General features: G+C 40.6%; 1 protein-coding gene and 1 pseudogene across 1 annotated transcript; one reads left to right on the top strand and one right to left on the bottom strand.

Moving 5' to 3' along the window:
* Positions 1-84037: 84037 nt before the first annotated feature.
* Positions 84038-274888, bottom strand: FBXL17 (F-box and leucine rich repeat protein 17). The gene is made up of 10 exons (XM_056848845.1): positions 274029-274888; positions 272847-272853; positions 271301-271423; positions 269643-269900; positions 268626-268757; positions 233350-233457; positions 221897-222027; positions 154486-154562; positions 98833-98975; positions 84038-84270 (listed from the first exon to the last, which is right to left on the bottom strand). The coding sequence occupies exons 1-10, from the start codon at positions 274886-274888 to the stop codon at positions 84133-84135; spliced, it is 1977 nt and encodes a 658-aa protein (XP_056704823.1). The 3' UTR covers positions 84038-84132.
* LOC130476345 (eukaryotic translation initiation factor 3 subunit F-like) lies at positions 106533-108768 on the top strand (annotated as a pseudogene).
* Positions 274889-288358: the final 13470 nt, after the last annotated feature.

Genomic DNA, 288358 nt, shown 5'->3' with positions numbered 1-288358 from the left:
AATGATAATTATCATCTAGCCATGAGCTCAACTTCTGTGGTCTTTCATCACACGAGCATGTAAAAACACACATACATGGAACCATATAGCAATTACATGGGGAATGAAACATTTTGGTTCACCTAGTATCACTTCTGGACACAAAACAAGTAACAATTAATGAAGATTGTCAAAATGGCATCCTCCTGCTCTGGTCTGGATCTCATTTCTTTAATGATACACAGGAGGAAAAAAGAATAGATGCAGGAAACGGCACATGCATACAGAGAGGAATCAGTTGCCTTAAGGAACAACTTCATGGCTTAGTTCTCATTCATGTGATAAATCTGTGTCTGTGATGTACCACTTCAGAGTCCAGGGGCAAAGCCTCACATGAAAACATCCAGGCCAAAAAAAATTTCTTGCATATAGAAAAATATAACCCTATGTGGACAAAATGCCATATTTGCACAGCTTTTCTTGCATGGAAGCAGTAGCATAGGGAAAGAGACCATTCTGCCTAATTCTTCCTGCTCATTATACCCTCCTCCAAGTACATGGCTTTTTATCCACAAAGGTCCTTCCAACCTCTGACAGTACCTTTGTGAAGCTTACAGGTATACTGTAGGAAAGGGAAGGTGGGGAAAATCCACTTTGTAGGATCCATCTAATAGGTTTAGCAGCTCAACTTGGAAGTACAGCAGGAGATCATATGAAGGTATCTTATCAGATCCATCTGCCACGTCATCACCTTTCCTGACTGATAAAAGCTCACCAGGATCACATGCATGGAAAGGATATTCCCGAACTCCTGCTACATGACAATATTTTAACTGGAGATGTCAGAGACTGGACCTTCTGTATGCAAAATATGCATCCTGCTACCGAACGAGAGCTCCTCAGCAAAAGCTACACCCATGTTACCATATGATAAAGCTGACTGTACTTTCAGTTTGCAAGATCTGAACTTTTAAATATAGAATTCTTATTCAGCTTGGCTTTGATGTTCTTGGACCAACACATGGTGTGTCACACTATCTCATGTTTATGTACCTTTCTGAGTCTTCTAAGGGTCATAATGAAATACATTTTCACAAGTACACTTCAGATATTTTAAATGCTGTCAACATTTCTGAGCTTGTCTCCTTGTAATGTGTGAAATGATCCTGCGATGGAGGGAGGTAATTATGACTAATACCTTATGCATTAAGAGACAATGTAACCATGAGACATATAATCATGTCCTGGAGGAAAAAATAAGGTTACTAGGCAGAAAGGCTTATGAGGTAGGTTAGACTGAGGGCATATGGCTGGGCACCTTCTCCTCCCTGCTGTATAATGCCCCCTTCGTAGCATATCCCATGATAAGTCAAAGCATTAGCAGTAGATAAAGGATAAACTCTGAATCAGCATTATACTGAGTCAGTCCATTGGTCCATCATGGCCAGTATTGTCTACTCAGACTGGCATCAGCTCTCCAGGGTTTCAGTTTGTGTCTTTCACATCACCTCCTACCTGATCCTGTTAACTGGGGATGCTAGGACTGAATATGAGACCGTCTGCATGCCAAGCAGATGTACTACCACTGAGCCATGGCCCCTCCCTTATTGAGCTTCCCTGGGAACAGGTTCTAAGAGAGAGACCATCACTACTGAGAAGGTCCAGTTGTTGTTCCTTATAGCTTAACCCTGGTAGTAAAGGAGGAGATGCTCCTTAGGTAATCTAAGCTCAGGGTGTTAAAAGTTAAAACCAGCCCTCAAATCCTGCTCAGAAAAGTGTATGTCTGCATAGCTGTTTTAGCAGCAATGTGGTATATTCCCAATGTATTATTTAATAGTTACATTAATATTCTTGTGTAATTCAAAGGAGCACCTGTGGGAAATTTCCAGGATGTCTTTTGTCTATGCATGCAGCAAATCAAAACTTCACCAGTTTTAGCAAGGTTGCTATATCAGGTGTCTTGCAGCCATATTGTAGTAGCAAAGGATAACTTCCTAATTAACTAGGTGGCCCTGTTTTGAGTTTCCAAAGAATCTTTAAAGGCAGCCTCGAGAACATTATGTTATAGTAGTCTATCCTAGACCCTGACCTGGATGGCCCAGGCTAGCCTGATCTCGTCAGATCTCAGAAGCTAAGCAGGGTCAGCCCTGGTTAGTATTTGGATGGGAGACCACCAAGGGATACCAGGGTTGCTGTGCAGAGGAAGGCACTGGCAAACCACCTCTGTTAGTCTCTTGCCATGAAAACCCCAAAAAGGGGTCGCCATAAGACGGCACTTTACACACACACACACACACACACACACACACAGAGTCTATCCTAGAGGTATTATGATGGCTAGGTCATCACGTTCTTCAAACGGTTGTAGCCAATTCACTATTTAAACTGGTAATTCTATTCAACACATTGATTTGCAAAAACCATTCTTCCCATATTAGATTGTTTAATGAAAGGTGTATGTTTATAGTCCAACCATTTACAGCTCTTCTCACTAAGGCAACATGTTCTTGTCATTGAGAAGAAATCAGAAATAAGCAGAATTTCAGTCAGTGTATGTCCTAGTTGCATAGTAGACTGTAGGTCTCAATAAGACCGAATTCGATGTCCATGGAACTATCTCAAGGTCAATTTGATGATACTCTGGGCTAGCATTTTAAACATCCTAAATGTCATGTCCATTCAGTTCTTACATGATTAAAATGCTTAGTTTAATTTGCATATTGATGCCTATTTTTAAAAAAAGAAAATCAATTTACATTTCTGAAAACAATGTTACTAATATAAACATTTAATACTGGCTTTTCATCCAGAGAATGTTAACATCCAGAGAGTGGTAACAGCTGCTGGATATTTACACATTTAAACATTGCAAACACTCCAAAAATTGCAATCCACGCTAGTTTGCCCCATTTTTCCAAAATCTACACACTGCTGTGTACTATTGCCTCATTTGTGAAGATAACCTTGAGTTAGTAAAACTGCAGTAGGTCAGGAGATTAAGAAGGAAAATTAATTTCAGGCTCTAAACAAACCAAATATGCTTTATTTTGCACCAAGTCTTTTATCAGTCCTTGCTTTATCTAAAATCAATCCATCCCTCCAAAGTTTACTTTTTCCTGAGGAAAAAAATCTGGAGTTTGCAATGGTAAATATATGAGAGAAACTCACTATAATTGATCCTTTTTATGATAAGGCTGCATTATTCATAAAACAACTTTCTGTATTTCTTATTTTATTGGGGAACTGAACATCTGGTTAATTGTACACATAATTTATTCATACGGGTGAAATAGCTAGTGCTGATTTCATAGACATTGCATGAGTGACTTTCAAGTACGACTTTACAAAATAGCTTGTATTAGTAGTATTTATTACACTGGTATGCTGGTACTTTACATAGAAAGATCCCTGCCAAGAAGCTACCAGTCTAAGTTCAGGTGGCAGGAAAAAGGAAATGTTGCAAGAAATGAAAGAAGCGATGAAGTTATACCTACTTAAGCTTCATTTCAGCATGTAAAGACAACTTTGCAGTGCAATCTTAAACAGAGTTACAGCACTCTAAGCCCATTGAAGCTAATGCCTTAGAAGGCATAATTCTGCTTGAATGGTATCTCCTCTCCTAGGAAGATGACAGACAAAAGAAAATGAATATGAATTTAAAAAGAAGAAGAATTGGTTTTTATATGCCAACTTTCTCTACCACTTAAGGAAGAATCAAACCAGTTTATAATCCCTTCCCCTCCCCACAACAGGCACCCTGTGAGGTAGGTGGGGCTGAGAGAGTGTGACTAGCCCAAGGTCACCCAGCTGGCTTCATGTGTAGGAGTGGGGAAACAAATCCAGTTCACCAGATTAGCCTCCGCTGCTCATGTGGAGGAGTGGGGAATCAAACCCGAATGTCCAGATCAGAGGCCACCGCTCTAAACTACCGTTCTTAACCACTACACCATGCTGGCTCTCCACAAAGTTTAAGATCTCCTCCAGAATCATTTACCTCCATAACATGAATGGGGATATCAAATAGAAGTGATGAGCCAAAACTTGGGTTTACTGGGCAACAAAGTCCAGAGCTGAAGAAAGGGATAAATTAAAAGTGGAGCCTAGAAGGTCCATAGAAAAGAAAAAGGTGACCGAAGAGATAAGGGAAGACAACACTTCTATTGTCACCAATAGGTCGCAGGTTATAGAGGGATATGCAGAGAGTAAGTTTCTTGGAAAAGAGAAAGTGATGGTCACACAGTGGGAATTCTACATCAGAAAAGTGAACAGAAAATGGTTCTTAGGAAAAGGCAGCACAAAAAGAATACCCATGGTAATGAGCGGGAGAGGCAGCCCTGGAGCACAAAAGTTATCACTTGTCAATATGAATGCTGCATTGCTAGGAATGGTGAGAATTTGTCAGAGAGAAAGAAGGCAAGCCAAGCATTGAGGTCAGAAATGAAAGTTGGGCTTGGGCTAACACAGCAATATGGAAATGCAAAGGAAAGCAGAGGTGTTCAGACTGAAGCTCTAATTTGGAGAGGCAGTGGGATGAGAGAGTTTGCAAGGGCAAGCAGAAGCCTGACCCTGCCACGGCAGCCCTCAAAGAAGTGTGTGTAAGAGCAGAAGACTTCCAAAGAAGGGTTTCACAAAGTAAGCACTAGAGGGAATGAGAGAGATGGACTTTGTGGAAGGGAAGGGCTTTCTGGGAAAAGGCATGCCAGATGAAAATTTAGCAATAAATCATAAAAAGAGGAAGGAGTGGGAATAACATTGAGGGAGAAAGATCGTCAACAAACAAACTGAATGACTGATATTCTGTTCCTGCAATACTGTACTGATCTGATACCTGGAAGTATGGGAATTTCTGAAGAATCTCAGGTCTAGTTTTTAAAAAGGAAGTGTTCAGATGTCTTGCATGAACAATGAGAACATGACACTGATTCCTACCCACTCTTGTGTGCTCTTTTTATTTTGTTCGCCATATGCCATATATTACCCTGATTGTTGTTACTGTTAAGGAAAAAATATTAAATTTGATACTGAAGACTTGCTGAGCTTGGAGCATTCTCTTATATACTTTAACTTTCTGCAAAGTATGTATTATTAAATGACTTAACAAAACAAAAGAAATAGGAAACAGGGAGGGAAATGAATGATAGACTAAATTCAGGACAATTCCATAGGATTTGACATTACCTTCCAATCATGTAAAGTTGAATATATGTTAGAACCTGGTTAACATCTGCCTTTGGGAATGAGAGAGGATGGGATACCTAATACTGTGGTTGAAGTTTCAGGTGTAATTAAGAAAAAAATGGCTGCATGTGACATGCATCTTTTGTAAGCAACTTCAGTCAGGCAGACATCCCAGAAACAATAGAGTGTCTTTGTTCATATATTATACATGCACCTGTGTGTTTGCAGGGGTTAATGGGAGGGCAAAGGGATCTATAGTGCAAAGAGACCAAAAGAAGCAAAAGCCATACTGACAGATAGAAAGCTTTAGTATCAGCCCATGGAGCCGCTGGAACTGATACGCTGAGCTTGGGTTTCTTAACATGCTTCCTTTCCCCTTCATGAAGCCTATTCCATAAGCCTAGTTATAGGTTTAGAGTAGGGATACCAGCCTCCAGGTGGAACCTGGGGAACCCCCGGAATCACAGCTCATCTCTAGACTACAGAGATCAATTCCCCTGGAGAAAACAGATGCTCTGGAGGGGGGGATCTATGGCATTGTACCCCACTGAGGTCCCTGTCCTTCCCAGGCTCCATCCCAAATTTGCTGGAGCTTCCCAGCCTGGATCTGGCAACCTTACCCCCCCCCCCATCTCCTGCTGGTGGCCAGGAGGGACCTGGCAACACTAGAGTCATTTAAAGCCCAGTCTTGTGTCACCTATAAAACTAACAGATGTAGATACACAGCTGGATAAATTACTACCTCCTTTCTACAGTGCTTGATTCATTTACAGGGATTGAGGTGTTCTGCAATGGTTGGGATATTTCCCCCCCCCCCATTGGTATTTTCACATGAGACATACTTTACAAAGCGCTAACTCTCTCAGCCTTCTGTCTCAGTCAGAAATTTTCTATTAAAAATAAAAAATGATACTAACAAGATGAAACCAAACATCCACAGTATTTAATCTCTAGCGCTCTTCAACCAATTTGAGAGTTGGCACCAAGAAAAGTAACTTCTGTTGTTGTGTATTTTTTCAGGCTGATCTCTGAGAATCTAAAGAGGAACAAGAGATGCATTTAGAATAAGAAATGTTCTTTAAAATATGCTACTCCAAAGAACTGCAGGATTTATAAGGTAAAATAATGCTAAGAATGCATGCACAGGCACTCAAATCACAGAAAAGTTGCAATGTAAGGAATAACATTTTATTTTATTTGTGCCACAGAGTTCAGTTAAATGATCGAAAAATAGATTAACAATCTCACAGGAAATGATAAAATAATGGCACATCTATTTCTTATCCAAGCCTGTTGTTCCCTCCCTGCTCACTTTTGTACCTCATTAACAAGAGAGTTAAGGAACCTGCAAAATATTGTCAATACAAAACAACTCCAATAGGTTTTAATCCCAAATCGACAGGTTTTTCCAATAGTTGTCTTGTGAGATTTTGTTTAAGTAATTGTATATATTCATATACCGCCTTTCCAAATTAATTCCCAAGGCAGTTCACAAAACAAGTTGTTATAATCACAACTGTATTAAACAAAAAATTATTAATACAAAGAACCACCATACAATCAATGAAGAAAATACCAATAAAATAATACGGAGGATGGTTTACAGTTTCTATAAAGCAGTTGCAGAGGAAAACAAGCAATCTGTTAAGGAAGGTATGGAAAACTAACGTTGAGTTGACAGAGCACCTAAAAGACAATACATTTAATAACTTGCATTGCTCTGTTATTTTATGTTGGCCAATGGCTGTAACAATAAATGTAATACATTGAATATTCCAAAGCTGGTCTCCTGAGAAGGCCTGCTAGTGACTACCTATTGATTTCTAAAGACAAGGATACCTCAAGCAGAGCCTGCAAGGTTAATTTTGGTATACCACAGGTTAGTATAGGAAGATCTTCAAGCACCATGATCCTAATCTCTTTAGAGTTAGTCCAGTTCATACAGAGAGTTAAATTATGCTTTCACAATTCATATAGCAGTGACTAAATTCAGCTTTATTTTTACACACTGAACTATTAATATCTTTTATTTGATGTTTGTATCACTAGCAACCAGTTTGGGGAGTACGCATGTGCATTAATCAGCTATAGACAATGTAGAGATACATCAAAATACCATACGTATGCCTGTTACCCTGTGTGTTACCTGAGCTCATTACAATGGCAATGACAGGCAGCAGCATATTCATATTGAAATCCTAAACAGAACCAAAAAGCTTTTTAATCCCAGTAACTTCAATGGGTGTAACTCTGCTTATGACTGAATGGCTAGTGGACATCATAACACTCTGAATGGCAAGCTTTACTTATTGTATCATTTGTTTGTGGCATTTCTTGTTGAGTTCTGCCACCTTATACTTATCTTTAATCAGAGGTTTAGGATTGTGTGATTATGGCTGGTGAAAGTCAAATAAAACATTCGACACACAAAATAGACAAAGTCCTTTGTCTTAGTAAAAAACAATCTTTACTTGCTAAAATCAGGGAAAGGGTACACGGGAGGTTAAAACAATAAATCCTCTCCACATAGCTAAGTTTCCTATACTTGCCAGAATGCTTTCTGGCAGTTACTAAGCTTATACATTTGGTATTTCTAAAAGACTGAAATACCCCATCTTCTCTAGATGAGATCCAAAAGGTAACTGATGTACTGCTTCCTCTTCTACACAAAGGATATTGAGAAAGCAGTAAAATGCAGATTAGTTGTGTACGTGACAACAACCATGTATTCAATGAAGTTTCACACTGACCAATAGCTAACTAACACATTGCAGATTACATCACCTGATACAACTGGTCAGCATCCTATACAATCAATATTAACCCTTGTCTGTCTGACATGCAACAAAGGTCGCTACCTAATCCCCAACATTTCTATGCCATTTTTCTCCTCATACAGATTTAAATCAGTTTACAGAAATTTCCAGAACAACTAATTTAAACAATATAATTGAAATAAGACAAGCAAAAGAGCAAGTCCTCATTCATCAGTAGGGTTGCCAACCTCCAGGTACTAGCCAGAGATCTCCTGCTATTACAACTGATCTCCAGCCAATAGAGATCAGTTCACCTGGAGAAAATGGCTGCTTTGGCAACTGGACTCTACGGCGTTGAAGTCCCTCCCCTCCCCAAACCTCACCCTCCTCAGGCTCTGCCCCAAAAACTTCCCACTGGTGGTGAATATGGGCCTGGCAACCCTATTCACCAGGCTGGCAATTGTATGCCCCAAACTGTCAGACAAGGGTCCAGAACCCTTTGGCTCATTCCCAAGGACTTACACCTCTGACTGCTACCAGGTTTAAGTACTAGCAAGTGGGGGGGGGAATAGCTCAGATACTCAGCTGCTAATAGGAAGCTAGCAGGGTCTTCACAGCTCCCTCCCCTGCCATTATCATTCAGATAAATAAGCCCCAACTTTCATTCCCATACTCATGGCCTACTCCTAAGTTTATTTGACTGTGGAGATTAGTTGACGTTCACAAAACAGGTGTTCAAAAATAAAACTTACTTTGCTTGTAATGTTCACTTTTTCTTGAACTGAATAGCCTACTTATTTGTTTTGCTGATTCGTTTACTCAATCTTGACAGATCTCGGAAGCTAAGGCGGGTCGGTACTTGGAAAGGAGAGCTCCAAGGAACTCTCTGCAGAGGAAAGCAATGGCAAACCACCTCTGCTTAATCACTTGCCTTGAAAGCCCCTTGCCGGGGTCACCATGAGTCAACTGTGGACCACACTTTTCACACACACCTAGTCTAATCTACCTCACAGGGTTCTTATTCAGATACCATTGTGCTTTGAGATCTTCAGAGAATGTTGGGTTACAACAGCAATTCCTCATCAAACTTCTGCAATTTAAGAGGCTCAGGAATGAATAAGGTGGGAAAATAGGAATGGACATTTCACATACTCTGACAGGAAGCCAGACTTGCTGTGGAACTGAGAATTTAAAAGTGACCGAAGTGTAACTCACCCATATGCCAAAATCATATCATAAAATCACAGCTTCCTAATACAGGAAGTTTTGAACCTGCAAAAGATTTGATGCTGAGACAATGGTGAGAAATGGTACAAAGCTGTTAGAAAGCATCGAGGACCTCAGGCAGCTTGTTAGCAGCTTAAATCCTAAAGTTAATCATTGTGGCTGAAGTAGGCTGACCATATGTACCGTTTTGAAAGGGGCAGTCCCGTTTTTATCATATTTCCCTGTCTTTTTAATTAAAATGTCAACTTTGTCCCGTTTTGCACCTCCTTACACTTCCAACGTTTGTTTCCTTCAGTTCTGACATTTCTTATGATGCATGCAAGCATGGCTAGGTAAATTCTCATAGAAAAAGTGCTCCGATTGGGTTACATTATTACATAACCTCTGTCCCGTTTTTACCATCCCAATGTCCCGTTTTTGTCTCAAGGAAATATGGTCAGCCTAGGCTGAAGGCATCCAACCAATTTATACCATGGGTAGGGAGGGTCAAGGAACTACCAGCCTTGTTTGGTATATTACAAATTATCCATCAGGACCTGAACAGCAATTTCACCACATAACCTGTGCAACAAGTCAGTACAAGACAAAGCACTGCAGAACAAAAGGAAAGGGTTCTCTCCAGCTGTCCTGATAAACAAATTTCTCAAGATGCTTTCCTCCACCACCCCCACACCCAAAGCTTACTTAAGGTTTCTACAATACTCTCCCCACAGTTACATATTTCTCATTCATTTAAAAATGCCCACCCTTCCAGACTGTACCTGACTTGCATCTGTATTAGAGTTTAAAAAGAGGAAATTACTTTCAGTAAATGTCAGTACAGAATGTCTGGATGATTGTGCTGTGTAACATTTTGTCTCCGCTAAGCAATTTTAAAAAATGTTTGAAGGTAATATAATATAATATAATCCTACTTTCAAAGCAAGTTCAGGCACAAGTCAAAAAACAACTAGTCTGCCATTGTCTGTGCTGATTTTTTCAACTAGCTAACGTTTTATACTATGGTAGAAGCATAGCTAGTTACCATTGAAATTGGACTTGAGCTTGTTTCTTAAGAGGTTCAAACACACAGATTCTGCATCTACCAGGAAACCATCTCCTAACCATTCACTGTCAGTGAGGAAACATTTACAAACATTAAAGAACATGAACATTCTTTTGCTAAAGACCCTGGCTCTTCCAACATGTTCCTTTATGCATATCATGATACACTAAATCAGTGTACTCAGACAGCAAACACATAACACTTACAGGAGAAGAGAAATAGAGATGTTTACTCTGCATCAGGCCAAGGCCAGTACTAAGTGGTAGTGGCTACTTAAGATTTTGGACACATATTTTTCTCTTTAAAAGCCTTACCATGGGAACAGAGCCAAGACATGCTCAAATTTAAAATTATCATATAGTTAGGAGAGAAGTGAATTGGCCCAGAGATCTTTTAAATAGAGGTCTCAAAATTAATACAGCTAATTTACATATATCAGCATATTTATAAAGTTAGATTTCCCTCCAAATATTCAATATTCCCTCAATTGAATCTTCTAGGTAAATGAACAAATTACCATGTGGTCATGTATTCTCCAGATTTTGCCCATGAGTATCTGAGCCAGTGTATATGGTTAGTATGAAAGGAATGTGTTTGCTGGCGAGGTGAATAAAATTTCCTGAGCTCTTATCACCTTGTATAAACTGAATTTAAATTATGTATGTGAAAAACCAGTGTGAGGTAGTGGTTAGAACATTGGTCTAGGATCTGGGAGATCCCGTTTCAAATCCCCATTCTGCCATGGAAGCTGGTTGGGTGACCTTTATTCTTGATTTAGCCTCATAGAACTCACCCAGGCAGAGGTTATACCTGAATGTTTAGAAAGGCTTTTAAAGGTAAAGGTAGTCCCCTGTGCAAGCACCGGGTCATTCCTGACCCATGGGGTGACGTCACATCCCGACGTTTCCTAGGCAGACTTTGTTTACGGGGTGGTTTGCCAGTGCCTTCCCCAGTCGTCTTCCCTTTACCCCCAGCAAGCTGGGTACTCATTTTACCGACCTCGGAAGGATGGAAGGCTGAGTCGACCTTGAGCCAGCTACCTGAACCTGACTTCCGTCGGGATCAAACTCAGGTCGTGAGCACAGCTTTGGACTGCAGTACTGCAGCTTACCACTCTGCGCCACGGGGCTCTTAGTTAGAAAGGCTTTTAGATAAGTTTTAATGCTGCCGTTTAATGTGATGCTGTTCCATTAGTATTGTTGTAATTTTTTGTGTATTATTATTGTTTTAAGCGGCCTTTTGGATCTTATCTAGACTGAAAAGCAGAGTACAAATTGGGCAACAAATGTTAATTTATCTACTTGTTCAGTTATCACATCTGGACTGCTCCTTGAGGAGTTCTTCACAGTCTGGGATTTTGCTATTCTGGGTAATTCATTTGGGTTTCCACTTTTTTTTGGTCTTTCTTTGTAATGTCCCAAGTGAGGGACATGTTTCTAGCATTGAGATTTATGAGATCATTTGGGTGAGAATTTAATGGCTGGGAATAAACAGAGGCTTGTTTCAATGTTATCTATATTTTTCCCCTAAATAGTTTTAAAATGTTGTCACCTGCCATGAGCCTTTAAAGATAAAGCAGGTTAAAAGAAGAATGGAAATAAATCAAAGCAGTAGCTAAGGCAGTGGAAGGCTTGTAAAGCCTATCTGGGGAATAATATATGGGTAATTTAAAAACCTCTATGGGCAATTTTGTTCAAATAGTAATGTCATAGGCAACTCAAAGAAGAGGTCATAAACACTTCTTGTAATTGCAGCCCTCATCAGAGTGAGGTAATTAGGCATGCCAACCAATTGTGCAAGTAACAGAAACACACCACGGGTCAGTTTTCTTGCACAAGGGCTGGCACGCTTTTCTATTTGCTGGCTTTAAAAAAAGTGTAACTTCAAAGGGCATTAGCATTAGCTATTGTACAGTAAAAGCTGTACAAAGTCATATCCAGTTTTGCTTATTAAACAGGCAACTGACCTGTACAATAAGTACAATATGCTTATTAATTAACTTGATTGTATTTGGACATATTTGAAGTTTAAGAAATTCCATCATTGTCCAGGTTAAAGTCTACTCCTATGAAAACGAGGAGTGTTAAACAAAAATTCCAGGTCCATGTGCAGATGTGTTAGAGCATCCACCATTGTCCCGGACTGAAAGATGAAAGCTTAAATAAATGTGTGGAATATGCAAATTAGTATAGATAGAGATGTGATGTCAGAAGATATCTACCACCACAGCATATGCACACATACTGGCAGCAGATTATATGATTCTGAAGGCGCCACACTGGCATCCGGGCCCCCCGTGCAGGTAACCAGGCACCTAACACCGGCCCGAACGCCGGTGGGAAGGCCCAGACACTGGTCGTGGGGTGCTGCCATGGCAGCGCCAGCCCGGGACACCAACAGAGACTTCTGCTGGCAACCCAACACTATCAAAAGCCACACCGGTGTCCCGGCAGGCATTCCTGGGGCATAACGGTGTCCCGGGAGGATTTCTTGGGGTGTTCCGGCACCAGGCTGGGGGCGGGGCCACCTTTAGGTGGCCTCCAAAGCCCTTTCAGCTCGGTTATGCCCCTTTTTATTTTTTTTTATTTTATTTTTATGAGGGTTGCTTGGATTTTTTGAGCCGGGAGGAGGTAGCACAGCCGGGTTGCCTCCTAACCCGGCGCAGTCATTCCTCTCAGGAATGCACTGTCTGTCATTAAGATTGCTGCAGGAAACTGAACACAAAATCTGAACTGCAAGAACAATTCCAGGGCAGATCCACACCAGGGTGATTTTTTGTGGTAGTCTAGTTGCCGATGCAATTCGGTGTTAAATCACCATCGTAATGAAGATCCAGACATCCCAGGGTAATCTGTTTTCTCCCTGTTTTTAGCATAACATAAGAATATAAGAAAGGCCATACTGGATCAGACCAAGGTCCATCAAGTCCAGCAGTCTGTTCACACAGTGGGCAACCAGGTGCCTCTAGGAAGCCCACAAACAAGATGACTGTGTTCCAAAGCACCTAATAGGCATGTTCATCTGATCCTGGAGAGAATAAGTATGCATCATGGCTAGTATCCATTTTTGCTAGTAGCCATGAGTACCCCTCTCTCCATGAACATGTCCACTCCCTTCTTAAAGTCTTCCAAGTTGGCAGCCAAAAAGAAATACTTCTTTTTATCTGTTTTGAATCCCCTTCACGTGATATGCATTAACCACTACCACAACCCATGTTCTCTTGTGACCCTCAAGATTCTCCGGGTGCCCTGTTACATATATATTTTATTTTGAAAATCATGAGTAATGTAGAGCAGCATAGAAATAATGCAATACCTTAAAAACTCTTTAAATATCTCCACATATTTCCAGATGCCTCCAATGATCCCCTCCCCTTCCTAACGGCATGCTGGGCTGTGGGTGATTCTGTTCAGTTTTAACAAACATCAACTAGTAACGCTGGATAGGAATAATACAATACCTTCAATAACCTTTTTTTTAAAAATCTCCAATTTGAAGAGCCTCTGATGATCCCTCCTCTCTGTCTAGAAGGCAGGGGATTCCCTTCTGTTATGCTAATTGTTGCCAGGGGCTGGCCCCTTGCGTCATCACCAAATGAAGAGAGTAACGGACTAGCTCTTCACCTAAGTCCTGAAATGGCCTCTGTTTCCCAGTCAGACACAAAAAGTACTGCTTGTGCTGATAGCATCCTGCCCAGGAAATACCAATTTTTTTTTTTTTTTACAGATTTAAAATAAAGCGGGTATTTTGTGGGGGGAAATGGGCTTTTAACAGTGTGTGAGCAAATATAGGATGATGTCATGCGGAAACATGAGAAAAAATGCATGAGTCAGATGGCTGAAACATGGGAAGTCCTTGATGTGGAAGCAGCCTAGATGTCATTCCTCCCAAACTGTTGCATGTTTTCTTTACAACCACGTTGCTTTTTAAAAAATTCTGCTTTAATGAGACATTTTCCAGCTTCCATCATCATTGTAGCACAGACATTTATGGATGTGAGTTCACACCACCTTTTCAGAAGTATAGACAGTGTTCCGCTTGGTTGATGTGGTCCCTGATGTGGAACGCTGACTTACTGCATTATCTACCATGTCCCTGCCCATTACCTTCATTGTCACCTTCTCCATTCTCTGCTCCCACCATTTATTTAATACATCCATCTCTGTTTCTACATTTTACCTTCATAACAATTCTGTGAGGCAGCAACTTCAGCCTCCTGGCTGAGGGTGAGTGCTGGCCCAAGCTCATCCTGCAAGCTTCGTGGCTCAGTGGGAATGTGAACCTGGGTGTCCCAGGCCAGCATTTTAATGATTGTACCACTCTGCCTCTACACCTTGACAACAGCAAAGTGACTAGAAATCCTTGTCAATTTCTCGGCTTTTAACATTTAAATTATTACTGCGTGCTTTGTGGCTGATGAATGTGTACGTCCTCGTGAGGGAAAAAAATCAATTTTTCGTATACTTGCATTTGTAGGCACCTAATTTTTTATCAGCCTTGCATGCCAACAAGAATCTTGTTAGCAGTAACCTAATGGAGTTACTGTGAGCTGGATGGCGAGTATGCTAAAACACTGGCCATTGTACTTATTTGTGGGCATTAATCTACAGCCCTGGATAGCCCAGGATAGCCTGATCTTGTCAGATCTCAGAAGCTAAGTAGGGTTGGCCCTTGTCAGTATTTGGATGGGAAGACCACCAAGGAATTCCAGGGCTGTGACGCAGAGGAAGGGGCAATGGCGAACCACCTCTAAATGTCTCTTGCCTTGAAATCCCCACAGGGTCACCATAAATCTACTGTGACTCGATAGGGGAGAATTACCAACAAAATGATTGGGATGTGTATATTCCCCAGTCAAAGTGTATAGTCTCCAAAAATGCTGAAGGATTTCAAAAACTGGGAAATGTTTAAAGCCTCCTGATAGATAATACAGATATTGACTGGGTAGTGGATCAAATTCCCTGTCAATGTTGCCAAACTGTGTAAAGTTTAAGATTTCAAATACAGTTTGGCTAAGCAATATATAACTTTCTCTTGTTATGCTGTTTATTGGTGTATGTTCTCCACAGTACTGGTAAACATGCACAATGGGCTGTCTTTATTCAAATTCTATACGTGCACATTTTTTAGAATTGGTAAAAATCATATTTTCCACAGTTATGAAGTGTACATAATATCTGGTTCAAGGAAATTATTCGTCATCGCCTTTTTCCCTGGTTAAAAACATGCCATGAATACATCAAAGCCTAATTGAAACTCAGAACATCTGAATGCAAAAGCTTAACTCTATACAAAATTAAAATGTATGAAAAGCATTAAGAAGAAAGCCTGCTTGGAAGTTAGAGTCTGAATCCCCCTTTCCTAATCCAGAACATGTAAAACAGGCCGGGTTTACTCACTAGAGGAGGAAAGATTATGTGAGCATGCCCAGCTGAACACTGGTGATGAAAACACAGTCCAGGGTGGAGCCCTCACACAAATGAAGCCCAGAAAACAAAAATGTTATTCCCCCCTCCTCCTTTTTAACTTTTAAAAGTCAAACAAGAGGATGTCACAAAATTGTTTTTGGAAAGGTCTAATGGGGTTGCCCAGACTAATGTGTCTAATGGGGCTGCCCAACCATAGGATTTCTGTGTTTTTAAAAGCTGCCCAAGATGTAGAAATGTAGCATGTAAAGCTTTTCTTAGCATGATGAAGTTAAACTGCTACATTCCTGCCTATCAAGCCTATATATCTGGCATATACGAGACCCCTGCCAGGAAAATAGTTAGTGACTAAGGGCAAAACGTTGTGGTTAATGTTACCTTTCTGGCATAGTGAAATGCAAGGAAAGAAAGAAAGAAAGAAACAAACAAACAAACAAACGTAAAGGTTTCTACAATAGCTGGAGAAAATATGACATAGGAAGGAAGAAGGTTGACCTCTAAAATGGCTTCAGGTGAATTTAATGTAGGCATTACTTTGTACCTTTTAGCTTGGAGTTCCTTGGAAGTTTGCTGCTGCTTTGCTATGAAACATCACCAGCTGCATAATAACTGATAAACATAAGAAAGGTTAAAGAAGGAAATAAAAGAAGATCTTTAAAATCTATGATTGGAATTGGGGGCTACATTCAACTGAAAAAAATCTCTAGGCAGTAGGCAAAGCAGTAATGTTGAAAGAGGGGTTGCAGGAGGAGTGTTTTTAAATTGGCTGTTTGAAACCCCAGGGGTGCAAAGCGTTCAGAAGTGATTATCTCGCATTCTGTGAGAAGTTTGCCTTTCAGACATATTGGAGGGCAAAGGGCATTTAGAACAGCTCTGATCCGTTGTACCATGCTTGAAACATTCAGTGTTGGGGTTAAAGGTTGGGATCTAGCCAGATTAAAAAAGAAAAGAAAGCAACAATAGAGGATAAAGGAAAGCTTCTCTGAATACATGAGAATCTCTTTAAAACTTCAGTTTACCAACACAGAGCCAAGCATTGGGTATATCAGAACTATCCATTTCTGCTAGGGCGAGTTTTCTCTCTCATGTAGCATTCAGTATCAAAATGATGACGATTATACCTTTAAAGGATCCGAGACTAGTTGAATTGATTACAATTCCACATCAGGAGCCTTTCCACATCAGTAGAAGCAACTCGAAGGATTGCTCTTAATATCCTAATACATATTAAAGAATACTACAGATTGCAGCTGTACTATCAATAAGAATATACATGATGGGAAGATAGCTTTACAAACCAAGGGGACAAGAGAGTTTTTATAAAACTGGAAACCGAAAAAGCTGAATACATGGGGAGGCGGGGATGAAATCTGCCACCCCAGCTCCCAGTCTCCAAGCATTAATACGGTACAATCCTAAGCATTTATAGTCAGAAATGTCTCATTGACTTCAATATGACATACCCCCTAGTAAGTGTGCTTAAGGACTGCAGCCACTGGCATGCAACCACACAGACAGGATTTGTGCACACAGATTTTACAAGCCCAAGGAAATTGGCCATGGGAACAGGAGGTGCAATCATCCTCCCCTTCTATACAGTCATCCCATAGGTTCTGACTGCATGAAAAGGGCTGTGTTACTTTTCCTGCATATGTAACATTACAACAAAGTTACCTTCCTTTTCCAGTTTTGTGAGATACCTTTTTATGTTTCCCTATGTCATTAGGGTACTGTGGCAATATGCTCTTACTTATCTGACTAAACCGAAGCTACCGTACTTTGATCACATTATGAAAAGACAAGAGTCACTGGAAAAGGCAATAATGCTAGGAAAAATTGAAGGCAGCAGGAAAAGAGGAAGACCCAACATGAGATGGATTGACTCTATAAAGGAAACATGGCCCTCAGTTTGCAAGACTTGAACAAGGCTGTTAACAATAGGTCATTTTGGAGGATATTGATTGATAGGGTCGCCATGAGTCAGAAGCAACTTGACGGCACTTAACACACCCATCTGGCACACAAGGCCCCCTGTGCCATTCATTTCCCCGCCTGTCACAGAACAGCACCTTCTTCTGTCTTCAAGGCATTGCTGGAAAAGGGAGCAAACGTATTCCACTTGTGATCTTCTAAACCTCAGCAGGCAAATAAAATGCAGCTCTCTGCACAGAGGGACAGTATAAACATACTCTTTATGCTTCACCTCTGCCCCTGTATGGCTTCCATTGCACTAACTTTTCAGTTTTGCCACATGTCACCTTTTCAAGTACATAGGGAGTATGTCTGTTGGCAGTTTCCTGGGGTTTTTCCCCCTTTCACAATTTTATGTTGCTTTTAAGAATGTATCAGTTGTGGATACAAGAGAACAGTGATCCTGATGCTCACTCAAAGGATAATTGACCCTTCAGTTAAGTTGGACTATAAATATGTATGCAGCCAGTAAAAGATGATCTAGTTCCTATCAATCACTTCCTGTTTCACTTTCCTTTCCAAGAGATATGTTTTTAGCAACCCAGCTGATTACTTTAGCTGTTCTACAGAATACATCATTTTTTTCCTGTTAGTCTTATACTGGCCTTCTGCACAGGTCTTGACTGGCTTCATTTCGGTTACGTGATCTTTGCAAACCTTGTTGTATCTGTACACATGTCTCTAGGTTTGCCTGGTCCTGTGATCTTTCATTGCAATCTGATCTGGAGATAAAACTATTGATAAGGCTTTTCGTGATGCTAACTGCGGACTTCTGCCGTTGAAAGGCACAAGCTGGCAATTCTACACACTATGACTATCCCCCACATGTCCATATAACCAGTTTATACAATAGAGGAGAGATGCATTGGGCTGGACCAAAGATCTATCTAGTCCAATATTTGTCTTCTAAAAGTAATGGGCCGGGTCACATGCTTTTGCAGACCTTACAACCTGGGCTGGAGGGTAACAGCACTCTCTTGTTGCTTGTCTCTATCATCTGGTGTTCAGAAGTATACTGCTACTTGATGTGGAGGTTCCATGTTTAAGCACCACCTTGATGGCAAGAGCAAAGTGTTGGTGCATATGCAAAAAGAATCCGCAACGCACTTTTTCTTACCCACTTTTTCTTACCCAATTACTGTTCCCCACTCCCCAGCTTTATATTAAATGTCCTGAGAAGGCACACGTGGGGCTCTCATTCCTGGAATACCCTTAATGTCCAAAATGAGCTTTATGAAAATTACTTATGCTTGAAAAGGCCCTACTTTTCATATTCATCCATTGCTCTTCCTCCCGAGCAACTGAAAGGGATATATACGTATAATCCCTGTAGTAATATTTCACTTTATCAGATTTCTCTCACACCCTGCTCTTCTTTGTTAAGGACACTCCCATGAAAATGATTAATGCAAGCAAGGCCTTTTACGGTGGTGCCTAGGTTCAAGTTTTCAGCTTTTAGAATTCTCACTCTGTGCATACTGATCGCATTACCTCTGGGATAGTTCTTATTAATCTCAGTGTCAGAGCTGTTTCAACAAATCTACTGTAATAATGAAAAGTCATCTTATCACATTCTGCTCTCAGTAAATTTACTATTCTTTGATAAGGTTGCAAACAACTGGTAAGTAATTGATCTGTAATTAGTGTGGCAACTGCACAAGATAGACTGCACTGGGATTTAGTCATTTATCTGCCTGGTGCTTTGCATTCCGCTTTGTAATAAATTATTCAGCTGCTGCTTTAAATACAAATGGTTCCATACAGCCCTGTTATTTAAGGCACTTTCCGAAGGTGGGAATACCATTTAAATTTCTGATTATCTGTCACCAGTGGAATTCTTGTAGGAGAGATCGTTTTTCACACACGACTTGCCTTGCACTTACTTAGCATGCCATTCCTTGCCTGCCTCTTTGAATGGGACTCTTTGATCTGCTCCTGGCTCGCCCCATTTATCACTTGGCTGCGCTAAGCTTCTTGATAAATGTCATTTCTAGAGCTCAGTTCATCCAGAGCTAGACCAGCTAAGAGCCCCAGCTACAATGCAGCATGGCATCACAGCATTTTCCGCAGCAATTTCATTACTAAAAAGGTGCATCGGAGGCAGCAGCCTAAGAATATGCTGCACATCACAGTCCCCAAACAGACGTGATGCTTTTACAGTTGGGAAGCCTGATCACCATAAAACAAATCATCCACATGGTTTCTTCCAGAACACCAGACAACCCCGTGAGAGATATTTTAGGAATGGCTAAGGAATTATTTGACATTTCAATGTAACAGCCAAGAAAAATTGTACCATCACTGTGGGAAAAACCAGCTAATACATGGTGAAGTTGGAGACAACAGGTGCTGACTGGATGAGTATCCACCTCTTCCTTCTGGCAATAAAAGCATTTCTTTCCCAGCATGCACCAGCTGTTCAGGGCCAACAGCTGGTTCGCAGACACTCACTATACAGGAGCAACACCAAAGAGGATTTCCATTTCCTATGTCTGTAACGGAAATGTTTAACTTTCCTTGATTAAATATTCATTCATGTTAAAATTGGCATCCTTCTGCTTTTTATCTCGTCATAATGTTTACATGTACATACTTTTCAAGAGGCTCAGAGGGGGTTTCAGTGTTATAATTGTACATGTTCTATGCCTATAGGGTTTGTAGCGGCACTAATTTATTTATATAGCGGAATCACCCAATGTATACTACGGTTGTTTTCAGTGAACCTCAGAATAATAACAGACCAAGGATTTCAGATTAAAAGTGTTTATATATTCATTCATTCAGTGTTGCAAATACATACATACAAGAAACTAAGAATAAAAGGAGGTAGGATTAGAGATGTTTCTCAAAGGAGATGATATTGTTGATTGGGTAATACGTTACCAATCTAGAAGTGGAGATGTCCAAAATCCGTGGCACATAGATACAAAATGAAATATAGCTGGGAATGGGAGAGGGACGTATTGGAGACTTGAGCCAGCCAAGTCACCGGAAAGGAGGGGGGGTGGAGCTCCGCAAAACTCAACACACACGATAAAAAGGAGAGACAGGTAGGGCAGAAGAACAACTTGCTTTGTCAGGGAGGGCAAAATATACCCTTCTCTGGGGTGAGGGTGTTGAGATTCCCCAGATGGCTCCTATCTAAAACAATAGGGATCAAAGACTTCGGCTGCAGAGATCGGGCAAAGTGACAATTTGTAAACTAAGCTGGCACCAATGATTTACATACCTCCGGGATGTCTTGACTCGATCTTCTCATGTTCAACAGTACCTCAGGAAGGTGTGAATCTTTACACTCCAGGGATGCAGCAGATGTTTTCCTCACAGGATGCGGGGGGGCAGCAGGAGAGAGCGACGCTTCAGCGTTATGGCTTCCCTTTGGCTCAGGAGACAATCAGGATCATGGCTTCCCTTTGGCTGGTTCTGCAGGGGTGACCCGGTCTCTTGTCCTGGATAGCCTGGTAATGCAACGGAGCGCTAGCCCGGAACAGCAGGCTATAATGCTTAGACAGTACAGTGAGTCTCTGGTGTGGTTGCCATGACCAGGGCGGGAGGTCAGGCAGCGCATATGGCAACATATGTACAGAAATATATGTAAGAACCACTCTTAGGTTTTGTTGGGTGCACATGATTAGAAGTGTGGGGATGGAGTGTGCACGCATACATATATGTGAGACAGTATGTAAAATCGTTAGGGGTAGCAGGTTTGAGTGGGTGTGAAAGTATCCATATGGGGGAGCATACAGGTGTTAGCAACATATGTGGAAGGTGATAGGCAAAATATTTTGTCATGTTAATCCAATCCTGCTGGAGTTAGCAAAATAATACAGCTGTTAGCTCATTGCATTAACAGAGTACATTTGATGATTTGGGAGCAAAGGCCTAAGGGAAACCTCAATTTCTGATCTGCAGAGGCTTCTTGCAGTAGCAGGATTTCTGCAGCACCCATTACTTGGCCCTTTTGCTAATAATATAGCCATCCCCTTACTTTTGCTAATCATATAGCCATCCCCTTACCATGTTTCAAGTGCAAAAAAAGTGTAAAATATTTTAAAACTTTGTTGTTTTAAAATAAAATATTTATCAGATAAGTAGGCAAGGTGTTGGGGTGGGGAGAATCAAAGTGGGAAGAATCTCTCAAACATGGCAAAGAAGAGCTAATCTGCATCCAGGTCATGGAGTTTTCATTTGTCCTCTGAAGAAGGGAGGTGCAGAGAAGCTGCATTCTTCCTACAGCAGACTCCCCCCCTCCCACAGCACATAAACCTGCACTTGTTTGCAGATACATCTGTGCACAGCCAGAGACTGGTGGGAAAACTGGGAGAGATGAAGAGAAGGAATAGACAAAAGACAGGCTGGTTTATGCACAGTTCTTTTCCCTGAGTGATGACATTCATTTGCAACAGTACATATGAGAAGTTAAACTTTAATTTGTTTAATACCACTCCCATTAATTATTTTTGGTCTGATGCAGGTGTTTCTATCACACTGTCCTTTTCTTTTTCCGGATCATTAGTATTAAATTGACCATTAACAGTTATGCTTTGGAATACGAGCAAATTTGGATATATCATTATTTCTTTTATTTATTATGTTTTATCCCATCATTCTTCCAGGGAGCTCAGAAAAATGCCCCCCCCCCATCACTATTTTATCCTTACAACAACTCTGTGAAGTATTTTAGACTTTCAGAAAGTAACTGGCCCAAAGTCACCCAGCAACCTTCATGGCATACTAAAAGGGTTGCCAGGTCACTTAGTGCCCAGCTTGGAAGCGGGGATTTTGTGCGCGTGGGGGTGCACCAACGTAGTCGCGTCACTTCCGGCTTACATCCGGAAGCGCCGCATCACAACGGGCCTTTTACCACTCAGTGTCTGACTGTGGCTGCTGTTGCAGCTGTGGAAAACCCTTTCCATTGAATGAGGACAGCCAATAACAAGCCCTGTTGTACAATGGCCCACCTAATTTTTGAAAAGCTTGAGTTGCAAGGAGAAGTACTGATGGGTTCCATGGTGCTCACAGACACCAAGCTGGGGAACCCTGTCCTAGTGTCTATGGCAGAAAATGCCTTTTCCTAATCCCTGCTACATGAGATCCTGATTACTTGAGATGCAAGGGACTGAACCAATGGCTATCTGCATGTAAACCAGATGCTGTACCAATCAGTACGGTTGCCAGGTCCTTCTTCCCCACCTGTGGGAGGTTTTTGGGGTGGAACCTGAGGAGGGTAGGGTTTGGGGATTGGAGGGACTAAAATGCCATAGAGTCCAACTGCCAAAGCAGCCATTTTCTCCACGTGAACTGATCTCTACCGGCTGGAGATCAGTTGTAAGAGCAGGAGATCTCAGTTGGTACCTGGAGGTTGGCAACCCTACCAATCAACCAAACTCCTTTCCACATTTATAAGTGTTAACACTTTATCAAGTTACTTTTATGTTTATAGTGGGCCTATCCTGTTCACCTGTCCTGCGTTTCCAACATTTCAAAAGATTTCCTTCATCATGTTATGGAAGAGTAGAAGCACTGTTTCCAGGTGTGGCTGCATTTAAAATTATATGAATCTGCTTCAACATATCAACACAATCTTTCAGGGCATTATGTAATGGAAGAGCAAGGAGAAAGGGACTTTAATTTCTTGCATCTTTTTACTCAATATAGTATAATAAAGAAAGATGCCATGTAATTTGTAAGAACCGTTGAGATTTGAGTTTACTCTTATCAGATTTTTTACAGGGATTAAAAGAAGCTGTAATGATATACATAGTAAATCTGGTACTGGGGACTTAGAACGTGGAATTAGACTAGTAAAGGGAATAAAAGTGTTAAAGTCAAAATAGTTCAAGCTGCTTTGCCCTTTTCTGTTCCCATTAGAGGTAGCTGAGTTCAATATGTTTCAGATGTGATTGCAGAGAGTATCTATCTGTCCCTGACTTCTTTGCTATTGCTTGTATCAGATTCCATATCAAAGCCAACCCATTGTAAAACCTTATAATCAGCATAAATGGGAAATGGCAAGGGTGAGTCCCAAAGGTTCTTAAGAAAGGACAGAGAAAGGCTCAACAGACAGCTCTTTACATGAGCTAGTAGGAGTGCCATTACGGTCTGCCACAGTTTGGGAGATATTGCTAATCCAAGATAATATTCAGCGCACAGAAAGTCTAGACAAATTTATGAAAGTTTTATTCAAGCCATACATATAACCACCAAGAAGCCAAAGTTTGAAGTGATGGGTGAATGGGTTCCGTTCCAACAAAATTAATGAAAAACAACTTTAAGTACTACATTGGAAAAGCTATTATGGGTCTATGCTGTTATGTTGACCTATTTGTAGTAAGATTATGGCGAGGGCTACCCTGATTCATTGTTGAGTTGGTAGATTAGAAATGCACACCCTTTACTTTTTCAGCAAATCACAAGTCAAAATTATTCTGATTTTAAAGCAAAGGGATTTGTGCCTTTGGCATGTATACTATGCATATGGAACATGGAATCCAGAAATATAGGCATTCCAGAGAAAGGATAACATGTCAGAAATATTCAGGTGAATACAGACACAAAACCCACTGAAGTGTATGTATAGAGTCAACTAGTCATGTGTATTTGTTCCAGCCCAAAGGGTATTACAAAAAATGACATTATGCCCAAAATTGTAGATCAGGTAATTATATACACACCAGGTAATTAAAGATAGACCATAAAAATGGGGCCATATTTGATTAAATTAAATGTATGCAAAATCCAGGATATTTATTTTATTAGATGGTATCTGTGGCAGGGTACAACAATTGACTGTATACATTTATATAAAATGTTATAGACTCCCATAGAAGACAGATCTCTTTTACATCTGGTTGGAATGTTCTGTGAGTTGGTAGCCAGTCACATAACCCTTGGAACCTTGAGAGCAAATGGGAGTAGGGAGTTGAAGCAAAGAAGCAAACAGGTTTCAGCCACCAGTGAGGCAGGTTAGGGAATTCTTTGACTCGGGGACAGTGTATGTCTTTGCATCTTACTTCAGGGGAAGCAGCATAGTAAAGGGTGGTGTCCAGAAGAGACTTGCACTTAGGGTTGCCAGGTCCCTCTTTGCCACTGGTGGGAGGTTTTTGGGGTGGAGCCTTAGGAGGGCAGGGTTTGGGGAGGGGAGGGACTTCAATACCATAGAGTCCAATTGCCAAAGCGGCCATTTTCTCCAGGTGAACTGATCTCTATTGGCTGGAGATCAGTTGTAACATCAGGAGATCTCCAGCTAGTACCGGGAGGTTGGCAACCCTACTTGTACTTAATGCTTAATTATCATTTGTTAGTCTTCCAAAGTTGAGGGAACCTAAAGATACAGATAGTGGCTTTGTTTTTAAGTACTCTGGTAGTTTTAATTTGGGATTCAGTAACCCAGGTCCAGTCGTTCATAATTTCTTCTCAAAGTGCAGAATGGCTGCTATTTCCTCACTATCCTAAGAATACATTGGTTTCTTATGTGCCCCATCTTGATGCTCTTTTTAAGCTTTTAACCCTTTCCAGGGGATAAATAAAAGTTACTTGTTCTTTCTTAATTTGTGCCAACTGTGTGGTTATAGGGCAGACAAGGCATTTTGTTTAAGAATAATCAATTACGAGTGGAGAATAAGAGAATTACCAGCACACCAAAACTCATTTGATCATTCAGAACAGATTAAAGTTTAAAGTTTAACAGCAGACAGGCTTTTTATAATGGATTTTAGAGGCAGGCATCACCCCCAGCCTGCCTGCCTCTAAAATCCATTACAAGTTACCCACATATTTACACCTATATTATACCATCATAGTTGCCCAGGCAACTATTTACACCATGCACCCATCATAGTTGCCCAGGCAAACATGCAATAAGCTGCCTTATACTAAGTCAGCCCATTGGTCTATGCAGGTTAGTATTGTCTACGCCAACTAGCAGCAGCACTCCAGGGTCTCAGGTAGAATTATTTCCTATTACCAAGTACCTAATACTTTTTCAGCTGGAAATGCTGGGGATTGAACCTGGGACTTTCTGCATACAAAACAGATGCTGTACACCGAGCCACAGCCCCTCAGACTCTTCTTCCTAAAAACTCTTCTTCCTAAATACTAAAATGGACTTGAGATTTTTTACTAGCTCTGTAAATCACAGAATACTTTCCCAGCTCTATGTACAAGTCCAGCAATTTACCTGGGAAGCCCAGGAAAGTCTTGCATACTCCAAGGAAAGGGCATGCTTCATGTAAATGTGACCTTTACAAAAGTAAATGCACCAGGATTGGAGGACAGTGTCTTTTTGCACAGCTGCTTTGGAAAACAATCTTTTCTTCTGAGCAATAAGATAACCGACCAGTTTAAAATCATATATGAAGAATCCAGAAGCCATGTGGGTCCAGAACATTGTGATGTACAAAATATGTGAAAGGAAAAGGGAATATGACATCGTTGCTTATGTAACCAACTGTTTGTCCCCACAGTAAAGTTCTCAAACATTTTGAGATTCACATGCCTCAAAGGTTTATGAGCCAGTTTAGAATTTTGGGGGGGAAATATTTTCTTTGAAATCTCATAGATAAAGCTCATCATTAGCAGATCAAATATGATCCTAGGGTATGGAGACTCACTTATTACAAGTTATCTTTTCCTTTAGTGAACCTACAACATAAAGGTAAAGGTAAAGGTCCCCTGTGCAAGCACCGGATCATTCCTGACCCATGGGGTGACGTCACATCCCGACGTTTGTCTTTGTTTGCAGGGTGGTTTACCAGTGCCTTCCCCAGTCATCTTCCCTTTACCCCCAGCAAGCTGGGTACTCATTTTACTGACCTCGGAAGGATGGAAGGCTGAGTCAACCTTAATCCGGCTACCTGAAACCAACTTCTGTTGGGATTGAACTCAGGTCGTGAGCAGAGTTTGGACTGCAGTACTGCAGCTTACCACTCTGCGCCACGGGGCTCTTAGGACCTACAACATACCCTTAAATAATTTACAGAAGAAAATACTCCTCCAAATGTTAATAATTTTACATTTTAGCATAGGGTCTAGTTCATAAGTAAGAGGTGATATATTATGTCAATTATTCAGCTGGCAGTCAGCCACAAACAGGTACACGTTCAGCAAATGTCAGCAGCTGGTTCACACAGGGAGGAAACAAAAACAAAAAAGGAGTCTTGTGGCAACTGAAAGACAAGTGGAACTTTCCCCTCCAAAGCTATTAAATAAGAGCTTTTGGATGGCATTATGTTGCCCCTGCAAAGTGGCATCCTAGATAGCCATTTAGGGTTACTTGTGATTAAGAGAGCCAGTGTGGTGTAATGGTTAAAGTGTCGGACTAGGGCCTGGAAAATCCAGGTCCAAATCCCCACTTGCACCATGGAAGCTTTCTGGGTGACCTTGGGCCAGACACCCACTCTCAGCTCTGACCCTGGCTAATATTTGGATGGTAGACCTCCAAGGAACACCAGGGTCGTGATGTGGAGGCAAGCAATGGCAAACCACCTCCAAAAGTCATTTGCCTTGAAAACCCTATGGGGTTTCCATAAGTCAGCTGTGACTTGACGGCAAAAAAAAAAGTGATTAAGGCAAATATCCCTCCATTTGCCTCTTATTATTTGAAGCTCAAGTCCTGTGCAGTTGGATGAACTCTGAATCAAAAGTCTATGGGATTCCAAGAACACAAGCAATAACACCAATCTTAATTTTTCACATGATCCATAGCCTCAGTTCTTTGCTCTCCCTTAATTTGTGGCAACTAAAATTGAACATGACTGCCCAAGAGAAGTCTAACCAAGATAGAACAGAATGGTGTCATTATTTTCTTACCATTACATGGATGCAGTTTTTGTGCTAATTTATCCCCAAATGGTATTTACTCCTTTTGCAACACCATTAAACAACACAGGGCCTGACAATCCCATCTGTTTTCCAAGGAAGATAATAGACAAGGATATGTGAAGACAACGAATATGAAATTTTAGATTTGATATATTAAAGGAACAAATGGTTCAAAATACTAGTAATAAATTATACCATTACTTGTGTCTAGGACCCCAATTTAAATCCAGCCCAGAATAGTATTGACTATTTGTTACTACATGATATCTGGGGAGTTAATTACAAAAACCCTTGTTTGGAAATCTTAGCAGATAGCTTATAGGCTGAAGGAGCATGGATCATGGTGATCCTATAGGGATGTTGTCTGTCAACAAAAATGAGTGGTAGGGAACATTAACTGTCACTACAAGTGGCTTGTCTTCTTTGCAGAAATAGAACATATCAATCCAGTATCTTTCGCTAGAATAGAATTTGATTTACAACCTATTAGGTACATTTCATCAATACGGCTGTTATAGCAATATGGGAGTTTAGTTTTCATGTTGTATAGACAAAGTTTTCAAACTGTACTAGTGAATTTAGAAACTTGTCGGGGTCCTCAATAAAAATATCAGTAATGCCAGGCAACCATTCCTCCACCCCCCAAAACAATTTTAAGTTCACCACAGTCAATCTTTCAGTAGCGTATACAGCCAAAGGAGTCTATGCAGTGGGTTCTAGAAAGTATTCTCCATTAATACAGAACAATGCAGAGTCCCAGCAACCCTAGGAAATGTCCCACCTAAGCCCTATGTCCCAGAATTCTTTGCAATTCACAGGAGTTTCAGATATGCAAGAGGTCCTCTACAAACACTGGTATGGAATGGGCTCCCTCAGGTTTGAAAATAACTGTATAATTTAGAATGTCTCTTCAGTAGCCCACATAATTGATGGTTAAACCAGTGCAATTTTCTGCCTGCTGTCCACCATCTCATATCCTAAAGCAACTTATAACAGTCTTAGCGGGAGAGTCTTCTCTGTTAGTTTTTAAACAAACACCTAGAAAAACCAGCATTGACTGTAAAGGGTCCATTTCGATTGGTCACTTAGGTTGTGTTTCATTGAGGATAAATTAGCTGAAGTGAGGTAAATTCCTGATTGGTCAATAGATGCTGCTATGTGTGTTAAGTGCCATCAAGTCACTTCTGACATATGGCAACCCTATGAAATAATGAAACCCAAAACATCCTGTCATTATCAGCCTTGTTCAGGTCTTGCACTTAGGGCCATGGCTTCCTTGATTGAGTCAATCTATCTCATGTTGGGTCTTCCTCCTTTCCTGCTGCCCAACTTTGTCTAGCATTATTGTCTTTTCCAGTGAGTCATATCTTCTCATAATGGGACCAAGGTATGATGGTCACATGGTCAGTTTGGTCATTTCAGCTTCTTGGGAGAGTTCAGGCTTTTTCTTTTTTTTTGATCTAGAAGCCATTTAATTGTCATTTTGGCATTCCACAATATCCATAAAACTCTCATCCAACACCACATTTCAAAGGAATTAACTTTCTTTCTACCAGCTTTCCTTGTTGTCCAACTTTCACATCCATACATAATAATGGGAATACTATGGTATGAATTTTCTTGATTTTAAGAAACATAAGAACATAAGAAATGTCATGCATGATCAGACCAAAGCCCTTCAAGTCCAGAAGACTGTTCATGCAGTGGTCAACCAGGTGCTTCTAGGAAGCCATCAACCAAAACAATTGCCGCAACATTATCCTGCCTGTGTCCCACAAGACCTAATATAATAGGCATGCCCCTCTGATCCTGGAGAGAATAGGTATGCATCATGACAAGTGGCCATTTTGACAAGTAGCCATGGATAGCCCTATCCTCCAGGAATGTGTCCATTCTCCTCTTAAAGCCTTCTGAATTGGTGACCATCACATCATGGGGCAGAGAGTTAGACAATTTAACTATGCACTGTGTGAAGAAATACTTCCTTTTGTCTGTTTTGAATCTCTCAACCTTCGGCAGATGACCCCGAGTTTTAGTATTATGAGAGAGGGAGAAAAGCTTCTTCCTGTCCACCCTCTCCACACCATGCATAATTTTATAGACCTCTATCATGTCTCCCCTTACCCACCTTTTTGCTCTAGCCCCTGATCATTTTAGTTGCTCTTTTCTGCACCTTCTTAAGCTCTGCAATATCCTTTTTTATGCGTGGTGACCAGAACTGTACACAGTATTCCAAGTGTGGTCTCGCCATAGATTTGTACAAGGGCAGTATGATAGCAGCAGTTTTATTCTCTCATTCCACACTTCAGTTCATTGCTCTTTGGGTTTTGTATGTAATGCTTTAGACAATAGCTACCTAGAGACTTATTACAGAACCTGGCCACCTTTTCAGCAGTAGAGAGTGTGTCAAAAAAAAGTGTTTGCAGTATACAAAGCACTGTATGGAGAAAAAAATGGATATCCCTGCTATAATGATATGAAAATACCAGTAAATATTATTTTCACCCTGTAGTATATAGCTTAAACCATTATCCCCTCTTCTCCCCTTTTTAGTTATGTTCTGTTTTAAAAAACAAAATGGTTAATTCAATGTCATTGTTTTATTGATGTGTTCATGTATGATACAAATACATTATAACTCAAATAATACTTATAATTTGCAAATGAGGGTCAATGTATAACATTTGCTACCTTTGGTTCTTGTAGGTTATCCGGGCTGTGTGACCGTGGTCTTGGTATTTTCTTTCCTGACGTTTCGCCAGCAGCTCTGGCAGGCATCTTCAGAGGAGTAACACTGAAGGACAGTGAGACAGTGTTACTCCTCTGAAGATGCCTGCCACAGCTGCTGGCGAAACGTCAGGAAAGAAAATACCAAGACCACGGTCACACAGCCTGGATAACCTACAAGAACCAATGAACTCTGACCGTGAAAGCCTTCGACAATATTTGCTACCTTAGTTGCTTGCTAAGGTGAAACTGCACTGAGGTTAATAACAGAACTCAAATAAAAGCTGATTATCATAGGTATAGTCTACACAAATAAGAACAGATCACAGCAGAAAGAAGTAAGCACATGGGCAGGATATTTTAGTGAAAGAGAAATAAGACTGAATTCAATGACCTTTATTTTAATTTTCTTCAGCTCCGAGTCTTATGTGGAGTCCAGGAAGTGGAATGCACTAATCTCAGCTGGCCACCAGCATCAAGAAAAGTATAAAATCTCCCCAAGCCGGAGAAATTGAATGTATTCAGTGCTCCCTCTAATCTTCCCCTCTCATAGCATTCCTTCCAAATAAATTCTAACTCTCTCTTCCAATGCTTTGTCAAAGAATAATAATTGAACAAGAACTTGTAGTTTGGAAAAGCACTTTTAAAAAGTGAATTTAGAAAAACTAATTCAGTCAGCAAAGAATTGCAAAACATTGGGGGGTTCTTTTTCATATTAAAAAATAAGAGCTGTCTCTCCCCACCCGCATATAAATATTTGCTTTATTGGAAAGCTTCTGTGCTCATTGTTATACCATTTGATTCCCCCCTGCTGAGTCATATGGGACTACTATTAGAAAACCTAGTAGCTTGGGGATTAACTGAGTTCCAGCACAAAAGGGCTGGCTTCTGTTTTGCACAACATTTATCTTGTAAATGCATAATTAGAAATGCTGTGTTGTTAACTTTTTACACAGATTTGCGCCTTTCTTCTGAGGATCTCAAGATTTTTGCCTACACTAATAAGCTACATCCTATTGTAAACTCATGAATTTAATCTTATTTACAAAGGGGCAAATTTAGTTTAGAAATATAAAGATAATTCTGAATCATAGAATCATAGAGTTGGAAGGGACCACCAGGGTCATCAAGTCCAACCCCCTGCACAATGCAGGAAATTCCAAACTACCTCCCCCCCGCCACAACTAGTGACCAGAAGATGGCCAAGATGCCCTCCCTCTCATCATCTGCTTAAGGTCACAGAATCAGAATTGCTGACAGATGGCCATCTAACCTCTTCTTAAAAACCTCCAGGGAAGGAGAGCTTACCACCTCCCGAGGAAGCCTGTTCCACTGAGGAACCGCTCTAACTGTTAGAAAATTCTTCCTAATGTCTAGACGGAAACTCTTTGGATTTAATTTCAACCCGTTGGTTCTGGTCTGACCTTCTTGGACAACAGAAACAACTCGGCACCATCCTCAATATGACAGCCCCTCAAGCACTTGAACATGGTTTTCATATCCCCTCTCAGTCTTCTCCTCTTCATGCTAAACATACCCAGCTCCTTCAACCTTTCCTCATAGGATTTGGTCTCCAGACCCCTCACCATCTTTGTTGCCCTCCTCTGGACACGTTCCAGCTTGTCTACATCTTTTTTAAATTGTGGTGCCCAAAACTGAACACAGTACTCTAGTTGAGGTCTAACCAGAGCAGAGTAAAGCAATACCATCACTTCGCGTGATCTGGACACTATACTTCTATTGATACAGCCCAAGACTGCATTTGCCTTTTTAGCTACCGCATCACACTGCTGACTCATGTTCAGTGTTTGGTCTACTAAGACCCCAAGATCCTTTTCACACACACTACTGCTCAGACAAGTCTCCCCCATCCTATAATTATGCATTTGATTTTTCCTAACTAAATGCAGAACTTTACATTTGTCTTTGTTGAAGTGCATTTTATTAGTTCTAGCCCACTTCTCCAGCCTGTCAAGATCATCCTGCATCTTGGCTCTGTCTTCTACCGTATTTGCTACCCCTCCCAATTTAGTATCATCTGCAAATTTAATAAGCATCCCCTCTATTCCTTCATCCAAATCATTTATAAAGATGTTGAACAACACAGGGCCTAGCACTATGTTGGCTATATAAAGTCTAGGAACCCTGACTCTCCTCCTAAGTGTAGCTACTATCAGTTGTGGTATGGACTAGCAGCTGAGAAAATCAGCAAACTCTGTTGAGATAGCTTACACATTTTCTTTTCTTTTATATATATATATTTATTGAATTTTTAGGGAATACAGAAATAAAGGGGGGGGAGTATTGGCAAAGACATTTTCTGATGACCTAATAAAAAGGCACCTGGATGGCTAGCCTGATCTCAGAAGAAAAGCAGGGTCAGTCCTGGCTAGTACTTGGATGGGAGACCACTAAGGAATACCATGGTCGCTATGCAGAGGAAAGCAATGGCAAACCACCTCTGTTAGGTCTCTTGCCTTGAAAACTCTACTGGGTTTCCATAAGTCAGCTGTGACTTGACGGCACCTTACACACAGTAAAATGGCAGCCAAACTGACATCCAGGAAATCTCCCCTTCCCACAAAGATATTCAGCAAGGACTTCAAGTATTTTTTTCACACTGTTGATTTGGAAAAGTCTCTGTGAGAACAGTTGAGTAAAAATTCTGCTTCATGATTCACTTTGATGACACAAAGAATTCCCATGCATGAAGTAATAGATGCCAATACAGAGTGACAGCAGCATGACGATTCCCCTTGAGTTTGGGTGATTGAACTTTTGAGTACATTTCAGGCCTGAAGCACCTGATAGGAGCTGCCACCACAAAGAAGTGTTTCTAGTAACCTCCACATGGTGGCAGTAACATTTGATTGTCTGAAGCATGAATTGCATTCAAGTTCCCCCCCCCCCCCAAAGTGATTCTGGAATATGTGCATTCCCCTAATTTAAAAACCAACAGGGAAGTTACACAGTAATAACCTTATTGGCAAACTGACAAGTCCAGCATGAGTAATTGGAGCCCTCACATTCCTCTGATGTCATCGTTATTAACCACTTATCTAACACTTTTAACTTGCCATATGAGATAGGTAACTATTTCTGCCTTAAGGGACCAAGGGTAACATGTTTAAGAGCATCCTGTGAGTCGGGTTGAAATGAGACTTCAGACAAGTTCCCTAGGTCCACATCTACCGAAATCATAATATTGCTTGTCCCTGCAGAATACTGTGACAAAACTTTGATGCCACACTTCACTTGAAAAACTTGTTGATGTGCATATTCAGTAGATGCCCAGCACCGATTGCTGATAAACAGTATAATATAGTCACAAAATTGCACACAAGAGCCCTTCTTCAAATTTCTTAATGAAATCCATGCCATGTATTTTTCTCATTTCAGAAGCTCTACTTAGAACACTGCTTTAGCCTTGCTTATCACCAAGGAGTACTTAATGATCCAGTCCATCTAGCAGGGAATGCACTAAGCAATCACAGGTATGGAATGTGGCTTTCATGAATAATAGTGGAAATATATCTTGGAGAGAATCCTTCATTCTGCCTACCCAGGCTTATATCTTGCTGAGTGCCATCAGCCTCTATGGAACATACTGTAAATTAAAGGAGCCAGGACGGCAACTTCTTAGAGAGACAAAACTGGCCAATGAGATTAGCCAACTTAAAAATCGTGACTGCAGAGACAGGGACTGGGCCAGTGGCTATCTGGAGTGAGGTATGAAGGAAGAAGATAAGCAGGATTGGGTCTGGACTTGGGGACTGGTGAAACAGAGCTGGAACAGGAAGTCTAAAGAGAAACAAGAACACAGAGAGGCAGAATGGGTTGAATCAAATTAGGGCAGAAATATGGAGAAGCTTTCCAGCTTTCTCTTTGTAGAGTTGTACTAAACTATTGATCAACAGGCAACTGGATGAGGCAAGTATAGCCAAAGCAGGACAAAATAAGAGGACATCACACAACAGAAAGCTAGAAGTGTCAGAGAAGAAGCTCTTCCACTGTCAGTTTTACTATTTTATGATGCCTTATTAATGGGCTTCAGAGCTAAGACGTTTGCTTAACCTTCTTCCCACATGCTGTTAAATCCATGCTGTTTTAATAGCTGGAAGTCTCCAATATCAGATCACTCCGTAGGACTACTTATATGCGTAGTAAGATTATACAGTTTGCTAACAAATAGAGTTGCAGTCATTTTGATGTTTATTTAATCTATAACTACTCCCATGGACAGGTTTTCTTTGCCCCAATCAGATCCTGCCTTTTCTTTCTACCAGCTGCTTGTTCTACCATCGACTGTTTGTGGTTGGAAAATCCATTTGTATTTTTACAATTCAGCTATTGACAGGCGAATGCCAGTTTCCAAAGTGGTATCTCAAACCATATTACGGACTAGATATTACAGTAAGCAAAAATATACAGCAGTGTTTTTAATTGTTTTTAATTGCCATATGCCACACTTCAGAAATGCATGAAGGATGCCCCTTATGTTTGTCCACAGCTGTAAAATTTATTTATTTAAATTAATTTCTCATACCACTTTTTCATGATATTGAAAGTAGTTTTCCTTATACAATAAATATTTTAAATAACTAAAATAAATGAGTTTCTTATGTCTGGAATTTCTGTTTGGACATCTTAGTAAATAAGTCAAAAACAGCCACTGTTTTGCGAGAATATGCTCGCTTCTTTGCTATTTACTTGAGCACTTCCACTGCTGTGTTGTTGTTGTTTTGCTCTGCTTCCATAGTAAGAGGAACAGCAGAGGGTATTCCACGTGTACATAAATCTAATAATGCTGTCATTAGCAAAGGTCATTAGCAAACATTGCTAACCTTTTTCTGCATGGGACTATAAGAATGCCTATATTCTACTTCAGAACAATTTATGCAAACATTCCAGTGGGAACCGCAGCAAACAGTGGATCGTTCAGTACTAATTTAACTCCAAACTACCATTATGCAGTGGAAGGAAGTACATCCAGCAGCAGTTCCACCGAGAAACAGGCAGTACAAGTCAGACCATCTAGCCCAGTACTGACTACATTGACATCAGTAGCTCTTAAGGATCTCATGTAGAGGTCTTTTCAAGTCATAGAATCATAGAATCATACAGCTGGAAGACCTGCTACCTGAGTTCCTTTCAAAAGACTCATGGCTCAGCAGTCCCCAGAATTTGACACAGCAACCTCAGCAATGTTTTTCAGGTGAAAACACCACACTGACCTGATTGTGTGGATACATCTAAGGCCAGACTCACTGTGTCTTAGTCTTGCCTTCAGTGTAGGGTTGCCAACCACCAGGTACTTTGTAGAAAAACAACAGCACTATAACCAATCTGTGACCCACTACTATGAAAACGCTTATCACCAGGCACAGTATACAACGCTAATAATTTTAATGAGTCTCAAAAATGAGAATAAACCAACCTGTACAAAACCTGACTAGCTAGCTAACAAAAGCTGCAACTATTGTAATATTGTGACCCTTTGGGATTGTGTATGGAATTGTGGTTGCTTTATAGTTGCAACTTTTGTTAGCTGCTTGTCAGGTGTTGTACAGGTTGGTTTATTCTCATTTTTAAGACTCATTAAATTGATTAGCATTGTTGTATACTGTGCCTGGTGATAAGCGTTTTCATAGTAGTGGGTCACATATTGGTTACAGCGCTGTTGTTTTTCTACCATTTACTACTTAACAGCACTAATATTTAATTTTGTTTGTTGTTAACTACCAGGTACTAGCTGGAGATCTCCTGCTATTATAACTGATTTCCAGCCGAGAGATCAGTTCACCTGGAGAAAATGGCCGCTTTGACAATTGGACTCTATGGCATTGAAGTCCCTCCCCTCCCCAAACCCTCCACTCCTCAGGCTCCACCCCAAAAACCTCCAGCTGGTGGTGACCTGGCAACCCTACTTCAGTGCAGTGGTTCTCAATATAGGCAGTCCTCGCAGATGAACATGATCTGATTGGGAAATACAATATTCCAGGGAAGGACAGTATCCAGCAGTTCTCCTAAACACTTCCCTCCTAAGAACAAAGATCTGGTATTGTTGCCACCCAAATGCTTATTCTTCTAAGCAAAGCCTTCTGAAGGTGCCAACTAGCTAATAAGAAAGGGCAGCAACCTCCTGTTCATGTGCATTTTCTGTGGTGGCTCCTATCTTATGGAACAGCCTGCCTTTGGAGGTCCATGCATCTATCATTCTGTAGAATATGCAAAATCAAACTATTCAGGAGAGCATTTTTATAAAAGGGGTTAAAACTGTAGTATAAAGGAACAGAGCAGGAGGTTGGTTTATAAAGGATAGGTTTGTAGTCTGCTGCATTTTGGGAGAATATGAATCACATTCCTTTTACTGCACTGCCTTTGTGACCCATTTTTTATATTATGGTATGCCATGCCTTAGACAGGGGTTTGTTTGTTCTGTCTGCATTATTTTACAGTTCTTTAATCCCAGTCCTACTGCTTATTGGAGGTTTTGGCTGTCCGATTGAACTATTTTTTATATTTTGTAATCTGCATCGAGTCTCAGCAAGAAAAGCATAGCAATAAATGAAAAATATAAAATGAGTTTATCTGAAACAATATACTGCTTATTGCCCATGGTCTCAAGGTGACATAATTTAAAACAACTGGACACAATATAATATGCACAAAAGGGAACTGGGAGATAAGAGGAAAACAAGCAGGAATAAATATTTATGTAACATTTACAAAACGATTGCATGATGACCAGATGGAATGGTCACCGCAGTTCTGGAAGGGGAGTTGGTCCCAGTAAGTCAATGGATGGAGCCTTGGAAGGGGGACCAGGTCTCCTGCTATAGTGGAAGACCTACTGCCCCCCACCTGCCAGCAGCAGTGGGAGTAGATGGGGGGGGGAGAGTGTCATGTTGTACAGCCCTACTCTCAAAAACTCCCGTGGGTTGCTGGCCCTTTACTGGAAACTCTGGGTCTTGCAGTCTCATCTCTCCCCCTGCTGCAGACAGACCGGAAATAAATGGGAAGTTGTGGTCACAGTAGCCCCCCTCCACTCTTTCCTCAGCTGGCTGGTTTTAGGAGGAAAACTAAAGGACAAACTATATATGATCTGGCAGATCCATGATCAGATTCCCCAGACACTCGAGGTGCTAGGAATGGGGAATTTAATGCTTCCTTTATGCCATTTCCCTGATTGAAAATGCCTCCCCCCAAGTCACAGGAGAGGGGGGAAAGCCAGGAACCCATACTGTGCTTCTCTTTCCCCCCACCCTTCCTGGGGCTGAACTATACATCACAGTATCCTTGTGCCCTCCCTAGGTCCACCACAAGGACTTTCACTTAGACATGCCTTGCAAGTTCATGCTCTGAGCCAATACATAAAACACAATTCTGTGTTGTGGTGTGCAAAACCCCAATTTAGATTCAGAGCACAGAACACAAGAAGAGGGTGTTTAAGCTTTGTCCTCCGTACCCTTTTCCTGAGCTGAAATGGCCTGGGGAAACATACATGTACTGATGGCTACATGTATGTTTCCCCACCAGGGCAAATAATAAAGATGTCGTATATTGCCCTGGCAAAGTGATGACAGTGAGTTGGGTTGCCGACCTCCAGGTACTAGCCGGAAATCTCCTGCTACTACAACTGATCTCCAGCCGATAGAGATCAGTGCACCTGTAGAAAATGGCAGCTTTGGCAGTTGGACTCTATGACATTGAAGTCCCTCCCCCTCCCCAAACCCTGCCCTCCTCAGGCTTCGCCCCAAAAACCTCCCGCCAATGGTGAAGAGGGACCTGGCAACCCTAGTGAGTTGGGTGCTACAGGAAATATATATGTTACAAAAAGGGCCTAGAGTTTAATTTTTTAGAAAGCATTTCTCTTGTTACTAAAAGAAGCAGAAGAAGCAAAGCAAGCATGTTTTAGAGTTTTGTCTGTTTTAAGTTCTGTTCATAGGACTGCAGAAATTTAATACTGATGCAAATAGCAAGAGTAAAAATTAATTATTATTAAGAGTAAACGAAGGACCTAAGTGGTAGAAGCCATACGACTGTGCATAATTAGATCCTGTCTGCCTTGTAACATTTGCGGCTGTAAATAGCCCCAGTGGGGGCACTGGCAGAAGGCTGAAGTGTTTACAAGACCCTTGATATTTTCACCAAGTTCATCATTTTGGTTGCCACATCTCTTGCCGTTATTGCTGGATGTGTTCATTAAAGCTAGAAAAGAATTTGTTTCTGTCTTTTTGCTATTGCAGACAGTTCCTAGGAGAGGAGCGGATGTGGATAACATGATTTTAATGTAGGTTTATTATAGACAGTTATACTGCCAAGTCAGAGGAGTTCTGAAAGGTGCATTTATAAATTGCTAATGGTATCTCTACTAAGCTGCAAAAGGCTACTTCTCAAAGCCACAGCCTAGCGCTTAGCAACCAGCATAACTCATAAGAAAGGAAACACACAAGGAAAGTAAAATCCTTAGCTTCTTGCTGGGAGCGTTTGACTTTTAAACTCTCAGGCAGGGAAGCTGATTCAGGTATTTATTTATTTACTGTGCCACACTCAGGTGGTTTCCAATGAATAAAATATTCAACAAAGAAAAAAACCAACAAAAGGACCATATAAATCAGCAGCAGAACTGTAATCAGACTAGAAAGCAACCTTAAAACTAGTTCAACTTCGTAGCTTTAGTGCGGTCCCACAATGCGTCCCACATGCAGAGATGACTTCTGTAATTTTCTAATGTTTTCTAAAGCTAGAAGAGGGATGACCCCTCCCCCATCCAGGACAGGTCTCTTCTGCCGAAGGTGGACATGACCAGGGAGAGGAAGTGCTCTTTACTCCTGTTATTTTCTAACGATCATGGCAGAGGATTGATGTCCCTCGAGGTTTTCCAACCTTCAGGTGGTGGCTGGAGATCTCCTGCTATTACAACTGATCTCCAGGCAATAGAAATCAGTTCCCCTGGAGAAAATGGCCACTTTGGCAATTGGACTCTATGACATTGAAGTCCCTCCCCTCTTCAAACCCCACCCTCCTCAGGCTCCACCCCCAGAATCTCCAGGTATTTCTCAACCTGGAGCTGGCAACTCTATGTTCCTCCCAACTCCGACATGTGTATTTGCAATTCCAAACGAGCATCAAAAGCAAACAGTCAAAGACACTGTATATACTTATTTGTAACATCCACATTCTTGCATTTCTATATATCTTGGGTAACGTTTTGTTTCATGTTAATAATAAGTCAACTTTACTGTGGGCATTGTAAATACTAGGATCTGTGGGCAACCTCAGATTGTCTGTCCCTTCTTGTACTGCTTTGGGATTCATGCAGAGTCTTCTTCTTTGTCCACCTTGAGAGCCATAGCAGCAGTTCAGTAGGGCACTGTCTCTCGCAGGCCCTGCCCCACGGGGTGCCAGTGAATCCCCTTGGAAGCTCTGCTCCCTGACTTTAAACCCCTCCCCCAATGGGGATATCTGTGATTACTCAGCAGTGAAGGCACTCTGCACACGCACAGCAGCGTTCTTCTGTTTATTCATTCACATATTCCTGGGATTACTCCACAGTCATGGGAGTAAAAAACCCTATCTCATATTTAACAATGGCTTTCATAAGTTGGTTGCTGTTGAACAGTAACAAGTAGCCAGGCCTAGTAGAAACATGCAAGTCAGATGGTATCAGGTCACTCAATGCTTTCTGCCAGGCCTAGGATGCCAACCTCTAGGTACAGCCTGGCAATTTCCTGGAATTACAACTGATCTCCAGACTGTCTCCCTGGAGAAAATCTGGGGACAGATAGCTGTCCCCCTGGAGAAAATGACTGTTTTGGAGGTTGGACTCTATGGCATTATATCCTGCAGAGGCCCCTCCCCTCCTCAGACTCCACCCACAAATCTCCCAGAATTTGCCATTCTGGAGCTGGCAAACCTAGTCAGGCCTAGCCCCAATGAGTCCTCCCTCTAAGGCCAAAACAAACCTGAAAGTGTAATGCCCAGATATAAGGGCTCGTTTAGAACACTATGTTTTCATACGCACACACATGGAAGCTTTGGGAAGTTGGCATCTGGGAGCCATGAACCAACAAATCATGCTCTCTGTGCTTGGTACGGCCTTTCACCAGTAGAGAGCTCTGAATTACCTTCATCCTTAGGAATGTGGTTTCTGGTTACCGAGCTCACAAGATCAGGCACTCACTAAGTGACGCCTTCGGCCAATGTTTATAGGTTATGCTAATTAGAATGAAGTAGACACTTGGTGTGCATCGGTGCTTTTGTGTGTCGATCTGCTTGTCAGCAGCCATGGGCTTGCCCCATGCGAATGCATAAATAATATCGACTTTCCTTTGTTTCTCTGGTGAGTAACTCTGCATCTTATTTGTGGGTTATTTCACCCCAGGGTCTCTGTTTAGCTAAATAAAGAACTGTTGCTTATTTTAACCTCCTCCTAGTTGTCTTCATTGGACTCTATAAGACAACCAGGGCACTTCATATGGCACCCAGACTCGTGGGGCGAAGCTGCAAGGTTGCCTCCCTATTTTTTTTTAACACCCCAACATGATTGGGAGGGGATTCGCTTTTAGAATCCTCTGGCCTTCGGTAGGTGGGCATGGAGAAAATTGCTCCGGACAATTTCTCTTGTGTGCACCTAGCCCTTTTGGCTGGAGGGACCCCAGCTTGCTTCCCTGGGGGGCGAAGGACTCCAGAACAAGCCCACCCAAATGCTCGCTGAAGGAGATTAAACCTCATGAAAAGGAGTGAATGGCTGTGATCATGATCCGTTGTGAGTATGATGAAAGAAAAACAAAACAGAACATGTGCATGTGTGTGTATGAATGAAGGCAGCTGATTTTTACTGTCTATGTGAAAGGTGGGGAAATGAAGCACCCCCAATAAAGGTCTTTATTGACTGATGGAACCTGGGATTCTTTTCCCTGCCAGTTGCCTGCAATCTGACCTCACCATGGTGGAGGGGCTACTATCATTACTCCGGGATTTTATGAGGCACTATGAACTGCCCCTGTGTACATAAACAGGTGCAGGTTTCCTCCTTTTAGATGCAACACCCGTGTAGATAAACACATATCAAGAACCGCCCCTCCGTCCTCTCTTTTTTTATTCTTTTCCTTTCACTTAAGTCTGCATAAAGCACGCACAAATCCCTCCAACTATGACAAGTAACAAATGCCAGCATTTAGCTCATTATCTAGTTAAAGGGGACACTCTATTCAGACCTAACGCATGAGCAATTGTTATAGAATTTTATTTCCAGGAAAAAGACTGAATCGTGAACAGAAGACATCAGAAGACAAGCTTTGTGTGTTTGGCGCAGGAAAGTTGTCATGTGAAATAAATGTGAAATAAATCTATCCCCACAAGCGGATCAAACAATGCAAGGTTGGAACAACCCCTCCATCCAGCTTTATTGCCAGAAGCGTGGCATTCAGGTACTTTTAATGTTGCAGTTTATTGCAGGTCTTCATCAAAGACCCCTTTGCAAAGATGTTTTTCCTGAGTCAGAAAACGTGGTTTCCAGTGCCTGACCCTCTTTCCAGCCTCTTCATCATTACTCTGGCTCTTATCCAACACTCACAAAGACAGACTCCTTTTTTAAAAGTAAGGCTTGGACTTTCTTACTGCTGCAAAAGGTGTTTGTTTTGACTATCTTTCTTAATACAGGTCAAGTAATTAAAACACCTAAAAACTCCTGAGAGCCTGTGCCAGATATAATGTAATTCCAGGCAAATAGGTACTGATCCAGGAACTCTGCGGAGCTGATGGCCTACAACTGAAGTAGAGCAAATGTTCCAGGAACTGCTCAAATATCTTTTACAGCTGTCAGTCGCAGAAAACGACAGCATGGAAACATGCCAGTCATGTGGAAAAGGTACCCCAGATGCCTGATGCTGAATCAACAATAAAAATTTCAGGCCCTAAACCCTCACTTTGTTTCTGCAGAGAGGGAGCACAACGTTTACTAACTTAAGACACCCCTCTGGACAATGGGGGCCCTTCCTGAGGGTTTCCAATGTGATTTCTGGAGGCAATTGATACTGACACTGACAGTTACAAAAGGACTAAGTTTTGTTGTTTAAAAAGTTTGTGCAAACACTAAGATTGTGTAGGATTTTAATACGGACTTTGCCTACACATCATCTTTCAGACTATACATCAAGAGACTAATTATATGGACATTGCCCACATCTACAAGGTCATGTTCCTGTCAGCCCTGTGTTATCAACAAGTGACTATTAAACTGAATCCATCAGCACAGGTGCACTAAAGAGCTTGTGGGGATATCAAGAGCAATGTTTTCTAATAATCATAACCAGGACATATTTGGACTTACGAACCACTTAAAGACATTTTGCCCGTGACATTCGGTTTGATATTCTAAATGGACAATGGACAATATTACAGGTGCAAGTGTTTAATAATGTATGCCAAGTACAAACTGGGGATTTGTGGGGAGTTCTTAATATGTCTGCATAGAAGGTTGTTTATTGCTTAATGATCCTTTTTGTTTTATTGTCTGTTGCTGCCTACAGTGCCTGCCCTCAGGTTCTATATATATTGACACTTTAGCTTACACTCTCATGCCTGCAGTTGCTCTCAGCAGCAATTGTTCTATTAACCTGCTGATCCAACACACACTGTCCCAAGGGAGGTTGTGTGCCTCCTGGACCCCTAGCCCCCTCACACTCCCGCATTTTAAAAGAATTTAAAGGTAACAAGAAAAAGGGGGGAAATGTAATGCCCAGATATAAGGGCTGGTTTAGAACACTATGTATTCATACGCACACACATGGAAGCTTTGGGAAGTTGGCATCCGGGAGCCATGAACCTTTCACCAGTAGAGAGCTCTGAATTACCTTCATCCCTAGGAATGTGGTTTCTGGTTACCAAGCTCACAAGATCAGGCACTCACTAAGTGACGCCTTCAGCCAATGTTTATAGGTTATGCTAATTAGAGTGAAGTAGACACTTGGTGTGCATTGGTGCTTTTGTGTGTCGATCTGCTTGTCAGCAGCCAGGCTATTGTCAAGGGCTAGTTACAGGGATTGTATTAGCCGTGTTGTGAAAGATCTGCACTGGCTATCTGTTTCCAGGTGAAATTCAAAGAAATTCTTGCTTTTAAGGCCCTTAATGGCTTAGGGACCTGAAGGACCGACTCCTTCCGTACTGTGCAACCTGCCAGTTAAGTTCTGCCTTTGAAGACCAGCCCTCTGTACCCTTTCTTTCAGAGGTGAGGTGGGTGGCAACTAGAGGAAAGACATTTTCTGTAGTGGCATTTCACCTTTGGAATGCCCTTTCCCTTCAGGCTCACCTTACTATCTTTTCAGCACCATTTTGTTTTACCCAGGCTTTTATGTACTATTTTAAACAGTATTTTGGTCTTGAAACTGTTATTTTAAGCTGTCATTTCTGTTTTTATGGTGTAGGTATGTTTTTATGCGAGGCTGCGTTTTTAATGCTGGATTTTAATGTTTTAATGTTATGTTTTAATGTTATTTTTATTTTGCAAGCAACCTTGGGCCGGTTCCTGGAGATGGCATAATTTTAAACCTAAATTTTCTAAATAAATACATTGGCATTCTATGGTCTACTTCTGGTCTTAGGTCTGTTTTGTGGATAGTTTTATGACCCTGGGCTTATTTTAATAAGTTGTTCTTTCAATTATAAGCAGCCTGGACCAAGAATCCTGAAAGAAGGCATAAAAATCTCCTATACAGATATGTGTAATTTGAATAACAGTGGATTTATTTATTTCAACAAAAACAATTTTATTTTGCTCAATTCACTTTTTAAAAAATTGTATAACCAGCTACGCCAGAATTCTTTTTTGCTTTGCCCATTCTCTGCATTTGTTCTTCTTTGTATGATCTTGGTTTTCATGGCTCTCTTCAGTCATAGTTGTTCTCTTCTCCTTCTAAACTCATCGATCATGTTTCTGTTACTGGTCCTTACACTTCTTCACTCAGCCTATGATGGTTCCTTAAGGTTCGGTTTAGGGCTTTCTGCTTTTTATTCTTTATCTTTGTCGTTTAGATTCTCATATGCAGTCTTTTGGTATTCATGATCTGGTCTATCCTGACAATATTCAGCTACTCTTTTCTGTCTCTGACCTTCTTCTTCTTTTAATATTTCATCTTGCTATTTCCTCGTGGCTTTCTGTTTATTCATTGAAGCTACATTTTTTCAAAGACAGAATTTCTTATGTTCTTCTTCTAGTTCTTTCTGGTTTTTTGTCTATTGATGATATTACTAGATTTCTTTTTCCACAAGCCACAGATCTCAATTATACTTTTAATCCACCTCCTTATTCTTTTGCATGGGGACTGACCTTTTTGTCCAGTGTAGAGAGTGGAAGCACATTGCTGACATTTAATGGTATATATAATGTTGGAAGATGAACAAGTGAATGAACCTAAGATGGTATGGTTGGTGATGTCAGGTCTGGTGATTGTACTGTAAGTGATCAAGGCCATTGAGTCAAATGAGTAGTTTCATTTAAGATTTAAGAGTGCATTTGGGGACAGAGTTGGAATCTTAGTTCATTGCAGGCCCTGGTGCTGGAGTTTGTGTCCACGTTAGAAAGGGCATAATTCTGGGTGAAAAGTTGTTTAAGGTTAGGAAGCTGTCTGTGGGCAAGAAAAGTTTTGCCTGCCAATTCCTGTGAGAGAAGAGTATCTTTGTCCCACATAGCTTGCAGGTCATTAATGATGTGCTGAACCACATAGCTTGGCTGAAGACAATGAATTGTTTGGTCTGTTTAGGATGGTGGCTGGAGGTATGTAGATATGTTAAAGATCAGTAGGGTTCTGGAATAAGGGTTTTTTTTGCTTCAATTATGTATTTGGACAGTAGGGTCTAAAAATGTATTTATGGACTTTTTTTTTTGCTTCAATTATGTATTTGGACAGTAGGGTCTAAAAATGTATTTATGGACTTCCAGTGGTGTTGCTGGGGTGAGTGCTACGTTTGCCCAGGAGCTCCTGGGTGAAATCCAAGTTTGCGTTAACTTTGGGGAGTTTTATACACCCCAACCCGACCCTTGCAAGTGGGTTGGATAGCAGGAATTCCCTGCAGCCCTTTTTGCAATTTGACCTCCTAAATACTCCGAGGGAGCTTCCATAAGTCCCCCAGAGTTTTGGATGCCGGTCCTGCCTGGGCACTGAGGGAAAGAAATCGCCATAACGCAACTTCGGCATAAGACTCTACCCTCCACCACCTTATAACCAACACAAGGACTACTTTAAGATAAGAACCTCACCTCTAGATGCCCAAGTGAGTACACAAGAATTCCTCGTTTCTTACTGGCGTTACCGAATAACCGGGGGGGTAAATGAAGATATTCCCAGTACCCTTACTCCTCCCTTAATTGAATCGGATAAGTTTGACTTACAAAATCCACCAAGACTGGAGACAGGAGCCTTATCAAGTTGATCAGCTTAAATCAAAACAAAGAGTTAGAAGGACGCTTATGAGACGGACTAAAATCTTTACCAATGAGAAGCAACCTAGAGGGAAGGGGAGGGAGAATTACTCTCTGAGTTCCCGGTGAAAAAGGACTTCCTGCCACATTTGCATAGCAAGGGATTCCTTGGACCGGAAGACCCTCTATACCATCCTCTCTATCATCTGATCCACAACAACAGGAAGTAAGTCGTAGGACCGGATACACGTTGCACTCGAGCAACATAGAAATAATTCCTGAAGGAAACAACCATCGAGAAGAGGCGGTAGAAGGTCCGCGGCGAAATCAACTTCCGGAATACTTCCTGGTTTGATCCGACCTAGAGCGTCTGGCAAAACTCGCTGGTATTCCAAATCTATCTCGCTGTTAAATGTGGATTATAAGATCTATGCTTCGGTCTTATCGAATAGGATAAAGCATTTTATTAAGGACCTTATACATGAAGACCAAGCAGGTTTTGTTCCAGGAAGGCAAATTGAAGATAATATAAGAGTTTTATTAGACTCATTGGAATATTATGACCAGAATATTCAACAAACGGCGGCCTTTGTATTTTTGGATGCAGAGAAAGCTTTTGATATGGCCTCCTGGGATTTTATGAAAAAGATATTGGAAAAATTAAATTTTGGAGACCGTTTCTTGAGAGGTATATCGGCCATATACACATCCCAACAGGCAAAAATTTTGGTGAATGAATCGATGTCTGATAATTGTTCAATCAAGAAAGGAACTAGACAGGGATGTCCCCTGTCTCCATTACTATTTTTGTTGGTGTTGGAATCACTATGTTGTAAGCTAAGGAGTATGGAGGACATTCGCGGATTAAAAATTAAAAAACATGAATTTAAATTCATTAATTTAAATTCTGTTAACTTTGGAGAACCCAATCAATCAATGAAGATATTGCTGGAAACTTTGGATGACTTTGGAAGTGTATCGGGGTTTAAAGTTAACCAAGAAAAAACAAAGACAATATTTAAGAATTCACCAGAAATGGAACAGCAGGAATTTATATCATATACAGGTTGGGACAAGGCTAATAAGGTCAAATATTTAAGAATCTGGATCTCTGCGAAGAACAAAGAATTGATAACTAATAACTATCTTAAATTATGGGATAAAATAAAAACTGACATGATCATTTGGTCAAATAAAAAGCTGTCACTTTTGGGACGTATATCAACAGTCCTAATGAATATTTTACCAAGGATGCTTTTCTTATTCCAAAATCTGCCTATAATATCACATGTTAAATATTTTGATACTTGGAGAAAAGACGTATTAAATTTCATCTGGCAAGGGAAAAAGCCGAGGATTGCTTACAAACATTTGGTGGACTCTAAAGTTAGAGGAGGTTTAGCATTACCTAATTTTCAACTTTATGCTGAAGCGGCCGCTTTAGTATGGCTAAAGGACTGGATGAACTTATCTAACTTGCGTTTGTTAGATCTTGAAGGTTTTAACAATATAAGTGGATGGCATGGCTATTTGTGGTATGGTAAAGTTAAGATACAAGCATCATTTCGTAACCATATAATGAGGTCCTCCTTATTTCATACTTGGATGAGATATAAACATATTCTTGAACCAGTAACACCGATGTGGATATCACCTCAAAAAATGTTGACATTACGCCCACTTAGATTGGACAAATTTATTACCTACCAAGAGTTAATTAACTGGGAAGGGTAAAATAGCTCACTAAAAGACTTTCAGTTACTTAAAGACGACTTAAAATGGCTTCAATATTATCAAATTAAATCAGTATTTACACAAGATATGAAGAATGGATTCTGTAAAGAGAAATCACCTTTTCACAGGATGTTATTAGATAATAACACTCAACTGATTTCTAAAATGTATAATCTTCTTTTAACAATTTATTGTGAGCAGGAAATAATTAAACCAACAATGATAAACTGGGCTCAAACTGTGGGACATGATATTGCTTTAAATAAATAGGAAAGATTATGGGTGAAAGACCTGAAAGGAATAAATGCACAGTCAATTCGAGAAAATATATATAAAATGATGTATAGATGGCATTTAACACCTAAGAAGATTGCAAGGATTTATAAAGTGACATCCCCTAAATGTTGGAAATGTAATAAAGAAGTTGGTTCTTTTTATCATATGTGGTGGACTTGTGACAAAGCTAAGGATTTTTGGGATATGATTTATAATGAATTAAGACTAATAGTACAAAAAAATATACCCAAAACACCAGAAATGATGCTATTAAGCATGATACCTGATGACTTGTTAATACAAAGGACTTTTTTGATCTATGCGACAACAGCTGCAAGATTGCTCTATGCAGCAAAATGGAAAGGGGCAGACACTCCTGGGAAAGAAGACTGGATTATGAAAATGTTTGAACTGGTGGAAATGGCAAAACTTACAGCTACTTTAAACCAAAAGGCAATGTTCAATTTATGGGGGAATGGGAGGCTTGGATGAAATATTGTGAATATGAACTAGGACTGGGGAAAATGGAAGAGTACCTTTTAATCTGATCTAGATGACATTGCTAATATAAAGAAGTGTAATTAATAATATTAACAGAATATTGTGATTGAAATTTAACTGAGATATAAGAATAATTAAGATCAGACTATATCACGATGGGATAGAATACTTTATTAAGAGGCGGACGGAGGTGATGGGGAAGTCAACAAATTTTCCTTTTTTTTATTTTATTAAGTACTTAAATAATTATAACAACATTACTTATGACTTAATTTTTTATATTACTTTTATGGTTGTTTGTTAACATGGAAAATTTATATTATAAAAACCAATAAAACTTTCAAAAAATAAAATAAAAATGTATTTATTGTGGGGATTGGTTCCTGGTCAGGTTGACAGTGAAGTGGAAGTTGCTAAACTTGAATCTAGCTGTTCTATTGCAGACTAACATGGCTACCAGCTGAAACTATCTTATCTATAGAACTCTTCTTGTGGAACTGATACTTAATTAGTTGATTCGTGTCCTGTCTTTTTAAATGTCAAAGATTTTATTTTAGATAGCTATAAATAGCCATTTTTATGTTTCTCCTTCTTCAGTTTTCAGTTTATTCTTAATTTTTTCTTTTTCCCCTTTCTGTATTAGAATATAAACTCACTGGGTAGGGCCTGTGTATTTTTATGTGTTTTGTACATAACACCTATGCCTTTAATTAATTATTAAATTGCAAAGATAGTACATCATCATCATAACTATGTTTTTAAAATATAGAATTTATCCTCCCCCTCAACCAAAATGAACTCCGAGGTTGCTAGATCCCAATCTGGAGACCTATCCTGGCTTTCAGCTGGTCCTTTATGCAGGCTGTCCTCAAGGTTCATGTTTTGTTTGAAAAATATCCACAAATCAGCATTTAGGTTAAGCTCAGGGCCAAATTTCTTGCCGGGTTGGTTTCTGGCCTAAACACCTGTCCTAGAGCCGAGAAGCTAGTATTTTTGTTAAACGATACAAATGAGTTTGTTTCTTATAGGACTGTCCTCTGGCAGCAAAGAAAATAAGGGCCAATATGGCTGCTAAGGGAGTAGATCCTTCAAGTTGATTTTAATGGTCGGTAGGTCCCATTGGCCCATTGGGACACCACCACAATTTTTAGCTATTATTTTGTTGTTTTGTATGCATTGTTTTAGCAAAGTTTTATTATGTATATTTATTATTAATCCAGTATGTTATTAATCTAATATTTTATTATGTATTTGTGGTATCCTTGATATGTTTGTAATGGCCTATGTAATGGCTAAATGCAAATAAAACCATTCATTCATTCATTCATTTAGGTTAAGAAAATGTTTGCCTGTGTGTGCATGTGATGTGCCTGAAGGTTTCACTGCTGTTGCATGTAACACTGAAACCACTAAATGATTGTGTTTTTCAAAATAAAGGCATTCTTTCCTGCCTGAGTTGTTTTGAAAACCTGGTCTCAGTTACGCCTAAATAATTTCCCATTAATTTTATTTGAAATACAAGAAGGGTGCCTAGATTTAGAGCATATTGTATGTTCAGCTCTAAAAGAGGCTCCTCCAGGTATCAGTGCCTTCATGCTGTTATTCTGTAGTTGCTGTCTGAGTGCAGTCTATATACTAATAGCAAAGTTGGCCATATCTGAGGATACTTAAATCTGGTTTCTGGAGCAGTAAATGGGCAAGGCAGATCTTTCTACAAACCCAAAAAAATGCCCCAGAAAAATGTGAAATCTAAAAAAAATACATTGGAGGGTTTTAAAAAACCCAACAATAAAAGCCTGTAGCTTTAACAAATTGATTCCCTCAGTGGCTGTTGCTACACAACTACAGCATTACAGGCTTGGAATTTCTGTGAATAAAAGGCAGGGGGAGGGGACAGAGCCCTTTCCAAGGATGTTTTGCCTTAGAGGGAAGACTCATAGGAGCCAGGCCTGGCTACGGTTGCCAGCTTCAGGTTGGAAAATTCCTGGAGATTTTGGTATGAAGTCTGGGGTGGCAGGGTTTGGGTAGGGGAGAGGCCTCAGCCAGATATAATGCCACAGAGTCCACCCTCTAAAGCAATCATTTTTCCAAGGGGACAGGCCTGGCTTCTTGCCACTGTTCAACAGCAGCCATCCTATGAAAGTCAGTGAGGTATAGCAGTTAGAGCTTCAGAAAAGGGTCTGGCAGACCCAGGAAAGAACTCCCATCTTCCTGTGGAAACTCATAGGGGATTTGGGGCCAGTCACATACTTTCAACCCTAACTTACCTCACAGGGTTGTTGTGTGAATAAAGAAGAGTAGAGGAGAATAATGTAAGCTGCTTTGGTCTCAACTGTGGAGAAAGGTGGGGTATAAATTAAGTAAATAAAAATAAATATAGCTGAAGATTGGAGAAAGGTAAAAGGTAGGTTGGTGAATGGCTGAGAAGTATAGAATGTGATAGGGAAAGGGGAGAGGATATTGGGGTTGCCAAGAGGAGAGAAAGAGGAAATAGTGTGGGAAGGGTGAGATTGGAGAAAATGAGGTGCCAAGCCACAAGTCCTTGAGGATCCCTTAGCATGCAAGGGGGCCTGTACAGTGACTGTACACAACTGGGCCCCAGTTTTCCTAGGTAGTGGCTGCCAGGGGGGAGAGGGAAAGCTTAACACAGAGGAGCAGTTGAAGGTATGTTGGGTGGGAAGAAGAAAAGGAAGCAAAAAAAGGGGTCAAGCTAAGGGGCTTTCGGGAAAGGGAAAATAGAGGGGGAGGGAGAAATTACATGCCTCCTGCAAGTCCTTGCAGGTTCCCGCTTGTCATGTTCTAATTTCTAAAAGTAAGAAAAGAAAAAACAGCTTTAGCAACTGAGAGTGGAGGGAAAGCATTTAAAAATCCACATGATGAGAAAAATCAGACTTATTTCCTCTTCTTGTGGCTTTCATTCATAAAATTGACCACATTCAATCTCCAGCTGGAGGGGGGAATAGTTCGTCTCCCACTGACCTCCACAAAATCTTGCTTGTGCTGTCTGTTATTGCATACTCTGCTTTATCTGACACACATGTGATCCAATGCTTTTGCTTTTAGAAGGATTTAAAACAATCCTTGGAGACAGATGAATTAATATTTATTGTTTATATAGCACTTCCAAGTGTGCAAAGCACTTCATAATGTTTATGTCAGTAATCTTTACAAGAATCCTCTTAGGTGTGCAGATGCTTGTGTTGTGCCTCCAGCTGACAGATCCCTCCCTCCTGCTTCCAATTAACCATTGATGGGGTTATCAGAAGTTGACAGTGAAGTAAAAACTGAGACTTCCTTCCCTGTGTAACATTTTTATTGAATTTTGATTATCGTTTCTATTTTCTCTTAGCTCCCGTGAACTTCTTCCTCTTTGGGAGCAAACTTTGGCTGAAAACAGGATTGTTCTCCGCACATGGGTATCTACAGCTGAGAAAGAATTTTATTTATTTATTCTTTGCTGCCTTTTGGGTTGTCACAAGTTTGTTTATTGTATCTTAAATTTTTGATTTTGTGCATAGTAAGATCTTTAAAAAAAATAAGGCAAAGATGAACAATGAAAGCACTAGTGTGCATGATGATATACTGGGTTCCCCAACATGGTGCCCATGGGTGCCGTGGCACCCACCAGTACTTCCCTTGGTGTCCTCTGAGTTTTTCATAGTGGGTGGGGCCACTGGAATGCAGGACTTGTTATTGGCTTACTTCATTCAAATGAAAGGGTTTCCCACTGCAATAGCACCGGCAGCCAACTAGAGGATTAGGAGGACTGGTAAGCACCCAGGCTTTCCTTAGTCATTGAGTGGTTCCATTCCTTCACCTCCTGCAGCAGCTATTCTGGGGTCGTATTCACCACCCCCTCTCAAAATTCGAAGGTGCATGCAGGCTCAGAGAGGATAGGACCCCTTTCCTGGTCCTTAGCGGCTGAGAGCTATGTTCACACAACTTATGTAGGAGTAAGCCAACACATAGATGGGGAGCAAGAGTGAGTGTGCTATCCTTGCCCCCTATTTGTGACCTAGTGTGCTGCCCCTTGTGCATCTGCCTGAGTGTGTGCACAGTATCTGTCAGTTGCAGCTGATACCCATCGGGGATGGTGTGGAGAAGGTCAGTCGATGATAGGTAAAGCCAGAATCAACGGTAAGGGTAGCCAACTAAATCTGGTTTCCTCCTCTTCCCTTGCAGCATTGCAAAGGAAGACAACTGCACACAGAAGACGTTCTAAAAACAAAAGTGGTGCCAACATAATGCAGCCTCTCTTTTTACAACTGCATTTACAGCAACAGTAGGACTATCCAGCGCAGGAGAAATCCTGCCACATTTGGTAAATTCCTTTGCTAAAATCCACTGCTCAACACACTAGTCAGATGAGTAAGGTTTAAGGGACAAAGAAGGATAAAAGCAGTGCAGGTCTCAATTTGACCAACTCTCCAAGTCCCTAAGAATTAATTTTCCATGCTGAAAAGTAACCAAAAGCAAGAAGACCTTTGGCCACCTGTAGAAGGCATTATCTCATCATTGCACAATTAATTACATACACATTAAGGGTTGCTGGTTTCAGGAAAGAGTCTTTCAGGAGCTCCCTCACCTTTCCTTTCGGGAGGTAACATTTTTCAGTTCTGGTAATAAAGAGTGTTACGGATTCTGTGGACTGCCAAAAAAAAAAAAAAAAAATCAATGGGTTATAGATCAAATCAAGCCTGAACTGACCCTAGAAGCTAAAATGACTAAACTGCGGTTATCGTATTTTGGTCACGCCATGAGACAACAAGAGTCACTGGAAAAGACAGTCATGCTAGGAAAAGTTGAGGGCAGCAGGAAAAGAGGAAGACCCAACAAGAGATGGATTGACTCAATAAAGTAAGCCACAGCCTTCAATTTGCAAGATGTGAGCAAAGCTGTCAAAGATCGGACATTTTGGAGGACTTCCATTTTTAGGGTTGCCATGAGTCGGAAGTGACTTGACGGCACTTAACACACACACAATAAAGGGACTGGGAACTTCTGCAGTGCCTTAATTTACCACTAATGGTGCAACTTAATCAGAAATACATTCTTCTATATCACAATAGAATTCGCTCTCAAACAACTATGTATTGGATTGCAGTCTGAAGGAGGTCTGGGGTTTTTTTTGGGCAAGGAAATTTATATTTGCAGGGGGAAAGCTCCAGCTGTATCCGTTAAGTATATATTCTGCTCAGCAACTGAGTAACTCACCAACTTCTTCAACTTCTCAGAACCAGGAAAAAGGCTGGACAACATTTCCCCCAAACACTAACTGTAAAGCTTCACTTTTCATCTGCACCTGTAAGACTTCAGTGTCATTTATTACCTGTGTGAATCCCCCTTTCTTGGCTTTCCTCTTTTACTAACAGAAAATGGCAGCTCCTCTCCCATTGCAAAGTATATGGTTAATTGCCCTAAGTGAAACGACACATGTAAAAAAACAGTCTCTGGATTCATTGTATTATATAGGCCTGATTCTGAATAGTGAGAATATAAAGGCTTTAAAGAGAGAGGACGACACCAGTTCGCTGGGGTTTTGGTAGCCATAAAAGTTCTCCATCTGAGAGTGGCCCTAAGGTAAGTTTGCCAAGCCTCCTGCTGATCATTTTTGCTGCCTGCTGCCACTTGGAGTGGTGGCAAGAGAAAAAAAAATCACTGCCCGCCTCTGTGCCAATACATCACTTCTGGGTACAACAATGGGTAGCTCAAAGAATCACCAGAAACAATGGTTTTACCATAGAGTTTCTGGTGATTCCTAGAGCTACCTACTGTCACTTTGGGTTGTACCTGGAAGTGAAGTAGTGATGTTGGTGACTTGGCCAATGTTAACCCCCCATGTCCCTGTCCCCCCCCCCACTCTCCTGCTGGTTGCCAGGCTTGGTCTGGAAACTCCCATTGTTGCCAGTCAGTTGCCAGCCTGAAAAGTCCCTTCCCCTACCGTCTTTCTAAAACAATTTCTAGCTTAAAGAAGCAGGAAAACAAAGTGTGAAAGTGGGTAGCTGCTATTCAACTGTTAGGTGGAGTAGTAGCAGGCTGGCTCATTGGACACAGGTAGGATATCACTCCTTTACTGTGCCACAACAACATAGTTGCCCATCTGGTATTCATTGTGAAAGGACAGGGAATTCACCCTGCAGTTCCCACCTCAAAGTGAAATGGTACAGAAGCATGGTGGCTGAAGGACCACAGCTGTACTTCTCCTTTTTAGCCAGTTCATGACCTCTCCTGTACCAACATTCCTTTTATGATGGAGAGTTTGATGCGAGTTAACCAAATGATGCTAAATCAAGTCCTTGTTTTATTTAATTTTTACATTTTTATCCCCCCTGTCCTCCAAGGAGTTTGGGTTGGCTGATATGGTTTTCCTTCACAATAAGCTGATCTGTGATGTAGGTTAGGAGGAGGAGGAAGAAGAGTTAGTTTTTATATGCCAACTTTCTCTACCACTTAAGGGAGACTCAAACTAGCTTACAATCACCTTCCCTTCCCCTCCCCACAACAGACACCCTGTGAGGTAGGTGACTGGCCCAAGGTCACCCAGCTGGCTCCATGTGGAGGAGTGGGGAAACAAATCCAGTTCACCAGATTAACCTCCGCCGCTCATGTGGAGGAGTGGGGAATCAAACCCGGTTCTCCATGTCAGAGTTCACCGCTCCAAAGCACCGCTCTTAACCACTACACCACGCTGAGAGAGTGGGACTGGCCCAAAGTAACCAGTATGTGAGGAAGTAGTTGAACCTCAGTATTTACAGTCTAAGTCCAAAAGTGAGGCCAGTACACCACAGCAACTGTCACCAAAACTGAGCTAACAATGCTCACCAGTTCTTGCGTTCACATTTAGCTTGTGTTACCCATGCCTCTCCTTTCTCCTCAGCAACAATATAAATTTTAAGTAGGGAACTGCTCTTTTTTGCTTATGTTACAGTGTAAAAAGCCCCATGTAGTGATACATTCCAGTGGGGTAGTTGTGTTAGTTTCAGCAAAAATAATAAACAATTGATTGTATCTTAAACATTTGCAGATTTATTATGGCTTAATCCTTTGTGGACTAAAGCAATTTTCACAGGAACATGAAGGATTACATTTTGTTGGATATCTATATAATTTAATTTTATTAATTAAGACATTTATAATTCATTTTTGTCCATAGAGTTCACAAGGAAGGTTATGACATATCTAAAAACCTCCAACACATCATAAATCTTAATACCATAAATAAGCAATGAACAACAACTGAAACCATTGAGTACTCCCAGAACACCTATATAATCAACCTCTCTTCCTTGAAATCCATCTTCGAAATACTTTCTCCATTAAGCCTTTGGGTTTGCACTTCAATCTTCATCCCCTAACTACTGTGAAGTCTAAAAGACTAAAGCTAAAAAACCTTCTAGGAAGAGGGAAGAAAGAAAATCACAAGCAGTAAAAATGGAAACATCTTAATTTAATTTAATTAATCCTGAATGGCCTCTGAAGTAAAGCTTATGATTAGACTTAACACGTGAAGTTAACAGAAATGGAGCCCGATGGTTCTTCCTGGAGAGGGAATTCCATAGGACAAACAAATTCTCTTTGTCAACTCTCTTCATGCATAATTTTATAAACCTCTACCATGTCCTCCCTCTTTTCTGAACTGAAAACTCACAGATGCTTCAGCCTTTCCTCATAGGGAAGATGCTCCCACCCCCAAATCATCTTGGTTGCCCTCTTCTGTATTTTTTCCAGATCTGCAATGTCCTTTTTGAGATATGGTGACCAGAACAATATGCAGTATTCCAAATGAGGCCACATCATAGATCTATACAGGGACATTATAATATTGACCATTTTATTTTCAATTCCTTTCCAAATAATCCCTAACATAGATGCTTGTGGAATTCCACTGCTTACTTTCCCCCACTGTGAGAACTGTCCATTTACTCCTACTCTTTGCTTCCTGTCATTTAACAAGTTTTTAATCCATAAGAGAACCCGTCCTCTGTTCCCATGACTGCTAAATTTACTCAGGAATCTTTGGTGAGGTACCTTGTCAAAAGCCTTTCGTAAATCCAAGCATATAATGTTTACCAGGTCAGCATTGTCTACATGCTGTTCACTTTCTCAAAGGTTGTTGAGGCAGGATTTCCCTTTGCAGAAGCCATGCTGATTTTCCATCAGCAGGCTTTGTTCTTCTCTGAGCCTAATAATTCTATCTCTGATTACAAGTTCAGCTTATTTGCCTGGGACAGACTTTAGGCTGACTGGCCTGTAATTCCTGGTTCCTCTCTGGACCCCTTTTTAAAATTGGTGTAACATTTGCTGCTCTCCAGTCTTTTGGTATAGCAGCTGAATTTATTCTTAGGTTACATATACAGGTTAGTCGATCAACTATCTGACATTTGGGACACACACAATTACACCTCTTGTCCTAATCCCATTGCACCAATCATTTATTATAATGATGAGATATAGTTGATGTAGGCATGTATAGTGTATAGTGAAGCAATCACACAACATACAATGGGCTTAACTACAATGGATCTTACAAACTGTACAGTGGTGTGTGTTAAGTGCTGTCACGTTCCCTTTGACCTATGGCGATTCTATGAATTACAACAGACCGAACTACAATAAAGATTCACCCTCACTTCCCCAGGCCAAAAATGTGGCATGAATCAATTCTAAGGCAACTTAGCCATGTACTTCAACTGAACTCATTTGTGGAACAGTCTGATAACTAGTAATTGAATAATGTGTCATGGATCAAGCATTTATGTTCAGGCTCATGAGAAGTTAAGAAAAGAAGACAAGCCAAAGGGGAAGAGAGGAGCTAAAGGAATTGGCAAAGGACTAAGCAGTTTACTAGTTTGATGTTCTACTCTGTAAAATAACTTGGCAATAAAAATCAAATGTGACAAGAAATTAATCCATACTGTGCTCTAATTACTGTTTGAAAAATGGAGAAAGTGTAAGATGTCTGAGACATTTAACTGTGAAAGATGACTATTACAGTAACTTTGTATTCACCACTCTAAAGCAAGACTGTTTAGAGCTCAGCAACATCTATCTACATTACTTTGATTGTCTAAAAATGGCATCCTTAGTGGCAATCCTGTTCACAGTAAAGCAGGTTAAAACTGACGGATTTCGACTGAATTTTGAAAACCTTGTATCTAACAATATGTCCATGGAAGACATGCAGAGTTTTCCTGCATTCCTCTCGGTCTCACTGAGGCCCGAGAAAGGGGGGGCAATGCCACATTGTCCCTCCTTGACCTGCATGGCTTTGTCCATGCAAGTGCTGCAGCCCCATGAATGAGCTTTTCAGGGACTGCAAAAGGCTGCAGGAGCAGAGATAAAAAAGAGAAAAATCAGCATTGCACACATGCATCACTGGATACAACCCCTTAACTACCTATATGAGTCACCTATGTTAACCTGTCAATCAGGTGGATTTCTGCCATCCATATACATCTCCATATACAGGTATACTTATGCTTCCTGTTCACCGCATTTTTTTAGAAATACCAGAAGCAATGCCACACATCTTTCTCCCCATAGTGCAGGGGCAGCACCTGCATCTCTTTACTTTCAGGTTACAATAAAGCATGGGGAACAAGAAGTGGGAGTAACTAACGCTTCCAATTCCAAATCTTGAATATTCTTTTTGTCCCACAAGCAGAGCCCTGGCTTCATCGTTTATTAGTGAATTAGGCAATTTGATGAGAGTGGAAAGATGGCTAGAATACCATTGGAGGAAGACCTGTGCTGAATCAAACAGGGCATGTAACACAGTCCATCGTGGTGATACGAGGTAATAACGGAAGAAGGCTTCCTTCTCTGCTACCACTGTTATCAACTGGATCTCAATTATTTAGGGGGATTCATGGACCTGGGTCCAACTCACATAATGTTTTGTTTGATGTGGAAATTAGTTGTAATTATTTTATCAGATTCTTTGCTAATAATGTTTCTCTCATTCAATCTGACTTGGTGGTCAGCTTAAATGTATACTCTGTGCTTGGGACTGATAGCATCAACTCACCAGATTTCAGCGGTTAGATGTGGATTGATTTCCCTGGCTGATGTCAACAGGATGCTTGGAGCGGTCAAGGCTACTTCCGGTAAACTAGATCCCTGCCTTTTGTAACTTGTTAGATCAAGCTAGGAAAGAATAAAAGATTCCTTCTTAGAAACCCATATTAAGCTAACAGAGGAATATTATAGATCTATGTTCAGTCTTTCTTTTCCAGGTGAGATGAATGAGCAGGAAGTGGCAGAATAATTTTACATGTATATGGATGATATATTTCTCTTTAACTCATTTCAGTCTGGCATCAAACCTTAATATGATATAGAAACAGCTTTAGTAGCTCTGGTCAATGATTTCCATCTTCAAGTGGACAAGGATAGTGCATCCATGCCGGTTTTGTTAGATCGGTTGTGTCTTGATGGAACAACTGGAATTTCTGGTGAGGTTTTTGCTTTAGAGTTTCTATCAGGGAAGCAGAGTCAGCTATTTGGGTTACTAACCTGTGGAGTTCCATAAGTATCCATTTTATCTCCTATGCTGTTTAACATTTATGTCAAGCTACTGGGAGGCATGGACTGGGAGCAAAAAAAAAACCTGGAAAAGGAGAAGGGCACCACCGCTCCCCTCCCCTGCCCCCCCCAAAGGAGGGAGAAAGAGCCTGCACAGCTGGCCTTGCACCATGTGCAGCTGGGCATCTCCTTTGCCCCGCAAGGCTCAACCAGGCACCTCTTTCCTTGTGGGGCTCAGCCAGATGTCTTCTTCCCCACACAATATGGGGCAAGGGCTACCCCTCACTTGGTGCTGGGGTGGCCCCAGAGAGGAGGCGGCCCCCAGACCATCAGCCCACTTTTTACAGTGGCCTTAATGGCCAATCTGCCTCTGGATCACCTATAGATTTGGAATTGGTAATCCTCAGTATGCAAATGACCCCCTAGCTCTATATTTCTTTATTTCATCCTGTGGAGTATGTTGTAGGTATCCAAAACCAATGTCTTGAGGCTGTAGTCAACCTGCTCAGAGTATTCATTCTAAAATTGAATCCAGTCAACATGGTGGTAGTACTGGTGGGAAGGGTGATATCCTGGTGGGAACTGATCTGTTGTTATCTGATAGATTAAAATTTTCATTGACAGAGTAAGTAAAGGAGCTTGTAGGAGCGAATCTTGCTGACAGCTCTCTTGATAAAAGCACCTTCTGTCAGTTACTCCTTGCTTGTAAGTTATCTCTCTTCCTTGGCTATTCTGACTTGACTATGTTTATCAACGTTTCTGTAAGCGCTAGACTGAACTATTTTAACATATACCTTCTTCCCACTGTGTCCTCTTACAGACTGGTTCATTACTCTGGAGTTCACTATAACATATTCTTGGTCATTGGGCCAATTTTGTGGAATGGCTTACCTGAGGAAATGTGGAGGGGGCCATCACTCTTTGTTGTCAGGAAGGCTTGTAAGAGACCTTTTACTGGAGTCCAATAATGATTACAGGAGAGAAGGCTGGATAGTGAGGGCTGTGCAGGGAGTTTTACTGGAGTTGTTTTTAGGCTGCCTTGTTGTTCACTGCTATTATTTCTCTTGGTTTTATTGTACATTGTACCAGTTGGCACCCTGACACCTGCCTTTAATCCTCAGAGAAAGTAGTTTTTAAAATATATTAGTAAATAAACAATGGAATGTCCAAAGCTGTTAAGTGAAAGGCAGATGTATTGCAAGCTTTGTGAACCAAAAAATATACAGAAGTATAACAGAAACCCTGTAGTTCAAATGCAGCCTCTAACTTTGCATTTACATGACAAGCTATTACCACAAATATGTCAACTCAACTATGAGTTGCTCAAAAACAGAGCAATAAAAAAGCACATCCTGCTCAACACACAGGGTGGCATCAAGGTTATGAATCAAGCTGACTTATTCTGCTGACCGAAGAGCATCAAAATGACCCAACACAGGACCTTGAGAAAACAACTCTGTAATTATTTGCCAAATGGCTCAAATACTAGGACAAAGACCTTTCACTCCTCTGGCTTTTGAGCATCCGGATGGTTTTAGTACCCTGAAACTCTGAAAAGTCAGTTTACAGCAATTTATGGATTAAACATTTTGAAATGGCTGTTAACTGAAGCAGACAACTCATATCTGACAAAGGGGGTTTTGACTCTCAAAAGCTGATACCCTGAAAATCTTGTTGGTCTCTAAGGTGCTACTGGATGCAAATCTAGCTGTTCAAGTGCAGACCAACGCAGCTACACTCTGGAACTGAAGCGGAAAGTAAACTTTCTTTAAGTTTCGAGTTGGTTGATTTACACGTATGCTTCCAGTTTTACAGGTGTGCGAATGGTGAATAGGTGCTCTGTATGGGATACCAAACTCTTTCCATCCACAATAGAGCTGTTTTTGGTGCTCATTCTCTTTAATTCAGAGATGTTGTTCAAGCTTGAACTCTGAAAGCAGAACATGTATGGCCAACAGCAAGACCTGAGGCCACAATCCAATACTTGTGCTAAAGCCCACTGATTTTAAGAACAGGCTTAAATGTACTTAATTCTATTTTTGATGGTAAATGTGAAGGAGTAATAGTTTTGGGATAAACATCTGGGACAAACACTAAAGTTACTGAGTAGATTTTGTGCTCTAGGGATACTGCAATCAATTTGTCATTCTTTTCTCCACTGTGCTTTTTGCCAAGTCAAAGCAGAGGCTCCTGAAGTTCTATCTAATATGTGAGAAATGAGGGAGAGCCAGATGAGTCGACGAGAACTGACTTATTTTGAGAAGCTTGGATGGTGGGCAGAATTGCACCAAGAACATATGACCATTGGTCTGTCTATTGTCTACTCTGATGGGAAGTGGTTCTGCAGGGTCTTAGGTATTGGTATTTCATATCATTTTAACTGGAGATGTCAAATATTGAACCTAAGACTTTCTGCATGCCAAGCAGATACTCTGCCACTGAGCTCCAATCCTCTCCTTTGGGAGATGCATGTTGGCTCTGTTAGCCATCACCTCACATTTCTGGGACTACCTAGTCTCAAAAATTTCCCAATATCTCTGTCTCTTTCTCTCACTCTCTGTTATACGTGGTATAGTTCATCCTTGTGCCTGTAACCTGTGTCTGTAACAGGGATATCCTTGTGTTTATTTCTGGACCTGACATTGGTTCCCATTGCCTATTGTATGTTTCCTATTCTGCTTCCCATTCCAGTGATTCTGCACTTTGCTTGTTGGCTACTCCTCTTCCTCTTCTTCCTTCCAGCCCTGCTGGACTATCTAGATGTGATCTTTTGGGCACTTTATTGAATATACTGAGGAGCTTGCCTGTTAGCCTACTCCTGCAAAGATATAACCACCACTGGGGAACCTTACATGTCACTGATCATCCCCAATTGGCACCTGATATGTATAACTGTTCCCATGCAATTATTTTTGATCGCTAAAGCATTGTTCTGGCCTCCACAGTTCATAATGGACCCAGCCTGTCCCTCTCTTGTCCTGAGTGGCGGGTTAATCCTTGCTGTGCTGCAAAGGCAACTTTTGGGAATTTCTGAAGCACTAGTGCCAAAACATTCTGGCCTATCAGGTCTTGTGCAGATTTTAGGAGAAAAGAATAACTCATGTGCCAGTTCTAGGATCACTGTGGGCTCTGGAAGAAGAATGGAGATGCATAAGACTGGAACATTTCAGAATATGAATTCTATACTGCAAAATTATCAGAGATTAAAATTCAATCATAATTTATTTATTATGGCCTAGCAAATGGTTTCCCTTGATTTCAAAACCCTAGGAAATATTTTAATGAAATATACAACAGTCATTGCAGTGGGGGAAATAGACTGTAATGAGGAAAATACAGTTAAGACATTAGAATTCAATTTCCACTCAACCATTTAACTGGTTTCCAATTTCCATTTCCTTGTAAGCAGTAATAATCCAATTTGCGGTCTTGGAGATATACATTGTGGCTAATGTAATTTTTATTTCAAAAGCATTATTTTATGAGACATCTAGCTTTAGAAAAACAAGTTAAAATGCAAACATAACCTTCTCCATTTCTAAAGTGCCCTTTGCAATGACTGCTAATTATGTTCATAACCACTTTTCAAGACCTTTTACTCTGCTACAAAAGTGATCCTTTTGCCTTGCTGCTCATGCTTACAGAGGACACCTACGTGAGTGTAAAATGTGTGGAGACTCTTCCTTTTGGTTTGGTCTTGCAAATGTAAGAAAAGGAAGTCAACGAGGAATGAGGCTGTTTAGTTACTTCATACCAGTTCAGTTGTTTAATGGCAGTTAGGCAATATGAACCTGGCTTTCATTTAGGAAGATACAACTGGGGAAAGATGAGATGGAGTTGACAGACTGCCTGTTACATTAAAAAAAAAAAAGACAAACCCACAAAAAATTATTGTGTTCACTGTGCATGTACTAAACTCTGTTTGCATATGTGGAGCTCTGCCTTCCTCTTTCCCTTTCAAAGCCTAACCAGTTCACCAAACACACATGGGCTAGGGCTATGCAATTTTATTATTTCTTGGGCACTGAAGGTGGGGATCTACTTGTAGTACAAAGGCTGGTCATTAACAGCTCTGCCTCTACTAGAGGCCAGTCCATTGGCTACTAAGTGTTCATTTAGGTCTTTATTAGGGATGCTGCAAATTTCAGGGAAAATATGTTGACCTACTAACCCGTAAATGTAACCTATCACTAAACTGAGCCATTGTACCAGAAGACTGGAGAGTAGCAAATATTACGCCAATTTTAAAAAGGGGATCTAGAGGACAACCAGGAAATTATAGGCCAGTTAGCCTACTGTCTGTATCACAAAAATTAGTAGATATTGTAATCAAAGATGGACTTATTAGGCTCAGAAAGGAACAAAGCCTTCTAAAGGAAAATTGCTATGGCTTCTGCAAAGGGAAATCCTGCCTCACCAACCTTTGGAGTTCTTTGAGAAAGTGAACAATCACATAGACAACAATGACCTGTATACTTGGCTGTTCAAAAGGTTTTTGACAAGGTACCTCACCAAAGACTCTGCAGTCATGGGATAAGAGAGAAAGGTTATTTTATGGATTAAACATTGGTTAAATGGCTGGAAGCAAAGAGGAAGAATAAATGGTCAGTTTTCATAATGGAGGGAAGTTATCAGTGGGGTCCCACAAGGACCGCTACTATTTAATTTGTTCGTAACTACAGAACAATGGAATATAATTTCATGACAATATCAATTTGATCCATTTTCAATCCAGATCTAAAAATTGTGAGGATTTTTTTTATGGAAGGCTTGGACCGATAGGGAGTTTTTTTTACATTGGACCAATTGATAGATTATGATGATGTGTTTTTGTCATTTTCTCAGATGAGGTATAGATGAGGTATTTCTTCACACAACACATAGTTAAATTGTGGAACTCACTGCCCCAGGATGTGGTGATGGCTGCCAGTTTGGAAGGCTTTAAGAGAGGATATGTTCGTGGAGGAGAGAGCTATTCATGGCTACTAGTAAAAATGGATACTAGTCATGATGCATACCTATTCTCTCCAGGATCAGAGAAGCATGCCTATTTTATCAGGTGCTTTGGTACACAGGCAGGATAGTGCTGCTGGTTGGCCACTGTGTGAATAGACTGCTGGTGATAGACCTTGGTCTGATCCAGAATGGCCTTTATTATGTTCTTATAGATAATGACTTGAAAACTTTTGTAGAATGACAATATTTACAGTTGCAGTATTTGTTGATCTCTAAGACACTTAATGCCGCAAGGACATATTTAGAGTCCTCTTTGTTCCTGGAAATTCTAATTGAATCAAGACAGAAAACAAAACCTACAATATTTCTTTATAAATATTTGATATCAATTAACAAATATGATTTGCAGTCTCGGGAATGAATGGAATAAGAAGCTAGATCACTGTATTCTGTGAAAACAATGGAATATGTCCTTAAGGTGTATACTTGTTCTTTTTTTCAGCTTTTGTCCTGGCCATACTAGTTACATTCAAGAGAATTGTTCTTTAAAAATATGCCAGATTTTTTGTCAATAGCAAAAAGAATGACATAAACTTGCATAAATATTGATTTTAAATGTTGAAAAAGAAAGAAACTGGTAACATCAGCACATACATAAAATGATAAGGCTCATTACAGCATTCAAACACAAACAGCATATTTAAGTATACTTAAATATTGTTTCACCACATTTATTCTGAAGTCCTAGGAACAACTTCATCCCCCAATTGTACATAAAGGAAGTAGCACCTCTGAAACCACTAAGGTTATTCTAGACTTGATTTGTAAAATCTTTAATAGGTACTTGATCATTAAGAGGTCTGTTTTCTCATTTGTCCATGCATGATTATATCCATGATTTTTCTTGACAACCTATGAAGGGATTGAGTCATTTCATACTGAAATGAAAATAGACAGTAATATGGGATTATGTGACCTTTTGGGGTACCATATTTTGTCATGCTGTGCCTTCATTATGGTTGAACATGTTTTTAAAAAACCCTTAGCCATTCACAGAACAACACAGTACAGATTATAGTACAAATAAGTTCCCAAAGTACAATGAGCCAATAATTCTTGCTTGTTTGCTCAGCAAATATAAATCTTATTTTAAAAAGGAAATCACCTCCACATAAACCTGAGGAGTGAAAGGTTCTGCATAGTAAACAAGGAGCTACATTTCAGGAGCCTCATGTCTTGATTGCTACTCTGCGATCAAAATCATTCCTCACACTTTGAAACAAAAGTAAATGGCAGTTTTCAATGTTAAGAACCCCTGTGGAAATAAGATGAAATGAGAAGAGGCTTCCAGCCCTGTGAGAAAAATCAATCTGATGGAAAATTGACAAACTTGTTTAACGTGTCGGCACAAGATCCAAGAGCTGACCCGTAGAGACCTCCACTTAGACACACTGTGAAGTTACTGTCAGTTCTCTTAATCTGTTCAATTACACAACAGGATCTCAAAGGGGAATTTTTACCAAACATCAGTTTAAATTAACTTTTCTCCTTTGTGTTTTAAACCTCCAGCCCTTTCTCCCACCCTGAATAATGCTTCTCCAACATTTCTGGTAATCATTTTTTAAGCCAAAACAATTGCTTGTCAATAAAAAATTATTATGGCAAGATCCGTTTCAATTTTTTTTACTGGACTGAGATGAATATATGAAGGTTTGTTTTAAAATAACTAGCACAACACACACAAAAAGGGTATTTCATTGTTTTGCCTGAAGTTAGACCTTGTGCAATGCTACCATTTCTCCAATGCAAATCAAAGATGTGTCCTTTGATTTAGCTATAAGGCAAGGACATAGTAGGATCTGACAAGGGGAAAAATCTGAGTAAGATCTAACAAGGGAAAAAATATGAGTCTAGACTGCTACTAATGGCTTCTAAACATCCCATTTTGCCTGTTGACATGATTTCCCAATAGCACGGGTCAACTGAAACCACAAAATTAAGGCTATAATTCTAACCATACTTACTATGAATGAAATCCTAATAAATTTAGTAAGATTTTCAGGTAAACTTATTTTGGGATCAGGCTGCGGGACAATCAGACATGGAAAAGCTCAACAAGAAATTTGAATAGTGAAAAATTGGAAAGACACTGATATGGTGTTAAAGGCAAAGTTTATGCTGCATGAGAACATAGAAATTGCTATACAGGTTGAGTACCCTTTAACCGGACATCCAAAAACCAGACTGAGTACACCTGCCCTCTCCAAAGTCAGGAGAGGCCTGGAGGCATGGATCTGAGTCAGATCCATGCCGCCCACGCTCTCTGGACATCGGCTATGGGAGCCTACCTACCTGCTAGAGACGTGAAGAGAGATGGCCAGACAGAGGGAGAAAGCGCTACCCCCCTCTCCTGCCACAATGTTCTGAGGAAAGAGGAGACAGGAAGGAGGATGGAAAGGGTGGGACTATAAGGCAGTAGGGAGCCGGGGTAGATAAAAAAGGGAAGTCAGCTTTCCTTCTGGGGAGGAGGAGACTACCACTAGCACGCCTATTCTAAAATATGAAAATATCTAGACTACAGAACACTTCTGGTCTCAAGCAGTCTGACCACGGGATACTCAACCTGTACTAGATAAATAATCAACCTCTGAACATGGGGTGGAGCCTGACTTTATGGCCCCTAGAGTTTTAAAATGGTCCCTAGAGTTGTGTCCTTATACACAAATTCATGGAAGATTGGCCTATCAATGGCTATTAGTCATGGTCTACATGAAACCTACATGTTCAGAGACAATTTACTTCTGAATGCCACATGCTGGGGAGCAATAATGGGGAAATCTGAGGCTTTGTGCTCATGGGGCTTCTGGAACATCTGGTTGGCCACTATGGAAAGAGGAATGCATCCATTGGTCTGATCCAGAAGAGCTTCTTCTTATGTTTTGATGAATTGCTATTTTAGATCAAAAGCTTTGTAAGCATTGCATGTTGTTTTGTATCTGTAAATCATTAGTTTATTATTCAGATTTGTTGCTACCTGCCTTGGGTCCATGCAGAACCAGCAATTCAAGGAAAAATTGGTGCCTCTCAATGGAACATAGGTGCTGGGATTGCCATTGTAACCAGCTGTAGAGGGAGACCTGGATGCTTCCCAGTGAGAAGTCTGAACCATTCATTGCAGTCATCCTGGACTCTGCAGTTGCCTTGGTGATTGCAATGCCTTGGCTCTATGGAGAAGCACCTAATTCTCTTTGAAATTTGCACTTGTCAATGGAACTGAGCTAAGGCACCATTGCCAGATGTTTCTCTTCCAGGAGTGGTCAGAATTCCACTTCCAACTGAAAGAGGGGCAGTGTTCTGAATCCTACTCCCCCCTCCTAGAAATGTCCACAACATCTATTCTTCAGGATGGAGCAGAAATCTCCTGAATGGATGAGATTACAGAATGCCACCTCTTTTTTACCTGGCCGGTGGTGTTCCAAAGAGACTCCTGGGAGACTTCTATGTCCTTTGTCTGGGACACAACAGACATTTTTCAGGTTGGGAGGTAGTATTGGAAAACAGGGCTGTGATTGAAACCTGGCTAAGAAGATCACTTGGGGAAAGTTCCAGAAGTTCTCTTAGTAAGCAACCTTGCCTTTGGCTGGCAGTTGGTCTTGCAGAGCATGCTGTCTTACCCACCTAATATGCCTTCTTCCCTTCCCAGGAAAGCTCGGGTGGCAGAGTATCTGCTGAAGTCTGTGAACTGGAGGCCCTCCTTTGATTGTTAAAAAACACTTTTTGAAAATTCTACAGCTCCATAATTACAGTGTAAAACTTACTCTCAAAAGCGTGTGTTAAAAAAAACGCTCATTTCTGCTTTCTAGGTTTATAGGGGAGGCGGCCAGAATGCCACCTCTCAACCCACAGAACAGATAGCAGTCTGACTCCTTAAAAAGACACGTGGCCATAACAGAGCCAGGCACTTACAGAGCAGCTCACTTAGCTCCGATCAATGCCAGTTATGGCCCATGCAAGTGCTTGAGTTGTATACCTGTCTTGATAGTGTCACATGTTATAAATCACTGAAAACAACTAAGATAACCTTGATATAATGCACCTTGATGAAGCAAAAATGTATAAAATTATTTGAGCAGCGAAAAGTCAGAATGGCTCTGGATCTCATCATCTCCTTTGGTTTTGCTGGACTGAATACTGTGGTGATATCAGGTAACTATAAACTTGCTTTGCACTGTAAAAGACTTAGCTTTTAACTCTTTCAATCTCAGTCTTTCCTTCTTTTCTTCAACAGCAATCATCCATGTCTTCTAAATAGCACTTTCTATGTTATATCTGTATAGCCCTGGTCCCTGTTTAGTTAAGTGTTTGTCTATTTTCCTTCTTCATGCTCTCTCATCTTTTTACAAGTAGCTATGAGCTTTTTTAATATTTTTAAATTAAATTTAACATTAATACAAAAACAAAAGCTACCATTGCAGCAGCAATTTACAAATAACTAGCAAGCAATTGTCATCTGTCTAGTTTTGTACAAACTATTGGGGTATCTAAACAATTCTTAAAATGTGAAAGAAAATGAACCACAGAAAATGAAATGGAACCTTGTGGAAGAATGCTGGATTCTATTACTCCCCCGCCACCCCCATGCAGAGCATCAATTGTTTCCCAGGCAGCCATCAGGTCTTTGGGTGAAAAGTAGCTATGAATTGCTTGAAACAATAAAAATAAAAATAAAAGGAGTAGCTTATTAACTAGCTAGGCTGGAGAGTATCAGAGAATCCTAGAGTTCGGAGGGGTCTTAACAGGCAACCTAGTCAAACTCCTGTGATCAGTTCAAGAATCACTGAAAGATGGTTTCCCATCCTCTGCCTGAGGACATCCAGATAGACAGACCCCCCCCCACTCCCCAGTAACTGATGCTCTGATGATTGAGGATTAGGGTGTATCATGGCAGGCCAGCCGTGGGGCAGTAACGTAACCAAACTCAGCTGGGTTTGGCACCAGTAAACTCACACTATGAAAAAACTTTTTTCTTTTTTTTAGCTTTATAGAGAAAATTAGAAAGGATATTAAAACCAAGGCATACAGTTCTGGGATGACAGGATACGTAGATGACAAATAACAAAGCTAACTTGCTGACTACTTACTGAAGCCCTCACACAGTGCAGTTGGTTCTTGAGGCATACAGTTTCCAGAGCTTAATACAAGTGTCTTTCTGGCAGCGAGGAAGGGGAAGGGAAAACAAGACTCTTCTTACTAGCTGGCCGTGACCTGCTGACCCCCCACAACCAATCATAGGGCTGTCTTCATGGAACCTTCCTGGGAATGAGTGAACTGACCCCCACCCAACTGAGATTCTCGGCTGCAGCGCATGATCTAATTAAGCCTGCCTGGGAACATGCCCTTGAGATAGACTGCTATGAGGGGGTGCGCTCTGCACCTGCGAAAGGCAGAAAACCAGCGTAGGCTGGAGAATTCCTTCGAGATGGATACTCTCTTGACAGGGTGGATCAGCTCATGTTTGATATGTAGGAAAGCCCTTAGTTGGTGGCGATTCAGAATTCATGTTTCATAATTCACACTTACCCTTCATAATTTACGCATTTTTTTCCATGTCATTGTTCAACACCAAGATTTCAGAGGAACCTTACCACAAAATGACTAAAAACAAAAATAGTTCCCACTCTTTCCCTTACTATAAAATTAACTATCCAAGCAAAGCATTCTGGATGAATGCAACTATTTTAATGTATCTCTTTGGGGAGCTGGGCCAGCTGGCAACTGCTATAAAAATGCCAAGACAGTAACCGCGATTTTCCTAGGAAGAGAGAGCAATGCTGAGCGGAGCTCTGATAACAAATGGCAGAATTTCAGTGGTGGCCAAGGGCAAGCCAGTAAATATAAAAAGGGAGACAATCCCTGGCTCTGGCTTGCCTGTCAGGGAGTTGATAGATTGTCGCACAGAGTGCTGAATCCCAATCTTTTCGTTATGTTCTTCATGTTTATTTAAAAGAGAATCCAAGTGCTTTCAGTAGGTAAAAATCACACTGGCATCAGGAGCATTCAATTAATATGACAGAAAAAGCAAAGGCAAATGTATTTAGTTCTGCTTGTAAAGCTTTAGGTTTTTTAGATATATGACTGTGACATATATAGGGATATCAAACTATGTTTATACAAAATGTAGTACATTAAGCCTACTGTACTCATAGTCAGTACCCTGCAAAATTCTGATATTTAGGGTTGCCAATGTCCAGGTTGTGGCTGGCGATCACCCACCATTGTAACTGATCTCCAGGCATCAGAAATCAATTCCTCTGGAGAAAATGGCCATTTGGAAAGGTGGACTCTATGGCATAAACCCCATTGAAGTCTGTCTCCTCCCCAAACCCCACCTTCCTCAAACTCCACCCCCCAAAACTCCAGGTATTTCCCAACTCAGAGTTGGCAACCCTACTGATATTGGATTATATTGTCCTTTACGTTGTTTTTTACATTATGTTATGTGAATGCATACTCTTATGATATTTTATGTTTTATTTTGTGATGCTGCTTTATACTTCCTATGCTGTTGCTGTTTTTATGTTGTTTGTTTCTTTTATTGTTTGTGATTTTATTATTATATTGGTTTTACTTGTTCTGTTTCATTTGAAAATACTTCAGCCTTGTTACTCTGAACTTTCACATTAATCTTCATTTACTTTAGAAAACTGAAAGTTTGTCCAATTGGAAATAGGTTTCTCTGTTCTTTTCACAAGTTTATCCCTAGAATGTCTGTGTGTGCACACGTGTACAAGTCATGATAAGAGACTGAAGTTTATATGGTTCCTCATACATAATCAGTTCTATGACCATAACACATGTGAGTTGACCTGTAGTCTGTGGCTTTACTAATTTTGTTGTGTTATCTGTTCTACCCAAATTCTCTGCCATATTTTCATTGATTGCCCTTGGGAACTCTCAGCCTTGTGTTCTTCGTCTCTAAAGTGGATAATAATTTTATAGCCAATCCAATCCAGTGCAAAAAGAGTGCCGGTATGCAAATGAGCATTTAGGCGTAACTTGATCATAACTTTCAGCGTATCTTCAAAGTGGCTGTTAAGTAGTAAACTACTGACAGAGTAACAGCCTTATCGTTACCAGATAGCAGATAGATTAAGTGGTAGTCATGAGAACATACAGGAAAGTGTGAAATCAATGGAGTAAGCAAAGAAGGTTTTATAGAAGAATATAAATCACAAATGAATAAAAAATGGGTATTTCTCTCTACCTTTCCACACGGGCAAACTGGGGTTTCCAAAAATCTGCCAGTTCACTGGGGGGTAAGGCATTATGTCTGGTCAAGAAGAAAAGTTTGTGAAAAGTTGGAATGGTTAAGAATTAAAGATAATCTGGGAGCACTAATTTTATAGCATGACTTTTAAATGCTTGATTTCTATATTATTTGTTGCATATATTTGTGATAGATATTGTCTGGATGCATAGTCCACACATAGATTCACTTGCTTGGGCCAGCTGTTCTGCATGCATTTTTAGTTTTTGCTTTGAGCCTGCCAGTGGATTGTATCCCTCCATCTACACTGGCTCCCAGTTTGTTTCCAGGCCCAATTTTAGGTGCTGGTGATGATGGCCTATAACGTTCTATACAGTTTGGAGCCAGCATACCTTAAGGACTGTCTATTTACATACAAACATACATGACCACTACAGTTACCGTCTAAGTCCCTGCTCTGGGTGTTGCTACTTTCTGAGGTTAGATAGGTGGCTACCCACCCTATTGCGATCTGCATTTGATCTGACATCACCTGATGTCATGTGTTAGCACCAAATATTGTTCAGCAGTAAAGAGCTTACGTACATACAATGGCAGAATGCTGTAGGTGAACAAAGAACTTACGTGGTCCTTAACCATTTACAACTGGACTCCACCACTGGTTATGCCATGACCTGCCCAAAACTGCTAGTCTTCAACCAATTCCCAGATATACCAGGTTTCACCATTTATTGCTGAGAGCTGCTCCTTTCAGATGCCAAGCTCCTCTCAGATGCGACAGGCTCTGCCTTGGGGCCCATCCTTGAGCTTTGTCTTGGCGCCAGAATTTTTTTAATGTCCAAGAGTTGGCAACCCTGCCTGCAACATTGGTTGTAGCATTTCAAGAACAGTTGATAGTGAGAAAAGGTAAGTTAAATATTTACAAATCTTTCTCAATCAGATACACTTTCTGGATCAAGCTTCTCTATTCTGGGAGATGTGAGGGCTCCCCAGGATAAATTCAAGTCTTGTTTTGTTGTGTTTTGTTTGCTTAGAAGAAGAGTTGGTTTTTATATACCGACTTTCTCTGCCACTTAAGGGAGAATCAAACTAGCTTACAATCACCTTCCCTTCCTCTCCCCACAACAGACACCCTGTGAGGTAGGTGGGGCTGAGAGAGTGTGACTAGCCCAAGGTCACTCAGCTGGCTTCATGTGTAGGAGTGGGGGAACAAATCCAGTTCACCAGATTAGCCTCCTCCGCTCATGTGGAGGAGTGAGAAATCAAACCCGGTTCTCCAGATCAGACTCCACCAATCCAAACTACCGTTCTTAACCACTACACCACGCTGGTTTAGCAGTTCAAGCAAACCAAGTGGCAATGTATCATCACTGGAATTGCTGCCTTGGAGTCATGAATCTAGCAAATGTGCTGGCAACACGATCTGACCACATAACAATGTTATTTTAAAACCCTACATAAATATTTAAGTAAAATATATAAAGAGAAAGTATAATTCTTAGCAAGGGAATTTATCAACGTTCCATCAGAGCATCACAAGTTGTACTGTAAGGGAGGCATGTCAGTTTTAAAATATAAAAATGCATATGGAAACTCTCACCTGTAGGATATTGTGCCAAGTAAGAAAAAAGATTCAGATCTAGAGGAGAATTTCAGTTAAATGGTAATTCTAGCAATAATACATTCAAAAGACCTGTTCATTTAAGACTTGAATTTATCTTGGGGAGCCCTCACATAGCCCAGAATAGGATGGGGGGAAACTTGTTTCAGAAAGTATATCTGGTTTAGAAAGAATTGAAAATATTTAAATTACCTGTTCAACTTCAATAAATATATTCTTGATGGTGGAAAAATGATCAGGAGTGTGATTTCTAAGAAGTCAGTTATTATATAACATAAGAGGCAGGCATCACTCACATTTTTAAATAAATATGTTGCGGCACAAATCCATTTTAAAGCCTAACATTAATCCCAGGAAAATGGAAGCGCTACTGGTGAGTGGAAGGACAGACCCGGGGTTTGAAGTGTGTCCTGTCCTGGATGGGGTTGCACTCCCTTGGAAGAAACCGGTCTATAGCTTGGGGGTGCTGCTGGACCTGGGCCTACTGTAACAGAAGTAAGCGGCAATGGTGACAAAAGGGTGCCTTTTACTAGCTTAGACTGTTTAGGCAGCTGCAGCCTTTCCTGGGCAGAAAAGCTCCAACCCCTGTAGCGCATGCCCTGGTAACATCTAGATTAATTACTGCAGTGTGCTCTACATGGGGCCACTACTGAAAAGTGTTTGGGAACTTCAGCTGGTACAGAACTCAGCAGCCAGGAGGTTGACTGGAGAGGATTGTGTAGGTACTGTATCACTCCATCTACACTGGCTCCCAGTTTGTTTCCAGGCCCAATTTTAGGTGCTGGTGATGATCTATAAAGTCCTATATAGTTTGGAGCCAGCATACCTTAAGGATTGTCTATTTACATACAAGCATACCTGACCACTACAGTTGTCTTCTAAGTCCCTGCTTTGGGTGTTGCTACTTTCTGAGGCTAGGTGGCTACCCCAAGACAGGACTTTCTCAGTTGTGGCACCAAAACTTTAGAATTCCCTCCCTAGGGAGATTCATCTGTTCCCTTCTATTCCATACTATCTGTTCCCAGCAGGTGAAGACTTTTTTTTAATTGGTCTGGCATTCCTTTACCTTAGTGATCCTTCCTTCTGCCTTATATGTATGTGTGTGTGTTGCTTTCAATTGGCCTTGCGATGTGCTGTAATTACTAGATGCCTTGGTGGCTCTGCTTGGACAGAGAGGCAGGATATGAAATTGGTAAAGAAAGAAAAAATAAGACAAATATATGTGGGAGCTTCAAATGTTGCTTACACTTCTCTCTCAGCTTAACTTCTCTTTTATACAGTTTGGTAAAAAAAAAAAAAGTAGTTACTCCAGAGTTACACCAATTGCCAAGTACAGTTGTTGATCCAGCAAACATTTCTTATGATCCCACAATCTACATTTTAGCATTATGCCAACATTGTGTTTATATCACCATGTCAAAAAAGTCCCCCCGCCGATATCCCCTTAATTTATTGAACCCCCTTGTTAGAATAAACAGAACGTGGAGCTTTCAGAAGTACGTCAGCAGCAGGAAACAGCAGCCACAGTCCTTACATTATTCAGTCTGGTTTACTCTGAAGTAGTTATGAGGACCGCAGTTTCTATGGGCACAGGTGATTTTACTTGCCTTTCAAATGTCACAGTACTGCTGTCACTCATGATGCCACATGTAATGCTCAGGGACAGTCTGTGCACTTTAATACATCCTGCTGTACTTCAGGCCCATAAAACAATGAATGTATAATTTTAATCATTTGCCTTTGAGTTGCTAATAAATCTTTTACATTTCATATTTTGAACAGCAAATGATAACAATCTGAACAAAAATGTTTGACAGAGCATGGCTTTGTCAAAAACATATCTGTTTGCTCTGTGTATTGGCTCTGACTGTATATTGTTGCACTTCAATAGTTTTTTTTAAGAAATGAAAAAAGAAAAAATGTTTTAAAAAGCCCGTAGGCAGAAACCACCCAAACTTAAGCAAAACCTTTATTTAAATTAAATTTTTGGCAAAATCATGGATCACCTTTGTTTCTGCTTAAGGGAAGCCTGTCCTATAAAGGATGTTTGTAACTATTGTGTAGTGATAGAAATACAGTTTTACACCGAGATTCGGAACACCAGAGTTTGTTGGCTGGAAAATTAAGCTCCCTAAAGTGCATGAAGTATCACTGTTGTTATTTCAAGGTGCTTAACTGACATCCATACAAAATAATCATCTTAAGCTTGGACTTGTGGGTTTATTTGGGAGTAAGCTGCCATTTTGGTTGGTACTGTACCCATAACATTGAAATTTGTGGGACTGATTCCAACATTCCTTTCTTAAAATCACATACATTTCTTTTTGTGACATTCTATTTTTTTTCGAAAGAAGGAATACTTGTAGGTTATCCGGGCTGTGTAACCGTGGTCTAGGTATTTTCTTTCCTGACGTTTCTCAGTGTCAAGTGTTAAGCAAAATGTTTAAGACCATGGTTACACAGCCCGGATAACCTACAAGAACCAATGAACTCTGACCGTGAAAGCCTTCGACAATATAAGGAATACTAAATTTGAAACATTGAAATTGCTTGACTGGATTGTATGATCCAGTAAGGCTTTTGTTGTATCTATGGATTCCAATATCAAGCCAGCTTAAGAGACATACATGTCCTGAATTTAAAAAGAAACTTAATATTTCTAAGATGTTTTTTTTTTTTGTTTTTTTTTAGCTAGCTGATTCAGTAGGAGAGATACTCATCAGCACACAGGACAATAAGAGTTAGGCTGAACTATTAATGTTACTCTAATTTCTTTTAATAGAGTACGCAAGATTTATTGATCGACTATACATAACCCCCCCTTTCTCCTGTACCTGTTCTTTAGCCTCATGCTAATTCTCAGTGTGAAACAGAGCAGTAGAGAGATGATTTAGTAGTTGCATCATAGCCATAGAAAACAGAACTACAGGCTTAAACATTTTGCTTAATTTTGAGAGGCCTTCACAGTTAAGTACACATTTATTTCCGCTAAGCACAACTACATTGTGAAGTCTGCATATAATTAATTTTAAAATAAACACAATTAAGGTTTGGATTTTGTTGCAAGCCTAAAGCTAGACAGGGGCTTCTTTTTATGTTGTCTAGGTTTGGAACTAAGGGTGAATTTGTCAAGCAACCACCTACTTTCTCCATTCATTCTAGATAAAAGTATTTTTATTCTCCACTGATGGTAGATCTTATGCATGACTCACTCAAAGGCAAGTCAACTGGAAATAAAGCCAAATAAGACTAAATAAAAAAGGAAAGATCAACAGAATCTTTATGTTTCCCCTGAAAAAATGATAGCAGCAGTTTTTTCAGTACTCTAGAATCTCAATACAGAAATCCAGGTTATTTCTTGCCTAGTGTTTGCTTCAGTAGAATTGTATTATTTGGAGATGTGCAGTTGCCTTTGTCAACATGTTAACAATAAGCCCCCTCCCTGCTTTGTTTGGTGCAAATTGTTGCCAGCTGTATATTTGTTGGAGTGATTGGATTAAGCTTGAGCAGGCAATTAAATTAAAGCTTCAGGTTGGAATGAGCTATGAGTAAGGCGGAAGCCAAGGCATTTGTGGAGAAAGGTCACCTGTAATGAGTGAAGATTGTTTTGAGGTATTCTATGGTGTTCGCTGAATCTGAGATGCTGGTAGATATTTGGGAAGCTTCTTAAATGGTTCTAGTGCTCTAAAAAGCAGTCTGCTGAATCTGGCCAGGGAAAACAGGAAGATGAAGATAGTGACTGACTTGAAGACAGCCCAAAGAACTAGAATGAATGGAAAACATTTTTTAAAGGAAAAGCATAAAACAAATTGAGCCAAATATGGATGACATCTCCACAAAGAGGAATGACTAACACAGAGGTACCCAAACATTTTGAGTCTGCAGGCACCTTTGGAATTCTGACGCAGGGTGGTGGACACAGCCACAAACTGGCTGCCAGAGGAGGTGAAGCCAACCACAAAATGTCTGTTAATTTAGGTTATGCCTAACTCTAATAGCAACCCTTCAACATTTCAGGCATCAGCTCTGCTTAACAAGGATGCCTTTAAAAATCAATATATTGTTTAAGAAATATTTCTTTGCAGACGGACAGCTTACTTCAGTCACACAGTGACGATCCCATCCTTGTGCTGTAGTGGCAGATGCCGCCAAAGTAATTAAAAAGATATGCACAGCCAATCAGAAGCTTTGCTAGGCAAAAGTGCTGCCTGGCCTCTAAAAACTCTTGGTGGGTTCCAGGAAAGGTGTCAGTGGATGCCATGATTCCCATGGGTACCACACTGGGGACCCCTGAACTAATAGAATAGATCCAATCAGTTCCTAATTATTGAGTTTAGAATATGGAGGGATGTTTTGAAGTTATGGTTTGGAATAAGGCTAATGAATTTACTGTTTCCTCAAAGGATCTGCAGTAAACCTGCTTGATTGTTAACCTTCATCATAACCTTGCTTAAGGGTCTCACCACAGAAATCAGAACGGGGAATGGACCCATTTAGTTCTTTTTTTAGGACACTTTAACCATATGTTATAAAGTGGAAATCCTATATTTCAAGAAGTGTATTCAAAGCATTTTTTTGCTCTTACATGCAAAAATATCCATAAGGCAGAAGTCTCTCTTAAAACATTTCTCCGTAAACAGGCTGGCTCAGCAAATAGGGACAGGTAAAAAAATGAAACCATCAACATTGTGCTGAAGCATGTTCCTCTACCAAATCTTCAGAGTGTGTCAATCGACAAAAAATGCACACGTAAGTTTGGAATGCCTTGTTTGTATGTTTGCACTATGAAGAACAGACTCAGCAATCCCTTCTCTGAATTCAATGATAACCAAAAAGAAAAGAAAACAATCAGTCTATGTTGTCACTCGTGTAAGTGGGGGATATGGAGAAGAGTTATTTCCTCATTTGTCAGGGATTTCTGCAGGCATTGAAACAGAAAAATTCAATACTCCATTATACTCAGCAGAACTTGTGAGTTCAACAAGTTACAATACACTGACATTCAAAAATTTCAGGTACTCTTTAAGTGGATTTAGTTTAAAGCCATTTCTAAAAATGCAGTGCAGTTCTTCCTGTTTCTTTCTGCTCTGGCTTTGCATGCAATAGATTGGGCATAGTGGCAGAAGTGTGTCTTTCCAGTTGGTGGTATGCTGATTTTATATATATGATGAGAATGAGACATTTTCACATTTGATGGTACTTCAAATGTTTATGACACATAGTGATGGGTCCCAAGGAAAGGTGGCTGTATTTAAATTGTGTGGGACAAGGGACCCACATACAGATGTCAATTCATACCTGGTAATAACAGTATGAGGAGTATACTAGCAAGCTTAGTTCTAGGAAAGCTTCATTAATGCATGATACCTAACTGAAACTGTGTTCCTGGAATGGAAAAAAATGTGTTGGACTTAGGGAAGGTTCTGTGTGATACTACAGTCACTGGAAGTTAAACGCACAGGAAACCGCAGAGATTAGGTGATTCTGAGCATTGCCTTTTCTGTCTCACTTTGGAACAAACGATATATTTATACCTCAACCAGACAGACAGATGCACACTTTGAATGTAATGTCAGCCTGGTCCAGAAAGAAATATTCAGATTGCATTCCTCGGATGCGTGCTTTTACAATTCAAAACATATTTTACTAACAACCTGATATTATTTAGCTTTCCATGATGATATTAATGGTTCCCGTGTTTTTTTTTCCTTCTCAATTGTCTAAGAAGTTTTTGAAGGGTTTGCTCAATTTGTATTCCCTAGGTCTTTCATCCATGGGTTGTTTCAGTGGCAATCACAACCCGACTACTTTGGGGCTTCGTTTTCATTATGCACATATTTTCCAATCTTTAGAAGTTACTTCATTTACTCCCTGTGTTTCCCCTGCGTTTTCTGGATGCCACCAGAAACAGCATCCAGAAAACGTGGAGAAAATGCGGGGATAGAGTGAAGTGACTTCTAAAGGTCAGAAAAGACATGCATAATGAAAATGAAGCCCCAAAGTAGTTGGGCGGGGGGTGATCATGATGGAAACAACCTGTGCATAAAAGGCCCTAGTCTCCACTGTTCCTCAGTGGAGTCCTAATGTATAAACCCTCTGAGCCAATGGTGACATGTGGTTGGTCTTTTTTGTCTTACAAGACTGCCTTTCTGCTTGCACATAGGTTGGGAAATTGAGGGCTCTATGATGTTCACCCCCTTTTACCAGATTTCATACAGATAAGGTAGTCCTGTACCCAAGTTTCGACTTCCTCCCTAAAGTGGTATCCAGTTTCCATGTTTCAGTGCATAGTTCTCCTTGTGTTTTTCCTCCTTCCCCACCTGTCAGAAGGAACACACATTACACGTTTGCTGTAAATAAAAAGGCAAAGATCTCCTTACATCAGATAAAAGACTTCCACAAGGTGGATAATGTGCTTATATGTTTCTCAGGTCCCAAAAAGGGATATGTTGTTTCTGGCCAGGCTCTCTCCTGCTGGGTAGTTTCTGCAATTAAACTCGCCTATTCTCTGTCGAAGGTAGACTGTGCTTTTTCGGTCAAAGCACATTCAGTGAGAGCACAATCTTCTTCAGCAGCCTTTCTAAGTAGAGTGTCCTTGAACAACATTGGCAATGCTGCCACATGGTCCTCGCCCTTGACTTTCATTAAACACTGCGCCATCAGTGTAGATTCCAGGAGTGATGTTGCGGTGGGCAAAGCAGTGTTACAGTCGTTACTTTGCTGAGGAGCTCATGCCCCACTTTCTTTGGTACATGAGCTTGCTGTTCTCCCATGTGGGACTGCACAAAGCCATGGAGATGAAAACAAGGTTGCCCTTACCTGTAACTGCTGTTCATTGAGGGGTCTTCTGTGCAGGCACACATCCCTCCCTCCTATCCCTGCTGAGGAGGGCACTCCCAGCCTGTCATGTGACAGTTTGGGCAGGAAATGGTAGTGAATTGTATGGGGGGGGGGAGCGGTCTGAGACCTTTGGAAAGACCAAGAAAGCTTTAGAAATCCATCTCTGCAGCTAGCCTGTGTGTGCACAGTCTCCATGTGTGCCAGCACAGACCACTTGATGAGCAACAGTTACAGGTAAGTACAACCTTGTTTGACAGGTGGCAGCAAAGGAAGTAGGCCTATGAGCGGGCAATGTGACCAAAGAAAAAAATAATAGAACAGAACAAGGAACCTAAATAGATGAATCAGTTGTAAAATGTTTTCCAGCTGAAAGGAAGAATAACATCTGTTCAGAGAGAACATCTCTCAAAGAAAATTGGGTGGAATTTTTTACTCTACAGTCATTTGGTTAAGTAAGTGGGAAAGAGTTCTATAGTCTTTTGCAAGTAGTGTAACTAGAGATGTGAAGGTTAGCGGATTAAAATTTGTAACTGATGAATAAATCTCTAAATTGAAACAATTAATATTCTTACTGTTGCTCTGAGGTAAACAACTCAACAGATGTTGGCAGTTACCTATTTACTACGTGATTTAGTGTGTTTAGTTAGAGTAATGGAAATGTGGAATGGTATAGAATACCCCGGTCTTGTCAGATCTCAGAAGCTAAGCAGGGTAGGTACTTGTAGGAGTTCTTATAGGCAATGCGTGATTGGTGGGCACGCCCAGATCACAAGAGTATTGCTTACAACAATTTTCTGCATCTTGTCTCTGGAAGGATCCTGGTCAAAGTCCACTTTGGATACTGGTCACGTACTACTGTGAATGATTAAAGCTTGCCTTGCTAATCCTTTAACCAGAGAATATTTTCCCGTAAACTCTGTCATAAGAATAGAATACCCCATTGCCTTGTTGTTCATTAACCTTGGTACTTATTGTCTGATGCTTAATAAAACTGGGAGGTTGTTCGATATGAAGAGAGCAATCTCTAGCAAATCAAGACAGCGTTGTGTTTTTCCTCAAGGCACTGTGGGTGCCTTCCCTCAAGGTACTTTCTATGTGCCTTCTTTTCAGGTACTTGTATGGGAGACCACCAAGGAAGACTTTGCAGAGGAAGGCAATGGCAAACCACCTCTGCTTAATCACTTGCCTCGAAAGCCCTATGGAGTTGCCCCAAGTCAGAGGTGACTTGACAACACTTTAAACACAGTTAGAGTAACAACACACTGTTCCAATTCATCTTTCCAGTCATACCTGAGGAGCCAGGTTAAGAATATATACTCTCCGAAGAACCTCCAGCTTCATGGCACTATCAAGGAAGACACATTATTTGTGAAAACGCTCAAAAGAAACATGAAGGAATGAGAACAAAGTACTCTAGGAGACTGAAAGTTTCCAGGGTATGCTTTGCTATATTTCTGTCACCGATTGCAAGGTCAAAATGTATACAGAAAATTATGGAAATTGATGCATTCCTGAAGGTTACAAATGACCAGGCTTCTTTTCCAATCACTGTTTTATTTGTGTACAGCCACTGTTTGAATGGCTAAAATGGCTGGTTTGAATGGCTGCATTCTATGCATTCACCTGTATTTGTGATATGCCTGGCAAGATCCACTTTACGCTTTTCTTTTCTTTTGCAAAGGCTTTTAGTCTCAATTTGAAATATCTAATAAGAAAACGTTCAAGAAACTGTCACTGAAATGACACAGCAAGCTGTTTTCTGTTGTCGTCAGGAATTGAAGCTATGAGGCTGGACATGTGGCTTATAGAAACACACTAATGCTGTTTTCAAGTTATGCTGCCTAAAGCCTTCTATATTAACCTAACATTTTGACAATAATGGCAACTCTCCAGGTCAAGCCTGAACATTTGATATTTTGGATTAAAACACATTAACCTTTAAAAACAAATACACAGTGTCATACACCTAAAAAAACCCACCCTTTATCAAATTGTTGCATTCTAAAGGTTACTTACCACCTTGTCTGTATTTTTAGTGTCTATTTGTCAGGTATTCTCACTTTTAACCCTTCTTAACACAATTTGACACATAAAGCTATTCCTTTCATTAATACCCTCAAGTAATTTTCTGCACATATTAATTCTATAAGTCAGTTTTGGATTAAAATTGGTGTGTGTCACAGTAGACTTCATCAGCTAGGATACAAATATGGAATATATGCAGTACAGTTCAAAGGAATGTGGAAGCCTTTCCCCTCCCTAGCAGGTATGCCTATTCAAAATAAAGTGATGATTCCACAAAGAAGGTACTGTGGCTTAAGGTTCTTATTAGCAGGAAACTACAACATGGGATTCACTCTTTACCACCCATGTCCTTGTTTAGCTATCAATATCTTACGATTTTCTGTGCTTTAATTCAAAAGTTCGTAGTCAGTGATCATAAAAGAACCGGACCAGTTTACTCTGATACATTTTTCCAAATGTATGGGGATGCACGTGCCTGACTTCATGGAGAAAGATTAATGTGAGCATGGTGAACCAGCACTTTGGAAATTGGGTGAAAAGCAATCAAAAAGAAATATTTTCTGAAAAACTGCAACTGAAATAAGGGGAATGGCTATTGGCACCGTGTGTATCATAAGATTTACACTAAGTTGTCTTTATGCCATTGTCAACTGGCACATATGAATGATGTGATTGCCTGGAGGAATTCAGCAGTAGCAAGTTATTTTAATAAGTGATATGGGGGCATGCTTACACACACATCCCCACCACAGCTTTGTGCACCCCAAAAGCCAGTATTGTGATTTGAGGAACTCCTCAGGAAAAGTGTGAGAACTTATTGTGATATGTGACTATAGAGAAAGAGGAAATTGGCAAAAATCAGCGATTATTCTCCCGGAGTACAAATAGAAATGCATTGTTTATGCACTGGCACTTTGAATTCAAGCCACTGGGTTGGATTATACAAACCATGGGTTGGTCCAGCCAGCATTTTCCTGAAAAGGGGGTGATGGGATGCCTCTGAGTGCATTCCTGGGGGGTGGCAAAGTTCCATAGGAGCTGGCGTGAACACACTGGCATCTGGGAACCGTGGAGTTCTGCTGGCCCCCGCCACCAGTGCAGCCATGCTGGCAGAGATTTCCCAGAAGGGAAAACCTGTGTCGGCATGGGGGGATATTCCTGGGGGGTGTTCCAAGGTGTGAAGTTGATGTTAGTCAGCTTCCTAGCCCCATTTGCCACAGAAACACCCCCTTGTGTGGTGGCGGGGCTGTGCCATCTTTTTTGGGTGGCGCAGCCTTGCTGTTCGCTATGGGGCATTTCCTCCCCTTTTTAATTTTTTGCTTTAAAAAAAGGCTTTTCCCCCTCTGTGGTGGCTGGGAAGCCTCTGAGAAGGCAGCGTTGCTGTGCTACTCCCCACCCCCCCAAGAATGGGCTGACCAACTACCCAAAAGGCAATGCTGGGGATCATGGGACCTGTATAGGTAAAGCCATGTAGAAAGACAGACAGCTGTAATAAGGAGGGGGATTAGGTGAGATTGATTGGAAATACTGGATGGATCTAACCAACGAATACAAACAACTCACAGGCGAAAATTTGTCTGCATTCTCCTTCCTCTAGCAGCCCACTGTGACTCCTAGAAAGCCAATGCTTTTCAGAGATAACAGGGGACGGCTTCAGGAAGAGGAAAGATCTAGTTTGTAAGAGCTGAGTCATTGTTTTTCGCAGAAGCAATTTTAAACTTTAACATATAGAAGAAATTGTGGGAAATTAAATCAAAAGCATCGTTAGTTGAAATATTATACTAACTGGAAGGTATGAATATGGAGAAATCTAGTCAAGAGCATAATTTGTAAAAAAATGTCTTCTTCCTAAACTTCTGTAAAATTAATAGGAAACACATATGAAATAACTACAGGACAAAAATATCACTTTGGTAGCACTAATAAAAATCAGCAGGATTGTCCACTTTAATACTTATTCCATGTCCATTATTTTATTAAGGATTCTATTCAAAATAACGACTTGTCATTATCAAAATGCTATATTTTTGAATCACTTATTTGAGATTCCAGAACTGTACATCTCAAAACACACATGTGGGGAGCATCAACAGATATTTAGCTTTACAATTAAGCCTAGCCTCTACTTTAAGCAGAGCTTAGGAAAAGTAGGCATCACTTACAAAACCAATATGAACAACCAAAGCAAAGGGAGATATGAAAGAAAAAGAAGCATTATAATACATTGCTGAAACTACCCACAGAACTAGCAGGAACCCACTTCAAGAAAGTTGCCAAACACTTTTATCATTGGATTTATGCATACAGAAAAAGTAGAAGGCTTTTCTAAAGGGCTTTTTGATCATTAACACATAGTTAAGAAAAAACAAATAGTGTTTCCTTTCAATGTAAACTTAAATGTATATTGCATCATGAAAAGCTGCACGCCCTCAGTAACCGTTTAGACACCCGCAGAGTTTGTTTGACAATTAAACATTCAGAACAATTAAATATATTTGACTATGTTTTTCTTTCAACTTTTCCATTAGTGGACCGAACATAAACTTCCCACTACATACATGCATATATACATACATACAGGTATATGTATGTGTGTATGTATATATTACGTATGTGTGTGTGTGTGTATATATATATATACACACACATACATACTCACACACACATATATCTATACATACACATATATATAGTAAAAACTAAAAGTTTCATACTAAAACTGAATATGTATGTAATAAAAAGCAAAAATATTAATAAAAAACTTATCAAATTTCAAACGTTCAGTCCAAATCTGCTGAATGCAGAAATTATCACTTTAATATCATATAATGAGTTAAGAGGCAGTGGACATGTTGGGTGTCCAACCCATCTGGTACGCTCGTTCCAGGGTTCTCTTGCAGTCTTGTAGTACAGTACTGAAGGTTATGTGTGGGTGCTGCTGCACTAGTTGTTCTACAGTAACTTCATTCACCTACAAGCAAAGAAATAATCAGTCATTCACATGGCCTGAAACAAAACACAACCTACTGATGTGGGTGGAAAGTGGGATAGTTCATTTGGATGTTAGCATAAGACATTTATTGGCTAAAGGTTCTTTACAACCATATTCTCAAGATGGCTGGTGGCAGTTTTGTTTTCATCTTTCCATGATAACTAACTGCGAATTAAGGTCCTACTTGGGCAATAGCTGACATGGTGGAAATCAATAATTAAAATGTACAAGCCCAGCAGGTCAGGAATATCCCTGGTAGACCTTAGCCAGAGATAGCACCTTTATTCCTTGATCACACAAAGCAACCAGACAGGCATAATTAAACCTAACACCTTTACATCTGCTGTGCTGTGAGGGGATTAATTTGTCAATTATTTTTAAGCTGATTGTAGTTCATATCATAGAAGCAGACAACTTCCATCATCCTTTAGATAAATAAAAGATTAACCCTAAGAACCACAACTTTTAGGTAGCTTTCTTTGGAATCCTTATTGAACATTTAAAACTGCATCAATATTTAATTTAAATAGCCAGCTGCCTAATCTGACAGCATGCCAGTGTTACAATTGCTTACTTTGTATTTCCTTTTGTTGTGCCCAATGTTCAACTAATATGAGATAACAAGGCCAATAACCACAGCAACAACTTTCTGTTCTTGCTGCAAGTATTTCCTTTCCTTGAAATCCTTCTTGGAAGAAACATTTTTAAACACAACAAATGCTTCTTAAGTATCTATCTACTATCACCCTGTTCCAGCCCCCAACTGAAGCAATTGTGCAAGGCAGTGCAGAGAATGAACAGTGATTGCATTTTATGACAGGGATAAATGACGGGTTTAATCTACAGTTCTTCTGCTTTGATAATAGAAACGCTCAATCTTCATTGGGAGATTTGTCAACTGAAGAGCAACTTGGATAGAAAATGGGTTTTACTTCTATTCCAAGTACATCGAGACCCTGCAAGCTCTAAACACTTTTGTAAACAACTACATTACAGCAACACTGAAGGTGCCTTGAAAACAGCAATGGGCTTTTAATAAATCAGAATGAAATCTGTAATGGTACAAGTTCTTCGGAGTAGCTGACACACATCAGTAAATCACATTTTAAATACTGGCCAGAAATGTTGCTCAGAGGAAGGTAGCCCCAGGGGGCTCTAGCCCACCCACCACATAGATGGTAATACAGGCCCTACCGTATACAGTTCAGGCAAGGATTACTGAGATAATGTAAATAAACCATGTTCTGCTAAAGGAAAAATGCTACATAAATTCTCAATATGAATTTAAAAAGTCTAAAGTGCCCAAATATGACAGAAACCAAAATTAATATGAACAAAAGTAAAACCACTGGAGAGGAAAAAGTGTAATGATTTATATACTAATAGGAAGAAATGCACATCATGTCATGTTACTCCACAATAATTTTAATACTAAATAGCTAGGATTTTCTGCCCTATTTCCCAACGGAACCAAATTTTTCCCCAGTGCATTGTAGAGTATAATTTTAATTACAGTATTCCACCAATTGGGTCATATTTACTAGAAAGGACGATGACACTGAAAATAAGATGTCCCCCACCCCAAGAGAAGCCAATACATAAAAGCAGATGACCCATGACCCTGAATTTAAGACGATCCTCCCAAAGAGATGAGCCAATCAGCAAGCCAGCATGAGATGTCATCCTCCCACCAGCCTCTATCTTCGTCTTCCCGCCCCTTCCCTACTTGCTGCTGCTACCTCCTCTTTTTCTCACCCCTCATAATTCACAGAGGGACCCTGAAAAAAGAGGTGCCCGTCAGGCACTGCAATTCCACTAACAGATAACCAAAATAAGAAGGAAGCATAGCTACTACTTGGCTTAGTTGAACCTATGAAAAGTGAACCTGGGACAGGTGACCCGGAACTTCCAATCACAATGGACATTTAGGAGAAGTCTCTAGATGGTGTAAACCAGTCTAAACCAGAATAAGGCTCTCAGAGGAGATGAGAGATCTCACCCCTCCCATCTTCACACAGATGTTCTCACTCAGTTAATTAAGAGTGGTATGAACTGGTGACCTTGACTGCCAGGCCTGTGATGGTACAAGCTACAGCTGGTGTTATGGGAACAAAATGAGCTAGGCCTGTGTGGAACAACACAAAATGCTGATTCCCAGGAACACAAAATGGAGAACGTAGAGGTAGCAACAATCAAAATGGGTTGTCTGTCTTGACAGTGATGGACACAAAGACAGCCTGCTGTGCTCTTGTGCTCCCTTTACTACTCTCCTTGTGTTTGGGAAGCCTTGAATCAAACTTTTAATTTACTGTGAGGGCGGAATGGAGGCACCTGCACAGACTGAAATTTGTTTCCTCTCACCAAAGATTCTAAACTTTCCTAATGACATTGATTCTAATAATCACCATATTCTCCTGGTGAACTCTGCCCATACTGAAGGGCATCAAATAAAATTCATTTTCTACCTACAGAGATATGTGCCCCAAATCGAACACTCATGTTTCCCTTGCGCTGTAGGCCTTTTATATACCAACCACCCTTCCTTTATTTGCAATTAATAGGCCAGTCAGTTTAATGCACTACCCTCTATATACCTTATTTTCTCAGCTATTTTTTTTTAAAAAGTATACATTTAACAACAAATGTTTGACTTAAAAAAAACTTAATAGTTGAATGAATAACATTCTCAGGTGGTCCAATTATAATTCCTTCCTGTTGCTACAGTACAATAAAAAGGTTTGTGGAGTCATTCTGTGTGAAGTGCTATGCACTTGATCTGTTAAGGCCGATATGTTCCACAGAGTTTCAATGATTACCTCAGTGCTCAGGGGCCCAGGACTAGTTGAATAACACACACAGAGCACAATATCTGCATCCCGGATCTCCTGAATGTTAATGCAAACAATGTGCTTCGACTTAAATTATGGATTAAAAAAATAAAAACAAAAAACAAACAGCAGCAGTTGACTGGTAATGAATGCACCTGGCAAGGCCAGAGCTCATCAGAATACTGATACCGTATTTTTTGTCAAAATAGATAATTTAGAACCAGTTGTTACCTTATGACTGTGATACAGAGCAGCTCCCATGTGGTCAAGTCTCAAGCTGAATCAGTAGCACCAGAAAACAGGGTAAGAAGTAACTTGGGCAACTGATAGGGCTATATAACAAAATAGCACTAATCTTCTGCTGGCTATCAAGAGTAATGTCAGAATAACCCTAGTAGCCCAAACTAGCATGATCTCATCAGCGCTCGGAAGCTAACCAGGGTCAGTACTTGGAAGGGAGATCAGCAAGGAAGACTGGGGCGGCTATGCAGAGGAAAGCAACAGGAAACCACCTCTGCATATCTCTTGCCTTAAAAACCCCATGAGGTGGAACTTCAAGGAGTTGCCATGAGTTAGTTGTGACTCAACAGCATGCTTTACTTTTAGCCCTGACCTGGATAGTCCAGGCTAGCTCAATCTTGTCAGATCTTGGAAACTAAGCAGGGTCAGCCCTGCCTTGTATTTGGATGCCGAACCCTTGAAGAAGTCCAGGGTTGCTGTGACTTAAAATTAAATTTAAAAAGGGTCTGTTACTGCTGAACCTAGTCCCCAAGTGAAGTGACAGAACCAGAGAATGGGGCCAGGTTCAAATGTGGGTATTCTTCAGACTTGGGGACCCACTGAGTTACAGAAAAATATGAGAACTTAAAAAAATGAAGGGGGGGTTAACCCCCCTCCCTGAATACAGGGGAACATTGTCTGTGCTTTTGCGGAGAATACAAACCTACTGTGAGTAGGGAGAGGAGAAGCCAGATGAACAGAACTGCTGGAAACCTACCTGATGTCACCTCTCTTCTGTGGGTGAGAGAGTGGGAGCCACCCCCTCTACTGCCAGGGCAGCACTGCAGGGAAGCGGGGACTGACGAGTGGGAGCCTCTGTTACCTACCCTTTCTACCACTAAGGCCAGCCCCACTATCGATGCCCACCATCGATGCCTGTGCAGCCAGGGGAGGAGAAGCAGGAGCTGTGCTACCCCCTACCATTTCTCTTCACTGCTGATGCCGTCCCTGCTTTTGCAGGCCGGTGGGCACAGGAATAGGAATCACAAGTGGCTGGCCCAGCAAGTGAGGGGAAAGGATGGGATTCCCCCCTGTGAGCCTCACAGGTCACCTGCTTGTAACAATATAATTGCATATCATGTCCACCCTCGTATTTGAGGGACCACCTCTTCTGATATACCCCCCCAGGAGACTGTCTTCTGACAATCTCCTAGTTTTCCCTGGCCCAAAAGACCATCTGGTTTTCCTCAACCAGGGTAACTGCTTGTTTGGACGTGGCCCCTGCCTGGTGAACTCTCTGTTCAAGGAGACCCTGGTCCTAACGGATCTTTCCCAGTTCTGGAGGGCCTGTAAGACAGAGATGTTCCACCAGGCCTATGTTTGAGGACAGTAACGGGTTTACATCTATGGCATTCCATTCACTGGCCTAGACAGTTATGCTTCCCTCCCACTTGCTTCTCTCTTCCAGTCTCTTTCCCCAGCTTCCTCCTTTCCGTGTTTTAATTGGGTTGGGTTTGTTGTTATTTCATCATGCTGTCAGAAATACAATCTGGACGTTTCAGTATTGAGAGTCGACAGATGATAAGGCACCATTATTTTAGAGTTGTATCTTTGCTTGTGTTTTATATTGTTGTTACTTTGTCTCTGAAGATTTGTTTTATTCTTGCTGTAAACTGCCCTAAGCCCTGCTTTGGCAGGGGGAGGGCAGAATATAAACAAATTATTATTATTGTTGTTGTTATGTTTAAACAAAGTGTAACTAGATGTTCAGGAAATGTTTCAAGGAAAGGAACGGGTCTGTGAACTTTACTACTGTGTATGGCATGCACTATCTGTTGTAGGTTTTATCTTGTTCTCAGTGCACTGTATTTCTACTTATGTAAATGCCACTTAATGCTTGTTTAACATGTGAGGTTTATTCAGATTTCTACTTTGTTTCCAATGTCTGCAATCCTAATCCTATATTACATTGCTTATTAGATGATATCTCATCCTATCAATTTCATTGACTTACACTGTGTAATCTGCCTTGAGTTTCAGTGAAAAAGGTGGACTGTAAACAACATACATTAATAAAAAACAGATATACATGAGGGCTTATTGTCCAAACAAACTGAGTTACTAGACTTCCTTAGTTATTTATGGTTTCAGACAGTAGGTCTATTCATATATTCATGAATCGAAACAATATCCTTGTCAACACACATAACTTTTGCAAAGCTACTCTTCTTAATCATGATCACATTCATTTAGTCCAAAATTTCATCAGCCCTAATCTTTTTTCAACAAACTCTCATGATTAAACTAATTACAGTAATAACCTCCTGTACCTATTCTCCTAATTGTGGTACCTTTCCAAGGAATGCACATTCACTTGGATAGTTCATCTTTCAGACATAACTGCATATTTAAGAACATGAGAATAGACATATGCAATCAAACTAGAGGTTTATCCAGTCTAGCATCCTGTCTCACACAGTGACCAATTTTGGATGGCCAACACAATGGCACAGAGGCCAAGGCCTTCTTCCAATATTGTCTCCTAGCATTATTATTCATATATTTCCTGCTTCTGAATCGGGAGGTTTCCTTTAATCACCACAGGTAGTAGGCAATAATGGACCTATCCTCCATGAATTTGTCCAATCCTCTTTTAAAGCCATTTATGCTCGTGGCTATCACTACACCTTCTGGCAGTGAATTCCACATTTTAATCACTTATTGAGTAAAGAAGTATTTCCTTTTGTCCATCTTGAATCTACTGCCAATCAACTTCATTGAGTTCCTCCGAGATCTATTATTTTGGGAGAGAGAGAAAAAGTTTTTTCCATCTATAATCTACGCGCCATGTATAATTCTATAGAACTAGATCAAATTCTACCCTTTGAAAAGTCCCAGTCTCATAGGAAAGGTGTTCCAACCCTTTAATCACCTTGGTCACTCTCTTTACAGCTCTGAAATGTCTTTTCTGAGATACCAGATCTGCACACAGTATTCCAAATGAAGTCTCATTATAGATCTACACAGGGGCATTATAATATTGGCAGTTTTTCAATTCCTTTCCTAATAATCCCAGCATAGAGTTTGCCTTTTTCACTGATGCTGCACACTGAGTTAACATTTTTATTGAGCTATCCACCATGACCTCAAGGTCTCTTTCCTTCTTGATTTCAGTAATTTCAGACCCCACTAGCATATACCTAAAGTTGGGATTTTTTGTTCCTGTGTGCAGTACCTTACACATTTGTCACACCACCCACTGACCGAATTTGAAGAGATCTTCCTGGAGCTCTTCATGGCCTTGGTTTACACCATCCTGAATAATTTGATATTAATCTACAAACCTTTCTACTATGCTGCACCTTCCAGATCAAAATCATTTATGAATAAATTAGATAGCATGAGTCCCAATACTAATCCCTGTGGGATGCTACTGCTCCCATTGAGTAGGAACTGTCCATGTATTCCTACTGCCTGCTTCCTGTTGTTTAGCCAATTTTCAATCCCTAAGAAGACCCAGCCTCTTATCCCGATTGCTGAGCTTACTCAAGAGTGTTTGGTGAGGTAACTTGTCAAGGACTTTTTGGAACTCCTCCTACACAATGTCTATCAGATCACCATCATCTACATGCTTGTTCGCTTTCTCAAAGAACTTCAAAAGGTTGGTTAGGTAAGAGTTCCTTTTGCAGAAGTTATGCTGATTTTCTCTCAGTAGGCTTTGTTCTTTTATGTGTTAAATAATTCTATATTTTCTAACAGTTTCTACTAATTTAACTGGGATAAACATTAGGCCTGTGATTTCCTGGTTCCCATTTTTAAAACTGATGCAACATGTGCTACTGGTACAGAGGCTGATTTTAGTGACAAGTTACATATAATGATTAGGAGATTAACAATTTCACATTCAAGCTCCATAAGAATTCTCAGGGGTATGCCATCAGAACCTGGAGATTTATTGGTTTTTAATCTGCTAGTAGTCCTAGAACTTTATCTCTTGTCTCTTCAATTGGATTCAGTTCTTCAGATTTCCTTCCTGAAAATAATGGCTCTAGCATGGGTGAGCACTCCACACTTTCCATAGTGAACATAGGTGCAAGCCATTTCCTTTTGCAATGCTTTTATTCCCTTGTCATCTAATGGCCCAACTGCCTCCCTAGCTGGCTTCCTGCTCCTGATGTTGTTCAAGAAATGCTTATTCTTTGTCTTGATATTTTTAGCAATTTGCTCCTCATTCTTTTTGCTTTCCTAATTGTTAACTTGCCCTGGATAGCCCCAGACTAGCTTGTTCTCTTCAGATCTCAGAAGCTAAAGCAGGGTTGGCCCTGGTTAGTATTTGGATGGGCGACCTCCAAGGAATACCAGGATTGCGATGCAGAGGCAGGCAATGGCAAACCACCTCTGAATGTCTCATGCCTTGAAAACCCTATGGAGTTGCCATAAGTCAGCTGTGACTTGAAGGCACAATATTTTTTTGTTAATTTACGCTTCTATTGACAGACTGTGTGCTCCCTTCTGTTCACTTTGTGGTAAACATGCAATTTTTTTTGCCTTTTATGGCTTCTTTGACTTGAGCCATTAATCATGCAAGCATCCTTTTAGACTTGGTGGTATCTTTCCTAGTCTGGGGAATGCATTCTATCTGGGCCACAATTAGTGTGGTTATAAATAGCTTCCAAGTATCATCTAGGGATTTGACTCTCTTGAGTTTTCCATTCAGCTTCCTTCTAACTAGCCCACTCCTTTTTGTAATGTTCACTCTTTTGAAATCAAATGTGTTTTGGACTTTGGGGAAAACCTTCCACTGACATGAACAATAAACTTAATAAAACTGTGGTCACTATTCCCAGTCAGTGCAACAACATCTTCATCTCATGGCAGGTCTCAAGCCCCATTAGGAACCAAGTTCAAGATCACTACCACTCTGGTCAGCTCCATGACCAACTGTTCCAGTGCACAGTCATTTATGATGTCTAGGAACCTCATTTCTACAGCATGACTCAAGCACGTATTTTCCCACTCAATGTGAAGATAGTTCAAGTCACCTAGTATTGCACTGCTTTCTGCTTTAGTCACCTCCCTTTTTTCCTTCTCCATCTCGAGATCAGCCTTAAGGGTTTGATCAGGTTGGGCAATAGCACCCCTCCACTTTAAGTAACCCTTAGGGCCTGGTATCTCCGCCCATAGTGAGTTTATTCCCAATATGTCCTCTTTGATAGTCATAGCAATACCTCCCCTAACATTTCCTTCCCTCCCTGTTTATAGAGTTTATATCCAGATGTGATGTCATTCCATGGGTCAGTAATGACACAGTGCTTGCCTTTATAGAAGTGTCCCATTGTGACCCCCCCTTTACCTAAATTGTCATTTAGCAACAAGCACTCCAGCTCCCCCATCTTGGCCCGGAATTAACATATAGACACCAATAATAAGTTTCCCTCTCCAATGACTCTTGCCTAACACAGTCCATGGCCCTCCTTTGTCGGCTGATTCTCACTCTGAAGTTCAGTTGTGCTCCTACCAACACCACTCTGAGTGTTTACACCATCATCCCTTTGGAATGAGTCACTCCTGTTGGCTTACCCCCAGGGGTTAGTTTAAAAACTGCTCTTCCACCCATTTGATATTAAACTCCAATTCTAATTTTAAACAATTAGCTTTATAGTCAGAAATTGAATTTAATTTCTGCAAGATCTGAAAAAGTATCATCTTGAATTCATTTCAGTCTGAAATTGTCAAAACAAAACATATAAGCTAAGTTTTCAGATTTCTTCCCAGACTTGACCCCAGATATTCCCCAATGTTCATGAATGACTAGTGCTAAGGACTGGTGATAGAGGACATCATTTCCTCCTGTGTCTCACTGTTAAATTATTTAGCATTAGAGCAATTCACATACAATCTGACTTTAGAAGATTCACACATTAATTGTATCTAATTAACAAACTCATTCCTCAAATTAAAAGCTTCCATCATCTTTAGTAAACAAAGCTACTCTACTTCAATCCCCCACTAATTTTCCAAACTGTAATTTCGGAACTGCAGTGAGATCACAAGTCAAAGGTGACTTCTAGAATTCATAGATCGTGTCACGTGTTAGATCCATGTCCAGAATTCCATGTTACAACAGATGAAAAGAAAATGAAATGCAAGTCACCTGCATGATCACTTCTTGGTGTCCTGCTTGTAGGTAATGTATCAAGTATTAGAAATGCGAAATAATATGGGGATGAATTAGTTAAACTTGAAGTAGAAAAGAAATCAAGCTATTCAGCAAGTATTTTTCAGAGACAGGCTTAATAGAAAGCTTCTCAATTTCCTTTAAAAAGCATCTTTTGTTCTATCTTTTATAAAGCTAATGTTGCAAATCTAAATTTAAAATAAGTACATGTTGGATGGGGCTGAAGTGGATGAAAGCATTGAAGTAAATTGTTTTCTAATATGATTCTCTGAGTTAGAGAATCAGATATTCCTAATGTTACACATAGTACTTCAAGAATTCTTAGAATCAAATATGAAGCAATTTGATTTGAACAAATTACAGCCATTTATGAGTAAAATAAATGCTGCATACTTTGCAACATGGGGCAAGATTAGATTTTGTAGATTTCTTAGAAGATTATAATCTATCATTTCAACTCTTAAAGAGGAAAAACTCTGAGTGCCATGTCTGATATATTGTTTTATCTTAAGCTAATATTTACCTTCTTCCTGAGATAACGGGAGGGGAATTTTTGCACTACCTCATACTGGCATTATTACTGTTTTTGAAAAACTCTTTGGACCCGTACACATGGACAGTTACTTTTCCTTTCCTCTACTATAGGCTCAAGGCTGGCTCCCATGATTATTGTGGAAGAAAAAAAAGTTTGTACATTGAACTGACTGGATGGGGTGGGGCTGTGGCTCAGTGGTAGAGCATCTGCTTGGCATGCAGAAGGTCCCAGGTTCAATCCCCGGCATCTCCAGTTAAAGGGAGTAGATTATGTGAAAGACCTCTACCTGAGACCCTGGAGAGCCACCACCAGTCTGAGTAGATAATACTGACTTTGATGGACTAAGGGTCTGATTCAGTATAAGGCAGCTTCCACCACTTTACATTACAGAAGGACTGATCCCAAACGAGTATCAGGATACCTTGTGTAGTTTCACACCTGTGAGAGGACTGGACTTCTTTGCTGTTGTACCACAGTTATAAAACTTGCTTTCGTTAGCCACCCACCAGGCTTTAAAAAGCTTTTGACAAAGTCCCCCACCAAAGACTGCTAAGCAAACTTCATAGTCACGGGATAAGAGGACAAGTCCCCTTATGGATTGAGAGCTGGCTGAAAAATAGGAAGCAGAGTAGGAATCAGTGGTCAGTTCTCCCAATGGCGGGATGTGAGCAGTGGGATGCCTCAGGGATCTGTGTTGGGACCGGTGCTTTTCAACCTGTTCATCAATGACCTGGAGCAGGGGTTAAACAGTGAAGTAGCCAAGTTTGCAGATGACACCAAATTATTTAGGGTGGTTAAAACAAAACTGGACTGTGAAGAGCTCCAGAAGGATCTCTGCATACTGGAAGAATGGGCATTAAAATGGCAAATGAGATTCAATGTAAGTGTAAAGTGATGCATACTGGGACAAAAAATCCGAACTTCACATATACACTGATGGGATCTGTGCTGGCAGCGACAGACCAAGAAAGGGATCTTGGGGTGGTAGTGGATAGCTCAATGAAGATGTCAACCCAGTGGGTGGCTGCTGTAAAAAAGGCAAATTCCTTGCTGGCCATAATTAGAGGAGGAATAGAGAATAAAACTGCTGATATCATACTGCCCTTGTACAAATCTATGGTGAGACCACACTTGGAATACTGTGTACAGTTCTGGTCACCACACCTAAAAAAGGATATTACAGAGCTTGAGAAGGTACAGAAAAGAGCAACCAAAATGATTAGGGGACTAGAGCAACTGTCCTATGGAGAGCGGTTAAGACGCTTAGGGCTGTTTAGCTTGGAAAGAAGGCGGCTGAGGGGAGACATGATAGAGGTCTATAAAATTATGCATGGTTTGGAGAGAGTGGACAGGGAGAAGTTTGTCTCCCTCTCCCATACTAGAACACGGGGTCATCTGCTAAAGCTGGAGGGTGACAGATTCAAAACAGATAAAAGGAAGTATTTTTTCACACAACGCATAGTTAAATTGTGGAACTCCCTGCCCCAGGATGTGGTGATGGCTGCCAGCTTGGAGGACTTTAAGAGGGGAGTGGACATATGGGGAGTGGCTGTTAGTTAGAATGGATACTAGTCATGCTGCATACCTATTCTCTCTAGTTTCAGAGGAGCATGCCTATTATTTTGGGTGCGGTGGAACACAGGCAGGATGGTGCTGCTGCACTCGTCTTGTTAGTGGCTTCCTAGAGGCACCTGGTTGGCCACTGTGTGAACAGACTGCTGGACTTGATGGGCCTTGGTCTGATGTTCTTATGTTTGCTTCAAAAGATTTTGTTCAAGCAAGCAGCAAATTTTAAACAGATGACAATTTTTGGACTACTACTTTTAATAAAGCTTTCTGGCATGGATTTCTTGCCTATATATTTATATTTTGGTTACTTTTTAATTGATTTTACTAACTTTTTAATTTTAATTTTTAATTGTTCTCTATTTGTGCATTTGTCTCAAATAAGATAAATAAAAATGCTTGCATCTTTGAGAGTGTTACAGTTCAGAGATGCCTGAAGTGCAGACCAGAACAGTCTTTCTCTGAACAATCAGACATGTATGATAGACTCCCCAAAGAGCACCAAAATTCACAAAAAGCTTGGAGGTACAAAATATATATGTATACATATGGATTCTTATATGTTACATTTTCAAGTATCTTCAAACATAGTATACTGGTTAGCCTGAAGCCTTGTGGTTTCTTACTACTTCTATTCTGTACAGATTTTTAAAATAACTGAAATCACCTGGTTCTCCCTTCTAATTATTAGGCTTGCCATTTTTCTCAGAGTAGAAAAACATATTCTTTTGCATTATTCTTTATCTAACATTTACAATTGTAAAACTGCCTACTGCCACCAACACTGAGCTTGAAATAAAGAAAGCTAAAGGGGCAAACAGTTAACAAACCCTCAAAAAGGTTTACAGCAACTTAAAAACAGGCTGTATAGCAACTTCCTTTAATTCTTTAATTTGTTGCTAGCATGGGGTGTCAATGTGAGGCTCAAAAAGGTATTTCACCTCAGTGGGGGAAGGCAACTTCATGCACAAATTCCCTTAATTAAAGTTAATGGGGGAGCTTGCACATGCACAAGTCCCATAAACATACCAAATACCACTTTAAGTGCATACTTGCAGCTAGTATTAGCTCATTTGTCCACTGTAAAGTTCTCTTTGCAGTGATTTGAAAATCTTAAGAGTGAATGTTTTAATAATTAGAGAGGCAATATCAGCCGGTTGCCATTTGCTCGGTTAAAGAATCTAGCTCTTAAGCAAAGACCTACTACAAGCTCTTCTCAACAGGAGGTCCGAGAGCTGATTCCCTTGTTAATTGAACTAGGCAATGAACTGGGATTCAAGACATCTGGGCTTAAAATGTTAAAAACAAAAATCACCCAGTTGAGAAATGTTATTGCCATTCCTCATGATACCAAATTTATTGTGCTATTTTTGCCTGAAAGCAGTGAATGTGTTGTTCCCATACTGCAGGTCTTAGCAGCAAGCTCATATGGAAATCAAACAGACCACAGTAATGACAACTTGACGAGAAATGAATTAATTTGATTATTTTCATGGTGTGGATCAATAGTACAGCCAGTAGTGAGATCTATAGCCTGGAGGCAGTTATATAATCGATGGAATCAAACAGAGTCTGCCTTTGCCCAGCCCTGTTGTTTCTCTGATCTTTTTTGGCAAGCCCCTCAACTCCTTTGTAATTCTAAATCTATGTCAAGCGCATATCAAAGAAATTCCAAAGAGATAATGTCACAAAATGTATTTGGTGGAGACTGCTGAAAATCTATTGTTTGTTGTTTCTTTGTTTATACTAGCTTCTCTCCTGCATTTCAGGAAATGTCATCTAAAGTGTAAGATGCAGAGGGTACCTGGTATACAAACATCATACAATACTTTTGAAAAAAGTCAAAAGGGGGAAAATAACCTGCTCGGAATATGGCGCTCCCCCCCCCCCAATTGTATGAAAGAAAATTTTCTGTCACAGTGGCATTTGAAAACCCATCTCTACATGCCAAGATTTTTCTTCAATGATGCTCTGGATGCTGGTAGTTGGAAAAAGAAATTAGTTCTGCATGAATATAGAAAAGTGAATGAAGTAGTTTTGTTGTATAACTTCTCTGTTCCATGGATGTGGAAGGATGGCACTTTTAGAGCTGCCAGCACTGCATTTCAAACATTTTAAATTCAGAGATAGTGCTTCTGCAAATTTTTATGGCTAGTTTCCTCATTCCCCCCACAAAGAGGTTTAACAAGCAAGTTAAATGACCCCCAGTGGTCCCCCTAATGCAACACTTTACAGCATTTTCATCAAGTTATCCAATATATTTCCCCCATTAATCAGGAACAGTTTCCCCCATTTGCACTGCAGCCATCTCTCAGATTTTTATTCTTGCTAGCTCAGTTGTCTCCCTACACAGCATGCAGTCCCTTTGTAAAAAGTCAGGAAAGTGTAAGCTGGCAATTAAAGGAATAGAGACTAAACAGTATGCATGGTTTAATGGATGATATACTAAAATCTGTATCAACATCAAGGTCATTTGTTGCCTTCAGCAGCTCAACACAAGATAAATATATTTTTACTAAGTCCTTCTTGATTGTACAAACAGCATTAATTAACCCCACAAAAGAAATATCTGTAAAACTGATCAGGTGACTAGAGGTCAAATCTAAACCCCAGGGTCAAGTATCCCTTTGAACAGTTTAAGAAGATAATCTTAGTCCAATTCATCAAAGGAAACTTACACACACTTTTCTTTTCTTGGTTATTACAAAATACTCAAGTTTAAGCTATTATGTTCTGTCAGTTCAAAAAATACTGACTCTACAGTTCAGAAGTTTAATAATAGTTACATTTTTGGAATGTATTTTGGTAAACAGAAAACACAGTAAACAGAAGTTTCTTATGTGTTTCTGAATGGGTAAGATAATTTAATAACACAAGGCCAATTGTAAGATTTGTCCTCAGAGCAATACATAGCTTCCTGGTTCATGCCTTATCACAATGAAAATTTGTAATCGAATGTAGTGAGGTACAGAAAATTATTTTCTTTTGAAGATATACTGCAGCATTTTTTGCTACTCATGTATCTTGTATTTTAAGTCAGAGATTAGGAAATTTAGAAAGTAGCTGCTATTCAAAAAGTGTGTGAGCATCACAGGCTCAGTTATGAGAGAAAATGGCACCTGCCATTTCCCTTAATAATGTATGGAATGAATGGATCTCTTTCTCTCTCACACACAAATGCAGAAAACACAGTCTTTTATACAAAAGCTTCTTACCTTGTCACATCTCATCAATCCTAAATATCTGAGAGACTTGCTACTTTGAGCAATTTGAGTGGCTCCCTGATCTGTGATTTCTTTGCACCACCCTACATCCACAGTCTCTATTGTCATACTGTATCGTCCAATGGCTATCAGTGCTGTAAAATATGAGATAAACAATGTTAGCATGGGAATGAATCATCAATCACATGTAGCATATCACAAATAAGCTTTATAAATTCTTAAATTATTGAACCAAAGTATATTTTATTTGTATACTAATTTAAATTATTTCCTCTGTGATATGTTGTATTGCACTGATACAGAATTTCCATGTTACTGTATTTTGAATTTACATATAAACCTTTGCCATCAGTCTAATTTGGAGGGTTCGAGTAAATATTAACATTTTTTGGTAGCATAATCATCTTGAGACAAACCACTGGACTCTAGATATATTCCAAATTAGATTCCATGGATCCCTACTCAATTAAATCAGTGCAAAGATCTTTTCAAAAACATGAACTGAACAGTCAGGTAATTTCTTTGTAATGTTGATGTAGTCTATTGAATACCTGTTGGCAAAACATGTAAAACTTACCAAAAAAGAGTTTTGTTTTTTTAAGAAAGAGAAAAGCAAATCAGGCCCAGTTTACTCTATTAATAAAATAGTTAGATCCCATCTGCAAACTGGGAAAATTCTTAAAGCAGCTTACCCAGCTTAAATTCAGTAAGGTAAAACACCAACATAAGATAACTAAAGTACATTTATAAACCAATAAAATACAATAGCAAGACTGCAATAGCAAAATCAAACAGAAAGTTTACTAAACAGAAAAGCACTTATCGTATTTTTCACTCCATAAGACGCACCTGACCATAAGACGCACCTAGTTTTTAGAGGAGGAAAACACCCAGACCACTTCAGCTCAATGAAGTGGTCTGGGTGCCAGGTCCCCCTAGTTTTAACCCTGCAGCTGTAAACATAGAAGTTTCAGAGAAACTGCTATGTTTACATTGCAGGGTTAATCCAGCCTCTAGTGGCTGTCTCCCTGATAGCCACTAGAGGCGTTTCCGCAATGCTCAATGCGAAAATCGCATTGAGTAATGCTTTACTGTGGGCGGTTTGAATGCGCGCTCTGGGAGCGGACGTCGGCGGGGGAGGAGAGGTCACCAGCATCGAGGGAGCCTGCCGCTGGATAAAGGTAAGTGGCTGAAGGGGCTTTAAGCGGGAGGGGAGCGGGAGGGGGCCCTGATAGTGCCAGGAAAACAAGTTTACCTTGGATAATTAATTAAATTAAATGGAGTTCACTGAACCACGGTTGGCGAGATCAGGCGACCAGCAGGGGGAATAGACCAGACACAGGAACCCCAGCAGCCTCCTCTCTGCAGCAGGGGGAAGCAGCGCTCCGCCGGACAGACACAGGAACCCCAGCACTTTCCTCTCGGCGATTCGGCTCCAGTTAACACACACATTCACTCCGTAAGACGCACAGACATTTCCCCTCACTTTTGAGGAGGAAAAAAGTGTGTCTTATGGAGCGAAAAATATGGTAGTAGGGTTGCCAGCTGGAGATTTTGAGGGTGGAGCCTGAGGAGGGTGGGGTTTAGGGAGGAGAGGGACGTCAGTTATGTATAATGCCACAGAGTCTACCTTCCAAAGTGGCCATTTTCTCCATGTGAACTCATCTCTATCGCCTGGAGATCAGTTGTAGTAGCAGGAAATCTCCAGCCACCACCTGGACACTGGAAACCCTAGTGCTTAAGCATATTTACCTGGGAGTAATACACATGGAAGGTGTGGGAAAAGCTTTTGGATCCTGAATCACAACCCATCTCCCTCACTGCTAAGAACTGTATCTTGGACTGTCATAGGAAGGCCAGAAGATCACTAACAAAGCCCATGCTTTACATCCAATAATTTCCACCATCTCCAGTTAAATAGGAAGATTTTTTTTAAATTGTGATGAGCTGCTAACAGTCAGTTTTATATGTAGAACCTCCTAACATTTAATTGTTGGCCTCACCCACATGGGAGCCATTTTGTGGTCACATCCACTACTATCACTAAAAACTCCAAAGGTACCCATAGGCTTAACAAACTTGGGATCCTTGCCCTATTCTCGCTGCTCCTTGGTATTTAATGATGATGGCCTTTGGCTAAAGGCTTTCAAAACTATGAAGCCAGACTTGTCTCTCATAGTAAATGTATCTGGTTTTCCCCCCTAGCAGTGAGCTGTACTTTACAGGAGCTGTGCAGCTGTTTTGCACCACACTTCTTTTAGGGAGTAGCCAGATTATATTTTTCATTTAAGGGACAATGGAGGGGCTAGGCTGAAGTGCCAAACAGGAATGTGTTATGCTGATAATTGCACAGTCACACATCCTGGGCAAGGATGACATTTCAAATCACCCATAGTTTCCAAATGGTTACCACAACATAATGTTTATCCTGTTATAAAGAAAAGGAGTTATATGAATAGACCAATTCATTGGACTACAAGATGAGGGAAGGGGACATGGCTCAGTGGTAGAGCATCTGCTCGGTATGCAGAAGGTCCCAGGTTCAGTCCCCAGCATCTCCAGTTAAAGGGATTAGGCAAGTAGGTGATGGGAGAGACCTCTGCCTGAGACCCTGGAGAGCCGCTGCTGGTCTGAGTAGACAATACTGACTTTGATGGACCAAGGGTCTGATTCAGTATAAGGCAGCTTCATGTGTTCATGTGAAGTAGTAGAAATCTGAGGCTGTAAGGACTTGTATTATAGTTCTGGATAGGGCCATGAGAGTGATTCCATCTTTCAACTATTGTAGCATTAACCTGAATGCAGCTAAGGAAGCCTGGCAATTGTTCAAACACAGCTGAAGAGGGAGAAGGAAAAGAGTCTTCTCATGAAGGAAAATTCCCAATAATAGTTGTTTACCACATTTCCATGCAAAGCAGTGAAGTGTTAGGAAAGAGTGGATTACATACCATTTCTGGTCTGGCTTAAAAGAAACTATGCTGCTTTATCTTTTTAAAGGACTACATATGTGAACACCCATACGAATAAGAATTCATCCTTTTATATATCCCCCCAATTAATAAAAATCTATTGGTAATTAAAGGGAGATAAAGTGTAATACGATTTATTAGTATTATTAATCAGGTATGTGTAAAAATTACACCAAAATGTATTCGTATCAATTGCAGCGTCGTGATCACACTGGGGGCTAATTTGTTCTTCTCTAGAACTACAGAACTTGTTTCACTCGTAATATAAACCAAATGTGTGTGAGGTATTCAAAGAAAGATCTGCAGTACTGTGCTTATATATATCCTTAAACTACAGGACTATATAATCTCATCCGTAATGCTGTCTTAAAGACTCGGCTGAGATTGTAAATGTAGAAGGAATAATATTCCTTTGCTTTAGCTGCTAGAGGGGAAGGCTGGTACAAAGGTTTTCCTTGTACTAGGAGGGTCAGCCCAAGGCTCCCCCTCGCTGGCTGGTCAGCCTCATCACTACCCCACCTGTTGGTCTGGGTGCACCCTGAACCCAAGACCAGAGAGACAACAGATTCGCCGATGTGGCAACACAAAGTGTGTGTGTGGGAACTGAGCATGAACACAGAAATGTTCTACAAATCCCTGAAATTTCTATGATATAGACCATAGAGATTTCAGGGTACCTAGAGTGTCACCTGTCACCTCCAGGTTCTAATGCAATTATCTTCCCCCACTTTCTTCTGCTGCATCTGAAGGAAAGCGAGGCCCATTCTGGCTGGCCAGTTGGCTGGGGTGCACCCTGAACTGCCAGTCAGCTTGGTAGCCAGGCTGGGCCAGCAGCCCCGGGGCACCCCTGACACCCTAGAAAAAATATCTTGGCTTAATTTTCTGTTATTGTTAAACACTTCTAAAACAAACTGATTAGATTTTTTTAAGGTTAAAAAATACAGAGATCAGCCATCCCTCTAAACAATACAAGACAATGGATTTCTTCTTACAATGGCCATTGTTAACTTTTATTTACTGTATTTATAACTTGGCCAAGGAACTGTAAAACAGGCTATAAGAACCACTTGTAAGTAACCACAGGATTTTTATACAAGGAAGATTGAGAAATGGTTTAAGGAAAGACCACAGGGAAATAACTGATGTAACAGAATGGAAACAGTAGACACAATATTAAGAACATTTTGTAACAAATGAACTGGACAGTGGAATATTCCGATAGGGAAGTGGTAAAAGTCTCATTGCTCAAGTCGTTTAAAACATGCAGGGGCAAAATTCTGAAAACCTTCAACAGAAAAAGGCTACAGTAGCAGGTTCTAGACAAGATGATACAAAAACCCCTTCATCTTTATTTCTATTACATGAAAAATATTATTCAGGGGTTTCATAAAATTTGGCCTGTGATGCAACAGTAAATCTTTTAAGGGAGTGGGCATTGCTCATGGGGTTAAGATCTACAGCCATTTGTAAAGTCAGAATTGGTTTGCTATTTCCAAGTAGGGTTGATTTATCTGATCAATGAATGTGGTACAGAAGTTACAAGCTAAAAATTGTGCACCAGCAAGATTTCAGTATTGCACAAAGGTTACTGATTAGATTATGTTCAGAGTTGACACCTATATAACATAGACTGTTAATACACACAATTAAATACATACACATGCAATCAGGCAATGGGTGCTTTTCTGTCACTAGGGGAGGTGGCCACTATAAGCAGGTGCCATCAGCTTAGTGCCTTTTGAGCAACGTATCTTTGTTGCATAATCTTGGAATGTGAGAGATAATCTGGGTATAGGAGACTGTAGGATAAAGAATTCATATCACAAGCGGCAGCTTTGTGGTGCAAGCCTTAACAGAGTTATTCCACTCTAAGCATACTGAACCCAATGGACTTATAAGGGTGTAACTCTGAATATGATAGCACTTTTATATAGGGTCAGTCACTGGGCTGAAAAAAATCTGTCCCAGTGTATTAGCTACCTCATATGAACAAATCATATTAATGTTCTAGTCTAACTGAACATTGCAGAGAACATAGCCCAGCGCATTGTCAGCATGATAATATTGCTGAGGCCCAGATAAACCTATAAGGAATAGAAGATTCTGAAGAGAGCCAGCACGGTGTAGTGATTAAGAGCAATGGTTTGGAGCGGGGTACTCTGATCTGGAGAACCGGATTTGATTCTCTACTCCACATGAGTGGCGGAGGCTAATCTGGTGAACTGGATTTGTTTCTCCACTCCTACACATGTAGCCAGCTGGTTGACCATGGGCTAGTCACAGCTCTCTCAGAGCTCTCTCAGCCCCACCTACCTCACAGGGTGTCTGTTTTGGGGAAGGGAAGGGAAGGTGATTGTAAGCCGGTTTGATTCTTCCTTAAGTGGTAGAGAAAGTCGGCATATAAAAACCAACTCCTCCTCTTTCTCTTCTTCTAGACTGACCCCCTAGTGCCAAATTATACTGACTTCAAATAGCAGTCCCCTAGTCTCTCTCTCACACACACCTTGTAGTCACCCCAATTACATTCTACCCTGAGATTTTATCCATAATTCTACTGATTACTAACCAAGTGATTAGGGCTAACTGAATGTGTCTTTCCTGTGTGATGGCTCCTATCATGCTGTGGGTGTGCATGTAGGGTCCGTGTGATTTTTGTATTATGGTCACATAAATTAGATTCATCAATGAACTGTAACATAAATTTGCTTAATCATTTAAACTAAGGGTAATAAGAGTCTATGTCAACTTCTGGAATCTAAATGCAAAGACTACCATTTTGGATTCTGATGTAGTTAAAAGATAAAAAAGGTATTCCTTGCAAACTAATAATAACACAGAGAGGAGAGTCATTTCATATTTAAATGTTACTTCAGTGATATAATGTTAGGAACCACGAAAACACCTATGAGAGAGGTAAACAGATAAGACATTTTCCAATTATTTTCATAATAATGTCTTTTTGGGGGATGGGAAGAATACTGTACTAAAAAAAGCTAGATGTTTTCTATGCCATCTGCCTCAGGCTGCTTGAGGTGTCTTGTGATAATATTGTAGCTATACATTTGTACATCTGTGGATGTGCCACATTTCATAAACATGAAAAGTGAGACTGCAGTGAAATGCAGAAGGAATACAGGGACATGACCATGCTGAGAAGCCAATTTAATATGATGCCCTGTGGAAATGAAAAGCAAGCACATCGGACTGCATCCCTACAGCAAGTCTAATTCTTTGAGGGCTGTAGCAATCTTTGTTAGGTTTCTTCTGTCTCAATGCATCTTTTGACCTTCACTGGGAAACTACATGAGAACTAGTGGGAAAGCAGCAGTTTTTTTTATAAGCCTAAAATGATAAAGAATAGTTACACATGTTTAATATAGAAAATTATACAATCTGAATAACCAGAGACAGAGGGTGTGACTTTAAAGACCATAAACACCTCTTTGTTCTATCTTACTCAGCAATCTGTTTTCAGCCAGATGTCCCAGAGAAGCTCACAAGGAAGACATTACACTGAGAGTACCATAGGGCTGGCACCACAATCTGACAAAACTATTCTCAAGTAGGAGTTCTTGCAAAGCCATTTTAGCTGGAGGCTACCATAATAATTTATGTTAGTGCATTTCTTAAACTAATTATGGGATGTGTGAAGAAGGACCTTCTTTTCTGCCCTAAACTTACTGCTAATCAATTTAACTGGGCTCAGTGTTAGCATTAATTTTTATAAGATACTCCTTTGTTAAGAAAGAATGGACAACCTTGCAACTTCAGAAGACTATTTGATTCTTCAGGCTATTTGAAGGACTTCGAGAAGCTTTAGAGTTTGCTCAATCATCAATAATAGATTATTCAAATCATCTTAAAATGCCAGTGATTTGTACTTTAATATTCAGACCTTCCCCCAACTTCTCAGTCCCAATCTGAACCAGGTTTTCATTCACAGAACTTCTAGTATCACATGTTGGTGACCCCTGAACGTCCGCTAGAGACGCTGGACTGAGCGCCACATTCTTTGGGGGCTCCTGAAGAACCCAAGAAATGGTCAAATCTGGGATGCATCCTGCACCCCTTCCCGGATCCTAAATAGTGGACCGGGGACCAGGAACTCTCCTGCAGCCTTGAAGAGCGGTTTGACCCCCATTTTTCTGAGAGAGGAAGACTCTCGGGCAACTGGGCGAGGTCCTGCGGGCATTGAGGGGAAAATACAATGCCGCGAACGTCTCTTTGGATTTAGGCTCAGTCCTCCTCTACCTATTACCACCTAAGCAACTATACGGAAGCAAGAATACCTACTCTTCTAACATCTAAGTTATAAAAACTCTTTTGTTTTACCTAGATTTGGAGGATCTGAAGAATTGGCAAATACATCTATCAAATCCGTGCCTCCCCACCTGATGTATAAGACTGTGACAGACTGTGAGATCGTGAGACCGGTAGTGTGTCTCCCTTGTGTAACTGGCAAATCACTCCCAAGTTCCTGGAAGAGGAGGTAACGAAAGGTCCACGGTTCTCCATTTTTATGGGTATATCCTGTTCTTTGCCGCAGTCTATACTAGGGTGTGTTTAACTTGATGGTATTTAACATCGAAATACTACCCACAACACAGGAATCCTGTTGAATCACCTACAATTTTTTCTATTTTTTGGTTTATTTGCCTGGACTTTACCAACTAACTAATAAAATTTTTAAAAGTAGCAAGCATGGAACGTGCGATTAAATAGATGGATCAACTAATTGCCATGACAAACACCATATACCAATCTATCAACCAAAAATTGGATTCTATTTTGGATGTACTTAAAGACATAAAGGACCAAGCTAATACAACGAAGTCAGATGTGATAGCAGTGGATTCTCCAAGTGAGAAGATGGCTCAAGATCAGGAAATTCCCACAAAGGAAAAGGAGAGCCAGGATAAACAACAAGACAGCACATTCCTTCAACAGGAAACTGCAACAGACCAGCTGCTTACGAAGGATATGAACGTGAGAGTCCTTGACTTTTATCTTTATAAATTGCCTGAAGAATTCTTTGTTATATGCTTGGAGGACTTGAAGGGTGGTAAGGCTGGAGCTACCGGGATTTCTTTTTATGAACTTGGAATTGAAGAAACTACATTGCAGATGTACTATGAGAACTCTATGCTTGCAGAGGGAATTTTATCAAACACATCCAAGGATGCTCTCCGGTGTTTGGAGTCAATGAAGAAAAGTGGAAGACGCTGGAAATTCCGGACAAAGGGACTGGCTAAAAGAGTCTAGTTTTGTTTTCTGGAAATAGACAAGGGACTGGTTAAAAGGCTTGATTTTGGCAATAATGGTAGAATTTACTATATTAATACATTATAAAGACAATTTACAATGAATAGGTGTAGGGAGACATGGAGGGTTTACGGAGGTATTGTTTTATGAAGAAGATGATAATCTTTATTTATTGATCTAATCCATTTATTATTAGTGAGATTTATTAACCTTCATTTTTTTCTGAGATAATATTAGCCACCTTTTAATGATTACATTCAATATTATATTGTTAAAACTGTATGAGATTTAGCTCAATGAGTGTAATTAGAAATATTAGGATTAGAATTGTAGATACCAAAGAGTATACAGATTTATTAATGGATGGAGGAAGATGTAGGGGAAGTCCTGTTATATTTTTTCTTTTCTTTCTCTTTATTTTTATATGTTAACCTGTTCCAGAAAAATAATAAAAAATTATTTTTAAAAAAAACATGTTGGTGACCCCCAAGGCCAGAGTAACTCTGTACGGGTCTCTGGGACTGATAAGGACAATTTTAATACCAGCTAAGAATACAGGGATGGCAGAGATTACTGTACTCAAAGTATAGCAGCAGTTCACTCCTGCAGTATGACAGTACTTCAGTAGGAATGTGCTTTACATGCTGCCACTTGCACTCCTCTTTCTTTGCAGTACAGATGCCCTTGAACTACTTTTTGCAATGTGTCTTAAGGCTGCTCTCTCCTGGTGGCCATACAAGAGGCAATGGGGAGTGGGGGGAATTACAGTCCATCTCTTGTCATTAATGCACATCCTGATTAACTGGAGAAGTGAATGTGTGATGTATTCACATTCACACATTGTTCTCTACAGAATATTATGAGGATTTTCCTCTGTTAAAAAGAGATTCTTGCTCCTTCTGTACTCCTCTGCGTTTGAGTTGCATTGACAAAATCTACCAATACTCTATTTAGGAGTCCTTTGTAGTTTTCTGAAAATTACTAGGATGAGATGACTCAAACAATTTTCAATCGCTTAAACGTGGCTTCAAGAATAATGACCATTTAAAAAATAATAAATGACCTGGAAAGTCCCTGCTCAGGTTTATGGATCTTCCATGAATTCAACGCATAGCCTTAAGCAAGCGGTGGTATCAAGTGAGATTATTCTTGGATGGTATGCAACAGAACATGACATCACAGAACACTCGGTTTTGATCCATGAATACTACAGCAAAGCAGCACACAATCCAATTCACTTCACTGTGGACATCTGTCTACAAAATGGGCACGTGAGTATTAAGGCCTAAGTCAGTACTGCAATGAGGGTCCATGGTAAGAAGATGGGAGTTATGTTTACGCCTCTCACAGTGAAGTATGTCTACTATGACACAGAACAGATAGGAGTTGATCTCATCATGAAGACTTGCTTGAGCCCAAATTGAGTTATTAGTTTGCCCAGTGGTCTGCAGCAGGTGGGATTAGCTTCTGCTAGGATTCAGGATACCTTGAGCACCATGCTGTAATATGCAGAAGATGTGCTGTCTGGTATAGTGGCTATTGTCAACACTGTTGTCACTTTCTGATAGATCTCATCAACCAGGTTCCAAAGATCACACTGGAGGACTTCAAGACCATGCTGGACAGCAACATCATTGATTTGTTGATGACTTATTTGTCACAGATCACACTCAATGAGAAAATCCTAAACCTGTAATGGAACTTTTGGCCATCATGTAACAAGAAAGCATGAAAAAACTGGGTCAGGGCCTTGTAATCCAAAACCTTAGCTGGACTATAATTTTGAAAAACTCTGCTCACTAAACTTTCCTTTCTGCAACCCTCCAGAGACAAATAGGATTGTAAAGATGAAAGGACTCATTAAGACTGAGTTGGCAGCTCACAAATTGTTTTGTTTCTCTAACTGTTAAGTACCACACCATTTCTGTTTTGTAAGGATATTTGGCCTTAAGCAAGCCACTATCTCACAGGCTCACTGATCAACTATAATATGTGGATGATAATGTCCTACTATACATGTCTATTATAAGGATTACAGAGCAGTGAAGACTTTTCAACTGTTGTCTCTCTTCACACTGTCAGCAGGGCTCTAGAGTAAGGATTTCAAAACAAGTGTTGACAGTGTGATGAAAAACGCTATAGTTTAGCAAGAGGTTTCCAGCAGGTAGCTTGTGATCTGCCAGTAGTTCTCTGGTTGCTGCAGGGTACCCCAGGGACCAAGTGAAACTTGCAATATGATCTGCTCAAAATTTGGTCACATGTTGGGGGTGGGTAGTTTGGGATATTTTTTATTACTCTGAAGTAGCTCTCATTAAAGAAAAAGTGCATAATCCCTGGTTTAAATAACAAAGGCTATTAAAATACTGCAAAATTTAATAAAGACTGTCAATAAAAATATAGTTCGGGTAAAATCTATCAAAATTTAGTTGCTGCAAAATCTAAATAAAATCAATGGAAGTCAGGCACACTGCTGAACACTTATGTCACACTGGTTTCAGTAGGACTTGAACAAACCTACACTTTCTCTTGCACATACCGTATATACTCGCGTATAAGCCGAATTTTTCAGCCCCAAAAAAGGGCTGAAAAAGCCGAACTCGGCTAATACGCGGGTCAATACGGTAGAGGGGGGAACTTTGCCGGGCCCGCACGGCTTCCTCTGGCCGGCAGCGGCCTGCAGGGGCCTCCTGCAGGCCCAAAAAGGCCGCGCCACCGCCGGGCCCGCACGGCTTCCTCCGGCCGGCAGCGGCCTCCTGCAGGCCCAGGAAGGCCGCTCCGCCGCCGGGCCCGCGCAGCTTCCTCCGGCCGGCAGCAGCCTGCAGGTCCAGGAAGGCCGCGCTGCCGCCTATTCGCCGCCTCTCCCGGTGAGTAGGGGGTTCAGGGGCTCTTCCCCCTCCCCCCTTGAATGGCACTGGGGTCGGGGTGGGTCGGGAGGGCCTAGGAGGCTGGCGGGAGGGCGACCTGGGGCAGGGGCAAGACCGCCATTTTAGAGCGCAGCATTACCGGTAAAGGGAATTTCTTATTGACCCTCGGCTTATATGCGGGTCAATAAGAAATTCCCTTTTCTGGCCTCAGTTTGGGGGGGTCGGCTTATACTCGGGTCGGCTTATACCGGAGTATATACGGTAGATCTGTTTTATCTGTGTTCTGAGTACTATTTGCATTTTATAATGAAACAGAAGGATCCAAGGGATATTATACATATCTTGAAGATAATTTTACATAATCATATTACTTATTAAGTGTTAGGATAAAAACTGTAAGAGAAAGTAGAACTGAATAGAGCATATTATTAACTAAAATTTGAGTTTAGGCAACTTCAAACCACGAAGGCAGGCTTTAATGTTGCTCCCTCACTGTAACCTGCCTTTATAGCTAAATCGAGCATAAACTAGGAGGAACTCCTTGAATGTTTATTCATAGAACATTTAAAAATAAATATTCAAGGTGAGAACAGAGAGAGGAGCATTCCCTGCCTGTCATGTGACCATTTGGGCGGAAAAGCCTCAGCTTGAGTCAGAGGGTGAGAAAGCATTCCTCAGGAGCTTAAAACCTTCTAGAAGCTTGGTAGTTAACTCTGTGGCTGGCTTGTGCCTGTGCAGTTCTCATGCGGGACTGCAATGAAGACACAACAATGAACCTCATGTTCAGCAGCATGCATATAAAAAATACGCACAATTCTAAACTGAAGGGCACAGCCAGTGACCACAGAATTGTATCTTGCCGTTAAGTTAATTATGATTAACTAAACTTGAGTTGATCTCATTTGCTCATATAAATCAATATAAATGGATACTTAGACTATGCATTACTGGTACTGGGAAAATAGAACAAAATTAAAAAGGGCTTCACACTGTGAATCATCAGAAGCAGATTCAAAAAGTAATGAAGGAATGGCTTCTGCACATACACTTCAAAACTTCTTGTTAGTAAACCTTTCCGTTCATGTTCTAGTTAACCCAATATAACTACTGAAGCCATATTGTCTATGACATAGAGAGAATTTGCAGTTTCTATTTTCAGTGGTCTCATCAAATTGCTTTCAAATTATGACAGTTGCAACACTTATTCCACATAAGATGTAGCTGTAGCTACACCTTAATTACATCTTCTGCTGCATAAAGCATCAAACATTAATTAGCTGTCCTGTATAAAGAATGGGATAAAACTTCTTGAAAATAGTTGAGTGTAATCACCCCGGGAACTCTTTAAACAGTAATTAACATGATGGAAATGCAAATAAAAAATGTTGAGTCCTAAGGGCTTGAAAAAGGCTACTTTCTCCTCAAGTATTTTTCAGTACACTTCATATTTAGTAGCATAATTTGAGTCTTCAAAATACTCACTGATAAGACCGATATCCTAAGGGAACATACAGCAAAGCACTTTAACATTGCAAAATTCTTTTTTGAGAGGAGAAACAGTAACATAGTAGCTTGTAATTTTATAAATTATGACAGTCCTTTGGAGAAATATTGGTGACAAGTTACAGGACAGCAATACATACTAATTTTTCATAATTTAAATATTGTGATGATAAACAGATCATTAGTTGTAGTTAAATAACTGAAGATGAAATTCATTGTTTCAGCAATGTGGCACAACTGAGAGTAATAAACAGCCAATTACACAAATGACTTTACATTTCAAAGGATTTGTATACATTTTAATATGCCGATACTCCCATACAGCATAGGAGATCCATGAATATAAGTAGGTTTCTGCATGTGCTAATGATTTGGATATGCATCCACACTGTAATGTACAACTGGATCTCACAGAACTGTGTAGAAGCTTATTTTAATGCCACTATAAAAGTGCCTTTCACTGACTGTGGACTGCAACAGAACTTGTATATCTGTGTCACAAACCCCAGTCTCTACTGGCTGCTTTTTGAAAGTTTGCTCGAGATGATCAAGCTCCATTTTGTTTTCAGGCCAAAGCTGGTATTCCCTTTGTAGTTTGAACTTGACTTTATTGATATGGAAATTCCTTTGATTCTCACCTAGCAGAAGCTGCCAGTTTCCGAGATGTGTTAACTATATGAATGCTAAGGAGGAATGATCCCTTTCCTGCTGGACCTTTCCATGGGGTGCAGTAGCATAGCCAACATCCTATTCCTATTAAAGTAATAACTCAACTGTTTACAGGGATTCCAATTTAAAGTTACCCTCTGTGGCAACTCTGCAAGGTCTTAACTAAAGATGTAAAATATATGGAATTTTAAATTTCTGGAAAAAAATGGAAAATTTGGGAACAACTGAAATATATGTATTATTTACTGTCCTATCAAACCTAATTTTACTGCTTTAACAACATAAAATGCATAATTTATAAATTAGCATATATAACTGCAACAAGTGGGGACCTGCAATACTTGCCAGGGGAATCCCTCCCCCCATCACTACTGATTCCCCACACCCGATTCCCTCCTTACTCTCAGTGGAGCGGAGGGGGGAGACTTGTGGGGGGAATCCCATATTCCCCCCCCCATTTCCAAGCCTGGCATGGTTCCAAGGATACCTAATTTGTATGAAGATTAGGTATCCTTCTAGACACAGAAAAGGATTTAACAGCTTTATGTGTCCACAGCATGCCCACTTTATCTTTAAAGGCATTTCACTCATTTTAAAAGAGAAAATATTTCATAGGACATTTGTCAGTACTCCCCATGCCTTCCGTTGTCCTTTGACCTGATGTGGTTGACCTTTTCACCTCTCCCACAAACCATAAAAAATTGGGGGGGGAAACCAACCCAACACGTTCCCCCTGAATTTTCCAGTTTATTTTCTGGGCCTTTACATCTCTAGTCTTAACACCTTGTTTGCATACTAAACATATAATTGACTTTTTGGCTAGTTAATTTATTCAGCAAACAATCTTTTATTCTATCCGCAGGCAGAAGTCCATGTTTTTGAAAAGAAGCTTCTTCAGAACTTCTTGGTGGTTGGAATAGATGTGCTTGTAGTAAAGGAGTAGAATGATTGGTTCTTGTAGGTTATCCGGGCTGTGTAACCGTGGTCTTGGATAACCTACAAGAACCAATGAACTCTGACCGTGAAAGCCTTCGACAATATTTTGAGTAGAATGATTGCTTAACAAAAACAGAGATTTCAGGGAAGCTGAATGAATTCTTTACATTAGTCTTTACCATGCGAGATGTGAGGTAGTTAGCCATTCTAGAATTGCTATTTTCAAGGAAGATGTCTGAGGCCAGGATACAGTGGGGCTTAGGGAGAGAACTAACTCCAGCCATGCCCCGCAAGCCGGTTTTACTGGTGCAGAAGCCTGAGCCTGATTTGTGCTGAGAGGGGCACAGTGGTGCTGGGGTCCTGCACTGGTGTAACTGGCCCTTATGCTGGGGTATCTTGGAGATATGCTGGTGTGAGGGTCAGTCGGCTCTCTGAGCCAACTGCACTCCCCCCCCCCCACTGCACTGCTAGAGATGTACAATTTCTGGAAATTTTGATGCTATGGGGGACAAGAACATTGGAGGGGATGAAAAATGGATTTTTTTGAAACCACTGACACATATGCAATATTTTCCTAACAAACCTAAACTTACTTTACTACTTCAACAACATAAACATGTAACTTATAACTTAGCAGACAAAACTATTCTAATTGCCATATTTATGGAATTAAAAAAAGATACCCACATTAGTTTTCTAAAGTCAAACTTGCACATTCTCAAAACCTGAGAGTGCTGCAAACAGCTGTGACCTATGCTATTTTAGCCCACATATTTTAAACTTTGCCATCCATGAGGAAGGAAAATAAAAATTTAAATTAGAAGCTTAACTTTGTAGTCAAAAGAAAGCACATCAGAAACAGCCTCATATAGTCACAATAAGACTGCCAGTACATTAGGCTAAAGTATGTAACAATGAAAACACTGAACTTTTTAATGTATGCTCATCAACCCCATTACAGCATGTAAAATGTGGCCAAAACTTTTCACAATAAACATATCATTGAAAATATGTTCTCTTTCTCGCCACAAATCTTACATAGCTCATAAAAAACTGTGACTTTTCCATCTCTTAAAGGTTACTTATTGGATGCTCAAGAGGTTTCTAGAGAGAAGAAAATAATGAACCTGCAGTAGACTTCCTCAGATTTGGATGATTACCTCCTTGAGAACCCCCTCCAATGTTGGAGGAATGGTTGAGCCGTGCAAAAGGATCACTTGTGGGAATTTATTAGGGATCACTGCTTTCTTATAGCTGTCTTTCAGCAACTGGACTGTATTTCTGGCAAACTGGGTATTCTCAAAAAGGTCTTAAAAACATTTCATTTATTACAAAAGTGAAAAAAATGTTGTCAGAGTTTTGTTTAGTATTCCTCCAAATTCTCTGGGGGGGAAAGCCCCCCCTCGTTTTTATTTTTATATGGGCTTTCACATCTCTAGGAGTATCCAGGAAATCAGAGGTTAATTGACCTAATGTCTCTTCCAGGCAAATTAGTGGAAACAATGATTAAAGACAGATCCAGAGGTGCTGTTGGCATAACGCATTTGTGCCAGTGGAATGGCTCCTCCATGGTGGGAACTGGGATGTGTGATTTTTACTGCTTCCCAATGCGGACTCCCCCATTGCCCCATTTATTTGTGAGAATTCCCTGTCCTCCACAAGCAGAATTTCATGGAGCTCCTGTAGGGGATGGCAGGAAAGTCTTATTCTGAATCCAACCCTCTTCCAGACCAAACACAGGACAAGTAACAACTGGGTGGTGGTACTGGCTTGCTTTCAGAAAACAGCAGAGAAAAGCATGGCAGATCATTTCTGAAATGCTGTAAATTTTGTACAAGCTGCCATTTTATGACTGGTTCCAACCAGTGAGCCACCATTTTCTGACTAATGGCTCCCAAAGGTCTTGAAAAAAAATTATGTTACTTTCAGAAACATAAAGTCTGTTCTCCCCTACTGTACAGCAATAATTCCCCACTGTATGTTTTTTAAAATTGTTGTACTGACATCTTTATTTGATGTGTTTGTGAGCCACCTGTGGGAGAAAAGACAGGATAAATGTTTTAATAAATAAATACTTTAACAAATAAATATGGAGGATAGAGCCATCAATGGCTATTAGCCATGATGGATGAATGGGACCTCCATGTATGGAGTAGGGTTTCCAGCAACCTGGAAAAAGCATGTCCTCTCTCTTTAACAGAACCTTTACCTGGACTGCCAAAAAAACAAATCAGTGGGTTATAGATCAAATCAGGCCTGAACTGACCCTAGAAGCTAAAATGACTAAACTGAGGCTATCGTACTTTGGTCACATTATGAGACGACAAGAGTCACTGGAAAAGACAATCATGCTAGGAAAAGTTGAAGGCAGCAGGAAAAGAGGAAGACCCAACAAGAGATGGATTGACTCTATAAAGGAAGCCACAGCCCTCAATTTGCAAGACCTGAGCAAGCCTGTTAAAATATGTTGCTAGAAGGTTTGTTCTCCTTTGTGTGTGTGTGTAAAGTGCCATCAAGTCGCAGACGACTTATGGCGACCCCTTTTTTGGGGTTTTCATGGCAAGAGACTAACAGAGGTGGTTTGTCAGTGCCTTCCTCTGTGCAGCAACCCTGGTATTCCTTGGTGGTCTCCCATCCAAGTACTAACCAGGCCTGACCCTGCTTAGCTTCTGAGATTACAAGGCTTAAAGATGTTGCAAAGTCCAGAAGGTCAGTGAAGTTAGTGCTTTAAACTTAAAGTTTGGTGTATCATTTTACTTCTGTTGACAAGAGGTTTTTTTTCAAAGAACCATAAAAGTAATTATTTTTCTCTCTGTCTGGTCATCTTAAGTTTCAGTGAACATTGCTCACCGATAGCAACTATCCTGGTCCTGATAATTTTCAACTCTGAGGGCACCTTTGTGCATGTAGTGTAAAAAATAATTTTGAACCTTGTGATGGATCAATACATCTTTGTTTTTTCTCAGCTGTGAACATTGCTTTTATACTGGACATTTCTCTTTTAGTACTATACTGTAGGAATTATATCCTCAAAACCCGAAATGGGCTTGCACTATGTTTTACTGTTATTGCTGTGTGCCTTAGTTCATCTTTTCCTTAGCTCTCAATCATATTGACAATAATAGTTTCCAAAAAGTTCGAACATGTTTTAATCTCAAACAGTATTTGTGCCACATCTGTCTGTACTGGTTCTATACTATCGTACTTTGGTCGTACCATTATTATATTGTTTTCTTCATCTTTACGTTTTGGCCACTTAAATGCTTTTTATTTTGGAAAACCCATTAACTAATAATCAGATGGAATGGTTGTTCACGAACTGTGAATGCTAGGTATTTCTTCTTGCCCTACGAAGCAAACAATTTCAGATAAGAACACAGAACAATCTTACTCGATCATACCAATCGTCCACTTAGCTCAACACACTATCTTTCAAAAAAGACAGCACTGGATGTGAGAATAGTCTACCAACTTGCATTTTCTTCAGTCCTTTCCCCATTTCCTAAAGCCTCTTTTCCCAAGATTCTTTTAAGTTGTTTATACATCCTCAACCTGTGCTAGAAGTCAGATAAAGAAACTGATATTTGCAGTTTCAATGCATTAAAAACTACCAAATGGATTACTGAAGAATATACGAAACAAGTGGGGACCCACTACCTACTACTATGGCCAGTGGCTGCTGCTGTCCTCCTCTACTGTCGCGTCTGGGCCCGGAGCAGCTGCTGCTGTCCACTGCTTCTGCCAGGCCCAGAATGTTTCCGTTCTGTTCTGGTAAGTGCATTGTCCATGCATGCACAGACAATGCAAATATATATTTTAAGGGGATTTAACCCCCATATATTTTATTGTTGATTTCAGATTTTTTTGCAAACATGGGGAGTCCCCCAAGTTTGAAGAAAAATCTGTTTACCGTCAGTGTGGCCCCGATCCACAGATTTACATGTCTGCAGATGTGGGTCACACATTGCTATTAGATATATAGATAAGATTTTAAAAATCAATAATATAGCAATAAAAGATAATATGTATGTCTTCTTTGAGAACTGGGAATTAGAATTCTGCTATTTCTAGTATCAGTTAGAAATTAAATACTTAGTAGTTAACAGTACATTCCTGAAAGGGGCAGGCAAACTGTGGTGGCCAGGACAGCGCAGCTGAGAAGCCTCCTCATAAGTTTCCCAGCCGCCATGGAGGGGGAAAAAGCCTTTTCCCCAAAATAAAACCAGGAAAAAGGCTTTTTCCCCCATGGGGAAAGCGAGTCTGTGCCACATAAAAAGCTGGTACAGGAATGCTGCATTTGGAAGCTGCCTAATGGCAACTCCGTCCCCTGGAATACCCCTGAAACACCTCCCAGGATGCTGGCACAGGGACTTGTGACGGGAGAATGCTGGCAGGAAGCCTCACCGGTGCCCGAGCCCCGTGCTGCCACCACGGTCCACATGAGCTGCCGTAAATGGCACTACACAGGTGTCTGTGCCAATTTGCACAGAACAAGTGGCACAGACACCAGTGAGGGGTCACGCCGCCTTCTAAGAGCATTCGGCTTCCACTTCAGGAATGTACTGTAAGTGTAGGTAAACTACACTTACCATATAGCAACAAACTTTCAGATTTAACCCACTGAAAAAATGCTGGGTCCTAGAAAGCACCTCCCCCCTAAATCTGGCTCCAAGGATAGAATCACTAATCATGTACAGAGTATTTCATCCCCATGGAAAGAACCAACATGAAGGAGAAATAAGAGACAAATGGTTTAAGGATCACGAGGAAAACATTAGAACAGTTTGAAAAAATTTCCATTCTTTCAGAATTTCCATTCAAAAATAATTAAATACAAGAAGAAGACTGGGAACAAATCTAATTTTTTAAAAGGATAACAGTTTGTAAACCTATTTCTTAAGTCCAATTAGCCAAAACATGGAAACCTACATTAGTACCTTTAATACTTTGCAGGACAATGACTCAGCTCATACCCAACCCCCTTCTGACTATATATTACTCTTTCTACACACTTGACACTGAGAGACACTGTCCTTCAGTGTTACTCCTCTGAAGATGCCTGCCACAGCTGCTGGCGAAACGTCAGGAAAGAAAATACCAAGACCATGGTCACACAGCCCGGATAGCCTACAAGAACCTACATTAGTACATTTCACTAATATTACAAAGTGTGAAATTAAACAAAGCACTCCAGAGAACGACTGAGAACACTTTTAGATGATGCAGACCAGTAGAAAACATTACCTTTTTGTCTGTGACATGCACTGTTTGCAAGAGTCTGAGATGTAAACATGTTCACAGATGGAGAAAGATCATAAATATTCCCTATTGGGGCAAGATGCTTGAATATCTGATGGCTGTTTAACTCCAAACCCAACTGATTTTGAAACTAAAAATGCCTTGGTTGTTTTGATGGAAACCTTCACCAGGAAAGAGACATGGGGACAATTTCTCTGTGGTTTTCAGTACCACTGACCATGGAATTCTTTTGGAATGGCCATCTATGATGGTTATCAGGGATATTGCAGTCTGATGGTTCCATTCCTGTCCAGCAGAACTAAATGTAAATACTTGGAGACATCTAGGTATCCCTTTGGTATTTGTTTCATGTGGATCTTCTAGATCAGGGTTGCCACTAAAATGTTATTTTCCATTTCCCCGACTTTCCCCAAGTTAAAAAATGCACAGGTTATGTTACATTAAAATAAAGGTTTTATTATAAAACTACACAAGTACTGAAATTTAAAAACATTCATTCTTTCTACTGCTCTCCACTGTAATTGGTGCATTTTTGTTCTTATTTTATGCTGTTGGGCTTTTTTTGTTGTTAACTGAGGCACTGCATTTCTTTGATTTCCTTATGCTTTACAACTGACTGTACAGCTGGTTATAAATGCAGGAGAAATATTTGAAAAAAAGAAATTATTAATAATGGTTTAATATCAAAACCCCAAGGGTTAAGGTATTAGCTTTTCCAAGGGTTAAAGTTTCTGACAGATGACCAACCGTGAGCTCCTGAAGACTGTGTTCCCTCCCGATCCTGACTTTGGAGCAATCCCCAGTCACAGATGTTACTTTCCACAACATAAATGTCTTTCTTCAGAAGTGACTGCTAGATTGAAAGGAAGATGCAGCCTAGACAAAAGACTGGAGGCAATGATTCCTCATACTTCTGCCTTGGTATCACCTCAACCATACAATCATAGAATATTCAGGTTTCCCTCTGTACTACGAATACATGTAGAGGCTGTTCACAATGACTATTTCACAGAAAACCACTGTCAGAGACTTACAGAAGTTATTCATTTATGTGGAATAAATATCCTCCAATAACTACTTTTTCTAGCAACATGCTGAGAGTTTAGCCTCAGCGTACTATCAAAAGTACATCACTAAGTCATGCCACCTTTTGTCTAAGAATGTACTTGTCAGTAGCTTCCTGTTGTGTCCTGTCAAGCTCCTATTCTCCTCTCAAAATGACAAACAGACTATAACCTTGTAAAACAAACAAACACAAGAGACATCTAAGAGCAGGATATAACGAAACCTTCAGAATATTTAAACTCTTCTTAAGGAAAACACTACACAAAATATGTTATCATTAGCATATACTAAAATGGTAGCACTAAGCATCAAACTGGAACTAAGTAATAGTAATAAATGTCAATACTTAACTCGATCAAAAATCAGACTTTTTAGATTTGTAAACACTCCACATGCTGAAGTTTCAAAAAACATAGTTTTTTTACAAGTGAATATGCTAGGAAATCCCTTGAAACAAGTACCTAATGCTGCTATAAAATCTGTTGAAAAGATAAAATTAGTGCTCACCAAGGATGAGAGTAAAAGGTCTCCACAGCAAAGTTTGTCAGTGCTAGAACTTTTTATTGTGACTTTAGAATTATGGAAATTTCTGCATTAACTCCACTAGAAACTTTGTAAATTCTTCATACTTAATTACTCCCTCAAAAAGGCCCTCTTGTTTCCACTGCATGTTTCACATGCCTTGATCCTCCACCCCCCATAATACCATTAATACTCCCTATAAATCTAGATGGGAAGTTTGGATGAATCACCTGTATTATACATTCAGCAGTTTGCAAAATGTTTCTCCTGGGTTTATGAACAACTCAACCAACAAACATATTAGCTATAATTGAAAGCTGATAGTCACAGAATTCCTGTAGGTATTGAGACAACACCTGTATCAACCTTTCTACTGTATAATTAGGAATCCTATATTAATATGTTTTTATTTATTTTTATTTATTTATTTTCATCATTCTTATAGCCTGCCCTCCCCAGCAAAAGCTGGGCTCAGGGCGGCTCACAAGAATAAAACTTCAGAATCACATAAAGCCATAGATTAAAACAGCACTAATAAATAATAAAATTGCATGTCTCAATGGCGCATTCAATTGTGATATAAGGCCACAGCAGGGCCTGCAGGCAGCTCGAACAGGATGCAGAACCTGCAAGTTGTATGGAACACTCAGGCAGTGGTGATGTAGGGTAGGGAGGCCAGCATTAGTAAGGGAAACTGTAGCTGGCCTCAACCATAAGCCTGGTGGACTAGTTCTGTTTTACAGGCCCTGTGGAACTCTATAAGGTCCCACAGGGCCCTGGTCTCATTAGAAAGACTATTACACCAGGCAGGGGCCAGGGCAGAAAAAGCCCTGCCCCTGGTCGAGGCCAGCTGGACACTCTTTTGGTCGGGGACCACCAGTAGATTGGTATTCGATGATCTTAGTATTCTCTGGGGAACATACCAGGAGAGGCGATCCCGCAGATATGAAGGTCCCAGACCGTGTAAGGCTTTAAAGGTTATAACCAGCACCTTAAATCTGATCTGATATTCCAGCTGGAGCCAGTGCAGATGGCTTAATATGCACTCATAGCGGGATCCCCGTAAGGAGCCTCGCCGCAGCATTCTGGACCAGTTGGAGTTTCTGGATCAGTTTCAAAGGCAGCCCTACATAGAGAAAAATTGCTGCAATGTAATCTGGAGGTGACCATCACATGGATCACTGTGGCTAAGTTGGGGTGGGAGAGGCCTGACAGAGATGGTAAAAAGCTGTCCAGGCCAAGGCTGTGACCTGTGTGTCCACTGACAAGGAGGAATCAAGGGTAACACCCAGGCATCAAGGGTAATACCCAGGCTCCTGACCGTGGGCATAGGTGTTAATTGCACACCGTCAAGACCCAGGAGCCGGCACCCCACCCCTGAGCTGCCCCGGCTGAGCCACAGGACCTCCGACTTTGATGAATTCAGTTTCAGCTAGCTTTGCCTCAACCTTTCAGTCATGGCATCCAAGCACCTGGCCAGTGTGTCCGAGGCAGAGTCTGGATGGCCGTCCATTAACATATAAAGCTGGGTGTCAGCTGGGTGTTTTAACAGCTTGTGATTTTAATGGCATATGCTTTACACTGTGGTTTTTCATTGCTAGCCACCTTGAGCAGGGCTCTTAAGGGACGACATAGAAATATTCTAAATAAATGAAATAAAATAAATAAATAATAAATATTTGATGACTACAAACTACTACAACAACAAAAGGAGATTTAAAATTGCATCCATGCACAGTCCATTCGACTAGGTTCTTCTTGAATTAGCCCACAGAAAAAAATTAGCGGCAGTCAGTATGTCAACCTATGGATCTAGCATGATGAAACCATGTGTTCTTTCAGCAACAAGGGATAGCAATAAAGACATAAAACTGCAGTGTTGAAAAAAAAGTTACTGTGTTACTCTGGTATAGGAAAGACACTGAAACTCAGAAATAACGGGATCCCGGGACCCTCTGGACAGTTGCACCCCAGATAAGCTGTAGAAGAGGCACACTGATTATTGGGCAATGGTGCTAGATACCAAGCTCCCAAAGGACCAAATTTCTGCTACTGTCCATTCAACAATCCTCTACATAATACATATTCAAGAAAGCCATGTCCCTGGGAACTCAGCAAGCATAATAACAAACCCATTCCATTAAGACAGTTCTCTTCCAGTATTGCTCACTTCAAACAACTTCACAGACAAAAAGGTGAATGTTTTTGTCATGATTAAAGAGCTGAAATGGTTTTTTTTTAAAAAAAGAAAAGACAATCCCTTCAGTCTTACATAATGGCTAAAAGGAACATCAGGCTTTGCGACTTCAATAGACAACCTCTGGACTGTGGAAAGCCCCCAAGGATGTGTGGGATAAAACGAAATATATCCACTGGCTAAGTATTATGTAAAGTAATTCTGCCCATACTTTATTTCAATAAGATAAAATTGACAATACTTTGGATTTATGTCAACGGTCAGTAGTTGTAGCAAAAATATTTGATAATACTATAATCAACATACTTCTTCCTGTAATAAATGAAGGAAAGGTTTCACTAATGTAAAGTAAAATGGAAATGTTCTGAAAAGACTATAAAGAACCTTTCTTAGATTAAAACTGTGTCAATGTCATTTGAATACCAGATGGAGCAAATAATGACTTCAATACTGCACCGGTTTTGTCAAAATTAGAAAAGTGTACAAAAGCAGCGCTTTATTATTTATGCGATTTAACAGCAACAAGTAACTCTAAGATCTGGCGAAGCACACTCAAGGCAACTTTTTATAGCTAAAACCACATCCCACTTTTACTTAAAAGAATCTATAATTCAATATTCTACTTGGCATAAATACATTTGGTGGCAAGCTGATCTGAAAATGGAATCTTGTGCCATATATTATTGCAAAGGTGACTTAAATGGCTCATTCATTGTTGTTTGTCTTTTGTCTTTCTCCCCTTCATTGTTATATGAACTAGTAACAAATACAAGCTGCACTACATGGCAATCAGAGACGTACCTTAGTTATTATTGTTGCATTTTAAAAATCATATCTTCCTCCAAAAAGTTCAGGAGGCATGCTTGGTTTCTCCCCCTGCCCCCAATTTCTATTTTATATGCACAACAACCTTGTAGGTTACTAAGAGATGGTTACTGGCAATTCACACAGTGAGCTTCATGGCTAAGAGCAGTGGTACTCACTTTGCAAATAAGGCTCTAAACAAGTTGCGACTAGCATCAGCCAAAAGAGCCACATAACTACTGTATGCTTTGTGTGCCACCTCAAACAGACACATATAATAATAGTCAATATAACTATTAAATACAAGTGGGGGACCTACAAGGACTTGCGGGGGGCATCTTATTGTTCCCTCCTCCATTATTTCCTCTTTACCTTCCCTGAATCCTCCTTAGTGTCTCCCCTTTTCCTGCTTCCTTCTCTCTTTCCCACTTTCCTTTATTGGGCCATCTTCAGCTGCCCTCCTTCCCTCCCCCTGGCAGCCTCTGCCTGAGAAAACTGTGCAGTGCTGGACACAGGGCTGGCCTAGTCCCAGATGTGCAGTAGGGAACTCACAAGGACTTGCATGAGCTTTCCCCTGGATCTCCTTCCCCACAATATTTCTTCTTTCCTTCTGGCAATCCCCATATTCTCACCTTTCTCTGTTTCCTTCTCTGCTTAGTCCTATTGCATTGTTTATTGGTTTTTTGTGGCATCTGACTGCATCACTTTGTATTATGCAATCTGCCTTGAGTCTCAAGAGACGAAAGCAGGCTATAAAGTAAATATATAAATCATGGAGAAAGAACCATGATAAAATTAGTATAACCTACACTGAACACATTAAGCTGCTTCAATTAGACCTTTCATCTATTAAGGTATGTACTGTCTTCTCTAACAGACAACAGCTTTCAAGGCTACCAGGTAGAGGTCTTTCACTTCACCTACAGCCTGACTGTTTGAAAAGGTGATGCTGGGGATAAAACCTGGGTCCTTCTGCATGGCAAGCAGAAGCATTAAGCCACAGCTCCATCTCTAAGCCCCAAATCGGGCTACTGTATTTACTAGGATGGCCTAGACAGTTGGGATGAAAGAAGGAAGAAAGAGAACCACCCTGGAATTAGTCAGTAGGGATCCAAGTATGCTGCTTTAGCTGGTTTGTTTTTCCTTCTTCATCCAAGCTCCCTTGCCCCAGCAAGGTAAGTGACATGGATCCCATCGATAAAGATGTTAAGAAAGCATTTTTCCTATGCCAGGCTTGATTTGGCTGTAATCCCTGTACAGTACAACTCATACTATCAGCAAGGCCAGAAGCTGAAGATTTAACAGCTAGGCATCTCTCTATCAAGCTGTTATGTAACTTCTATCCCTGACAATAGTGAGTCTGCAAAACACACATCCTACACCACTACTTTAATGGTGAATGATACTATATGGCCCTTTTTGGAGACATCAAAGTGACTACCTTTGCTAAACTTAAATTCATTGATCTTAACATCTGTACATTTAGGAGCATACTGCAGAAAATAGAGAAAAAATTAACCGTTCAAAGTCAAAGTCATAGAAAGCAAAGTCAAACAACAAAACCCTGAAAGAATTACAGATAAAACATAGCTGTACCCATTCACAGTTTTATGCAGGCTCTAAAAATGCTATCTTTCTTAAATGTGATACATATATGCTATACTTAGTTTCCACAAATTATGCTCATATTGTGACACATGTTACACAGCTTGAAATGCTTCATGATTTAGTATCCTATCATTTTCTGCTGTCTTTGTCTTCAATATGCTGCTGCTTTATAAGCTGTTGCAGAAGGCCAAAATAATATATTTAAAACCATATCAACCTCTTTCACTCTTTTTAAAGTTAGTCCTTGCAGTTCTGAAAGTTTTATTACACTTTAAGAGTGTGAATTATAAATTTCCCTAACCATTTTGGAACTGAGGGGTATAAATATTAAACACACAGCTACACCTTATATTCCAAGTGCTTATAGAGGTTACTGAAGGAAATTTCAGTGCTGACCTGGAAAAGCAGCTCTTGGGGATATCCGTCTACCATAACAAAGGAAATTCTAAATAAGAAGAAGTGTGAGAAAATATGTTTCTTTGACTACCGGTATAGAAAATGGTAGTGTAGCAAGTCTGGTGAAGAAGAGATGCCTGGAGAGGTAAATAATGGAAAAATAGGACACCTGTAGAGCACATTCAGCTCTATGGAGCCGCCTTTCACAAAGGCTGAAAGGGAAATGAAATGGAATCCTTTGACCAGCTTTGCAAGACAATTATATACAGTAGCAATTTGTTCCACTTCTGAAAACGAATGTAGAGCATAGTTAGCTATGGGTTAACATACCACCCCCCCGCGCGCGGTCACTGGACAGTTCGTGCTACTGAATCTATCAGGTGGGTTATCCTGCCACAATCTGTAATAATTTCCCTTTAGAAATTTATGTTCAAAGAATTAAAAAATAAAGAGGTTGCATTTGTGCTAGCTAGTGTAGTGCAAGCAGGTTATTTTGCAAACTGTGAATCTATACTAGCTAGCACAAATGAGTAAACTCTTAGCTCACAGTGTTCTATGTTTTTCACAAATCAAACAATGACAAATCAAGTTCTGCTGGCCTGAACAAACCCAGAATCTTTCAATGGCAGTGACCATCCCAGGATCAAGCCTGCCTGAAGCAACATTTTCTCCAGAGTAAATTAAGCAATGGAAAATATACAGAAATCTCTGCCAATCAGTATGTTTAGGTAGAAATTTGAGGGAATTTGAAAGAAAATTTCTCACGGTCTTTCTGTTTCGCTTCTATGATTTTTTAAAAATGCCAGCAAACATTTGAAATATACTAAGTTACAGTGCTTTCATAGAACATTATCCATTCAAATTAAGTGGCTGTAAGGTCGTTTGACTAGGAAAGTTAAATATAAGTTAAAACCTCATGGAAACACCTGCAAGTGCTTAATCTTGCTTGAATCATGCCCACCATGCCAACAATTTCATTCATTATTGTGAGTGCATGTACACTTGTAAAAATGTGGATTTTTAAAGTCAGGTGAATGTTACCAATGGCCTCCATCTATCAACAAGGTCAAACAGTTCTATTTGAATCTTGTTCTTTCATAAACCCTCATTGAAACTTCCTGAACTTTTATCAGACAGCAACATTTTTATTAACAGAAGGAGATCTCCCTCCCCCTTTCCAAGCCTGCAATGTACCACTGATGACTAACATAGGTGTTCATGCACAAGTCACATGGTTTAAAAAAATATACTATCAAAGAGATGCACCAGGAAACGACAACCTACAAGCATCTGGGGCAAGAGCAAATCTCTGGGCTTCAACTGGACTAATTACGCACAGGGTGGCACAACAGAGTTTGACCCTACTCTACTAAAGTCAGTGAGATTTGAAGAGTGTAACTCTATTTAGGATTACACTTGTAAGCTGCAGTCCTAAAGGTACTTTCATGGAAGTAAGCCCCACTGAATAACAAACTTATTTTTGACTAGATCTGTTCAGGATTGCTCCCCTTAGACTCTCAATGACTTTGGGATCCTGGTTTCATTAAATAATTCAACTACAGTTTTGTCAGTATAATATAGGGTTTCCTTCATCCATGAGTACCAGAGATAAGAACATGCAAAATTTCCACTGTCTTGATTTTCAGGCATCTATAGCCTTTCCTAAATAGAAACAAGTCCACCAGTCATGCTTGAGCCATTTGAACAAAAATTAATTGACTATGCTCCAAATTACAACAGACAACATAATGTTCTTCGGCATTTAGAGGAAACATAATAAAAGCAAAACATATTACAGAAAAAAGATTTTTACCACTCCAAGTACAGATAAACATAAAAAGAGTTAATAAAAACGACAGACTATGCCTGGTATTCCAATTTAATAGCAATAAAATATTTAAAATAACTTTGCTGCGGGAGAGATAGTAGGCAGGTATTTTAAATTATCTTTAATCTTGTGCCCGTTAAAATCTCGAAATGTTTATTATGTTCTTTCTTTTGATCTTGCTAGTGGCTATGATTAGTAAATGCTATGGGCTACTGACAATGTTAATCAGCGGAAGGGACAGTGTTCTGTACAGAAAATTTCTGAATTCTTTTCAAGAAGATACAGATTGCATATGGTCTACAGCAAACTGGAAGTACACTGAAATTTTCTACAAAAATCACAAAACTTTTTTTTTAAAATCACTCAAAAATTATCCGTGGCATAGACACTTTTACCTTAAAGGAGGAGTCAGTGAGTTGGATCTAAAGAACAAGATGCACAAGATGCTTCCTGACTGTAGCTCCTTGTGAAAAACTGTTCCTGAGGGTTGCAGAACCCTTGGAAACTCTGTGTAATGTGGTGTGGACATCTGCAGTAGAAAGATGAAATCAGCAGAAGCCACTCCTCTTCCTCTTGCAAAGAGCAGGAGATTGCTCTTCTATTCACAGAAGAGGAGTATGGAGCCAACCCGTAAAATACAATTTTAATTGTAAAGGTAATTCAAGAGCTTAAAAGGTAAAGGCAGTCCCCTGTGCAAGCACCGGGTCATTACTGACCCATGGGGTGAAGTCACATCCCGACGTTTACTAGGCAGACTATGTTTACAGGGTGGTTTGCCATTGCCTTCCCCAGTCATCTACACTTTACCCCTAGCAAGCTTGGTACTCATTTTACCAACCTTGGAAGGATGGGAGGCTGAGCTGGTTAAAAAACACCAAAAAAACACCTGGAAGCAGCATCCTGCCTCTGCAAAACCCTGCTTTAATTTCAAGGAGATCCTATCTATACAATTTGAGATTAAGTTCTACAAGTACAGGATTCTCTCTTTTTTTTTAACAGTCAGCCTTCCCACCCACCCTTGTCTAGGTCTGTGACTTCCTCTTTCTCAGCAAGTTCAGTGAAACACAGAGGACAACACTTTAAGAAAATGGATGTAATTTGCATTTAGTGCTGAAGTGCCAAGGAATAAAATTTAGAGGACAATCCCCTTCTCCCAGTATTTGCATTTAAAAGAAGTTATTTTGCCATTTTCTGGGTTTGCACCTTACCTAGGTTATATGGTACGGATTACCAACAAGTGAGTCTATATACAACATCATTACACAACACATATGTCTAGCCCCAGGACCTAATTTTTAATATATGCCTGCAATGCCACAAAACAAAAACCAGGGAGCTTTGACTGTTGAAAGCTTATACCTAGAAAATCTTGTAGGTCTCTAAGATGCTACTGGGCTTGAATTTAGCAAAACAAAAACTAGTGGCTTCTTCAAAAATAGGAGTATTAGAAGTTAGCACTTTTACTGAGGCAGGGCTATGTAAACTGGTGCATCCTGGGTAATTCTAGACTCTTGGAGAACAAGGATTTGCATTTTCAGAACCAAATACGTTCCAGTGAAGATTTTTGCCCCTTAGTAGTCCAACAGTGTTCCACCTTGTGTGACAAACTTTCCAAAACATAGCAGAACTCCCTGCAGCTTTGAGCTACTATGCACAATGAACAACAGGCTGCTTAAGAGATTAATAAGGCTACCCTATTGCTAAGGTCATAATCAATCTGAGTAGATACACACAAATACACACACAAACTGGCAAAACATTGTAGCACTTTAACAAGTTTCACATCCTTTATGAAAAATGCCCCGGCTTGTAGGAAAAAATATTTATTATTTTATAAAAATTCATCTCATAATGACAGTGTTGTTATTCAATTTGTAACAGCTGGACTTTATATAAGAATTTGTTCAGCACATTTAAGCTTCAGAGACTTATTCTCCCTTGAGATCATTTTCTTATTTTAGTTGCCACACCAACCCATTCCTTTTTACCCAAGCTTTTAAACTATGGGGTTTAATCTTTTTAGATGTTTTACAGTCTACTTCTGACATGAGGACTGTCAGTATCAGTACATACAGTGCTTTTCTGTTAAAAAAAATACTGGTACTTATACCAGTAGCACTCTACACTGATTTGCATTCTGTGCAGCCCGGGGACTGGGTGTGGGTCAAGGAGTGGGTTAAGGAGACTCTTCAGTCTCGGTGGAGGGGTCCCTATCAAATCCTACTTACCACCCCGCCTGCAGTTCGAGTGGCTGAAGTGAAGCCGTGGGTTCATGATTCGCGTATAAAACCAGCATCCCCGGTGGCAACTAGGTTTGCCCAGAGCTGGCAGGTTAACAGTTTTGATTCAGAACATCCCCTGTGAATTCGGTTAACCCGCCTCCCTTGCTTCCCACCTGCCAGCCCGGTAGGGGACCACGGGCAACGAGACAACAGGCCTGCTCTAGTCCGGACGCTGACTAGTCTACGCACACCCAAAGATGATGGGACATCAGTTAGTGGGATGGCTGTTTTACATAGGCTTGACACTTGCGAATCCGGATATGGGGCCGTGGGCGACTAACAAGTGGTTGACTAAAATCAGGGAAATAGCCCAAACAGTGAATAAAACGAACTGTTGGGTCTGTAGTCATATGCCTACTAGCCGGAAAAAGGATTTGCCTGAAAGAGCGCAACCCCTAAATATTACTGAATGGCAGAAGTTGTGGGAAGGGGGGGCCGGAGTGATAATCAAGTCCTGCGCAGGGACTTGTATCAAAGGGGGGAATGAGACAGTAGGGGAAAGGTCTGATTCAGTATAAGACAGCTTCATGTGTTGCGACAGTAGGGGAAAAGTCATGGTAAATGATAAGGGAACCGGGTGAAGTGCTGTGCTCCTGACACTGTGAAACTACCAGATAAGCTATACAGGCACCGAATGTTGAAGTGCCACGTCTTAACATGGAACAAGGATAAAAGTTGATGCCCCAGTACAACCGGGGCTCAGTCTTTGTGCTTGTTAATGCGGGCTGAGCCGCAGAAGCAATAAAACTGTTTTCTTGACTAACAATCTCGGGTCTCTCTCCTCCTCGAACCCCCGTTTTCCCGCAACACTGTGTGAAGAAATACTTCCTTTTATCTGTTTTGAGTCACTCACCCTCCTGCTTCAGCAGATGACCCCGCATTCTAGTATTATGAGAGAAGGAAAAAAGCTTCTTCCTGTTCGCTCTCTCCATAATATGCATATTTTAATAGACATCCATCATGTCTCCCCTTAACCGCCATCTTTCCAAGCTAAACAGCCCTAAACATTTCAACTGCTCCTCATAGGGCAGTTGCTCAAGCCCCCTGATCATTTTGGTTGCTCGTTTCTGCACTTTCTCAAGATCTGCAATATCCTTTTTTAGGTGTGGTGTCCAGAACTGCACATAGTATTCCACATGTGGTCTCCACATAGATTTGTTCAGGGGCAGTATGATAGCAGCAGTTTTATTCTTTATTCCTTGTCTAATCGTCACAGGATCTGGTCCCCAGTACTCCTCATAAGTAGAAGCGCTGACTCTGTTTCTGGGGAAGTGCCTAACATGGGACCCAATGGCATCTATTAGGAAAACTCCCTAAATAAGGCTGCAGAAAGGCTGCACTAGTGTGTGACCAACTTGTCTGAAACCCTGCTGATGATCCTACTGGTTGCCTTACTTGCTTATCTCTTGGAACCTTACTACCTGACCTTGGACTACTTTTGGACTGTGATTCTGGATTATGTGACTTGACCCTGTAATCTGTAATCCCAGAACTTTTGCTGTGAGACCTGTTGTAGCCTGGACCTTGCCCCCAACCTAGAAAAATGGGAAAAGCACCAGGAACGCTAAAACTGGGTAATAATGATGATGATGATGATGATGATGATGGTAATGATGATGATGCAGATGAACAACTAGCAACTAACAGTGCCATCCCAAGCAGAGTTTAACCCTTCTAAGACCACTGACTTAAGTGGATTTAGAACTCTGCTTAACACTGTACTATAAGAACCCATGCTTTCTGCTTAAAGTACATAATGTTACAACCGGTATGATAATTATGCTTATCTAAAATATGATGGAAAACCCTAGATTCCTTATGAGGAAATAAGAAACAAAGAAAGAGGACACTTAAGCCTTTCACTGCAAATGCAGCCTTCTATAGACTTTAATAAGAAAATTGCTCTGAAATGGTTTTGCTTTGGATAAGTTAGTGCCCCTTAAATTTCCTTTAACAACTAGTTTTGGAACACTGAAATCTCAACAGTCAAAGTCAAGCAATAACCTGACTTCTGCCTCAACAGCAAACTTCTGGGGTGGGAATGGTTTGCCTCTTTAACATATCAGCAATCCAAAATCCTTTGAGCTCTACAGATTTCTTTTTTAAAATAAACTGTTTACATATAAAAGACAATTCTAACTTGGAATTGATTGAAATTGATTTTAAATAAACTATATTTGAAATAATCTCTTGCTAATTGTAAAGTATTTTAGGTAGCGCTTTTCAATTTTATAAGCATTCAAGCAACTATTGTCAGCTTAGGTTAAGAAAGGCCAATGGCTGAGTCAATAAAAATATGAATGATTTTTGTTCATTAGACAGCATGGTCAATTCAGTTAAAGTCATTCCTTCAGCCACAAACAACTGCAATTAATTATCTTATGCTATTAAAGTCTCTGCCTCAAACTGAGGAGAGTGATTTATGCAGTAGGAAAAGCAACACTGGAAATCTGTCAGCAATGTTCCCTTTCATGAGGAAATGCATAATTTATTCATATTAATGTACAGATATTAATATAATGTGCAATTTCACATGAAAAAGATCCCTGCCCTACAGACAATCCTAATTTTAGAACTGATGGAGACAGCAAAGGGCAAAGTAAAAGAATGGAAGATGCAAAGGTAAGAAAGGAATATAGTGTCAGATCCAGGAAGTAATTAAAAAAAAATCTAGGAGCTACCAGAAAAATCTGAAAGCCAAATTCATTTTTCACCCACCCTGTGACATCACCAGGCCCTGCCCCTTATAGTCACGATAAAGCCACAACAATAGCCCCCTTTATGTTTGATTTCTGCACTACCCAAAATTTCATGGTGAAAATTGGGTTTCTCTGTTATACATAATCTCTGCAAAATTTAGGTTTGACTTCCGCAACACTCATTTCTCAAGTTTTTTAAATTAAACCTGAGACTCAAAAATGCCAGAAATTGGCCAGATTTAATTTATTTAAGGAAGTAATTCCTGGCATAGAGAAAATGCCAAAGAGGAAAGAAAGATCCCGACAACTGGCAATGTAGGCATGGTTTCCGCCAGATTTCTCCTTCCTCAGATGATAAGAATCAACGTTTAGGGGAAGGTTCACATCCCAGTTGGCTTCAATGGTAGATGTGAGCATGGTTTGACAACCAAGGGCTCTCTTCTTCTCAGGCAAATTCCTATCCAGAAGCCCACAAGGGCTAGAAAGGTATCTCCACAATCCACTAAAGATGGAAATGAAATCAACCTGCCTTGCTACATCTCTGGTAGTTGCAGATTTCTCCCTGTCTCCTGGTATCTCCATGACCAGGCAGCCCTTCCCATGTATGCTTCAGGCACCAAAGGAGAGGTGATCCTGCCACATCCTGGCCATGGACAAAGCCCAGCACTAGGAAGAGTACAAAGTGCTGGCCTCAGAAGGGCTACAGGCTGCACAAAGGATGGATGGCTGGTTTCAATACAGTCTCTTGAGTGCTGATATCTCAAAGGAATTGAGCCAAAGAATTTATAAATGGAATTTACCAATGACACTTATTCCATACAAGTGGGGGCCCGTGAAACTCGCAGCGGGGGAATCCCATCTCCTCCTCGCTGGGGGGGATCCCATCTCCCCCCCCCCATAGTGGCTCCAGGCCTACCCCCAGCCCTACTCACTTGCCTGGTCATCCAGAGCCTTTCCGGGCAGGCATGCCGAGGCCTCCTCCCCCCTATCCACTCTCTTGCCAGCTTGCCTGGAGCCTTTCTGGGCAGGCGCAGAGAGGCCTCTTCCCTCCCCAGCCCTGCTCTATTGCTGGCTCGCCCAGAGCTGGAGTGGGAGGCCTACAAAACTCGCTGGGGGATTCCATCTCCTGCTATCCCGCTCACCTTCCAGCCTGGCTGCAGCCGGATGGGCCTGCCAATGGCTCCTGAGTGCTGTCGCCACAGAGGAGCCTGTCAACAGGGGAAAGGTGGCATACGTGCTAGTCCCCGCCCCCATCTTTGGGGATCCCCTTAAGGGATTTTAGGGTGAGGGCTTTCAGGGGACATGCCCAGCATTGGGGTGGTCAAGGTGCCCTCACCTTCAAGTGGCAGAGGAGACCACGCTGTGGCTGGCACCCATGTGGAATCCTACATCCTTCCATGGTATCCCCCCAGGAGGCAGGCTGTGGGTGTGTGGAGCACATCGGCCACAGGCAGGTCAGCCAATGCCAGGATCTCTTGCCCCATGCTGTGCCAAGGCTCTAACAGCTGCTGTAACCAATAAGGTTGTGTCGTTATTGCATGTTCTAGTGGGTGTTGTTTGCCTTGCCGTCTCTTCACCTCTTCAGTGCTGGGTCAGCAAACTGATATTAGACTTTTATGCCTGTTTTCAACCAATGCCAACAGCTATACTAACAGGTTGACATGCTCAAACATTCAATACTGTGTTACACCAAAACTAACTATGACAACTGATCTCTTCGTTGTTGGCAAAATATCCTGGCTGGGACTCAGAGGACAGGGTTAGGAAACTGTTAAGTGATGAGAATCCTCAGGTCACAATCAAGGTCGCCAAATACTGAGCTGTTATTATGAAGCTTCCTAAATCTCTGTTTAAATGATGCTATCTGCACTTATTGTGCCTTTTTCTCACTCCACCTAGCTTTTTTATGTAAAGAGTTCTTGAATTTATATGTACTTGCCCCATCTGGTTAACATCGTTTTTATATTGTTTTTGCTGAGGTTTACTGCAGTAAACTTTTTACTGGTCTGTTTTAATAAATTTGATTTGATTTGAACTATGACAATTGCATTAGGGCTGTACTTAACTTGTGTCATTGGAATTCCTAGGGATGAGCATCCAATCTGTATATTTCCTGGCTAATGCTTTGAAGTGATAATGAAACTTGGTATTTGCCTTTTAAAGAAGGGGAAGCTGATTCAGTTCCCTTTCATTGAGGTAAAGGCCCCCTCTGCTATTACTGGGAAACTGAAAGGGATCCATGTTCACATTAGGCAGATAGGAATGAGAACCCCTGGACCCACACCGCAGTCTGAGAACCACTATTCTCAGTGGTTTCACAAATCCTGTATGTGTTATACAGATGCACAATTTTGTCACGGGATTTAATCATTGTAATTGACAAATTTGATGCATATACTCCTGACACTTACAACAAAAGTATAATACGACATAGCTATATGCAGTTTATCACTGCACAATAAATGTTTCCATAGCATAAAACTGAAAATGCTGTAAGTAATTTCTAACATAATTTTTCTAAAATATTGTTCATGTTTTAAAGTTATTTTTCCTGTGCGTGACTTATAGTACAATATATACTTATAACTTAAGCTTATATAGTGTGGCAAAGTTTGCATTAGCTTATTTTGGATGCAAAAACCTAATAGGATTTTCTTTCCCATAGCTGATCGCTATAGGAGATTTCTAGAAAACAGAGATTTTCCACATTCATTAAAAAAATAATTTTCTAGCCTTAATGATCTCAGTCACTGTGGGATTAAATAAACTGATATCTTTATTGTGCATTCACTTTATAATTCCTAATAAATTTAACACATTTACAGGTAACTAAAATAGCAGGCTGGCATGGCAACATTTACTTAACTTTGGAGAATGTAGCTGTTCAAAAGGGGAGCTGTCCAAATGGAAGAAGATAACCAACAAAATGTCATCAAGATTTTCTACTAGCTAGAGAAGTCCTGTAACTTTTTGCCACTGTATATTTTTCTTTCTGTTCTGTTTTACAATGTACCTTTAAAGTGGGTACTTGTGAGTTTCTATAGGCACACATAAAGGTATAGATAATGTTTCAGAGGCTAGAAGTGTTGGTCTGCAGTAGAACAGTTAAATTTTAGTCCATTAGCACCTTAGAGACCAACAAGAGTTTCAGGGTGTCAGGTTTTGAGAGTCAAAGCTCTCTTTGCCAGACTCAGCAGAGAGTAAACAGCATAGATGATGATGATAAGCATAGCTCTAGAGCAGGGGTGTCAAACTCAATTGTTATGTGGGCCTGATATGACATAAATGTCACTTGATCGGACCAAGCCTTGCCAGTGAGAGTGTGTGTGGGGGGGTGGCGGCTGCCTTGGCTACCTTGCAGGCCGGATAAGAGCTCTCAAAGGGATGGATCCGGCCCGCTGGCTTTATGTTTGACACCCCTGCTCTGTTCATAATGATGGGCTCTTCCATTACCTTCTTAGTCTTAGCATGCCTCTACATAATCTGAGATCTTTACACAAGGCAAAGTTACAACTTCAAAGTTATATATAATTTATACTACAATAGCCTCCTAAATAATTATATGAAAAATCTAATCTAGTCTATGTTTATTCAGAACTAAATACCACTGAATTGAGTGGGATTTACTTTCAAGTGCAAATGCAGTTAAAGATTGAAATAAGCTGCCTTGACTCAGAAATGGCTTTTTTTTAAAAAAAAATTCCTTGAATATCCACCCTGAAGAGTTCTATGTACCTCAAAGCTCTCATCATGGGCTCTTGGCCCAAACAAGAGATACTTTACTGATCTTATGAAATTCATGGTTATATTTTTACACCAAGAGTTAGTCTAGTGTCTATTTCCTCCACAGAACTCTCATCAAGTATATTAGTTTGTAACTTATTTACTATATACTTGAAACATTTCCCCAATACTCATTCATTCCTCTAAATAAGCAACTGCGACCTGCTAAGACCTTATTTTACATAAAAGGAGGAATCACTGCCTTTGCTCAGGTACACCAATCAAAACTAAGCAGACAAAAAGCTTTAAAAACACATAATCTTTTCTTATATGGATTTGGTCAGGGATGACTGGCTAATTGGGGGGAACACATGAAAGCACATCACAATCCAATTAGCACTTCAGTGCAATTAAATAGGAGAGGCTTTGCTATTCTGTGGAGAGACATCTTTGATCGTGCAGTGAAAAATGTCCTTCTGTAAAGCTGCCGTTTTGATTTTTTTCTCCATAATTAGTGCTAATTGTGTGCCCAAGCTTGACCTGCTACAGAGTGTTTTGCTGCATTTGACACAATGACCTTAGTTCAGGATTCTATTTTGTCTATCTTGTACTTGCTTATTATATATCGCCTGAATCAGTGCTAATTGTTAAATGTACCATATAAAACAACAAGAAGTCGAATGAAACAATTTACCTGAAGGTTGAACTCTTAGTTATTTTCACTATCATTATATGTATTTTCGGATTTGAACGAATGTGAAAGAGAATTTAAATTAAATATCGAACAGATGCATTTTCAGAACATATCTTCCCCTTCTTCCTAGAACAACAATCCGCTTCACCAGCACATCTAAGGATTCTCTATATCAGGAACGGTTGAAGTTACAAAGGCTACGTGAACAACTAACTTCATGAATATAGTCGTAAGGCACACAGTCCCTAACTACCAAAGCTATTTCTTTAACCACTCCTCTCCAATGCGACCTTACAAAATTTCTTGTTCCTTCTGATACAATAATTTGCTGACTTTCCACCTTCAGGGAACACTTTCCACAGGAATATCTTCCAAGGTACCCTGACCATCTGGCATGGAATGCATTTTGCAAAGGATCCTGAGGAATGTTCTAGGGTAGGGGTGGGGAACCTTTTTTCCGCCAAGAGCCATTTGGATATTTATAACACCATTTGCAGGCCATACAAAATCAACTTCAAAATTAGCCGACCAAGCCCCAAGCATGCAGCTGCCCCAGATGACCCCCCCACGCGGGAAAGCAGGCAGGCATCCAACCAGTGGCGCACTCACCCACCTGGTGGCACAGGATGGTCTGTTGCACCAGCTGGGCGTAGCTATCCAGCCGCACGCCAGAGTTGCTCCTGCTCTGCATGGTCGGGGTCGGATTCTACAGCCGGCTCCTGCTCTGCCTGCAGGGATGAAATGAGGACACACTGGCTAAGACCCCCCCCCCCGCATTCTGGCCCTGCCCCCTTTAACCCATCCATTGTTGCCACTTCTGCCCCAAGCCCACTTGTAGTACAGAGGAAATACGTTTCTCCATGGCCCGGATGGGAAAGGGTTAACACGGTTTCTTGGGCGGTCCTAGCAGCTCCATAGCTAACGACTCTTCTGCAAGGGGGGAAAAAGGTTCTTTTTCTCGGCAAAACAAACTCACATCCACCTTGAATAGAGGCTATTCCTGTCAGTGGGAGGGGGAAGATCACCAGTCATAGATCCTTCTGAGCTAGAGATCTGCCAGGACCCACAAAGGGCCAGACAAAATGTTTTTGCAGGCCTTAAATGGCCCCAGGGCCTGACGTTCCCCACCCCTGTTCTAGGGTGTACAGAGTGTTTATAATGAGCTCATGCAAAATGCAAGGTACATTGTACTTCCTAACTGAAAAGGCTAAATGAACCATACGTTTTGTGACATTAGCTCAGACATTTTCTGAAAATATATATTTACTAGCCATTGAATAGTTGGCTGAATGTTAGTTTTGCAATGAGCTAGAACTGTTGATTTCTTCCAAAGGCAAATCAATTAGGGCATTAATTCTGATGTAACTGACGTCAATGGGAGTTTTGCCATCAACTTTGGTGCAAAAAATAAAGGGCCATTAAAACATAATTTTAGTTTCCATCAGTCCATATAAAAATTGATGGAATGACTCACTCAAATATCCAATTCATTACCTTTTAAGCCCTTATATGTTTGACATGGCACTGGGATAATTAAGTTTCATGAGTATCTTTCAGAACAACATTTACTCTGCTTGATTTGGAACTAATCCAGTGCATCTCTTAGGTGTGTAGTGCTGGTACATCACTGCCAGTGAAATGCAAACGTCATGCTTCTATAAGAAATATATACACACTTTAATTTTGTAAAATAAGATACTAGATTCCTTAATTTCCTTCTGATGTAACTGAAAATAGCTGTGCACAACTCAATTAATGTACTTACGAAAGGATCAGAATGATAGTTGTGGAAACTTAGTCTGCAGAGGCTGACTGACCAACAGATCAAACTAAAAAAAGTTATGATCTGCTCCGTGTTGGCTTCCTTGGTTTACTACCTGTCCCGGGATTTGCCCTTTGAATGTATGTACACAGTAACAACAATGTGAATGAGCTGGACTGATTTCCTCTACCAAAGATGTACAGCTTATGCTCTTCATTTGAGAAGATGTCAGAGAAACTGTTGGCCAGGGTGATGGTGATTTTTGTAAAGTACCAAGTGTGTATACTGACAAAGGAGAAAATATGCCTGGACAATGGCTTGTTGTCTATAGCCCTCTATTGGCCTGAGACCTGGCAAATGCTCAACTAGGCAAGACTGCTTTCATGAGCAGTCAGTGCAGGAAGAGGGCGGGAAAAAGCATTTCAGTACTGCCTTATTTACTGTTCAGATCCAGATAGTGCTGACTGAGCCAGTATACCTGGGAAAAGCCCCTGATCTGAACAGCAATGATTAATGTTAGATATGCCCTTGCCTCTTTTTGCAGTATGCAAGATTTGATTTTGTTTGTTTATGCTACAGTACTCAGCTTGTCCAACAGTGCTAGGCCGTTGCTTCCCATAGCAGTGTTGTGGGTTTCCCAGAAAAATCATAGTGTTCTGATGACCTAAATAAACTGTGGTCTGAGTTAGCATGTTTATTTTGAGATTTCACCTTCAAGAGAACCTAAAGGGAGAGGCTTTTTCCTCCTTTATGCTCAGGTCTATTGGAAGCTTATTGAGAGGATCCCCAAAGAATTTTTTCTGACTATGGTAAGCCAATGAGGTGAGCTATAGTATCATGGTGGAAGAAATCAATTTCCAAGATATCACAGGAGACTTCTAGCTAGAATATCTGTTGAGAGTCCAGCTATGTTTAAGTTGGACATATCGGCAGCAGCTAGGAAAATCTTATGAAGAACAGGTTAATCTTTTTGCCTCCCTGTGTCTGATATCTGAGCTCTTCTAAATAGAAGGGCTCTGGCAAAGTAGCAATTCCTCACAGAAGATCTATAAAGATCTGTAGCTGAGGCACCAGCATTTTCCAAGTATTTTTGAACATGGTCATATTAAACTTCCCAGTAGCTGGTAAGACTGTCGCATTAGTCAAGTTGTAACTATACTATCCATAGTGTGAGAACAAAAGATGACTGTCTTGCCATCTGCGAAGGATAATTTAGCCAGATTCTTGCACTCTTTTTTGAGCATGTTTCAAGGCTCCATCAAGGGTCACTGTCAACTCATTCTTGGAATATACTCAGGGCTTACCATTGAGGAAGAGAGAGAGAACATCCTGACAACGTGTTGTTTTAGTTAAACCTAACATTTTGGTAAACTTGATCAGTATCCAACCTGAGGTAAAAAGGAAAAGAACTGACCTGAGATGATCTGTAGTAGACATCTTTGCTTTGCTTTGATTAGTTTGTGGGTGACCACGCACTTATGGGATCTGAAGCCTGTAAGGATATCACGTAAAAGGCTAGAGACTGCATCCCTAGTGTCAAAAGTAGTGGTGGCAATGAAGAGAGGAAATACCTATTCCACTTATGACCTTTCAGTTGTATAGGTTGAAATTAGCCAAGGAACACTGATTATAGCCAGATAGGAACATTTACCCAGACTCTGGAGTCATCCTATCCATTTAGGAGAATGCAATTTGTGAACAGACTACAAAATATTGTTCAGGTCAAAAAGTCAGTAGCAGAAAAAAAATGTCAAACTGATGTTTGAGGGACATGGTAAAAACAGCCACAACAGGAGGGGGAAGTTATGGCTGTGCCTTATACCTTAAATTGATTTGCAAGGAGTAGGAAAGACTCAGAGTAATTACTACTTGCCTTCCATCTTCCCTAAACAAGAGGGCCCAAATTCATGTGGAGAGGTTGCTGGATATATAAGTTTTCTTTCCAAAAGGGAGCCTACTACATAATAGTCTTCTGGAAGCCTGCAAATGTCACCGAAAATAACTTGCGAGAATTCTGCAATCAGCAGCATAGAGTGAACTTTTAATTCTTATATTTGGCTCTGCTAAGTCACCAAGAATGTGTCCTCATAATGTGGATATGGCACATCTTTAGGATCTAAGGATCTTGTTGGGACAAAGACAAAGCAAGGATTCTTGCTTAGATTTGCAATCTTCAATACATTTTTGGCTTTATAGATTAATGCATGAATCAGAAAACGACAGTGGACGACATAATCTAATGTGATTTTCATTTCTCCGCAGAGTTAGCAGGACTCCTTCCTATCATTAAAAATCAAAACTGAATAAGTGCTCAAAGATCTTAAAATGAATGGCATTATGTATAAAGGAACCAAATAAAGATTTCTCCTGTATGTGACAGATTGTAACACATATAAAGAAAAACAAGAAAAACATCATTTTGTCACTTTTAATTATTGCACAGATGATATATGAAAGCATTCATGTTTCAGTTTGAAAGCTAAATAGGTATTTGTTTTGTTGCTTTGATAGTCAACAGAAACTGGTGACAGCAATCAAGTCGCCAGCATCTACCACCCACTCAGAAGGTATCGATGAAATGGTACTAAGGAAATGGTATCTGTTAAATAAGCACACTGTTGTACAGACTATTTTACAAATGGCATTTTTGTTAAATATGCAGCAGTCTAAACTACATTTCATATCTGAAACAGTGTTCTTTAATCTATGCCAATAAATATATGTAAATACAAAAAAAATCCACTAGTGAAGGGACAAAATACATACGCACTGAATGCAGTGCTATTTGACTAATTGATGAGCCTTGCAGACAACATTTCTATAAACTGTTCTTAATGAGCACATGTACCAATTATAATGTCATGCTCAAAAATAGGACACAATTTGTCTTCCTGTCACATGCAATAGATTTTCAGTAAACAGCCTACAGGTACCATTTGTATCAGGCTAAGCATAATAGTGATGCCCTTTAGCATCTTTATAGTTATGATTCTGTCAGTATTTCCATTAAATTTCTTTGTATCTAATTCAAATATAAAATTTTCTCATCACAATTTGAATCCTAGTACTTAGAATGTCAGTTCTCCAGGACAAAAACCAAGCTCTAACCACACACCTATACAGTATAGAGTACAAAATGGATTAAGCAATGCATAGTAGTGGCACATTAAAACAATTAAAACACTAATAAACTGAACCGGTTAAGGCTTTGTTTAAGAAGCTTCTAAATGAAAATGCTAGTAAAAAATATCACCAGAAGTTAAAGAAGATTCATTGAGTTTCTTTCTACAGAAGCTGCTTATTAATGCAACTATATAAGATCAACTTTAAAAAGCTTTATATCAAGTAAGTTTTTATTTATTTCTGTGCCACTGAACGTTTTCAAAGTCCAAGGATATGGGGGTGGGATCACTTACTTAAAGATATGTCACTTGTAACAAATTTCACCCATGCTTTATATCTACACTTAGCAGGCTGATGACGTGCAGTGGGTTAAAAGAATGTGCTGGGAGGTCCCTAGCTCAGTTTTTTGCCTCCGCCATGACCTCACAGGGTGGTCTTAGGCAATTTACATCCTGCATCTCTAGAGACCTGCTCAAAGTGGCTCACAACTAAAGCAATACAATAAAACGAAACAACCCATTTTAAAATCACCATTAAAAAGCCCTTCCACCACTAGTAGTACACTGCTCCAATATGCCTGCCAGTGCTGCCCACGGTTTCTGCCTACCTCCAGCCGCAGCTCTTCTGTACTCCATTTTGCTTCCTAATGACACACCGTCCATGGTGGTTAAGAGGAGACATGATAGATGTCTATAAAATTATGTATGGTATGGAGAAAGAGGACAGGGAGAAGCTTTTCTCCCTCTCTCATAATACCAGAACATGGAGGGTGAGCGATTCAAAATAGATAAAAGGAAGCATTTCTTCACACAACTCATACTTAAATTGTGGAACTCCCTGCCCCAGGATGTGGTGATGGCTGCCAACTTGGAAGGCTTTAAAAGGGGAATGGACTAGTCCCATGGAGGTACTAGTCATGATGTATATCTATTCTCTCCAGTATCAGAGGAGCATGCCTATTATATTAGGTGCTCTGAAACACAGGCAGGATAATGCTGCTGCAGTCGTCTTGTTTGTGGGCTTCCTAGAGGCACCTGGTTGGCCACTGTGTGAACAGACTGCTGAACGTGATGGGCCTTGGTCTGATCCAGCATGGCTTTTCTTATGTTATTAATGCCCGAATTTGAGTCACTGTCCAATGTCTTGGTAGTGCTGCCTGGTAATTATGGCTGTTATTGTGCATTTGCCGCATTTGTTTAGCTCTTCGGGGTTGACAAAGGCACTGGGAAAGGATAAGGAGTCTGAGGAAAATGTTTAATATTTTTTAAAGTGGGAAATGGCAATTCCCTATTAATAATAATAATAAATATGGTCACTGACCAGCAGAAAAAACAACAGCCACAACAGATTCCCTATTGATTTTAATTAAACTTTGAACTTTTAAGTTCTGAATTCTGAATCTGAAGGGTCACAATTCAGAATCTGAATTTTGTTGCCTAGTGCACATTCCTATTAAAAATCTGATGAAAGTAGTGGTTCTACAAACTGCTTACAATTTTCAATAGCTATCTCAAAATGGTTTTAAAGGTAGTAACCAATGACAAAATTTGTGGAAGTTGATGTATCACTGTTAACTCTGTGGCAATATAGCCTCCAGCCGCATGTATAATAAAGCATTCAATTTTCCTCTTTTGGCAAGAATCCTAAAATGTGTATATTTTTAAAAATTATAGAATCTGTCAGTGTTACAGGGCTTTGCTGAAAAAGCATGACAAGTTGCCCTGGGCTAAGCAATGGTGTACTAGGTGTTCCTTTTTCATGTCTAACCTCATGGGAAGATCTATCTGCTTACAACAGAGTACTGAAGTGACACAAGCCCCTTTTTCATACAGTAATCTATATACAATAGGCTCAACAATGGCTACGTAGCAGAAAAGATGTCAGAGGAACTCTGACCAAATTAGTAATATGTGCCTCTTATGATACTTAGCTCACTTTTCGAAAGGATAAGATGTAGTTCTGTTGCAGTCTACCCATAAAGATGATTAGACCGTGTAGTTCTGGCATCAGGTTGATATGGCATCCTGCCAACTGTCTTAAGAGGATGTTCAGTACAAGCAGTACAGACAGCAAAGCAATTCCAGAATTACCTCCGAGAATACTCTGACTTTTCTGCTGAAAGCCTGTCATTTCCTGATTATGTGTTAGAAACTGTTCTTGAGGCATCTTGTGAAATTGGCCTCTCTCATGCTTTCGCCCATTATATCACAAGCTGATTAGAAATGTAGCAACATCTCCATTTTTTCCAAATGAATAATGCCTCTGTCGTTCTTTTCATAGCAGCCTCCCTTTATGGTTACTTGCTTCACTCTAACATGTACTTTGGAAAGTTTGCATGAAACATTTTTAGCAAAATATTCATTAAAATATTTATATCCTGCTCTTTTTTGTGGCTCAAGGTGACCAACACATCAGTGTCAGGCCCCAAGACACAAGGTCAAAACATTATAATTTAGAACCAACAGAATAAAACCCCAGATACCCCTCCCTCCAGTTTTTATCCCATTAAAAGCCCTCACAAATTAAATGGCCTTGCATTGTCTCCTGAAGATTTCTAAAGTGATGGCATTCCCCTATTTGCCTCAGGGAACCTGTTCCACAGAGTAAGAGCTACAATGAAAAAGGAATGTGCTCTGGTTGGTACCAGGCAGGCCACCTTAAGTAGGAGAACAGTCATTAGTGGCAGCCTGAAGACCATAGCTGCTGAGTGAGGAAACAGAAAAGAAGACAGTCTTTTAGATATGTGGGTCCTAGATCATGAAGGGCTTTAAAGGTCATAAACAAAATCTTGAATTGGAAATGAACTGGCAGCCAATGTAGCTGTTTAAAGATTGGCACAATATGTTCTCATTGGCCACTCACATTTCAGTGGATGGGATGGAGAAAATTTCAAATACTGTAGACTTTAGTGAAAGCAGAATCCAACATAATTAATTTGACCAGGAGAGTACATGTAATTCTTTCAAATGAGAATTCAGGTTAGGACAAGAAGGCTCAAGTTAATGTTTGGAGTTTTGTTGCTATGCTTTCCTTGCTCCTCTAGCCTTTTCTCAAGTAATCTGTCTCTGTTTATTAAACTGGCTTGCACCACTGTCAATGGTTATTTTTTATTTTAAATCAGGAACTGCTCAGTTGTCTCAAAGGTATTTTCTGAGAAGCCAACAAATAAATCCAGCTATGATTTTAAATCAAAACTTCAGGAAGCTATTTCAGCTGAAGAATATAGACTGCATCCCTCATTGCCCTCCAACAGCTTTACCAGCTTCGTAATTTCTTCCTGCAACTCCTTCCCCATTCTACAGCCTTTATCATAGTGGTTCCCTTTAACTAATATATTCAGCAAAACTGTTTTACAGCAGTTTGTTCTGACTGTTCTGCTTGGTTCATGCTATAAGTTGCATCCATTCTTCTTTCTAGAAGAGCTACTTGGCAGGTCAGCTCACCTAATTGGAAAAGCCTAATGCAGAGATACCTTGCATGCATCGTCACTTTCCCTATTTTGTCTAAAAAATGATTTCCCAGAGACTTACTTTGGGTCAGAAGAGTGCAGAAAAACTATCACTGTTACCCAGTGGTTTTCTTCCCCCACTAAAGGCTTGAAAAATTGCTTTCTTGGTTTCTTCACAGCATAGTGAGTTTTTGCCCCCACCACCACTTTCATATCTCCTTAGACAAGTGTTCTTTATTCAGAGACATAGCAAACTTACAGAACTTTAATTACTTACTTGTTTAGATTACCAGCAAAATATACCATGTTCCTAGTTGTCACATTTCCTATAAAATGTGAAGCAAAAACACACTTCTCAATTTTGAAGATCTAAAAATCAGACTAGGTTTTCCCATTTTTAATAAGTGCTTTGCTTTAAACCTATAGACATATTCTATTCAATTTATTTTATGGAGCTATTCTCTTTTCATTAAGACCAAAGAAGGAATTGATTGGTGAGAGTTTTAGAGAAACCCATTCTAAATGGGTTGAGTATGCCTTGAGCTGCTGCACAAGGTGTGCTCCAACTCAGGCAATTCATGTCAATGCCTCACCAAAAAGGAACTAGCAGATTATTTCCCCAGCCCCGGGCTCCTGGTAAACTGGCTGTTTTCACTATTAGCAGGACTGAACTGCACATGAGCAGAAAGAATGGACTTTTGAAAGCACTTCAAATAAGATGTAGGAACTCTGCTTGATGTTAATTGTCTGATCACATCAGGTAAAGCAGGACTGCTCTTGTAACTTATGTCAACTGAGTGATCATCTGTGCAGTATACACATAGGAACTAAACCTGAGCAGGCCAGCTGCTGAAAATTCTAGAGCTCACAGGAGCAAGAGGTACTTCCCCTCTCCTCCAATGTTTCTTCCTGCCTCTGGGCCATGTGAAGAAGAAAAGAGTCATGCTTCATCTCTCAGATCCTCTCTAACTGCCAAAGGAGTCTGTAAGCAATAATTTATAGAGTTTACAACAGGGTCATTGTGAGGTATGTACAACTGCACAGAGGATCACTAAATGAACATCCTTTACAGGTAAGTGCAACTATGTTTTCATTATTGTCGTCTCTGTGCAGTCTGTTAAGACGGTTCTATTATCCTGAGCAGTCTTTCCAAGAGAAACCTTGAACAGACTACAATGGCAGAGAAACAGACTGTTGCTGACATTTCTTATTTATTAAAATATCTATACCCTGCCTTTTGCTTGTGACTTAAGGCTGCCTACAATTCTAAATTAAAACTATCTGTAATACAATAAAACCCCATTACTCCTACCCACAAAATGCTTGCAGCTCAAACTTCATTAATCCTAGCAAATAAAGCAGATGTACAGTGCTTCCTATAAACCAATAAGGACGGTGCCCTCCTCATGTCCTCAGGGAGTCTATTCCACAAGGTGGAAGCCACTGTTGAAAAGGAATGGACTCTGGTAGATGCAAGGCAGGCAATCTTAAGCGGAGGAACAAGTAGACAGTGAAAGGTAGATAACTATATCTGGAGGAGGAACATCTAACGACAATTGAAAAGAATCTCTTAATACTGAAAGAATGTTTTTGCTAATTTGGAAGGCGGGTCCTTCCAAATGGATCTAACGACAATTGAAAAGAATCTCTTAATACTGAAATAACGTTTTTGCTAATTTGGAAGGCGGGTCCTTCCTAATTTGGAAGGCGGGTCCTTCCAAATGGATATATAGAAGTAAAGACTTCCTGCCTTTAGACAGCTTCAACTGCATTTGGCCCTGTAGAACGTTAAAGTATGGTATGCAAGAAGAAAAACATCTGCCAAGATGCTATTTCCAAGGCATGTAGGACCTTGATATACCTGGAACTAATGTTAGGTGTCACCAAACTGCACACAACTGTGCCCCATACATGAGGGGAACCCCTAGAACTGTGTGCACGGATATCCACAATGTCAAAGTGTGTCTCTCCTAAGGAGTTCTTCTATTCTATTTTCCATGGTCAAAGCAGGAATAGTTCCCATTTGGGACTGCACCACTATAAACATCTGATACAGCAACAGCATACCTGGTGCAGGGAGAAGAGGACTTATTGGTGGGAAGAAGTTACACTAGAGCTCTATAAGAGCCACTCTGCACATTTTTCTCCACAAACACGTAAAGTAGTTTTATGTCCAGAGGGTATATATTCATCAGTCAGCATAGGTACTTATAATAAAGTATGTTCCTGAGATTAAAAATGTACTTTTGCATTACTTTATTCCTAGCCAAAGGGACTGTTAAGGGCAGATTGTTATGCAATGTCACCTGGATTGATCACACTTTTAAAAATTACAGTAATGAAATACTAACACCTTTTATCTTGGCATGGGAAAACTACATTTAAGCTATTGTGCAGACGGGTCAGCACTGCATTAGTGAAAACACTATATTCACCGACACGGAATTACTGACATATTCTCATTAGCTGCGTAGTGAGTGAAAAGATCACTAATCGGATTAGGTGGCCCTCTGTGACGGACAGGAGGCTGTCTTGCCCCTGAAGGGAGAAACAGCTACTCAGAGGAGCCCCTAGGAATGCTGTTCCAAAGTCCAATCACCTTTCGGGAGGGGGACAGAACGTTGGAGGGAAGCACAGAAGGAGTTAGTTCAAAACTGCCTCAGGTAGAGAACAGTGACAACTCAGGTCTGGCTCAGAAAAAAAAAGAGCAGACAAGTGTAAGGGGCAGCTTTGCCTGGCATGTGCGGCAAAGTGTTTGAGCTTTATTTCTAGGACCGAATAGTGTACCCCATTTATTAGGCCTGTCTCTGGTGATGAGCAGACCTTGTACCATTTAGTCTGACTCTTGGTAAAGGGCAGGCTGGCGTGGGTGGAGTCCCGAGGGTGTATGAGAGAATCCAACCTAGTGGCTAATCAGTAATAGCCTGTTTCTGTCTGAAAGCACTAAAGAAAATTCTGACTACTCTCTAAAACCCTAACCGATCTAATCTTAAGCGCCTCGGCCAGGTTTCTCCCTTGTCAGCCTGGAGACCTTTGCTGCTGCTCTATTCCTTGAAACTATCGTGTAAATAAATAAATCTCTGTTGTTTCTAGTCTAATCCTACTTCAGTGATCTCATTAAACTACTTGCACACTACAATATTTACCTCATAGCAGCAAACCCAAAACCTATACACTTGCTACCATTAGAACACCTGGTAACTGAGGGGAAGGTTTATAGTCTAAAATAACCCTAGATCCAAGAAAATCATAGGAGGCTGTGTGTGTACCCTCAGCAGGAAAAACAGGCTTGTCACACAGTCCTACTAAGCACATTAGTCCCACTGCTTGTGAGATGTATTCATCTTCATAAATGGTCTTCAGATGCATATGAGATGAAAATTTCAGCTGCATTTTCCATTCATTCTTCTGCTTGCATATCGTTGTAGTAAAAAGTGTACCATCCTAATGAAAAGAGATCCATTTCCATTTACGTTTGGTAGGTTGGATCCAATATAATCCCTGGTCTCTTAAATGATTCACTGAGGGTCAGCTGAACCCCGTCAGATAAAGGAAGATCAATGCCCTCCAAGACCTTAACCTTCCCAACCAGCATCACTTTCGTCTTATCAGGATTCAGTTTCAACCAGTTCATGCTGATCCATTTAACCACAGCCGCCAGGCACTGGCTCAGGACAGCTGCAGCAGCATGACTTAAAAATACCATATAATGTATCCCTTCCCTAGAAGACTCACCCTACATAAGTTTTGAACTTCTGATGTGAGGCTGATTGCTGAACTGACAGACCTGCACTTGCAGACTCCAAGGTCTGGATAACTGGGTAATTTGCTGATTACTAGAAGCTGATTACTAAAATTTGTCCTGGTGTAAGTAAACATAATATTTTTTTAAAAAATTCATCCTGGAGTTAACTGGCACAGTACAATACAATACGAAAATTAAGAAGGTAAGCACAAGAGCTGTAAGTGGGAGAAGAGATCATTTAAAAAAATGTGGGAAGCTTCTAGCAAAAACCAAAATTTCCATAATATATATCAATGGCATTTACAGGTATAATTTTGATTGCCTCTCAGGTGTTATGAGTTTGAACAATCCAACATTTTGCCATTATTTTATGACTATTCTAAACTTCAATACAAACTTCAAACTTCTATCCTGTCTCATTACCCCATCTATTAGGGCAATCTGTTAGGAATAATAAAATACTTTCATCTACTAACCCCAGAGATAGCCATGATCTATTATTGCACCTGATATATGTATTACAATCTAATTATACTGTGCCTTTCTTCCACCTTAGAATTATTTCAATTTTTCCAAAAATAGATGGTTTGATGCGGAGAGCTGATGCTGGAAAAATCTGAGGTCAAAGGCCTATCACCATTTTAAGTTTTCCAACTCTAGCCTCTCTCTTGCCTTTTATATAAAGGCTAAAGGACTCAAATCCTGTACACAGATTACAAGCCTGGTCCATGCTACAAAGAGCCTCAGCAAACAGAGATAACAAATTATTTTGTCAGATAGTCTCCAATGGCCTTAAAAGTGCCCAAGCACCAAATTGTCAGATCTCCCCTGTTATCTGGGAGGCACATTTTAACAACTTATTAATGACCCCATGGCCAATCTCTCCTCAGTTAACCTGGCTGTCTTTGACAGTTAGCACCATTGGGACCCTGTAATTATGGATAAGATCATCCTACTAATTACTTGTCTAAAGGCCTGCAAGGCTCCTGAGCCAGATTACATTCCTCCCAGCCTGTTTAAAGCTGACCCTTCTGGATGGGCCCAAGTGCTTGCTAAATTATTCAAGATGATAGACACATCAGGGAATATGCCCTATCAATGGGGGCAGGCTATTGTTATACCAATCCACAACAAAGGGAATACCAAGGATCCTGAAAATTAACATTAGCCTCTTATCTGTGTTAGGCAAATTTTATGCAGCTCATCTACTCCTAAAACTAGGAACATGAATCAATAACACTTCTGTTTTGGGTCCTGAAGATTGGCTTTAAAAGGGGGAAACTGACTTTGCACCATGCCCATGTCTTGCACTATCTGGCTGCAAAGTACACTTCTCAAAAGAAGGGAAAGCTCTACACTGCATTTATCGATCTGTATTTGACTCAATTTCCCGCAGACAACTCTGGGAGAGATTGGAGGCCACCTCAGTATCACCTTGGCTTTTAAACTTAATTAAAAAGTTGAGGGTGCGATACAACCACCAGGGTTATTTAACCAGTCCAATTGAAGCTACCCAGAGAGTACATCAGGGCTGTGTGTTGGCTCCGCAACTTTTAAATTTCTATTTGTATGACCATCCCCATAAACTTACTGCAAATGACAAACTTGCTCTTAAATTGGCAGGTCCCCCAGTCCCCTATTCTTCTCCATGCTGATGATACTGTTTTACTTTCTCTCTTGGTAGTGGGCATGCAGCGAGCTCTAAAAATCTTTTCCCTACTGTGTGGCTGAATTTCTCCACATAAATCCAAAGTAATGGTCTTTTCCAAATCTAGATAGCATCAATTGCTTTCTTGGTCCTTAGATAAACATCATCTTCAGCAGGTTTATTTGTTTCATTATTTAGGCTTATTTCATGAATCTCTCTCATGGACTCCCCATTCCCGTCTTACCTTAGCTAGTACAAATACCAATATGGAGGCTCTCTAAAGGTTTTTCTTTACCAGTGATGGTCAACATATCCCATCAGCTTTACAGGTGTTTTGGACTAACATCACAGCTCAACTCTTCTATGGGGTCCCTATACAGATCCAAGCTTTTGGTTCCAACATGAAAGCCATCCAATCATTTTTCTTTCTTGCATTGTTTGGCACTCTCAGATGTGGGGTTTCTCAGTCCTGCGCCTTGAAGCTTGCATGAAACAGCTTGCCACCTCTGCTTTGCTTGCTGCCCTAAAGCTTAGACTATTCTTCCATGCAATGTCTATGGCAGTTTAAGAGCTTCTCAGATAACTCCCCTTCTTGTAACTTTTCCCAGCTGTTCAGAAGACTATCACTTATTTAATCTTCTGCCCAGAAATGAAAATCTCACCTCTTTGCAGGTTGCCAAATATATCTTGGCTGCACTAAATATTCAAGCTACTGCCATTGATTCAGTAAATATGCAGATTTGGTGGCTATTTTAATTTCAATTCAATATTTAACTTATGTACTCAATATTTACTTTTCTTTAAAGTGCTGAATGTTCCCTTTTCTCATGTATTTCAATTATTGTTATACTATTTTGTCTAAAAGCTTATGTGCTATGCAGACTTGAATAAATGAATTAATAAGGTTGTTCCTTCACCAAGTTTTCCCATTGATCTTCATTCCATTACTACAACAAAGTGCAAACTCGTGGCCTAGTGCAAAGAATACTAACATCTGTGCTTCGATATCCCAGGTGTGCTAGTTGGAGACAGTTTCTGCATGTCTGTCTTCCAAAACAGTAATCCTACAGATCCCACTTTTGCCAAAATAAACTTGGTTGATTATAATTTTAAGCATGCCTCTGCAATAAATTTCAATATCATTGTAAACAATTCTAAATGGTGCCTACGAATGCCACAGAAAATAGCTTAATTAACATAATACTTCAGAGGTAACAACATAGCTGAAGCCAACTATTTATATTCTTGAATGAACTCATAACAGGAAAAAAGACTGTAAACAAAAACAATTTGCATCAGTACTACAGGACATGATTCATCTGTTTCCTTTCACAGCCTCCTTCTAAAAACAGACATACTTCTTCACAAAGGAAAACTGGGGTCACCACTCGTCTCAGCCAGTAGGAGAGTCAAGATCCCATGAGGAGGAAAGGGAACATTGTATTTTCCCCCCTTTCTAACTTCAAACAAAAAAACTATATAGTGATAAAGGGCTGAGGTTTGGGCTAGCAAACTCAATCTTTTTGGCCTGGCTGGGAGACACTGAACAGTGGTGGCATAAAAAAGGTTTGGGTTAGCCAGAAAGGGGTGGACTGGCCATTGAGCTCTTTGGGAAATTTCTTGGTGAGCTACTGCCCCCAAAGACCAATGACAGAGAAAGCTTTGCCCTTCCCGCACCCCCAGACAGCTTCTGAGTCTGGCCAGAGGGCACAGTTTCTCCTCTTCTTCCTCTTGTGCATTAGCATGGCTACTCCTTGCCCTGACTGGTAGCCACAGCATGCAATGAGGTGCATGCCAGTAAAGTGTGCCGCAGATTCCTATCTCCCTGGCAAGTCCCTCATCTTACAAAAATGAAAATGTTGCACCATCCCCACCTACTTTGGTTTGTGGCCTAGGGTTGCCAACTGCCAGGTAGTAGCAGGATATCTCCTGCTAATTCAACTGATCTCCAGCCGACAAGAGATCAGATCACCTGGAGAAAAATGGCCGCTTTGGCAATTGAACTCTATGGCATTGAAGTCCCTCCCCTCCCCAAACCCCGCCCTCTTCAGGCTCCACCGCAAAATTTCCCACCGGTTGAGAAGAGGGACCTGGCAACCCTATTGTGGCCTGAGGCAGGGCTTAATTCACCTTAGACCTGGCATCTATATTAAAATGTTAGGAAGGAGTTGAACTAAGTGGACTGATGATAACCACTAGGTTACATGGAATGTCTCCAATGCTGCAACGTTAAGCACGTTTACCTTGGAGTAAGCCCCACTGTATATAGTGGGACATTCTTCTGAGTAGATATGCATAGGATTGCACTGCAAGCTGCTTCAAGAGCCCCATGACAGGGGGCCACTATGATCCCCCCAGACCATTTTAGCATCCCCTGTAGCCAGCTTGCAGTGTTATCACTCTATCTTTATATAACAAAGGAGGTTTCTATAGGATGGGAAGAAAAAAAGTATCTGCTTTACTTTCACTTCTTCTGAAACCCCCCACCCACCCACCCCTAGAGCCCAGCAACAGGAATACTATGTAGTGCTCTAATACTCCTTTTCCAGAGTGACCAGATCACTCCTGGTGGGGCTGGTGGACACTCGGCTGTGAATTCCTGCTGATAAGCTACATATTCATAAGCTCAAAACAAAAAGACCACACAAGATATTATAAATGTTCAACATAACAAAATCTTTTAAAAATTAATCTAAATGCCTAGATCTTCAGGCCAGTTTTTCTTCCAACTTGAAATCGCTGAATCTCAGGAGCAATTTGCTTCATTACTGAAATTTGCACATACCTTTTGCTTGATATCCTCCTTTTTTATGTAGTAAGGCCCAAGTTGTTATATATTTATAGATGCATTTCATATGAGCTCTTGGCATTTTGTAATTAGATGCAATGAGTTTCAGTATGTGCGGTTAATAAATAAGCATGAATAGGGCACTGGATGAAAGAGAATTGCAAATAAAGTATGCTATTAACTAAGTTGGGTCAGAAAGATCCCTGACATTTCAAAAACTAGAATCATTCCACTTGACTTATGGAAGAACTGGAATACATACATTTAAATTACTTTGGGAATAGTTTTTAGAGGCACTATGTTGAGCTCAGTGGCTTCAGTTAGAAAGATGAAATAGGAATAGACCTGAAAGGCAAGCACGCGTGGAACTCTGGATTGTAACAACTGAGCCGGTTAACCAACATGTTACTACACACTATACAAGCAACAATAGACATATACATACATGTGTTTATGTTTTCTGTCACATGTTGGAATGTACACAGAGACAACGTCCCCATTTCCCAATTTAGAGAGCCTTTTGAAGCCTTAAGACTGACATTATCAGAAAGTGGATTTCTTTTAAACACTGGCAAATTATACAGGGTTTACTTTTATTAAACTCAAGTTTTCTTTTTATATTACTGGGTTGGAACAAATATATGAAGTAAGAAGAATGTATTCTAACAGAATATAAAATAGAATGAAAAGGTCACTCCCTTCCCCTACAGAATGACTGTTTAGGCTTAGTGGCAAAAATTATTCTCTCCTCACACCAAAAAAAGAGAGAGAAAAGTTATAAATATTCCATAATCCCAAGGAACAACATCTTATCTCTAAGAGAATGAAATGTAAAGTTAGCAATTAATGCCACATTGTGTGTATTTGTCTGCTCAGCCAGATCTTCTTTATTGGGATATTGGTACACATATGTATGTGTGTACAAATGTCAGATTACAAAATCAGACACATGGTTTGGATCAGGGTCACACGGGGGGAGGCAGTGGTGGAATCTTTGTCCAGGGACCCATGGTGGCTCTTGTAAGCCCTGCTGGCTTCTAGTTCTTGCAACTGCTTGGTGCTTGCTACCTGACTATTCAGATCCTGGCTGCCAGACCCTAACTCTTGTTAGTCCCTACTGAAATGGCTGGCTTGCATCTGGGGTGGTCCAAATAACCAGGAATGTACAATTTGTGTATTTGTACATTTACTGGCTCAATCTTTCTCAAATGTTTGTGCAGTATTATAATTGTATTAAGTTATTTATTCAGAAAATTTCTATGGCATTTCTCCACAAAACTGGCATAAGGCAGCTTACAAAATAAAACATAATAAAAACATAACACAATAAAAGTCATCAACAATGTAAAAACACTGTAACTCCTTCCAAATCAGCTCTGAACCAACAATTTTTTAAATTTATTTATTAGGTCTATGACCACAGTCTTGGACCAAGAAAGGAGGGAGGGATAGGGAAACAGGGAAGGGATAAGAAACATAAGGAACATAAAAACATAAAAACAATGCTAAAAACCAGGCGTCAGCCCGGGGAATAAAATTTCCTAACTAAGCTAGACTGGGGGCGGAGCAAACTGCCTAAAGGTTACCAAAGGTAGGTGTTGAGAATTCTTTCTTCTTAAAAGCAGCAACCTTGGCCAGAAAGCATGCCACATTCGATGTTACCAAACCATTGTTTGAGTCGCCAAGCAAAAATGATAACACCTAGGAATGTGAAGGAAGTGAACCAACAAATGTGATGAACATATTCATGAACATTCTGTCTTCATTCCCATAAAGAAGAAATCCCAGACATTTAAGGATAAAGAATTCCATCTGAAGGCAAACTTTTTTTTAAAAAAAGTATTACGTACCATAGTCTGTGATCTTACAGGACACCAAGTACAGCTCTTTCAGATTCTGTCCTTCTTTAGCAATGACCTCTACACATCTGGAATACATGAAATACAATTTAACTGGTGTTAGAATTAATTCTATATTAATACTTATTTTTCCATTTCAGGGGATTTGATGATTTTAATAAGAGTCTTCGTAAGGAATTAGTTGTGTCGATCATATAGAATTCACATTAATGGATTCTGAGTAACTGCATTCTTAATTCTAACATATTTTGCAAACAAGTGGCAACTCAATGCTGAAAATTAAAACAGTAACTGAATTAGATGATAATTATCATCTATAATAGAGATTAAAAATTTATAATAGTACTTTAGATACTACCCAAAATAATTGCAATTTGAGACCGTGATTCACTCCTGTTTGCCCAAAGTGATTACTACAGATGTCAGAATACATCAGGGCATGAAATATCATTTAGCATTTGAGCACTAATATTTAGCTATGGAAACATATATCAATCAGAATGGAGATTTAAGATGTTTTTGTTGCCTTCTAACAAAATTGTAAATTGTGTTTGAATTTTATTATTTTCATTAAGTTTATAAAAATGCAGTAAACATAGCCATAAATGTTGAATCGTGTAAACAACTCACTATTTCCCACACAATTTAGAAATTTCAGCCTTTACTTCAGTCAAAAGAAGCCTACTATGATTTTATTGCCACGGTTTTCGGCTTCTAACTTAAAGTGGCACAGGCATATTATTAATAACCTCTCGGACATCTTAAAGAGTTTTCTACAAGCCTCTCATTACTTTCTTGAAAGCCACATAATGCAGTGTAACTATATAATGTAAGTCAGGCTGAGCAGAACTTTTCTCTACACCTGAACGGGCATATGTTGAGCAAATAGCCTGAACTTGTCAGATCTCAGAAGCTAAGCAGAGTTGGTACTTGGAAGGGACATCAGAAAGGAAGACTCTGCACAGGAAGGCAATGGCAAACCACCTCTGCTTCTCACTTGCCTAGAAAGCCCCTTCCTGGGGTCGCCATAAGTCAGATGCAACTTGACAGCACTTTACACATACATATACTATCTATAACATTGTAATTAACAATGCAATACTGCAGTAGTTAGTTATTACAGTGTAACACTGTAATAAATAACTGTATAGATGCATATCAGATGTGACAGTGTATTTATATCAAACAGAAAATTATACTGACAACCGTGCATTATAGCAACCTTATTCATATACCCATCCTTTACCTTGCCTTTAAAGTTTTGGTACACTTTAAAGATAAACTTTTTCATTTTTATATATTTAAAACACATTTTTACATATTCAAATAGTATTATAGTTGCTTATTATGTGTAGTTTACTAGTTTTTATGTTGCAACCTAAATAGATAAATATTAAAATAATTATTTACAAAAATTAACTTATAAGTGATTATTATACATTGCAACTGGTAAACTATTTCTAGGCAACATCTTTCTAATATTCTGTCTTGAATCAGGGTAAAGGTTAATTAATTAAATTGTAAACTACAAGCTATCAAATCAATTCAAAAGTACCTTGAATTATGGAAAATAATTGTCTTTTCTACATGCATATACAGTTTTATGTTTTGGTCTACTTTGCAAAAGCCTAGAATATTGCATTAGTGACAATTGAAACGAACTAATGAGGAAATATGACTACACTGCTTGCAAGGAAAGTGGTCCTTGGAGACCTTGTTACTGTTTGTGATGCACTTCAGCTAATAGGAGCTGCCAGACATTGGTTAGGACATTTCACTTTAAAGAACTGTGTTTCAGTCACCTTAGAGGTATGAAAAGAAATGACACCATTAGAGAAATAGCCTAGTGAAATTTGGAATGAACGTCAGAATACACAAACCAGATCAGTGGCACATTTCAATATATTTATCTCAACAGAAAAATCTATCTGTGCTACTGTTTAAAATGTAAACAACAGAACAAAAATTACTGGGAAAGAAGATTAAGCAAGGGGAAAATTGAAATGCACAGGACAAATAAACTGCACACTTTTAAAGGCATTTATGTTCAGAACACATAAGTCAGGTGAACATGGTATTAATGAAGAGAAGCTTAACTATGGCAGATGTTATGAGTTTGAGATATATAAATTCAGTACATAGAATTTCTATGGAAACATGAATGGATACAATTCATATAAATATACTTCTTATGGGGAACAATCCAGCTAAATATAAGCATTTATCAAGTGCCATCGGTATTTCTATTACTGAACCATGCCATAGAGGATATGATTGATAGAGCCACAAAATGTTGCTAGGGCGCACAGTGGGGAGGAATTTCTGTACAAGTGTGAAGGGAATTCCAGGGTTGTAGAAAAACCTGAAATTTAAAAAAAGTTCACATTTCTACATCATTTTGACATGAAACATCCCTTTCACAGCTCCAAATGTGTTGTGTTTTATTTCTATTATGTTCCACTAAAATTTGGGCCCCTCTGTTAGACAGTAGTATTACTGTTACGGCCAAACTGACACCCAAGGGCCAAGTTTACACATGTAGGTATTCCTCTATACATACCCTCCAATCATGGTCTGGGATCCTAAGTTTATGTATGCACAGTGAATATTTGGGGAGATATTTTGGTAAGAAATGAGGAAAGGAGAGAGAAAAAAAAACCATTAATTGGTTTTTCTCAAATACAGTGGTAGACTGTAAGGCAGCAAATTAAGATATAATGCAATACATACAATATAGAAATCGGGGAATTCAATGGAAATCCTAGTTTAAACAATTCCTAGTGGAAGCATTGGCATGAAATTACACATGTACACCAAAGCTATTCCAAGTGGAACCTACCCATGAATGTATGTGCTGTATCTGACAAAGAAAATGGAGAGGGAGCAGGCAGGAGGGAAGGGTAACGTAAACTGAGGATGAAAGAATCAGACTAGAAGCTGAGAGTGGAAATAAAGGGCAGAGAGTTGCAGAATGGGTCTGTGGAGTCTAGCTGAGTGAGGTTAGGAGAAAAAGGAGAGGAAAGAAAAGCAATATGATTCCAAGAACCTGGTCAAGAGCCAAAGGGAGAGAAACAGTGCGTTGCTGGCAGAGACAGCAATCTTGACAGCATGACTCTGAGAGGGGGAAGGAAGGGGGAGCAAGCAAGGAGTCCTGAGGTAAAAAACATGGGGGAACCAGGCTGTGTGAGAGAATGCACGAGTTAGGAAGGGGGGGAGTTGATATACTTTTTTTTGGGTGCCGTCAAGTCACACCTGACTTATGGCAATCCCTAGTGGGATTTTCAAGGCAAGAGATGTTCAGAGGTGGTTTGTCATTGCCTGCCTCAATGTCATGACCCTGGTATTCCTTGGAGGTCTCCCATCCAAATACTAACAGGGCCATCCCTGCTTGTCTTCTGAGATCGGATGAGATCAAGGTAGCCTGGATGAGATCAGGGTAGCCTGGAGCTACCCAGGCCAGTTACTGCTTAAGACTGAGGGTGGTCATGAGTCATTGTGGTAGAGGGATTAATCCGGGGCAGAACCCAAAATTCCAGGCTAAGAAGGAGTTCTTTTTTATACTCCAAATTTGCACCCTTTCAGCTAAGGTTTACTTGGTACTTTAAATTGCTAAAGGGGCACCTCTGGAATTCTGGAACTGGGCAGTGGGCACCACCACAGAATGGCTTGTCCCAACAAGTAGAGCCAATCACAAAACCTTAGGGAGTAAGGTCATTCACAACTCTAATAGTAATTCCAACATTTCAGGCAACATTTCTGAATAATAGGATGCCTTTTAAAATGAACATATTGTTTAAAATATTTTCTTGCAAATACATAGCTTATCTGCAGTCATACAGTGAACATCCTTGCTGAGCAAAAACCAACATGGCTTCTGTAAAGATAGGTCCTGTCTCACTAATCTTTTAGAGTTTTTTGAAAGTGTCAATAAGCATGTGGACAGGAATGAGCCTATGGACATTGTGTATTTGGATTTCCAAAAGGCTTTTGACAAAGTCCCCCACCAAAGACTGCTAAGCAAACTTCACAAGTCCTCTTACGGATTGAGAGCTGGCTGAAAAATAGGAAGCAGAGAGTAGGAAATCAGTGGTCAGTTCTCACAATGGAGGGATGTGAGCAGTGGGGTCTCACAATGGAGGGATGTGAGCAGTGGGGATCTGTGTTGGGACTGGTAGTTTTTAACCTGTTCATCAGTGACCTAGAGTTGGGGATGAACAGCGAGGTGGCCAGGTTTGCATATGACACCAAATTATTTAGGGTGGTTAAAACAAAATCGGACTGGGAAGAGCTCCAAAAGGATCTCTTCAAACTGGAGGAATGGGCAATAAAATGGCAAATGAGATTCAATGTAAGCAAGTGTAAAGTGATGCATACTGGCGCAAAAAATCCCAGCTTCACATATACAACTTCATGATGGGATCTGTGCTGGCAGTGACAGCCCAAGAAAGAGATCTTGGAGTGGTAGTGGACAGCTCGATGAAGATGTCAACCCAGTGTGCAGCTGCTGACAAAAAGAAAAATTTCATGTGGGTCATAATTAAATGAATAGAGAATAAAACTGCTGCTCTCATACTGCCCTTGTACAAATCAGTGGTGAGACCACACTTGGAATACTGTTTACAGTTTTGATCACCACACCCCAAAAAAGAGATTGCTGAGCTTGAGAAGGTGCAGAAAAGAGCATCCAAAATGATCAGGGAGCTAATGCAACTGCCCTTTGAGGAGCAGTTAAAATGCTTAGGTCTGTTTAGCTTGGAAAGAAGGCGGTTACGGGGAGACATGATAGAGGTCTATAAAATTATGCACAATATGGAGAGAGTGGACAGTGAGAAGCTTTTCTCCTTCTCTCATAATACTAGAACACGGGGTCATCTGCTGAAGCTGGAAGGTGAGAGATTCAAAACAGATAAAAGAAAGTATTTCTTCACACAACACATAGTTAAATTGTGGAACTTCTTGCCCTAGGATATGGTAATGGCTGCCACCTGGGAAGGCTTTAAGAGGGGAGTGGGCATGTTCATGGAGGATAGGGGTATTCATGGCTACTAGTAAAATTGGATACTAGTCATGATGCATACCTATTCTCTCCAGAATCAGAGCAGCATGCTTATTAAATTAGGTGTTGCGGAACACAGGCAGAATGGTGCTGCTGCAGTCATCTTGTCTGTGGGCTTCCTAGAGGCACCTGGTTGGCCACTGTGCAAACAGACTGCTGGACTTGATGGACCTTGGTCAGATGCAGCATGGCTTTTCTTATGTTCTGATGCTGTGGTAACAGCTGCCACTGAAGCAACTTCTTTAAGGTCTGCACATCCAATCAGATCTCCAACGAACAATCAGAAGCCCTACTGAGCAAAAGTTGCACCTGGCCCCGCACACGTTCTGAAAACACTTGGCAGTCACCAGGAAAGGTTTCTATAGGTGCCATGGCACTTGTGGGCACTACACTGGAGAACCCTGGAGTAGTGTTAGTGCAGCAGAACCCTTTATGGATCTTGCCGCAGTTCTTAGTATTTTTTTTTTATATAAATTTTATTGGGTTTTATGATAGAAATTTTCCATTGCATTAAACAACATCTATAACAATATCGAATTTCAATTCTAACCTAAAGTTGTTATAATTCCATATCATATAATAAAAAAGAGAAAAGAAAAAAGAAGAAAAGAAATGGAAAATTTTTTGACTTCCCCATCACCTCTATCTGCCTCTTAATAAAAAGTTCCTCCCGTCATAGGTAATCTAATCTTGATAAAATATCAATACCATATATAAAAAACCATAATCTGTTAGTAAATATAATTATGCTTATTCAATATAAAAAAAAAATCAAAAATAATCCTCTGGATCAGATTAGAAAATATTCTTCCATCCTTCCCAATTTTAACTCATATTCACAATAATGCATCCACGCCCCCCATTCCCCCAAAAACGAACGTCATTTTCTTCATTTAGAATAGCTGTGAGTTTTGCCATTTCTACCACTTCAAACATTTTAACAATCCAGTCTTTTTTCTCTGGAGTTTCTAGCCCTTTCCATTTCGCTGCACAAAGCAGTCTCGCAGCTGTTGTGGCATATATCAAAAAGGTTCTTTGTGTTGCTAAGTCGTCTGGAATCATACTCAATAACATCATTTCTGGTGTTTTGGATATATTCTTTTGTAGTATTAATCTCAGTTCGTTATAAATCATGTCCCAGAAGTCTTTGGCTTTGTCACAGGTCCACCACATGTGATAAAAGGAACCAATTTCTTTGTTACATTTCCAACAAGTAGGGGACATCGTTTTATAAATCTTTGCAATTTTCTTGGGTGTTAGATACCATCTATACATCATTTTATAGATGTTTTCTCGCACTGACTGTGCTTTTATTCCTTTTAAATCTTTAGACCATAATCTTTCCCATTTATTTAAAACAATATCATGTCCCACATTTTGAGCCCAATCGATCATAGTTGGTTTAATCGTGTCCTGCTCACAGTATATTGTTAAAAGGAGATTATACATTTTAGAAATCAGCTTTGTATTATTGTCTAGTAGAATCCTTTGAAAAGGAGATTTTTCTTTAGAGAAACCTTTTTTTGCATCTTGTACAAAAACTGATTTGATTTGGTAATATTGAAGCCATTGTAAATCATCCTTAAGCAGTTGAAAGTCTTTTAGTGAGCATTTCTTTCCTTCCCAATTAATTAGATCTTGATAAGTAATAAATTTGTCTGGTCTAAGTGGGCGCAAAGTTAGCATTTCTTGGGGCGATATCCACATCGGTGTTTCTGGTTCCAAAATGTGTTTATATCTCATCCAAATACGAAGTAGAGAGGACCTGATTATATGATTACGGAATGTTGCTTGTAATTTAATTTTATCATACCACAAATAACCATGCCATCCACTTAAGTTATTATAGCCTTCCAAGTCTAGCAAACGTACATTTGACAAATTCATCCAGTCTTTTAGCCATACTAAAGCTACCGCTTCAGCATAGAGTTGAAAGTTAGGCAGTGCTAAACCTCCTCTAGTTTTTAGATCCACCAAGTATTTATAAGCAGTCCTTGGTTTTTTTCCCTGCCAGATGAAGTTTGAAATGTCTTTCCTCCAAGTTTCAAAATATTTTGTTTGTGATATTATTGGTAAATTTTGGAATAAGAAGAGCATCCTCGGTAAGACATTCATTTGGATCGTTGAGATACGTCCCATTAATGACAATTTTTTGTTTGACCATATAATCATATTAGTTTTAATCTTACCCCATAACTTGAGGTAATTGTTGGTTAACAGATCTTTATTCTTTGCAGTGATCCAAATTCCCAGGTATTTAACTTTGTTAGCTTTCTCCCAGCCAGTATATGATATAAATTCCTGTTGTTGTATTTCCGATAAATTTTTAAATATTATCTTTGTTTTTTCTTGATTCACTTTAAAGCCTGATACTTTTCCAAAATCATCCAAAGTCTCCTGAAGTATATTCATTGACTGTGTTGGGTTTTCCAAAATTAGCAGTAGGTCATCCGCGAATGCTCTCAACTTAAATTCATGTTTTTTAATTCTTAGCCCGCGGATGTCCTCCATACTTCTTAGTTTCACACATAGCGGTTCCAACACCAACAAAAATAAAAGTGGAGACAAGGGACATCCCTGTCTAGTCCCTTTCGTGATTTGGCAGTTATCTGACATTGATTCATTAACCAAAATTTTAGCTTGTTGGGAGGTATAAATAGCCGATATACCTTTCTGAAAACGATCTCCAAAATTCAATTTATCCAAAATCCGTTTCAAAAAGTTCCAAGAGACCATATCAAAGGCTTTTTCTGCATCCAAAAATACAAAAGCCGCAGTTTGTTGAATATTATGGTCATAATATTCCAGTGAATCTAGTAAAATTCTTACATTGTCTTTTATTTGCCTTCCTGGTATAAAACCTGCTTGGTCCTCATGTATAAGATCCTTAATAAATTGCTTTATCCTACATGCCAAAACCGAAGCAAAAATTTTGTAATCCACATTTAAGAGCGATATAGGTCTGTAATTAGATGTTTTTTCTGGATCTCTTCCTTCTTTGGGTATCAGTGATATAAATGCGTGTGACCAAGTCTCCGGGGATGTTCCCTCGTCCAAAATTGCATTGTAAAGTGAACCAAAAAATCCAACTAAATTGTCACTAAATGTTCTATAAAATAGTGCAGTAATTCCATCTGGTCCAGGTGTTTTATCCGTTTTTTGTCTCAGTATTGCTTCTTGTATTTCTTCCCTTGTTACTGGAGCTTCAATACATTCTCTCTGGGTCATTGACAAAGCTTTCATCTGTATTGAGTTTAGAAATTTATCTATTTTCTGTTTTGGAGTATTTTCTTTCTGATATAACTTAGAGTAAAATGAAACAAATTCTTTCTGAATTTCTGAAGTTGAATAAACTGGTCCTTTAGCAGTTTGGATTTTTGTTATAATCTTCTTTTGAAATGAGTCCTTCAGTTGCGTTGCTAAAAATTTTCCTGGTTTATTTGCATATTCAAAATACTTTTGTTTAGCAAGTTTCAGATTTTTATTCATTTCCTCCATTATTACCAAATTTAATTGGTGTTTAGATGCAGAAATCTGTATTTGAATTTCTCTTCTCTCCTCTTCCTGTGTTACCATTACCAATTTCTGCTCCAAATTTTGTAAATTCCAAAGTATGTTGTTTGTAAATTGCAATTGAGTCTTCTTCCAGGCCGAGTGTTTCTGTATCATAAAACCTCTCAGAACAGCTTTGAATGCGTCCCAAACTGTATTTAAAGAAGTTTCCCCATTAAGGTTAATTTCAAAAAAGTCTTTCATTAAAACCTGTAATTCCTTTTGTATCTTGTTGTCTTTTAAAAGTTTATCATTCATTCGCCATCTAAATGCTTGTTTATTGTTCCAATCAAAGGTAACAGGATTGTGATCAGAAAAAGTTCTAGGTAAAATATGAATTTTACGTAGTTGCGTGAAAATTGATTTACTGGCCCATATCATATCGATTCTGGAGTGTGAATCGTGTCTTGCTGAATAAAAGGTGTATTCTTTAGCTGTTGTATTCATTGTTCTCCAAATGTCTTGTAATTCTAATTCTGAAGCCATGGCAAAGAAAGTTTTAGGCAAGCATCCATCATTGATATCTTTTGCTTTTGATTTTTTGTCCAGAGATGGGAGAATAATTCCATTAAAGTCGCCCATCAATAAAATTTGGTCTTGTGCGTACTGGGTTATCAGGTCATGTAATTTTTCATAGAAGGATTTTTTCCCTTCATTGGGTGCATAGATTCCAACCACTATTGTCCTTTGTCCCAATATTTTAGTTCTGATAATTACAATTCTTCCTTCATTGTCTTTATATACTAGTTCTGGACAGAGACTGGGGTGGGCATAGATTACCACTCCCTTTGTTTTAGTTTTAGCAGAAGCAATAAATGCTTGTCCAAGCACCTGTTTCTCCAAGTATTTTTTATGCTTTGAAGCTATATGGGTTTCTTGTAGGCAAATTAGGGAGTATTTATATTTCTGTAGATATTTGAAGATTCTGGCCCTTTTAGTTTTCTCATTCAGTCCATTTACATTCCAAGAAATTGCTTTTGCCATAATGTAGTATTTTTTAGCAAAATAAAAAGTCTATAGTTTAGTACCACCTTCTGCACCCTGTACCTCTTCTTCTTCCTCTTCTTCTTCCTCCTTCTCTCCAGGTAATTCTTTAAGGTCCATTTTATATTTTCTCAAAAATTTCCCCACATCTGCTTGGGATAGAATTGTCGTTTTCACTTCCTTATAGGTGAAAGCCAAACCTTGTGGCATAATCCAACGATATTTGATGCCATTAGCTTTCAGTATAGACACAAAGTCTTTGTAGTTATTCCTCTGTGAAAGTAGATGCCTTGGAATATCCTTCAGTAGTATAAGGGAGGAGTCTCCTGCTGACACTGGATTTTCATAATGAATCTTCATAATCTTGTCTTTAACTCTGGTGTCATAGAACACTATCATCAAATCTCTTGGCTTAGATCTTCTCATTCTAGCAGGTAGTGGTATCCTGTATATTCTATTAATGGCTTGTTTTAATTCTTGTTCATCTATCTGAAATAAGTAGGCCAAATTTGGTATTGCAGATTCTTTATTATCTCCCATCATATCTGGAAAATTGCGTATACGAAGGTTGGTCTCTTTCACTCTCATCTCCATCATTGCCATTTGATTTTTTGCCGCCATCTGATCCGCTTGTATTGTTTCAATCTGTTTTTCTTGGCTTGTTAATTTTTTCTTTGTGTCCTTGTGCTCATCCATCACTTTCTTAATTGATACATCCATCGCTTGCATATCTGTCTTCATAACAATCATTTGAGTTTTTACTTCTTTCAAGTCTCCAGTGACCACATCCAACTTCTGATTAATAGCTTGGGATGCTTGACCAAGATTTGTCATCATAGAAGTCAACTGTGCCATCTGTGTAGACATCTGTTCAAACTGTTTATTTGTTGCTTCAGTTTGTTTAGTTAGCATATCCTGTAACTTTTTTTCCATGGTCGAGGTTTGTAAAGAGTCCCTTAGTTTAGTATAGGCAGGGCTATGTAGTGAGCCAGAGCGGGGTCGAGACATTTACATTCAAAAAAAGCTGGTAAAATACATGTCCACCGACAGGGTCTTTAAGGTGCTGGTTAAAAGATGATAGTTCAAAGATCAGCCTAATAATTTTTTCGGGTTGAAAAGAGTCGAAATTGGCTTTAAAATTGCATTTTAAAGTTTTAAAATACCAGTGAGTTTTTTCGGTCGCTCTAGATCGGATTAATCAGGAAGTAAACAGGAAGTTACTAGTGCTGCAGACCTTCTATCGCCTCTTCTCGATGGTTATTCCTTCAGGAATGATTTGAAAGTAACTCGAGTGCGACGGATATTCAGTCCCGCGGCTACTTCCTGTTGTTTTAGTTCCAATGATAGAGAGGGTGTTATAGAGAGTCTTCCGTTCCAGGCACTCCCTTACTGCAAACGTGGCAGGAATTCGCCGGAAAATCAGGAAGAGAAATCACCCTCCCCTTCCTTCGGACCTTCTCATTGGTGATAATTCTTGTCAGTCTAAAAGGTATCCTTCCGACTCTTTGTTATGGTTTAGGCTGATCGATCCGATAAGGCTCCTGTCGCTAATCCCGATGACTAACTCAGATCAAACTTTTTCAGTTCAGATTATGGAGGGGTGGGGGTCCCAGAAATATTCTTATCAGCCTCCCGTCTGTTCAAATTTCTAGTAAGTAGACGAAGAGTTCTTTTGTACTCACTTGGGTGTCAAGAGGTGAGGTTCTTTTCTTTATGTAGTCCTTATGTTGGTATTAAGGCGGTGGAGGGTAGAGCTTGCTGCCAAAGTTGCGTTTTGGCGATGTCCTTCCCTAGTGCCCTCGCAGGACCGGCGTCTAGGACTCCGAGGGGCTTAAAAAAGCCCCCTCAGAGTACCTAGGAGGTCAAACCGCGTTTGCGGGCTGCAGGGAGTTCCTGCTTTCCAACCCACTTGCAAGGGTCGGATTGGGGTATCTATGTACCCCAAAAATAACGCAGACTTGGATTTCTCCCAGAACAACCTGGGGAAATGGAGTGCTCTCTCCAACGGCACCACCGGAAGTCCCGCCGCAGTTCTTAGTATTGTTCAATAAGCCTATGCTCTGAAACAAAATGGATTTTAAAAACCAGTTTCTTATCTTCAACATAAAGTACATATTCTAAAGATAATGAAAAAGCACATAATTTATTAACCAATGCACAATACCTTCTTGTTTGTTTAGTTCTTTTAAACTTTAAATACTCTAGTTCCATGCTCTGTAATTGTTAGTCCTGCCTCTTTACTCCCATTACATGAGCAGGATGTAGAATCACAGACATAGATTCTTATTCTAGAAAACCATTCTACACAGATGAAAGCCAGTGGAGGTTTAGTAAAATTTCCCCAGTGAGGTTAATATCAGCCACTGTTATTCTTTTCTTTATTGCAACTCAGAAAAATTATTTTATTGATTTGTACTTTCTAGACGATTCACTTTACAAGTCGTGTTTTATTGAGATTTCTATCATGTCTCTGAAAAATAAATGCTTATTCATGCTGTGTATATATATAAAACTCCAGTACTAATTTGCTAACTTTACTATTACAAAATTGCTTAGTAAAATAATCTAAACCTGTACAATATGGTACAGGAAGAAATGTTCCAGGTTCTTTCTGAAATTTTCTTATTGCCACAGCAGCACTTTTCCAGCCAAACTGGACTAAAATGATTTAGAGACAAAACTAGTATGTTAATTCTCCCTATGTTTTTTTTTGGGGGGGGGGGGGAGGAGGGGTTCTCTTCGTAATTTGATCTATATTGAAAAATAGATACCGCTGAAAAGGCCAGGATTATTTTATAGTATGATCCTGTTAAAATATTTTAATACTCATTGATTTCAGTAGAGATTAAAGTACCGTATTTTTCGCTCCATAAGACGCACATAGTTTTTAGAGGAGGAAAACAAGAAAAAATCTTGTTTTCCTCCTCTAAAAACTTGTCCTATGGAGTGAATGCCCTGGGAGGCGGGCAGGGCCGCACAGAGCAAGCCGGCGCACGCGCCCAGCCGGCTCTGTGCGCCCCCCGCCTCCCAGCTGGGCGGGCGCACAGAGCCAGCTGGCGTCGTTCCAGCACGCCAAGCCGGCTCTGTGCTCCCCCCCCGCTTCCCAGGTGGGAGGCGGGCAGGCGCACAGAGCGGGCTGGAAGGCGGGCAGGCGCACAGAGCGAGCTGGGAGGTGGGCGGGCGCGCCAAGCTGGCTCTGTGCTCCCCCCTGCTTCCCAGCAGGGAGGCGGATGGGCCCACAGAGCAGGCTGGGAGGCAGGCGTCCGGGCATGCCAAGCCGGCTCTGTGCTCCCCCCCAGCTGGGAGGCGGACGGGCGCACAGAGCGGGCTGGGAGGCGGGTGGGCGCACAGAGCAGGCTGGGAGGCAGGCGGGCAGGCGCGCCAAGCCGGCTCTGTGCTCCTCCCCGCTTCCCAGCTGGGAGGCGGGCAGGCGCACAGAGCGGGCTGGGAGGCGGGCGGGCGCGCCAAGCCGGGTCTGTGCTTCCCCCCCCCCCGCTTCCCAGCTGGGAGGCGGGCAGGCGCACAGAGCGGGCTGGGCAGGCGCACAGAGCCGGCTGGGCGGTACTCATTTAATTAATCCATGTGGAGTAACAGTAAACACATGAAGTCAATTACTTTCAAGAAAGCCTTTTTTCTATAGTTCGGGTGAATTTGTAGGAACACAAGAATGAATTTCAGAATTTTAAAAACATTCTTCCATTCTACTGTAGTTATTTGTGAAATAGCAGGACCTACTGTATTACGGAAAGAATGCAGACATCTCATTTTTAAAAATAATGTTCAGCTGAGAATACATACATCTCAGATATCATTACAATGCATTATTTCTATGTCTCAGTGACATTAACATCTACAATTTTTACAACAATTCTATTTTTTAAATTTGCATTTTGCTTTACTGGATCTTTAAGTAGTATATTGGCCACACACTCAACTATGAATGCTTTATAAACTTCTGTATTTAAAACCAAGCAACATAAGAAGCCATTTATATTACCTCATATTTGAACTTATATTAGACTCTCAGAAGCTTGAATTCCATCTTCAGCACAGATCTCAACCCATATCTCAGTTAACATTCAATTGTAAGGACATTTTTGAGACTGACAGCAAAAGACAAATTGCCCTACATAGAAAAACACACTACTGGGACAGAAACACCAACATACTACTTAATTCTGTAACACAAATGGACCAAAATCTATATTAACTAAAGATTTTTCACTAAGTCAATCAGTTTGGTGGAAGGTTTGCTATCTAAAACCACTTATTTATCAGCAAATATTACCAACTTGTTTCCCTGATTACAAGACAAAAAAAGGGATACAGCACCATCCTAAGGCACCAGCACTGGTATCCTATATACTCTCAGCAGAGAAAAGTAGTTTCAAAAAGGCCCAGGAGTTGAAAACACAGCAACTGTCCACAGCAAAATTATCCAATAATGGATTGGTATGTAAACAATGCCCCTGTGTCAGCCATATATGGAAGCAGCAAAACAAACACACATTGGTGTGCCTGCCAGATGTCATCCTGTCCCTATTCACATGCAGAACACAAGGGAAAGGAACAAATTAAATACACCACCCTCTGCTGTAGCGAGGACCATGGCATGCCCAGCAGGCCTGAAATTAAGACATTCCTGGGAGTCTTGCAGATGAAGGGCAGAAACCCTCCTGTCCGGATCAAGTAGGCTCCCTAGCCCACATGTACCTGCTGCCCCAGTCTCCTGCCAGGTGCCAGCCAGCAGCTGGCAATCCTCGGCAGAGTCCATTTCTAGCCCCTGCACTAGTGTAGTGCCATAGTTTATGGGCTGGTTCCAGGATTGCATCCTTACTTCCCTAATTCAGTACAGAATCGTATACACTGTACAAAACACTGAAAGCTTACTTAGAAGCACACAAAAAAGCTTCATTACAAAAAATCTGCCTGCATAATCTAAATGTATAATTATAGGCTTCCTGTGACTAAATGGCAAATGCAAATTTCTAGAGCTATTTTATCCGTAAAGCATAGAGGTTTTACAGATTATTGTACTGGGGTTTGTGAATTATCAAATGCCTTCTTGTTAATTTCAATGAGCCTAATTTGCACAACTACTACTAAACAGAAACTATTCTGAAAAGTAGAGAGAGATTAATTGACTTGGCTAAAGGAATGCAATGTGGTACATATATATTGTTCACTTCAGCGTTAATGCCCCCTAGAGCATAAAGCCAATTAACAAAGCAAAATAAGGATGCAGACATTTAGGAATGGATTTTCTGCATTACACAGCATTTTCTCATATTGTGTAAACACACCACATATTCAATTTGTTTTGAATATCCTTGAAATATTGATTGAGAATGTGTCTCCATTTTATGCCACAGTATTTAAACACTGATTAGCAAAGATGACAAATAAAGTACACACATGATGTGTAAGTAAATGCCCACTTTCTAATATTGCTGTTTGTACTTTCAGAATATGTTTAATACTGTTGAGTAAAGAAAGAGCTGCAGACCTGCTGGGTAAGTAGAGGGGCAGCCCATTTCCGAAGGGTGGGCAGGTAGGCAGCAGACGCAGGCGGAGCTTCCTGCCAGCGCAAGCCAAAAAATAAACTAAGAAGTATTTCTGGCCTAGTGCCAAATTGGGGAGTGTCTTGGAGCTGGCTACTTACTGCAACTCCCCCCCCCGCCCCCAACCCTGGCCACCCTTGGCATGCAATAACCACCCCATGATCCTTATACTATATGACCTTAGCATACAATTAAACAAGTGGAGACAGCAGCTGGAATGGAAATGGCCACAACTTTATTGGTTCCAGCATCAGGCATTGGCGTTGCATAGGGGCTGGATCCAAGGCATTGGCCCGACCCGCCTGCTGACCGATGCAGCCTACTCCCAGCCCGCCTGCTGGGAGTAACCTGAGATGGCAGTATGTGGGACCCACTTGGGTGGAAGCCTGCTGTGTGGTCCCCTGCCACATGGTGGAAGGCCACCTCCTGGACAGCCCCTGACTGGGCATGTCCATTCCGACAGCCCCCAACTTGGCATGTCCCATCCTGAGAGCACTCAACTGGGAAAGTCCCTATTCCAGGCCTCCCCGCAAACACCTTATTGGGGGGTCCCCAAAATGGGGAAAAGGAGGCACACAGGTCACCATTTCCCCCAAAACGGATCCAGCCCTGTACCAAAACCACCAAACGTTGTGATGAATTAACATGAAGTTGACATAACAACTAAACAGCCCAAGTGTAGGGAGGGAGGGTCAAATTAGGAAGCAGACTCAGCTGGGTGAGGGGCACAGCTTCTTAAATACATAGCTGAAGGAGATGAGTGCAAAAGCTCAGGTCTGAGCCTGCCTTCCGGCCTCGCCCCACTGAGCCAGGGTCAGATTGGTCCATTTGAAATATAGGGCGGGCCAGGAAGGTATGCAGCAGGGCAGGAAAAGTTCCAGCTGGAGTGAGAAACACTATGGCTCCTTCTCCAGCTTCCCCACCAGCAGCCATTTTGTGGCAGCATGCTGGCTGCCCAGTTAAGCCCCCACCTCACCAAACAAGCCCCTGAACCTTGTGCCAGCTTCCAACCCTCCCAGTGCATGCCAGAAAACTGGGCTTGTAGTTGAGTCTGAGCCTTGCTTTTTTGGAGAAAAATCCTGTGGAACTTCCCATAAAGTTACATGGGGCTGCACCATGATTTTGCAGGTGTATCTCGATGGCTGGAAAATGGCTCCTTTCCAACCTGAAAAGGGTTAGGAAGCTGCCTAAAGGCAGCTCCTCCTCAGGGAATGCCCAGGAATGCCCCCCAGGATGCTGCTGCGAACACTCGCCCCAGACAAATGCCACTGGGAAAGCAGGGTGGGCACAGGAGGCTCGTGATGCTGCATGGAGCCCCAGTGCCAGCATAAGTCACTCTGTGCCGGCATCTGTGCAAGTGGCATGGACGTGGGTGTAGGGGTCACACCAGTTCCTGTGCGGCTCCGGCTCCCCTTCAGCACTGCACAGTTAGTCAAACAAGTTCCGAAGTACCCCAGTCTGTACATGAGACAATTGAAGCCTGCTAGGAACAGAAGTTGTAGAAAACAGTCAATATTAGTAAAGTGGGCAGCAAAAAACTCTCTTGCAAAAAACCTAAAGTGGGCAGCAAAAAACTCTCCTGCAAACAGCAATATACTTGTTCAATTTAGGGCTAAGAGCAACTCTGACAATGCCAGGGAAAACACTGCAAGGGAGCCCTTTAGCGAGAGGCTGTGGCTCAGTGGTAGAGCCTCTGCTTGGCATACAGAAGGTTCTAGGATCAATCCCTGGCTCCAGGATCAATCCATCTACAGTTAAAGGGACTAGGCAATCAGGTGATGTGAAAGACCTTTACCTCAGCCTCTGGACAGCTCCTGCTGTTCTGAGTAGACATTACTGACTTTGATGGACCAAGAAGTCTGATTCAGTATAAGGCAGCTTCATGTGTTCAATGAGTCCTACAAATGCCATAATTCTGACAATTACTTTGGAAAGTAGTAGTATCTGAAAACAAGTGCCCTGGAGTAGCAAACCCGTTATGATGAACATTCAGTTGGTATTGTGGCACAGCTGATTTATCCAGGGAAGATTAAAAGGGATACTTGAAACCCCTATAATTACATCAGCACTACACTTCTTAAACATTTACCTTCCAACCTCTTTTTTTTTTTTTCCAAAGCACTTCTTAGTAATCAGTGTACACATTTATTTCCTTATCTTGTGAGTGGTATACTGTTTTGGGTATTAAAGAGGAGCAGTTATCAAGAGCAGACACACAAACAGTACTACGTTTTCCAGATTTGTTTTAAGGTGCAGGGTGTTAAGAGAAGGACCACTGTGGGATTCAGAACAACCAGCAAAATACTGGTTTATCAATCCTGTATTAAATCAAAGCAAAGTATCAACCACAAAACAAATAATAGAAAACAAACACATTCTGCTAAATGTCTTAACAAAATAAAAGAAGGGACAGAACAATGATAGGGGGGAAAACAGTTGCAAAACATCTGCCTCGATACCAAGAAACATTGTGATAAAACAGTATCAGTTTGTAATGTACTAACTTTGGGCTTAAATTAAACTAGATACAGAACTCTAGATTCTACAACCTTATACAGTTTTAATGGCTGCTATCTATTTTTAAACATTTTGTATGGATTCTGATATCTACACTGTACTTACTTCATTTATGGCCTGCTTTTCTCTCCAATGGGGACTCCCAAGTGGCTTGCATAATTTCCCTCTTCTCCATTTTATCCTCACAACAATCCTGTGAGGCAGGTTATGCCGAAAGTGCACTGACTGATCCAAAATCACCCAGCAAGTTTGGTATCATAGGGGTTAGAGTGTTAGACTAGGATCTGGGAGATTCAGGTTCAAATCCTGGCTATGTCATGGAAGTCTACTGAGTGACCATGTTCCAGGCATACACATTCAGCTTAACCTACCTCACAGGGTTGTTGTGATGAAAAAAAATGGAGAGGAGAATTATATAATTTTTTTTGGTTCCCACTGGGGAGAAAGTAAATAAATAAATGAATGAATGAATGAATGAATGAATGAATGACAGAGTGGAGATTTGAATTAGGGCCTCCCAATTTCTAGTCCAGCATTCTAAAAATTATACCACACTGGGGTTTGAAAAAGAAACACAGGGTATAAACATTCAAATCAATACATTCTCTGAGTTTCTCTCATCGAAGAGACCACATAATAATGGGCAAATGCAAAGATATCTTTACGAACACATTCTCTCTACATCGAAAAATTAAATGATGGGCATGCACATGGATTTTTAAAGGTTTTTTTAACAGGCATGTAAAAGTAAAGGACAGTGCCAGCACAAAATCAATTCAGACTAATGACCTGAGGGTTCAGCATAGCAGCAAAATACTGCAAAGGCTTAAATCTCTTCTCAAAAGGTAACAACTCACTTGCATACAGAGATGCAACTTTAACTCAAGAAAAAGGCAGGCCACTACAGATGATACAAGGCAACCGCTATCAATCTATTCAGATTAGTACAATGTGACATAAAAATAAATCAACTTGAAGGATGTACACAATGAATAAACTTTGTATTCCATTTAATTATCTGTGTATGTGATCTTTTGATTAAAAATACAAGCAAACTGAAATTTAATTTTAACCTAACACAAATAAAAGGTTGAATGGACCCTAATACAATAAAAACTAGGTAATCTAGGCCACCTTTAAAATAACGATGTAGGTGTGCAATGAATCTACCCTTGCCTTCATGTCTTGTACAACAAGAGACACAGACACACACAGAGAGAACTCATTAGAGACAGATATATAAATTTGAAGCCATGGAAAAACTACCTTGGAAATGGCAAGGAAAAAACAACTACAAAATTGTGAGAAAAGTATAGCATTATGGACAAAATTAGTCACATTTAAGCAATGAACTCATTTTTTAAAAATATGTTGTATATTTCATAGGCAGTTCCCCCCCCCCAGAATTCCCCCAAAATTCCATTTTCCTCCATTAGAAAAATGGAGGGGGGGGAGCAATCTCAGGGGAAAAAAGCTCTTCTCTTGAATTTTCCCATTTTATTTAAACTGGTTTGACTGGATTGTGGCTGTTTATGGAATTGCATTTATGTTGTTTTATATGATGTTAGCTGCCCTGAGCCCGACTTGTCAGAGGAGGGCAGGATATAAATAATTTATTATTATTATTTCCCAGGCACTTGTATCTTAACTTATAAGTCTCTGTAAATTCACTGACAAGTTTGAATAACTCTTGCTGGGGCAAAATTTTCACATAGACTTCTTTATATTACTAACAGATAATAGAGGGTGATAATTCATTTTTTTCCCTGATAGAATGATTACCTTCATTTTATTTTTACAACTTTTGCACAATTCACCCTTTTATGTCTCCCCAAATTTAGAAAACACGTGGCATACCAGAACCATAGTTAAACATGCACTTATTGTAGTGCAGCACATAGAATATAGTAATTCAAAATGTAGGCCTGAAAACAATGATTTGCAAATGTTCTCAGGACTTGCACATTAACCACAAAAAAATCTGTAAAGGGATGTGAAGACACAATTCAAATTGCCAGTGTCCAGATGGCATAGCAAACAAAACAAAAAATAGTGTTGTAAAGTAACAACATGGCTAGCTTCGTTGAAAGCCATGTCATGGAAATTGTTGCAGAAAGTGCTATGCATATATGAAAAAAGAAAGACACTGGATACACTAAGGGATCTACTTACTTAAAAGCAAACTGCTGACAGAAAGAAGGGATCCATGACTGATGAAGCCTTTGGCGTAAATGGGACTCTACACAGTATCTGGAATTCCCATCTCATCAACTGATCTCCTGTGGATTTCCTTATCTCCTCTGGACTTCACCCAACTGTTTGTGTTGGTGATCTCCAGTTGCTGATATCCTCCCACGGAATTTGATGCATCCTATTTGACTTTTCATTCATTTATTTCTATACCTCATAGTGGGATTGGGTTATTGTTTCCTTGTATATTTAGGTGATTGATATTTCATAGTAAGTTATAGATTATTTATGCCTGTTGTTATACTTATATATATTGATAAATTTCTTGATTCTTTAGCCTGGCATTGTTCCGGTTAAGTTACACAGTGTCCAGATGGCAGGCAGTCCTTGAACTCATTAATACAGAACTCTTAAACAGAGTGAGGAGCTCAGAACTAAAGAAGTTAGTAAACATACTAGTTTTTATGCTGATCTTCACATTAAAAAGATTCAAAATTCATTGTGTGTAAGAGATACTGCCAAGCAGAAAATTTATCTTTTACATTGTTTATAGAGTTGCCTTTCTTCATATGCTATCAGTAAAAACATTGACCTTCCTCCTAGAAGATTAAACTTCCTGCTTTGTTTGAAACACCAGAATACCTTTTCTCAAAAGAAATGCTACATGTTCATGCCGAAGGCAAGGAAGAAGAATACACTATCATTTTGGCCCTTCATTAGTCAGAGGATCTTGGCAACAGCACTGCAGCTTGTATACTATCCCTGCATGAAAAACTGTTTTCAAACATAACCTTGCCAGGAGCTATGTTTTGTCTTGGCAAAAGAAAGCAAACTTTACCTCTCTACCTATCATCTCAGTCTGCATGAAAAACAGGTGTTATTTATAGGAAAAGTGGCTTGAAGCAGGAACAAAATAAAATTATTTTTAAAAAGATTTGAAAAAAATGGAGATAACACTGTAGGGCCCAAGTATTTGTGTAAAATGCAAACCATGAACACTGGTTAAGGGATTAAATGCTCTTTTGCAAAAGAGTGACCATGGAGATTATAATCATTAATTAAAATCATGTAAATAATGTTCTGAAAGAATTCTTTCTTTTTATCTCACTGGTTTCAAAAAGCCTAATGGGAAAAAGGTTTATTCTCAGAAGAGTTGCTCTAATTAAAACTAAAAATCTAGTATAATTAGTGTGAGAAAGCTTGCAACCCCATCGATTTAGGAAAGGTAGATTTGGAGTACTCAAGTCACCAGAAAAATTACAAGTTTTCAAACTGCAGACTAGAAGATATACAATATATGTTGCATATAGATTTCCTTGTGAAAACATTTTTACTTGTAATCCTTAGTTAGTAGATGCTATACTTTCTCATTACCCAGCCTGGATGAACAGCCACAGAAAACAAAGTTTAATAGCTGCACTTATTTGTTTATGTCACTTATAAATAAATGGGGACCCAAAGTGGCTTAAATCGTTCTCCTCTCCTCTGTTCTCTCCTCACAACTATCCTGCGAGGTAATTTAGGCTGAGAGTGTGTGATTGGCCCAAAGTCACCTGGCAAGCTTCCATGGCAGAGCAAGGATTCAAACCTGGATCTCCCAGATCCTAGTCCAAAACTTTAACCACTATACCACGTGGATCTACCCCCCCTTCAGGACTGCACTCTTAACCTAAGAAGCAGACAAACACCATTCAATCACGAATAGAATTTATATTTAAACTTTAAGCAATCCACAAAAATAACACGTTTGTTTGCCACAGCTGTTTAAAGAAACTACCATGAAATTTATATTCATGATACATGACCTGATTTCTTACAATCAACATATGAATTTTAATTGTTATCCCTGACACTTTAAAAAAGGCTGTAAAGTCATTAACGGTAAATAAAATAATGGTTGTCACAAAGTAACTCTGCCTGTTACTCAAGTCAAATTATGCAAGGCAGTGGAAGCGAAACTCATGAGTAAAACAGCTCAGCAATAAATTTAAGGCACACTTCCATGAAAGTTCAACTAAAAGAATAAAAATATAACTGAAATACAAGAAATGCAACATGTGAAAAAACTTCAGTCATTATTTTATACAAATAAAATGCACTGAGATGAAGCTAAACCACTGGGATGCACAAGCAAGTTAGAGAAATTCCCTAGGTTTTTAAGCATACAAAATGAATTGTAAATGTAAATCATGAATTACATGATTCTTGATATACCCTGCATATAAATTCTGCAGTATTAAAGTAGTGTGACACAACAAATCTCTCATAAATCATATTAAAAAAGGGTTGGATCCAAAAGTTGTTTTCCATCAGTATAAGAAATATTTCCCAGCAGAGCAGAACTCCCCCCACCCAATTTTTCATGATTTCCTTGTAGCATACTGAGCTTTTTGAAATGCTGCTGCTGGAGGACAGGGGAGATTTAGGAATAGCATGGTGAGCAAAATGAGGTCTGTAGCGGAAGGAGGAACTGGCAAAAACTGCCCCCTTTCTACTGGAGGAAATGACTAATACTGGTTGAAAACAACCTTTGGATCCAGCCCAATGTGTATAAATATTCCCATTACAGTATTCCAAGTAGAAGTTACATGTACATATTTCTACAAATAAATGTTTGCATTTTTGCTCAATAAGCATTTGAGAGCTAGTGTTAAGAGTGGTGGACTCTAATCTGGTGAACCAGGTTGGTTTCCCCACTCCTCCACATGAAGCCAGCTTGATGACCTTGGGCCACTCACAGTTCTCTCCGAACTCTCTCAGCCTCACCTACCTCACCTACCTTTTTGGATTTCCAAAAAGCTTTTGACAAAGTCCCCCACCAAAGACTGCTAACCAAACTTCTTAGTCACGGGATAAGAGGACAAGTCCTCTTATGGATTGAGAGCAGGCTGAAAAATAGGAAGCAGAGAGTAGGAATCAATGGTCAGTTCTCACAATGGCGGGATGTGAGCAGTGGGGTGCCTCAGGGATCTGTGTTGGGACCGGTGCTTTTCAACCTGTTCATCAATGACCTGGAGTTGGGGTTAAACAGTGAAGTAGCCAAGTTTGCAGATGACACCAAATTATTTAGGGTGGTTAAAACAAAATCGGACTGTGAAGAGCTCCAGAAGGATCTCTGCATACTGGAAGAATGGGCATTAAAATGGCAAATGAGATTCAATGTGAGTAAGTGTAAAGTGATGCATATTGGGACAAAAAATCCCAACTTCACATATACACTGATGGGATCTGTGCTGGCAGCGATAGACCAAGAAAGGGATCTTTGGGTGGTAGTGGATAGCTCAATGAAGATGTCAACCCAGTGCACGGCTGCTGTAAAAAAGGCAAATTCCATGCTGGCTATAATTAGACGAGGAATAGAGAATAAAACTGCTGATATCATACTACCCTTGTACAAATCTATGGTGAGACCACACTTGGAATACTGTGTACAGTTCTGGTCACCACACCTAAAAAAGGATATTACAGAGCTTGAGAAGGTGCAGAAAAGAGCAACCAAAATGATTAGGGGACTAGAGCAACTGTCCTATGGGGAGTGGATAAGACTCTTAGGGCTGTTTAGCTTGGAAAGAAGGCGGCTGAGGGGGAGACATGATAGAGGTCTATAAAATTATGCATGGTTTGGAGAGAGTGGACAGGGAGAAGTTTTTCTCCCTCTCCCATAATACTAGAACACGGGGTCATCTGCTAAAGCTGGAGGGTGAGAGATTCAAAACAGATAAAAGGAAGTATTTTTTTCACACAACGCATAGTTAAATTGTGGAACTCCCTGCCCCAGGATGTGGTGATGGTTGCCAGCTTGGAGGGCTTTAAGAGGAGAGTGGACATATTCATGGAGGAGAGGGGTATTCATGGCTGTTAGTTAGAATGGATATTAGTCATGCTGCATACCTATTCTCTCTAGTATCAGAGGAGCATGCCTATTATTTTGGGTGCGGTGGAACACAGGCAGGATGGTGCTGCTGCACTCGTCTTGTTAGTGGCTTCCTAGAGGCACCTAGGTGGCCAGTATGTGAACAGACTGCTGGGCTTGATGGGCCTTGGTCTGATCCAGCAGGGCCTTTCTTATGTTCTTACAAAGTGTCTGTTGTAGGGGAAGGGGATTGTAAAATGGTTTGATTCTTCTTAAACGGTAGAGAAAATCGGCATATAAAAACCAACTCTTCTTCTATTTTAAAAATATAACAATATTTTTTTGTGCAGCACCATGCAGCACCAGAGACCTTGAGGCCCAATACATCTTGCATAATGCAAATCACACACAGGAGTCATTAAGGAGTCAAATTAGTATTGTGAGGGACACAGCAAGATGGGAGATCCTATATAGATATGTGTGTGTGTGTGTGTGTTCGAGCATATGTGTGAATTTGACACCACTTCATCCTTGCGTGACTCTACCACAACTGCAGAGACAAATTACTCCATGTAGACTACTGAAGTGGCAGAAAAGACTAGATTTTCCGAAGTGATCCTAATTCCTGAAATTTTCTGGTGAGGCAGCTACCAAGTATGAAACCCTGACCAAACTGTGGCAATGTTAGAGTCATAGTGATTCATGTCATATCAGTACACTGGATTGTCATGTCAGAATAGAGAGAACTATATACACTATCTTGAGGTACTTGGAGGTAGAGTTGGATAAAATTGCCTGTATCTATCAAGTAACCCTTGGCAATCCAGAGATGGAAACATGACAAGCTATCAATGCCATGGACTATGGTATCATTCTGGATTGTTTTATCAAGATAGGGCTGGGAGGTATTGAACTACAGTGGCTCTGGTTCTTCCTGTTAGAGTACAAAAGGCAGAGCTACTCAAAGGCCTACTCAACTCCATGTTTGTAAAGTTTGCTTGTAAAGTGTGATAGGGTTCCATTGTTTCCCATGATGTTTTAACATGACATTTCTTGGAGAGGATACTTGGTCGACTTGGGGTATGGTGTTATCAGTATGCCAATGATACCCACATCCATCTTTCATTCATTGATATATCAAGGTCAATATAGCCTACTCTGATGGACAGTGGCTCTTCAGGGTTCCAGGCAGAGATCTTTCGTTATCACCTATTACCAGGTTCTTTCAACTGAAGATGCTGGGGACTGAATTTAGGACCTGTAAACAAATTCGGTGTTCTACTACTGAGCCATGGTGTCCAAAAGCCCGTTTATGGGGGAAATGCCAGTTGCAGCATTAATATTCAAGATTCTTCTCATAGTCCTATTTATTTATTTATTCAAATTTATAGCCCACCCTCATCCCCAGTGAGCCAGGCTCAGGGCGGATAACAATAATTAAAAACAGATTACATCTAAAACATCCTTAAAACCATAATCATTAAAACCATTAAAACTCTACTCAGATGGCCGTAACTACCCTAGGTGCCACAGCGACAAATATTAGCTGATCAGCCCCCAGATTTCAAAAAGGGGGCGGGATGGGGAGGCCAGTAAAGATGGATCTTCTTCTTGCGGCTGTCTTCAATTATAGGCTCGGCGGAATAGCTCCATTTTACAGGCCCTGCGGAATTCCCTAAGGTCCCACAGGACCCTGATGTCACCAGGAAGACTATTCCACCAGGCCGGGGCCAGGCCCAAAAAAGCCCTGGCCCTTGTTGAGGACAGCCGCACATTCTTCGGGCCAGGGACCACCAGTAAATTACTATTCGCAGATCGTAAGGCTCTCTGGGGGGCAAACCAGGAGAGGCGGTCCCGCAGGTACGATGGTCCCAAACCGTGTAAGGTTTTAAAGGTCAAAACCAGCACATTGAACCTGATACGATACTCCAGCTGGAGCCAGTGCAGCTGTTTTAACACTGGTGTTACATGATCTCGTGGCGAGGACCCAGTAAGGAGCCTCACTGCTGCGTTTTGCACCAGCTGGAGCCGACGGGTCAGTCTCAAAGACAGCCCTACGTAGAGCGAATTACAGTAATCCAGTCTAGAGGTGACCGTTGCATGGATTACCGTGGCTAGGTTGGGGAGGAGAGGTAAGGCGCCAGCTGCCAGGCCCGGAGGCATCAAGAATCACACCCAGACTCTTGACGGCAGGTGCGGATGTTAATTGCACGCCGTCAAGAGCTGGGAGCCGGCATCCGCCCCAAGGCCGCCCCGGCTGAGCCAAAGTACCTCCATCTTCAATTGATTTAATTTCAGTCGGCTTTTCTTCAACCATCCAGTCACGGCATCCAAGCACCTGGCCAGTGTGTCCGGGGCGGAGTCCGGATGGCCGTCCATCAGTAGAAAAAACTGGGTGTCATCAGCATACTGATGACACCCCAGCCCGAAACTCCTGACAAGCTGGGCAAGAGGGTGCATAAAGATGTTAAACAACATAGGGGAGAGGACTGCACCCTGCGGCACCCCACACACCAAAGGGTGCCGCTGCGACACCTGCTCCCCTAGCGCCACTCTTTGTCCCCAACCTTGGAGGAAAGAGCGATCCCATTGAAGGGCTACGCCTCGGATTCCAATGTCGGCAAGGCAGTGGTCTAAAAGATCGTAATCAGCCATGTCAAAGGCTGCTGACAGATCTAAGAGTATCAGCAGCCCCGACCCACCTCGATCCAGCTGCGGACGGAGATCGTCTGTGAGGGCGACCAGAGCCGTCTCCATCCCATGGCCAGGGTGGAAGCCTGACTGGAATAGGCCCAACACCGATGCATCATCCAGGAATCTCTGCAGCTGCTCGACGACCGCTCTCTCAACTACCTTGCCCAGAAACGGAAGATTCGAAGCTGGGCAGTAGTTGGTAAGTTCCTTAGGATCTAATAAAGGCTTCTTCAAGAGCGGTCGTACCACAGCCTCCTTTAACCCCCCTGGGAAGGTCCCAGTGTTTAGGGACACTAAGCTCCATGATGGTGTAAAAATGATGGAACATAACTTGGGCCAATAAAGAGTGCCATGAGTTTTCCAGCTCTGCTTTCTACATCACGTTGGGTGACTGACAGTGTACACAGATGTAGCTCTTAGAAGCCAGAGATAAAAAAAGTATTATTGAAAAATTTAAAGGTAATACTATCTAGGTTGCTTCATAATGTTGCTATAAATATTAGAAAGCTAACAGAATCAACAAGGTCATTCCCAAACCAGTGGAGGGCTGGTTAATGTTATGGACAAGAGAAAGCTGTAGTGAAAAGTGAACAGAATTAAAAATGCTAGGATCTTAACGCTTTTCACAAAGGGTAAGACAAGCTGTATAATATGTGTTCTTCAGGGACTAGGGGGCAATACTATGAACAGCTTAAGCAGACCAATCTTCAACATCTAATCTTAACACACTTCAAGAATTCCATTTCTCCTCTACTGCACAGTTGGGAAGGAGATTTCTGCAGTCCTTAAGGGACTTAACAATCATACACATAATCACTAAAGGTTCCTGCCATTTGCTTCAGAGGTCCAGTTTCCTTTTGCCTAAAGATCAGGAAAAATGTCAGCCTGCTGAGTTTATAAAATGTTGAATTCTGAGCAAATACATATTCTGAGCTTACACAGAATCCAGATAGTCCTCTATTGTTAGAAGAAGTGGGGGTACAGGAGACAGTTGAACCAAATACATTGTCAGAATAAATACTGGGGTTACGCAATCATTCCCACTACCCTGTCTAACTGTAGATGACAGAGCCTTCCCAGTTTTGTTCCTGTTGGTCAGCCATTAGTTTTATGAGACAAAATGCTTTTAGAGTTTGTTTACACCCTCAAGATCTAGAGATTACCTTCAGGACTAATATAGCATTTTCTAGCTATGAAAAATTATAGGGGTTCATTGCAGGCATAGCACTGCTTGTTCTCCTTAAGGTAGTTATGTTTTCAAGCAGCAGAGAGTCTACACCATGTCACAACGCTTCAGCCATTTCCCCTTTCTAATTTGTGGCCCGTATCTGGTCACTTTGCTGTTCTATGGAACTGTGACAACTACTACAAGGAGATAATGACCTTGTTTTTTCCAGGCAGGTATCCCTGTTGGTCTGCAGTAGAAGAGCAAGATTGGAGTCCAGTAACACTTAAAGACCGACAAGATTTCCAGAATATAAGCTTCCGAGAGTCAAAGCATCTGACAAAGGGAGCTTTTACTCTTGAATGCTTATACCCTGGCAATCTTGTTGGGCTTTAAGGTGCTACTGGACTCAAATCTTAGGATTGCTGATCATGTTTCAACTCTTTTCAGCATCCCTTGAACATATAGGCAGACAATAAAGCTAAACTAGGGAAACTGATTGTGCACATTCAACTATACAGTTGGTAAATAATTTTTCTAAGATTATTCTGCTATGATGATTCACTAATAATCCCCTCGTACTATATTTGTCTGCTTAATGGGAAAAAATCCAACTTTCAAGAACTTAAGTCAATGGACTTAAAGTGGTGTAACTCTTCTTAGGATTGCGCTGTTAGTATGTTGGGTGGATGGATTGGCTTTTGAATTATTCTGAAACAAACTATAGCACTGCTGAAAGTTTAGGAGCAACTGGAATATACATGTGCCACCACAAACTAATACTATTGTAAAATTCTTTTCACAGCCATCATACAACTGCATATAGTCCCTAAATATCTATGCTGTTTTTCAGTTGTAACTACATCTAGTAGAAGAATTTGCTCTTAGGCTTTTTGATGTTAACAGAGGAATGTCACCAAATAAAAGGGAAAGGGCTATGTCATCCTCACTTCTTTAGAACTTTGCTTGAAATGTTTAATTATGAATGGATACCACAGCAAAACAGACAAAGAAATTCAATGTGTGTACACAGACCTAATGTTAGCCAGCCAAGATTTAATTTCCAAAATGACACAGAGACTGCTCACTGAACAATGCCTGTGTTTAGCTCATCATACTGAGACAGTACTTGTGCCAGAACACTTAAGAGCTTTGCTGTTCTACTATTCATTACAACAGATATCAATATTCTTCAGTTCCTGCCAAGGTTGAGACAGAGCTCATTCAGCATAAGCGGAATGTTAGACTCAATCAAAGGAGTTCAAGGAAAACATGAAAAAGTGTTTTGTATGCAGAGTTCAGCCTCTGGCAGGGTGCATTAATGTAGTACTGTTTCCAGATAATTCTGCTCATTTAAAGAGTGTGGCTTTTGAACTAAATTGAGTTACCTCTATTCTTGAAATTTTGAGATCATTGTGTGACGAAAGCTTGCTTGAAAACTGAATTCAGAAGTCTATCTTTACTCAATCCAAATATTTTCTTTACATTAATATACATGGATGGATAAGAAAAAAATTCTCTCTATATGCGATAGAAACACCCCAAAGAAGTTAATTCAGTGCATACAGCGAAGGTGGGTGGTGGGTGGGAATATTTTTAAAAAGAGGAATATATTAAGCAGACAAAAACTAGGCCTATAACCACCACAGTACATACATTTGTAATTTAATTAGTTGCAGTAAAAGTTACTGTACTAACAGAGAATAAAGGTGACAGAAAATATAAATTATACAAATTAGAGTGATTACTAACAATTATACCATTTGGGAACAGACACTGACAATGTTCCAACAATACTGCACAAAACAGATACCGAATTGTTAGACTGTGAACAAAGGAACAGTACAATTTGAGAATCACAGCACTAGCTCTTCTAGTAAAATTTTGTCAATTAAAAATGCTTTAATACAGATTGCCCACAGTTAGAAGGGGGACTAATATGTGTACACCCACCTGCTTTTTTCTGCAGTTCTTGCTTCAGCAGCTTCCCCCAAATAAGCACAAACTGCTTTTTAAACTTTTGTCATCTGGCCTGAGGTGGTGGTGTGGGGAAACCACTGAAATAAGAATTATAAGAAAGATCAAGATATACATCCATTACTGAGGATCACAGCAACAATGTGCTTCTTCCTTATCAGAGAGAAATCAGGATCATTACAACTTTCATGATGCTTACTTGACCATAGTGTTAAAATATCCAGTGATTCAAGTCTCCCGCCCCTGGGGACATTTGTCTCACAGCCTTACTTTGCCTCTTAAGGTTTCTGATATTTGATTTAAATTTATTCTTTATTAAAGGCTGCTCTAAAGCAAAAACACTTTTGATATTAAAATTGTTTTCTTATATTCAACCTTGGTAAAAGATAACATAAATAGCCATAGGTCAATATAACGGCAAAGGGCTACAGCTCTGTGGCGCACTACATATTTTGCATGTACAGAGTCCCAGGTTCTGTGCCTGGAATCTCCAATTACAAGGAACTCAAGAAGAAGACCTGGGAAATACGGCCACTGGAGATCTCTAAAAGCTATACCAGGCTAGATGGATCAGTGGTTTGACTTGCTGTAAACCTACATCACATGTTCTAAAGAACTTGCTTAATACAATTGGACCCCTTCATCTTGTATTAAACATCTTAAGTATGTTTTAATTCAAGCATTTGTCATAATTAACTTTGTCTATATAGTTGTACTTCCTATTGACAACCACTGGATTCAAATCTTTACAAAAAGGAATTTTAAAAAACCCTCAGTTGTTGTGATGTTTATTTTTCCACTTTCCAATATTAGGCAGTTAATAATTTTAAAACACCATAGTGGTTCAGGTAAACGAAGTTTACATTATATGAAGCCAATGCACACAAGAATAAGGTATAGAACCTGCTCTGGTAATTATGTGCTTGACTGCAAGCATCCACATTTCATGGGATTGTTTTGTATAAAGTGAAGGGAAGCTCTTGACAAAGAGCTATGAATAGCACTTTGCCTGAAGGAACTTGTAGTTTTTTTCAGAGGTACCTAAGCATATAAACTCTTGCCTCCTGAGTGAAACATTACTGAAGGAGAAAAGAGAATGTGTGTGTGGCATTTTCAATTAGTTTGCAAGTAAAATATTAAACAGCAGCATAGCAGTAAAGAAATTGCAAAATGCAAACATTGGATATCAATGATGGCAAAACAACCTTCACTCGTTCATTGCTTCATTTCACTACTGTAACTGTTTGGTATTTTGGGGTGGGTTCTTCTTTTTTTTTTTTACATAGGGTTGTCAAAAAGTTAAAATATTTCTGAATTCTGCCACAAAAAGCCAGCTTATTCATGATCTTCATGTCAAAGTCCTACAGCAAAGTATATTACGTTGTAAATATACAAAATTACTAGTGCTGATAAAGTTAATGAAAGCCCACTTCAGCTATACCTTAATTCAATATACTATGCAGTCTGAAAGCATATGCCACTCTCCTAACCTGTGATTACCAGTTAATGCAAGTAAAAATTAAATCTTAGCTACGTATTGCTTTCTTAGGCAGAACTGACATTAAAAAGGAAATGCAAACCTCTGCACAAAGCACTGCTAAAAGCTAAGGCCACTTTATTGACTTTCTACTACAATAAATACTCCAGGATAAATCTAACAGTAAAGTTTGTGCTGTTGGCACTTCCCAGTGTAGTTTACGAATTTATGAGTATTTGCCAGTCCCAACTATGAAGAACTTTACAACTGCCTATTGATTCAGAATGTGCAATAACCTTTACAATCTGCTTACCCTACATTTGATTTGTTAATAATTCAAGTCAATCACTTTATTAGGTTCCTCAGATATGTTTTTAGTTTCCCCCTTTTTTACAAACCCTGCATGATTTTCAGAATATATAATTAATCTTAACTAAGAGTTTATTGCTCTTAATACTTAAGAGAAGTTTTTCAAAGAAACAGAATCACGACTTTGCTCATATTAAAAGGACTTAGACAACTACATGGAAAGTAGGGCAACAAATATCAGATGCATGGAATGAACAAAGCGGAATGCCATGATTGCGAATTTTTCAGGGATATTTAACTGCTGCCTGTTGGGTAACTGAGCGCTGGCCTAAAAGCACACAGTCTGAACCACAACGTAATGTTTAGAGGAAAACCAGTACCATGAAGAACAAACAAGGCATATTTGTATAAGCAAATGACAGTTTTATAGAAATTTCTGAATCATAAAATATATATGACTCAGAGGAAGTACAGAATGGTTGAATTGGGTAGTTAAACATATTTAGGATATTTCTAACTACCCATAATGACAGCTCATTGCATTACTTCTTTACTATTTGATATAGACTACCACTTACCACATAAATGTCTTCAACACAGCGGCCATTAAGTTTACAAAGTGTTGTTATCTTTTATACAGACTTCTACCTAATAATTCTCCATGGACATAAAATAATTAATTGTTTGAGAGAAAAAGAAATATTAAGAATGGATGCAAATTTGCCCCTTACTTCATCTAAGCAGAGCTGGTATGATGTAATGGTCAGTGTCAGATGAGGACTAGTGAGACTTGGGTTCAAACTTCCACTCCATGAAGCTCGCAGAACCTAACTTATCTCACAAGGTGGTTGTGAGAATGAAGTGAAGAAGACCAATGTGTACCACCCTGAACTCCTTGGACAAAGGGTGGGATAAATATTGATAAATATATTTACCGTTAGCTGTTTCAAGTTTCTGCTGAAACAGTGGTCACCGAGTCATTAAATTGAAAGAATATCAGAAGAGTGGTTCCCCATATGACAAAGTATAAGTACCACTAGTACAGACCCTGTTATCTCAATTACTATATAGTTTAAAATAATCATTCATACCGTTACCAGTATAATAGTGATTCTGAGGCTATGAATATAAATGGTACACTCTTGTAACTTGAAGAATTGTCTTTATTATTTTGCATAGTCCCCACAAGTATCTTTCAAATAGCACAATATTCAATGAATGGAAACTGATGCATATACATACTGCTCTGAAACATGGAAGAACACTATGTTTTTAATTATGCCTTAAATGCCATGACTAGAGAGTTATATACTAGTCACCAAATAATTGGTTACTTATATGGAAGGAGCCCCGTGTCACTGAGTGTTAAGCTGAAGTACTGCAGTCAAAAGCTCTGCTCATGACCTGAGTTCAATCCCGACAGAAGTCGGTTTCAGGTAGCTGGCTCAAGGTTGACTCAGCCTTCCATCCTTCCGAGGTCGGTAAAATGAGTACCCAGCTTTCTGGGGGTAAAGGGAAGATGACTGGGGAAGGCACTAGCAAACCACCCCATAAACAAAGCCTGCCTAGTAAACGTCGGGATGCGACATCACCCCATGGGTCAGGAATGACCCGGTGCTTGCACAGGGGACCTTTACCTTTTTTTTAACCTACTTATATGGTATCTTAACCCAATTCAAGGGTCTTGTTAAAGATATTTATTTATTTATTTTTCACATTTTTAGCCCTCCCTCCCCCGGGAAGCCAGACTCAGGGCGGGTTACAACAGTAGAAATTCTAATATAACAACCACAGCAAAATATATAAAATGTAAACTATAAAACCATAAACAGCCCAATTAATTAAAAAAGATGGTCGCCGTATTTAAGCGCTTACTGTAGCAGGTAAGGCCGACTATAGTATGTTGTCGATTCGGCTAACCACCCTCACTAGATCATAAGCAGGGGGTGGTGAGTAGGGAGGCCAGTACAGATCTTGCTTGAGCTCACCTGCGGCCCTCCTCAACCATAGGCCCGGCGGAATAGCTCTGTCTTACAGGCCCCGCGGAAGTCCTTCAGGTCCCGCAGGGCCCTGATGTTATTCGGCAGAGCATTCCACCAGGCCGGGGCCTGGACCAAAAAGGCCCTGGCCCTGGTCGAGGACAGCCGCACATCTCTCGGGCCGGGGACCACCAACAGATTTTTATCTATAGAGCGTAATGCTCTTCGGGGGGTATACCAGGAGAGGCGGTCCCGAAGATATGAGGGTCCCAGACCGTGTAAGGCTTTAAAGGTTAAAACCAGCACCTTGAATCTGATTCGATACTCCAGCTGGAGCCAGTGCAGTTGTCGTACCACTGACTGTATATGATCTCAGGGCGAAGCTCCAGTAAGGAGCCTCACCACCACATTTTGTACCAGCTGGAGCCTTCGGGTCAGTCTCATGGGCAGCCCTACGTAGAGCGAGTTACAGTAGTCTAGCCTAGAGGTGACCGTCGCATGGATAACCGTAGCTAGGTCTGGGCGGGAGAGGTAAAGCACCAGCTGCCGGGCTTGGCGGAGATGGTAGAATGCCGACTCAACCACAGCTGTGACTTGAGCCTCCATAGTTAAGGAGGCATCAAAAATCACACCCAGGCTCCTGACGGCAGGCGCAGGTGTTAATATTACGCCGTCAAGAGCCGAGAGCCGGCACCCCGCCCCCAAGTCGCCCCGACTGAGCAACAGAACCTCCGTCTTTGCTGGATTCAACCTCAGGCGGCTCTTTCTTATCCACCCAGTCACAGCGTCCAGACAGTATACTGTATACACACGTGCTCTGGTTTCTTCATTTGATAATTTAACCAATCTTCCTTACAAGGTATTAAAGGAATCTGAAATATCACAGAGGGATACCCAAAATAAAATTGGTAACACTAAGCATGGCAAGTATTAACTATTATTCTAGGAGTCTTTACGCTGTCAGAATGGAAAATAATTGTACAACAGAGGAAAATGTTATGCTTCCTCTATCCCAGACTGTAAGCAATGGGCATTAAATTCATTTTGTTTTCAAGAGTACACTGGCCACAAGGGACCAATTCTCTCTGAATAAAATGATAACAATAGCATACAAATTTCTGTGCTGGATGAATCACAGGAGATATAGCCTTCCATCACCATACACCCTAATAAGAGGAAGTTTCTGTTGTATGCAATTTCTTTGTTTTTACTCCGTTCCCCAGAGCTAATAAAACTGCTGTGGCTGCCCCAGGGGTTTCCACCCTGCCCATCAGGAAGGAACACACACACACACACACAAACACAGAGAGAATAAAGTGACTGTGCATACTTACTTCAGCATTAAAGGAGAACTACAGGTTTCATCAATAGGTAATTATTAGAAACATTCAACACCAAAATAAATAGTTTCATTTTGTAATTGAAATGTTGTTACATAATTTTATATAAATTGGTCAGTCTGAGGAACTGTTCAGGAGTTAGAAGTTGCCTGGGGCTGTCAAAGCTCTCTCCAAACTTACTTGCAGCTTTTGGGGCTAGCCAGGAGGCTACAGAGACGTCAGGGCTGGAGGACCCCTCCATGCCCACCATTAGTGCCAGGATGAGGCTGGGAGTCTGCAGCAATGTTGGAGAGTCAGGAAAAGCCCTCCCCACACCCACATGGCCCAGCAGAAAAGTGCTGGGGGGCCGCAGCGGCAATGAAGCAGCAGGTGCAGCCAGAGAAGGTGGGCAGGGTGAGCCACAGCAGACTCACCTGCCAGGAGCAGACTGGGGAGGGGGAGCAGGAAGGAGGCCTTGCCAGCACTCTAGGGACAGGAACCACAGAAGACAGGTAGAGGCAGCGGATGGTGATTTCCTGAGAGTAACACTGGCCAGCAGGAGGTTGTTTTGAAGCCTCAGGATGGACCTGGCTAATAAGGGAGGGTAAGTCAGAAGGAGGCCCATTGGCTCAGAAACTGGAAGTAAGCCAGGCCCTACCCATAATTGGAGGGCACTGGCTGATCCCAGGGTGGCCCTGCCTGCACACAGGTTTTATTAGGCACAACCTCAGGGCAATCTGGGAGGACAGGCACAGTATACCTAAGCAATCACAGGGTGGACCAAGGTTTGGAGGAAAGCGCTAAGGGTGTTGGTAAACCCCCCTTCTCCCCTTTGCTGAGATGCATGTGGGGTGTGCTAAATAAAGGAGGTGGCTGAGCTGAAACATATATGGTCTTGCTGGTTTTTATTGTGCAACCCATTTAGTTGTTTCATGTGATTCCTCATGTGTATGAGTTTATCTTGTGGGGTTTATGTGTTTGACTCTTTAAAGTGCAATTGCACTTAATAATAAATATATATTTGTAGTATTATTTTTAATTATTGTTGCTCAACCTTCGAGGCTCCTATTTCTGTCCCAAAGCCAGGCCTGAATCCAGACTGAAATGGGTCCAGATAATACATCTCCTCCAAGATTAGAATACACAATGGGTTTTTAATTTACAAAGAAAATGTGCATGCTAAAGATCTCCTATGGCTAATTAATTTTGAGAGATCCTGATTGTTCATTTTGCTTAGGAATATAAGAAATACTTTGCAGGACCAGACCAAGTCTTGTCTGAGTCTAGCATTCTTTGTACGAGTCCAGCACAACTGCCCAGGTCACCTGTGTAGTAGAGCAGACTACTACCTTCACCAAATTCTTATTTGCTGCATCCTTCCTGGCCTTAGCAGTACATTTTTTAAGACTTCCATGGAAGCCAGAATGCAATGTAATCTATTATGCAAACAAGTTCTTAGTGTCTGAAAGAAGTTTTGGGGATAATATTTTATATTTTATACTGTTTCCCATCTATAATTCATCTGTAAAATACCAGCAATTAAAATAATCCACAATTTCAGCAGTTTACATCATACAGATTTCTGTTCCACCAGGGCAAAGCAATAATAAATAACATACCCTCTGTTTATCCTACCTAGAACCTAGGTTACAAATAGAGAAGGTGTCCTGCCTAAGGCTACCTATTCTTTTCACAGCTGAGATGCAGCAGTTAGTACAACAGTTAGTAAGGCCAGCAGACATAAGACAGTTTTATGGAAACGTTTCATAATAAGACAAGCATCACAAGATAAAAATTGCACTATTATAAATTTTACTATTAGCTGATTAGAAACACCGTGGGGAAGTTGTTCCTTTCCTAATTAACTCGCTATTGCTGTAATTGGGCTACACAGCTAGGTTCTATGACACACTGAAATATGTTTTTTGTAAACAGTTGGATGGTATTTTTTACCATCCTCATGGAAAACTATCTTTCCAATTTCATCCTTCTAATCTATGAAGAGGTGCCAATTTATTGGAGTATAAAATTCTGAATCTCTTCCTAAGCATCTATTAGAACTTTAACTGCTCCCTGTACAGCATTTAAAAGACAAAGAGCTTAAAACAATGTTCTGTTTGCTGACTGAACAGAAATCTAGCTTACAACTTCAGAAGTTGATTTGCTGTTAAATACTATAAATAGTCTTTCTGCCCAGGCCTGACTGGTTCAGGAAACTGTCCCAGCTCTCTGCTTTTCAATCATGTGGAAGTGGTTCTAATCTCCTCCATGCTATGCTTATCCTAAGATACTACTTGTTAAAAACAAAATGCAGCATTAGGCTCCAAAAAATGGCCACAACAATGCCTTCTGTGAACCACTTCCACGTGCAGGCAAGGAAAGTGATTGCTTATATGACACAAGTAGTGAAAGATAGGGTGAGAGAAGGATTCAGCAGCTCCTCCTTACTTCCTGCTCCCCTAATGCCACTCAGTGATACAGGGCCACAAATGGGCATGGTTAGGACAGCAGGGTGTATGTACTCATTTAGCTAAGACAGAGTGCCTCACGTTGCCATGCCACTCACCCCGACATGACTGCAGCATGGCAAACTGAACATCTCCTTATGCACAGAGGGCTGGCATGGGTCACTATTCAGCTGTAAGACAAGAGCACAATGATATCCTTACAAACATTCCACTATGAATACATGTAGCTAAAACAGCTGCAGTTTGAGGAAAGGCAACAATCCAAAGAGGGGTGTTTTCTGAACAACAAAGCACAGAATAAGTAGATACATAAAGTTCTTGGAAGCCCTGCCCTGCATAATACTATTATAACTTAGAGAAAAGAAAGGCACATTGTCTCGGTACAGAAACAATGGAAACAGCACTAGAATGGAAAAAAGTAACACGTTCATTACTTTATTCTGGAATCCAGATTTTATTATCTGTTACCTCTGAACAGACTTTATCATCTTCTTTGGACACCTTTATTTGACCCAATTCTTCTCATATTCTCCCTGAGAAATTTAGTTCAGGGACTGCTGCTAATTTATTCATAAATGACCTGAAAGTGTGCTGAACAGTGGGGTATCAAAATTTGTAGATGACACCAAATTGTTCAGGATGATGAAAATATACGGGTAACTCCCAAAGGACCTCGCCAAACTGTTGAATGGGCAAAAAAGGAATATGAAATTCAGTGTAGTTAAGTGAAAAGTAATGTACCTTGAGGCAAAAAATATCCTAATTTTCACATATACATGATGGAACCTGAGCTGGCAATGACAGACCGAAGAAAAGACTTTTGAACTATAATAGGTACCTTCTTGAATATGGTAACTCAGTATGCAGTGGCAATTTTGTGTGTTAAGGACCATCAGGAAAGGGGCTGACAATAAAACTGACATTTTAGTAATGTCCTTGTACAAGTAACTGGAGGATCCTCATTTGGAATACTGAATATAATTCTGGTCACAGCATCACTAAAAGGATACTGAGGAGCTTGAAAAAGTGCAGGAAAGGACAATAAAATTGAACACAGGGTTGGAGTGTTTGCTGTGCGTGTTAAAACATCTGAGACATCTAAGTTTATAAAAAAGGAGACACATGATTGTGGGATGGATCCAGCACATTTTTGTTTGCACTAGAGCTCTTGTACAAGCAGAAAACACAAGAAAAAAACAGCAATAGCCGCTTGCCCTAAGCCAGACTTATTGTATTCCCATTTGCACTTCTGACTGCACAAGATCCTGTGCAACCAATTTCTGGGACTATAATATACAAGGAGGAAAGCACTAGGTATTGCAGACTGTCTAACGCAAGCTGAAAGGCACTAAATCTATTTGGACTTCTGTTTGTGCATCACTGGATCCAAGCCAATGTTTACAAAAGTGTGTATGATGTACAGCAGTGGGCACAACTGCTCCTTCCAATGTGTTACCTGACACCCCCTTCCTTCTTCCCCAAAGCAAAGATCCAACTATGGCTATTCTTCATTTCATTAGAATCGGAGGTGCCCAGGTGGCATCACCTTTCTGTCTGCAGGGAACACCCATTTGGAAACAGTTGCCCTAATCAGAGGAGAATGCTTAGATCAGAATCCTTTGTAGAACTTTCCAATGCTTTGTAACCGGACACAGCCTGCATGGAAGCCACTCTGTTGTGATGCACATTGGGACAAAAATCCCAACTTCACATATACATGAAAAGGATCTCGGGGTGGTAGTGGATAGTTCAATGAAGATGTCAACCCCGTGTGTGGCTGCTGTGAAAAAGGCAAATTCCATGCTGCCCATCATCAGACAAGGAATAGAGAATAAAACTGCTACTATCATACTGCCCTTGTACAAATCTATGGTGAGACCACACTTGGAATACTGTGCACAGCTCTGGTCACACCTAAAAAAAGGATTTTACAGAGCTTGAGAAGGTGCAGAAAAGAACAACCAAATATGATCAGAGGGCTAGAGCAACTGCCCTAGGAGGAGTGGTTGAAACACTTAGGGTTGTGTAGTTTAGAAAGAAGGAAGTTAAGGGGAGATATGATAGAGGTCTATGAAATTATGCATGGTGTGGAAAGAGTGGACAGGGAGAAGCTTTTCTTTCTCTCTCATAATACTGGAATGTGGGGTCATCTGCTGAAGTTGGAGGGTGAGATTCAAAACAGATAAAAGTATTTCTTCACACAATGCATAGTTAAATTGTGGAACTCCCTGCCCTGGGCTATGGTGATAGCTGCCAACTTGGACATGTTCATGGAGGATAGGGCTATCCATGGCTACTAGTAAAAATGAATACTTGTCATGATGCATACCTATCCTCTCCAGTGTCGGAGAAGCATGCCCATTATATTAGGTGCTGTGATGGGCCTTGGTCTGATCCAGCATGGTTTTCCTTATGTTCTTATGTTGTGTCACCCTTTATCTGTCCTCCAAATTCCAAGTGCCCACAGATTTGACAAGGCTGAGAAGCCCTACTGTGGAGAAAGTGGGGAGATAGAAAGATGGTTTTTTTCCTCCTTCTTCCATAATGCTAAAACTTGGGTCACCTGATTTGACAGTAGATATGGGGGGAGATCTATTCATACAAGCAGTCAGCCTGTAGAACTCATTGCCACAAGATGTTTTGTTTACTACTGGCTTAAAAAGATTTAAAAAGGATACTGGAAAGGTCTGTGGATGACAAGGCTTTTATTTGTTACTAGCCACGATAGCCAAATGGGATCTCTGCCTCTGATTGTTAAAAGCTGAGAAACAATCAAAAGATGAGGACTGTTGCCTATGAACCCTGCTTATGGGTTTCCCTGAGACATCTGACATGCCACTGTTGGAAACAGGATACTGGTCTATATAGACCACTTAACTGATTGAGCATGGCTACTCATGTTTTGCTCTAACCAAAAGAGTCAAGACAGCCACAAGTCAAATTCAGGCCAATCTTCAATTCAAGGATATACAGTATCTTGTGGTACTACCATGTGGGGTTTTTAAAAAATGTATGCATGTTATAACCTACCATACTAAACTTTTTTTGTTGGTCACTGCAGAATGGGGCATAATGCTTCCCCCCCCCCTTTAAAATCTGTGTACACTCAGATGCTAGATTGAGCTGCAATTTTTCAATTATGTTTATTATTGTGGCTTCTGTAGATGTCATAAACATTATTTGATGTGCTCAAGATCCCTTGTTGAAACAGTACTATTCTAAACACAGAACTAAAATACACTCAGGCCAAGGTCAGAATCGAAGGTTGAATTTCAGAAGTTTCAAGACTTTTAACTTCATGGTAGTTTTAAAATAACACTTAATATGATCAGTTTACCAGAGGAGAATTTGAAGCTGTGAAAGATCAGAATTTCTGCATATTAGGCTTTATTACACCAAGGAAAGAAGTGACAAAGAGTACGTGCCTGAGCCCAATGGTTATTAAATCTTTATGGTGACCTTTTCTAGATAACACACAGATTACGCAGCTCTGGCAACATCCGTTAACTACCTTTCATTTGTCTAGGCGGTTTACTCTACCACTTAATTACAGGCAGCTAATGTTACATTTCCTTTGCCTCACTCACTCCCATCAAACAAACCCCACAATCACGTTAGGCATACCAAATGGTGAAGTAAACTATTTATTATAGAACTTCTAGTCCCAGGTGACAGGCAAAGGGCCTGAAGGTCGCATGTGGGTATAACACTGAGGTGACACTGGCATAACCCTCTCTCATTTGTCATCTGAACATGGAACGCATTATAAACCCTCTAATGGGACTCAAAGCTAATGCTGTTTATGGGTCTGTGCAGGAATCCTTTCACGGAAAGGGCTTCCCATACAAATTCCCGGATCACACCCTGGATAAGCCTCTTGAATGAAATAAATAAATAAATAACTAGAAACCTTAAAGAACCACTGTACAAGAGGTGGAAAATGGGATTTTTTAAAAATAAAAATTGAATTGCCTATGCCTGCTATGGTACATAGAAAGCTGTCCTAAAAGAAGGAGACGTCCCAAAGTTCTTATTCTTTTATACCTCAATGCAAGTAACTCTAACTTTACAGGACAAGGTGGAAATGAAAAATTCTGCTCTCTGTTAGTTCTGGGGTGGAACAGTCTGAAACTGCTGGGATGTAGAAAAGTGACATGTCAGCAGGTAGGGAAGAAACTTTCATTTCAACTTACATCACATTTCATTTCACCTGACATCACAGTTCAAAGAACTTTCTTGGCACTCTGATGAAGCAAATATAATAATGTAAAGGTTCAGAATAAATGTTAAGTAGCTAACTTACATACAGACTCTACAGAGGAGAAGCCTTATGTGCTTCCCACTTAAAGAGTGAGCAGTAATTCCCTCTGGGGGTTCCAGACCCTTAGACTTATTTGCTTTGGTGGTGCATCCTCTAACACAAAGCTTCTTAAACTGGGTTGCGACCCCATATGGGGTCGCATAACTGAATGGGGGGGGGGGGTTCCTAAATTTGGCAACAGTAAATGGTAAAATTATATGTATCCCAAAGAATTGTTTTAACATAAATTTGTTTATGATTTATTATCAGTAAATGTTGGATTTGTATACCTATGTTATATACCTATATATCCGGGGTTGTGAAAAAATTTTTTGGGTGAAAAGGAGTTGTGAGTGGAAAAAGTTTAAGAAGCCCTGCTCTAACACAATTGCTATACAATCTCCTCCACTGAGTGTAATAAAGAATTAACCTTAAGGATAAATGCTGCTTGGTTCTAAAGATGGATTTATTGTTATGAAAGACACAAATACCGTATATACTCGGGTATAAGCCGAGTTTTTCAGCCCCAAAAAAGGGCTGAAAAAGCCGAACTCGGCTTATACGTGGGTCAATACGGTAGGGTAGGGGAGGGGGGAGGAGGGAGGAGGGAACTTACTGCCGCCGCCGCTGGGCCCGCGCCGCTTCCTGCTGCCGAGAGCGGCCTGGGGCGGCCTCCTGTGGCTGCCCCGGCCCTCGCCTGGCCGCGCCGCCGCTTCTCGCGGCCGAGAGCGGCCTGGGGCGGCCTCCTGCGGCTGCAGGGAGGCTGCCCCGGCCCCTGCTGGGTTGTGCCACTGCCGCCGCCAGGCCCGCGCCGCTTGCTGCCGGGAGCCCAGGTAAGCCTGCGTGGGGGGAGGGGTTATAAGCCGACCCTCGGCTTATACGCGGGTGCCTAATTTTTACCCATTTTTGGGGAGAAATTAGGCACCTCGGCTTATACGCGGGTCGGCTTATACACGGGTATATACGGTACCTTTATTAACTGAAAAGGTATTCAGTTCTACAATCTTGTGGGCTGACGTGATGCCTATAAGCATCAACTCTCAAAGGAGATATGTGATCAAGGTTCAAAAGGAGCGCTGGCCTGGACTGAGAAGACAGGATTTTGATTCTATGTAGGAAACCTATTCATCAGGGCAGGGGGGCAGGTTTCGGTGCCTGGTACAGAAGCAGCAACAGATGTACTACCCTGGCATGGAAGCTTGCCCCATGGAATGACACCTTGGTAAGGCACTAACATTCTGGCCAACTGACTGACCAAAGTCCACAACGCTATTTCCATGCAGAATTTTGTATCCAACCTGGGGCACACATCTCCATTTTTCTTTGGAACAATAAAAAATCGAGTCGACGTCTCTTCTGGTACTCTGTGACAGGTTTTATAGCCACTGTCTCCAAGAGATCTGAATACCATTTGAACAGTCCTTTGGCTGCAAGTGTGAATGGGAGATGGGTGACACCCAGTATCAAGTGTGGGACAGTCATCTTCACCCTGTCCCCCCATTTTCTGAGCAGTTCTGAGTACACTTACAGCTGCTTTTCTTGCTATGCTTCCTCTTTTCATGGCTCTTTTGAAGCTCTGTATGCCAAGGAGCGCTAGGATGCTCATCCTCTTTTTGGTCTTGCAAGGCTCATGCTATGGAACACTATATGCTTAATGCAATCAAGGAAGTTAGGGTGGGACACTTCCCTTGAAAGATCTGCCATAAGTGTATTATATGCCAAATGTAAAAGTATTGGTGATGCTGCCTAATTCAGCAGGAAATATATGATGGCCATCCTATTCTTCATTTATCTAGTTGGGCTGCAAAGCTGTTTGTTCTAGGGCTGTTTTCAATTTTATTTCTTATAATAATAATTGTTAATATAGACACTATTTATGAACTTGCTATTGCCTAGACAATTGAGCATTGGGTTCTTCTGTATTATGGCAGCATAAATAACATGCTGATGACCTCCTAATTCTTAACAGCTATTTGACATATTGCACACTAGTCTGGTATCAGTTTCTTCCCTCCTCTCTTCATTTCTTCATGCAACTGGTCCTTTTTGCCTTTGTTATCTTCCATTCATTTATGACATCTTAAATATAACATAATAAATTTGAGTTACAAAACAAGCTTCTCCTTCTACAATAAATATCCAATGTATACATCACAGCTTTAATTTGGCACTAAACAAAATGGATGCTCATGTATCATAGATCACTAATGAGGTCATATATGGGCAGCCCAATCCAAAAGGGGGGGTAGATATACGACAGTAGAGAACGGCACAGCCACGCCAACTCCTGAGAGGCTTCCCGGACTGAAAAAAGGAAATTGAAAGGGCATTTTAAAACAAACCCCATGAAACTCACCCATTGAGTTTTCACGGGGCTATGTCAAAGTTTTTCACGGGGCTATGTCAAAGTTTTTCTTTGGACACAAAAGTACATACAAGGAAAGTAGCCAGCTGTTGTATTATGGGTTCAATGAGTGCTGTCACAGAAATTATGCAAAAGTTGTCTGTGGTACAGCATCTTTTTAAGAGAAACATTAAGTAATAAATTAGGTACTTTATATCCTTTCACTTTTCATCATACAGTATATTACATCTATCCCAATTATTTTTCTTTCATTTATATTCTGTAAAGAGAGGTTCTGTTTCAATTTGTTGGGGACTGTGATATCCTAAATTAAGGATGGAATTTCTGTCACTGCTTAGAATATCATTTTCTAATATCATTCATTCTGCTAAAGATCCTTCAATCTCTACAATGTCCTTATTTTCAGTGTTTCTGAGGCACTAATCTATCTGTGGCCTTGATTAACTATACGACTTTTCCAGTGTATTTTAACTCACACAGTAGAGCCACCATAAGCTTTTTCCACTGGTCAGAGCTCCCCCTACTGTTCAACATGAGTTTTTTCAAGGCTGGCTGGTTCTTTGTAGCAGCACCCAGCCTATGATGCAGCAAGTCTAAATTGTCTCATCTGCAACAGCGTTCAATTAAACATGTGAAAAAACAGATACCATACATTCCCCTTTTTGACAAGCCTCTCAGACGTCTCAAATAAATTAAGAACTTTTACACAGTTTAGAACTTACAAGAATGTGTATTAGCACAACTATACATGCAAAGTCAGGCTTAACATTATTGTAGATGTCATTTTTCCCTCCACGTTTAAATCTTAGATGATGGTTACTAGGTAAGTTTAAAACCCCTTAAGCTAAAGATAGATACTACTGAAAGTAGCTAGAAAGGAGGGGGAAAACTACAATAAAGATATATATGGTATGGTTTCATGGACTTTCTGATCTTCCAGCTTCCAACTTTATCATCACAAAATTAGTAAATATTTTTGTAACTTGAGACATTATCTTGACTTCCCCATAAGGCAACCAAGCATGATGCAAAATTATCCTGGGCTCCAGAATGTATAGCTCCAGTGTCACCACAAACCTCCCACTACATTTCATGTGAGTACCCATGTGTATAATCCCACCTGTGCACACACTATCTAGGTCTTCTCACCTGCCCAATTATCACCATTCCTCCTAACAGCAGCTTGATTATTTAGTTCATAGCAGAAACCCCACAGACGACAGTTTCTATATATTCTGTAGCCCCCCCCCCTAGAAATTTACAAAAATACAACTCTGTAAAATAAATGTTAAAAAGGAAATCTTGCACAATGAGAACATTGTGCTCTTTAGGAAGTGCAAAATGCTCACGTGCCAGTTAAAGAAAGGGTTAGCCTTCTCAGACCTCTAAAAGCTTATTATACCCTGAAGAAGGAAGTGCACATCTCCCACAAAGCAAAGGGAGGGGAGGCAAAGACACCACTTTTCTGTGCTGTACCACTCAGCTAAATGAGTAGCTACAGTGCTAGACTGCTGAAGTTCAGAGCTAGATGCAACTGTCCTGCAGTTCTGAGGGGGAAGTTCCCAATTGTTTACCCCTCCCCCCACCACACAAGTCCTCACTGGCCCCAATTTGTTCAATCTAATATTAAAGTTAATGGCTGAGTATTTACCAGAAAGGTAGTAAAATGACCCTAACCCTGACCCAAAGATAACATAGGAGTTTGTGCAAACTCTCTGGACTCCCCAGGTACGCAGGAAAGCAGTACTTTGTAAGCTAAAAAATGCCGCCCATGACCTAATGAGGTTTAAGTATGCTAATTCCAGACCTGGGACCCATTGAACTGCCAGCAGGTAACAGGAAGAGGGGCAGCCATGGTTATGACCTCACCAATATTAAAGCCAGGACCACAAGTAGCAGATCAAGAAACCAGTGGCAGGAAACACCAGCAAAGCACAATGAAGTCTATTACAGAGAGTAACAAGCCAATGGTCACAGCCATAGAGGAATCTTCTCTAACACCGAGTGACCTCATCTTCCCACTCTGCAGCTCCTCTCAACATGAGTGCAAAAAGAAGCCAATGCAGGAGCTGTGGCATCTTCGCTCTCTAAATATGTGAACTAACAGCGGATCCTCCAAAACGAAGCAAAAAAAGAGGGGCTCAAAATCTAGCTGGTCAGATTCCATAACTTGTGGATCTCAATTCCTGGATTGAAGACTCAGCAACAATTAAATCTCTTTAATTATTAACATATCATGATTATACAATTTTAATGCTGGAAGGTTACCCCTCTGCATAGTTAAAACTTGTGCACTGATGCAGGCTTTTCATACAATTATGACATAATAATAATCTGGTTAAAATACCAACTACCTACTTGCACAAAGGTTTAGGCACAACTAGTGGGATTTTTTCTTTTCACCATTTTTTGATACCAGATTCCACAAATTGTTTTTGAAAACTGCATCACATTCAAAAGTGGCACAGTGGTTGGGGGGTGGGAAATGTTCAAGTGAAATAAACCAAAAGCCTTAAAGTGGATTATAATGTATGCTACAGAGGAAAATCAATGTGATCTAATGTGATCTACAGTATCGTTTCTTCTGAACCACAAATGTGATCAGTCTGATCCAATTCTAGCATAATTGGTTTGGTATCATTATTTATTAAAGCCCCCCAATGTCTAAACTATCTCAATTCCATTTATCTGCATAAATAATGTCTCGCAACAAAGTTTGGAGGGAAAGCAACAATATAAAAGGACAATGAAGATGAAGATTCCTTCCTTCCAAATATGTCACTCTTTAACCTTGCTGTTTTCAGTAACCGTTCGAAGTAGTTTCTAATACTTTTTTGGAACAATCCACCACAGCCAGTTGAGTACAAATTATGGCTAATGGTGTCCTTTAAAACTAGGTTGGAATCAGATTATTCTAATTTCACTACACATTGATGGTAATGTAATGGATGTAACATGTTATCTATGACTTCACTATTGAGGCTTCTGTGTGACTACTAAGCTAATGCAAGGGGGAAATTTTATAACACCAGATTGCTACATCACAGAAATAGACACTAGCATGAATCCATACTTTGTTCTCAACAAACCTACAACTAACATTCCTATTGTCTAAGTATGCAATCCAAAAAGAATGCTCAGTGCAGTGACAAAGTAGGCAAATTATGTCCACTGACCTCAAATGGTTTGGAATAGGAGCTGTTTAGGATTGCACTATTAGAAACCTAATTATGTTTAAAATGTTTGTATATATTTTAAATAAAACATCAAAATTACTTATTTCATGTAAGTCTTATCACATTTGTTCAGGCATTGTATTATTATTATTATTTTATTATTATTATTATTATGCTACCCTTGTAATCTTTTTGAGAACAGTAATTTTTCGAAGACTGGGGATTTTCTCCCCTTTTAACCCCCAGCAGCAGGTGATTCTTAAAAGAAATTTAATGAGCTAAATCAGTAGTCATACCCAAATGATAAGATGAAACTATGAAATAATTTGTGCCTAAAAGTTACAGTTGTGCCATATTGTGTGTGTTCTTTTTTAAAAAGTCAACCCAATCTAACAGTCTTTTGGCCCTCCAGAGATTTAATCCACAAAACAGTAGGCCATTATAAATAAATATCAACTTTATACATTATGCTAATTATTTTTTATCTCCTGAGTTTACACAAATAACACCAATTAAGTATTTTGAAAATTAAATGCAAGTTATTAACTGCAAAAAGAACATTTTAATTAAAGTTGTTCTTTTGTTTTATAGAGGGCCTTTTCAAAAGAAATACATGTACAAAGTTGTAGAAAAGAATCTTTCACAATCCTAGATCCCGTCTGTACTTTGAAAACAGAAATTATTTCGGCTTGATCCAGGGATCAACTGTCTGAAAGCATAACCATACTTCATGAAAAGATAACTGGAACAGTATAGAATTTTTTTAAATCATAAGTTATGATCCATGCAGGTTGAAAAATCTCATAAAAATCTATGCTTCAGGCTCTGATTAACCTGAAATTTAGGTTCACAATGTATCTGTGTAATAATTATAAAAGCCTTAAGGATATTAATGGTCTATTTAATTGATCATTTTTGTCTTCTACATATTGTTAATGCTTCTCTAATGACTTACAAAAGAAATAGGAAGTTAAGTACGAGTTTAAAGGAGTACAAGTTAAATAGCATGCATTCTCAATCTTTAATCAGTTTTCTTGAAAAGCTGGGGTACATTGTACAGCCACAGTACACTAAATTGTGAAATAATTTTTTTAACATATCGTACATATTACAAATAGTTGTATGAGTAGTAGCAAGCCATAAAGTTAGCATTTAAACTTCTCCACATAGAGGAATTCCTCCAGCTTTTCTTTAAGTGTGACCCATGAAAAGAATACATTTTGTCAGGAGTAGGGTTAGAAGGATGTGTGCTGAAGGCTTGTTCTACAGCTTCTGGAGGGTAACCCCATTACTGGATTAGTCTCACAAAAATATGATACTAGAGTGGAGCATGATTCTGTTATGAGCTTTATTGGCCCCTGAAACATGAGAAAACTACCTGGTTATCCATAGCAAATATGAGGAGGTAGGAGGTTTTTTTACAGTGGACAATTAAATTAAATTGGGTTAGGCAGTACATTTTTATCCAGGAACATCAAATGGACCAATCCCTAAAGTTTATTTTTAACAGATGAGTCAAGGGACAAAAAGGTTAAGGACAAATTTAACAGTTCAACTTGTATTTTACATGGACGGCGGCACCCAATTGCTTCCTTTAATATATAATCACATACACATATAATGCAGGCACCAGTGCTATAATCATGTCTGCTAGCATTAAAGAACAGTGCTTAAGGGGGGGGGGAAGAATCAAGACTGTGGAACACCATTCTTCACACTGTAGAACACATAACAATAGGAGGGTCAAATAGCCATCTGGCACATCCATTTCTGCTCATTATAGCTGCCAGGTTTTACAGTACATGAATCCCAAGAAGAGACACACAATGAAAGATCGTGTAATTAATAGATGTTGCTTAGGGTTATCTCCCTACTACAGCACCAACTATCCGTAATGGAGCAAGTCTGAACTAATACCCAAGAAGATTAAATTTATATACCTTAGAAAATGTGCTATACTCAGATGCAGAGCATAAAATTGACATAATGATTCTTCAGGACCACGATTGTGGCTTTCTCCCACTTTAATTGGTGACAATTAAATTGACCTTTTCATTATAATACTAACTATAGTAGAGCAATTAGAGAAACCACCACCTCTACCTTTTTTCACAAATGCATTAAACAAAAAGGATAGGATTCCTAGTGTAAAGCTTTACTCTGAAGTTAACATAAAACAGAGTTGAACAGAGCCAAATGACAAGATTTAATTTCTAGCAAGAATAATTAAAAGATTATATGAAGACATTTTATTGTGCATTATACTTTGATGGAAATGGCTACTATGAATGTTCCATATCACACAGAATATCCCTCTATCTTGTTACACACATGTTCTACTCTAATGATACATTTTACGCACGCATACAGGCTTTCTGTAGCTGATGGCTTGTATATAACTAACAAGTGGGATATATTCGGTATTTTGTGTACAGAGCATATGTGCACACTTTTTATACAGTTGAGGGTTTTTCAGAGTAGCAAACTAGAGGATAATATAGGGAAAATGCTTTCCAATAGAACTACCTTATTTATCTGAAGGAAAATGAGATCCCCCCCCCCCTGAATGTATGGTCAATAAAAAGAAAGTGCTATCCAAAATTCAAATACAAGTTACTTATTTTATTCATTTAAAAATTTTCTATGCCGCTTTTCAATTCATATCAGCGCCCCTAGGAAGCAAACATTAAAACATGAAACTTTGCAGTTGTTAAATTATTAGATATTTCAGAAATTTTAAACCTTAAAATAAAAAGGATGGCTAGTAAGAGTTAGTGAGGGAATGCCTAAGAAAACAAAAGTCTTCACCCACCTGGCAGAAGACACAAACAGAAGGAAACAGACAAATGTCCCTGGTGAGGGAGTTGTAAAGTTTCAGCACCATGATCGAGAAGGTCCTTTCTTGGGCTGCCACCTGTCTAGGGTCAGTTGGTGGAACCTCCTGAATCAAGCCTTTTGAAGATAACTGAAGTACATGAGTAGGTTCTTATGGGAGTAGGCAGTCCTTCAGATATGTTGGCCCCAAGCCATATAAAGCTTTAAGGGTCAATATCAGCACCTTGAATTGGGTCTGGAAACAAATTGGGAGCCAGTGAAAATGGAAAAGCACTGGAGTGATATGGTCCCTACAGGCCACTCCAGTCAACACTCTGGATAAAGCGTTCTGTACCAACTGTAGCTTCTGAACAGTCTTCAAGGGAATGCACCACAGCGGCAAGACCTTTCCTGCCCAGGAAGGGCCACAGTTAGCTCACAAGCCAAAGCTAGTGAAAAGTACCCTTGGCCACTGCTGCTATCTCTTTATCTAACAGAAGGCGCTGGTCCAGCAGCACCTCAAGCTACAAACCTGCTCCTTTAGGAGGAGTGAAACCCCATCCAGAACAGGAGATTTCCCCATTCATGGGTCAAACCTTCCCTCATCAGTAGCACCTCTGTTTTGTCAGGATTAAGTTTCAACTTGTCAGACCCCCATCATCCCCAAACTGACTCCAGACACCTGTTCAGTTTCCACAGCCTCCCTGGGATCTGTTGGAAGTGCAAGATAGAACTACATGTCATCTACATACTGGTGATCATTTATCTCAAATGATCACATTAACTCTTCTAGCAGCTTTACTTAGATGTTAAAAAGCATGGGAGTCAAGATGGAACCCTGAGGGACTGCACAAGCCAGACACCAAACGGCTGAGCAGCAGTTGCCCAGCATTAAAATTTGTAATCTACCTTTGGGAAAGGACCTAAACCACCAAAAAATGGTGCCTCTGAAAAGCAGTCTAGAAGGATACCATTATCGATAGTATCAAAAGCTGTTGAGAGGTCCAGGAAAATCAACAGTGTCACATTCCTCCTGTCCATTTCCCAACACAGGTCATCTACCAGAGTGACCAGGGCCATTTCAGTACCACAACCTTGTCTGAAACCAGGCTGTAATGGATCCAAACAATTCACTTCATTCAAGAATCCCTAAAGTTGTCCAGCTACCATTCATTCAATCACCTTTAAACGCACATGAAGCTGCCTTATATTGGTCAATTGGTCCATCAAGGTCAGTATTGTCACAGTAGCTCTCTGGGGTCTTAGGCTGACATCTTTCACATCATCTACTGCCAGTTCCTTTTAACTAGAGATACCAAGCATTGATGCTTAAAGGAGTCTTTAAGGGAGTCTAATTGTTTAATAATTTTTGTCACCCCACAGCAGGGGTGGGGAACCTTTTTTCTGCCAAGGGCCATTTGGATATTTATAACATCATTCGCGGGCCATACAAAATTATCAACTTAAAAATTAGGCTGCTATATTTGGTCAAACATTTAGCCAAGAGGCATGACCGGAGACGGCTCCGAGTGTCTACCACATAGAACAACTCATTTTTGAGCTCTGCCATCCCCAGCTGGGCCCAAGAGATTTAGGCAGGGCAGCATCCTTCTGAGCTAGAGATCTACCAGGACCCACGAAGGGCCAGAACAAATGATTTTGCGGGCCTTATACGACCCCCGGGCCTGACGTTCCCCACCCTTGCTGTACAGAAACCAAGACAAAGCAGCTGAATGTAAGCAAATCAAACAGCCCATTCCTCACCTCGAGGGATGAAAGTCTTTAGGAGGAGTGCAAAGGCCCGCACCAGCATACAGGCCCCTTGTGCCAGTGCCCATGCCCCTTGCACTGGCAAGACTGGCATGGATGCTGGCATAGGGCCTCTCATGCCACCTTCCCTGCACTGCCACGGCAGTGCGGCCCTGGGATGCCAACACAGCCTCCCGCTGGCATCCTGATGGCACACTTCTGTGCGCTGTCTTCCTAGGGGCGGTCCAGGGGAAGAGCTGCCTTTAGGTGGTCTGCTAAGCCCGTTCAGGCCGAGAACGCCCCCTTTGCCCTCACCTCGATTTAAGCCATCTTTAACGGTGGTGTATCCCCGAGTAACCCTATGGAGCGGTTCCACGAGGATGAGAGCAGCATTTTGGCTTCAGTGGGTGGGGCTGAATTCTCCTTTGGAGGCAGTGTGGCACCTCCTCCAGCCACCAGCTCAGCCCTCCCCCTCAGGAATGGGCTGAAAAGAACCCAAATGTCATTATTACACTGTTTTAAACCATTCAGTGAAGAAATTCTAGTTGCATTGGGCATTTTTTACATTAACAAATTTTAAAAATCAAAGATTCTGGGTAATACTGAGGCAAGGCATCATTTGTATTTTTCTGCATAGAAAAGGCTACCTCAAGGAAAGAGTTTCAATTGTCTCATTATCATATAAATAATACTTGGATCTTAATACATTTCTTATAAGCCATGCAGTTGCTTTGTGTAAAGGTAGGGGGAGCACGATCAGTATTTTGTACTATCTTACATGTTCAAATGCCTGACAAGTGCCGCTTGACAATAATTCATTGAGTTCTCACCCTAACAAGCTCACTGCTAAATTCAACTGATAGACAGTGAATAGATTCGCTACAGAAAAGCAGTTTTTTACAACACAATCATGCCCATGCTCATATGTTCAATCGGAGCAGACACAGTCAAATAAATGCATGGCAAGGGGATATTTTACTAGAAGGCTATACAATCACTACAATCTTTATTAAAGTGAATCAGTTATATCCCAGGATATTTTGCACATATAAACCACTGGATCTTAAAATAAGCAACTCTGTAAAAATAATATCATTTTATATCTATGTAGAGTTTTTCTAAAAATCCTAGTATTTCTCTTTCTAGTTCGATAGTTTGACTAATGAAAACTTTAAAGTGGAATTTTCTTCATATTGACATTTCTTCAACTCTCCAACACTTCCCTCTACCTCAGGCTGTTTTCTAAAAAGTTAGTTCATATGCTTAATGTCTTATAGATGGTAGAGTGCAAAGTGACATCCACTCTCCCCCACAAAAATGTGTTTTACAATATCACCAGTAACAAACATCACTAAAAACTATACTGGAGATAATGTGTAGATGGTCAAATTAGTTTAATTTGTCTTTGAATAACAAGGGTGGCGGGAGGATAAAATCTGAAATAATTTCATGCAAGTATTTGGCAATGGGCCAGGTTGGCCTCCTTAAGGCAGACAAATAAGAGGTGGCTACTAGGAATACATAAAGGGATTTAAGGAGAGGAGAAAGCAAAATGGACTAGGAACGCAGAAGTGCTACATGTCTGGAAGACACATGTATTGGGGTCTACCAAATCTCAAAGGAGTTCTTTTATATTGCCCTGAGCCAAACTTTTATTCCGATATTTACCTCATTAAGAAAGGAAACAACATTAAGCTGTATGAAAAAGGCAAGCCAACAAAACAATCATTAAATAGTTTATAACACAATTTATCACTAGTATATATTGAAATAATATTTAATACTCCCCCTCTTTGGACCAAACATGCTGAATATACCTGGATTTCAGTTTGTCAGTAGTCATATCGTTTCAGAGATCATTATGGTATGTAGTCACCACATTCACTGTATATAATTGTGGAGATTTGTTTGGGAGTTGAATTCTCAGTTTTAGCCAATAATCAAGTATCTCATAAACCTTATATGATTCATTTCAGTTAACAGCATCAACTTGCAACTGCACTGTTCCTAAAGGCCACAAAGGATATAACACAAGCCAATTGTGCCCTAATATATAAATGCATTTAGCCAACATCCACCCACTTTAGCACGCCAAAGACATGCAACTCCAAAACTGCCAATAGGTAGCATTCTAATGCTATGTAAGAACGGTTAGAATGCTCACACAAGGCGTATTTAAATCCAATGTCGCATATGTGGTTTGCACATATAAGAAGCATTTTCATAGAACCACAGAGTTGGAAAGGACCACCAGGGTCATCTAGTCCAACCCCCTGCACAATGCAGGAAATTCACACTACCTCTCCCTCCACACACACACCCAAGTGCCCAGAAGATAGCCAAGATGCCCTCCCTCTCATGAATTGCCTAAGTTCATAGAATCAGCATTGCTGACAGATGGCCATCTAGCCTCTGCTTAAAAACCTCCAGGGAAGAAGAGCTTACCACCTCCCGAAGAAACCTGTTCTACTGAGGAACCACTCTGTTAGAAATTTTTTCCTAATGTCTAGATGGAAATTCTTCTGATTTAATTTTGACCCGTTGGTTCTGGTCCAACCTTCTGGGGCAACAGAAAACAACTCGGCACCATCCTCTATATGACAGCCCTTCAAGTACTTGAAGATGGTTATCATATCCCCTCTAAGTCTTCACCTTTTCAGGCTAAACATTTTATTTGTAGCCTGCATCATAACTGTTTTGGCCCTGAGAACACCATAACGACGTTTCAAATTAAAACTAATTTGATAATTTTAACTGTAGTCTGATTGATGTATGCCAGCCCAGGACATTCAGTTCTAATCTATAAATTGTTTCTGCAAAAAAAATTTTTTTTCCTATTCTTAACTCACCATGACATACAGAGTATTCCAAGTACAATGTTGCCATATAAGCACACTACAAATTTCAGAGTTGATATTTCCTATGTAGAAGATTCACAAAAATGGGATCACAGAGATGAGGTAAATCAGCACTGATGTAATTTAGTGTTCTTGTTATGTAGTACCTCGCACTGCTTCTTCCCAGGCTATGCCAGCTTCCCACCAATACTAATCCCTCATTTTTATGGAGAAGCACATTCCACATGCGCACACACATACACAAATTACAAAATAATTTACATTTCAGCTGAAAACTCATGTGCCAAGAGAGAGCCCAAGGCAAATTTAAAAGATGAGTTATGCACCCTTCAAAAATGCTGTTTGTAATGGAAATACTGACAGACCCTAAACAATATAGTCAGTGCAGTAAATCATTACGACAGCCATCACTTTTTAATTTTTTTTTCCCAACTTCATGTCCAGGTTAGCGGCCCTGTAAATCATAACTACTAGCTTCAAAATGTAAAATAATTACAATAAAAATGGTATCTTATTATCGGTAGCTGAGTAAACTATACTTTATTGTTCTGAGCTACTTAAAATAATATAACCATAAATATTTTATCTGTAACAGAATGATATATAAAAACTGAAAAGGCTATATATCATGCCCTGAAGACTTACATGTATAATGTAGTGCCATTTTTCATACCTTTGGAAAGTACTGTCTTCCTTAATTTCTACTATGTGGATTGTCATACAGAAAATGATGTACAAGCATGGGTCCTATGCAAGTTTTCTCAGAAGTACATTATATCCACAGGAAGTTTATGAGATTTCAGCCTAAATCCACATCTAAACCAAGCCTGCTATTTTTAATTACTAATCAAACCGAAGTAATTTCTACTCTGATTTAACATGTATATACCTATCTTCCAAAAATATTGTCACAATTCATAAAGCAGCAAAGGTTGATGCTAAATCTCCTGCACTAAATAACAAATCACAGGAGATATTAATCAAGTGTCGTATATGAAGATTGTCAGAATTAATCACCTTTCTCATATTTTTACTATTAATGAAGCTTCATTTATCATACATTTTAAACAATTGGACAACAGTGAATGATTTTGCTACTTTTCTCAATTTTCGCAGTATTTGACAAAAAGTGACATCACTGAAACAGCAAATTAAAAAAAAAACTCTTTGCCGCCACCATGTTCACACAGTCTTTCCCTTGATTTGTGTGTGAGAGACACAGACAGACAGGGAGACTTTTAGTTCAGGGAGTGTCTTTAAATTCAGGTCCTCGGAAGTAAAACACAAAAATTTCTTTCAACTTGTTTGCTGAACACTTAACAAACAATGCCACACATATTCCGTCCAGTATCCATTTCACACTATTAAGAAGCCCTAACCCATTGCTAGCTCTATTTTACAGCATGTGCATGGGGAGAATTGGGTATCTGGAGACCTACATACAACCCACATGTACCGTATATACTCGGGTATAAGCTGACCCGAGTATAAGCCGACCCCCCAAATTTGAGGCCAGAAAAGGGAATTTCTTATTGACCCGCGTATAAGCCGAGGATCAATAAGAAATTCTCTTTACCGGCAATGCTGCGCTCTAAAATGGCGGCCGCCATTTTAGAGCGCAGGGCCCTGCCCCAGGTCGCCCTCCCGCCGGCCTCCGGGCCCTCCCAACCCACCCCAACCCACCCCGACCCCAGTGCCATTCAAGGGGGAGAGGGGGAAGAGCCCCTTACCTGGAGAGGCGGCGAATTGGTGGCGGCGGCGGCGGCGCGGCCTTCCTGGGCTCGCAGGAGGCCCCCGCCGGCCAGAGGAAGGCGCCCAGGCGCGCGGTCGTCGTCGGCGCAGCCGGCGGGGGCCTCCTGCCTGGGCGGGAAGGTTCCTGCCAGCCGGCCGAAGGTGCCCAGGCGCGCGGCCAGCAGCGGCGCGGCCGGCGGGGGCCTCCTGCCTGGGCGGGAAGGCCCCTGCCGGCCAGAGGAAGGCGCCCAGGCGCGCGGCCGGCGGGGGCCTCCTGCCTAGGCGGGAAGGTCCCTGCCGGCCGGCCGAAGGCGCCTGGGCCCGGCGGCGGCGGTGATGGAGGTACGTTCCCCCCTTCCTCCTCCCTCTTCCCTCCTCCCCCCTTTACCGTATTGACCCGCGTATAAGCCGAGTTCGGCTTTTTCAGCCCTTTTTGGGGGCTGAAAAACTCGGCTTATACGCAAGTATATACGGTAGCTTGGACCAAGTCCTTTAGGCTTATAAAGACATTTGGCTGTGCAGGTTTTCTTATATGACAATTTTTTAATTCCTCTTTCTGAGTTAGACACTCTTTTGAACTGCCCTCCTACTTTGATTGGAGCCTAATCAGAATAATAGTGTTATTTTATCTCCAAATTTGTTAATTTGGCATATTACTGGGTATTTTTAAATCAGCAAAGACTCTGTTAGCATATGTTGGCACTGTCTAGGAATAGGTTCAGGCCTACCTATCTGGCTAGGCTTTGGAGATATGAAGATTAGCAAACCAGTAAAGTCACTGGCCAAATGCTGCCTGCGTACACACTTTTATTTGGCCAGGGTCCATGAAGCCCAGAATACCCCCTGTGTAAGTGTGGTGGCCTTCATTTTAATTGTACTAAAGTAAAGAGTGAGGGTTCTTTGCTCCTCAGTCATTCAGGGTTTTGGGTCCTTTCCCTGATGCACACACAATTTAGGGGCAATTATACCCTTCCCTATAGTCATAAAAGGCAACCCTATTTAAAAATTATGTTTTAAAAAACATTTGTCTTTTGCAACTGCTGTGTAGGATTTTGTTTTTGTTTTTAATGCTCTGTAATGGTCTGAGCTACACCTTAAGATTCCAGAATAAAAGCAAACAAAAACAATTCAATCGCTTCAATGCATAGTAATTCACACACTATGTACATATGTTGCAAGTTCCAAATAATTTATCTCAAGACTTTTAGAAACAAATTTGTTTCAGAACAATTCATGTAATTAGTACACATCTATTAGTTAAAGTTCTAATAAAGTACTACTTGAAATGTTTAGCCACTTAAGACCATCCTCAAAAGGATGAATAAAATATAACACTTAGGAGATGTAACACTCACATCATATAGATTTAGAGGGAGAGGTTTCTGTGATGAGGCGTTATTTCTGACCACAGCAGTGGTCTTTAAACTTTCCAAATCGAGGACCCATCTTCAACCCACAGATGACAGCATAGGACCTACTGAGCTTCAACCATGTGACACCACAGTCACATGACTGGAAGATGAGGAGCCAGTGCGTCAAGGACAAGTCTGTAAGTAATCACAAGCGTGGCACTAAGAGATATGTCTTTGTTTTCTTACTCTGCCACAGTGATCTCTTTCCCAGTTTGGTAACCAGTGTACCTGCAATTCCCTGTGGGTACAGCTCCCGGACCTATACTAATGGTTATCAACACATTTGTTTCAAGGGAAGAATTAAGGCAAAGAAGAGCTTTTGCGAGGAGGAAAATGCTACACTACAGCGCACGCAGAGCACTAGTAGACCAACTATATAGAGTGCGAGAAGACTGGGCCAGGACAGGCAAAGGGAGAGATGTCAAGGGAAAACTTTTTCTGGGGGAGGGAAGATCCTTTAGCCTGCGCTAAAAAGGAAACTTATTTGTTAAGCTCAAGACCTTTGGTCAAAGGAGCTAGTAAATAAATGGAATGGAAACTTCTTCACCACTGAGTGATCTCATTTCTCTGTCCTGCTGCTTCTCTCAGCATACATGCAAAGAGATGCAAGAGACACGATGTGCTTGCTCTTTACACACACAGAGACACACACACACACACAATTAGTAGCAGTTCCTTTCAAAAAGCTGCAAAAATGGTAGCTCTGTAGGGGCTGAGAATCATGAAAGGCAACACCTGTGAACCACCTGAGGATTCCTTCTCATGGGCTGCTCTACAGGTCCTGTAATTATAATCCCTTGAGTTAACATGCGTGTTAAGAAAGAACAAATATGCTCTTAGAATAACACAGGCTCTCCCATTGGACTGGGTCGATTAAATCCTAAAGCTACTTTCCAGGAAGAAATAGGTATATAATGACTGAGCTGCAAAAGGAAACAATTCCAGTCTCAGTTTTTACTATTAGGCTAAGCTGTCAAAGTACCCTGATGGATCATTACTGGTTTCCCTTTTGGAGGGCTAAACTCCTCTACTTCAGACTTTTGCAGTGATTGGTCAAGAACTGGTTTGGAGGCAAACTGTGAGCTTGCACACTAAGTTCTGGTTGGTTCCAGGCATACCTCTCCAGGATCAGAGGAGCATGCCTATTATATTAGGTGCTTTGGAATACACTCCAAAATCTTATTTAGTTCAAGGAATACCTGGTTGGCACTAAATTCTGGTTGGTTCCAGGCATACCTCTCCAGGATCAGAGGAGCATGCCTATTATATGAGGTGCTTTGGAATACAGGCAGGACGATGCTGCTGCAGTTGTCTTGCTTGTGGGCTTCCTAGAAGCACCTGGTTGGCTACTGTGTGAACAGAGTGCTGGACTTGGTCTGATCCAGCATGGCCTTTCTTAGATTCTTATGTTAAATGTCATGTATTCTCTTGCAACATTAGATCATCCATTACTGATACCTTAGCAAATAATCACAAAAGATCTTTGCAGTCAACCTCAGAATACACTGGAACAATTCTTACATAATTTGCAGCCTAAATCGTTCGCGATCCAAATCTTTCCACTTAATTTTGATGCTAAAGTCATTGTTTTGTTTAATTCTCCAAAAATTGCTACAGAAAAGCTAGAGAACAATATTTGTGTACATTTGTGATTACAGTTATTGGTGAAGGCTCTCTGCTCACCTCTGCCAGATTTACAACTATTTTGCATTGTCTCCAGATGTGAAACAACCAATTGTTTTTGCAATTTTATTTACTAAAATGATGCATATGCTGTACGCATATTTAGAAGAGCTTAAACACCTGCTGAGGCATTCAGGATAGTTTAGGAAGCCCTAATAAATCATTTAAAAATAAACTACATTAAAGATCCTTTTTATGGCTCAACATCTGTGAAACATGTTTGTTCATACTGATGAAAAACTAGTTTTCTTTACCCATTAAGAATAATTCAAAGCTATCTTGCATGAACATGCTTCAGCATTAGGTAAAAATAAATGAATTTTCACTACCCTCACTTGCTTTGAAGTCATAGATGTTTTAAAACAAAATCGCTTTTAATAAAATATGAAGTGTCACCAATTGCTCTTGTCAAAATTACTGCTAAGACACAGAGACAAAATACAAGCACACATATACCATGGCCCAGTAGACGGCTGGAATTATTGAAAATTTAAAAACAGTGCAAATAGTGCAAACACAGTGCAAACACAATGCCAAGCCTGGTCTGGCTCCAGGCCCTTCCATTGCTGCTGCTGAGCCCAAGGGCAGCTTGTGGTGTCTGCCGCCACTACAGCTGGCCTGAAGAGGTGGCCAACGTCCTCTTCCGCTGCTGCTGCTCAGCCTGGGGTGGCTACCAGTGTCCACCGCTGCCAGCCCAGAGCAGCTGCCAACATCCACTGCCACCGCTGCTGAGCCTAGGGAAGCAGCCGGCATCTGCCACAGAAGCTGGCCTGGAGCAGCCGCTGACTTTCTCCTATGCTGCTGCTGAGCATGGGGCAGCTGCCAGCATCCACCACTGCTGGCCCAGAGGGGCTGCCACCGGCATCCTCCACTGCCACAGCCGGGCCCTGAGCAGCTCCATTCTGCTTGGGTAAGTGCACTGTCTGTGTGTGCATAGACAATGCAAATTTATTTGGGGGGGATTTAACACCTTATATATTATATTGTTAATTTCAGATTTTGTGCAAACATGGGGAATCCCCCAAGTTTGAAGAAGTATTTGTGTGGGGTGTGCCCCCCAGCCACAGATTTAGGTATCCGCAGATAGGGGGCACAATTTAGATATAAAGACATTCAGTTTTGTATGAGAATTCAAAGGTGACTCCAGATAACAAGCATGGCATTTTATTCATACAGGACAAAACTGCTTCAGCCAGTTTTTCCTTTTGACTGTAGCCTTCAACACTGTGTCAGTTATCGCACAGAGGAAACCTTTATCTTCAGCAGTAGTATCTGAGCAACAGTGGATTTGGGCAAACACTGGTGATCAGGGAGGGCTCACTGAAGTTGTGATATTATCCAGTCTCAGCTTGGAGGCCCAGCTCTCTAGAGCGGCATTGTCTGTGCATGCATAGACAATGCTTTTTAAAAAAAATTGGAGATTTAAATCCCCCTTTTAAAGTTTCAGATTTTTCTGCAGACCTGGGGGGGGGCAAAGTCTGCTGAAACATTTGTTTGGGATGAGTGTGCCCCCTATTTGTGGATTTAGGTATTCACAGGCAGGAGCACACGTGAGAATTAGATGTATGGATTACCACTGCAAGTACTAATTGCTTCTATATGATTAGGTTGATGTGATGGGCAGGGCTAAGTCATCGTGTTTTGGGGGGGGTAGAGATGTTGACATGTAAGACTGCACATGGCAAGCAGATGTAAAAGATCTAAGTGACAGTTAGGTGATTGGTGGTGTCACATGACAGCTCAATGACTGAGCAGAAAAACTGGCTTGTACTGGACTGAGCTAGATAGTCCTGGAGACAAGGCAGCCAACAGTTGATTGGCTGGGAGACTATGCCAGATATGTATATAAGTGTATCATATATGTATTGGGGTGTGGGTTGTGAGAAGTAGATGCTTTGCGGAGCATTTTGTCACTGTATAATAAAATAGCACTTTTATACTACGTGCTGACTCTGCTGTATTCACTCGCTGCTGTGGTGTCTGATACTTCTTCCAAACACCAACAAGAGAAACCAGAAACAGCCAATCAGGGCCTCTGGACCCCTCATAGGGAAAAAGGAGAGGGAACTGATGGAAAAAAAGGAGTATTTAATTGTCATTCTCCTGAGATAGAGTCCAGATCTTCTGACAGGCAGGTTAGAAGTAGCTCTATCTCACAGTCTGTCTTGAGGCAAACCCAGACAGGGTCTAGTGTGGTGACGTGGACGGGTGACATTGATTTGTAACCTCTCAAATTTAGTATTCCTGGTAGAGGGAATCTAAGGGGCAGAGTGAGGTCCATGTGGTAAAAATACCAGAAATCTTATACTAGGTTGTTTGGCTGCGTACCTTCATATGGTAAATTCCCAGTTTCTGGATGACTCTTTCTTTGGCTCTGTAACAACTTGTCCATTAGGGACACTGTTTCTCCAAGTTAAGTCTCTCCCACAACTACAATTATATTCAGTTTCTTCCTGAACACCAAAACTTTTATTTTCCCCTCCAGGAAAATAAACAAGGTTTTGTTTTTGTTTACCCCTGGACTCTTCCTTGGAATGTATGAGCAGACAAGATTACAACGGGTTAAATACCAGGGCAGGGGAAGGGGCAAGATGTCTCCACAGCATGCAAGAGGCAGTTATAACCAGCATCAGTTCTTTACATCATAGTGGCTATCATCCAGTACATTACCAAGCACTAACTTAATCGAATCTTTGGCTTCTTTGTGTTAGTTAAATTTTCCTGGTGATGGGGCAAAGTAGCATGGGGATTAGTCCTCTAATATTCAAAATCTAGCACACTACCAATTAGAAGAGAGTGGCATTTTATTAAGTGTGGGCTCTTCCTACTACCAAAATAGAAGATGCCTCAGAGTTGTGCTCACACACACACACCAATAATTAAAACTGAGAAATAGCAAGATGCACACAAACCCACACCAAACACAGAACATGACAGTGGGTTTTCGTTTCTTTTAAGCACTCAAATGTACCATGTAGGAGTTATATAGGCACACAGAAATAAATCAACTATAAAAAGGGCATTATGGACCTTTGCAACATCATGCACATCATCAGGAGGCACTTTGTTGGTGGTCCCTGCCCCTGGACTATCCAGCTGTCCTCAACCAGGGCCAGAGCCTTTTCAGCTCTGGCCCCAGCCTGGTGGAACTCTCGGTCTGGTGAGGCCCGGGCCCTGCAGGATTTAGCACAGTTCCACAAGGCCTGTAAGGCAGAGATTTTCCACCAGGCATATGTTTGAGGCAGCAACAGTTCTATTAATAAATTGGCCTCCCCTCACCTACAATCTAGGATGGGCTCACCTTTACAACTTAAGTTTATTATATTAGTAGGTACAAACTGGAAAGCCATTTTAATTTGTATGTATGTATGGGAAATTGTTTTTAATTTTTGTTTTAACATATTGTATATGTGTTGTTGGAAGCCACCCTGAGCCCATCTTAGGATGGGCAAGGGCAGGGTATAAATTGAATAAAATAAATAAATACTGACATTCTCTCAACCTATTTAATAATAATAAATAAAATAAATACTGACATTTTCTCAACCTATTTATATTCAGCCACTTTGATTACTCTTCTCCTGCTTACTTACACTATATATTATGATTAAAATTAACAAGAGCAAAGAAGGCAGAGACAGCATCCATTTGTTAAGCTTAAACAGAACTCTACATTTCGGAAGGGTATATTTCAATCATTTGTGCAATAAGTAAGCAATTCATGATGTGTACTGGAAAGATAATTAAGCTTACTACAGTAAATTAGATTGATGCCATCATAATTAAAATAATATTTCTTGTAGCTAATTGGCAATTTAAAAACCAATGAGAAGAAGCTTAGCCTGATTAACAGAACTGCTTATTAAGAACCTGTTATGAAAAAAAGTGTAAGTTCAGCTATTAAGAATCAAAAGAGATCTGTCCTTTAACTTTCCCTTTTTCTTCTTGTATGGTTCATCCCTCAATACATTATCGAAATTAAAAAAGTGATCTATGAAAATCCTTAGCTACAGGAAAAGCTTATTAAGCAGTCTAGTTATATTAAGTCTTTGTGCTGAACAAATTAACAGGAACATTTTAGAATTCAGTCTATCACATCATCCTCTATTTATTTACATTATTCAACCCTAAATATGTTGCAGGATGCCATATGTGTGTGTGTAAAGTGCCTTCAAGTCGCAGCCGACTTATGGCGACCCCTTTTAGGGTTTTCATGGCAAGAGACTAACAGAGGTGGTTTGCCAGTGCCTTCCTCTGCACAGCAACCCTGGTATTCCTTGGTGGTCTCCCATCCAAATACTAACCAGGGCTGACCCTGCTTAGCTTCTGAGATCTGACAAGATCAGGGATGCCGTATAGTGAATAAATATTTAAGATTTGGACTTTTTAAGTTGTGTGTCAAGAGACTGGCTTGCTTAGCAGCCTCCTGAGTTTTCAGAAACATTGACTCCGGCTTTGGACCTAGCAGAAAACACAGTAGCTCCTCTCTCTGAGAACTTGAGGTCATGCTCAGTGCAGTTTAAAAGATAAGAATCTAACACAGGTGTTGGTGAAGTTATGGAACCTGAAGGTTCCAAGGCCAAGAGAACCAGGAAAGAATTTCGCATATGTGTTCAATTTCACTAGTGCACAGACCCTTGGATGGGGAAAGGTAGCTTGCTTATTTGGGTCTAAGTACAGCTGCAGAGTACATGGTCTCCTGCTAGAAACACACCTGATTGGTTAAGGTCACCCCTACATCAACATATTTGATTGGTCAACAAGAATCAGGCCATTGCAGGTTGTTTGGCATAAAGGAAGAGCTTTTATTGTAGTCTCTGCCCTTTGTCCAGATTACATCTGCCTTTGGGTCACCTCTTGATTCTGGACCAGGTGGCCCTTGCTGGGACTTTGGACTTTGAAACTCCATTTGGACTCAGTCTGGTCAGATAACAACTGGATTAGAGAACCGATGCTTGTAAATGTGCTTAGGTTAGATATTTAGCTTTATTATTTTATCTCTGCACATTCCTTTAATAAACCTCATAAATTATATTTTGTGGTGTTCTTGGGTTTTGGGGCTTCAATCTGATTCCAGTACTTTAGCCCATTGGCTTCAACTACCAGAGTAATTGTTTCTTAGAAATATATTTGCAAGTGTCCCAACTTGCAGGGCTGACTTCTTGATTTAGACCCAGGAGGGCTGGAGACGCAGTCCCTTGGTCTCTGGCTGGCAGGTTAGTTAAAGGGACTGGTAGCACTTTACCCTGGGGCTATGAGGACTCACACTATAGCATTTTGTGGTTTTATTCTTGACCAACCTGTCACCCTTAAGGATTAACTTTTGACAGGTAGGATACAGAGCACAGAGCATAGCAAGTCAAAGCTATATTCCTGAAAGATAAGGTCGGGTTCCACAATTTACAATGGGGTGGGATCCTAGAAAGTTAAACCAACTCATTTGATATACCCCAACTTTGAGTCAGAAGTGACTTGACGGCGCTTAACACACACACACAATTTTAGCAACAATTCATATGCTATAGTGTGTTTAATAAACTATTTAATTGGTTCTTGTAGGTTATCCGGGCTGTGTGACCGTGGCCTTGGTATTTTCTTTCCTGACGTTTCGCCAGCAGCTGTGGCAGGCATCTTCAGAGGAGTAACACTGAAGGACAGTGTCTCTCAGTGTCAAGTGTGTAGGAAGAGTAATATATAGTCAGAAAGGGGTTGGGTTTGAGCTGAATCATTGTCCTGCAAAAAGTATCAAAGGTAATGTGGTAATCATTGTCCTGTAAGCATCAAGATAATGTGCTAATGAGGGTGTGGTATGTTAATATGGAACCATTGTATCCTGAAGTGATCTGTTAATGTGTGAAATCCAAAGCTAATCCGCATGGCTATTGTGGACTGTTAGTCTGGAGGTTTTCAGGACAGGAAGCCAAGCCTTATTCATTCTTAAACTCTCTTCTTTTCTGTTAAAGTTGTGCTGATGTTTATGAATTTCAATGGCTTCTCTGTGCAATCTGACAAAATAGTTGGTAGAATTGTCCAGTCTTTCAGTGTCTTGGAATAAGACCCTGTGTCCTGTTTAAGAATGAATAAGACTTGGCTTCCTGTCCTGAAAACCTCTAGACTAACAAAGACTACAGTCCACAATAGCCATGCGGATTAGCTTTGGATTTCACACATTAACAGATCACTTCAGGATACAGTGGTTCCATATTAACATACCACACCCTCATTAGCACATTAACAAGCCACTGGCTAATTCTTCAGTATTGTCCAGCGTGACACATTTTGAGGATATGCAATATTTTGAGGATATGAAATTTCACAGTGCTAACATATTGCATGTTTTGCAGTAACACACTTTATACAAATAAGAATATTTGGTTTATTTATTCATTTATTTATTCTTTGATCACTATCCCGCCCTCTATCCTCAGACAAAGCTGGGCTCAGGGCAGTTTACTGACTCTGGATCAGGGTAGAAAAAAATTAATGGATTTTTAAAAAATTATATCAGATTTTTTAAAATAAAATCTATCTGAAGATAATTTTCTATTTAAGATACATTATAGTCCAAAGGTAATTCATCACGAAATAAGGATTAGTTTTTAATTAGGTAGCATGTAGCTGTATATTCATGCAAATTTTGTGGTAAATGAATTCCCTTAATTCATTCACAATGTCATGCTCTTCCTGAGGTTTCTGTAAAATTATTTTGTGCAGTTTTTCTATCTAAAAGGTATTATCACGGATGCTTGGTTTTGCAGTTCTCAAAACTGTGAATTTGTATCTGTAGAGATAACATGCCTCTTCTTCACATCAAAAATGGTATAAAATAAACATAGAATTGAGAAAAAGACCTTAATCCCATTGTTCCTTTGCAAATCTATGTAAACAGAATCATGTCCTTACCTCTTAAGTGCTAAGTTTCAAGAAGTTCAGTGAATAGAGGATTGTTTGGAGTGGAAGAGATCTGCACAAGGAGCTAAGTGTGAGGAGGGAGAGTCAAGCAGAAAAAATGATAGTGAAACCTTTTGAGCAGAATATTCCACAAGTCTTGGGATCTTTGTGTGTATAACCTGAGGTTTATCATATTATTTTATCCCTGGAGGAGAAAACCTATACTGGCAGCAGGCCATAAAAGAGACCCATTTTGGGAATATTTTAATGAAGTTCCTCTATCTATGGGTAAGGCAGGCATGCGTGCAAAATGCAAACACTGCAACAAAGAAATGCAAGGCCCGGTGGCCCGAATGAAACAACATCATGAGAAGTACTGTTTATGTAGAAAACCATGATTTAAATAAAGTCTTACTGACTAGTGATTTAAATCGTGCTTTAAATCAAGTCCACCCTACTCTGGATATTTTTTTCAATACTGGATATTATGTTCACATAGAGCATCCCATCTTCTGACTCTGTATGATTCATGTCCTGTAACCTCTACCAAGTTATCAGTTCTATTTTTAACCTATCCTGATCCTAATAGTAATTCTATTTTACCACATCCTCAGGATGAAAGCGCAAGCATTGATTTTTATTTTACCGGTCTACGTTTTATTGTACAGGTATATATATTATTTTCCTTGCCTGGTCCTCCTGTTATTAATGTTCAAGATTGAGATTCCAGCCATGACAATCTTCCTGTCAAAGGTTTGTTATATCCACTAGGTCACAAAGCATAGGGAACAGCTGCTAGTTAATCCAGCATGTTCTACGTTTTCATACTATTAGAACATAAACATTATATGATTGGTACTTACACCTAGATAAGAGTCCTTTTCAAAAATGCTGGCAACAATGCCCACATCCCCTCATTTTCTTTTATCAAATATATGTTTCCAGAAAGAACTATGATGCTCTGATTCCCTTATTATTAAAGAGAGTAACCAGGTTAAAAGTCACGCTATTATTATAAACAGAAAATATACAATCAATTTGCCTTTTTTACCAAGAAAATTCTAAACTGGAAGTCTTAAAATCCATGCTGTGTGGATCTTGTTTATTTTTATTTTCCACTAGAGGTGTGTGTGTGTGTAAATACATATTCCAAATAAAGTATGCTTTTGGTTCAACCACTTAATACCAAAAGGTACTCACTGTAGACAGCCACACTGATCTAAAATTCATTTCTCCTAAACTTCTGAAATCATCAGTTACTAATACTTAATACAGTAGAGCTTGATTTTGCATTTCTAAACTTTCTCAAATAATGAAATTACCTGTCATTAATAATCCAGTTCAGACAAAGATTAAGGGAGGTAAGATTTTTGCATCTCTTTACTATTTCCATCACTGTTTCATTATCCAGTTCTGTGATATGCCGTAGATCCAAACTCGAAAGGTTCCTTAGCTGTTGAGATAAATACAATAGTATTAAACAACCTTTAATATATAAATATCTATACATAATTTCTTGCAATTCTGATATGCGTAAACTCTTGTTTGTCCTAAAAATTAATATTTTAAACTTAATTGGTTTGTTAAAGGAAAGGCTAAAATAAGAAATAATCTATTGCTCAGATTAAAATATTAATGTCAGTTGAAGATAGCACTTGCTTTAGATTTTCCTTAAAAAGAAGCACATAATTTTTTCCCGTTTTTTCAAATATGATAATTTTTTAACATTAATTTTACTGTTTTATCTAAACATAGAGCAGAGCTAATGGGAGTTACCACACTTTGTATTCCCAGCAATGTATCAAGAGTTTGAAAATGTTATTAAAAACATCGCTTTAAAAGGGTTTTTGGATACCACAGTTAATAATTGGTTGGAAGACATCTTCACAGCTAAAGGGGCCAAACAAAGTGTGAACAGTATTTTTTATAACATTTTCGAACTCTTAATACATCGGTGGGAATACATAGAAAGTGCGAACATTATTTTTTATAACATTTTCAAACTCTTAATACATCGCTGGGAATACAAGTGCGGTAACACCCTATGTTAAAGATTTTTCATTTTAAAAAAAATGCTTTTTAAACCTTTTAAACAAAATAAACACTTATTAAAATGTTCTAATGAGACTCATTAATAATATTTTCAACTACTAAATATATAACAGCTTTTTCTAATAGGCATAATATCCAATAATTAAAGCAATCATCACCTTTGCTATTCCAAGTGTGAAAAGAGTAATCAAATTTACTATGATATACCGTATTTTTCGCTCCATAAGACGCACTTTTTTCCTCCTCAAAAGTGAGGGGAAATGTCTGTGCATCTTATGGAGCGAGTGTGCGCACAGAGCCGGCTGGGCGCGCTGGAACGACGCGAGCCGGCTCTGTGCGCCCCGTTCCAGGGCACCCAGCCAGCTCTGTGCGCCCCGCCTGCCAGTTGGCCGTCGGGGCGGGAAAAGCCGGCTCGCGTCGTTCCAACGCGGCCAGCCGGCTCTGGGCGCACAGAGCCGGCTCGAGTCGTTCCAGCGCAAGCCGGCTTTCCCGGCCCCGACGGCCAGCTGGGGGGTGCGTCTTATGGTCCCAAAGTGCACGAGCCCAGCCGGCTCTGTGCGGCCCCGCCCGCCTCCCAGCTGGCCGTCGAGGCGGGGAACGCCGGCTCGCGCCGTCCCAACGCGCACGTGCCCAGCCGGCATTTGCTCCATAAGACAAGTTTTTAGAGGAGGAAAACAAGATTTTTTCTTGTTTTCCTCCTCTAAAAACTAGGTGTGTCTTATGGAGCAGTGCGTCCTATGGATCGAAAAAAACGGTAGCCTAAACCAAGTTCCTTGGGGGGAAATTACTGGGAAAGTTATACAAAAAAATGGGGGGGGGGGAGAGACTGATGAGAACATATTGGCTGTTTTATTGCCAAAAAATACTCATGTGCCCATAGTGAATACATAAAAGTACAACAAAATTAGATTTTTAATTAGATGAATAATCTGATTAGGTAAGCACTTTCCTACATATCTGAATATTCTTGATTCCAGACTGCAACAAACCATGCAATCCTGAAAGGGGGAGGCGGAGCAGCTTAGGAGCCAGTGTGACCCCAGCACCGGCTTCCATGCCACTTGTGCCGTTCAAAGTGGCACGGACACTTGTGCAGGGCAACTTACACTGGCTTCGGAGAGTGATACAGCAGTTCAAGCCTTATGCCCCAGCACTGCCTCCTCGGCAGTGTTTTTCCAGTGCAAGCACTCGCGCTGGCATCCAGGGCGGCGTTTCTGGGGGCAGAGCTGCCTTTAGGCAGCTTTCAAAGCCTTTTCACCCCAGGAACGTGCCATTTTGCAGGTGTCAAGTTTTGCCTGCAAAATAGCTGGCATAGCCCTATGAAACTCAATGGAAGTTTTTTTAAAGTCCATTTTAAAAATTTTATTTATGGCCTGGGAAGCCTTGCGGGAGGTGGCACAGCTGCGCCATCCCCAGCCGTCAACTAACTACCCTTCCCTTAGGATTGGGCTGAAAATGTTCACTTTAACAATGAAAGATAGACAAAATGGGATTCTGGATTAATTCATGTTTTCCTTAATCGGTATTACATGGACTAATACTACTAGTTTGTGCTATCAATGAGAGAGATACCAAAAATGGAATGTAAAATGTTTGCTCCACATAAATGGTCTCACCTGCATATTTCTCAATAGGAAAGGACAGGCAATTTTGCAAAAAACATTTCCTTCTAAATACGGGGATCACATTTTAAGACACCAGCATAAAATTTAGGAAACCACTCTAAAAGGCATGAGAGATTATTTCCATCCCTGAAAAAGGGCCTCCCTCCCTTTTAGGCTAACTATAGTCATACTTGGGGAGGGGGCGTGGCTCAGTTGTAGAGCCTCTGCTTGGCATGTAGAAGGTCCCAGGTTCAATCCCTGGCATCTCCAGTTAAAGGGACTAGGCAAATAGGTGATGTGAAAGACCCCTACCTGAGACCCTGGAGAGCCGCTGCCGGTCTGAGTAGACAATACTGACTTTGATGGACCAAGGGTCTGGTTCAGTATAAGGCAGCTTCATGTGTTCTGTTTTGTGCTAACAAACAGCAGGGTAACTTGACAGCCACCATGTTTCATGTACAGTCTGTTTCTGTTACTAATTTTCCATGTTTACACCAAGTCACCAACAAAGCAAAGTGCCAGATATTATTTATTGTCAACTATGCCATTTATTTAGAAATAACTTCACAGAACTTAAATCAACTTCCTCACTTCTGAATCAAGCCAACTAGTTACCGTATATACTCGAGTATAAGCCAACCCGAATATAAGTCGAGGCACCTAATTTTACCACAAAAAACTGGGAAAACTTATTGACTCGAGTATAAGCCTAGGGTGGGAAATGCAGCAGCCCCTCAAGCCGTACTTGGGGCAGGTCGAGGAGAGCTTCCTCAGCCTCAGAGCAATCCGACGGGGAGTCTGAACTGTCCTCCCCGTCGGTAGCAGCCAGCTTGCCTTCTTGTCACCACAAAGGGTTTGGGCTGCTGCTGTCAGTGCTGCTGCTCTCCTCCCCGGCCTCCGCTCTTTCCCGCCTTTATTTCCCCATCCGCCCCTGTGGCCCCTCCTCCCTGGCTCGCTCCCACCCTCTCCCTCCTTTCCCTGTCTGTGGCGGCCACGGGGCGCGCCCCTGCCCCGCCCGTGCTCACCCGCCCGTCAGCTGGGCGGCACTGGGGCCTCTAGCACCGAAGGAGCCCCAGCCCAGAGCCTTTGTCACAGCGGCACAGGGCTCCCTGGCTTGACAGCCCCGCCCTGCCCCCTGCCCGTCAGCCCCGGCCGGCGCTGTCTCGCCCCCACATGCTCCAGGCGGCGCCGTCATCTCCGGCGTTGGGTGACTCCTGGCGACCCCGCCCCTTCCGTGGCGCAGAGTCTCTGCGGTCCTGTTGGGTCCCCGGGGGGGTGCCTTTCCTCCCGGGATGTCCGCGTCTCCACAGGCGTTGCAGGGAGGCGCCCTGTCTTGCCGGGCGACGCCCTTGTTCTCCTGCCGGCCCTGCCCCCAGCCGCCGAGTCCAGGCCTCCCGTGGAGCTGCTGCCCAGTGGGACCCTCACTCGAGTATAAGCTGAGCGGGGCTTTTTCAGCATAAAAATTGTGCTGAAAAACTCAGCTTATACTCGAGTATATATGGTACATACTTTATTTTGTCTAATAACTTTGAATGAAATCGTAATAGCCAAAATTATTGTAGCTGCACCATGCACAAAAGCCAACTTTTGTTGAGGTACAGAACCTGGAAAATGGGCAGATGAGCCTGCATTCCCTCAGATAAGGTTTCCAGACCCCACGGTAGGGGGCAAGGGATCTCCTACTTTGGGGGCCCTCTCCCAGCACTGTTCAGCTAGCTGGCAAGGAGACTTACCAGCAGCAAACTGAGGCCTAGGCTTCTGTCACCAATGATGTGTCAACATCACTTCCGGTACACACTGGTAGTGACATCATCATGTTGCTGGCGCCCACACAGATACTCTGGTGTTTGGGGAAAACTCTATGGTAAAAACAGCTACCACAGTTTTTTTGCCAAAATACCAGAGTGTCCCCATGGCACCAGCAACATGATGACATCACTTCCAGTGCATGCCAGAAGGGAAATTGCCACATTGCCAACAACAGAGGCAGGCCTAGGACTCAGTTTTCTGCCAGTAAGTCCCTCCCATCACCAGCCAGTTGCCAGGGGGTATCTGGCAACCCTATCTTCAGAAAAATCTGAAAGACCTAAGCTACCTTGGAGAACCTTTTGTTTAGGGAGAGGTATGCCCCATCCTCCAAAATGGATAGAAAATAAGGGATTCTGAAAGTGCCGTTAGCTTGATAAGGACTGGAAACAGAGGTGCACTTACCTGTAACTGTTGTTCATCGAAGTCTTCAGTGCAGCCCCACATATAGGTCTGCGACCGAGCAAGCCTGCCTTCGGTAGAATTTTTCTAGTCTCAAAGCAACAGCAGGGGGCACCCACCCCTTAGATTCTAATGGATGATTTTCCTGCCCAAATCATCCTATGACCCAAGCAGAGGGTACCCACTCTCCCCTCAGTTCCTAGATGCCGCTGTGAGCTCCTGCAAAACAGTAAAGGCAGTAAGAGAGCCCACCGTGGGGCAGGATGGGAGGGATGTGCGTCTGCACTGAAGACTTTGATGAACAACAGTTACAGGTAAGTACAACTCTGTTTTCATCTTCAGTCATTCAGTGCAGCCACACATATGGGATTTCAGCAAGCTACTCACAGTAGGAGGCGATCTTTACTGGAACAAGGATTGCAGGACTGCTTTTCCCACATCAGCCTCCTTTCTTGCTTGCAAGTCCAACGCATAGTGCCTCACAAAGGTGTCAGCAGAGGACCAGGTCGCAGCTCAGCAGATGTCAAGCAGAGGGACCCTGCAATGAAATGCTGCCGAAGATCCTTGGCCTCGAGTAGAGTGCGCCTTGACCAGTAAAAGACAATTCTTTCCGGCCAATCTATAAGCAGCTCGGACTGCGGACACGGCCCACCTAGCAATGGTTTGCGCTGATGCTGCCTTCCCCTTCTTGGGACCAGCATAACAAATAAACCTTTTGCCAAACTAAAAGACTGTGTCCTATTTAATTAATACAACAGTGCCCATTTAACATCAAGGACATGCAAAGCCCTCTCTGCTTCACTAGAGGGATCGGGAAAGACAACAGGCAAAGTAATGCTTTGAGACAAGTGAAACTTAGAAACTTTTTTGGGAAGGAAGTCAAGGCTAGGGTTTAAGACTACCCTTACAGGAAATACCTGTAGAAAGGGAGGGTTAGAACGGAGTGCAGCTAGTTCACTCTTCTAGCTGAAGTAAATGCCACAAGGAAGGTGACCTTCTGGGACAAAACAGCAAGGGGACAATCTCTTAAAGGTTCAAATGGGGACCCCATTAGCTTGGCCAACACTAGAGAAAGAGACCATTGGGGAACCAAAACAGTCCTGGGTGGAAACATACTCAGCAGCCCTTTCATACTTCAATTTGGTCATGATATGCGGCAGTAGCTGCCAGATGCACCTTTACAGATGACACAGATAGGCCATCCTGGGCCAAGTGTAGCTGATAGAATGACTGATAATGAACAACTAAAAAGAGACATACAGTGGTCCTTAACCCAACCCTCAAGCAACTTCCATTTTTTGGAATAAGAGTAATGAGTTGATGGTTTCCGTGCCTGTAGCAGCACCTCTTGCACACCCTAGGAGAATTCTACAGGGGCGGGCGGATAAGCCATGCTGTTAGGTGGAGGTAGGCAACATTGTGGTGCAGCAATTCCCCACAATTGAGGAGGTCTGGTACCTGACAGAAAAACAGGCCCGCTAGCCTCAGAAGTTCTGGGAACCAAATTTGGTGCAGCCAATAGGAAGCTATGAGAATGCACTGTGCCTGATCCAAAACCAACTTGCCCAACACCCTTAGGATAAGCGGGAAAGGGGAAAGGCATACATTAGATGGCCAGACCATGAAATTTGAAAAGCATCCCCTAGAGACAGTATGTCGCTGCCTGCCAGTGAACAAAACAGGTCTACTTTTCTTGTCTCCCTTGTAGCAGACAAGTCTACATGCAGGATACCCCATAATTTGAAGATTGAAGAGACCATTTGTGGTTGGTGATATATTTTCTGCTGAGATTGTCTGCCAGGGAATTTAACACTCTGGCTATGTGAATGGTCCTGAGTGAGATCCCATTGTCCACTGCAATATTCTACAGTCTGATGGCTTCCTGACACCGATCCGATTCCTCCTTGTTTATGTAAAAAACTGTACTCATATTGCCTGATTGTATGAGCACCTTGCATCCCCAAAGAACATCTGTAAACGAGATAAGGGCAAATCTGACAGCCAACAGTTCCAAAACATTGATATGTACCTGGGTTGTGCACCAACCCACTGCCCTTGAGTGGAGAAACCAGAGTAATGGGCTCCTTAACCTAAAAGGGATGCATCTTTAGTGACAACTCTGTCAGGTGACCAATACCCAAATGGAATAACTGGGAACAGATTCACATTGAGTGACCACCATAAAAGAGAGCATATAACAGCCCTAGGGACTGAGAAATGGAGGAAAGGCAGGTGCTTAAGAGGGTTAAGCCTCCTAATAAAACATAATTGTAAGGGTTGAATGTGTAGCCTGGCATTGTGTACCATTGCAGTAGTGGATGGCATAAGGCCCAGGAGCCGTTGCATAGCTTTTGCAGACTGCCAACACATCCTCTGAAAGGAGAGGACAGCAGCTTTAATAGATACACCCCTTTCCTGGGGAAGAAAAGCCCTAGCCACAGTGGAAACCGGTATGGCACCCAAAAAGGCAACCTTTTGGGAGGGGACCAGGTGAGACTTTTCCCAATTAATCAGTAGTCCAAGTTTGGTGCAGATAATCACAAATGGGTGTATGTGTTGTTTAAGGATATCCTTGGATCTGGCTGTAATAAGCCTGTCGTCCAGGTAGAGAAAGATATTGCAACCTAAGGTCCTGAGGTGGGCTACCACCACCGCCATGCATTTTGTAAATACTCTAGGAAGCTGTGGACATACCAAAGGGTAAAGACGTATATTAGTAAATATCAGAACCTCTCCTGAACTGGAGAAATCTCCTACGGTTTAGGCAAACGGAAATATGCAACCTTGAGGTCCATCCCGCTGAACCATACATCTGGTGGTAGCAATTCCATAACAGAAGGGAGGGAAACCATTCTGAACTTTTTAACCAGCACATATTTATTCAAATGACATACATCAAGAATGGGCCACTGGCCCCCATCTTTCTTGTCTACTAGGAAAAAACCTAGAATAAAACCCCCAACTGAGTAGAGTCCACTTTCCGGACCGCTCCTTTCTAGAGGAGTTTTTGTTACTGGTCCTATAACTCAGGCATGGGGTTGTTAACAGCCAACACTGGGGGAGAACAAGGGGGTAACTGCATAAATTCTAAAGAGTAACCATAACATATAATGCTTAAAACTCAAGAGTCATAACAAATCTGTTCCCATTTCAGGGGAAAAGAGGACAACTTGTCCAGGAAACAGGGAGAGTCTCCCTGACTAGAGGCGGACAGTCAGAATTTTCTCCCTTGTTGGTGCTGATTCTTGGATACACCCTGGGGGGGAGCAGATCCAGGCCTAGGCCTATTAGGGGGTCTACACCTATTTCCTTGTGGCTGGTACTGCGAAAACTGTCTAGGATACTGCTATAAATGCTGGGCTGGTATCCTTGAGACCAGTAGTAGGGAGTGGAAACCCCCCTAGTGTCGTGGCTGATATTGGTCCCTTGGTGCAGACGCAGAAGGGAAGGTCCCATAATTTATTTATTTATTAAAATTAATTTCGCCATCCGTCCATGTTTTTTCTTTGAGGAACTCATTAGTTCCTGATGCAAAGAGAGTAGAGCCCTTGAAGGGAAAGTCCTTGTTTCCAATAGGAAGGGCGGTGGTCCTGAGCCGGGCATGTCTCCTGAGGATGACCAATGATGCCAAGGATCGAGTAGCCACATCTGTGGCATGCTTTCCAGCCACAATCTCCTGAAGGGAAAGTTTAAGAGCTTCATAGCCTTCCTGGCCTCCTCAGGTATACTATCAAAATGGAGGGCCAGCTTTTTCCACAAAAAGAGCTGGTAGCCCCCCATAATCATCTGGTAATTTGAGATGTGGAAGCTTAGAGCCACAGATGAAAACAGCTTCCTGCCCGCCACATCTAATCTCCTACTCTCCTTTTCAGAAGGAGCAGAATGTTGTCCAATCCGTTGTTTATTCTGCAGCTCCTCAGTAACAATCGATGAAGATGATGGATGGAAAGCCAAATAGCGGTAGGAACCAGGTTTCACCCTGTATAAGTTTTCAACCTTCTTTTGGTTGCAGATGAGGAAGCTGGTTTAGTGAATATGGGGACAGTGTTGTCCTGTGGGCCCTCCAAGATAGGAAAAGCCACAGTCCCAGGGGAGTCAGTGCTCAGTCTACTGAGAATTCTATCCCGGGGTTTATTATCAGTGGTGACAATGTCTACATCCAGAACTTTCACCATGCAAATCATTTGCTCTGCATGAACATGAGCATCCTTGCTGGTTGAAATAGGCTCTTGGTCCCCCCCTCCCCCCCACACACACATTTTCATCAGAAGTCCCTGAAGCAGTTTCTGAGCTGAGTGAAGCAGGATCATCCTCATACACCTCAGACTCCACATAAGAAGGTGCCATGAAAAAAGTATGGTGGTACATATGAGGTTGTTGTTGAGTACTATGCAAAGGCCTCCAGCAAAGTCCAAGCCCTTTTGTTGACAGAAGTCAATCCAGTCAGGGATTTGCAAAGGGTTAAGGGGAACAGCAGGAGGTTGTGTAAACTGGCCCAAAAGGCTAGGCTCTTGAGTCTCTCCATATGTCTGAGTAGGTTTAAAGGGTGCTTGCCCTTGCAGGTTCTAATTCAAGTTCTGAGGCCGAGAGGTCAGGGGACTCAGACTGAAAGGAAGGTGTCCTAGGGGTGACCAAAACAACCTCAGGGGATGGACTGCAAGGTCTAACTGGCAGCTCTTTTCCTTTCTTTGAAGGCTTCACCTTTTCTTTGTGTTTAAGCTTTTGTTTCGTGTTTTCAGGAGTCAGACTGTCAGAACGGTGGGTAGAACCATGTTGCTTGAAACTAGAAGGCTTCAGAACCGACGGCTGTGAGACAGCCGGAACTGAAGAGGTCAGAACCGAAGACTTGTACAGAACAATTGGGTAGCTGTCAGATCAGAGGCATCTAGGATGATGCAAGAGGCAGCAATAGCCTTGCAGGTTCTAGGGTGAACTGCAACTAACCAGTTTGAAGCAGTAAGGATGATGTAATACTGTGGCCTGGTCTGCAGGTGGCCTTATTGGTTTCAGGTGGAGTTCTGTATGTATGTAACTGTAACTCTGTGTTGGGAAGTTTGGTGGAGAGAAGTGTATGTGACGGTTTGTCTTTTATCTGTGCACTGTAAATTAAACAACACTGTTTTCTATAAAGCAAGGAGTTCTGGTGGTGTGTCCTGGATAACTGCTAATCCGCCTGCTTCCACGTCAGTAGGTACACGCGGCATTCCTACTTGTGTGGTGACGGTTGTGAGAGTTTTTCCCATAGGGCCACTTTTAGGCAAAAGGATCTAACAGAGCACACCTTAGGAGTAAATCTTTGGTGAATTGGGCAGGCCTGCATGTTGTGTGCTTCACCCAAACATAACAAGCACTCCTGGTGTTCATCTGAGTGCAGCATTTTGGTTGTGCAACGGGTGCACTTACTGAACAGGGCTTTGGACACCATAAGGCCGGGGAAAAAGGGCAAACTCACAGGTAGGTTAGCCAAAGCTACCTCAACCATGTAGCAGCAGAGACTCTTAGATTTGTAAGAAGCACTTTCAGTTGTTTAACTGCACAGAAGAACATTTTAGAAGAAGCAGCACCTAGAACCAACATCTACACACGAAGGCAGCAGAAAAGGTACTGAGGCGAGAGAGGGTGCCCTCGCTTGGGTCATAGGATTTTTGGGTGGGGAAATCATCCAATAGAAGGTAAGGGGTGGGCGCCCCCTGCTGTTGCTACGAGGCTAGAAAATTTTTACCAAGGCAGGCCTGCTCGGTTGCAGTCCCATATTTGGGGCAGCACTGAATGACTGAAGATGAACCTCATTTGTTCATGACTCCATTGGTTCACAACAACTGCATAAACTGCTCCAGCCTAGCTTGCCATACTGGAAAATGCTGGAATTCAGTCTCTTAGTAAGAGCAATTTCACTTTCAAATTCCAATTCAGTTTAACTCTTGCTAGCAGGTAGTTCAGTTCAAAGTTTCCTCCTAATTAACATTCTGGGTTACTATAAAGATACTTGTTCGGTTATGAAGTTTCTGCATGGCCTTCTCTTCATGATACTTAATGTTTGGAATAGGGTTATTGATGTCCTACTTCCCTATATGTTCCCCACTACAAGAAGCTAGTGGAATATTCTCAGTAATGCTTGGTTACGTAATAGTCTAATATAAAACTAATCTCTTAAATCTTTACCAAAATATTTGGCAGCTGAAATCAATTTGGCCACATTTTTAACACAGGCTTGAATCTGACCTAAATTTGCACACTCAAAACCAATGCTACTGATAAATAGAGACATTTATTTATAATACCTGCTTTTCCTGTAATGTCTTCATTCAGATATCACAATAAATTGGATATAACCATGATTTAGTCTACCTAGACCACAGAATGCTAACGTAACAGACCACAGAATGCTATCTCAAGCTTCCTTGCTTTGCCCAGCTACTGACAGCTTTACTATGTAATGCAGTCCACAACAAAGTAGGCAAGAAAAGGTGAAGCAATATAGTTCAAGATGATAAGCTTCTTCCTCCTAACTTTTGGCTTAGGATCATCAGTCACCCTTACCTCCCATTTTTTATCACATGCTAGATGATATTCCTCAATTTTTTTACTTGTGAACTGCCTTTGTCTATAACATTGTTTCACAAAGAGGAATATTTACTGTGTATGTTAGAAAATTGAATAAAAACACATGCCTACACAAGAATTTTTGTCCTAATGCCATTTATGTTTCCTAGTTAGTGCATCATCACCAGCTGGGATGCAGTTTGTTAAGCAGTCTGCATTCAGACATCACAATAAATCAGAATTGGTCAAACTAAGTCTTATAAACCATGGTTTATCATAGTGTATGAATACAACCTATATTAAATGGCAGATACACTTGAGACTCTCCCAACAGAAACTGTCAATAAGAAACCTTATAACGTACTTACATTGGTGAGGTGTATGACTCCTTTAGATGTAACAGAACAGCCCATAAACCCAACATACTGCAAATGAGGACAGTGTTCAGCAAAGGCTTTTACAGATTGATCTGTCACCTGTGTAAGAGAAAAAACAACCGTTGAAGGTGACACTGAATACCTCATCCATAATGAAGTCTAGCAGGCATCTTAGCAGTACTGCTAACTTGCAGGTTCAGTAGTTCCTTTTGTCTTAACAGCATGAGATAAAAACTGAAGTATGCCTAAAAGGTCTCTGGGTAAGAAAAAGCAAGATTAAAAAGCTGCTTCTTCAGTAAATAACAAAGGAGCAACCAGGTGACGAGAACAAAATTGAAAGTGTAATTATTGAATGTATCTGGAGGCATAAAAAATCTATTTTTACTTTTTATAGACTTTTAAATTTCATCAAAACAACAACAAAATAAAGTTAAAAACATAACCAGAAGGGGCATTCCTCTTTTGTACTTTGAGCATTCACAAAGCTTATGAACTACTGCCTTTTCACTATTGTTTTCTTTTCTTTTCTTTTTTAATTCAGGGCATTCTTGCAGCAGTTTACATAAAATGTTTTACCTCAAGACTACAATACAATTTCCCAGTTAAGTAAAATTACTTAAGACTACAATCTTAGTCTTAAATTAAGACTATAAACAGTTAAGACTACAATCCAATTTCCCGGCTAAGTAAAATAACGAGTGTACTTTATATATAGGATACGTACATGGCTTCTGTAAGTAGATATCATAACAAGATGCAATTACATTTGAAAGAGGCATAAACACAGCTTATTACTATCCTTGTGTGTATCACTAGCAAGGAAGTAAAATATTAAATAATTGATGATTACTTTACCATTTATGTGCTGCTGTAAATACTTTAACCGGGGATCAACAAATCTGGGCAGCAAGTCACCATGGTGACTTAAAATGCCCCATGGAACCCATTCTCTTTCCACCCCAATTCCAGCAGCAGAGTTCCTGCACCTTTACAGCAACTTCAAAAGTAACAAAATTTGCAATCTTGGTTCAATTCAACATGTGTATTTTTCTCTTGCCATTCAGCAGAGAAGACATAAAATACAAAATTAGTTGAATCTGTAATAATGAAAAGGGTTTTCAGTCCGCACTGCAGTCTCGTCAGCATTTCTTGCCACAGTAATATAAAAAAACCTGTGTATTTTCACAGATACAGTATAAAGCAAAAGATAGTTTAACTCAGTAATGTCTAGTAAACTGCCAGGGGATTTCACTACATACTCCAGCACGTCATCATTGTATCCCTTGACTGCAGTTTGAGAGAACTTGATTTATTTTTACACCAACAAATCGGGCTAATGAGGACAGCAGCCATTATGAATGAAAGCTGTAATCTTTTACAAGATATGTGGCTTTCTGGTATAAATGAAGCTAAGTACCTAAAACTGAAGCAGTTTCTTTGAAATCTATCCATAACATTGACCTCTACCAACTTTATGGAAGTTCAGTCTTTTATAGCTAAAAACATGCATCTATCAACTGGTGAAGAAGTTTTGTAACTTCATAGAAATCTGGTTTCACCAATTTTAGCTGCTGAACATTGTAAGTCAGAGTCTCTAATTCTCCTTTGTATTCATGCACAACTCCCTTCTTCCGGCCTGCAATCAGATCTAATTTCCACAAAGGTTTAAAAGAAGAAAACCAGTCACTTTCCCTAAAATACAAAGTCTGTAGATTGTCTTTGCCAAACAGATTGGGTGTTTTTGTAAGAACATACAAGTGAAAATGTGCACAAATTTGCAAAGGTTTTTAGGTGTTTTTAAAATATTCTATGTATGCACTGCACATTCATAACACAGGAAATCATATTGCATTCCTATTCACATCATTTAATCTACATTTCCACAACTTAATCTTTTTACTCAAAAATATATCCACCATCCGCATAACCCGTTACCATCACATACAATTTTCCCTATGCCCTATATCACTCATGTCTTTCATAAATACAACAGTTCAGACAGACGTCTTCAAAGTTTCAAGCAGGATTCAGGTATGCTGGCCCATCAATATTTTCCCCCAGATTATGGCATTTGATAATCCAAGGTGAATTACTCAGAACCAGGAGACCTCATTTGGCTATCATAGCTAATAGTCAACTATAGACCTATTGTCCATAATTCTAAAATTGTCCACCTAAGCCAGTGAATGGCCTTCACTATATCTTTTATCAGTGAGTTCCATAAATCAACTACCCGTTGTGTAAAGAAGTGTTTCCTTTTGTCTATTTATTGCGCGTTTCATTGGATGACCATGAATTCAAGTATTCTGGCATCCATTTTTATACCATGCATAATTTTTGTAGAGTTGTATCATGTCATCCTTCAGAAACCTTTTTTTCTAGGCACCCAGATGCTTCAGACTTGCTTCATATGACATTTTTAACCCCATGACCATTTTGGTTGCCCTTTCCACTTTTTCCCCAATATCCTGTGATATGCAGCTGTTGCCAGTGAGTAAACCCTCGAATCTGCACATTTGCATATATCTGGAACCCCTTCCTAGATCCTTCAGAAGGGATATGCAACCTTTTTATTTATTTCTTAATTCAGCCTCACTTGACACTTGGAATAGAGGGAAGATATGTATTTCTCTAATCCAGGATGCAGAAGGGAATCTCAGTGCAGCAAAGCATATCCTCTCCTTCAAAGAGAGGAAGAAAGGTAACTGACAATTTGCTTAGGAACGGACGATCTCTCCTTCTGGAGGATCTATCCACCTACACTTACTCTCCCCCAGATAGTATTTATTTATAAAATTTATATCCCAGCTTTTAGCCCTTACAAGGACCACCAAGGGAGTTAACAACTTAAAAGATACATGATAAAACATATGACCATTAAAACAAACCCCTCTCCCAAACATACCTAATTAAAACTTCAAAAAGAGGTAAAACAAGAGTTAAAATACATATAAAACAGTTAAAAATACATACAAAACAAAACATTGGTTAGGAAGGAGAGATCATTGAGGGAATGCCAAATGAAACAAAAAAGTATTCGCGGGCAGGTGGAAGATGGCAACAAAAGGGGGTAGACGAGTCTCCCTGGGGAGGCAGTTCTAGAGCTTTTTTGCCATGACCAAAAAGTTCCTCTCCAGGATTGCCACCCGCTTAATTTCAGAAGGCAGGCTCTCCAAAAATTACCATAACAGTCGGACAGGTTCATAAGGGAATAGGCGGTCCTTCAGGTACATTGGTCCCAAACCATACAAAGCTTTGAAAGACAATATAAGTGTCTCAGTTAACTGATTCCTGCATTACATAAACACACAACAGGATCTGTCCCAAATTTAGAGGTGACATACCAGGACATCCATTTCCAAGTTTGAGATTGGCTCTCTAAATATAGCGAGAGGAAATAACAGAGTGGTGTAGTGGTTAAGAGCAGCAAACTCTGATCTGGAGGGCCGGGTTCGATTCCCCACTCCTCCACATGAAGTTGCTGTGTGACCTTGGACCGGTCACAGTTCTCTCAGAACTCTCTCAGCCCACGCAGAGGTAGGCAATGGCAAACCACCTCTGAATGTCTCTTGCCTTAAAAACCTTATGGGGCACCATAAATCAGCTCTGACTTGGCGTGCACACATGCATACACTTGTTTTCCACAGAATTGGAAAACCTAGCTAGCTGGTGACCATATAGTCTGTTATTCTATTTGAGCTATTTGTGGAACACAAATGACACTGCGGTAGGAGCTGTGAGCTGGAGCTCCCACCTTACCACTGATATTCCCCCAAAAATCTTTTTAGATTTTTAAACTTTTGGCAGTAACTGAATCTGCAAAGTCACTGTAGCAGGGTGCGAATCCAGTTTGTTAGCCTGTGGGTTTATTATTCAGGTTGTGAGAGTCATCTGGCACCGTGAGAAGGGCTCGGTGTGGCATGCAGCGACAGCAGCCTCGCATTTGCAACAGCCTGCGTTCGGCCTTCGTTGTCAGCTGGGTCGGTGGGCCGGCTGCTGGAGCTCGAGTCGGTGGCCCAGGACCTGTGGGCCAGTTCCCGTGAGCTGGTAGTAGGGGCGTCTCTGGCTTTGTTCCTTCTGACACTTGTGATCATGCCTCACCATCAAAAGCTGTCACTTCGAGGAGAAGCTGGAGGTCATTGGAAGTACCCCATGGTGAGCTTGGCAAACATCGGATACCTCAGTAAACTTCGGACAACCTCGACAGACTTTGGACGACCTCTGAGATCCTTGGGGCTCGGATCCTCAGACCCTGGGGACTCTAGAATCCTGGAGCCACCTTCCTGTGCACCCTCCTATACCCTGGAATGCTAATGCGGTGGGTGCACCGGAGTGGGCCTGGATAAGGTCCAGAAGGTTATGAGGACTGCAAAATAAGATTTTGGGGCTGTTGATATAAGAACGGGCTGTTAGAGCCCAGGAAGATCTCGCTGCATGACCATGCAGTTTTGCCACTCAGATTTAGCTCTCCATGGACCTTTGCAACTATGGTTTGCACTCTGGCTCGGTTGAATTCGCTGACTGGGACTTCACTGACCTGTTTACTGCGATTCCCCATTGAATGTAGCCGGGTATTCTAACCTGGGCTTAGAGTCATTATTTTCAGTTAATCTCAGTGAATCATAGAATTGGATGGGACCACCAGGGTCACCTAGTTCAGCCCCCTGCACATCGCAGGAAATTCACAACTACCCACCCCCACACCCCCAGTGACCCCTACTCCATGCCTAGAAGATGGCAAAAAACTCCTCCAGGATCCCTGGCCAAACTGGCCTGGAGGGAAATTGCTTCCTGACCTCAAAGTGGCGATCCGCATTATCCTGGGCATGTAAGAAAGGTCCACGAAAGCCAAGCACTGACCCATTCCTTCCTGCCCTCCCTCTCATAATCTGCCTAAGTTCACAGAATCAGCCTTGCTGTCAGATGGCTATCTAGCCTCTGCTTAAAAACCTCCAAAGAAGGGAAGTCCACCACTGCTCAAGGAAGCCTATTCCACTGAATCGTCACATAGTGATTTATACGTGTGTTAGTAGGGGGCGTTATGGGGAGGTGGGAGTGGTTATAGTGATTGTAATTCTGAGATCAAGATGTATTGTTATATGTTATTAACTTTTGTTGGGGGTTTAGAGCCACAGTGTGCTGTTGTGGCTGGCCTGTGTGGTTTAGAATGGAGTTGGGTGTTCATCAATGTTGGGAGGCCAGCAAGGGGTTGGGGATCCCACTGATTGGAGGGCATGGTGGTGGGAGCAGGTGGATTAAAAGAAAGAGGTGGAGATATAGATATGCTCTGTCTCTTTCCAGCCTGCATCTCATCCCGAGACAAGATGGTGGGGGAATAAGGAATAACCTCCAACACAGATGTTGAGCAATACCAGGTCCATTGGTAATAAGACCGCAACCCTGCAGGGCTATTTTGCAGTGCAGGGTATGGACCTGGTATGCATGACCAAGACCTGGGTGAGAGAGGGCGAAAAAGTCACCCTGAAAGAACTAACTCCCCCAGGTTTCTCGGTCCAAAATCCGGAAACGTGGGCAAAACACGCAGAATCATGCGAGGAGTGCGAGGTGATCTCTGACGGATGGGAAAGGCATGCATACGCAAAAGAAAGCCCTGAAGCAGTCGGAGGGGTTGACTACGGGGAAACAGCCCTGCATAAATGGCCGTTCCTTGGTCTCTGGCTTGTGGGTGAATTAAGGGGACTGGTGGTAGCATTACCCTGAGGTTGTGAAGATTCACACCTCCAGGATTTTATGATTTTGTCTTTGTATGTAGGCCATGCAGGTAACACAGCGGCAAGAACTGTACACAATATTCTAAATGTGGCTATATCAGAAACTTGTGTAAGGGCATTAGTATACAGGCAGTTTATTCTCAGTACCTTTCCTGATGATGCCTAGCATGGAATTTGTCTTATGTTTTAATTCACATATTTGTTAAGCTATCTACTACAACCCCGAAGTCTTTTTCTGGTCTGTCACTGCCAGATCAACTGCAATCAGTGTATACCCAAAATTAGGATTTTTTTGTTTTGGCTCAAGGTGTCCCAAATGAGCAATTGCACTGAATCTCATCCGCCGTTTTGTTGCAAATTTACTCAGTCTGGAGAAGTCCTTTCAGAGTACCACACAATTCTCTTGCATTTTACCATCTTTGAAGAGGCAAACCAATTTCTATTCCCACAGCTCTCATTTTTGCAAGCTAGTAAAATGTTCCTTTCTAAAAAAAAAGTTAAAATGTGATTCCTATATAGCACAACAAACCTTCCATCAATTCTGTGCAAAATGAATCAGCTATTACATCATATACTTCAGATTCCCAGAGCATGGAAATTCTGAACATGGACCATTTTAGAACAGTGTGAAACAGTATTCAGCCTGTTTACTAATTTCATTCTTTACAATCTAAAATAATATTTGAAATACTGATTTACCCTTTTATGTATGACTAAATCTCATGGTACCTTATGCATTCTACCTCATATAAAATAATAAGAGCTAAGAATGACCTGAGTGTGCCTTTCAGTTTGTGAAAAAGATCCACATCAAAGTCCACACCAAAGGAAATTGCTCAGCAGGATACATAATGTACTGGCACCAGGGCAAAAGATTTGTGCCATAAATCAGTCTACACAGTTAACCCCCACCTACCCATTTATAAAACCTGTAAGCTTCCACATATTCCATACCTAAAGAACTGAGCCTTCTTACTACACGTATTACCATATATGATACTTTCACTAAAAATGAACTCTGCTCAACGAGGCCACATTCACAACTAATCACATTACGAAGAATCATTAGTGTTACTGAGGAATCCGTAATAATTTGATTGCCTGTTTGACCTTCATTGACTTTCTTTCATTCTACCTTATGTCAGCCATGTTTTAAAAAAGTCATATAGGCTGATGAAGAGATTTATACGCTATGCACAAAAGCACAGTGAGAGGGAAAGACATCAGTCTGGAACTAATGGCACAGATACTAGACACCAATTAAAAAAATCTATCCTGAGTCTGACAATGTTTCTTAAATATATTTGACTAGTTTGTTACTACAATTCTGGATTACATTATTGAAGATCTATATTCTACAGGGAATTTTCTTGTGTTCTGGTATTAAATAAACTACCATCTGACATCAATATAAGGTGAAATCCAGGATTTTCCCAGGGCATCTGTGTTACACAGCTCTGTTGCAAAGATAACTACAAAAAGCAAAATACAATGAGCAAAATATAATGAATACAGAAAATAATGTACGGTTAAAAACAATAGATGCCCAGCCCCACTTAGTAAAAAAAGAGACAAACTAAGCAATTCCTTTACACAGTCTTGCTTCCAAATCTCAGCGTTGGCTAATACATTCCTCTCTGCCACAAACATGCTGAAAAGGTCATACTTATACCATTTTACAACCCTATCATAGTTAACTACATCTACAAGCATTCTGAATCCAGCCCATTCTCCCACACCCAATCCTACCTGGATTTTGTAGCCCCCTAGCACTGAAGAACGTATCTCTTATCTCATTATTTCTAAAGGCAGGAGATCAGAATATTTAAAAACCCTTAAATTCAGTGTCAGTGTTGAAGACAACAACAAGCTAAACTCCACATGCCTTAGATGAAGGGAGTTGTTGGATTTAACCCATTCCCTTTTTCTGTCAGGATTATAGGGCTGAAAGTACTTGAAGATATCCTACTCCGATACACTTCACTGGCAGAATCCTGACAAGATCAGCTTGTAGCTCCACAATATATTACAGCTTTTCAAGTACCAACAATAGGGAGCCAAATGTCACATAATATTGCTCTGAGACTAGAACAGCCATGTGATGGATAAAGGGCTAATTAATGTATGCATTGGGATCCAAAGCGTTTATTCAGTTCACACAAGAGGTTTGAGCTTGTGCAGTGGGAAGCTTTTATTTTATTTGCTTGAACAGGAATTGCATTACATCAGAAATTGTTTTCAAAATTCCCATGAGTTTCAAAAAGAGTTTGCCACATGCCATAGGTGGGACCTAAACAAGAAAGATGCACTGGGAAGGAGGTTGATAGTTATTCGGATTCTGGCCTTAATAAAGTTTATTTATAACACAAAAGGGAAGGCAGAGGAGGAAACACATAAAGCAGAAAAACCAACAACAGCCTCCCATTGTAAGCACTGCTGAACTTGGTCACGTATCAGAAATACTTAACCCAACAATCATTAGACATATAAATATCTTCAGCTCAGCACTACAGTGCTTGGACAGCACTGCAGTGCTTATGACACTAAAATCTAGAAATAAATCTAAGCCCCAGTCAAATAAAACATTTTTACTGCTATGCCTAATAATTAAAACATTTGTCTTTAGCTCAGTTTTAATTACCAACAAACCCTCACTGTGAAACTATAATACAGGTTTTGGCACAAGAGGAATGAGGTTTAATTTTAGGTTTACAATTTAAGCATGCAAATTATAGCACTACAAGCAAGGGACCCGTCCCTGGGAACATCCCCTTTGGTGCCAGAGTGAGCCCTTGCACCAGAGCTACACTCCTGTGACAGCTGCGCCAGCACCCAAATGAGGTGCTGCCGCGCCAATCCCCACCACCACAAGTGGCCCTGCGCCAATGTAGATGCCACTTTAGACAGTGTTAGTGACATCTACATTGGCACAAGGGTCACGCCGCCTCCAAAGGCATCCCCCCCGTTTGGATTGCTGTGTAAATTTCAGATAATTTACAAACAGCAAGCTTAATCCAAAGTTACTCATACAAAGCCCTACAACATACATCAGCAACCGTATCCCATCATACAATCGTGTTTTAAAGTTGTCAAACAATTACTAAAATACTGCTTTATGCCAAATTATTCATTGTCAAAATATTGTTTATTGCGGATTGTGAAAATACTGCTTCAAAAGCATAATATTTAAAGTTCCCTTGGAGTATAATTATACAGAAACCTGCTAACTTTTGGAACTGTAAAAAAATTGTTTTAAAATTAAATTGCAGGTGGCTAGCAGCACTGTGTTCAAAATGATCTGCAGAGATTTGCAAGCTAGGTACATGATTTATTCACTGTGGACTCTGGGAGTCTAATGTCTATAAAGTAAACCTTTTAGTTAACTAAAGTACTCTTTGCAGACATTTTAAAATAGTGTCCATTTACTTTAAGTAGTATAAGGCATAGTTTTGCTTGCACAGAGAAATATACAAGAACATCAGAAATCTGAAATAATCTCCAATGCTTATTTTCTCAATTTAATTCACCTACTGCTGACATGTAAATATAACAATGCCAAGCACTCAGAAAACACACAGGTTCAAGAAGCAATTAAATCACTTGTTAAAATATCAAGACTCTTAGCGACCCCTCCTTCAAAAAAAGTAAGCAGGGAGAATTCTGAAAATCAGTACTCTAGCCAAATCCTTCCCAAATGCTATCACTACAGTGAAACAGAAATACAAACATCTTGTTTAAAATCTATCGATGTAGGCCTGAAGAGAAAAGGGGGCTGGCAATGCCCAATCTGTATACTACACGATACGCAAAAGTGGCTGCTTGTAGTTGCTGGGATATGAAATAAAAGAAGGGGTTGGAAAAAAGTAAGAGTTCAGAATCTGGGAACAAAGGGGCTGTGAGAGTGAAAGGTTTGGCAAGTGAGAGACAAAGAAGACTCATGGTTAATATAAGAATGTAAAGGAGTAGAGATTCAGCTTGGCACTGAAATTAGCAACAGCAAAGAAAATTAATCTACTGCTAGAATGAATATTTATAAGAGCATTTCAATACAGAAGGGTGTGCACTGTACTTGTTGCCATACTTCAATAAAGATATTGCAGAACTGGAGGATCTCCCTCTTGTGGCAACACAGCAGTATGCAAGAGCTTGTACACCTCGCTGCAGTTTCCACATTGCAAACTGGGTTCTCACCGATTTTCTCCTCCATGGCATCATGGAAACTGAATGGACAGTACAGAGGATCTGATTTCAGTGCCGAGGTCTCAACACAGGGAAAGGCCTGTAGCTTAGTGGGAGGGCATCTGGTTGGCATTTATGAAGTCCCAGGTTCAATTCCCAGCATCTCCAGTTAAAGGAGCAGGTAGCAGGTGACTGTCTAAGACTCTGGAGTGCCACTACCAATCTGAGTAGACAATGCTGACTTTGATGGACCTATGGTCTGATCCAGTATCATGTGTCCAACATAACATCACACTGGAATAATCAGTGGTTTATTAAATCCGGCATCCTTTTTCTCACAATGGCCAACCAGAGGTCCCTAGAAGACACACATGCAGACCATAGAGCCCAAAGCCTTCTTCTATTGTTGCCCCCCCCACTACTATTCAGAAAGCTATTGCCTCTGAACATGAAAATTCAATTTAGTCATTGAAGCCAAACCAACTGAAACTGCATGGATAATACATTTAAATACCTTTATAGAACCATCTAAATTAGCAGCCACCATTACTGCCTTTTTAAGCTCCTTTTCCAGTGCTGCTGCATCCTTTTTGAGATACAGTGCTGCTCCTATTTCTCTGATAATATAAAAGGATGGCATAAGCATGACATTTCTAAAAACATAAGTTTGTTTTCTCGTGTCAATTTACAATAAATGCATGGCTCTGTATATCTCACAGCTGGTTACAATTTAAAAGAGTTTTTTTTTTAAAACCACAGATTCAAAATTTGCACAATTATTTAGCAGTATTGGGCACAATTTAAATTATCACAAAATTATTTTAAAATGACCATTGGGTAAAAAAGGATCTTTTGGACCAGTTAAACTTTTTTCTCAACTTCCTATTTTATTAAGAACGTTCTTAATCAAAATAGATTACCAAGACACAGGTCTTTTCATTTGAAAAATACTACCTAAAAAGGAAAAATATTAACCTCCCATAGACCCAGAACAGCTGATTTATTTACTGTACATTACTAATGGATAAGGTTTAAGACTTTGATATACCCCTACTACTCACTTTGATGTCAGCAGTGAAAAATAACAACTCCTTTTGTGCCCTATCTTAAAGAAGCACATATATTTTTAATGCTTTTTTGACAGCATCTGTATTAGTTCTGAGTTTTCATTTAATACAACGTTAAGTTACAGGATGAGTGTAAATGTGTTTGCCACCATTGTTTGCACTTCCTAATTCAAGTCAGAAAAAATCTATTCAAAACCTACAATTAACAAAGTAATTAAAAGCTAGATAGCAAAAAGGAAAACCTCAACAGTTATCGTAACTTTAAGTGATTTAAGCTAATTTGAGACGGAACAAGTTATCATCAGGTGTAAACATTAAAGCTATTTTAAAGTTAAGGCTCCTCTGTGTTTTGACATCTTTAATATAAAGTAAAAGCAACAGAGGAATACAGTTTTTAAAGCATGTTTTCTAACAGTACTGTCAAGCACTGTTATGTTACAGTTCAGGTAAAGTAATGCCTTCAAAGGAGGAGTTTTTCTTTCTATGCTAAGAAAAAAGTTTAGAGTGAAACGCCATGGGTGGTTGGTCCATGGTTTTTTATTCTAAATATTAACGAAGTAGAATTTGAGCGTTCTTATCTTTAAAACAATTTCTTTGTATTTTAAATTTCAGCCTTACAATTACTGATCAAGAAAATTGTCATCATGTTTACGCCTTACAAAGTGATATATCAAGAGGATCATGGCTGTTTCCACTGTGGCGGTTAGGGGAGGAAGGTGAGTAGGATGAAGATTTGAGGCAACTGTATTCTAGGATCAAGGCTCTGTTACGTATAGGATTATGTTGTATTGAAACACCTCAATGTCCTCTGCAGTTGCCTGGAATTTTTTGTAAAACATCCCCTCCCTCTTGATAATCTTTGGATTATCAACCAACTACAATCATGAGAATGGATGGCCCAAGTTTATGTTGCAATGTTGGTAAACTGTGTGACCTCACAGGTCTCTTATTCAGATGCTGTTGTAACAATACTGGATATATTTATGAGGTAAATTTAGTCCCTCTTTTTTCTATATATTCCACTGGACAGATAAAACACAGGTGAAGGCCAAAACACATTTTATTTAACAGAAAAAAACAAGATATTCAACAGTCTGTCTTAGGTGTGCAATGTTTGTTTATTAGGGTAAAGTGACTCTCCATTCAGCAGTTACAAAATTTTCTCCCAAGAGAATGAATACTTTGTTACTGGGCCAAAATACAGTAAACCAATTCTTGCTTCTTTTCCTCAGAAGGTTTCCCTCAGGTTAGGAGGTTTACTCAACCTGGTTACCAAAATGCAGGTTCCTGCAAAGGTGTAGATTTCCCCATTTTACCTCATAGTCCCTGGCTCTGATAAACTGACCAGGTAGAATTGGTGCTTCTAGTTTTTACCAGGGTGCTTATTTATCACCCCAAAAAAGCTTTCTTCCCTAAACCTACCCACCCTGCCTAAAAGTAACAAATAAAATGCTGGCTAATCTGATGCATTTAGCCAGAGCATCCAAGCTCCTGAATATCTGAGGGCAGAACTCTTCCCTCCCCCTGTTTTAACTGAGGCTTGCTCACCCCATTTCCCTCCAGTGGAGATTCCATGGGCACTGATAGGCAGACAATCACTTCAGCTTGCTGAGGTTATCATAGCAAGGACTGGTTCGGAGCCCTGGAGGAGAGGTGGAACAATTGGGGATGCTTGCCACACCATCCAACTGAGATAACTTAGCAAGAGGCAGGAATGGATTTGGATTCTTTTTAAGGACAACTAAGGAAAAGTAATTCTCTGGAATGTGCCTTGTAAAGGGGATTTTTTACCTGTGCTATTGAGAAGAGCGTTTGTGGTCATGCTATGTATTTTGATGCTTATTAAAACATTTGGTTGTCCATTTATAATACCAAAAAAAAACAAAAAACCAAGAATTTTTTTAAAAAAACAGAAAAACCAACTTGCAGCCTTAAGTTCCGTCTCCTACTGAAAACCCCCCACTAAAATTCAGAAGCAAAGCAATAACTAATTAAGAAAACCTTATAAGAGAAAATTGGAACTTCAAACCATTCCTTCTACTGTATTGGTGAATTACAGTTTGTTGGGCTTTTTTAAAAAAATCAGTTACTCTTTAATTTCAAGTATACTTACTTCTAAATGACTATATATTTTTAAAAGCATCAATGTATATTACATTGTTTATTTCCTCTTAGTCTAAAGGACTTATTACAACACTGGAAAGATTAATGCCCGTCTCCAGTAATCCAATGGATTGAGGACTTTACAACCTTATCAACATTTGAACGTTATTGTACAACAAGCTTAATTTCCACATTAATATATAGTTATTTTGATGTTTTATATATAAAATGTGTGATTTTCCATTAATTCAAACTTCCTTACAACCTAAAACCAGCTAAAACATTAGCATGAAATATCACCATTAAACAGCAACTACGTTTTGTTCTAAATTCTAAATGCACAAATAAAAGCAGGACAGAAACAGGGGAAAGTCTTTTGAAAAAAGGTCTTTACTTTCTGATGAAATCTCAGGAGATATCACTCCATATGTACAAAGTGTATTTTGAACATATTAAGCCAAAGCACTGTATAATTGTCAAGGGACAAGGATGCACCCACACCAGACTGGTGGCAGCTTGGCGAAAGGGACCACCCTTTCAGGCAGGCGCTACGATGAAAAAAACTTATAAGGTATTGCTTTTTCATCAGTTAAATGATGGTCAGTTAAATGTAGTGCCACAGCAGGAGCAGGGAGAATCCAACAGCCGTGAAAGCGTATGCATGACTGGCTGTGTTTTCTTTACAAGGACCAGGAAAGCGGCCAATGAGGTGGCATCTAACTGACTGCTTAAGGGACTGCATGAAACCTGCTGGTAAAGGAAAAGACCTGGGTGGAGGCAAACCCACCACCTTTGTATTTACAGTCACAGAAGTGAGTGAGGACCAGACAGATATAGATGACAGGAAGCACAGATACCAACTCTCCAACAATTAATTCAAAGGATATATGCAATGTTAGTGAATTATACCAATTATATGCCAATATATAAAAACCACATTTAACAGAACGAATTTTATAAACTGAATTTATACAAAGCTTTAACCAACTGTAAGAAAATATTTATGAAGGCTAATCAGCAATTAAATGGGAAAAACACATGATCCAGGCTATGTGCACATGGGCTGAGAAGCATACACGTGCATCTGTATTTCCTGGGGACCCCCCCTTTAATTGTTGACAACATGCTAAGGAAAAAAAGGTGTAAAATTTATCATACTGTGTTTCAGGGGTCGGAAAACAGAAGGTAGGTCAGCTCCCAGACACCTTCCAACCAAAGGAAAAACCCCATCTGCAAGCAATCTATACTTGTACTCCCTCTCAGCACATAGGACACAATCCAGCATATCCTCTAATGAAGACTGTGGAAGGTCCAGTACACTGCCTTCAACAAGATATAACCACTGCACTGTCAGAGCTGAGCCCAAACCAGACCTTCTGTATACTACAAGTAGAAAGTCCTCTGCCACATTTGATGTGAAGATATATGCTTGGCATGGTTATGACACAGCCGCAGAAGGAGGACTCCACTTACTGTCTGTCTAGCCCACAGAAACGTCAGAATATCAATTATGAGATATCTGTCCTCCTTACTGACACATGACACCTTTAGGTTGTTACACAGTGAAAGATAGAATACTGTTGAAATGTCAACTTGTTGAGCCCCACCTTCAATTCTGCCACCTTGAAAGCATAAAATCAATAAAAATGGTAACACTGTTACAGATGTCCCTTTTGGGGAGGCTGTACAAACCAGGATCTAAGAAACCAAAAAGCCCTTAGCCACCAGAAAAGGGGGAGAATCCATTAACAGGTTTTAAGGAACAAGCATGGATAGAAAATACAGCAGACTCTTCGGCATCATTACAGGCTCTCTGTCTCTCTAACTGATTCCACTTTATCTTTTAAGCTGAAAATCTATGAAACTTTCCAAAAAGCTTTACAGAGCAACATGCTAGGATGTTGTGACACCATTGGCCTAAACAATTTTGAGCAACAAGGCAAGTTTTCACAAAAGAGCATTCTGACTCTACAAACTACAAAGGTATTGATGCAGGCATTGTTCACCAAGCTGAATCAAGCCGAAGGTTGAAGTGAATCTGTCAAAGTTCAACCTGGAAATCTTTTGAGGTCTAGCAAGCCTGTATCTGCCACCATAACATTAACACAGTTTTATGATTTTGAGTAATGTAAAACAGATCTGGGTACAAAGATAAAGGAGGGGAAGATATTCCTTAAAATAACTTCCAAATGTCACAAAATGAAAGTACCACAGTCAAAATGTGTCAACTTTTTATTAAGCATGCCCTTTTGTATAATTTGAAGAAACAAGTGTAGAAGTAGCCCAATTCAAAGGTATGAGTTTTTAAAAGACGTTCTATAGATTTTGAATTGTACAATATAAGTAATATAACAAAATCATTATGCACAACATGGCAAGACTCACCAATGTCAATATTAATAGCTTTCACATACAAATAAAATGTGTTCATTAAAATTATGTGCAAAAATAAAAATAGAGAAAGGTGATCTAGAACTCCAATGTTCTTATTACTAGTAGTGAATACTTCTTGTGTTTGGGTCAGATTCTATGCAAAATCTCTGCTGACTGATGAGATTTCTCCTCCCAGACACTACTGTAGCCCAAAATAACCACCAAAATGGTGCTGTGGGGGAACAGAGGACTCCCAGGAACAGTATGGAGTAGAGGTCAAACATCTGCCAAGGGAAGGGAAAAACCAATGAAAATTTCTGCTTTATTCAAACTTCTATATCCATTGTCTTTAAAAATTCCTTCATTAGGCAATTATTTAGATGCTACTTAAACCAGTAACATTAGTGAACTATCCTTTCCTGCACTCCCTTTTTTGTTAAAAAGAAAGAATTTTTCACAACAAAATATTAGTCAGTGTTATTAAATGGGCTTGCTGGTAAACATATCTACATGAACCAGAGAAGCTAACTTCACTTACCACCAACTGTTTTACATTTAAACGAAAATGTTTATCAATATGAGGAGGGAAAATGTTAAATGGGAAAACAAATCATAGTAACAGCTAGCATAACTGCTGTTTGAAAGTTTCACATTATTGCGGAGGGGAAACTCCATAATTTTAATTTGCATTTGTTATAATATAGTAACAAGAGAATCTGTACTCCAGAAGTACACTGAGAAAGAATTTGAATTGTGTGGCACAGCTGAGGGACATAACTATAGCTGCATCACAGGCAGCAGTCCAATTTTTTGCCAGTTAACTTCAAGATCACAGAATTTATTATATAAGCGTCTCAGTTAGAGAATTTCCAATACAATGAATGATGTGGCCACCAAGGCTGCTTTTCTCTAAAATCATTTTATTGAAATATTTCGGTAATACTTTTGTTTTTATCATCAATACAACTTCAAGACTTTGATGAGAAAAAGAATATTCTATAAAATGCATAAAGATGTCCCAGTCTCTAAACAAACAAGTTGGCTTCTCTGGATAACCAGCCATCTACAGAAATTAACACACAATCATACACTTAGCCATTTGGATCTAGTTTAGCAATTTAGCAAAATATCATTGTGAAACAGTTCCAGAATTATGTCAACATTCATTCAGGCAATCTCTAACTGATCAGTTTTAAAACAGGAATAATTCTCATATTTGATCTTTTAGATCAAGTACTATGTATTTATTTAAAACCAATACTCATTATCGTAAAAACAGAGTGAAGCAGTAATATAAACCTCATTGAAAACTTGCAACAGTGGAAACAGATTAAAATCGGCAAAACAGTTAAAAGAATAAAGATAAACGAACTTTCTTACAGCAAACATCAATAGAAGAGTTTTAAGTATATGCACTGAATTATCTTCACATGAGACACACAACAGTTTATAAAAATCAAGAGATACAGATCTGACTACTGAAACTGTGTATTAACATAACACTACTCACTTTTATTCCAAGTTCCCATTAAAAAGAGCAACTTTTAAAATGCTTTCATTTGCTTGTGTTAAGCGTAACACGTTACAGCCTCACACTTCAGTTCTGTAAAATGGATAAATCCTGCACTCTCATTAGGGTATAAAAGTTAAACTGTTTAAAGAAAATATTATTTAAACCCTGCGGTAAACTAAAACTTAAAACAGCATTCAGGCACATTCTGATGTTACACAGCCTGATAATGTATGGTGCACATTACTGACGTCTCAAATTAATTCCATACTATCATTTGTTAAAATGTTTGCACTGAAACCTCAGGATTATAAGAAAAGCACATGTTTAAACCTATGTTTAAACATAAGGAAATATTGCCAGGATCAAATATCCTCTGTACTGTTACTGTGAAGTATGGCAGGATTAGTCAGCACCAATATATATACCCATAAAAATTACTACCTTTACTATGTTTTTACTTATTAACAATACTTAGAATACATTAATATACCAATTAGGTACAAAATCCCCTTTATGTTATTTATAAGTTTCTCTCCGTAAAACAATAAGAATTATCTACAAATTATTTAAAATAATATGCTTAGGATCAAAATGAATTATTTAACACAGAAGAAATATTTCTACACAATCTCATAGATTAAAAAATACCACAGCACAACTATCAACATCACAGATAATACAAAAACTATATTCTATGCAGTGTTGCATAGAAATAAACTTCTAAAATAGACTCAAACATTACTGGCACCTGCAATGTTTTCTGCAAGTGTATGAATTAAGAAAGCACAATATATCACTAACTAAAATTTAGGTGATGTAATTATTTTGGGGGGGTTTATTAAAAAAAGATAAGACAAAGGTGAGCTACTGAGCAATCCCATTCATGATATAGCTACACAACATGGGGAAAAAAACAGTTCTTGAACTATCTCTTTGGCAACTATAATAAAATCCAGTTTCAAGGACATACTTAAATCATATTCATACTCAATAAAAATATAATGTATAGTAATATAATTTCTGCGTATTCCATTCATGAAAAGCCTACTTTGTATTTGTATTAATCCTCTGCATATTTCCCAAGGAAAGCCGTCATGGCAGAAAAGTGTGCACACAATTACAATACTAATACTCTATCTTCATTTATACCTTCTTACGTTGCTCATATTTAGTCCTACACTTAGCCATAGTGTTCAAAATTAGAGACAAATGTGAAATGCTGACCCATTTTCCTCAATTTTCCAGTTTTTATCTATCAATCAATAGATAGATATAATTCCCAACATTTAAACAACTTAAGAATCAGAATATTTCTCGGGAAATCTGGACACAAATTTAAAAAAAAATCAATAAGATCTTGGTCAAGTTGGAAGACAAAACGGAAATCAGGAAACAGGTTAGAAGAAAATGTCCATAAGGAAAAAGAAAACGGCAGACGTGTATGTATGTGTGGGTGTGGGTGCGCGGGTGTGTGAAATCATGCATCTTTAGACCAAATATTAAACTAATTCCGTGCATTAGTACTGCCCATTGTCACATACGAAACAGTGATACGTTTAAAGAGAAACGCATATAACAAAAAGTACAAAGCTTATTTTGACTTTTTAGACTCTACAGTTCTCATAACAATGTGACAGCATGTCACAGTATCAGAAAAATGAATACAAATTAAAATCAACTAATAGTAAATCAGACATTTGTTATTATCTTTAAAGTATATTTTAAATAAGCAATTATTTCATATTGGATTATGCTTTTGAAAGCAAGCACAGGACAAGAACAAGATATTGCAAATGTATGGGGGGTGGTAATTCAAAAAGCAGTAATGATTCTGACCCCAACTGCAAATGCCCATCCTCCACTGCCTTGAGGAAGCAAAATTACTATTTGGAGTGTATAGGAACAGAATACTACAGATTGCAGATTTCGAGAAACCAACAGCAACTTAATTGCTGACTTACAATAGAATATGAATGTGTGGTGTGTATCAATTTACTGAGAGCTCTAATTTTTGTGACTCTGCCTGCTCTTTAGCCTTTAGTAGCTCTGAATCAACTTCTAATTGATCTCTGTTTTCTGTATGTTCTGACACCATGCCGCCAGTGCTACAAGGAATGTTTGGATTCTACAGGATAATAGCTATAAATCCATGGGAAGAGTTTACTTCTGCACTGCAAAAGTGTGGCTATGACAGCAAAGAAGCCACAAGATGTCAAGTTTAAAGGAATGAGCCAAGTTTTTGAAGTTCATGCATTACAGACTTCCCAGTAAAAGAGAGAAAAAAGTTACACAGCAAGCTGCTTGAAAACTAAGATGTTTTCCACATACTCAGTGAGAGACAAATAAATAGGAAATGTCAGTCATTTTAACAGTATATTTCCCACTTTAAAATGTTTTGAAGAAGTTAGGCCTCTGTTTTCACACAACTGCTAAATAAAAAAAGAATCTTCTGTATTACAATTTAAATTTCTTTAGCATGACTATGCAGCACAAGTAAAAATGACCTATAGAAAGCCACACCATAGTTCTTTGAACATATATTCTCTTGATAGTTTTTTATTCCTTAGTGTTTACTGTTGAGCCAAAGGTTTCCTTCTGTTTGGTATGTGATATACAGCTAAGACACAGCCACTTTCATCTATGCTGGAAGAGGAGAAATATTCATATTTCCCACAAGCAAAATGCATATACTTGTGAAGATGCACCACAATGATATTTCTTATATTACATACTTTTATATGTTTAAATAAGGGGGAAATGGCAATAAATACTTAAGTTGTATGTACAGAGTAGGTGGTCTATGAAGCCTGGTCAGAGAAAGGCACACTATTGTTATAAAGTCTAGCTATGAGACAAGAAAGAAAAGGAATAGGGAATCATGCTCTGTAACTGGCATTCACAGCATCCAAAAACATTTTGCAGCCTAGAATAAGATAAAACAAATCCAAGCAGAATACCAGAACTCAGCACTTATCAAGGACTTCTGAAATTTGACTGAAATAAACAGAAAAATAAATTGAACACACCAGAAGCTTTCTTGATATTAAAATTTTCAAGACATGGTTTTCCTCACAAGTTTGTGAAGTTTTGAATGCTTATTGCTTTTCACTTACTACCCTATAGAACTGTTCATTCAGAATAGATTTCACTTTTTCCTAGTTGAGCATTTATTTTCCACAATTTTTTTTAAAAAGGGGAAAGTTCACAAATTAATTTAAAATTGCTAATAATGCAGGAAACCAAAAGCACTCATATTATCCTTTTTTCAACCCATGCCATCTCTCTCTATACAGTGACAGTATCAAGATAATGACAAAGGCAGAAATTAAACATTTAGACCCAAATTGCAATTGCTTAAATAATTTAGAAAAAATTATTATACCAAGCTATTAAATTTATTTCTGCCAAAATAACTTATCCTGAGTGTTATGCAGGCTAATGTCCCACTTGTAAATGTAACAGTGCCATCCAACAATGTGACACATTCCTTCCAAATTGGAGAAGTATGTGTCACACATAGTCACCTACATTGTTAAAAAAAGAAATAAAAATAATTGTTTGGGTTAAGATCTGGGGAGTTTGCTTCATTCCTGAGCTAAGTATCTTTATTAATAGAAATATTAATATGGCCGGGGAGGGATGAGATAGAAATCTAATAAAATAAATTAATACCTAATCTTGCTACACAGGCCACAATAGTATTCTTACTCAATGATCATCAAGTTATCTAATTTTTTTCCAAACACTTTCCAGATGCCATCATCTTAACTACTTTCCTCACTTTTCAAGTGTTTCTAGTTGCTTCACCTATTCCTTCCTTCACAGAGTTGAAACAATCACTTATCACTTAAGCTTAGTTCTTATGCTGGCAGTATATGAGCCACAGCAGTGCTGTTCATTCCCACATCACCTGGGGAACATAAGCAGCTCAGGACCATGAAGGATGAATCCATGTTGTAGCTCCTCCCCATACCAGCATTAATCTAGATTCCCAAGGGCTGAATCTGGCATGGGGAAGAAGCCACACTAAAGTAACATGAGTAAAAGACCTGAATCAATCACTTTATCCCACACGGCAGATACAACTGTGTTGACAGTTGCCCATCTACAGTCTCCAGTAATATAGGAAGCTGCACATTATTAGACTCCCCCCATGGCTTTGCTTTAGAAGGGTTTTAGAGTTCCAGAATGACTGAAATTCATAGATACCTGGATTTAGTTTCTCTTGTGGTAACAGCTGCTGTGGGATGTTTATTAAGCAGTGAATACATTAAATGTCCCATTTGTTTCCATCACCCCAGCAAAGATGAAGTGAAGGGGAGGCACATGTATACTCTGTAGAATAATTATGACAGCAAGATTTAGTTTCACAGGCTGGCCTACAGGAGATCTGTGGGGAGCACTGAAAGCAAGGTGAAAGGAAAGCAATTAGCATCCCTTGGCAAAGGCCTGAATAACCTTTCCTCCAATGTATTTGTTCCTAGTTTGGAAATATCCAGGATTAGATCAAATATAGTTGTCTAGACACAGTTCAAATGTCTATTCCAGATATAGATCCAACATCAACATGTAAGGGAGATGGCAGCATTTAGTTTAATCTGCTCATGAAAAGGATTATTCAGTATAACTCAGGCTGCAGGATTAAACGGTATTGATGTTTAAAATAGTTTTTCTATATCAATGTCCTTTCATAAACATTCAGAGAAGAGTATGCTTTAAAAAGTCTGCACACTCAGAAGTGTGTACACAGGCAGCAATCCCAACACAACGATCAAAGATTCTCTGGAGCCACACAAAGTTCACACGGACAGCCTATACAGAAGAGATCATGGCATTCCCTCTTGATTACTGTACCAATAATCAGCTGTGCTCTCACCTCTTCAGAACTCCATAAAAGTCTTTCACTATACAAGCATGCCGCTAGAGGTCCAGTAAGCAAATGATGGACCAAGAGTATCAACAGCTGCTGCTATACCAACTCTGAAACAAGGGCTGTCAGATGCCTGTATTAGTCCCTGTGTTTCAGTTGGGATCCTGTAATCAAACTTTAGAGCTGTTAATACAGTAGTCTCACCAATGCAAGAGATGCTGCTGGATGTTGTCTATACAATCATAATCAATTTCCCTTACCATCTGATTCTAACAATTAACCAGCATTTCCAGATACTGAGTTCAATTCAGAAGTGCTTGAGCACCCTTTTGCTGCATTCTAAGCTGTTCCCGTGAGTTTCCTGAGTCTTGAGAGCACAGCTGCAAAAAACAACAACAACAGGGAGGGGTGGAAAAGATCCAGTCTGCGAGCAGAGCTTCATGTGCAAACTCAAGCGCTTGCAAAATGAAATCAAATAGCAAAACACAAGGTGAAAAGCACAGGCAACAACCTGCAATACATTCTGCCTTCAGGATATTTTTCAGCGATAAGAATTAAGATACCTTTAGCGGTTTTATTATTCTATTTAGAAAATTACTAGCTTTTCAGTATGCTGCATAGCTACATGAAACAACAACTGAAATAAAATATGTACTAATGAAGTATTATGTGGAAGTCTGCTTATGTGGGGAGGGAAGAAACTGCAGTGTATATTCATAAATGTAACGTACAAGAGAAGCTCAAGTTTACAAAGCTGTACATTAAAATCACATGCACGCTTATTTTAGCTTACACCAAATTAAGGAACATGGACTAATTGTGCACATATGACTACATTACTGATTTCCAGTGGCTTTTACACATGAACACCCCTCTACCTTGATATTAGTTCCTTAATATGCATATATTATATTCTTTAAGCAAAACTAATTATGTTTTTATTTTAATCCATTTTTACGCATTGTATTTCTAATGATTTCACTGTGATTTACTGTTCAATGCCTTTAATGTTTACTCACATGCAAATCAAAAGTCCTGAGATGGCACTGTACATGTAGTAAGTTTCTCCCAAACTTGTGTCAGCCTTTTCACAACTTTGTACATGTACTAAAACATTTCCAAATGCATGTCAGGCTTTTCAAAGTAACTCCTTAAGCAGTGCCTTCCCCCCCCCCCACACACACAGTTAAAATTATATTTAACAAAAACTGTAAGATAATCTTTAAAATGTATCGCATACCAGTACCTTTCTCCAATCCATTTTAACTAGCTCTTACCATTCATTTTACATATAATGCCAACTAAACATTTCATACTAAGACATTTACAAATCTTATAACAGCAGCAGAGCCAACATCAGTATCATAATAAAAGCACACGTAATTGCTCCAAAAGAAATAGGAAATAAAAATCCTCCAGTTTCCATCTTTTCTCATTCACTGTACATCAAAGAGAATCAGCTCCACCTGACACATAACACACATTTCCCTCACTGATCAGACAGGTGTCAAGGTCAGAAAGCAAGCCTATTTTCCACAGCCCCTTTACCTTGTTTGATCACTGGTTACTTTTGATCTGACATTGCCCTCACTCGAGTAATGACTTCCACCTCATAGAACTTACCTCACATCTGTCAGAAAGAATAAAGAACCTCAAACTGAGTCCTGACAAGGCCTATGGGCCATGAGCGCCACTGCCAATGGAACATTCCCCAGCTCCCACAATTTCCAATTCGGTTTCTTTTGTTCTGGTGGGTACAGGGGTTAGGGTACCATTGAGAGCATGAAGGATTATACACACACTGTGAAGCCAAGTCTTCAAGAATTACTATCTTTTCATGTCAGCTTCTTCATCCCCTTCAACGCAATGAACGTCACGGTAGTTACTATGAAACACAGATTCAACAAATACTGTTATGGAAAGTTTGTTTAAATTGTGTTTCAGATACTGAATGTTTTGCACTTGAACTACAGGGCTTTCTTTAAAGACTTAAAACTGGTGTGATATTAGGTCACTGGAAACCAGCTGGGAACCAGAACTGAATGGGCCATTTTTTAACAAACACCATTAAATACAAATACAGCTTTCAAGAATATCCTTTTTAAAATTATGATTATAAATGGAATAAGTTTAATGAAAGAGCAGGTGGCTGAGCCTATTATTTTGATTTAATACCTTTTGCATTTCAATAGTCATTTTATCAACAAAAAGTAAAATGATTAAAATGTGGCACAGATGTTTTGTCACTTGAAATAGCTGAACTCTCCCAAAATTTACAATAGATTTTGACATGACAAATCAAGAGGTATTAAAGAGATACTGTGGGGAATGCTTAATGCTGCAGCTTCTTTTAAAATGGTTATAAGGAGAATCTCTTTATCGGTACTGTACATTTCCAATCACGTGCTGAAAACAGGCGCCTACTTTCAATATTTTCCAGTAGATGAAAGTCAGAACTGGACATGGGGGATGGGTGGGCTTTACGTATTATTTTTGTAATACTCTTTGAGAGTCTAAAACTTTTTGAAGTTTATGTTTCAACTGATTTCAAAAAGCCAAATATTTTCCAAGCAAAATCCCAAAAGCAATATTGGTGTTAATGCTATTTTGAAACACAATGAACACACACGCACTAGACTTGTGTTTAAAGGATATTTCTTCTCCTTAAATGTATTTTCCCCTCACAGTGTGAACTGTTTCTCTTTTGACTGAGGTTTGAAAGCTCACTTCAAATCCTGATCAGAGACGAGACAAAAAATTCAAATATTTTCTAAATATGGAAAATTTTCTCTTTCTAATTGCATAAAGTTAGCAGTGAGCGACAAAAAATTCAAATATTTTCTAAATATGGAAAATTTTCTCTTTCTAATTGCATAAAGTTAGCAGTGAGCAGATGCCATTGCCCATACAATATTAGACAAGCTTGCCAGTTTCAATGTTGTAGTTCATATTTTTCAAATGATTATCCCTAGGAATTGTGTGAGACGGCAGAAGTATGTTATTGATTTGGAAATGTGGGGGAGAAACACTAGTACACAGTAATGATTTTTTAAAAAAACCTCAAGTTACATATTCACTTCATTGGCTGTGCAGGTCAAATAGCCAAAGCTGAAATCCTTATTTGCATGTCTCCTGTTATGTGGTGGAAAAGCTTCTGTGATCACCTATCTGATATGGAACAAACAACGATGCTATAGAGTGATAGTGAAAGTGAGGTGCTCCAGAGACCTTCACTAAAGAGACTTAAGTTGAAATAAGCGAGCTGAAAACTATGTCTGCAGTATATTACGCAGATCCCTTTGGGTGCGTGTGTTAGAATTAGTAGGTCAACAGATTTCAATGCCTGTTTCCCCCCCTTACATTAAAAAAGACAAGCAATTTTTTGCAACTATTTGTATACCAATACAAAAGATGCCCACAAAGCCTTTGAATTTGTGATGAATAAGCTACTATTTAAACCACACTTTGACTTGTTTCTTCCCTAATCAAATGTACTTACTTGTTGCTATTGGGACATAACATTAACGTGGGATACTTTTATTATTTGACTAAATAAATCATGTGGAAAATGCATTTTTATTTGAAGGTTTCAACAGAGCAAAACGTTCACTTGAGTTTTAAAAAGTATTTAGATCTCTTCACAGAGTACAGGCAGGGATACGGAGTCAATTGATCACCAACCAACACTCTAGAAATGTAAATGATAGGTCTGGTAAGATACACTGAGATGGTGAAGTCTCTCTCTCACACACACACACACCTCCAGCTAGAAATGTGACACCCAGCAGGAAACAGATTTGGAATATCTAGATAGTTTTCTATTTAAGATACATTATAGCCCAAAGGTTATTCATCATGAAATAAAGATTAGTTTTTCATTATGTAGCATGAGGCTGTATATTCATGCAAAGTTTAATTTTTTTAGTAAATTAATTCCATTAATCCATTTACAATGCATTGCTCTTCCAGAGGTTTCATTATTTTGGGCAATGTTTCAATCTAGATAATTACAAATGCTTGGGTCTGCACTTCTCAAAACGGAGAATTTGTGTCTGCAGAGATAACATGCCTTCTTCACAGCAAATATGTTATAAAATAAACATACAGAGTTCAGAAAACGTTAATTTCATTGTTCCTTTGCAAATCCATGTACACAGACTCAATCCCTTACCTCTTAAGTGCTAAGTTTCAAGAAGTTAAATGAATAGAAGATTGATTGGAATGGAATAGATGTACAAGGAGCTAGGTGTGAGGAGGAAGGGGCAAGCAGTAAAAATGATAGTGAAACCTTTTGAGCAGAACATTCCACAAGTCTTGGGATCTTTGTGTGTACAGCCTGAGGTTTATCATATTATTTTCTCTGTGGAAGAGAAAACCTATAACAGTAGCATGCCATAAATGAGATCCAGTTTGAGAATATTTTAATGAAGTTCCTCTACCTATGGGTAAAGCAGGCATGTGTGTAAAATGCAAACACTGCAACAAAGAAATGCAAGGCCTGGTGGCCTGAATGAAACAACATAATGAGAAGTGCTGTTTATGTAGAGAACCATGATTTAAATATAATCTTACTGACTAGTGAAAATCTAGTCTTACTTACTAGTGATTTAAATTGTAATGTAAATCAAATCCACCCTGGTACAGTCTCAGTTCAAGTGGAGTACTGACCAGGTCAAACTGTGGCCAGGCTGAAGCTAACGATAGTAAATCTAACAGCTGCACATTACAGGAGAAAGGCAGTAGTAGTGGGAAAGCCATCTTTCTGGACAATGTATCCATTACTGTTCTTCACACTAAAGAATCTTTAACAAAGTTTAAAGGAACCCAAGGGTTAACAGCAGCACACTTCAGTACACATCATACACTAAAACGTAACTACATACAAGCTTTATACAATCCCTAATATCAAGCTCAAATCAAACAGTCTGGAAATGCTTTCAGAAAACGCTCCAGTTGGGACAGGGAGAACACAGTTTCATCCATATTTGTGCAGCAGCCATCAGGAACAACTTTCCCAGTATCATACAGATTTGTGCACATGTAAAATAATTAAAAGGCAAAACCGACACTGCAACACGATGGAGGGGGAGAAGCCTCAAGTATTCAGGGCCCAAGGCATTTAGGACAGTATAACCTATGCACAGGATATCCACAAAACAGTACCAAATTAAAGGGAGCTGCTAAAAGATGGAGACTAAAAGACCTGTCCAATTAAAAAAAGCAAACAAGAGAGAGGTCAATACCCAGTAAGATTATTTTTAGTGCTTGGGAAGCAAGTTGACAGACAACAGTGATCAATTATCTATACACAATCTTACATGTTGCTGCTATAGACAATCTTACATGAAGATTGTCTTACATTTCGCCCGCCCCCCCTCTTTCAAATGGCTCCGTTTTTTGTTCTTAAAATGCTTTTTTATGCGGCAGTTGGGTCTGGGGGGAAGGAAATGTTCTCTCACGAGGTTATTCAATTACAGAGCAGCAATTAAAGGGATGGGACTTGATTTGAACTTGGGAGGCTGCTTTTCTATTCATGCCTCCATTAGTACAGGGTTTTATCCCTGATCATTCTGGCCAATGCATACAGTTTGACCCAACCCGGGTTACTTTGATCCTGGCTGCAACAGGGAATGAAGGAGGATAAACCGACCATGCATTAGCGACCATAGAGAGTTTTGTTCAGGATGCAAGGTGTAATGTAAACTTGCCTTAATTACGTGCTTCAACACCATCTCAACCACAATTTTAAACCTTTTTCACCTGGAAAACCAATTATTTGGGGGGCAGAAAGAGATGGAATTAAGTCTCTTTTGTACAATAAAAAGATGTAATATAAAGATATAAATACACCACTTCAAAAGCGATTGACTAGTTCAGTATTATCTCCAGGGGACAACTATGGATGCTTGGAAAGGGATAGGAACAATCCCTCCTGTCTAGCATATGGTTTAGGCGGCAAGAACATGTCTGCTGGGACTGACGCAAGCACCCCCACTCAGAACTCTGAGGATGTCTGGAAAAAACATAAACAGGTTGTTTTTAGATGCTCAAATTGACTACAAAGCACGCCTTTACAGCCCATCTAAAACAATCCGCTGAGTTTTGTTGTCCCATTTGTATACATGTAAGGAAAGTACCTCATCAGATAAGTGGTCTGACTAGGTCTGTAATATCTATTCTTCACCTTAGACAACTTCCCAAACCTGCTACTCACGATCAAAACTGGATGTGCTGGGGTCAACTCTAGGACCTTGCATACATACATGTGCTCCACCACTAACCTACACGCCTTGTGCATATATGTAACTACTGTGTGAAAGCATACAGAACAATACTGTACTCATCTGGGATCACCAGCATTTCTAAGTTTGTACCTCTCAGCACCCTACTCTTTTCCTACTCTTTTATCACTGTGATTGTGAGAAAGATTAAAAATGCCCTGGACAATGAATCTACATTAATTGATCAATTTGACTTTAATAATCAACACAACCAATTTTAATCAACACTTGTGCCCACTAGTGTTGAACATGGGCACTGTACCATACAATATAGAGAAAAAGAATTAAAGCAGGGGTGGGGAACCTTTTTTCTGCCAAGGGCCATTTGCACATTTATAGCATCATTTGGGGGCCATAACCAGGTGTAGATCTCCCGGCGGGGGTGGGGAGGCTAGGGTTGCCAGGTCTCCAGCCACCACCTGGAGGTTGGCAACTCCAGGGGAGGCCAAGCAGAGACGGCCTGGAGGGCACCCCTGCTCCCCCATCCTCCCCCCTCCCAGGCGGGAGGGCAGCCAGTGGTGGGCCCGAGCAAATGAGGCTCCAGGGGGGCACAGCCCGCAGCCGATCCACAGGAAAGGAAGGGAGGAAGGAAAGAAAACAGAGAAAGAGGAAAAGGGAGGGAGGGGAAAAGAGAGAGAAAGGGAGGAAGAAATGGAGGGAGGGGGAGAAAGAAAGAAAAGGATGGAGGGAGACAGACAAAGAGACAGAAAAAGAGGGAGAAAGGAGAGTGACAGAAAAAGAGGGAGAGAAAGGAGAGTGACAGAAGAAAGAAAAGCCTTCCCCACACACACCGCCCCCACGCGACCAGGCCCCAGCCTCCATGCCTCCCCCACACACACACACCCGGACCCAGAGCTCCCGAGGGCCACAAAAAATGTCCTTGGGGGCCGCATACGGCCCCAGGGCCTGAGGTTCCCCATCCCTGGATTAAAGGGAAAATGTGTAACATTAATGCAGGTTTCTATGTGAAGAGAATCTAGATGTTCTCAGTTAACCATACAAAATATGTAATTCTGCCTAGGAAACAAAAGCTACAGAGTGAGAATGGAGAAAAGTTGTTTTTAAGGAAAGACTCTAGTAATCTAGGAGTTTCCATGAAGAAACATAGAAAGGAAAAAGTGGTGCTTATCAGGCAGAAGAATAATCTTCTGATGCCAAGCACTGAACTAATAAAAAGGGGAAGAGGCACTCTGGACTGAAGTGGGGAGGGAGAGGTATGGAAGTCACACTCAGTAGATGGAAATCCCTTCTGTCCATGTAAATTACCGCTAGCTCTAAGCTATGATGAGGACCAATTCCCATGTATTCCATAATTTTCTTCTTTCCCAGTGTATCTGAAAAAGTGAGCTCTGACTCATGGAAGTTCCTACTGGCATAAATGTTGTTCATCTTTAAGGTGCCACTGGACTTCTGCTTTATCATGTAATACCACACAATGAATTATCTGCACCCATCATGGCAGGAAAGTGGCACATCAGTGTTTAAACTAAATTCTTCATGTTCAGTAGTATGAGTCAAGAGTAATGTTTCAGTGCTCTGGTCATGAATCAGCCTCTCTCCATTTTCAGGGCATTACCCCAGTAATTACTATGGGCTTGAGTGCAACTTTCAACCCAAGACTGATGAGATGACTGAGAAGCAGCCTAGTGGCTGCCCTCCATTCTAAAATCACTAGAGACACCAACCACAGCTGTATAACAGCACACAAACATTATACTCATATAAGTATAGAGCAACAGCATTCACTCAAATATATTTTATAGAAGAGGTGGTTTTCATATGCCAATTTTCTCTACCTTTTTAAGGAGAATCAAACCGGCTTACAATCTCCTTCCCTTCCCCTCCCCACAACCGACACCTTTGTGAGGCAGGTGAGGCTGAGAGAGCTCTAAGACATTAGCCCAAGGTCACCCAGCTGACTTCATGCGTAGAAGTGGGGAAACCAACCCTGTTCGCCAGATTGAAGTCCGCCACTCATGAGGAGGAGTGGGGAATCAAACCCGGTTCTCCAGATTAGAGTCCACCGCTCCTAACCACTATACCACACTGGCTCTCCAGTTAAGAGTCTGGCAATGTACACTACTTAGCAATTTGAAAGTTACAGAACATATTGACTATTCATCCACAGCGCTTAGTAAGAAAAGCATAATTGGGCAAGTATGCACACAGCCTTCATACATTGTTGTAAAAGCTACATCTGTGCATCAAGTAGCCATTTAGAAAAAACTACATTTAGAAATTCATACAAACTCAAGTGTCATAAAATTATTCTATAGGTAAAGAAGGATTTCAGTTTCCATGGCACTAAGATTGGGCTATCCTCTAAGTACTGAATAGAAAACCATTGCTTTTCAACTTCACTTGGCTACATTTTGTCACTATTGTTGTTTCTCCTTTATGGAAGTGGTCGAAGAGTTAACGATTTATACATTTTTATATCTAATAGAATTATTAGAACCAATGCTCTTCACATCCAACTCATTTAGAGCTATTAATGCTAAGAAGCCAAATCATAATTGCAGACATGCATAGCTAATAAGCCATTATCTTGAAAAGTTTGTTATTCTTCATACAAAGACGCAGGATTGTTACTATGTCAAATAACCTGTATTCAAAAAAAATCAGTCGTTTTAGAGCTTTAAAGTCAGCTACACAGTACTCCTGTTATGAAAAATCACACTGACCATTGTGAATAAACTTTAAGAAATATGACTAGGTAGTATTACTGTTACTGCACTTCCAACCACCTAAAGTTGAGATGCATTTAATTGTTGCACCCAGGATACTAAGGCATGTCAGCATATTTAAAGTCAATAGTGCCACCTAAAGGTCAACAGAATAGATACAGTTTCCATAGAATACTGACTGGTAGTAATTAACATTCAGCATTTTTAATACTAATACATTATGTTGTAATTTAAAGACATGGTAGCCAAGTAGCTATGCTTTACCCTAATCCCAAAATGTTACAAATGTATCATCTTTTGGACTTGTCTGCAGAATATAAAGAGGTCTTCGTTGTTTTTCGTACATTGCTCTCCCAGTTTTGTAACCTGGCTTTTATTTCATTATTTATTGTATGTTATTTCAAAGCATTGTTCTCCAGTCTTATAATCCTGCATTATTGTCAGTTTTAAGTGCATTGTTCTCCCAATGTGGGAGGCCCAAGTTCCAATCCCTACTCTGCCACAGAATGCTGGGTGACACATTCTTAGCCCAGCTTAACAAGTGAGAAACTGGATACCGTGTGTGAAAGAAGCAGAGCATTTACATGCCGAGAGATATTTTGGTACAAAACCGAAACCTAGGAAGAAGTCTTAAAAGAGCTGAGGAAGAAGAAAACCATTCTGCTCCCTGCCTTTTTATCCACTTGAAACTCCTCCCCTTTCTCCCAGCTTAGGGTTGGCAAAAGCAGCTGAACTCTGTAGTATGCCCATTGTGGCATACTACTGTCCATACATAGAAATCAGATAAAGATGCTCTCTGGCCCTCCCTTTTTTCTATCTACATCCCTCAGTCCTGTTCTTATGATTCTGAGATGCTGAGACTAAGGTAGATTCCCTTGAGCAAAAGCATGAAGGAGCAAGGCAAGCAGCAAAGTTTCTGGCTGCTCAAACAATGTGCCACAAAGCAGAAGAATATCACATAGCATGTGTAGACAGCTCAAGGAACAGCTTGGGCTGCATAGAGGTACGATTGCCTCTTTCCAACTTGAGGATCTTTCAGATCTCTATCTTCCATGCAGAATTCGTTCTGATGCCATTCCAGAGAACCTCCATAAGCCAAACTGGCAAGAAGATGTCCTAGTTAAGACTAAAATCACAGAGAGGACAGGAAAAGAGGAGCTCCCCAACAGGAAGAAACTAGGGAAACAATATAACAGTCTACTGTGGAGACCCAAGCAATAGTGGAACAGCTTGGCTTCCTTAGCCAAGAAACCACTCTTATTTAAATATATCCCATTATTACAGGGGTCTGACTTGACCCAGGTAGCAAAAATGTATGCCTCCTGTACAGATGCCTCTGCCTTCAAAGCTGGCAACAAGCATAAATGTTAAGTTTTAAACTCCAGATTTCTTATACTGTGCTAGAGATCTAGATACACTTTTATACTAAACCTCTAACATTTTGCTTAATTAAAAAAACTGTTTAACATAGTCAATTCACTGTACTGGCTACAAATTTATGTGTCTAATTGTTTGTGTAGGTCCAAAAAGCTTCTACTGCAGTGTGCCCTCCAGTCTGAAAACTTATGAGCTTCCAACAATTACATTTTTATTATATGTATACACTGACTTTCTATGCTGCAAGTCAGTGCATAAATGTATCTGCTGTGAATGTGTGGATGCCAATAAGAAACACAACTTCATTTATTATTGTTAGCTGCCTCAGAAATATTTGGGTTGAGATGAATTTTTAAACAAATGCCACTATGAAGGGCCAGAGGAAAAGGGGGCACTATCCATGGAATAGAATATAAAGCAGAATCCATAAGAGCAATGAGCTATAAGCATAGGAAATTCCTGAGACACTGAACATTTAATGTCTAGATATAAGGTACGAGAGCCAGCATGGTATAGTGGTTAAGGTGTCAGACTAGGATCTGGGAAACCCAGATTCAGTTCTCCTCTCTGCCTTGGAAACTTGCTGGGTGACTTCGGGCCAGTCACACACTCTCAGCCGCAATCCTGACATGTATTTGGATGAAATAACTCCAAGGAATAACAGTGGTTTGATGCAGAGGCAGGCAATGGCAAACTACCCCTGAATATCTCTTCCTTTGAAAACCCTGCAGGGTTGCCATAAGTCAGCTGTGACTTGACAGGAAAGAAAGACAGACCGAGCTTTGTACTTAACAAAAACCATAAGGCTTGTCCATTTCTGAATTGCTTGGAAAGCAGAACTTGAGGGCATCCAGTAGCTGTAGATTCAGGATGGACAAAAGGAAATACTTCTTTATACAGCGAGTTATTAAAATGTTGATTTCGCTGCCAGAGAATGTAGTGATGGCCACAGGCAGATAGCTTTAAAAGGGGATTAAAAAGATTCATGAAGGATAGGTCTATCAGTAGCTACTCACCGTGGTAACTAAAGGGAACCTCTGCATTCAGAGACAGTAAACCTCTGACCACCAGTGCCCAGAAACAACATCAGAGGAAGGCCTCGGTTTCTATGCCCTGTTGTTGGACTGCAGAGGAACTGGTTGGCCTCTGTGTGAGACAGGATGCTGAACTAGATGGACCATTGGCCTGATCCAGCAGAGCTCTCCTTATGTATTTCCCCATCAAAACAAGAACATTTCCTGAAGTGTTCCTTAGGGTATTTTGAGGAAGTTCACTCTTGCTTCCCATAAGAACCAAGCTGGGTGAAAACCCCCGTAAGATTTTTTTTGTGCACTAGTTTACCAGTAAATAAAACTACTTCCTCAGTGCCTTGACAACTACATAGTGATATTTGTTAAGTTTCTGCAAGCCCAGAATAATATAGAATGGCAGGTTCTATACTGATTTACAAGGCTGCTCAGATACTTTCTGTAATACATCTCTGATAAACTTAGCAAAGCAAAAGCACTTGGCACTGTACACAATCAATCTGAATTTTCAAAAGTAGTCTGCAGTTCAGAAGCATTTTGTTTCCTATACGGCTGGCACATCGGCCTCTAAGTTTTAACATAGCAAATAACTGAAACCCAGAGTGAGTTTGCCTTGATGCTTCAAATTCTCATGAGAAACACAAGACTACAAAGTAAAAGACACTGGACAGTCAATTCCTCTAAAGCTTCTCCAAAGAAGAATTCTGGGATAATTCCAGAGTGGGGGAGAGGCAGCTTAAATTTTTTAGATTGGTCAAATAGCCCATGAGACTTTCCTTGCAGATAATTTTTCTGCTTCCTCAAGAAATTATTTTAGAGAATGTCTGGGAAGGCAAAAGAGATATACCAACTTAGCTTGGACACCATAAGAACTGTAACGAAAGATGCAGGATCATGTTCACATGACAGGAAGCAAAGCTTGAGACACAAGTAAGAAAATACTGGCTTTCCAGATTCATTACTTGTACCCACTGTTGATACCATGCAGTGCTTTTTTGTAACAAAAAAAGGTGCCAGTACTCATAAGGTTACACCAATTCCCTCCTTGGGGCTTGGGACAGCCCCCCCCCCTCCCAAGTGCCGGTACACAGTACCAATAAGTGCTACCACAAAAAAAAAAACCCTGATGCTTCTCCACTGGTACAAAAAGCAGTGTACGTGTATTTTGGTAAGTCTTATGTCTAAAGTACTCACTATGCATTAATAGACTCTGAACAGTCACAAGTCTGTACAGTTATTATACTGATGGACTAGTAAACAGAAAAATGATTAAGACCTATTCTGTATTTAATAGCGTCACCTAGCAAGCTCATAAACAGTATGTGATAACAATGGACATATGCTGTTTCTTCCTAGCATTTTCTATACGTGGAAGTTTCATTTAGTGAACTTGACTAATGCCTGCTGACAGACTGCATGAGTTAGTTTAATATTCTACATCCTCGTATAAAGCAAATTCAACTCTCAAATATGTTAGTTTAATCAGATGCTCTCTGACATGAAAACATGCAGCACTCTCCAAAGAATATTCTACAGCCATCAGAAATGTTTTGTAGAGGAACTCCTTATAGAAGCAGCAGTCTTGCCAGTGTAAGCCCCAGCAACGCCTTGCTAGCAGAGTAATAATAATATTTTATTTATATCCCGTCCTCCTCCTGCAAAACAGGGCTCAGGGCAGTTCACAACACAAAATAAAATACATCAATAAATTTGTAAACCAATAACAAGTATAAATTAGATAAAAACTAAGTTTACGCAGACTACCTGAACAATGCACAAAACAAGCAGTTCTGCAGCTACCATGAACCTCTTGAAACTATAGTTGTCAAATAGTTTTGGTTCTAGATTGAAATATGTCACCACTGAAGTACAGGACAGCTTTGAGATTCAGTTGTGAATCTCCACATGCAGTTATCAACTCTCAGAACACTGAATTAAATTTCTAGGAATAAACCCTCCAAAAAACCAGTTAGCAGAACATGCATTTATAATGCATTGGAAGGCAAGACTCAGGGGAAAAGATGCAGGCCGTGTTAATTTAAATATATAACACTTACCAATTTGTTTTCTTGCATATATATTCGTTGTAGCTTTAGACAACCTTTAGCTATCACTATCATTCCTTCATCTGAGATCTTGTAGCACTGCCCAAAATGAATATCTTTCAGTTCTCTGCACTTGGAGCCCAGCTGCAAATGAAGTTAACATTATATCAGCATACAATATGTACTTACATCTGCATTTAATCTACATTATATGTTGAAATATTACACTGCTACAGAAGCAATTTACATTTTATTTAAGTTAACCAGAAGGATTCCAAAAACAGTTTGAGTACCAGGTACAAAACAACTACCCTTGACGACTGGTTATACTCATGGGCATCTATAAATACCCAACTTAATTCCTTGAGATATTGCAAGAACAGGCTGGCCCACTGTCTTTTTAATCCTTTTAAGATGCTTCCCCCCCAAAAAAAAAAAACATTGCACATTATCTTCAGTGTCTCATGCAAAGCAGCCGCTTATAAACACACATCAATACATTCATTTTGGCACTCAGTCCAATCCTATCCATATTTCCTCAGAAATAACTCCCACCATGTTCAACAGGGCTTACTCCTACATAAGCAAGCACAATTGCAAAACAGATAAAAGGAAGTATTTCTTTACGCAAGTATTTCTTCGCATAGCTAAGTTGTGGAACTCCCTGCCCCAGGATGTGGTGATGGCTGCCAACTTGGAAGGCTTTAAGAGGGGAGTGGAAACATTCATGGAGGAGAGGGCTGTTCAGGCTACTAGTAAAAACGGATACTAGTCATGATGCACACCTATTCTCTCCAGGATCAGAGGAGCATGCCTATTACATTAGGTGCTGTGGAGCACAGGCAGGATAATGCTGCTGCAGTCATCTTGTTTGTGGGCTTCCTAGAGGCACCTGGTTGGCCACTGTGTGAACAGACTGCTGGACTTGGTGAAATTTGGTCTGATCCAGCATGGCTTTTCTTATGTTCTTAACCGGTTTAAAAATATAATGTTTAAGTATCAAAAATATCTTTACTGCATAAAGCCTACCTGCTTGAGTCCTTCATCAGTAAGCCTGTCTTGATTTCCCACATGTACTTTCTGCAGTTGAGGGCACTGCGAGGCCACAGCAATTATGGATGTGTCAGACAGCTGTTTACACCTGTAGGCAATATACCTTAGAAGTCCAGGACATTTAAATGCTAGAACACATACTCCAGTATCTGATATATTACGGCAATCTGAAATATTGATTTCAGTTATATTCTGACTTCTTGATGCAATTTTTTCCAGTAATTCGTCAGTGACCTGTCAACAAAGTCAAGTTTGTAACATTAATATTCCCATAGCCTATTGTTTTCCAAACATAAACATGCACAAACAGAACCAAAGGCACATGTGATACAAATTCTGGATTTCTGACCAAGTTGTGGAAAGCATTTTCATAAGCAAACCTGACTCTCCCAACTTAACAGTAACTTCACTAGGTCTAGTCTTTGTACTGTTCATTCCCACTTGAATTTTGAAAGCTCCAAATGGTTTCCTGATGCTAATAATCCTAGTTCAACACTGTATCTGCAGGATAATTTCAACAGTTGCACTGCACTTACCGTATTTTTCGCTCCACAAGACGCACTTTTTTCCTCCTGAAAAGTGAGGGGAAATGTCCGTGCGTCTTATAGAGCGAATGCCGGCTGGGCGCGTGCGTGTCGGGATGGTGCGAGCCAGAGTTCCCCGCCCCGACGGCCAGCTGGGAGGCGGGCGGGGCAGCACAGAGCGAGCTGGCATACGTGCCCAGCCGGCTCTGTGCGGCCCCGCCCGCCTCCCAGCTGGCAGTCGGGGCGGGGAACGCCAGCTCGCGCCGTCCGGATGCGCACACGCCCAGCCGGCTCTGCGGGTGGGGCGCACAGAGCCGGCTGGGCGCGTGCGTGTTGGGACAGCGCGAGCCAGTGTTCCCCGCCCCAACAGCCAGCTGGGAGGCGGGAGGGGCCGCACAGAGCCGGCTGGGCGTGTGCGCCAGCTCGCTCTGCGCGGCCCCGCCCGCCTCCCAGCTGGCCGTCGGGGCAGGGAACACTAGCTCGCGCCATCCCGAAGCGCACACGCCCAGTCGACGTTCGCTCCATAAGACAAGTTTTTAGAGGAGGAAAACAAGATTTTTTCTTGTTTTCCTCCTCTAAAACCTAGGTGCATCTTATGGAAAGGTGCGTCCTATGGAGCGTACTTTATTTTCCCTCCTTTTTCTATCTCATCTCTAGAATTAACTCCCCCCCCCAAAAAAAAACACAACCTGCTCAACACAACTGCCAATGCAGGAATATTAAGTTAAGACCCAATAAGGTATGTACTGGGTTTGACATCTAACACTATCCCCATGCTCACAACAGCAATCCTAGATCATCAAGAGGCATCATCATAGATTATGTCATGACAATTCTCCAATCATACTCCACCCAAAACGAAATTATACTGTTCTAATCACAGGTTAATGATACATCACCGCAGCAGAGCTTTGTCAAAGAGCATCCCTCATCAAGATGGCTGTGGTGGGCTTTGGCCTAAAACCAAGCATTGGGGGGAAAACTCATTCCATTTCTTCTATGAAAACTCAATGGGATGAGTGCGCCTACCGGTATCAATTTTACCAGCAGGAGAAAAGGAATTGTTTTGAATGACTAAACAACATTGTTTTTCTTTAGCTTCGTTCATACCTGCTGACGATTGCTGAGATCCAACTGTTTCCAGAAGTGGAAATCTAAACAGAGATCACGCCAGTATTTACAAACTAATGATGCTGAAAGACATCGCTCATTCAAGGATAAGTTGGAAAATATCTAGGGAGGAATAAAAGATTAGTTATAAGAAAGTCAGATATCTTGAAATAATTTCTTTTAACACATCCTTCTAGTTAGTAAATACTTAGAATAATTATTTGCATTTACTTTGCATATGTGCATCCCTAACAGCTAGTCTGCTTACTCTCAACATCATAACCATTATAATAACAATTTAATGTACAGAGCTACATTCACACTGTACCTTAGGGAGCATGTGACACCCATGCACGTGAACAGCATCATGCTGTGTTTGAAGCTTTAAATCTTTGACATCAACTAATAGTTGTGGAGGACCATTTCAAGAAGTGAGGGGAAAGAGGAAGATGAGCACTTCCATCAAAACTACACACTGACCTGCCAGCACATTCTGTTGCCACACAAGTCGTTTTTCCCTCAGCTCTTTTTCTTCTAGTTTGGCAGCTGAAGAGCTGGAGGGCATTCTTTTGATACCAGATTTAGCACAGGATCAACTTGCAATTGCTGACTTGCAGCTCAAGAGTTTTTCTTCTACCAAGTCTACTTCTAAGGGAGGTATCTGTGATGACCAGAGCACCTGGGATGCAAGCTTAACATATTAAAGCCATTCCACAAAACCCGGTGGATTTTCATTTGTAAATATATTAGGGCTTTTTTTTTTAAAACAAGGCCAATTAATTCCCTTCAAAAATTCAGTGGGAAAATATTAGTTCTTCCTAAACATTTTGATACACTTCACCTTTTGAAAGGTCTCCACCTCTCACCACACCCCATTCCTTGACTTCTTTATACAGTAGACCTTTCCTCTTATCCTTCCCTGTGATGCTTGTTTTTACTTCTTCTGTTGTTAACATGGTGTGGCAGCCTTGTAAAAGACCCAGGAGATAGCAGCGTAGCTGAACTCAGGCTTAGGGACAAGGGAAGAAAGACCCCTTTTTATTTCAGTACCCTTTCACAGCTCTCAAGAGAAGGAGGGGCTGCGACTCAGTGGTAGAGTATCTACTTGGCATGCAGAAGGTCTTAGGTTCAATCCCCGGCATCTCCAGTTAAAGGGACTAGGCGAGTAGGTGATGTGAAAGACCTCAGCCTGAGACCCTGGAGAGCTGCTGCCAGTCTGAGTAGACAATACTGACTTTGATAGACCAAGGGTCGGATTCAGTATAAGGCAGTTTCATGTATTCAAGACCAGAATGGATTTGAGCAAGCAATAAATGTGAAAGATAGTTTTAAAGACCTTAGCTACCTATTATCATGAAGGGTACTCTCAATACAGTTAAATATTTTTTGAATGATCAGAGATTCTGGCACTCCTGAGAACATGTCCTGATGGTTCTTTTCTCCTGTGGCATTTTGGGATAGTTCAGTACAAGCCTCAAACCCAGAAGTTCCAGTAATACAGAGTTATGTAGTAGTATCATCACTCAAATGGAAACTTTACCAAAACTGAAAAACTAACATAGATTTAAAAACGACAGCTATCACCATAATACAGCTGTCTTTTGCTTAAAAGCAATTACCTTCAACAATTGTTTGCAGGTAGTGCGGGATTTCTAGCTATATTACAACATGGAAACATCAAGCCCTACTAACTACTCTGGGTTAGCTGATTCAATGGAAATCTAAAGATAGTTCAAGTTTTCTCAGCTCAGGAAACTTGTGTTGTGCTATGTGTACAACCAAGGACAGTTACCTCTTCAGCTAGAGTACAATTTAATGTTCTTACAGCACAATCCTGTGCATCGTACAGGAGCCCGTCCTCACTTTGTCCCACGGGGCTTATTCCCAAGTAAGAATGCCTGTTTCACAAATCATACAGAGTTCTTGACCCCTTCCCAACCAGCAGGGCGAACAGCAGAACCAGCCTCGCCACTGCAGGCTTCTTACACCTATGTGCCTTCAAACACGACTGCCATTTAAAGATTACGCCAGAGCCACAGGTGGGAACACAAGTGCAGAGGGTGCTAAAACCAACACAGTGGCTCAAGCCAACCACAGAAACATAGGCTGTTACCGCACTAGGTATTCCCAGCAATGTATTAAGAGTTTGAAAATGTTATAAAAAATACTGTTCGCACTTTCTATGTATTGCCACCAATGTATTAAGAGTTTGAAACGGTTATAAAAAATACCGCTCGCACTTTGTTTGGCTCCTTTAGCTGTGAAGATGTCTTCCAACCATTTTTTAGCCGTGGCATCCAAAAACCCTTTTAAAGCAATTCACAGTGGGTAGCCGTGTTAGTCTGTCTGCAGTAGTAGAAAAGAGCAAGAGTCCAGTAGCACCTTAAAGACTAACAAAAATATTTTCTGGCAGGGTGTGAGCTATCTCATCTCTCATCTGAAGAAGTGAGCTGTGGCTCACGAAAGCTCATACCCTGCCAGAAAATTGTTAGTCTTTAAGGTGCTACTGGACTCTTGCTCTTTTCTTTTAAAGCAATGTTTTTTTATAACATTTTCAAACTCTCAATACATCGCTGGGAATACATAATGCGGCAACCGCCATACTCTTGGAAGCTTTGAAAGAGACAGTCCCAGAAAGGAAACCCCCCTTCCGCAAAGGCATCCCAATGGACACGGCTGCCCCCACAAGGGGCTTTTCCCTGGGCAGCTCAGGAAGGGCAGCGGTGACCTGAGAGCTCCGCCTCCGGCTGCCGGCCAGCCACCCACCTTGAGAAGGATGGAGGGCGGCAGCTCGTTGATGTCCGGGGCAGGCGGCAGGGGCTCCGGGCAACAGTCGCCGGGGTTCTCGGGGGGCTCCTCGCAGTCGGGCTCGCGGGGCTCCTGCCGCTCCCGCCCGCCGGGCTGGGGCGGCTGCGAGGCGGACTGGGCGGGCGCCCCCCCGCGGCCACCCCCGTTCTCGCCGGCCGGCTGGCGGGGCGAGGCCTCGGGCTTGCCGCCGCCCGAGGCGCAGGGCAGCGGGCAGAAGTGGGGCTCGGGCAAGGCGCCCTGCTGGCAGGCGGCCGCCTCCGGGGGCGGCGAAGGGCTCTCGGCTCCCGGCCCGGCGCCGCGGGGCTGCTTGCAGGGCGGGCAGGCGGGCAGGCCCACCCCCTTGCGCTTGCACACCATCTCCGCGCCGGCCTCGGCGGGCTGCAGCGCGGGGCCCAAGAAGCCCCGCGGAGGCAGCGGCGGCGGCGGCGGGAAGAGCAGGCCGGAGAGCAGCAGGCGGCGGCAGCGGCGGCCCCGCGCTTCCCAAGCGGCGGCGGCCCAGGGCGACAGACGCAGGAGAGGGCAAGCGGCGCGCTCCTCCGGGTCCTTCAGAGCCGCGTAGAGAAGTGGCGGCGGCGGCGGCGGAGGGGAGCCGCGGTGGGCAGGCGGCGGCGGCTGCTCCTGGCTGGCGCTGTGGACGAGGAAGCAGAGCATGCAGGGCCCGCGCAGGAAGCAGCTCCGGCTCCGCGCCGCCGGCGGCCCCTTCCCCCTCAGGGGGCGACTGCGCCGGCGGCTCCGATCCGCGTTCAGGCTGGTTCCCTTCCGCGAGAGAAAGTGGCCCATATAGGAAGCAGAGCCGCCGCCCGCCTGGAGCCTCCCTGGGCGGCCTCAGCGGCGCCTCCGAGGCGGCGGCATGGCCCTTCCCTCCCCCCGCCACCGGCGGCCCAGACACGCCGATCGATAATAACAACAGCCTCGGCGGCCGGCAACCACAACACTGCCGGCTCCTTCCGGGACTTCGAAGCAGCCGGAACTTCCGCTACGGTTGCCATGGCTCCGCCCAAAGAGACGCTTGGAAAGCGCACCAGGAAGCGTCAAGGGCGGGCCGAGTCTCTCACTTCCGGCTGCCGTTAGGACCGCCCATGTGCGGGGCGAAGGGGACGTTCGAGTCGGCTTTGTGCGCGTGCGCGCGGCGCGCTGTCAAGTCACAGCTGACGCACGGCGACCCGGTAGGGTTTCCAAGGCAAGAGGCGTTCAGAGATGCCGTTGCCTGCCTCTGGGTCGCGACCCCGGCGTTCCTTGCGGGTTGCCTGCCTGAAGACTAAAACCAGGGCCGACCCTGCTTAGTTTCGGAGACGTGACGAGTTCAAAACGATCATTCAAGCTCCTACGAGTGCTTTACTGAGCAAGCAAGTTGTACGCAGAGCCGTTTCACGCAGAGCTGCAAGCGAGCCTTCGGTCCGTGTTCGGATCCCGTGGCGTGAGCGCGAAAGAGACAAGCGAGCTCCCTTCCCCGAAAGTCTATGCTGAAATAAAATCTTGCCAGTCTTCTATGGGTCACTAGATTCTTGCTTTATCTTGGCTGTAAGCAGACTAAAACGGCTGCCCCTCCAGAAAAGAGGCTACAACTGGGTTCCAATAACGGGGACCTCAGCGATAGAATCGAGAGTGGACCCCTGCCAGAAAATGAACATACCCACCCACATCCTGCCCGGATGCGGGTTTCTGTTTGTTTGTTTTGTAGGGGGCTGCAGAGGCCCTTTTTTTGGGGGGGGGGGATATTTTTTTATTTTTCTTCATTTAATATTTCTATAAAGACAATATATAATAATAATAATAATAATAATAATAATAATAATGAGACAAACATTATTCTAATATAACAATTAAATGACTTCCCCCTCTCCCTCTTCCGTCTAAAATTAAATTGTATAATCTTTTGCCAACGGGACTAATTCCAATATTAAGTTATATATTCTTGTCTTATCCAACATTATGTAATCAATACCTCATATACCTAATATAAAAATTAACACAAAATATGAATAAGGGATTAGATCAATAAATATTCTCAACTGACATGTCCCTCAGTCTTCCACCAAACAGGAAACTACATGTAACCTAGCAAAAGTATTGTGAACGGATAGGATTGCAGCTCAAGACTGATAAGGAGCTGGTTAGTGAATACTTAGCTACCTTAAATGAATGCAGTTCTTCTAAATTGCATACAACAATAATTAAGAGAAAATGCTGGAATACTCTGAATCTTTGTCTGTCACCTTTAAGAAATCTTGAAGCACCAGAGAGATGGTGGAATGTCCCAATATCCAAAGGGGGGCGGGGGAGGACTCGGGACACAATTAGATTAATAAGTGATCAGTGTGAAAGCATCTTCAAAACAATGCACTGATTAGTAGAAGCCAACATGTCAAGAACAAATCTTGCCATTTCAAACTTTTTGCAGTTTTAAAATCAAATTATGAACAGAGCCAATTGTGGGAATGCTGTGGATGTAATATATACCATTATTTCAGCAAGGCATTTAATAAAGTCCACATTGAGATTTTAGTTAGCAAACTGGTTACATGTAGGCGAAACCAACAGTACCATCTGGTAGATTCACTGGTGTCTGAAGGAGTGTACTCAAAGAGTGCTTCTCAATGGCATTTCATTAGTATGGTGGAAGGTGTCAAGTGGAGCATCGGAGGGCTTTATCCTGGGCACAGTTCACTTCAACATTGGGTGAAGGGGTAGAAGAAATCCTTAACAAATTTGCAGATGAGACAAACTGTGAAGGATAGCTAAAATATAGAAATATTATTCAAAATGACCCTGATAGGTTGGAAAGTTGGGATGAAACTAACAACATTAAATACAGCAAATGCATTTTGGCAGGAAAAAAATTCAAATGCACAAGTTCAGTATGGGCGATATTTGGCATGGCAATAATACATGTGAAAAGAATCTCAGGACTGAAGCCATGAGTTACCAGTGCAATACAGCTGCCCAAAAGTCTAATGTGGTTTTAGACTGCTCTGATAGAAGGTTCGTATCCAAGTCACTAGACTAATTCCACTATATTCTGCCAGAGTACTGTTTCCAGTTCTTTGTACCACACTTTAAGAAAGATGCAGCCAATGAGAGGAAGGCTGGGGATCTGGAAAACAGGTCCTACAAGGAAAAATGGGAGGAACTGGTTATGTTTAGCCTGGAAGAGAGAAGATTGACATGACATGTGATCATGCTCTTCAAATATTTGAAGAGGTATAACATGGAAAGGCAAAAGCTTGTTCTCTGCTGATCTAGAAGAAAAATTAACTCTGGTTAGCTTAATTTGAAAGAGGAGAGATTCCAGTAGAAAATTAAGAAAAGCTTCCTATTAGGAAGTGTGATTTGATAATGGAACAAATCGCCTGACTTGTATGCTGCAGTCAGGTTTCCTCAAAGTGATACCAGGCCCTGGAGCTGGCCAGGCTTGGAGCTGGTAACACAAGGCTTATGCCTGATGGACTGGATGACATAAGAGCTTTGCTTCATCAGACCAGTAGTCCATCTAGTCCAGCATCCTGTCTCATAAAGTGGCCAACCAGTGTTTCTGGAGGTCCAAGGCACAGAGGCCAAGGTCTTCCCCTGATGTTGCCTCCTGGCTCTGGCATTCGGAGGTTTACTGCCTTTAAATGTGGAGGTTCGCTTTAGTCACCATGGCTAGTAGCCACTGAGCTTCTCTGCCATCCCTCCACCTTTCTTTAGCAATCCCTTTATTCCTTGGTCATCCAAGGGCCTAACTGCTTGTCTGGCTGGTTTCCTGCTCCTGATTTTAAAAATGTTTATTGTTTGTCTTGATGCTTTTAGCAACTTGTTTCTCAAATTCTCTTTTGTGCATGACTAATTATTGACTTTGATTTATTTTGCCAGAGCCTGTGATCCCTTCTGTTCAATTCATTAGGGCAAACCTTCCACTTTTTAAAAGAAGCCTCTTTACTTTTTATAGCTTCCTTGGCCTTGCAGACATTCTTTTAGACTTGGCAGTATGTTTCCTAACATGGGGAATGCATTCTATTTGGTCTTCAGTTAGTATGGTTTTAAATACCTTCCAAGTATCCTCTCAGGATTTGACTCTCTTGTGATTCCTTTTCAGCTTTCTTTTAACTATTCCCATTTATGTAAAACTCCCTCTTTTGAAATTGAATATTGCACTTTTGCACTCCAGGTGTAACTTTCCATGGACATGAACTTAATAGCATTGTGGTCACTGTTCCCAATTACTGCAATAACATCTCTCATAGGGTTGCCAGGTCCCTCTTTGCCACCGGCAGGAGGTTTTTGGGGTGGAGCCTGAGGAGGGCGGGATTTGGCGAGGGGAGGGACTTCAATGCCATAGAGTCCAAAGGCCAAAGCAGCCATTTTCTCTAGGTGAACTGATCTCTATGGGCTGGAGATCAGTTGTAATAGCAAGAGATCTCCAGTTACTACCTGGAGGTTGGCAACCATAATCTCTCACCAGGTCTTGAGCCTTGTTCAGAACCAAGTCCAAGGTCACTACCCCTCTGGTTAACTGTGACCAACTGTTTTAAGGCACAGGCATTTATGATGTCTAGGAATCTCATTTCTACAGTATGACTTGAGCCCAGGTTTGCCCAGTCAATGTGAGGGTAATTAAGTCTCCCAATGTCATATTATTATCTGCTTTAGTCACTTCCCTTATTTTCTTCTCCATCTCAAGATCAGCCTCAAGGTTTTCATCAACTGGGCAATAGTACACCCTCACTTTTAAGCAACCCTTGGGCCAAGTATTTCCACCTGGAAAGGGCCCTACCCCCTCTCCCCTTTTACTGACAGAAACCAAGATTTGAAGGCTAGCAATACTGTTGTGGTTGCCTAACAACAGCCATTGAGGATATTTGTTTCTTAAAGATATTCGTGCTGCTTCTATCATTTTGGAGGGTTTTAACCTCCCAATTAAAACAAATCAGGTTTTTCTGCAAACCTGGAGCTTCTCTCGGGTTTGTAGAAAGATTGGTCGTTGACAGATAGGGTTTCTGACACTAGGGGTTAAACAATATTCCTTCTGTGTACTCCCCCCTCCCTCCTGTTTTGCACACGACCCACTAGCTCTGGTCAGAGATCTGCAAGTGTATGGAGACCCGTCCGTGTAAATCTTTCATCTGATACCGGGTCTTGCTCACAATGCCAGGAACTCCACCAGCCTCACCTCTGATTGCCCTTAAGTACCCGGTACTTGACCCACTGAAGTCGTTACCAGGAGAAAGAAATGTATTGTTTCCCTTGTATTGCTGTAACCATTGTGTCCGTTCTATAAATGTAGCAGATTCCCAATGATCTGCATTCTAACCTCTTCGTCTTGCTGAAACCACTGACTTCCAGAATAAATCTTTGAAATCACTGCCCTGTCTGGATTTGAGCTTCTATTGCCTGGGACGCTGTGAGTTTGCTGAAACCTGACAGTCATGTCTGTTCACAGCACCGTTCTCTGGATTTAAGTATTCACTCATTTGGTCATGTTGAGAATTAGATATATTTTTAACTGAAAGCATTTATTATTATTATTACAACATATAGGAACAATTAGTAAAGTTGACAAGGAGAAAAAAATGCTTCCTTTGCATTCTAGGCTGTATATAATAGTTGAAAATACAGAAATGCTTTTGAATAAAGTGTCAGGTTAGATCTATTAGTTTAGTTCCCATTAATGTAAATAAATGTCCAAAAGTGCTTTTGAGCAAACACCATCAGATGGCAGCAGAGAACCTTGTGTCGGTCTCAGTTTAAGTAATAGCTTTTGAAAAAAGTCTGTTTTGCAAGTCTTAAAAAGGTAAAATTTACAAAAAAGAAAAAAGAGAAAAAATGACATCCTTTGTGTATAATAACCTTAAAATCCAGGAGTGCTTTTAAACAGTATGACAAGTTAGTTCAGCTCCCACTTGTATACATCCAAAATTTTTGAGTTGATTAGTCTTTAAAAAAAAATCTTACTTGGTTTAAACTTAGCATGGGTAGTTGAAGGTTAAATGCTGGGGAATCTCTAATCTTAGGTTTAATTAAATCCTCTATAATATCAGGAAGAAAGGAAGAAAGGCTGAAATGGAAAAATAAAGCCTGTATTTACATTCAGTGCACCGTCGTCATAGTGAAACAAAAGTTAAAAGCTGGAGCGGCTCTTATCTCATAAATTAACTCCTCTGTGGTAAATAGCATAGAGTTGAGAGTCTCTAGAAGTTAGATACGATTAAGTTCTAATTAGCAGATAATGTAGAGTAAAATAAACAGCCCAGCATACCTTGAAACAATTTTGCAGACACCTCTGGTAAGGCCCTGGTTGATTTCAGTGCTTTGGGAAGAAGAACATACCTCCTCAGAAAAGAAAGTAGTCCTCTTCAACCCAATGGTCAGTGGGGCCCTCCCACAGATTAGGAAGGGGCTTGGGTTAATTAATAACCCTGCCTGGCATTCTGATGCCCCGTACAAGAGATGCAGGAAAGCACATATTACAATGTGCTTTTAGTCGGTCGCCTTCTTGGCTCCTCCCACCGAGAATTAGATATATTGGCCCATTCACTGTACACATTGCAAGAATTATTACACACAGTGTATTTCTTCTAACTGGTGCTCCCTTGAAGCATGAGTGTAAATTGAGGAGGGGAGGGTTCCAGTCTCCTCTGAAATGTCCTCCTCTGACAGACATTTTGATAGTTTGATAAATACATACATCACTGCTTTGATAACGTCAGATTGAAGATAACCTCACAATCCATTCCAGTTTCAGTCCATCACAGCTTTATTATCAATGGAAAGTCAGGTTGCAGTGTATTTTACCATACTTAAGTACTCATCGCTTCACAGCATGGTTCAGTTATCAGGAAAATTTATCACCAAACAGAGAAGCATCCAAAACCCTATGGGCAGTATAAGGAAATTAGGGCCAGCGTGGTGTAGTGGTTAAGAGTGGTGGCTTGGAGTAGTGGACTCTGATCTTGAGAACCGGGTTTGATTCCCCACTCCTCCACATGAGCGGCGGACTCTAATCTGGTGAACCGAGTTGGTTTCCCCACTCCTACACATGAAGCCAGCTGGGTGACCTTGGGCAAGTCACAGTTCTATTAAGAGCTCTCTCAGCCCCACATACCTCACAGTGTGTCTGTTGTGGGGAGGGGAAGGGAAGGTGATTGTAAGCCGGTTTGAGTCTGCCTTAAGTGGTAGAGAAAGTCAGCGTATAAAAACCAACTCTTCTTCTTCTCCCCCCCCACCCCCCGGTATCACTTCTTTTGCCAACAGGGACCAGTCATGATTCTTCTCTCAGGAAGACAACTGGTGGCACGGCATAGACATAATGGGATAAACTGTTGTGACCCTGCCTGTGGTGTTTACAGGTGATCCAAGCAAGGATGAAGCAGAGGCAGACTAAACCACTGTGTCGATTTTATGCTACCTGGCACCCCAGGCATCACCCTTCTGGCGTGGGAATTTTTGTTGGGAACTTAAGGCACCATCCCCCATAATTTAGAGAGCCAGCATGGTGTAGTGGTTAAGATCGGTGGACTCTAATCTGGAGAACCGGGTTGGTTTCCCCACTCCTTCACATGAAGCCTGCTGGGTGACCTTGGGGTTGTCACAGTTCTGTGAACTCTCTCAGCCTCCCCTACCTCACAAGGTGTTGGTTGTGGAAAGAGGAAGGGAAGGAGATTGTAAGCCGGGTTGAGTCTCCTTAAAAGGTAGAGAAAGTCGGCGTATAAAAACCAACTCTTCTTCTTATCCCTCTGAATACAATTATGCTTCCCTAAAAACAGATTCACATGAAAGTTATAGAAAAGTTGTTCATGGCCTGAGTCCCAATTGCTAGTTGCTGACCTTTTCCAATGAAGATGTGAAAGATGTGTGCTGCGCTAGCAGCTGTGGATAATGAAGTTCCTTGTGTGAACAAGCACCATGGCTTGTAAGTCAACTGTTTTGCCAATAGATGGCAGCATTGTTTTAAACAAAAAAACAAAAACTGCAAAGGGATGGGTTGTGGAAGAAGGGAAGGTGAGGCATAAATAATCAAGAAGCCTTTCCCCAAAACTCTTCAATTTTATTATTTTATTTTAAGCAGTTGTTACTTGCATTTGGAATATATATATAGGCAAAATGTTATTCACTTGGAAAGGCCAGACCTGTAACCAGAGCCTCAAATAGGGTTGCCAAGCAGTGCCTAGCAACCGGTGGGAGGGCTGTGGATGGGGATATGGGGAGATGATGCCATCTGCAGGCCGGGGCACCACATCACTTCCAGTGAAAAAACAACTGGAAGTGAAACTGGTAGCTCTAGGAATTGCCAGAAATACTATGGTAAAACCATAGAGTTTCCTGAAATTCTTAGAGCTACCAGCTTCCATCTCCATTCTCCACATGTGTTTGTTGGCCATCACTCAGAGCAATCCACGCTGCTTGTAGTGAGAGTGTGTGTGACTTTTTTTCACATTCAGGCCAAATCCATATAATGTTGGATATTGTTCTACCATCGCACTGTAGCAATGGGAGTAACTCCCACTGAACTCAGTCATATTTACTTCTGAGTATGCATGGGTAGGATTACACTCTGATTGGCTTATGGAACTTGCTTCTGTTCTTTTCAGCTTGAGAGTCAAAATTACATGATTTGCTTTATTGGTGGTGCCATCAAGACACAGCTGACTCGTGGTGTAATGCCTATAATCTTCATTATTATTGGAAATGTATGCTTTTATGCTCAGTCTGCATACTCGCACTTATAAGGATGCTAAGCCCAGGGTATAAGGGTTAGCATCTAGCACAATACCATGTGAGAGCACATATATGTAATCGACATGCAGCCCCAGGTATAAGGGGTGAAGTATTAATCCTTGGAACAGATGCCCTAATGTGTAATCACTTAGTTAGCATGAGTCTGGCAGATGCCATTATGAGCTGCCAGAACAGAAGATTCTAGCCTTGCCTGGTACAGATAGCCCCCATAAAGGGGCCCACTAGTGATTGAGGCTACCAGGGGCGTCACTCAAGAATGTAGTTTGATTCTGCCTGAGGCTCAAGATGTAATGCCTATGGTTCTCTAATGTGTGTGTGTGTGTGTTAAGTGCCGTCAAGTCGCTTCCGACTCATGGCGACCCTATGAATGAAAGTCCTCCAAAATGTCCTAACTTTGACAGCCTTGCTCAGATCTTGCAAATTGAAGGCTGTGGCTTCCTTTATTGAGTCAATCCACCTCTTGTTGGGTCTTCCTCTTTTCCTGCTGCCCTCAACTTTTCCTAGCATGACTGTCTTTTCCAGTGACTCTTGTCGTCTCATGACGTGACCAAAATACGATAGCCTCAGTTTAGTCATTTTAGCTTCTAGGGTCAGTTCAGGCTTGATTTGTTCTATAACCCACTGATTTATTTTTTTGGCAGTCCACGGAATCTGTAACACTCTCCTCCAACACCACATTTCAAAGGAATCTATTTTCTTCCTATCAGCTTTCTTCACTGTCCAGCTTTCACACCCATACATAGTAACAGGGAATACGATGGCATGAATTAATCTAGTCTTGGTGGCCAGTGACACATCCTTACACTTCAAAATATGTTCTAGCTCCTTCATGGCTGCCCTTCCCAGTCTCAATCTCCTTCTGATTTCTTGGCTGCAGTCTCCCTTTTGGTTGATGGTGGAGCCAAGGAATAGAAAGTCTTGAACAATTTCAATTTCCTCATTGTCAACCTTAAAGTCGTGTAATTCTCCTGTAGTCATTACTATTGTTTTCTTGATGTTCAGCAGTAGTCCTGCTTTGGCACTTTCTCTTTTAACTTTTAGCAGTAGTCGTTTCAAATCTTCACTATTTTCTGCCAATAATGTAGTGTCATCAGCATATCTCAAATTATTAATGTTCCTCCCTCCAATTTTCACTCCACCTTCATCTAAATCTAATCCAGTTTTCCTAATTATATGTTCTGCATATAGACTGAAGAGATAGGGAGATAAAATACAACTTGTCTGACACTTTGTCAATTGGAAACCATTCTGTTTCTCCATATTCTGTTCTAACTGTGGCCTCTTGTCCAGAGTACAGGTTGCGCATCAAAACGATCAGATGTAGTGGCACACCCATTTCCTTTAAAACCAGCCATAGCTTTTCATGATCCACACAGTCAAAAGCTTTGCTGTAATCTATGAAACACAAGCTGATTTTCTTCTGAAATTCTCTCGTATGCTCCAGTAACCAGCGTATGTTTGCAATATGATCTCTAGTGCCTCTTCCTTTTCTGAAACCAGCTTGAACATCAGGCATTTCTTGTTCCATATATGGTAACAGCCTTTGCTGTAAGATTTTGAGCATCACTTTACTTGCATGAGAAATTAATGCGATGGTCCGATAGTTGCTGCAGTCTTTGATGTCTCCTTTCTTGGGAATTGGTTCTCTAACGGTTCTCTAATAGGATATGCTAATCCCAATGTATCCATTATTGGATCTTTGTGTATCTACGCGCTATATTACGTATTTGTAACACCCCTGACCAAAAGTTATAAACGTTGTTGTAATCCTTTGTTCTCGGGGTGGATGGTCCCGCGCTTTGGGGAAATTGCACCTGGCTGCTTTATTTTGGCCACAATAAACAGATCGTTTAATCTTTCAACCTCCTGCTGTGTTATTATCATTGGCTACTAAATAATAATACAGGCATATCAGTGGCAACCCTGTAAGGTTTTCAAGGCAAGAGAATGCATAAATGATACTAAGCTTCCTTTGTTTCTCTAGTGAGTAACTCTGCATCTTATTTGTGGGTTATTTCACCCAAGGTCTGTGTTTAGCTAAATAAAGAACTGTTGTTTTTAACCTCCGCCTAGTTGTCTTTATTGGACTCTATAAGACAACCAGGCACTTCAGTTGCTGCCAGGGCTAGTTCACCACCTAAGTGAGGCAAGCAGCTCTGTGAGGTGGCAAACCAGTAGAAATTGGTACCTGGGAGGCAACATGAGAAACTGGGATCTACCTCCAAGAACTGCAGCACTATCTGGGGGGGGGGAGGGGTCCAAGGTGCAGCCTACCTTCAAGCCAGTGTTACAACAAGAGAGGAGACCTCCAATACTCCTGCCACTGCTGCAGAGTTTCCTTGAGGGCGCAAAATAGGTTAAGCTGGACATGTTTTTTTGTTTTCCTTATGCTCAGGCTGAGTGTGGATTTTGGTGCTCAAGTCGGAAAGTGGGCTTATATTTGCACTGACTTGCACATGTCTAGTGTATAAATGTCCTGACCAAACACCTTTATTACAAAAAAGAAAAAGCAGAATCTGCCTGCATTTACCAAGATTTGAAAGCAGCTTTGCACAGCTGCGCTGATTTTTCTTCATGTGACATCTTCTCATTTGTTTAGAGATGTCTTTCCAGTTATGCCTTCTTGCTGGAAAAGCAAGCTTTTGGTGGAAGCAGAGAAGGGTATCGTGTTGCCACTGGTTGTCCTGGAAGTCTCAAGACGACATTCTTGAAACAAGGCAGTTTTAGCAGAGAGTGAGCGATTCCTACCCACCAACAACATTTTCTTCCTTTTGGGGTACCTGCTGAGGATACTGGTGATGTGCGCCAGGTAGCCAACTTTCTTCTTCTTTTTGTGCAATTGGATGCGGCAGCAAATTAGTGAAGAAAGTGGCTTGTGCAGGTGAAGGGGAATGGAGGAAGATTTCATCCTGGATTCTTAAGACACTTCCATAAGAAGGCAGCTAAAATATAGTCTCCACTCAACTCACAAGGTTGAGAAAACTAGTCCTGACCAAACACAGTAATAACAGATTATTTTTATAACTCCTTAATAAAAATGGTTATGTTTATACTCTATGGCATATTACTGGAAAGAAGGTTTTAATCTTAATATGCCTTATGAAATAATTTTATCCTATTGTATGAACAAGTACTGAAGAAAAATTGCATTCTGTATATCTTTAAAGAACAGTTAATCTGGTTCTAAAAGGCCTGCAAAGTTAAAGCTTGTCCCCCTTGAGAACCAGAACCCATGTCCTAAAATATGGGATATATATTGAAGATTTTAAAACATTTCAAACCAGTGAAATGTTCTGTGGTGTGCAAAACATATCAACATGCCATGGTAAAATGTAATCTTTTATTCAGTTGCTATGTGTTGCACAGATTATGAGCCATGTTGAATATAAAGTACTGTATATACTCGAGTATAAGCCAAGTTTTTTAGCCATGATTTTTGGCTTAAAAAACTCACCTTGGCTTATACTTGGGTCAATACGGTAATTCGCCTGCCGGGCCCTCTACTAGCGCGCTCCCACCGGCCAGCTGATGGGCGGGCTGTCCCGCCTTCTATCCCCCACCCCACCCGATTGCGCCTTCTGGGCAGCGGCGGCTTCTCCCCCCCACCCCACCCGATTGCGCCTTTTGCGCGATCGTCGCTCCTTTTGCGTGATAGCGCCTTCTGCGCAGCGGCGGTTTCTTCCCCCCCACCTCCCCCACCCCCCCACCTCACCCGGGCTGGCCCTCCAGCTTGCCAGCTGACCCTACAGGGCCGCCGCCACCTGCCTGCGCGCCTGGAGCACGGTCAGATAAGCCTGCAGGGGGGAGGGGGTGCATTTCCCCCTTGGCTTATACGTGGGTGCCTAATTTTTCCCCAGTTTTGGGGTGAAATTAGGCACCTCGGCTTATACTCGGGTCGGCTTATACCCGAGTATATACGGTATGCATATTATTAATCCTGCCTCTGTTAAACCTATACAATTAGGATGGCTATAATGAAGATAAAAGATAAACACTTTTTCTTTTGCACAGAGTTCATTCCTCTTTTAAAAATAGATCAGAGCAAAATGGATATTGACCCTTTGATATTTTGCTGCAACAGTTTCACTTGGTTAGCCTTCTAGAATTTGTACTTTCATTGTCACATCTTCATATGGAAATAACTGGCACTCACCCCTCACACACACACTTTTCCTTCCATTCTTAAATTCTTTCTGGTATGCACATATTATTTCCATAAGGAATATTCTGTCCTCTGTTTCCTTTCTATGCATACTCACATGTGTATCCTCAGGACTCTATCTTCAATTGTCGATTAGAATAGTCTTTTAATTGGATTCCAAAACAACTGAAGTTTTTTTTTTAAGAATTTACACCAATACACTGTTTTTGGAATTAATAAAATGCTCTTAGGGTTTTGTAATACCAAGCATGTGAAATAGTGTTTGTCATTGAAGCCAGAAAGCAAGCCGTTTCCACACTAAAAAACTTCCTTTCAGCCCTGCGGCAATTTTCTTTTATATCCTGCCATACAATTTGTGATTCATCAGGATGAAAAGATGCAGTGTACAAGGAACTGGAGTGCTAATTAAGGTACAGAAAAGTATTGATACACACTGTCCCTTCTTATCCCTCCACTATTTGATCTGACATGATTTTAATAGTGATTAAAGAGGGAAATCATTCTTCCAAGCTTTGAGTATGTGTGCTTGGATAGGTTTGGGAAATACAACCAGTGAAGAAATGAATATTGCTAACAGCCTCTCCTCTCCTTCATTTTCTCTTCCTTCAAAGAGAATGTGACCTAAGTTATTAACAGAGAAAAGTAACCATCAGTTGGTAATAGCAGAAAATTGGGGCAGCTTATTTTCAAATAATAGATTTCCCCTTATTATTGCTAGGGAAATGCCACATTGAACCTACGGTTACGACTATAATTCTGCATATACCTTCTTAAGTATAATGCTCTATGCTTTAATGTTTGGGTTAGGTGTCTGATCAAGGAGAGGGGTAGTAGCCTATTAACAGGGAAATAATACGCAGAGGTATACCCATCTAAGCTCATTTATTTCAATTAGTTTAGATTGGAGTATCTCAGCATAGGATCATATTGTGAATCTGAAATCAGGAGAGAGAGGTGATAAAATCATTACTATGCCAATAAAGGTGTCTGAATCTGAATCTGGTAAAATCACTCTTCTGGATCTAGCAGCAGAGCGAGTTGTGATCACAGGAGCCACTGCAGGCCAGGGAACCCTGTAGAGATAGGAAATGGAGGGGGGGTTGTGGATTGGGAAGAGCGTGGAAATGAAAGATAATAAAAGGATTCTATGAAAAAAGGGTTGCATTCAAATTCAAAGTCTTTAAAGCTGCTGAGGTATTTTCTTTTCAGCAATAGTCTAGAAACAGAATTAGGGATAGTAAAACTATGTTTAATGTCTAATGTTATGTGACACAGGAATCACATGGCAAAATAAGTGTGGTCATAGATAATTTAAAACAGTATACATGAGAGGCATCTAAACCATGGGTATATTGTAATACGAAAACACCTGC

This window comes from Euleptes europaea, chromosome 4, assembly GCF_029931775.1.
Source record: "Euleptes europaea isolate rEulEur1 chromosome 4, rEulEur1.hap1, whole genome shotgun sequence".
Classification (NCBI taxonomy): Eukaryota; Metazoa; Chordata; class Lepidosauria; order Squamata; family Sphaerodactylidae; genus Euleptes; species Euleptes europaea.
Note: the sequence above shows the minus strand (reverse complement) of the source record. Positions and strands in the feature narration are given on the sequence as shown.

What these genes read in the sequence shown, in the direction of transcription:
- FBXL17 (XM_056848845.1), bottom strand. Translation starts at nt 274,888, where the DNA reads ATGGGCCACTTTCTCTCGCGGAAGGGAACCAGCCTGAACGCGGATCGG. An exon ending in ATCTCAGCAATCGTCAGCAG is followed by an intron (nt 269,901 to 271,300) that starts GTATGAACGAAG and finishes CTTTGTTGACAG; the next exon opens with GTCACTGACGAATTACTGGA. An exon ending in AACTGGATTATTAATGACAG is followed by an intron (nt 154,563 to 221,896) that starts GTAATTTCATTA and finishes CATGTATTCCAG; the next exon opens with ATGTGTAGAGGTCATTGCTA.